Source organism: Anastrepha obliqua, chromosome 3, assembly GCF_027943255.1.
Source record: "Anastrepha obliqua isolate idAnaObli1 chromosome 3, idAnaObli1_1.0, whole genome shotgun sequence".
NCBI lineage: Eukaryota > Metazoa > Arthropoda > Insecta > Diptera > Tephritidae > Anastrepha > Anastrepha obliqua.
Genome location: NC_072894.1, coordinates 1,939,025 through 2,227,382, shown reverse-complemented (window position 1 = coordinate 2,227,382; position 288,358 = coordinate 1,939,025). Strand labels below are relative to the sequence as shown.

The 288,358-nt window shown below is 37.4% G+C and overlaps 18 protein-coding genes across 28 annotated transcripts; 10 read left to right on the top strand and 8 right to left on the bottom strand.

Annotated features, from left to right (window-relative positions):
• The first annotated feature begins 61,692 nt into the window (after positions 1-61,692).
• On the top strand, positions 61,693-78,552 carry LOC129241882 (uncharacterized). Its single transcript, XM_054878433.1, has 6 exons — positions 61,693-61,780; positions 68,952-70,293; positions 73,252-73,466; positions 74,781-74,968; positions 75,399-75,699; positions 78,195-78,552. Exons 1-6 carry the CDS (start codon positions 61,744-61,746, stop codon positions 78,392-78,394), a joined length of 2,283 nt encoding a protein of 760 aa, XP_054734408.1. The 5' UTR covers positions 61,693-61,743; the 3' UTR covers positions 78,395-78,552.
• A 39,002-nt stretch (positions 78,553-117,554) lies between these two features.
• On the bottom strand, positions 117,555-123,001 carry LOC129241489 (inositol polyphosphate 5-phosphatase E). The gene is made up of 5 exons (XM_054877838.1): positions 120,973-123,001; positions 119,963-120,091; positions 119,242-119,899; positions 118,893-119,146; positions 117,555-118,836 (listed from the first exon to the last, which is right to left on the bottom strand). The coding sequence occupies exons 1-5, from the start codon at positions 122,196-122,198 to the stop codon at positions 118,728-118,730; spliced, it is 2,376 nt and encodes a 791-aa protein (XP_054733813.1). The 5' UTR covers positions 122,199-123,001; the 3' UTR covers positions 117,555-118,727.
• A 1,125-nt stretch (positions 123,002-124,126) lies between these two features.
• On the top strand, positions 124,127-127,331 carry LOC129242951 (general transcription and DNA repair factor IIH helicase subunit XPB). The gene is made up of 4 exons (XM_054879919.1): positions 124,127-124,245; positions 124,392-124,899; positions 124,952-126,290; positions 126,377-127,331. Exons 1-4 carry the CDS (start codon positions 124,194-124,196, stop codon positions 126,917-126,919), a joined length of 2,442 nt encoding a protein of 813 aa, XP_054735894.1. The 5' UTR covers positions 124,127-124,193; the 3' UTR covers positions 126,920-127,331.
• LOC129242953 (microspherule protein 1) lies at positions 127,147-129,075 on the bottom strand. The gene is made up of 4 exons (XM_054879921.1): positions 128,779-129,075; positions 128,014-128,722; positions 127,319-127,954; positions 127,147-127,261 (listed from the first exon to the last, which is right to left on the bottom strand). Exons 1-4 carry the CDS (start codon positions 128,940-128,942, stop codon positions 127,169-127,171), a joined length of 1,602 nt encoding a protein of 533 aa, XP_054735896.1. The 5' UTR covers positions 128,943-129,075; the 3' UTR covers positions 127,147-127,168.
• A 2,326-nt stretch (positions 129,076-131,401) lies between these two features.
• Positions 131,402-134,816, top strand: LOC129242955 (uncharacterized). The gene is made up of 4 exons (XM_054879922.1): positions 131,402-131,540; positions 131,670-132,983; positions 133,047-133,157; positions 133,233-134,816. The coding sequence occupies exons 1-4, from the start codon at positions 131,536-131,538 to the stop codon at positions 133,351-133,353; spliced, it is 1,551 nt and encodes a 516-aa protein (XP_054735897.1). The 5' UTR covers positions 131,402-131,535; the 3' UTR covers positions 133,354-134,816.
• A 54-nt stretch (positions 134,817-134,870) lies between these two features.
• Positions 134,871-137,234, bottom strand: LOC129242952 (zinc finger CCCH domain-containing protein 3). The gene is made up of 4 exons (XM_054879920.1): positions 136,409-137,234; positions 135,762-136,355; positions 135,497-135,692; positions 134,871-135,430 (listed from the first exon to the last, which is right to left on the bottom strand). Exons 1-4 carry the CDS (start codon positions 137,122-137,124, stop codon positions 135,059-135,061), a joined length of 1,878 nt encoding a protein of 625 aa, XP_054735895.1. The 5' UTR covers positions 137,125-137,234; the 3' UTR covers positions 134,871-135,058.
• Positions 137,235-137,413: 179 nt separating this feature from the next.
• LOC129241145 (60S ribosomal protein L14) lies at positions 137,414-138,656 on the top strand. Its single transcript, XM_054877328.1, has 4 exons — positions 137,414-137,435; positions 137,698-137,799; positions 137,983-138,177; positions 138,367-138,656. The coding sequence occupies exons 1-4, from the start codon at positions 137,433-137,435 to the stop codon at positions 138,565-138,567; spliced, it is 501 nt and encodes a 166-aa protein (XP_054733303.1). The 5' UTR covers positions 137,414-137,432; the 3' UTR covers positions 138,568-138,656.
• A 325-nt stretch (positions 138,657-138,981) lies between these two features.
• Positions 138,982-140,725, bottom strand: LOC129241144 (LETM1 domain-containing protein 1). The gene is made up of 4 exons (XM_054877327.1): positions 140,448-140,725; positions 139,875-140,378; positions 139,522-139,810; positions 138,982-139,451 (listed from the first exon to the last, which is right to left on the bottom strand). The coding sequence occupies exons 1-4, from the start codon at positions 140,561-140,563 to the stop codon at positions 139,119-139,121; spliced, it is 1,242 nt and encodes a 413-aa protein (XP_054733302.1). The 5' UTR covers positions 140,564-140,725; the 3' UTR covers positions 138,982-139,118.
• A 3,753-nt stretch (positions 140,726-144,478) lies between these two features.
• On the top strand, positions 144,479-173,177 carry LOC129241269 (uncharacterized). The gene is made up of 6 exons (XM_054877513.1): positions 144,479-144,734; positions 148,912-149,439; positions 161,005-161,166; positions 164,029-164,236; positions 167,705-167,900; positions 167,997-173,177. Exons 2-6 carry the CDS (start codon positions 149,248-149,250, stop codon positions 168,187-168,189), a joined length of 951 nt encoding a protein of 316 aa, XP_054733488.1. The 5' UTR covers positions 144,479-144,734; positions 148,912-149,247; the 3' UTR covers positions 168,190-173,177.
• Positions 173,178-175,489: 2,312 nt separating this feature from the next.
• Positions 175,490-177,613, top strand: LOC129241228 (cytosol aminopeptidase). The gene is made up of 3 exons (XM_054877452.1): positions 175,490-176,693; positions 176,755-177,219; positions 177,278-177,613. Exons 1-3 carry the CDS (start codon positions 175,644-175,646, stop codon positions 177,422-177,424), a joined length of 1,662 nt encoding a protein of 553 aa, XP_054733427.1. The 5' UTR covers positions 175,490-175,643; the 3' UTR covers positions 177,425-177,613.
• Positions 177,614-178,554: 941 nt separating this feature from the next.
• On the bottom strand, positions 178,555-180,786 carry LOC129241229 (TBC1 domain family member 13). Its single transcript, XM_054877454.1, has 7 exons — positions 180,632-180,786; positions 180,497-180,570; positions 179,999-180,438; positions 179,638-179,836; positions 179,368-179,569; positions 179,186-179,308; positions 178,555-179,045 (listed from the first exon to the last, which is right to left on the bottom strand). The coding sequence occupies exons 1-7, from the start codon at positions 180,649-180,651 to the stop codon at positions 178,928-178,930; spliced, it is 1,176 nt and encodes a 391-aa protein (XP_054733429.1). The 5' UTR covers positions 180,652-180,786; the 3' UTR covers positions 178,555-178,927.
• Positions 180,787-181,666: 880 nt separating this feature from the next.
• LOC129241136 (ribosome quality control complex subunit NEMF homolog) lies at positions 181,667-185,313 on the top strand. The gene is made up of 6 exons (XM_054877322.1): positions 181,667-181,764; positions 181,822-181,907; positions 181,961-182,696; positions 182,756-183,666; positions 183,741-184,958; positions 185,024-185,313. Exons 2-6 carry the CDS (start codon positions 181,852-181,854, stop codon positions 185,220-185,222), a joined length of 3,120 nt encoding a protein of 1,039 aa, XP_054733297.1. The 5' UTR covers positions 181,667-181,764; positions 181,822-181,851; the 3' UTR covers positions 185,223-185,313.
• Positions 185,314-186,055: 742 nt separating this feature from the next.
• Positions 186,056-231,245, top strand: LOC129242831 (PDZ and LIM domain protein 3). Of its 8 annotated transcripts, none has more exons than XM_054879690.1 (9): positions 186,056-186,286; positions 207,692-207,957; positions 208,033-208,237; positions 222,070-222,270; positions 222,895-222,974; positions 224,282-224,350; positions 227,822-227,972; positions 229,034-229,075; positions 230,469-231,245. In XM_054879690.1, the coding sequence occupies exons 1-9, from the start codon at positions 186,077-186,079 to the stop codon at positions 230,553-230,555; spliced, it is 1,311 nt and encodes a 436-aa protein (XP_054735665.1). In that variant the 5' UTR covers positions 186,056-186,076; the 3' UTR covers positions 230,556-231,245. The 8 variants fall into 8 exon arrangements, with proteins under 8 accessions (XP_054735665.1, XP_054735666.1, XP_054735669.1 ...); XM_054879692.1 differs by lacking the exon at positions 186,056-186,286 and adding an exon at positions 199,060-199,517; XM_054879691.1 differs by lacking the exon at positions 224,282-224,350.
• LOC129242830 (cell division control protein 6 homolog) lies at positions 217,450-219,945 on the bottom strand. Its single transcript, XM_054879689.1, has 2 exons — positions 218,391-219,945; positions 217,450-218,325 (listed from the first exon to the last, which is right to left on the bottom strand). Exons 1-2 carry the CDS (start codon positions 219,823-219,825, stop codon positions 217,904-217,906), a joined length of 1,857 nt encoding a protein of 618 aa, XP_054735664.1. The 5' UTR covers positions 219,826-219,945; the 3' UTR covers positions 217,450-217,903.
• A 2,129-nt stretch (positions 231,246-233,374) lies between the features above and the next one.
• LOC129241605 (peroxisomal targeting signal 2 receptor) lies at positions 233,375-264,525 on the top strand. Of its 2 annotated transcripts, none has more exons than XM_054878036.1 (4): positions 233,375-233,406; positions 263,136-263,368; positions 263,437-264,065; positions 264,152-264,525. In XM_054878036.1, exons 2-4 carry the CDS (start codon positions 263,165-263,167, stop codon positions 264,321-264,323), a joined length of 1,005 nt encoding a protein of 334 aa, XP_054734011.1. In that variant the 5' UTR covers positions 233,375-233,406; positions 263,136-263,164; the 3' UTR covers positions 264,324-264,525. The 2 variants fall into 2 exon arrangements, with proteins under 2 accessions (XP_054734011.1, XP_054734010.1); XM_054878035.1 differs by lacking the exon at positions 233,375-233,406 and adding an exon at positions 258,096-258,190.
• On the top strand, positions 240,334-247,793 carry LOC129241606 (putative cyclin-dependent serine/threonine-protein kinase DDB_G0272797/DDB_G0274007). 3 transcript variants are annotated; one of them, XM_054878039.1, is made up of 4 exons: positions 240,334-240,502; positions 240,613-240,971; positions 241,103-241,246; positions 247,194-247,793. In XM_054878039.1, exons 2-4 carry the CDS (start codon positions 240,633-240,635, stop codon positions 247,536-247,538), a joined length of 828 nt encoding a protein of 275 aa, XP_054734014.1. In that variant the 5' UTR covers positions 240,334-240,502; positions 240,613-240,632; the 3' UTR covers positions 247,539-247,793. The 3 variants fall into 3 exon arrangements, with proteins under 3 accessions (XP_054734014.1, XP_054734012.1, XP_054734013.1); XM_054878037.1 differs by having other exon boundaries at positions 240,602-240,971; XM_054878038.1 differs by having other exon boundaries at positions 240,334-240,971.
• LOC129241604 (phosrestin-1) lies at positions 258,219-260,060 on the bottom strand. The gene is made up of 3 exons (XM_054878033.1): positions 259,049-260,060; positions 258,783-258,977; positions 258,219-258,710 (listed from the first exon to the last, which is right to left on the bottom strand). The coding sequence occupies exons 1-3, from the start codon at positions 259,902-259,904 to the stop codon at positions 258,556-258,558; spliced, it is 1,206 nt and encodes a 401-aa protein (XP_054734008.1). The 5' UTR covers positions 259,905-260,060; the 3' UTR covers positions 258,219-258,555.
• Positions 264,526-267,583: 3,058 nt separating the features above from the next.
• LOC129240460 (uncharacterized) lies at positions 267,584-273,126 on the bottom strand. Its single transcript, XM_054876266.1, has 3 exons — positions 272,907-273,126; positions 271,035-272,844; positions 267,584-270,887 (listed from the first exon to the last, which is right to left on the bottom strand). Exons 1-3 carry the CDS (start codon positions 273,124-273,126, stop codon positions 267,584-267,586), a joined length of 5,334 nt encoding a protein of 1,777 aa, XP_054732241.1.
• Positions 273,127-288,358: the final 15,232 nt, after the last annotated feature.

Here is a 288,358-nt window from a genome sequence, read left to right as displayed (position 1 = left end):
CATCGCATAGTGTCATCATCCAAGCTTCTGCACCATACGTTAGGACGGGCATGATGAGAGCCCGAGTGTTAGTTTTGTTCATCGAGGGAGGACCTTACTACTCAGTTGCCTATTTAGTCTAAAGTAGCACTTGTTGGCATGATAGATTCTACGTTAGATTTCAAGGCAGAGATTGTTATCGGTATAAATACTGGTTCCTAAGTATACGAAGTCCTTTACAACCTCAAAATTATAACAGTCAACAGTGACGTGGGTGCCGATACGCGAGTGCGCCGGCTGTTTGTTTGGTGACAGGAGGTACTTCTTTTCCACATTCACCTCCAGAACCATTCGCTTTACTTTTTAATATTCGCAGAACAAACAGCTCGGTTACTAAGGCCGACGATGTCAATCACCAGCAATTGTACGATCTTACGAGTATAAAGAATTGTGCCTTAGCGATTAATTTCTACGTCTTGCACGATTTCCCAGCATCAAGCTAAAGAAGTCACACGACAAAGAGTGACCCTGTCTGAAACCTCGTTTGGTATCGAGCCGCTTGGAGAGGTCCTTCCCAATTCTGATAGTGCTGCAAGTATTGAGCAACGTCATTTTGCATAGCCGTACTAGTTTTGGGGGGATACCAAATTCAGACATCGCAGCACATAGGCAAATCCTTTTCGCGCTGACGAATGCAACTTTAAAATCGACAAAAAGATGGAGGGTGTCGATTCACCTTTCATGGGCATTTTCCAAGGCTTGGCGTATTGCGAATAACTGTTCGATTTCGGATTTTCTATAACTAGCACAACTAAATACATTTAAATGCTTGGCCATTCCAAAATTTTCTCGTGATACCCAAATTACTCTCAATAATAAAAATGCAACTCCTTTCTAAAATAATTATGTAATTTTTTGAACGGGTTCACCTGAAATTCGCAGTTAAATACTACTCTGTGGGCACTCAGCTCCACTCCGACCTCTAAAGTACTATTCGAAGCCAATACCAAAACTATTTGAAACCCTTCCAACAACAAAAGGCAACCCCAACAATAAGATTATTGAACGCAATAACAAACAACGCAGTCATAGGTAAAGTATTAAACCTCTTCTCAGAAATTAATGTATCAACTAAACATTCACCCATAAGTCCGCTGTCTGGGCACTAAACTATAAATCAATACATACTACACTAAATAACTTAAACAAAAATAACACGAACACAACTAAAATAAAGTAAAGTTTTACGGAATTAAACAGCTATAATACAACTACTCTTTTATCCACAGAGATAAATCTAAGATCGCCCACAATACAACACACAGTGTAAACATACAAAGTGAGGTTATAAACGTTTCAAACTTTCTGAGCATTAATTCAATATACTCCGCAGAAATCATAGCAAATTATAGCTATGAACACAACAAAAAACAGAAATTGAAAATGGGCCATATTTATCCCTAAATTTATTTTGATTTATTGTAATTTATACATAATCAATTCCTAGTATTCCAAGTTGGAGCATGCGGCCATAGTTCGTGTTAAGTGTGCTTTGTATTAAAATATTTCATTTTGAATTCTGTAACTTTCAGCCAGTTGATGTATTGTAAAAAACTAAAAAGTCTTACAGATACAGCCCAATAATTACATCTTTAATAATAAAATTAATAATAATATACTTTGATTCTATTTTGGCTATCAACTATTTAAAAAAATCTGAAAGGAATTCGCCTATAATACCGCTAAACAGCTAAACGCTAAACTTCAACATAACTGACATAAAAACATGTAAGAAAACATTCCTACACGCACAATAACTGGTACGAATACACCTTAAAAACGCATTTGACAGACTTTATAATAAAAAATAAAATATAACTAAGATGCCGCATTTAAAAAACCGTGATTCAGACGACGTTGGCTTGGGCACACAAAGACTACTCACGGACATCTAAAGACCAACTCTAACGCAGCTGCATGCACGTGCAAACCGGACATAAAAATTACCATAACTCGTATCTTCCTCCATTATCCAAGATATTCTGACAGTAGAAAACAAGTATTCTCCGACTTCCAATTCAATATTTCTGCAAACCAAATTCCTTAAAATAACCAATCTAAGCCGCGAATTAGCGGTCCGAATGGATTCGTGCGTGACTATCATTCGGAGGTGCACAGGTTCGAAACACTCGGCGCGAAATACCAATTGAAAAAATGTTTTTTCCAATGGCAAAGCTCCTCATTAAAAACCATTTACCTTTCGGAGGCGGCATAAAACTGTAGATAACTCAATTTGTGGAAAGTGTCCAGATGCACCGCACACATGAGAGGAGGAGATTGGCCAAACACACTAAAAGCATTTAAACGCCAATTATTTATTACTATTTATAAGTTATTTAGAGTTTAATATAATTTAATATATAAAGCTACCGTAAATCTCTACAAGCGTAAGGCCTCGATTCTACTGCCATATTTTTAAAATTATATAATTTAAAAATTTTTTAAATACATAAATAAATACATAAAATTAGGCTTTCGAAGTAAGGGTTATATATTTTCTCGAATTGGCAATATTCCACACTTCACTCTGTGTATGCCGCTTTAATTAGAAAAAAAGAGTAAATTATCCCACAATTCATATCAACTAACCTCGGGATTTTCGGTATGTACCCCTACATAGCCATACATAAACCAAACCTGGCAATCACTCATACAAACACCTTGACCTATTATGTCATATATTGGTACGAGTATTTCAAAAAGTTGGCAGCACTAGACCAATCAATGGCCCATAGGAAAATTAGAAAGAAACAGAAACGATGCGACGGAGTTCATCAGAAACGCACCGATTAGGAATCAGTGGATTTCACAGCAGAGTATTTACAAGAAATCTTCCAATTTGTATGTATGCCCATATATATAGTACTTATACAAACATATGCGTCTCTGCGTGAATAAATGTCACCTTAAATGAATATGCCTCTCGCCACAAAGGAGCTATTAGACGCTAAGTAACCACCAGCAAGGCCAGCCACCAGTTAGTCACGTGTCAAATAAAATGTCAACAAAGAAATTGAGTTATTTATGTGTCAGCCATTGCAGTGTCATTAAGAAAATCTATTTGAAATAAACACTTTCTGACATCCAGTGAACTGCACTGTGTACACACACATGCACATACATATGTACTTGCACACCTTTCTATGCGTGGATGAATAAATACAAATAAAAGCGTCAAATATACATTCATATTCTCATTATCATTGCTTGCCCCGAAATGACCAAAACAAAAGGCTTTATCTTTACACACACACATACTTGTATGTACAGAGTATTTACTATATATTTTAATTATTGTTATTTCTTTTTCTCTTAATCACACAGAATATCGTATACTGTATTCATGACAACTTAAAACTTTAGATGAAACTAAGCATTCAAAGACTCAACAAGTTCATAGCGATGCACATCAGGCCCATAGTCTCACCTTCAGTTCGCGTTAAAGCTCTCTCCAGTTAACTGCAGTCAGCCACCCCTATTGATAGGTCACACAAACACATGCGTATGTACGTGTTTAAGTGATACTTTATGTGTATTCTTCCTTGATGGAACTGTGTGAATGCTCCTTGCAAGAGGGGTATGGCATCCTTTCATATTCCGTGCTCGGTAAACAAATGGCACGTGCGAACAATGTCCTTGCGGGAAGCATGAAGGATTATTATTGCCTTTGTTGCTTCGGCAACTAGAAAATCATTTAGTGGCTGCAAGTATCAGGAGCAGCCGTGTGGGATTAGCCGCCGGCAAACGCCTCGAACGCCTGGACGCGCGCCCTTCATCCATCCCCCCACCAACAAACAGCTAACTGCAAATATAAATAAGCTGGCATCAATAAATAAAGCAGAAAAATCCAGCAAAATGAAATGAAAATGATATTTGCACAACGTTTGACTAAAAGAAGAAAGCCCACAAACACTAACGTATATATATAAATAGTGCATATGTGTGTATATTTGATCATAGGCGAATCCCAGTTTATCCTGCGGCTTTATTGACTGGGCCGAGCAAACAAAAAATACTCGTAAAGACTTCTGACTATGGGCATTCCCTTGAATGACAATTGTATTGATGACAACAAGGATAATGCGCGAAAAGCAAGCAGATACTTTTCGTGGGAATTATTTTCCATTCACTGACACAAATGCACAACCATATGTGTGGGCTTAAATGAAAATATATATGAAGACGTGTTGGGGGTTTCGAAATTTGCACAACAAATGATAATGAATTTTAATAAATATTTTTGCAATATTTTAGAAAGAGTAAATTGTATGAGAAGTTGACCGAAAATAAATATATTCACCCATGAATAGAAATGTGCGGTATGTATTTATATTATGTACGCATGTGCTGAACCCAATGTGTGGTATGTTTCCCCAATTCCCTCTGTCTTTGCAAATTATTTGTTTGAAGAGACTTCAGCCCGTGCTGCATTTTGTTCATACTCAGTTTATTTGTACACTCCTGCCTTTCCTACTCAACTTTTTAGTCATAATATACTTATACATTCTGTCAAACAAGTACTGGGAGTTGATATATGCCAAAATTCAAAAATTATTTGGACATTAGGTATTTGAAAGGGCAAATTTATTGAAATAGGTCAGATTTAAGGAAGAAAAACTCATAGATTTTGCACCACGAAAACGCAGCGTCTCATGTGATAAATTTCTAGCCAAGAAATCAACAAATATGGAACAGTGAATACGGTGGTCACTTGGCGTGGCTCCGACTTACGCTCTTCTATGTCCAAAAGCCAATTTACCACTTCGATAAAAAAATTAAAAAGGGAACTCTTGAACTACTTTTGGTCTACTTTTAAGGAGATATAATAAATTTGAATGAAAAATATTTTGTGTTTCACTAACAAATTCCCAGCTTCTATTTTGACATAATATAGACTGGCGCATAGTCTCCTCCCATTTTTGATGTGAGTCTCCATAGTTTTGTACCACCTCTAAATGGCAGGTGATTGAAGAGAAGCTGAGCAAAGATTAGGGTCTCTTTCATGGAAGAAATTCTCTGAGAGGTTTGCACGGTAAATTCTTTTTCTATTCATTGATGTTTCACATCTATAGTAAGCATCTATCCTAAGGCCAACCAAAAGTTAAAAATATTACATTATCCAGATAAAAAGTGGCTAAGCCGATCAACTTTTTACGAGTACGGGGATCGTGATTTACATGTGAAAAAATTTACATGTTGAATATTTGATAATTTTACTTTAAAAATTCTTCTACGGTTTTTCTAGACGAAACCTGCTTGCCTTCTCGCTAAACTAAAGAACTAGGAATCCTTTTATTTCACAACCTTAGAGCCTATTTTCTGCATTCAGAGCTTATGTCAGCGGTTCATTTGTGAATGTCATGGAAAAGTCTCCCATAAGTAGCCATTTATCTCTTAGCGGCGGCATGAAAATATTTTAGAGAAAATGCAAAAAGGACTTCACAAATTAAGGGAAAATTTTCTTTAATAGAAATATTTTTATTCCCAAAGAAATCATTCAAATGAAAGCCGAAATTCTATGGAGAAATAAACTGTATTCTAACTGCATTTTGTGCACTTTTGCGCAAGGATATTATAATTTTGGTCATATAACGGCTTTATATAACTATATAGAGGAATCGAGAGGGATACAGATACATACTACGATGCAGAGAATAATGAGGTGGTATCTATCATGGTACCGTTACTTTACTCTAAGCGCATTTGACAATATCAACTGATCTTCGGGGCGTCAGACTAGTGCAATTGGTGGTCAGTGTGACCCGTTTCCCATTTTCGTAACTTGATTTAGCACTTCTTTTGTTCTCTGGCCTCGGAGTTTTAGTTCTCCCCTCCTGGCATTTTTCTAGCCTCTTCTAATTAAAATGTGTTGTTTATAATTATGTAACATATAACTTTTTTTAAATTAGTTGAATAATTCCCTCAGTTCTATTTGGATTTACTTCTTTTTAATCTGGCGACATTATCGGCGATTACGATTATTGTTGATGTTGGTGATTATTTGTGCAAGTTTTTCGTTTTATTTAACCGAAATTTTTAGTGCGTATAGAAGAGTACTCTCTTCAATAGGAAACGTTGCATCTTTCAGAAAGATTCCGCTCAAGTCCATAAGGTAAAAACAACCCAGCAGCGGCTAAAAAACCATATTCCTGGGTTCATAGCCGAAGAAGATTGACCGCCTGGAAATCCAGAACTGAATCCACTGGGCTAAAGTTTGTGGTCAGAATTGAAGAACATCGCCTGTCAAAGACCAATCCTTGGTTCGAGCAGCGACGTCAATATGCATGGAAACCGTGCATGCTGCTTGTGTAAAAGCAAATGGTGGCCATTTCGAATGAAAATATAATTTTTACTATTTACATGATTAAATGAAAACTTGAATAAAAAAAGTATTATAATTTCATATGTACAACAAACCTAACTTGCAACAGAACTTATGGCAGGACTAAGTATGGTGTCAAATTGAGACTCTTAAACTCAGTAGATCGTTCACCAACAAACCCATGCTGACAAGAACCAATTAACCCTTTGATCCTTGACCACGTTCTCAAAAAGTATGGAACAGGAGGACAATTTAGATAGAGGCCTAAATTTGTTATTATATTATACTTTATTCTTATTACCACTTTTGAAGATTAAAATAATGAACGCCAACTTCCAACGGTGAATGTCTCTTTTCAAGGAGGATTTTAAGGATGAAATACCCTTAATAATATCTTCTTCAGATAACGACAACGACCCAAAGCCTAAGGACTAGAGTGCATCAAGACAAAAATCTAAGTTGGGCTCAGATAACGTCCACGACATAATTGAATTTGAAAAAGTCCGCAAAAAGGTTTACGGAGTCAGTAATCCATTTTCGAATTAATGTATTTCTAGAAATTTTTTGAGTTTACTTTTAACTCTACTTCGCACCGAAGAAATATATTTATTATACAATTTTTTATAATTTTAAATAAACGAACCATATGGCCCTTTGTAATGTGTGCATTGAGATATATGGCTTACTAAAGACCCATATCGGAAAATGCTCGGAAAGCTTTTTACTTCAATTAATAATTAATATTTGTCTCAAAGTGAGTTTACAAGCAGAACGCCCTTACTCCAAATAGAGTTCTATATGCTACTAATAAAAATTGTCACTCACTTAAAAGTTGTGAATGAAATACGAATTTGAAATAGAATTGGTACTATTTTGACTCGTTCCAGAAATACGATTAACACACCAGTGCAATCGCAAACAGTGGCTATAGTGTGTGGCGCAAAAGGAGCAATCACAAATGAACAAACAAACATATTTCAACAATGCGTCAGAGGTGTGTAAATCGAGGTTTAATATGTGAAGGGAAGCATTCTTGCACGCCGTAATATTTTGAAAAAGGTCGCTCGCACAAAAGTGCCTCTCTATGCGAATGAATTGTGCGTAGGCGTAATCCTAAAATTAGCTCAATTATCACCTTTCTTCCCAAGAGTTTCAAAAATGTTTCAAATATTTTAGTATATTACATTTAAAAACGGAATTTAAATAAAAAAAGTATGCTTGCGATGTTGCTAAGGATTTATTGTGCTTTTGAATGTACGAACATACACTCCCATATTTTGCATATCAGCGCGCTTACATACATATATACATGCAACTGTATTATTACTTTTTATATAAACTCACCCAGGGGCGTTCGCAGCGAAATAAAATGTATAAAACTCCTTTCAACGCCACCACCTCTCAATTGCGCCAACTTTCACGCGCAGCCTTTTCCTTTTTCAGTAACCCCGCACGCGAAATTCACAAAAATAATTCCATACACAACAAATAACAAATTAGTTCATTTGTCCATTTGGAATTGTTGCTGGCATGTTTGAAACAATTTTAACAATTTCTGTTGATGCACAATATGCTACCCCGCCAAAAATAAAGCTCTTTGGGTCATGTGCGTTAATGGTTATTTTTTTAATTTCCATTAAAGCTGCGGTAAAATATGAACTGAATTCAAATTGGCTTCGAACAATCAGAAGTTCAATCTCAAGGATTAAATATTTAATCATTTGCATTTGACCGTGCCGCGCTAAAAGTTACCCAACATATTTACCATCAAACTTCTCAGTTTCACAAGAAACTATCATAAAGCCGAGCATAAATTGCGGAATGTAGTCTGTGCATTCGCTACACTTGCTGCCACCAGTCACACCAGCGACGCATTTGGGCAACAGGCAGAAAGCAACTCACAACTGGCAACTGGCAACTAGCAACTTGTCCCTGCCCTCTGACCGTTGATATGCTTATGCACATATAGAGTACATACTTTTACGTTCAAATATTTGGCCAAAAGAAGCCATCAAAAGGTTAGGTTATTTGCATAATTTATGCGACTAAATTCCGTAGTCACAGCCTTCACTCTTGTTGACTCGTTCAAAGCTTTATGAAAAGGTTCACAGCGTGGATAAACGCTAAATTGTGGTTTCTGTTGCCATTTGGAGGTAATTGCGTCAGGCCGACCCAGGGATTGGTACTTGTTTGTATCAATGAGCTTCATAATAATAAAGCCAGTGACACGTCAAGTTTCAGAAAGTGCAATTTATATTTGCATACCCCTAGAAATCTGCACAATACATATATTGTACGTATTTACAAACATAAATAATGAAAAAAGTACAGAGGTATATCGCAAACTCCGCAGAGTAGGAAAAAGCCATGCTAATCTAATGATTTCATTTAATAAAATTAACTGTATCCACTTTAGGTACTTTTGGTCACTCCATACTTGAGGGAACTCAGAGAAAAACTGATTAATGGTCCGTATTGCAAGTCGCAGTCTTAAATATAAAAATGTCGCTAGATTTGGATTCCATTTATAAATAAAAGATGATGAAAGACATGGGTAAATTCAGCAAAGTATTTTTAGACTTATTATAGTTGGATATCAAACTCTTCGGTCAACTCTGTGTTAGTTTGATCTCAATAATCCTCACTGTGCATTTTATCAAGAAAATAATGCATAATAAATACCGAAATGTTTATGCACATACAAAACTACTTAAAACAGAGGTTATCAAAGTTTCCTTAGATAATTCAGAGATTTTCTTTTCTTAGATAATGAGATCATTTTCTTTTTTGAGGCCCCCAAAATTACTTAACTTCAGCGTTCTAAAAAATCAATTCCAATAACAAGCATGGCAAAGTTAGAAGCAAATTATATTAACAATGACAACCATGCTGGAAAACTTTAAATATAGGGTTATTCAATAGGTGCGCTTCAACTTTTTTCCGATAGGGGGGGCGAACAACGCAATATTTTTTATTTTTCGCTTGTCATTTGTAAACTTCATTAGTATACATTTCATCATGGAACGCTACACACTTGAGCAACGATTGCAAATCGTGCAAATTTTTTATGAAAATAATCGTTCTGTTGCTGCTACTTTAAGAGCATTACGGCCATTTTACAGTCCATTTAACAAGCCGTCCCGTTTTGGGGTTATGTGAAGTCATTGGTCTACAGTAACAAGCCGGCGACGATTTGTGAGCTCAGAGCCAATATTGAACGCGAAATTGCTGGAATTTCGGCCGATTTATGCAAAAGAGTGGTCGAAAATTGTGTTCAACGATTGGACTTCGTAAAACGTGCACGCGGTGGTCATGCAAAAGAAATCGAATTTCATACTTAAATGTATATGTTCAAACTCGATAATAAAAAAAAAATTAGTTAAAAAAGTCAAACCGTTTGTGTTTTATTCAAAAAAGTTCAAAAGTTGAAGCGCTCTTACTGAAAAACCCTATATTTCCACAGAACTACCGAAATACTTGTCGGAAAAAATGTAATAACACATGAGCTCAAATGATACTTTTTTTGTTTAAAATTAGATTTGTTCATCAACGTAGTTTCCATTCAAGAACAACCCAAACATACCAGCGCCGCTTTGACATTTCAGTACGACTTTTGTAAAACGATGCCTCAAATGCAGCGAAAACCTCTTCATTCGAGCGAAGTTTCTTACAGGCGACCTCTCGTTGAGAGCCAAATCTGGCGAATACGCTGAATGTAGGAGTAATTCGAAGTTCAATTCATGTAGTTTTTCCATTGTTTTAATTGGCTTGTGACACGGTGAGTTGTTTTGAAAGTGAGCACACGCAGCACCCACTTTAAACATAGCTATGTCATGGTCAAATACTCATGCAATATAAATACTTGTAAAGCCAACACGTTCTTTTGATATCTTTACGATGTCAACTAACTCACGCATTTTCACTTTTTGATCGTTCAAAACGATTGTGTGGATTTTCTGATGTTTTCTGGTGTTATCGCCTTATTTGGACGTCCACTGCGTTGTGCATCATCGGTGCTCTATGTTGTTTATGATGAAACGGAGTCCCTAAAACACCTTTGAAGCCATTGCTTCGTTTAAACGATATTTTTCGCAATCAAGAAGCAATGTAAAATTAAAACACGAAATGCTTTTTGATCCATTGCCTTGAAAATAACAAAAGTAGCGTCACTCTTACCACAAAACTCACGAACTAATGAATAGAAATAGAATAAAGGTGGTCTAATAAAACCATACTTCTTTAAGGACTTTTAGTAGAAAGGCATGGCCGACTTTACTTTAGTATGTTTTTGAAAGTTATTGAAATCGGAAAGCAATAACACATGCCTCCCAAATATTTGAGAACTTTGACATCCGTTCCGCCGGTCATCTGTATAACGAAATTACAACGAATATGACTTGAACACAGAGGTATGTAGGTCTTCCATCTTCCAGAATCACGTTTAAATAAAATCTTTGAGGGACAGCTATATGCGTATACAACTGCGTCTTGGAAAAATGGAAAACAGTTTTAAGCCGACTCCGAACGGGAGATATTTTTTATGAGGAGCTTTTTGACGGCAGAATACACTCGGAGGTTTGCCAATGCCTGCCGAAGGTCGAGCGCTATTAGAAAAACCTTTTCTTCATTTAGGTGTTTCACGGAGAACCGAACCTACGTACTCCAAATTCCGAATGGTAGTCTCGCACCAATCCATTCGGCTACGGCGGACGCACACTTATAACATACATATTTATGCATCTGTATAACTCACAAAATATTCATAATTCAACCAAACTTCTTAGTGGAACTGCATTCATACGTATCCTTGCATCTGGTCTACTCAAAAGAAAAGCGTTTATATACATTTTTTTGTTTGTTTGAATAAGCCTTAAAGTTTTAAATGTTGCTTTCCATTTAAATTCCACCGGGCTATTCGGGACATGTTCTTCGATTTCGATGTAACTCAAATATGTTGCTCTCTGGTCAAAATAATGAGACACGTATTTTTTTGGTCGCCCAAAAAATTTTTTTTTAAGATTTATCGGCAACTTTGTTTTTCGGCTCAAAATCTATTTTTTTGAATTATATAAGAAAACATTTTTTTTAATTGCTCATAACTTAGTCAAAAATGAACCGATTTTAATGATTCTGGGTTCAAAATGATCGTCATTACTTGCACGAGCGACTTCATGTACAAACAATAGCAAAAAAGTAGTTGAAATTTTTTTATTTTGCAAAAAACAAAAAGTACGAAACAGGTTTTTTACTCAAAAATTCATTACTCAAAAACAACTCATTTTAGCTACTGGGCATTCAGCTCAATTGAAGTTTGAGATGTCCTTTTGATTTGGAAAAAGTAAAAAAAAAAATGGAAAAATTTGGAAAAAGTAAAAAATATTGAATTTCAAAAAAATTTCGCACTTTTTGTTTTTTTGCAAAATAAAAAATGTTTAACTATTTTTTGCTATTTTTTGTACATGAGGTCGCTCATGCAAGTAATGAGAATCATTTTGAACCCGAAATCATTAAAAAAAGCTCATTTTTGACTAAGTTATGAGCATTTAAAAAAAAAATGTCTTATAGGTATAATGATAAAAACCGATTTTGAGCCGAAAAACAAAAGTGCCGATATATCTTGAAAAAAATTGTTTTCGGGTGATCAAAAAAATGCGTGCCCATTATTTTGACCAGAGAGCAACATATTTGAGTTACATCGAAATCGAAGAACATGTCCCGAATAGCCCGGTTGAATTGAAATGGAAAACATCAAATATGATTTGTACATTTCACTAAAAGCATAAAACTCGGTACCGGTAACTTAAACGCTTAATTTTTTTTTTTTTTTTTTTGTTTTTTGTTCTAGTTATTTTATTATCTCTCCATTCGAGGATGGTATTTTTTTCCCAATGTCATAAAATAAAATAACCAAATGGGTTAATGCAGTCGGCTTTTACTTAAATCATTGCTTTTTTTATGTGAACGAGTTTTCAGAATCATGCAGTTATACTTACAAAACGTACGTACGAAGCATAATAGTGTACGTAGTTGATAAATATATATCTATATACTCAAAATAAATAAATACACATGTGTACATATGTATGTAAAGTAACACGACTTCGCCCATATACTCGTACATTGAAATTCAAGGCATTGCTCAGAGTTAACTGTCCCAACGCATGCAAATGCAAATGGCGAAGGAAAAGCTGTGGCACGTCCTAAAAAGTAGCAAAACATACGCAACAACAAGTAGAAATAGCCCAAGCGCACATAGAGGCGTAAAGAGAGAAACAGTTGGCTAAAAGTACTCTTAATCCTCCCTCTAAAATCCCGCAAGATCCCCCAAATACGTGTTCGTCCCAAAAGCCGCCGGCTGTAAAGCTGTAAAGCGTAAAATAAACATAAATAAAACTGGCAACTCAAATTGGCAATGCGTAGTGCAACCAAAGACAAACCAATAACAGACAATCAACAGACGAAAAGTTTGTTCAAAGACTTCCAAAGCTTTCATTTCTTCAGTCGCTCGCGCACTTCACTAGCGAGTGCGAGACGCAGGGTGTAATGAAGAAACACCAAGTAGGGCGGAACGAGTAGGAATAAGTAGTGACATTCACACAGTCGAATTTTCGTTCGCTTGCTCCTGTGGTTGGAAGAATTCATTAGGTAGTAGTTTAAATATACACGTACACACATACGAACGTAAGTATATATTAAGAATAAGTCTTTAATTTGAACTTAAAGAATTTTCAAAGAGAAGTTTGCTATTTCTAACCATTAGTTGTGTGCCATAATAAAACCTGGTTACCAAAACCGAAGACTAAGACAATTTGACGATGATTTAATTCGCAACTTCTGGCAATCGATACGAACGGAGAAAAATATGTGTTGCCCATTTTAAATTTTAACCCATTTTAGTTTAGACTTCTTTTGCAACAGAAAAATTAGTCAACTTTAAATATGCGGATCTAACCATAGTGACCTATGGTACCTAAAGAGCATCAGCTACATAAATCATTTTCTCCACATCAACGAGTACCAGTAGTAGAGTAGATGTAATGATTACACAACTGCATAACACTTTGGTAGGTATTGCAGGAGGTGACTGTTGCAGAGTCACACGCTTCTGACATTTTAATGATGATGTCATGAATAAATTAGTTTTGTACGGTTGTAGTCTTCCCCACCCCCTGCCTCAATGGCAAAGAGATTCACGTTGATGTTTTATGACTTTTTGATGTTAACTGAGGCGTTGATGGATACATAGCTACAAAGATGGTGTATGCCGATGGGCGGTGGGCGGGAAGTGTTACGACTCTAACGGCTGTGGGCTATTGACTTAACGCAAGTCGGGGCGTGGTTGACAATGGCGGCTTAAATACTTCTAGGAACCCTAAGCCAATAAAGCTAACGACGTCTATTTTCATTTTGAGGTTTGAAACTTAATGAGAAATATGAAGTGAACCGCAAAACGCAAAAGTTGTAAACCGCAACTGTTGTGCGCGGAAGTTCCAAGGCACACATACATATGTATAAGTACCTGCAGATTTCCCACTTTTTGGTGCAAACTCATATAATGATTCTCATTGATTTGATATTCTCTTTTAAAACTTTAGCCGAGTTCTACATTGTATAAATACTTTGTATGATGTCTATAAGTGTATAATATTGCACACATAAATACATACATACAAATAGTGGGCAAGAATGATAGAATACAAGTCTGTTCTGATTGAAACGAAAATCGGAGTAGGTTAGGTTAATGTCAACAACGCAAGAAATCAGAAATGCGCAATTGAGATAATTATACTAAAGGTCATCAATATTTTCTTTAGTAAGAGTAATTTATCAATTGTGGAGTGTTTTATAAATTGGATGTTTAACTTTCGGCGTATTTGTTGTGGAAAATAGCTATTAAACAATAAAAGTAAGTTTATCACTGCGAAGTTAAGTTGTGCACAAAAATATTCAATGTCCATGATAAATATCCTAAAAGTAAATGTGCAGCTGGTCTCTGTTTTTTGTGCTTAATGCCAATTTTTCCTGCACACAAGAAAACAAAACCTTAAATTATGTCATCAAATCAGCTGATTCTGTCGAATTCACTAAGAGCGGGCTAGCGGTTCACGGACCGCGCAACCACTTGAACAGAATTGCAGCGGACAGCGTGTACCCACTGTCAAAATAAGAACACATTTAAAAGCATGAAATTGCACAGAATTGCGGCGGGGACGTATTTCTCGCCGTCAGTTAGTTTTACGGCGGAAAAATAATTATATTCATTTGTATTTTCTCCGACGCGTTGAAGACTCAGAGTTGCTTTTCTGATCACTTGATGTCAATTTGTTTGTTTTCAAGCAGCAGCAGACAAATAACAAGCAAATAATATTCGATTTGTACAAGAAAGCAGCAAAATAGCAATATTTTAGCAAGAAGTTGTTTTTTAACACACTTTTATTAGGTCGGGTTGTATGTATGTATGTATGTAACGGAATCTTTGAGCTTAATTTTCACTGGCTTCTAAACATCTGATCGACTTGAAATTTTGCACACCTATCAAGGACAGATGACAATGCAATAATTTGATAAAAGTTTTCCATTATCCTTATTGGGATTGCCAGGATTAATATTTTCTGTTTTTACCTGTGGGCAAAAAGTAAGGTGAATTTGAATCTTTGAATCTTTTTTTAACACACTTTTATTAGGTCGGGTTGTATGTATGTATGTATGTATGTATGTAACGGAATCTTTGAGCTTAATTTTCACTGGCTTCTAAACATCTGATCGACTTGAAATTTTGCACACCTATCAAGGACCGATGACAATGCAATAATTTGATAAAAATTTTCCATTATCCTTATTGGGATTGCCAGGATTAATATTTTCTTTTTTTACCTGGGGGCAAAAAGTAAGGTGAATTTGGTTGTAAAATGAAAAATCGTCATTTATTCTTGTAAATCAATTTTATCCCCTTCAAAATAATGCCCTCTCGATGAAATACACTTATGCCAACGAGTTTTCCAATCCCCGAAACATGCCAAATAGTCCATTTCCGGTAGTGGTCTCTTGAGTTTTGGGAATAGCCAGAAGTCACACGGAGCCAAATCAGGCGAATACGGTGGTTGCGGAACGATATGCGTGTATTTTTTACGAAATAGTCACGAAGAACGAGTGCAGTGTGAGACATGTGAGATAAATTTTCCATTATCCTTATTAGGATTGCCAGGATTAATATTTTATTTTTTTAAAACACTTTTATTAGCTCGGGTTGTATGTATGAATGACTGTAACGGAATCTTTGAGCTTAATTTTCACTGGCTTCTAAAAATCTGATCGACTCGGAACACACAACATAGATGACTAGATGGGAAACTCTTTTTCTCGTGAGAGCGCTGAAAAATGTGCATTTTTTATAACATTTGCCAATATTGCCATACCGGTAGAAACATGAATTGAGTATTTTTTTAAACAAAAATTGGGAATTTTTAGTTTCCACACCACCATTGAGGTTAGTATTTAGTGTGCGGTTGTGTAATAGTATATTACTCGTAAACACCTACATATACTAAAAATAAAAAATAGTTAAAAAAAAACTAAAAAACACGCTTTTATTGCTAATCGAACTAAAAAGTAGAAAATAAAATACAGCTTAAAAAAACTAAAAAACACGCTTTTATTGCTAATCGAACTAAAAAGTAGAAAATAAAATATAGCTTAAAAAAACTAAAAAACACGCTTTTATTGCTAATCGAACTAAAAAGTAGAAAATAAATTTTAATGACAAAGGAACCTATAATGAAGTAATAGCAAATCGAAGGATCAGTCATAGGCAACTACCTCAGAACAGAATTATAACAAAAATTAAGATACAAATAGAGTAATTCAAATTAGAGTTAAAAGCGTGGGATGCTTGATATAGTAAATATTACAATCATTCTATTGGCAACTACCTATGTACAGAGGGTTATGAAAGTGAAGCAAAATGCATCCCACGCTTTTAACTCTAATTTGAATTACTCTATTTGTATCTTAATTTTTGTTATAATTCTGTTCTGAGGTAGTCGACTATGACTGATCGTTCGATTTGCTATTACTTCATTATAGGTCCCTTTGTCATTAAAATTTATTTTCTACTTTTTAGTTCGATTAGCAATAAAAGCGTGTTTTTTAGTTTTTTTAAGCTATATTTTATTTTATCATCTCTTCACATTGTCGACGATTGCGATTATTGTGGGTGTTGGATATTATTCGTGTGCTTCATTTACATTTTTTACCCGTTCCTTTTTCTTTTTCTTCGTCCCCTTCGAGCAGTCAAATTTCTCTCTCACAACTGCAGTGTTGCCTAGTTTTGGATATAAAAAAGCGCCATTTTTAACTGACTTACTTAAAGAACTTTGCGTGACTTATAGTCTTTACTATGTTCGTTTTTTAAGTAAATGTGTTATGGTTATATTCAATAGACATCATATAACAATATCTCGGTGGTCAACGTAGCCGAGTACGTTTATACTTAAATCACACCCAATAATTAAAAGGCAGTCAAATAATACTAAAAATGGCTTCATTGCTTTTCAAAATATTCTCCTTAAAAGTCAATACACTTCTGCATTCGCTTGAACGAATTTTCGAAGAACTTTTTCCATTCAGAAGTGGATACCTCCAAAACGAACTGCTTAAATGCTTCAAAAGCTTCTTCAGGCGTGAAAAACGTTGACCTCACATTTCATTTCTGATGCACACGAACGAAAATAAATAATTAGGTGCCAAAGCAAAGCCGTAAGACGGATGGCCTACTAATTTGATCTTTTGAGCGCTCCGAGACTTTCTTGCGTGAGCAGATACGTGAGAGCTCGCATTGTCTTGGGGAAGGATGGTTCGTATTCGGCAGTTGGTTTTTTGCGTACCACTCAGAATTTGTCTTAAGGTACTTCTTTCGCGAACAACTTCTAAGCTCATCTTGGAACGTCTATTTTGCACAATATTCGTCATAGACGTGGTTTGAGCCACCATAGCTTTCACGAAATTCATCCAGCAAGGATCACAGATGACGGATTGGAGCTCGTTGTAACAGCGTTTCACAGGAGCTACGTGTGGTGCTGCAACACCAAAAGTCGAAACAAGTTGATCAACTCACTCCTGTCCCAATAATCCACGTCGAAGATCGTAATAGATCAATAGAAAAAGAACAAATAAAAATATCGCATTACAGCTCATCACACGCAGTGTTTCAAAGGCGGCCCTAACAGGGCCCACCCACATACTATACACTTGCGTTTTAGGTTTTTTGGTTTAATAATATTTTTTCTAATGGACTAATGCTAATAAGGTCTAATTATTCAATGCATTTGAATCTCCCTGTTCTCTTTTTCTAGAATTTCCTGCTGTTAAAGGATAAATATACCTTCATTAAATATTAAATATATCTTTATGAAGTTGTAAAAGCTTTTGGCAATTAAATTCTTAAAATTGTGCATTAATTTATTTATATGTGTGTATCTCCCCATGTCTATGCACGAGTGCCAATTGCAAGAATAATTCAATATATAGTTCCACAAAACAACTCCACCGGCCACCGCATCAACCACAAAGTGTAAAACCCAAAGGACGAACCTCATCACCAGTTTGGCCAAATTCTGTGTGCACACATACAAAAACAAGATGTGCCTCTACGATTCGTATCGACCAGTACGAGCCGGTGAACTTGCATCAGAAATGAGTAGAGCGAATGAAGCATGTGTTGTTCGTGTAGCATGTGAAATGCAGAATGCAACACTGATCTAAGTATAAATATGTACGTACATACGCATATATGTATCCATGTAGATTTGAACAATTCACATACATACGTAATGCTGCGCTACGTAGTGTTGACGCAGGGATATTAAAAAGCTACCGAACTTTGCAGTCGAGCTGATGTGGCTATACCTACGAACACAAAAACAAGCACAATGTTTGATGATTTCACGAAATCATGTCCCCACAAGGTTGACACTCGATTTAAACAGTCCAGCCAAAAGAGCAAGAGGGCACCCAACAAAACTCTGTGGATTCTGCGGTAAAAGGTTGATAGTGCCGTTTAAAAGTTATGTGTCGATGAGAGGAGTAGTTTCATGTTGGATTCCAACGAGCTTCTACGTGCAAGTTCGTGTGTATATTTGCATGTTAGTATATTGAATATTCATAGCTACATACATACATAGGGTGTAGTTATCTAGGTATGTGCGTGCATATTTACATACAACAAGTGGTGTCTATATGGACTGCTCGCACATACACTCAGCTATTCAGTTGCTATTGCCAACCTCAAACATGATTTCCATTTCAAAGGATACACAGATATAGATTCTGTGCAACTCGAGAACACACTCGTAACTTAAGCCGGTCATTTGAGTATTTGCTGCTCGGCAAGAAATCAAATTCCAAAAGTCATTGGCACAAATTTCTTTTCTTTCTAAGCATAAGACCCTGATGACGGCCTATTTCAAACCACCGTTCTATTCACACTTTCTTCTCCGACCCAACCAGGGAAAGTGTAAAGCAGACTCTGACTCAAGTTATCCTTTCGTTTGAATTGAAATCCATTAATACTGACCCAAGTCTTTTTAATAATTTTTTTTTTAAAGAGGAAAATCAAAAACGTTACCCTCTCGGTGTGAGATGCTGCTATGTCACGTTTGTTCGCTGAAAAGTGTGGGCGTAATAATAATACATGATGTTCATCTTATCCATGTTGATGAATCGCGAATTCGGGTTTTTAAGTACTGTCTGTAGCGGCATTCTCCTGTCATAAAATGGGTTAATGGGAATTTGAACTCCCTTATATGCGATTCAGATTTTTGTTTTTGTTGTTGTAGCAGCTTACTAAACCCTGTCAGTTCAATGTAGTTACCGGTCGTCTTCGTTTAGCTCATCTAACGGTAGGCCCAGGAAACTTGCTCTTTCGACAGGTTGGGTCGAAAGGAAAAGGGGTGTTAAATGAGTAGGTTTTATGGGGCATGTGGAATGGTGGTTAGTATCGTGCGGAGTGCCTTCACAAGCTGAAAATATATTGGGTAAGTCAGTGTCAATTCTGGATAGGTACGAGTTTAGTCTGCTACAGTATCTAACAGTATCTAGAACGTAATTGTGCCAAAGTTATTCGGGTCTCTCGGGGTAGCTGAAGCTTTTCATTTGCTATGGGTGTTGGCTGGGACGGGAGTTTACGAAGGTAGTAAGTCTAAACACTATCCGGCCCCGGCGCAGCATAATTCGGAGCCGGCCGGTCAATTATTTTAAATGTTGCCAGACACATTTTCTTGTTTTTGCACCAAATGCTACCAGCTAGCGAATTGGGGACCTTGTAGCGGTTTTTGACATTAGTAGCAATTGCGGTTGTGTACGCAGAGAAGGAGAGAAAACTATCCAAGGCAACTCACAAAATTTTGGGATTGTTTACTCTCGGTATTGGTGTGTCCTCGACTTTAACCTTAAGCTGTAGTTTGACCTCCTTTGTCCAGGTGGCAAAAAGGGTTGCCGTGGGTTTAGTGGGGAAAAGTTTTAGATTCCTCGCAGTGAAAAAGGTAGGTTCAGTTCGTTTTAGTTCCTTCTCTATCTCTGTCTTCAGCAATGAAAGCGATGGCTATCATGCCTGCGATGACCTTTGTGTTTTCGTGCGAAGTCGTTTTGTAAAATACATGGATATTTTCGGTATCTCTGGGTCTTAGCTGGTGTTGCATGAAATCAGTAAGATATTCTACTAAGCCAAAGTATTCTATAAAACTGGAAGAGGCTCCCATGGCTTTTCGAAATTGAATTCGATTCCGTATTTGCATTAGGTATATAATGAGCTTGTGCTCACCTTTATGGCTCTATTGCAAATGAATCTATGAATATTTTTGCAGAAGTGTTGCTACTTTTTCCATTTGGGATTAAAAAACTATGTCAATATACTGACCGACTACGCTGCTACGGCAACGCATTGTGAATGCTTTTGCCAGCTCTGCCACATGGTCACCTATTAATACTGGTAGGATGGATAGAACCGTTCGATTTCAGGCTGAAGCTTTGCCTCCAGGCAGCAAGCCATTGAACTGTTCAAAGTATAAAGACAAGGCAAATATGTTTGGTGGTTTTTTCGAGAACCTCTTGGAAATCAATCACCACATCCGTATCGTCAACGAAATGCAAATTTACTTTGGTTTTCGTTATACAGCCTATAAATGTAAGCTGAAACCTATACAAAATCAAGTAAACACAAACACATACAGACACACATGTGTACGTATGTATGTATACAGGTATGTTGGACAATGAGTGGGTGTTAATATACTCATATGTATGTATGTATGTATATGTTAGGCGTAAAATTGCTGCAAATGTGTGACTTTTAAGTTTTTCGATGAATTTTTGTTGAGGTACGTTCCGAAGCAGTGCCTCCAACTTTGAAATAAAAGTAGTTTCTTAAGGATATAATTAAATGCAGAAAACTATGTTTTCTTGTGATTCATGCATTAGATCAAAGCTATAACTGCTTATTTTTGGTTTGTTAAGGGAATTTTCCGCTGAAGATATTTAAAAAAATTCGTATTATTTTTGGATTTTCTTGACATGACAAAATAATAAGCTCAGAGAAATACTTGGCACTGCGTAGCTCACTTTAAAGTGTACCATCCCAAAAACTTTAAAGCGTTTTTTTCTCCAAATTTCATTTTCCAAATCGGTCAGAGAGCAACCCTTAATCAATTGCGTTTAAATTTTAACTCTATAATCATGAATTCTAGATAGAAGTACATAGAAGCATTTCAATTTTTTTAAAATAAAACGTACTTTTTCTATATAAAATTCCGACAATTTTTTACTTTCAAAACTTAATTATTTTTAAACGTGTCGTTTTTACAAAACTCGGTATATCTAAAATTTTCTTCGTACCTGCACAGCCTTGGCCAAAAGTATTAGGCATCCCACTAAAATACAAGTACAAATAATTCCAAAAATCGCTACCAAAATGACCGCTGCTTTTGCAAATATATCATTAGTGTGTTTAACCTTTGATTACAACAATAAATTGTATTATGTGAAAAGCCATGGTGCGTAAAGTCTAATAAGTTGCATGCTTAAAGGTATACTGAAAATATTTTGGCATTTTGAATTTGGAGGTCAATGTGTGAATAATATTTAGTGCAATTTATTAGGCACATTTAAATAATTTTTTTTTTACCGAAATGCCTAAAAGAAGTGAACTTTGTTGCGGCAAAAGAGTCCATGCTTTAAGTGAGGGAGGGAGGTTCCAGGATGAGATTGCCAATTTGTTAGGATGTTGACGGTGCACAGTCGAAAGTGCTATTAAGTGATTTACGGAGAAAAAATCTCACCATAATAAATCAAAAAGTGGAAAAAATTACCCCACTAATGTACGGGAAGTACCGAAAATTTATACGCGAGTCTCTCAAGAATCGTGAAATATTCTCTTCTGTCGTTGCAGCTGCCTTGGCGGAAGAAATTGGAAAATCCGTTAGTACTGGAACAGCTAGAAGAAGGCTGCCCGGAAGAAGCGAAAAAAATCGGAAAGATTCAGCATAGGCAATTTTACGGAGGAAGGTTGGTAGAATGTTCTCTGGTCTGATGAAGGGAGGCTTAGTTTACATAATTTCAAAATATCAAGGACCACTTCTATTTCGAGGAAATAGCACAAATCTTATGAAACGATTTTTTTCCTTACCTACAGGTATTTGGTTTGGGTTGCCGAGGAATACATCCAGATTACATGGTACCCACTATTAAGCATCAGGGAGGCAGCATTATGATCTGGTGCTGTATGGCTGCTGATGTTGTCGCCCAAATGTTCATTTACGAGGGTCGCATTACTGTCCATGTATATAAATATATAAGAAACTTCACATTTGCCTTCGTTACCATGCATTTTCGGCGACACTAATTCAGATAGAGTTCAATTCCAGGAAGATAAGGCTCCTTGTAAAAAATCAGCGGTTGCGGTGCGTTTGTTTAGAGACAATAACATTGTTTTGTTAGATTGGCCAGCACCATGGAGCACATGTGGGTTATTTTAAAACGTAAGGTAAAGGAACACAGCATAACATCGATAATAGCCCTGAAAAATGCCTTAATTCACGAATTTAGCGCCATAAGTACTGTCGAATGCGAAAAGCTTGTATGCTGCGTGCCCCAGAGGATTGCTGCTGTTGCCAAAGCTAATGCTGGACCTACTATTTGTACCGATTTGCTAATAAGAAAGACTGAAGAAAATCATTATGGTATTATTATTATTTGCTATGGTTCCAGCGAGAAACAAAGGGATACAACAAATTCCTTCCATGCAGATCTTTTCTGCCCCACTCTCTTAGCTTCATTCCAGATTAAATTCACGGCGCGCGTTTCCAAATCGCGTTTCCAAATATCGTCTCCTCGCCCACGGGAGCCTTAAGGACTCCACTTAATAGCGGTTCTTGTTAAGTCATCATATTGTCTACGAAGGGCGTGGCCAATCCAATCTTTTTCTTCTGTAAATCTCAAGGAGTATTGGGATTTGCTGAGTTGTTCTCCACAGATCAGTATTCGAGATTGTGTGTGGCCAGAATATTTTCAGAATTTTGCGAAGACATCGATTAGAGAAATCTTGCAGTGCGTTTGTATTGGCCGCTTTTGCATTCCGAGTGTCACAGGTATAGAGTAAATATGATTTCCAGACTGATGCTGGTGATGCTTTCCAGACTGAACGTAGGGAGCCAAATAGATGATGCACAAACGGATATTTTAGTTAATAGCATATTTTATATAATATGAATTACAACCCTATAAATTGTATAATATCAAACTTACAATTTACCAGATTTCCCGTTCACTTACACTTTCGAAATTACAATAATTGTTGTTATATTTCGCAGTCTTTGGAAAAATAGCAATTTAAGGATTTTTTAAATAAATAATTCTTGTTTAGTATCAGGGCAGCAATGTCAGCTGCCCATCTTTTGCTGGCAAAACTATCCAATAAACAAATCAGCTGTCCACTAACCCGCGTAACAACCGTCTGTCACACTACTACTTTAATCAGATTAACTGCCCCGGTAATCCGAATATTACGGAATACTGCTCTCAGTATTCCACACTAAACTGAAAAAGTGCACAAAATAGAACATATGTATGTAAAAATAATGAATGAAGATAGTTTAATAAAATATTTTTGGAAAAATTTTAAAAGACATGGCAACATACCCCGAAAACGTCCAATCTTGCTCTGAAGCTCTGATCATCATACCCGAGGGCAGCAGATATAAAAAAAATTACAAATATTATATATATTTTTAATTTTTAATTAATGGAATACTCAGTTTGTTGAAGCTATTGATATCTTTCATTAAAGTAAAATAATAAAACTTAAATGTACATAAGTCGATATTTTTGGATATAAATCCATACACAAAGGGGAAAAGTTAATTATTTCAAAACAAACATACTTGATTTAGCAAAGAATAATGTTATTGTATAAAAACTGGGAAGAACTAGAACAAGTTCTTTGCTTTATTATTCGATCCGTATCGTTAACACAATCAGTCCCATCCACCAACTGCCATACTGCCATAGACAATTACCACATAGCAGAGTGCAGTCGTTACGAAAGCATTTCAAATTTGCCGTTAAGTAGACAAGTATTAATGGTGGAAAAGCTAGGAACTGCTTAGCTGAACAAAAAGTGAGTAAGTGCTAGTAACATCACAAAACAAGAATTAAAACATGTTGGCTTATAAAGAAAAAATACATCAACGAACGCACAATTGTGTATACAAATTTACCAATGTATTTATATGTATTTAGTATGAGCATAAATATCTACATGCATACAAATGCGCACACAAAATGTACGAGCACATTCCCACATAGGAGCAGAAGTTTCGGAAGTCGCACGAAAAACAAGAACAAAAAATGGAGTGGTGATGATATTCCAGTGTACAACCAGACTTACATGCTTTTGTATTGTGTAAATTTCGTAGCGTGTGCGCTACACACCACACCGACACACCAATACTCACGCCCATTCATATCATTGACTACAAATGCGAAGGAAAAATTACTCTGTTGACGTTTGAGAAAATGTCGAGTATTTGATAAGAAGAATTTAAGAATGCTTTAACTGAAGCATTTTTCCCTTCATTATACACGTATGTATGTACATACACACATACATAACTCCCCAACATTTTCGTACTTCGCTTCGTTCAATTCGTTTCACTTTGTTTTGTGTTCTACCGTTGTTCCGGAAATTATTACGCGAAAGATTCCAAAGCAAACGCATGTTTGGATTCTTTGCATTTTTTCAAAATCCACTATGTCTTTACATATATACATACATACATATTCACATTTTTACATACCAACATATTTATTTACAAGTGTACGTAAGTATATACATGTTTTTGAATTGCTCTCGTTTGCAGATACTGTTAAATATTGGATGCCACTGAACCCTCCCATTTGGAATGTTATTTCCAAGTCGTACCGACAAAAAAATAGCTAATCTATCAAAATTTGTCACAATTTATTTCAACATCCAGCAAATTAATGTTGGTTACAAGAATCTCCGACAGTTTGAAACCTAAAATATATAATATTGGTCTACCCAGATCTAATTATGGTGTGAATGTCCCAAGACTACGGCATGCGCTGAATTAAAATTGTTTTTCGATGCTTCGCATGCATACATATAACGGGTGATTTTTTAGCTATTATCTTTTTTTTCGTGTTTTGTTTCACTGTCAAAAATCTTTGGTTTGGTCTATAATTTAACCATGAATCGTCTTACAAACGAACAACATTTGCAAATCATTGAATTTTATTATAAAAATGCGTGTTCTGTTAAGAAAGTTTATCGCGCGCTTCTTCCATTTTATGGTCAGTTTAATCGACCTACTGAAGCGGCTATTCGAGCTATTGTGACTAAATTTAGTACCAAATTTACATTATTGGACATCAAACTACCAACACACTAACGTAGAGTGCGAACTGAAGAAAATATCGCAGCTGTATCGGCCAGTGTTAATGATGACCATCAATTATCGATTCGTCGCCGCTCGCAGCAATTGGGCCTCTATTACTCAACAACGTGGAAAATTTTGCGAGAGTATTTAGGTGTGAAGCCTTTCAAAATACAGCTGGTGCAAGAATTGACGCCGAACGACCTACCGCAATGCAGAATTTTTGGTGAATTGGCTCTTGGAAAGTTGGCCGAAGATCCACTTTTTTATCGAAAAATTGTGTTCAGCGACGAAGCTCATTTTTGGATCAATGGGTACGTAAATAACTAGAATTGTCGATTTTGGAGTGAAGATCAGCCAGAACAATTGCAATTGTATCCAGAAAAGGTCACAGTTTGGTGCGGTTTATGGGCTGGAGGTATCATTACATACATATTTCACAATCAAATGACATCTTAATAACCCATCTCGGGTTTTTTCTAGTAATTGCTACTATTCATTAGCTTAGGCTATATGTAAGAATTTTTTTATGTGTCACTTCACAGACTTTGTTAATAAGCAAATAAGAAAAATAAATACCTTCCACAGAAAAACAATTCTTTGCTGTTACTATGGGGTATGTGGAGTTAGATTAGGTTAGCCAGGTTGATTGTCTAAGACAAGACACTCGGTGGCCCTAAGGCCTATTGTGATATCTGCATTTGATTTCCATCCCCTAACTAAGTTGCTTAAACCACTTAGACCTTTTTAAGTCCCTCCAGTGAGACATTTTACAAATTTCCCAGGCCTTGCAAGAAATAGTCGCCAAGCTACTGGGCAGGGCTTCTTTGAAGTACAGGGCATTCACAGAGGAGGTGTTGTACCGACTCAATTTCTTCTTCCTCTTCACAACGCCTACAGAAGCCATTGTGAGGTACACCCAAAGTGTGGTGTTGTATTGTTGTATAAGCGAGAGCGATCTTCTGCATTATTTCACACATCTTGAATTGAGGCCAGTGCCGTGATCGCTGCTTGACTATCAACAAGATGGAGTTGAATAGAGCTGCCTTTTTGGACACCTTTAGAGTAAGTAGATATTTCCATCTACCACCGTTAGCTAAGCATCGTAGAACCGTAATAAGCGTTATTTATGATCAGTTCCTAATATACTTGATTTAGCCCTTTGGCCCTCAAAACATTCCCTAAAACTGGGTTCCAGTTGGGCTAGCCAGAGATGCGTCTTCGATAGTATCGAACAAGGAGCAGTTTTGAACCTCAGCAGGAACAATAAAAAAGAACAACAAAAGAACAGTCTAGTGGTTAATCGATAACTGTGCTGGCATGCCAATACTTGATACTTTCTTCCCGAAGTAAGTAAAGTTTTACCCGATGTTTTTTTCGAGTTTTGGTACCTGATATCGATGTTTCATGCCGAAGCAGCCCATGTAAATTTCAAATCGTGTTTCCTTTCTTGTAACTTCTGCGTGTAATTGACTTGGAAAAGTTGGGAATCTGCAATGCCTTCACTATCTTCAGCTGGGAAAAAGTTCTAAAAGTTCTAACAAATTTACTCTAATCCGTTGAAGAATCAGGATATTCCGAAATAGAAAATTATGACTTTTGGAGAATCACAATGAACCTGTTCTAGGCAACTCTAAGAAGTTCAATTGTAATATTGATGAAGTAAGTCGCTACCTGAATTGTGAAATACCTAATTTGAAAGAAAATCCTTTGAGCAGTGGGAAAAATAAAACTTTCTTTTCCGTCCCTTCACAAAAATTCACGCCTTTATTTAGTTGCCGTGACATCGGTTGTCCCTTACAAATAACTTTTCTCGAAAGCAGGAAATTTCACAGAAAAGTAAACGTGTGTCAGGAAGATATTTAGAGAAACTGCTTTTTGTAGCTCAGTTAGTAAAGACGATTTTTCTGCTAAATGTAAAATTATTAATTTTTGTGAATTTCCCTTTCAAAATTCAAAGAAAACGTGGCAAAATGAATATTCGTTCAAAAATTAAAACAAAAATATATCTGATTAATAGTATAACTTCCATTTTTTAACCGGTACTTGAGTAAATGCGACACTTTTTACTGATATTTATTCAGTACTCGTATTTGATACTTTACGCAGGTACTAGAAACAATAAAATGATCGATACGAAGGTTGTTACGAGTATTGTTACATTTTAGTTGTCGTAGATGCTTTTTCAGTATTTATTGAGAGTCGGTAGCTCAATTTAAATTACTTACTGGGTGTGAGGGGAAGGCAGAATAATTATCAGGTTTTCGTGATTTGATTGGGAAAGAAGATTTGGAAGTATTATATATACACACATATGTAATGAGCTATGCTGGAGTATATTTTTATTCGGCAAAAGTTTAAATGATGTGGTCGAATTTCTGTTCCAAAAATGTTGTCGGATAGTGCAGATGATAATCGTAAGGCGCAAACTTTAGAAAATGAAGAACATAGGCCATAAAACCAATTTTGAGCTGTTAATTCCCTTTTCTAATGATGACGCATCACACTGTTATGAGCTAAAACAAATGACGTGCTCTGCAGGGTACCCATGACTTAAAAGCAAGATTTGGTGGTAATATGGGTTATTTATACTTGTACCCAACAGCCTACAAAGCGAATGAAATAAGTATAACCCTGCAAGATCTTGAGTTAAAACTTTCAGAGTGAAATTCTGGCAGGAATACTTGCTTCATCATTACACTTAACCAGTTACCAATTCCGCGTTTCAACAATACTTTGAAATTGCTTAAATATATGGTCAAAAATAGAGCTTTATTCATCGTACGCAATCCGCGGCAAACCCTGGTTTTCAGAAAGAAATTATCTTCAGCAATAAACTTCAACGGCCGCCGTAACGGTGTGTGAACGGATTGGTGTGTGACTACCATTCGGTGGTGCCCGAGCTCGAAACTTCTGGCATAAAATATGAGAAAAAGTTGTTTGTAATAGCGGTCCCTCCATTTGTGGAAGAAGATTTAGAAATCTTTACTTGTCTTAAGTGTGCCTATTCATTTGTTCATACGGTTTGCGTGAATTACATGCATCAGGACCCTCGCAAGAGAGCTTAATATTTCTGAGTTTCTCGCCGAGTTTTCCGTGAAAATCTCCACTATAAATACTACGTTATGCGTAGAAAACATTTTATGTCGGAGCAAACACGATAACAGCGAGTTATCCGATTCAATCGCCCTTTAAATAAAATTAAACACTCTGAAGCGCCTGAGATAGTATGTTTTTTTCTGACGAAAAAAAGACCAAAAGACCAACCGCAGGGATGACAGATGGCTATGATTCGAAGTTTGCATTCACTGTTATGGTTTTAGGTGTTGTGAACAACAAGTGATATGCCATGCCACCACACTGTTTTACCCAAGGATTTCGAGTGAATTGTGCTGTACCAATCGAGGCTCTAGAGACAGTAGTAAAGCCCTGGATTGATAGTGTACGCAGTGATGCCCAAATACGTGTCAGCAAGATACACAAAGCGATAGTGACACAAGATTGGATAGCTCAAAACTTTCATCACCTCATTACACCGAATTTATGGCCGCCTAACTCCCCAGACCTTAATCCCCTGGATTACGTCGTATGGTAGGTAGTTCAACGTGAAACCAATAAGCATCCTCATAGCACCATTTCTTCTCTGAAGGCTGCAACTAATAGCATTATGACCAATATGAATAAGCAGCATTTGATTAGGAGGAAAGTTGATGTTGTGTAAAAAATTAGTAAAGTGTCAGTAAATTTTGTTCAAAATAAATGCTAAATAGTTGTCCTTAAATACAGTACGCACCCTGTATGTCAGTTATAGGTAAGCGAGACAAATGTTAGCCCTCTCCGCAAAACAATAATGTGAATAGTTTTTGGAGCGAGCTTTGCTCGCATATATCAATTATTAAATCGCGGAAGTTGCACGTAATTCTGGGATTTATCACCAATGCAGACGAAATAAATTGGCATTACTTCTCGCTGCATAATTTGGTTTTGGCGAAAGCCAAACAAATTATTTAAACGCAACTTCACAAACATAATTCGTTTAAACATTTCATAAATGATCAAAACAAGAGTGCATAAGAAAAATATATAAAAGGAATCCATTCATCCGCAGTGCTGTTGCAAACCGCAACAAATCGGCTATCGGCTGATCGTTGAACTGGCATTTGTTTACAATTTCGCCAGAGTTGGGAATCTGGGAATGTTGTGTCAGTCCACAGAACCTTTGTTGCGTAAACCAATGCACCATTTCAACCGGCTGGCCTCAATGGATGGACTTGTTTGTTTTATTTGGATTTGCTACATATTTGTGTGTGCGTGTGTCGATGTTATTTTACATTAAAAACCGAAAATGGCCATTCAGGCAGAAATGTTCAATATGTGGCTGATGCAGAAAGCCAAACGCTCATTCATTACAACGGTATATTCACACATACTCCAAGCACATCCGTGCCGTTGGTGCATGGAGTATTTCCACGCACACATATGCATGCGAATACATGTATGTATATAATACATTTGCAGAAATTTCCAACAGAACTGAATGCATGCATACATAAATAGTAAAGTATGCAACCTGCAAGTAAATCCACGAAGACCGAACTGGTTCATTGCTGGTGAATTTAGAACGCTGACTAGTGCATGTTCTGGTACTTCTCTCTTCCATTAGGCGACTGGTGAACCTTAAAGAGAAATGAACGTTGTCCTGGGACATGCGATTCCCTACCTATAATAGTTTGAAACTAGCACGAATGATCAGTAAGAACCAGAAAGAAAGAACAGAACCAGTTTTATATTCGAAAAATTGTATCTGTGAGCAGCAAACCCAAATACCTGTACCGTATGAATATTTTTTCGTTTTTATATAATGAAATTTACAAAATTTAATAATCGGTGTGGCTGCTCGTCACATACATATGTATGTACATAATATACATGCATACAGTGAACCAAAAATAAACCGAGACACTTGTTTGTTCTGACTTCAATGTGACAAAAGACAAAATCTATCCCTTTGCACTAATCACTGCGTATAGACGTCGTCTACTAGAGTTTTGGTGACATCTCTTGAAATATTTTCCCAATATCTCTTCAATGGCTAGTTTTGGGTAATTTTTACCACTAATCTGCCCTGTGCACAACTCTCTTTCAAAGTGGGTTCCCAAGTGTTCAATATGACTGAGATCTGGACTCTAAGGAGGTTGGGGCAATACTTTTATACGTTATAAAGAAACCAGATTTCACAGTACCAACCACATTAGACAGATTGAGCGCTGTGCCTTCCTTCCTCAAGACAAAGTTGTGACCAAATAAGTGAAATTTCGAGACATCGGTGAAAATAACGATGCTCCAAAATTCATTCGGCTTTCTGATGTATTCTTTAGCATAATTCAACCTTTTACTCACATTGATCCTTGAAAGAAGTGACTTTTTTCTAGGAGCGTACACTCTGTATTCGTTGCTGTATAGAAAATTTCTGATAGTTTGAAAGTGTATTAAACCCAAAATCCTTCTCTTCGTCACATTTGAGTTAATTTCGGAAACTATTCCAGTACCACCTTGGCTAAGAAAAGAATGGCTTTCATTATATTTTTTCAATGCATTAAATACTGGCGACTTCGGTTTTTCAAAATGTCCGCGATGTGACGCACACGTTTCTCTTCGGAATGGTTTTCCCCATCAGTTCTTTTAAAATTGAACATCAATGGGGAAATGTGAGAAATAAAACTAACTTTCACAGTTCAGTTATGAAAAAATAACGGAATATACAGAGTTTACTTAAATGTGTAAAAACATTAGGGTATCCCACTTTTTGTTGGACTTGGAAAAATTACGCTATTGCGGTTAGAACTTAAATAAACGGAGTTGCCGTTAATATTAAACAACAACTATGAGTATTGAATAGTTAAGAATGAAATATATCCAACGCGAATGATTTCCTAAAAATCTGTGAATAATTTCTTTATTTATTTAAATTTGAATTTTTTGAATATTAGTGCCCTAGTTTCTTTTTGGTTCACTGTAAGAGTTGCGAAGTGGTTCGCAATCGGTGAAGGAGTACTAGTTTTGGACTAAATATTTATATCACTAGAAGATGTTTTCCGCTGCTGGGTGAATATTCGTAACACACAATGCAAAAAACTTATGGTTGTATTCGTGCAAATGAACATTTGTGTGAATAAATTGTACATTTCCAGCCGCAAAACCACAGAAAGCATTTAAAACGCATTTTTTAATGGACTCAAAAATGTTGATGCGTTGTAAACAAAACGATAACCGCCACGTACTGCCATTCGGCATAGTCATAGCCATCGAATGGGGTGAGCCTACCGAAGTGACTTTGCAAAAACTGAACATTTTCATTTGAATGTTTGCTTTTGCAGTTCGTCGAAATTACCAATACTCTTTAACCGCGAAAAATTAGTTCTTTCCTGATCTTTTTAATCTGCCACGACTTCCGCCATGCCCTGCGAGGCAATGCGTAGCTGATAATGGCATTTATGTGTACATTCTTTGCATAGTTATGGGCGTTTAACCGGATGCTAGTATTCTGGTATGTGCATTTGTGTGTGTGTCATGTTTAATAATTTCAACAAATGATGGTTGTCCATTTTTAACGCTTCATTGTTGTAGTTCAAAGTATGCACTTAAATATTTAGTAACTAAACTAGCATTTCCGGTGAGTGTTAACTGATTTAGTGCGCAACAAATTGCCATACTTTTCCCCATCGAAAATGATGCTTGGAAATGTGTACCCGACAACTTTGGGAAAATAAACGAAATTAGAATAGAATATTAATATTTTAAATCGTGCTCTTCTGGATTCTAGAATTATGATAGGTGTGCTGATGGAACATAGCGGTACATAGGAATTTCAAACAGCGAGGAATGCAGGAAAGGTAGGGAGTAGAGCTGAAGGGAAACTGTAGAGCATTTTTCTGCGGATGTCCTGCGTCATTCAAAACACGCTTAAAATATAACAGTTTGATAGATTGAAAGATACAGATACAGATACGATTTTTTTGTAAAACGTTCTATATGTTTCACAATATTTTTGAAAAAAATATTTGGAAAATGGAAAGCAGACTATGCAGACATCTTATTTTTTTTGCTTTATTTAATTTCTCAACATAAAAAAGTGTCCACCAATTCATTGTAATGCAAAAAAAACCCAAATCATACAAAAAATTCTCGGCGCAGCTTACGACTAAATGATACAGTTAAAAGTCCCTGTACAAGTTTCAACCAATGGAATTGTATTTTTGGTATGCGAGAGTTTGTAGAGTGAGTTTGACATAAAGCAATGTTAAATTTTATGTACCCTTGTTTTTTTCAACCATGGACCGCATACTTCGATAGAAAATCGTGAGCTGGTTTTGGAGCATTTCACAGAAGGAATGTCGTGTGAAATTTTATATTTAAGTTCGTCAACAGTTCAGCACATTATTGAATACTATATGCATGAAAATCGTGTAGTAAATAAGGGACAACAGGTTCCAAATAAAATTTTCACAGAGGAAGAGTGTCAGGGTTAGTGCACGAAGGGAAGAAAAATCTAGCAACAAGTGCACCAAAGTTAACTGAAATGGTGCAAAATGATTTAGGTAAGACTTGCCATCTAGAAACTGTTCGAAGAGTACTGAGGGAAACAAATTCAAATGGCAGAATAGCCCGTAATAAACCTTTCGTAAATGCAAAGAATGGAAGTAAGAGATTGCAGTTTGCGCGTAACTATCTAAATATAACCCCGGCATTTTGAGGAACCATAGTTACTTTTAGCAGACGAGATTACTTTTTACCTTCTACTTTACAAAAAATCGTATTTGTGTCAAATAAGGTATCAGTGATGATGAGGTATGGTGCGTAATAGAAACAGGCACCACGCTGGTGGCCTATTTCAAAACACATAACTAACGAACTCCATCTGCAAGTCAACCAGTTCAACCTAACCTAACTTGATATTTTAAATAGTACTCTTCTGGAGCTGAGGTAACAAAAGAAGGCTGTTTTTCAAAACGCACTATGGCGGATAAAAATTTGAATTTTCAGCTTTAATTAATTTTTAATTTTAATATCTTCCAAATTAATTCAATTTAATTTAAGTTTATAAGCAATGAGTTGTAAATAATTGCAATAATTTGAAAAATATCTGGTCTGCGTCCTAAATCACCTATTAGCCAAAGCGGTTGCCAATAAACGCCTCCAGTTAAAACATATTAGAAGTTATTTGAATCATAATATTGGCAATGTTGCCTTCGTTAAAGCATCAGCCTCATTCGGTCATTTTCAAATCACAACTCGACTATCTTAAAGTTAAGTTGAGGTCGTTTGGTGAGGCCAGGCACAGCATTCACCCCAACGTCCGACATTCACGTCATTCATATTGCGAACACACATTCAATGCGCACACAAGTGTTCAAAAAAGTCAGAAATTAAACACTAACTTCCTTCGTGCCAGGCGTAAAAGTAACTGCGTGTCATGTCCTTGCCTTCGCTTTTGGCGTCAGCTGGCAGTGAAGCAGTGCATTTTTATACGAGTACAACATACCCCTCTGCAACCGTTCCACAATACACAACAGCACAATTTGGCACCCCAGCAGTAAGCGCCAGTGCCTTGTCGTGTTCAATCCGGCGAACTGAAGCACACTAAGCATATGTTTGTAAGCATGTGCATGTGTACATATGTTTGTATGTATGTTCAGTCATTCATGCATAAGTATGTATGTATATCTGAGTATATTCGATCGAACTGAACACCTTCTGTGACATAATTTGCCACACGAACTCATGCCAGCGGTATACGTTTTGTGTCTTCGCTGCGGCTGATCTGCCCGACAATGAGAAGGTATTGGACCTTAGCGATTTGTGCCACGTTCGACAACGTGCCGAATTGGTCTAGTACACCCGCTCGCGGCTATACTTTTTGCCTTTCGCATTGGTGTGCATTGGAAGGAGTGCAGATTTTTATTACACTTAGTCATATAAGTAAGTAGATTGTGGATTACGATTTTTTCCACGTTGTTGTCATTATTTTTTTTCATGCTCTTTCAACAATTCACTTTCCTGTTAGGTTTGGTAACATCTTGCGCAGTTTAATGAGTAGGAGCGTCTGCGATTGTTTTAGTGAGCTGATGGTTATTTGTGTTTGTCAATTGCCAATTGCTTAATCAACTACAAAATAAAAATAAAATAGTTCTAGCAAAACTACCCCCTCCCGGCAAAAATTTTGTACGTAGAATCCATCGCCGAATTTACAAAATCAATTTTTATGTAAATAAAGTTCACTGGAACTGTGCACGCCATCTCATTTAAATATTAATAGCTAAAACTTGGATAAGGTGATTCAATCTATTATGATAAAAACTCTCTATTCCCAAGGCGATAAAATGGAAGGAAAAACTCTAAAGTTGTCCGTGTTGAACTTTTTCTTGCACTACATACATGTAGATGTTGTTTTACAATAAAATACTTAAAAATTTAGATTCCTTCAAGTTTCACTTTTTTTTGTTTTTTTTTTTTTCAAAATACGGATCTTAAACATTGTATGTGAAACTTGACATCATTTAAATGTTCACATTGAGCACGTCTCCAGGTAAAATCCGCCAAACAGTCAATTCACTATTGCCTAGGTAGGTACGTGAAATGGTTGAAGTACCACTCTGGCACTCCCCAAGTTGCACAAAAGCACCGCCTGAGACCTCCAGAGAGCCAGAGCTGTTGATGTAGTGGAGAAGATTGATTGGATTTAGGTTGGCGCACTGCCCCAGGCTGTCGAAGAAAGGAGCTCCCAGTGACCTTAATCGTAAAGCTGCCAAGCCCGGACATTTACAGAGAAAGTGCTCAACAGTCTCCTTCTCTGAAAGGTCTCCACAGCTTTTGCAATGGAGGTTAAGTGGTAAACCTATCTCTTCAGCGTGTGAACGATCGTCCAATGATCGGTAGACACAGTTACGAGTTTGGAAATTGAATGACGTGGAGTCACTAGGACTTTCTGGGTCCTCCGTATATTGTACTGTACTGTCATGAATACCTAATTGCGGAGAATGTCGAAGAATCGATGTTGAAAGTTGTTCAGCAAGCCTTTGCGCTACAGCAGCGATATTCTCGACGGAACGTCCAGTTTTTGGTCTGTCATTCCTTTTTCTATTTTCGACAGAGCCAGTTTCTTGAATTGTTTTCCCCAACCTTTGAACTGCCCACCCGTTCTGACGATTATTTCCACCCAAAAAAATCATATTTATATCAAAAATAAAATTCCGCAACTTAGACAATATTCACTACTGAGATCTAGCCGTCACTTTTTGAAGAGCATTTACATATATTTTTCATACACTATTTTTCAATTAAAATTCTTAAACAGCGTCTTATTAAAAGTAAATGGCTTGCGAAATCGATTTAAACATTAGAGTTCAAATAAAAGTATTAAATTTAGTAACCAAAAATGTTTATATTCTTTCAATTTTTTATTAAATTCATAATTTTGAAGAATGCATTTGTAAAAATTGTTTACACATTACTTTCTAACACTCCACTGGAATACTTGAATACTTTGCATAACTATTTATGTGAATATCTCACTCTGCTGCAAACATTAGAACATTTGAATGAAAAACAAATTTATTTAAAAAGTGTAGTGAGTAAGGGTCCAAAATCAATAAGCATAGGTACTCTTTGCCAGGTAAGAATACGTGATAATTGATCGATTTCTAATACCAGATTGTGGCGTTGCTTAACCAACATAACACATTCTCAAAGTGAGACCTCAAAAAAGCTTGAAAAAAAGTAAAACTTGGGTACCAAAAAATAAATATAAAGAAAAAATATAAATCAAAGTTCAAGGCGGCCAGCGAAATTAAAGAATAGGATAAGCGCCGGTGATACTTTGGTACATTAGATCGTGATATCGTGAGTCTTGATATTTAAAAAAAATGCTAAAAATAGTCATAGTATAGATTGCACCGCCTGGATATTGAATCCATTGGTCGGATGAAACCTTGTTCCAGCTTGCACTTAATGCAAGAAAAGGCGGGCGTCGTTTGCAGAATGAGCGTCGGAACAATGCATTGAAATGACTACGTCGAAAATTTACACTATTTCTTGTTCTTCTCTCTTTCAAGAAACAGCCTTCGAAGAAGACAATGCAAGACCACACCAGCCACTGGTTAAGAAATCAAAACACTAAAATTCTGTAGCGATCATCATCAAGTCCTGATGCTAATATAATTGAATAGTTCTGGAAACTGGTTTTTTTGCTACTGCAAATATTTTTCAATTAAAGTAAAATTTTAATTGATGAGTGAAAAGGAATGGGAAGGGCTGTACATTTAGACAACTCCAGCAAAAGGGCTGTGTTTGAAAGTTTATTCATATAAAACGCGGACTTAAGTATATATATATACATATATTATTTATATATATAATATCCTTTAACTTCGGGTAGAACGTAGGGATTGACCCCTCAAAGGATTGTTATCTTGCGACGAATAGGAGACCTAGTGAGTGCAATGATTCTGAGAGGGATGCCGGCAGTAGCATAGCTACTGGTAGGGCCTCCCAAGCCGATAATCTCGATGGTAAGTATCGAAGCTGAAACCAATCCACCTTGTTTGACCACAGATTAGTGGCAGCTTCAACGGGCGACCGTCTTGCATCAAGCTCAGGCAGCTCGTGATATAAACGAGTTACTAGGATATGACCATAGAACTGCCAATGGAAGCGTGCAATTAAAGATAGCAGCACTAAAATTCGCCTAAAAGACCTAGGGTAGTCCCCTAACTTTTCGAAGGTAACTGATCACAGAAACCAAAACCAAAGTAAAGAAGAAAGATAATCCGAAACCCACGTTGGCGATCATATTTAAAATGAAACAGGTTACCGGAATTAGATATTGGACGGTACAAGCCCCATGCGATATAAATGTGTATAAGTGGATATAATTGTCTCTTATGCATTATGTTGGGTGTTTGTATCGAGTTCCTGCCAAAATTTGTGGTGTGCGTCTTGATGTTTTTCCACAAATGGAGGGGCCTACAGTTTTATGCCGCCACCGAAAGCTTTTATTAGAAGCTTCTTTATGGCAGAAATACACTCGGAGCTTAGCCATTGCCTGCTAAGGGCCGCCCGTTATTAGAAAAAATCTTTGCCATCGTTTGGTGTTTCATGCCCGGGGTGTCGGATCTGAGCACTTCCGAATGATAGCTACGGCTACGGTACATACCTTACTAAATATTAAAGTTAAATAAATAAGTATGTATACCCATGATGAATATATCACATAAATATAATTGACCTTAAAACGCCTCTAGAGACTTATGTATGTAAATCAAAACAGGTAGTCTGAAAGTAAGAAGAAAATCTCACAGAACTCTCACACTTTGATTGCATTTTGTGTTTCTCACTTATATTTATTTCATACAAATATGTGCGACCTTCCCCCTAATTTAAATTCTATCCATCAACCCCTGTAAAAAATCTATCGCCAGGTGTGGCTTCTTCTTTAGCTTTCAAAAGGAATAGTAAAAGTGTATAAAAAAAGAGAATAAGCGACGCTTTTGTTGATGCCAAATAGAAAGAAATGGATTGGGTACTTGGAGAAAAAACTAAAAGTCGAACCAGAATGTGAAAGCGACTTGGCGTCACGTGGTCGCAACATAAAGAACGTGATGAAATTTCACAAAAATAAAATTGCCCGCGCCATGGGTGTTATGTGAGTACGCATTTACGAGATAGTCCAATGGCGTTCGGTGGGTGGGTGGAAGCTACACTCTTACATACTTAGCTGCAGTAGTCCCAAGCGGTCACAATGGCGACACGCATAGAGACAAACATCTCTTTTACGCGAAACAATAAAGTCCTGAGCTTTTTCAAGGCGCAAATAAGCTGTAAAAATGTACGCATTTTACGTTAGCTGTCGATGGCAGCTATTACGAATACACAAACATATCCACATACATATACATGCATACACATGTACATACTTAAATATAAAATGTTATAGCATATAGATATTTGCGAAACAAATTGACGGTCTTTAAGGTTATAAGGGTCGACAATATTTGTCCCGCAGTTTCAATTTGCACCGATTTATTTAAAAGCTTTGAGAGAATTGGACATCCGCATATAAATGTGATAACATTTACATTTGTACATACTTACATATGTGGGATGAATTTGGCCTCGCATGTAGGCGTAAGTGAATCTACCCCGTAGTTAATCCACCAACTACGAAATGGGACGCTTACAGCTAATTTAGAGGCATTAAGCAATGAATGCTCCTTCTATTTCCCCTAAAAGCAGCTTGTAAATTTTACACGGTGAAATCCTAGGACATGTCAATTGTGCCTGGAGCATCCTTTGTTCGATAGGAACTGACACTAAATTCGACAAACCACGTCTGTGAGACACTGAACTGTAACCCAGCTGGTACTCTGATGACAGGTTCGATTCTTGTGAGAGCAGGAAAGCTGTAGTTTTCATCTTTAATTTTTCTTGAATGATTGATTTTGATTTACAAAATTTATGTAACATATAACATTTAATTTATTTAAGACACAATGCAAATGTAAGTCACTTATTAAGTTTGAAAGAACCGCATTATCGTCCAGCCCGACTCAAACCAGTAATTGGCGAAATTAAACTTGTTGAACTCGCTCAGGCTTTCGATCTAGTTTATTTGCAAGTATTGCACAAACAAATATACTATACCATACATATCTACGTATCTACATCTTTGAAATTCCAATGGACATAATTATTTTAAAATAAAGTTAGATGCAGATTTAAGCACCCTTAGCAAAGTTGCTTATTATTTTTAAATACACACCTACATACATATACACAAGCATTAGCGTATGTGCCCATAGCGGCACTCGCATGAATGTACTTGGATAACTAATATACCTTTTTGCTTTTTTCAACTCATCGATCATAGAAGCTGATAATCCCACAGTTTCTCGTGCGTTTCACATACAAACCTCCATACGCCTTTACATACATACACATAAGCTCCAATAATATACCCGTAAAAGTAATGCCTTCAATAAAGACTTAACTTTGGCTTTGCAAAATATTTACATGTTTATAGCCACACACATAACCATCATCCATCCAAATAAACAGTGGATGAGCCAGCCACAAGACACAAGTCGATCTGGCTCTTGGATGCCTGCGTTGTCATCTGCTCTGGCTGCGCTTATTGTGAATCAAAATAATAAAAATATAAATAAAACCGTAGCATTTACAGCCTCAATACGACGATCTAAGTACATATGAACGAGCCGTTATGAGAATCTTTATCGATATTCTAAATGTGGGAATTAACATTAACTCGAACCTGATTAGGGGTGCATACGTACGGATAATAATGCGCATATTTATGTAGGTACGTATAAACACTTTTTATAAGGTCATTCGCATACCTACATATATCGGGTGTTTGTTTAGTTGAATGGGAACTATCGATATCGATAACTATGGTTTAACAGCTGAGAATAGCAAACCGTGTCGACATTTCTGTTCAGTAAGGTCACGCAAGTCATCATGAATCCTTTAACGCCACAAAAACACTTTCAAATTGTGTAAGTTTACTTTGAAAAAAAAAAACCAAATCTGTTCGCGAAGTTCATGGAGCAACGAATCACCAATATATAAAGGGTCCGCCATATAACTTTACAGAATTAAAAATGCTATAATGCGGTTAATGATGAAATACAACTTCATTCATATGGCTCTTGGCTTGGACTTTGTACGGCGTCATACCAAGGTCTTTACGCAAAATTCGTCTCAATGATGTCTCCGAAATGTCCAATTGTTGAGAACAACGGTGAACTGATATTCCTGGTGACTCACGAACACTCTCGGCCACAGCAGCAATATTTTCGGGTGTACGCACGATTTTTGGTCAGTCACGCGTCGGTCTCCTATTTGTGGCGTTCGTCTTGATGTTGTTCCACATACAGAGAGACCTACAATTTGAAGCCGACTCCGAACGGCAGATATTTTTTATATAAATCACCATTACCTCCATTATAATTGACTGCTTGGTGCGATTTACACGCTGGCGGCGTCATCGGTCCTTATTTCTTTAGAAATTTACAAAAATGTATCAGCTAAAAGTCGACGACATTCGGTTCCAACAAGACGGCCCAGCTTGCCATGCAGCGCACTTAACAATCGATTTATTGTAAAATCAATTTGGTGGCCACTTTCTTTCTAGAAGTGGTGCTGTTCAAGGGGCTCTCTCGTTCGTGCAATGTAACGTATCTGGATTACATTTTATTTGTTAAGTCATTGGTTTAAGCCGACAAACCAGCAACCCTTGATGAATTGGAAGCCAATATTCAAGCCACCATTGACGCCATACGGCCAGATTTATTGGAGAAAGTAGTAAAAAATTATACTCCAACAATATTTTTTTATGTATTAAAAATGCTAGTGTGAGCTTTATCTCAAATTTAAATTATTCGGACACTTCATTATTTATTGAAGGCACACTTATCACATACATATGTATGTAAGTATAAATGGACGTAAAAAATAAGTCGACGAGAACAGCCGAAGCTTGGGCAGAACTGGCACAAAGTAATCCGATGATAGAGCTCCAAAAAAATTAAAAATTAATTTCCTATATACATTGCTTCATCTTCAGTGATTCTAATCTACATAACTTAACAGAATGACTTAACTTATACTGCCCTTCCAAAAAAGTAGTTTTTAGCAAGCGAGATTCTCCACTCGTTCTTGTGGCTGACATTACTTTCCGTGTAATGCTGGTTTCTAAGTAAGCGTAGTTCTCTACTACTTTAAAATTACATCTTTCGAAACCCAGGCGACAGAAATGGAGTAGATGCTGAAAATCGAGCCGAGCGTAAAATGAATACGCGCAATAAGCTCACATAACGCAGATATCGCATATTGGAAGCTAACCGGAGACGAGAGTAAATCTGATTCGTATTTCGCTATTTTAAGAATAATCTAATCTGATCTTTGCGAACAACAAAATTAAAGCTTTTACAATTATTGGATGTAAACCCAACTCTTTCTTTTTTAAAAAAATTCAATACATAGTTGGATGCTAAATATTCTTCATCTGACGAATCCATTTCTTTAAATTACACTTGCATAAGCACAAATAATATCACAACTTCAAACACGCGCCCAATTCGCGCATCCACTCTGTGAATCCTAATCTTGATCAACGCAAGTCGGCCCTTATTCACACGCATTTACAGTGCAACTACCTTTGAATAGCCAAATGCTTTCTTCAAGCAGCACTAACAGGTTCTAGTAACTGTTCATATTAATATCATTTAGAACATTTTAGAACGGTTTACGAGATCCCCGCTACTCCTTTCAAAGGAGCTCCAGATTGGCTCATTCCCCTCCGTTGATTAGAAGAACCAAATCTGCGTCACCATGTATGCAGTACAACAGTGTCACAACAAAAAGCTCAATCGCAGCATCAATGCTAAGATTAAAGAGCTAACGGAGATGATGGAACTCCCAAAGCGAAACATTACCCAGCCAATGCGTGATCTGGTTTCGAGCATTTCTGAGCAAAATCCTATATGCGCTGGAGAATTTCCGAGTCCCAGTATACATTCGGTAAATGGTTGCAAGCTACTTCTCTAATCGAAAGGTACAGAGTAACAGGAGGAGTCCCACTGAGATAAGTGCTGGACCCACTCCTCTGAAATATAATGTACGATGGGTTATTGCGTCTCCAGTTACTTACAGCATCCCAAATCATATGGTTTGCTGATGACATTGCAATCATGGTCGTTGCTAAATTCCATAACCAGTCTGAAGAAATCTGCAACCAAGCGATAGAAATCACAAAAGATTGGCTGCGCAATGGTGGTTTAAGCCTTGCAAACCATAAAACAGAAGCACTTCTTATCAGTAGCAGGAAAATAGTTCAGACAGCTAATCTCACAGTAGGTGACCACGTACTCGCGTCTAAGCTGTGCATCAAATATCTTGGAGGAATTATTGACCATAGACTGAGCTTAAGCAACACCTAATGTACGCCAGCGCTAAAGCAGCGAAGGCTGTAACGGCATTGACACGAATTATTATATGATGAACACGAGAAGCCCTAAGCAGGCTTCTAGGAAGCTACTTAGCAGTGTGGTATCGTCTATCTTACTATATGCTGTACCAGCTTGGGTCGAAGCAACAAACTGCAGCTCATATATAAAAGGCATAAAATCGCTATACCGGTACCAAACTGCGTGGCGCTGGACAACAGCGCAGATTTTCATGAAGAGGCAATAGGCCACTCGCCCTCCTGCCAAGTATTACCTTAACGGAAACGGGGCTGGAGTCGAAACACAAGTCCCACACTTTTCGGCTTTCAATGCTTTTTACCACCTCCAGAAAAAAAAAACATATGTATATGTGTATGTGCACAAAAATCTATGCATAAGTTTTTGTTTTGAAATTAGGCAAAACTTGTTGACCGTCTTATAAACGATACATACCTATGTATATTCTGTTATGTATGTGTGCGTGCAATCATGTATGTGTGTTTATACTACTACATACTTTTAATTACATGCATCCGGCTTAACAATCTGTTATCGATTTAAGCTCCTAAAGCTAAATGGTGAAACGTTTAAACATCGATTTTCAAATTGAATGTAATTGCTGCTTAAACTGACCATAAAAAATGTTCAACCCCAAATGCGATCCACGGAAGGTTTTCGCTGCCATTCGAATGTATTTTATGCGTTTACGTGAATCTATTTTTTGGGGTGGAACGGATGTGCGCTGAACACACTTACGCTTTATTCTTATATTCTTACTACCATCAGCAAGACTGAATAGAATGCAAGAGAAAAATTTTAAAAATTTCTCAACATGCGCACATTTTATTCAAGTTCACCCTCCTTTCTAGTTTGAAAACTTTTGTAAATAGATTTCATTACAAAATCCTTCTACATCCCAACGATAACTACGATACAGCAGTAGAATAAAGCAACACAACAATGCAAAAAAAAAAAAATTAAGAAAATATGATAATAGAAAAGATTTTGCAACAAAATTAGCGACCAGCTCTTTAATATCTCAGCCCAGATTTCTTTAGTATCTCTTTAACCGCTACCAATTCCTTAAATCATGATAAAGAACTTCTGTGAAAATGAAGAATGAACGAAACTAATACATAGGTTAGGTTGGGTTGAAGCGGGGCACACTCGGGCTCATAGCCCATTGTGATGCCGCGTGGGTCCTTATATAGGGCCCGCCATCTATCGTTACGGATTTGAACTAGGTCTTATTTGAAGAATGGTAACACTTAGCTGTCATCTGATTTGACAGAAAATTAGTTTTATTCTTCCGCTGAACGAAAATGGTTGTGTATACGCACAAAGAACGCTGGGAAATATTGCGACATTACTTTGAAAATCATGGTAATGTTGCAGAATGTGTACGAAAATTACGTACGGCAATGGGAAGAAGAAAAGCACCGAATGAAGCGTATGTGCGTTACTTTGCGAAAAAAGTAAGAGAAACTGGGTTGTTTATTGACAAACCAACGCGTGACCGACCAAGAACCGTGCGTACACCCGAAAATATTGCTGCTGTGGCCGAGAGTGTTCGTGAATCACCAGGAACATCAGTTCACCGTCGTTCTCAACAATTGGACATTTCGGAGACATCATTGAGACGAATTTTGCGTAAAGACCTTGGTATGACGCCGTACAAAGTCCAATTGGTTCGCTGAGGCAGCCATATGAATGAAGTTGTGTTGCATCATTAACCGGAAGGATTGTACTTCAAAATAAAAAAAAATAGCTTGGAAAAATATTGAGTAGTTTCTTTTTTATAGCATTTTTAATTCCGTAAAGTTATATGGCAGACTCTGTATATATAATTGGCGCGTACACCCTTTTTTGGGTGTTTGGCGGAGCTCCTCCTCCTAGAAAAATGTTTTTCTTAATATTGATGTTTCACCGATATTCGGACCTACGTTCTCTCTGTGAATTCCGAACGGTAGTCACGCACCAACCCACTCAGCTACGGTGGCCGTCTTATCTCTCTTAAAATCAGTGTGTATTTTTCAAACATTTTAGAAAATCCCTGATTTCCACAGTACTAAGATTTTCCAGTTCATTAAAGAATTGTCTACCTAAAATTGTAAATCTACGTCTGGATAAAGCAGGCCAATGGCACAGGCAACTTCTGCAGAAGTCATATGTTTGCATGCCCATCCTCTGGGCGGCTTAGCAGAGATTGGCGACCGCCGTAGCCGAATGGTTTCGTGCGTAACTGTTATTCGGAAATCAGAGAACGTAGATTCGAATCGCCGTGAAACATCGTGGTTTCATTTCGCCTTCCCTCATTCGCTGCCTTACATATCGTTGATTGAGTCGTGAGGCATTTCATATCTACTTTGGAGATTGATAACTGTCTTATGAAGGATTTTATCGCCGCCTGGCTTTCAGTGAAAATGTAAATAAACTAGCACTTACCTAAATAGGGAATGAGACAAGCAGATGATGGTTATAAATGATACCTCAACGGTAATAAGTATTAACCTATATGCGGTAATATTCCGTTCAGTGCAAAAATGGATTTACTCCATAAAACAAAAAGTGAGAAATACGATGATTTTTTTTTAAATTACCTGCATAAAATAAATTCACATACATAAATATACTCGTAGCCAAACCTTACCACCTCCTTTTTTGTACTTTTTTCCACAACTACTGCGGCTTAACGTACCAAATCTTTCTGAAAATTAAAACATCTACAAAATTGAAAATAAAGCTTCATAAATTAACATTTTGTGAGCAAAAATGATACATTTTTAACAATAAAGACAATTTTTGCGTATGAGAATTTTTACTGTGCATTCAAATTTTGTCAACATATGAGTAACATTTCCGTATGTTTACGATATAAAAAATTGGCAAATATTTTATTAAATGCTCTAATTTGCAGTTGAACCACTTCATGCCTACCACTTCGGATTATCTTTTCCCGATCCAGAGACAACTGCCTCCGCATTTTCCTCATCCATCGGTCTCGCTGCCAATGCCCATAGTCATCTCGCTTTTGACCTTTGAACTGTTAATACTTTTACAGTTTTCAGCTGCTTGCTGCTGAGTACTCTCCGCCATGTCTGCATAGACGGCTGTTCTGGATGTTTATGAGGTCCAACAGCTTCTTTGTTTCAATGTTAACTCCTCGTGGCATATTACTGAAGCAAAACTCTCGCTCTCACCAACGAAGCAGAGAAGCAGTGAAGCAAAATTGCACAATGGTGATTTGGTGAATAGCGGCAACATATTCTATACTATAAATAATTATTGTGAGTTCGAGTTGACCCAACTCCTGGAGAAGATGGCTTCCCTCCTATATTACTAAAAAACTGTGCTACATCGCTTGCAAAACCATTAACAATTATCTTCAATAAATCACTAGCTTCTGGTGAGTTTTTACATAATTGGAAAAAATCGTTTATCATACCGATACATAAGTCTGGAAGTAAGTCGGAAGTCCAGAATTATCGCCCTATCTGCAAAATCTCTTGCATACCTAAACTCTTTGAAAAGCTAGTTTATTAATATATTTGATTTTCTTCCAAATTTCAAATCTCATATCGCCTAATCAGCACGGCTTTGTTAAGAGTAGATCTACTGTTACGAATTTAGGGTTATTTACAAATTATGTCTTAAACCAATTTGAAACAGGCCAACAATGCGATGTCATATTCACCGATTTTTCGAAAGCGTTTGATCGAGTCAGCCATAGTATCCTACTTAAAAAGCTGGGTTCATTTGGTCTTCATCCTAGCTTACTCAAGTGGCTTGCATCTTATCTAACAGATAGAACTCAATTCGTTCGTATAAATAACATAAAATCTGATGCCATCAAAGTTACCTCAGGCGTACCTCAAGGTAGCCATCTTGGGCCACTATTGTTCTTAATGTTTGTTAATGACATTCCAGACGTTTTCGAGACATCACGTTGTCTGATGTATGCAGATGACCTGAAAATTTACAGTCGGGTAGAGAACGTAACTGACTGCATAAGACTTCAGGAAGACTTAGCCAGATTGGAAGCTTGGTGTGATGATAACTCCTTACCTCTTAATGCTGGTAAATGCCAGCACATGTCATTCAGTAGACGAAAAGTTCCGATTGTTTTCGATTACAAGTTGGGCACTACCACCCTAACAAAAATTTACGAAAAGAAAGACCTGGGGGTCATATTTACATCGAGAATGTCGTTTTTCAAACATATAGACTTTATGATTGCCAAGTCTAGGTCTATGCTTGGATTTGTAATAAGGAATTCAAGGGAGTTCCAGGATATCTCTACGCTGAAAAATTTGTATTTTTCTCTTGTGAGATCAAACCTCGAATATTGCAGCATCATTTGGGACCCATTCTATAAGGGTTCATCCTTAAGAATTGAGAAGGTTCAAAAACGTTTCACTCGATTTGCTATTCAGTCACTTCGTTGGCCTTGCAGTTTGCCTGCATATAAAAGTAGATGTCTTTTGTTAGCATTGCCAACTTTAGAAATGCGGAGAAAAACTTCATCGGTAATGTTTATAAGAGACATAGTTACGCATCATATCAAATGTCACTTCTTGCTGGAGCTAATACTCTTTAATTGTCCCACTCGTAACCTAAGACTCAACAATATGTTCTATTTACCTTATCACAAGACCAATTTTAGTCGAAATGGACCGCCTGCACGTTGTATAAGACAGTCTAACCAATTATGCAAACATTTGGATATATTCTCTAACTCACGAGAGACTTTCAAATCAAGACTTAATCTGGAGATACACTTTTTGAATTGTGACTAATGTATCTCACAGTATTGTTATTATATATTATATTTAAGCTTTAATATTAGTAATCTATTTAAGTTATACTTTAATTGATGAATAAATAAATAAATAAAATAAGTAATTGGCGCTTACACCTTTTTTGGGTGTTGGTCCGAGCTCCTCCTCCTATTTGTGGCGTGCGTCTTGATGTTATTCCGAAAATGGAAGGACCTACAGTTTTAAGCCGACTCGGAATGAGATATATTTTTATGAGGAGCTTTTTAATGGCAGAAATACACTCGAAGATTTGCCATTGGCTGCCAAGGGCCAACCGCTATTAGAAAAAATTGTTTCTTCATTTTGGTCTTTCACCGAGATTCGAACCCTTGTTCTCTCCGAATTCCCAGCGGTAGTCGCTCACCAATCCATTCGGCTACGGCGGCCGCGGTGTTTTAATTGCTTTACCTTAAAAGTGTTATTATTTCCAAAAAAGATGTACAGAGTTCACCAAGAACACCATTCATTCAACTGCAAACGGAAGTACACCCTGGGTCAAACACGGCTCCTGATGGCTGCAAATGTCAGCAATAGAGTTGTATGGAACTTCTCAGTCAGCCAGTTTTGGCGTCGATTCATGCATCCAGTTGGCAGCTTGCACAAAGGACTACTAATAAACCTGGCCAAAACAGTATGCCTTCGAATTTAAGTTCGGGCTTGCATCCCTCATACATACTGTACATATTCTCTACAAGAAGTTCCTTAGCCCATAGAGTGGTAGAAGTTCTTCAACGTAGTAGCGAAGCTTAAGTCAATTTTCTGCGCAGTTTTTTCTGTAGAATTTATTGCACTCGAAGCTTCAGGTACCTTATCCTTGCTTATAGGTTGCGCCCTCATTTTTTGGCACAATTGACTTTAGCTGGGCTAATTTCAGCAGACCCGCGTTTCCTCGCCTCTGGAGTACATTTGGCGCGGTCCATAACCTTCTGCAACGCGGGGTCTGACATTAAGTCTTCTTAGAGATAGCGTATATACCATTTGGTGCCTGCGTCACTCAGACCAGTCATTTTTCTGGCCTCCTCGGAGCTGATAGTTTGCGCAGAAGTCTGTCCAGTAATCATGCTTGGCTTTGGGAGGATGTTGAAGCATCCTTGGATCTCAGTTACCTTATGCTTTCCCTTTGGGAGTCTGTCACTTTATGTGTCGTAGGTTCTTTTGGGATCTCCAAGTTGACCTCTCCAACATGGATGGCCCTGATGATAGGCCCAAACAAACCGATGCTACTGCCCAGCCCTTTAAAGATATACGCATTCGATAGAAGGTATTCCACTACCTCATCTAACGCCCCTGTATACATTCTTACACTTTCCATACATACAGTCCTATATGTACATATAGGTGATAATTGCATGTTTGGGAATATTCGGCGAACGAAATGCAAATTTTCTTCCATATCGACCACAGGACTCAACAGAAAGTAGCCAAAGACCACTCCAGATCAACTGCATACTTTGCAAGACAATGTATATACATACTATGTATACATATATACACACTTAGATATATCCAATATGCATATTTCCCATTGTGAAATTATCATTACGGCATTAGAAATGTGGTGGCAATTATGATGACTTCTTTAATAAGCAATATCAGGTGGTGTTGACTTCACTGCATTCCACCTTTCTGAGTGTGAAATGTGTTAAAAGAATGAGTGAAGCAGCACAAATGGAAAGCATCGAATTTGAATACATATTAATTTATTAGCATAAATGAAGAATTTATAATATATTCCTAAGCATTGCTCATCTCTTCAGACGAGATAATATGAATTATATAATATATATATATATATTAATAAATAATATGAATTCAATAACCAGACAATTTGCGACATTATGTTTTGAAAATATCGACCCAAGGAATGGTGTGCGCTCGAATTTACTTCTGTATTTTTCACTTTATTCCAATTGCAGTTCTTCCATGCAACATTGATCCGACAGAGCTCGGATCGAGGTTTCGCGATAACGTTGAGTCACTGTGACCCCTAAATATCGAACAATTATTCATTTGACGGGAATATAATCAGCGTAAAGGATTCTGCAAGATACAAAGTTTACGAATACATCGATTACCAATTTACTTTTATCAAATCGTCTAACATTCTCGAAAATTTTCCACTACTGAGGAAATTAAATCCAGCACAAACTTTCGTTACGGCGGTACTTTGAAAAATCACAGGTTGAATGTGATGGCGCTTGCGGGGGTAGAGGAGGAGCGACAACATCCCTCAAATTTACATGGTCGTAATTTTTCGTTTGTTGAAATAACAACAAAATGAGCATTTAAGCCGCACGAGCACTGAGTTAAGAAGGATTTAGCAAACGCCACAGGAGGTGGCTTAGCCGCAACGACAGCGACAACAAAAGCAACTGCAACAACAATACCCACTACGACAAAAGCAACAGTAAAGCGTTACACATCGACAATGTGGCAGTCGTCAGTGGCGTTGGCGTCGACATCCCATCTTCGTCCCAACAACAGCCACAGCTATAAAATCTGGGCATTGTTCTTGTAATCGTTGGTGTTCAACGTTTCTTTTGCTGTTGATTTGCTTTTCTTAACGTTGACAGTGTTTCAACTGCTGTCGTTATTGCTCTGTAACATCAACAAAGCACACATACACATCTTGTAGTATATATGTATTGGATATGTATGTGCATATGTGTGTAAGTATGTATGAATTTATAAAGGCACATAAACGAACAGCACATTTAGAGCTGTGAAAAGACATTCGGGGGCGTTTGAGTCAAAAGAACGTTACAAGTCCACCAAATTGTGTCGATGCCGGAGGTTGCGGCTGTGGCAGGTGGTGGCAATGATGGAGGGTATGATGATGGAAGTGTCAGTGGTAGTGGCATTTCTGATGCCACGCTGAGCCAATGCATCACTTCCGGACCTGGTGCTCATAATCTTTAAGCTTTCCGAGTTGATGACTTGCTGAGTTCAACTGATGATATGTAAACTTGTGTACCTGCATACATACACGCTTACATACATGCACACATACATACTCATATAAAGGTGTGTATTTATATGAGTACATACATATGTATGGTACATGTAAACGAGTATGTAGTAAGTGCGTATGTGTGTGTATGAATGCATTTGTGTCTGTGAATATATGTGTTAAATAGTAGGAGCATGGCATACCCAGGAGGTGTGTGTTGCTGCGAACTCAGTGGCTGATTGAGTTCCAGAATGAGGTGAATGTGTTTGAAAATTGCTGAGTTTTGGCTTTTCGCTTGGTCGGATTTCATACATACTTATGTTTGTACTTACACATTCGTGTATACCGCAGGGAAATGCAGCCGAGTGTGCAAAATGTGCAAAGTACTCTCCATATGAAGGTAGACTTTTGGCAAACACTTTGGATTGGACCCTACTCTTCATCCACTACGATAATCTTTTGCTTTTGTTGACTTTTTGTCCACTTTTTGTTGTGTACTTACTTTTCAGTCGTCAGTTGTCAGTTGTTGGTTGTTGATTGTTGATTGTTGGCTTAGAAGCTTTAATTTGCGAGCTTTCTGATTAAATGCTTATTTTCTTGTCATCTGTACCTTAAATAATATATTTTCTCTTGATTTGTTGGACGAGAGTAAAGTCCAAAGATTATTACTATTGTTGCTTTCAATCCTCTACTTTACTACGTATGCATATATTGGTATTTGTGCTTTATTTCTATAAAAATAAATAAATATTGCCTGTGTTATGGTCTAAAAAAATAGTTTTGATTGCTTTTTATTTAACATGGCTCTGGTTTCTGATGAATTTTTGTATGTTGAACACTGGTCTAAGGTACAAGAGGGAAAATTGGGCGTAAAACCCATAGAAACGTGTTATTCGATGATTTACCCCTCCTTTTCTCAAGGACTGGAGCTAACCCTTAAGGACTAGTGATTGCGGTCGGGGGTTTTCGAGATCGCTTCGGATGTCAATTCAAAATTCAAAATGGCGGATTCAATGTAGTGCTGTCTAACATTTACGCGCGCTTGCAAAAAAGTATTACCAAATAAGGTTCAACTTTTATTTTTTTTTTTTGAAGTGAAACTTCTTTTGTCTCGAAGGATGAAACGCTGTGAGGAGTAAAACCATAGCGTTTCATCGACATGTGACGCTACGCCAGCGCCATCTGTTAAAAGCGTGGCGTGGATGAAACGCTGTGAGGAGTAAAACTACGCTAAACTACGTAAAACTCACGCTATGCCAGCGCCATCTGTTAAAAGACTGGCGTGGCGTGTCGTCGTGAATGTAATGCGGTCGTTTATTATTGCATTCTTATCGAATGTAATTTGTAAATATGACATTGGATTGACGGCCGCCGTAGCCGAGTGGGTTGGTGCGTGATCACCATTCGGAATTCACAGAGAGGTCGTTGGTTCGAATCTCGGTGAAAGCAAAATTAATGAAAACATTTTTCTAATAGCGGTCGCCCCTCGGCAGGCAATGGCAAACCTCCGAGTGTATTTCTGCCATGAAAAAAATCTGCTCATAAACATATCATAAAACAAAATGAAATAAATGTATAAAAAAAAAAAAAAAAAAATTTTCTTGTGATTCGAACCAAGGATTTCGGATCGGAAACCCACATTGCTAGCCGCTGGGCTATCGCGCTGTGCTGTCGCCGCAAAATAATGTATCATAAATCTGTTTACCATACCAAAGACCATACACTTTGCGAACGCATTTCGGTGGAAACAGTTGACAGTTATCCCAAACACAATATTATTAGTAACGCGAGACGCGTCATAGAGTGTGTGTGTAGTTTTGAGCAAATCTTACAAACATATTTTGTTTTGTTGATTGATTTCTGTTAAATATGGCATCAAATCAACAAAAACGGAAACCGAAAACAGGTGCTGAACGGCAACGTGAGTATTTGGAGCGTAAAAAATTAAGAGCTACTGTTGAACACCGTGACAGTGAATCCTCCGGTTGTACGATAAGTGATAATTTGTAGTACCAACAACAAGATGCGGAACTACCATTGATGCAGTATTTCATCGATACCTTGATAGATTAGAATGTAGATCATTTTTTACGTATTTCAGTTACCATAAAGCCCTTGTTTCATTTTTGGAAAACGAATCCAATAATGATAATGACAATGCCGAGAACCAAATGTAATTGAGTACAATAAATTCATTTCTTTTTATATTAAAATAAATAAATAATTCTGTTTAATAAAATTCCATTCCATGCTTTCCATGACTTCTGCATGCATTATATTGAAATAATAGTTAAATTATTGATTTGTTGATAAAAGAAGTTTCACTTCAATCGTGCGGGTTCCGTGAACTACCACACACTTTCTTTTTTTTACAACTGCCAAATTATAGTTGGTCTCACCAAACACGTAACGCGAATTCCGGAAGTTTCAAAGTTGATGAATTTTCGTGCAGCTCCAACTCTTATTTGACATTAGATTTTCATACTGAATTCAGTTTTTATCGCCAGACACAATACAGTGCAAAAAATATTAGAACGGATGTTCGCATGTGGAAAAACACAATTTGAAATCGAGCGGCTGCCAATTTCCTTGGTTTTGGAATGGGGACGTTAAATGAGTATGCAAGTTTATGGCAGAGACAGATCCCCATAAATCAATTATTCCCAGGTGAGTAAAATTATTCGGCTGCGTAGGTGAACTGATTAGTGCGTCACTACCATTAGGAAGTGCAAAAGTTCGAGTTTCCGTGCACGAAACACCAGTTAATTGAAAACGTGTTTCTGTAATAGCAGTTTCTTCACCCACAGAAAGTGGCCCTCATCAGTCCAACCAGCCGTCTGCACTCCCTTCTGCTTAATGACAGAAGGGTTTCCGACAGTCGATCGGACATGACTGGTAACATCAGTTTAGTCCATTTGCAGCCTTTCTCAGCCAAGCTCGCTTGTGGGTGGTAGTTACCCATTTGCTAACCGTGGCTGTGATGGGCCAAAGAAGTTGGCCTTAGAGCCCATCTTAGCTAAGGAGTCAGAGGTCTCGTTACCCGCGATACCCACGTGTCTCGGGACCCATGCTAGCATCAGGCTATTATGTCTACTGACATAGTTCAGCCTACATTTACAGGACTTGACTACACCTGATGTGGTTGGAGGGTTGTCTAAGGCCATAAGCGCAGCTTGGCTGTCGCTGCAGACACATTAGATCTGCCTCTCCATCGCTTTTCCACAACAAAGTTCATCGCTTCTTGAACTGCATACGCCTCCGCTTGAAACACAGATGCATGCATTCCAAGAGCAAAGTGCAGTTTTGTCCCGCTGGATTCCCCGTAGACCTCAGAGCCGGAGCCATGCTCGGTCCTGGAGCCATCCGTAAAAATGCGAAAACAGTGTTTGTCGGGCTCATTTTCTGAGTTTGACCGCAAGTGAGCCTCTGGCAGCACTACACTGTATCTCTTTTCAATTACGACTCTTGATGGCATAGAGTCAAGGGACATGGAGAGAATCGTTGGATCGACGTCCATGACTTCTCTGTGTTCGAATGCCGGACAGGGGCCGTACCAATTCCCATTGTGTTTCAACCTGCAGATGGCCTTCAAGGCCTCTCTTTGGATGAAAGCATCAAGTGGTGGTAAACCAATCAGAGCATCTAATGCCGGGCCTGAAGTAGTCGGAAAAGCTCCGGTGCAACAGATGGCCACAGTGCGTTGTAGTCTCGATGAGGCCCTCCTGACTCCCACTAGAGAGAGTCTACTCATCCAGACTACTGATGCATAGGTTATAATAGGTCTTATCATAGCCGTGTAGATCCATAGGACCTTGCTAGGAGAAAGACCCCACGTTGTCCCAAAGACACCTTTGCACTGCCAGAAAGCTGTCAGTGTTTGGAATGTCTTTGTTTCAACGTGTGATTTCCATACGAGCTTACTATCGCGGATTACTCCAAGATATTTAATTTCCATGGATAGCTGGATTGTGACTTCTTTTAGCTTAGGCAGAACAAGTGAAGAGGACAATACCAGTCTTGGCGGGATTTGCCGATAGCCCATTCGCACAGCACCAAGTGTCAATCCGATCCAGAGTTTTCTGCACTTTCCTGCAGATGTTCATAAGCGAAGGGCCTGTTACCAAACAAGCAACATCGTCCGCATATGCTTGTGCGTAGACTCCCGAATCGTTTAAGGTGGGGAGTAAAGGATCGATTACCATGCACCAGAGCAATGGAGACTGCACACCGCCTTGGGGGCAGCCTCTATTAACCCCGGATGGCACCAGCAGATGTTTCTCTGCTCGCACCGAAACGATTCTTTGGGCCAGCATCGAACGAATCCAATTTACTAGCACCCGGTCTACGCCGTGCCCACTAGCAGAGCTACACATACTGTCAAAAGTGGCATTATCAAACGCCCCCTCTATGTCTAAAAAGATGCGCATAGCGTAGCACTTCCTGTCGATGGCCAGCTCTACCCTAGCAACAAGGTTTTCCAGTGCCGACTCGCAGGATTTCCCACTCTGATAGGCATGCTGAAATGGAGACAGAGGGTGAGCCTTCAGCGACTTCTGACGTATGCGCAATTCCACCAGTCGTTCGAGACTTCTCAGCATGAAAGAGGTCATGCTGATGGGTTAAAGCTTTTGGGGCTGGTGTAGTCGTCTCTTCCAACCTTTGGGATGAAAGCGATCCTCACCATCCTCCAAGAGCATGGTATGTAGGCCAGTGCCAGGCATGCCGAGAAGATTTTCTTCAGAGCTGCTGTCACGGACTCTGCGCCTTCCTTCAGCATGGCAGGTAGCCGCCAAAAGATTTGATGGCAAATCGAATGGCGGCCTCATTCACCACAGATCTGGCAACGAACCAGTCATGCCGAGAAGGTGTAACAGCTCCGACAACTGCCTCTATCAACAAGGGATGTTGCCGGCTGACGCTTATCTGATTACCAGGATTCACAGGATCATTTCTGTAGTCAGTCTTCATTTACTTTCAATTCAAAGTCACCTAGCCAGTTCCAGACTGTAGTTGACTCTTTGAAAACGACTTTTTCATTTCATTTTGTCAAATGTCAGAAAAGTTGTACGAATTTCATTTTACATTATAATTTTTAATTCTCTTCACCTTTGCAAAAATTGAAGACAAAATCATGATGGTATGAATTGTGTTAATAAATTTTGTATTTAAATCGAGTGGATATGGCAGAATCTCAAAGTCCCCACCATACCGCCAGCATGTATATGTCTCCTTCTTCAGGCCCTTAATCCCTCGTTGGCCATAGGACATCAACTACGCCTGTGCGTCATCTTGTGCGGCTTTTGGCAATGTACGTAGTTCAATTATTTCCAACTCTCTCTGATATATGTATATATCATATATATATGTACACCCATAAATGCGTGCAAAAAAATCGTGTAAAAAATACATGCGACATATGGTAAATTTAGGGATAGATTTCACAACTTTAGAAAAGCGGATAAGATGAAAAAACTGCAAATATTTTCCCAAAAAACAGCGCAGAATAAGTAATAATGAAATATTTCTAAATGCGATTGTTTGACGCTATTTTCCGACAAAGCTTCCGACGGGCACCAAACAAACCGAAAAATGTTTAACCCATTTCAATATACCAGATAACTATAAATAATTTTGTAGCAAACGTGGCAAATCTTTTATCGAAATGCTCAAAATTTCTCAAAACAGATATAAGTGTCTCAAGTGGTGGCTCAAATCTGGTGGGGAAACACTTTAGCCGATTAAAGACCAGTAGTGCAACTCCCTAATTTTTAACTATTCGACGATTCGACAATTGTTATTTTTGATATTTGTCGTTTGCACTAACGATTGTGGTATTCACAAACTCCTGTTAACTAATTCTATTATACAAATTGATGGGGAGTGGTTCCTCTGTGAAATTAACTATCAAAACGAGAGGATAACGTAAAGAAGAATAACGAAAAGACAAACTATTATTTTTGAGTGTTTTTTCTATTATATTTGCAAAAGTAAGTAAAATCAAATAACTGCTTCTTTGAAATTAACATTTACTTAAAAGTTTCCGAACATATATTGCTTTGGGATATCATCGACAGCTCCTAAAAGAAGCCGCGCCACACGCGATTAGCTCAAGTAAAAATTTCTTTTGCAGTTGATCATAAGAACCCCAATAATTTCGCAAAACATGGAGCGATCGATTGCATCTGTTACAAGTTGTACGAGCACGGCTAACGGATATGCCCCATTGCTCACCTATAGGTCGTTGATAACAAAATCCCAATGCAGCTCGAAACTATTAACATAAAAGCAGAATTTAGAATTGAATAAGTTAGAAGATATAAGATTTACCTCTTTTTCAGTTATTCTGGAACATCTAAGTTGACTGTCAAGCTTAGAAATTAGGTCCTCAGCCAAGTCTGGAGCTAACTTGAATAGGTTTGGAATAGTTTTGGGAAGCATTGCCCGCATCTCAGAGCGAACGTCGATTTACATTGTTCGCGGGCTTACAGCATCCTCTTCACGCGATGAATTATAAACCAAATAGTTAATAACATTTTGATAGTGCAATTTGACCATTTTAATTAACGTAACTAATTCTTATTTTATCGTTTGATTAGATGTAACCACACCAAAATTTTGTCGTTTAGTTTGCGCTAATCGACTTGTCACTTTTGTTATAAAATGGAATACCGAAGAGTTAAATCTTTAAAATTGCGGTTGAGGAAAGATAAAAATGCGAAAAATGGAACCGTTGGTCAAAGACATTGAATTCGAATTGGGTATTCCTCAGAGACAATTACGCATCGTATTTTGACGGTATTTAGGCCTTAGTAAATTGAATTCAAGACAGACGAGAGAGTTAGTCAATTTTTGAGAGAAATAAAAAGTATATCGTTGCTCTATTCGTCATTAAACATTTTTTAAATGAGTCTTTTTTTCTTTTCCATTTGAATAATTTGGAAAATGTGGATACATGTTATTACATAAGTTTCGTATCCTCTTTAATTAAATTTACTAAAATTTATAATGTAATCATTTTTAATGTGATTAACAAAAAATGTATACTTTTAATGACTTCAAAAAGACTTACACCATTTTCGAAGTCAGCTAAAAGTAAAAGTGCTGGATTTACAAAATATCAAATATCTCAATTGAAACAAACAAATTTCTTTTTTTGAAATTTTTATTAAACACTTCAATCATATGAGAAAATTTTTTTAATGTGGTGGGTCGGGATTAATGACATAATGTTAGTACTATATCTGTATATCTGTATGTATATTTCCAAAGTTCAGTGGTTTTTCCCGTGAGGGCAATAAATTTAGTGATTTAAGATCCTCATTCTCACTAAATGAAATTTTATAGAACATTCTACATGGTTTGCTTTTTAAAACCATTATCCAACATATCTTCAACCAATTTACTTCTTCACCATTGCTATTTTTTCGCCTTCTTAGAATCGCATCTCATAAGGGTTTTGTGGAAACAAAATCAGCTTCTTTCATTTCAGGCAAAATAAACTTTTTATATTTTCGGCATAATTTTATGATAGTAAAACAGAAAAATAGTCTTCAAAGACATGCAATAAATATTTTTTTCTTATATAATAGTACTCTAGATACTTCCAAAATCGGAATCATTTGGTAGATAGGAGTGCCCAGAATATACAAATTTATGAGCGATAATTCATACCCCGTTCTGGGGGACTTAACAACTGCAAGCCACATTAAATCCAATTTCAAATCTCTATTTTGGCCAGTAGCTGTAGGACATTACATGTTGACTATCGGCTTTATATTCTATAATCAACGAGGAAACCCCGAAATTCCTGGAAACTAAGAAATGTCTATGCCATTTACAATGTTGCTGGCACGCATCTAAAAATACTCTAAAAAGCAATCATGTGGTACGATTTTGAACTAAATAGTATTATATCTTTGAGGAAAGGGGACTTACACCATCTCCAAAGTATTTATATTTGTAACTTCTTTAACTTAAATTTGTAATCATAAAAACAATGAAAATCTTAACAGGTTTTTTTGTTTGAAAAGTTTTTAAATAAAAAGTTCATAGTAAATTATATTTATTTTTATTATCCACAATTTTTTTGGGAAAATGGACTTACACTTTCAAAGAAAATGGCTCATATCTCTTCAACCAATTAGAACCCAGTCATTACTCTCATTAAATCATAATTTAATTTCAGATCGTTCAGAGTTATGCCACAATCGACCAATAATGGGTTAGGTCTTTAAAATTCTTATTAATATTATTTTGTAAAACTTTTCGTAAACTATCAGCAAATAAAATACCCAATTCGCATAAAATGTTTTCAAAAATGTCAGCCCTAGCACAATGTAGCACGAAATGTGCACAGGACCTTGAGTATTTACAGAGTATCACAAATTCATGCAATAATAAGTATTTGTCGCTAGCCATGAGCGGCTATTGTTGAGTTTGTAAAACTTGTCACAAAAAAGAAGTTCCAAAGAGCACTTAATCCATAAAAACAAAATTATTTTTTTTTAATTTAAACTAACTTTTTTCTAGAGATTTTTTCTCTTTTTTTGTGAGGCATTTTCTTTGTGTTTATATGCTTTGGTAATTGCAAGCGCGTGCAATGCAATTTTGGAGTTTCATATTTGCAATGGTATACCAAATTAATGACCACCGTCTAACCAAGATCTTTAATAGCTCTTATATTCACTAATGTAAAATTTTAAAAACTCCTTTCATCAGAAGAAAAAAATGTTCCCTAAATTTTTGCACGTTAGAATTGTTTCAAAATTCACTGCCAAATTATTGTACGTGCAGAAATCAAGGCAACGGTAAAAATCTCCTCATAAAAAACGGGTCCTAAATGTATACCGCCTTGATCAAAAAGTTCCCGAATATATTCAGAAAATTGCATGGTCCTTTAGAAGCAACTTTGCAGCAACACGACGCAAGCCCAAAAAATTAACTATTGTGCAATGTATTGAACGGATCCATAAGCAATGGTCAAGTTCTCTGCCAGCACTCTGATGGTTAATTTGCAGTTACTGCCACTAAGTTGCTGCAAATTCAAATCAATTTGTAAACCTGTAAAAACCCGTAAACACGTGCAGTCTACCTATGCAAGATGACGTAACTTTTACAAATACCAAGCAATGCCGATAAAATGTTGATTAGAATACTAATCACAGAAGCAAGTACAAAAATAACAAAAGCAAAACAGAACTCGAATCAGTTGACTTAGAACATCACCTCGCGGTTGTTCCGGGAACTTTATGGTCAAGGTTTTACATGTGCTTATATGTATAAACCACTCATTCACATATTGATATGTCGCGTAAATGAAACGAAATCTATCAATAGGATTCCAAAATGCATAAATAAATATTAAAACAAATGAAATGCGAAACAATCTCAATGAATAAGTGTGATTTCGAGACTTTCACTCAATTATCACTTCAATTGTCTTACGTACATATATACGTACATACGTATGTATATATGTAAATATACATTTTCTCATATACATATATCTAAATAGTCGTACATACATAAATATACGCCTAAAATCTGTTAGGGTACAAGTTTTTGTACTTAATTTAAGCAGAAATTCGAGAGCATAATATTATGTGTGCACTACTTACTATATCAAAGTGTGTGTGTGTGAGTACATATACAAGCAGTACACCTATTGCATCTTCATCGCCTGGTATAAACTTCCTCTCTCAATGCCCCGCCTTCTCCATTAGGAACGCCGCGAAGAAACACGCAAGGAATTTTACACAAAATGCTACCAGACTGGCGTTAGACGCTCGTGATGGGTCTCAGCGGGACGCAGTGGGCGAATAGTAGGGTCGCCGCTGGTAGCCAACAAGTCAGTGGCACGTGGTCGGTGAAGGAACAAGTGGAAACGCTTCAACTCGTCCGGAAGAGAACAAATGATGTACACACTCGCATACTCATAACCTCATAACACACATACATACAAATAAAATATGAAATAAGGTGAAAATGGGCACAACAACTTTATGCATTGGCATCTGATCAACTTTAACAGCTCAACGGAAAGAACTAAAAGACTATACCACAGCCGAGACTGAGGCTGAGACGTGGGTGTGGGCGTGGGTCATGCTGAGGCTGAGGTCCATCGTTTAGGCAGCCCAACAGTCGAAAACGGCAGAAAGTGTTTTGCAACGAGTAGACGTAGACGATGTTTTAATTCATTAACAATTCCATCAGCTGTTAACAAAAACAATAATAACGTGCACTCTTAATAAGGCAATGAATTATCCGAGAGTAAAACGACGGGCGCCAAACCCCTTACATGCATACATACAAATATATTTTACAATCGGAACGGAGAAGGTTGGCAAGTATTTGTTTTCGCCGTTGCAGCATTTTGTTTTGCACACTTCTCAGATATTTGTATGTACACAGGATACGTTACTATTAGCCCAGTGATGAATGTCTGCAACAAAAATAATATGAATATTTTCGGTATTTCCTTTCTTCGCAGATTCTTAAATCGGTGCTTTCCTCATAACACAGTCTCCTCATTCAGTGCAGAAGACAGCAAAGTTTACACTTTTTCTTTTGACTTCAGTATCTTTGAATATGGAATAGTATTATAAGAAGCTTATAAGTGGGCGTATTTTTATCGTTTCTTCTTCTTTGTGTTGTGTCTTTCGATGTAAAAATTGCGAGATTGCACAATATAAATGCAAAAACAAGAAAACCCAAAACCAAAATACAAAAAACAAAAAACAAAAGAAAAAACAATGACATAGACAACTAAGTTATCGGTTGCTCGGGGGTGTATTAAGGCAAACCAATAACAACGTTTAGGACGTTTTTTCAATCTAGTCAACGACATGCTTTATGCTCCCTTATTTCATGGCTATTTGTTATTTTTGTTGCTGCAGAAAGGACACAATGCAATAACGCGACACATGACAAAGCAGAGCTCCCATTTTCTAGCATTGCCCATTGTCCAACGCATGCGCGTACTCCGCTTGGAGCATTGCATATCTGAGGGAAATTTCGACAGTGTCTCAAATGTGTACTTGCAATGTACTGGAAACATGGCGCTTCGAATGGATGTTGGATGCTGGATGCTGGGCTGCGCATTGCACGCTTTGATGACTGAACAGCGTGCGAGTATTAAACTTGGGTCGAAATATGGCGTTTGTTCGCTTTGCCTCAGTATGTTTTTGGTAATGGCGGCGCTCTCTTGGAAACGTGCACACGCACACACGTTTACATACTTACTAATGCTTGTACATGTAGAACTGCATAGCAAAAGCACACAAGTAATAGCGACTTGCCCCTCCATTCGACTTGGAGAAAATATCCCTCTAGCAATAACAAACAGACTACAGGCTGGTGGCCAACACAAGAGCATTTTTTCAGATTTCAACAATGACAGAGGCGCGTAGTCATTCAAGCATATCCGTAGCGCATTGTTAGTCAACAGAAATACGAGTCGCACTTTCATAGAAACAAGTTGTTGAAATTTTCGAAAACTAGTCAATTTTAAAGACTCCGTATCTGTATGCAAACTTAAACGTATAATTTTATTTGTTATCATCACCCGACGCTTTAATGATTGCGAGCAAGTGAATGTGAAAGAAACTATAACCAAATGCAAAAAAAATGATTTTATTAATAAAAATCAAAAATGATTGACGAGCAGCATCCAATACAAATTGCCACGTGTGAGTATTTTTTTTTTTGTACTAGAAGACGCAGTACAACCAGATCCATATGTGTGTGAGTGTGTGGTTGGTGATGTCTTAAGAATTACAACAACCCGACGGTCATCATCAACTTACTGCCCCGTCGGCCAATTGGGTATTCAGCTGAGATGTTTAATTAATATAAAAAAAAATTAACTGGAAATGTAAACTAAAATGGAAATGATATTAAATAACAGTGGTGTGCAAATATTGAAGCGATATAAGCTTATTAAAAAGTAAGAACAAAATAGAATTCTGCTCACTTTTTAAATATTTTTATAGCTTTTTGTGGAATGTGATAACAGGTAGGCATATTGCTGATCTGACAATGAGAATAAAGTAATTATTTCATTGTTGAATAGTGAGAGGTCCAATTTAGCAACCTTTTAACTCGATTATGCTTTAACGCCTTAAAGTAACCATTAATTGTCTGCTACTTTTAGTCCAAAGCACAAGCGGTAAAGCGATTTTCCATTTCAGCGATCGTCTGTTCAAAGGCAGAAAACAAAATTCATAACAAAATAGATTTAGGAAGAGTAAATAAGTGCATTTCACGGTTCAAAAATTAAGACATTTTTTCATAAAATTAAATGAATTATTACTTAAAATAAATTGCGAAAACAAGAGAATTCTAAAAGCATATGGTTAATATTGCAATAAATTAGGGCAGCGTGCAAAATTTCAACGAGTGTTTTAAGTAATATGGTAGAAGAAATAGTTAAAGTTTTTGTAGGCAAAGAGACAAACTAATCTGAATCGAATTAGCCCGTCTGCCTTCAAATTTTGGTCCATTTTTATTCACCGACATGTGGGCCTAGCTGCCTACTAGGTATAGAAAAATTCCTAATCTTTTGGCATTTATTTTTTCCAATCCAACTACTAAGTTCTTAAAACTAGAAATGAATATTTTTGTATTATCGATTTTTTAATAAATATATGCATATATTTTTCTTTAAAATATAAATAAAACGTAAACTTTTTCAACTTTTTTTTCAATTATTGCTGGGTAATTAAAATAATTTCCACAACTTTTCTCTATGACTGTTTCAAATGCCACTATATCGAAAAGGCCATCGATATATATGTATATAAAAAGAACACTCATTAGGCCAGTTACCCCCATTTCTCCCATCTTTCATCTGCTACCAAAACCAATCAAATAGAAAAAAAGCAGCGAGACAATCTATCAACTGGCACGCAGATTTGAATCATTACTTTCAGCTTTTTATTTTGAAAACTATGCGATTCCCAGTTTTTAAGAATTATGTACTCCTAATTGACAAAGTCTTTCTAATCATGAGTAGATAGGTAAATTATATTCCCTGTAGCAAATCGGATGTCGTTTCTAGGAAGTTGATTTAATTTCAAATATTCTTCAGGTTAGTGTAACGCGGAAGCATCAAAGGTCGGAATAATTTCTTTGCATTGAAATCGACGATTTTCAGTTTATTTTCTTCAAAGAATCAAAAAGTCAAAAAGTGCAATGAAATATTTGTTTTTTGTTTTTGCTTTCGGCAAAATCGGATTAAAGCAACAGCTCGCCTCTGAGTAACAACAACCATAGCGACGGCACCTTACTGCTTATGCTCGTTTGACCTTTTGAAGCTGCACACACATATGTACGTGTATGAGTGCAGGCATTTGAAGTTGCATAGTTACAATCCGCCGACTGCCATGCCCTTGCCATTTCAAAATTGGGGATGAAGGACTTTGTAGCTGCCCAGCCTTCACCTTTAAATATCTTTCTACCCTCCCGCGAGTCATTGAATCTACATACATTAACACACACACGCACACACATTTAGATTCATTTATTTCCTTTTGTTGACTATTTTACGTACAAATTCAGTATATCCGACCGACGTTTAGCAAAACTGAAAGGGCGTTTGCCTTCATATTTGACTGAGTGACTTAAATTCTTTTATAATTTAATTATAATCACAATGCAAAAACAAAACAGCCTAACCAGACAGCGAATGGAAGGGTAAGCTGGTGGCTTCCGAAAACCATATGCCAAGCATTTGTGACTATTTAAATGCTTATAAATACAAAAGGGGGTAGCTCTATTTGGCCTAATGCCATCTATTTCAGCAGAATATAAGAATAAAAACAAGTGCAAATCCAGTTGTCTCAAGCAGCGTCACGGATAAGCAATATGTCAATATATTTACCATACTTAATTTTAGTTAACCTTCCGCTAAAGACCTCCATATATAACAAAATTCCCATAAGGGGCGTGAGCTAAATATTGGCATATGTGATTTGGATGGCTATCAGAAGTCGTTTAATCTTATTAAGCGGCGTTACAAAAGAATGGTAAGTTTCCGTATGAAAATGAAACAGGTGACAGACAATGTTAATACCTCAATAGGACGGACAAACTCTGACCAAACACTGTAAATATTTAGACAAATACATTTCTACCTTACCATTCGACACTCTCGAGCAGCGGTTTGCCCAGGGTTGACTTTTACCCTTCCATCGGGCAGAGTATTCACAGAGGAAACGGAAGAAGGCACATACGCTCAATCCAACCCAGCTCTATCCTGAGTTTAGTAAGGGAACTGGGTCTGGGGGAGGTACTGTTATTTGTAGAGAGCACAAAAGATGATCAGGTCGAAGTGCAAGCCTCATAAAGTATCCATCCATCCATCCATATTCTTAAATATATATTACTGGATGTTAAATGCTCTTGGAATGGGTTTGAATGAAAAAATAAATTATGTGTCGGCCGCAACATTACTTCAATACCAACATGTTTGAAGCCGAAAAGCCATCATTCATTTCTTTCGAGAGAACGGAGAATATTCTAACAAGTTTATTGAAAAGGAAGGAATTGAAGGAAGTTTATTGAAAAATTTGCAAGATATTATGGCATAGATATTGCGGAAAAGGGTAGTGCAAGAACTCGGAACTGCAAAATATGAGCGAACAAATTTTCAGAACTTTGCAATGGTAAAAGTGTCGCGGGGGAAAAATATTTAGCATTTTAAAAAGATCATATAAGCCGGATGCGAACAAACTCAGTTTATCGATACACTCAAGGACCAATGAGAACTTAGCCTCACAGGATGACAATCCCTTAAGTATCGCTCAGAATCGCAATCCGCTCATTCCGGAGGTTTCTGTCTAGGCGGATCTCTGTACCTCCGTGTGGAAGATACTTGAAAAACTACCCATCCTCACAGAATCGCCAAATATTCCTATGCCTTCTGATGTATTCGAGCCATCTATATACCAGAGCAAGGTTCCCTTTTGGAATTTCCTTTCAAATTCAGATGTACTCCACTCCAGTTTACTTTATCGTTCAAACCCATCTAGATTAATTATATTCTTGGTGCCTGAGATCACATCTTTCTTTAAATATTAAAAAATGCGTCCTTGTTTTTTTTTCAAAGTCATGCATTTTAAAAATAAAACCTGTCCAGCTTCTCTGAAGGAATCTTACAATCCCTCATGAATTTAAGGATCTTGGCGTTATCTTTGATATTAAATTTTCATTCATCAGTCATATTAATTTTGTCGTTTCAAAGGATGCGCTAGCTTTTGTGCGGCTTAATAGCACTGAATTTACTGATCCGTTCACCATAAAACCTGTTTATATCTCCTCTGTTCGCTCACATCTGGAGTATGCTGGAATAATCTGGCGCCCTTTCCACCAGTTCCACATTTGTAGAATAGAGTACGTGCAGAAGGTGTTTCTAAAATTTTGCTTTACGTTCATTGGGTTTCTCGGATCCTATGCCTTCGTATATTGCACGCTTAGCGCTGCTCAAAAGAAGGTCAATATTATCTTTAACTTTTATTATTCATTATTTTTCAAGGAGTTTATGAGTGTCAATCACTTCTAGAAAGAATAAATTTCGGGCTTCGTTGTTCTTCTATGCAGATAATGCTAGAACGAATTATGTACGTAATGCACCCATTAAAAGGACTATTTGTGAGATCTATCGGTTGATGTGATATGATTTTCCTTTGCCTACATAAAACAATTTTTTACTGATATTCTGAATACGATGCCCTAATTCAAGTATAATTATTAATTAGTCTGTAAGAAATTATTGCCTGATAGACTAAATATGCCAATAAATAAATAAAATAACACAACGTTGCTCTTGCATAATGCGAGGATGCTTTGTGTGGCCAAAATGCGAAATCTTCATCAAAATAATATTTACGAATAAATGATGTCAAAATTTTTGCTAATAAACTCATTTTGAAAGATGGTCTTATTGATTCCCTGTTCACTTGGCTTGAAGTAGGACTCCAAATTCCGTTATTAGACACAAAATTTTAAGTATGGCCTTTTTCTCAAACTTTTCTAATATTTATGTATATCTGGTATCAACAGAGTTTCCAGATAAGCCGTTTGTGTCAAATATAAGGTTGTCAAAAAAGTCTTGCGGTATTTCCGCAAGCTTGTCTTTACAAGCGCGTAGTTCTAGTTGTATTCGTCGCATCGGTTGACGCTAGAGCTTTTTGGAAAGCTCTTTTCACATGCTAATACGTGTTTGATTAATTGTTGTTTGCTTTAAGTCGTTCGTGAGTTATAGCATCGCAAACATGGAGCAAAATAAAGAGAAAATACGGCATATTTTACAGTACTACTACGATAAAGGCAAAAATGCATCTCATGCTGCCAATAAAATTTGTGCAGTTTATGGACCCGATACAGTTTCCATTTCCACCGCACAACGATGGTTTCAAAGTTTTCGTTCTGGTGCAGAGGTGATCGAAGATGCGCCACGGTCCGGAAGGCCTGTCGTCAAAAATTGCGATAAAATCGCTGAATTGATCGAAAGAGACCGGCATAGTAGCAGCCGTAGCATCGGCCAAGAGCTCGGCATGAGTCATCAAACCGTTATAAACCATTTGAAGAAGCTTGGATTCAAAAAGAAGCTCGATGTATGGGTGCCACACGACTTGACGCAAAAAAACATTTTTGCCCGTATGGATGCATGCGAATCGCTTCTGAATCGCAACAAAATCGACCCGTTTTTGAAGCGGATGGTGACTGGCGATGAAAAGTGGGTCACTTACGACAACGTGAAGCGCAAACGGTCGTGGTCGAAAAGCGGTGAAGCTGCCCAGACGGTGGCCAAGCCTGGATTGACGGCCAGGAAGGTTCTTCTGTGTGTTTGGTGGGATTGGCAGGGAATCATCCACTATGAGCTGCTCCCCTATGGCTAAACGCTCAATTCGGACCTGTACTGCCAACAACTGGACCGCTTGAATGCAGCACTCATGCAGAAGAGGCCATCTTTGATCAACAGAGGCCGAATTGTCTTCCATCAGGACAACGCCAGGCCACACACATCTTTGGTGACGCGCCAGAAGCTCCGGGAGCTCGGATGGGAGGTTCTTTTGCATCCACCGTATAGTCCGGATCTCGCACCAAGTGATTACCACCTATTTCTGTCCATGGCGAACGAGCTTGGTAGTCGGAAGTTGTCCTCAAGAGAGTCCTGTGAAAATTGGCTCTCCGAGTTTTTTGACAATAGGGAAGCGAGCTTCTATAAGAGGGGCATTATGAAGTTGGCATCTCGTTGGGAACTCGTCATCGAACAAAACGCTTATTATAACCAATTTTATGAACAGTTGAAAATTCAATAAAAATACCGCAAGACTTTTTTGACAACCTTATATATCGCTTACTAGCATTTGTATGCTCCTCTGCGTACAACGGTTTCCCTTACTTACCTTAATATTGAATGATTTCGCAGTTTTCCAAATATCTGTATGTATGGACAATTCAATTTTCGAGCGAGTCTGATTTTTACGATAACTTTAATCATACGAATAGCCTGCTTTTATATTTTTTAAGTCCCAAAATATATTCAATAGCTCTTTTGGCACGTCCTCCACATTAGAAAGGGCACATGTAGATTTTTACACTTCTGTAAGTTCCGTTGTTAAACGCGTGTAATGCGCGCCCGGAGATATTGCTGCCCTGAGAGCATTTCCGAGAATATTGTAACGGATATCTTGTTCCGGCTCATATGAAAAAACAAAGAAGCAATGCCTGTGTAACAGAGCAAAGCAAGCTATGATACAAACATAAACGAAGTCAAGTTTGAGCAAACGAAAAATTTGTAATTAGTATTCAATTGAACTTTTATTTACATACATATAGATAGATTATCACATCCATAAAGAATAAATAAGATAAAGAAAATGAAACAAATAAAGAAATAATTAAATAAATAAAAAAATATGTGACGCCGCACATTTTGACTAACTTTTGTCGTTTGTTCTTTTGTCTTGGGAAGCCCTGCAAAGATTTCCCTGCTCTTAAGACTAACAATACTAGCACCATCCAAATTATATTGAAAATTACTCCTTACTTCCTTAATTTTATTAACAAAGGCACATTTTTTACTGTTTTATAACTCTTTTTCCTTTTTCAAACTGACTCTAAAGTTTTCGGTCATATTTTGACAAAACACCTGAACACTTACTGCAGCGTTTTATGAGTCAGACTTCCCTAAGTCCAAATTATCTTCGCAGGACTGTTTATTATGAAAATATATTTACATACACACACAAAGTTTAAAGAGAACAAAAAGTCATAAATAAACCGCTAGCTGCAGAAATTGAGCAATCTGCAGTGTTTAAATGTATGGAGCGAATTTTTGTCATAAATTGAGATAAAATATACGCCCACCACTACACATATCTGGCTGTGTCATCTGGCAGGCGAAAACTATGTGGCGGTTTCCATCTGAAAAATTTAGTTCAGTATTTGTGAACAGTTTGCATACATATCCGCATTTCAGTTATTTTCATAATTACAAAACCACAAATTCACTCCAGTTCAACTCCTACTCTCCTCACTAATTTGGCTCGTTTTTGTTGGTCAGCTGGTACAGACCCAATTTGTAAACAAGTCCATTGCATTACCACAAAAAACTGGTTTGTAGCACAATGGTGTCGCAAGCGAATGCGAATTTTGTAATTGTGGTCATTCAATTGTTGGCCGTCGAGAGTTGTAGAGTAAATAGTATGGCTGCCATTTACAATGGAATTTACGAGGCTCAAATAAAAATTGTTTAAATGTTTTTCTATCCATCGCTTATGCACACGCACACACTCACGTACCCGCCAACATACACGAATACTTTAACGCACATGCATGGGCTCGGCTACGTAGTACCACTGGGCCTCAAGTGTCATACGCCAATACAGCAGCAACATCAACACCAACAACAACAACAGACCACATCCATGATGATGAGCGGAAGTCAAAGAATGTTAACAACACTGGCAGCGGCTTTGAAAGCAACAACTTCCGGCGCGACAACAAGCGACAATGGTGCTGGCAACTCGAATGAGGCGACCAAGCCAATACCAACATTAACAACAGCATCAATGGTAGCCGCGTCAGTTTTGGCAGTAGGAGGTGGAGCGTGTCGCATGGAAGGGGCCGGGGCTTCAGCAATGGCTACAACGACGGCAATAACCGGTTCGGTACCATCCAGAGAGGTGTTGTGTGGGAGCAGCGGAGTGGCCTGCGGTGAAATGAACGGAAATCCGACAACACCAACCGCATCAGCGTCAGCAACAGCGTCAACGACATTTTATACAAATGTCATAGGAAATTGCAATAGCCACAAAAATAATAGCAATGCCACGAATGATAACAAATGCTACAACAACGTCAATAACAAAGTGAGCAACGCCAATGCTGGTCAAAGGCATCAGCAGCAACAGCAGCATCAACAAATGGAGCTGAATGCACCAGTAACTGGACCGGGTCCCGGGCGACCACCATCCGATTGTTCCCCCACGCCCTTGGTCCCATCTATGTTTTGCAGCGATAGAACAACGTTGGTTGATTTCAACTTGAATGTTACTGGCGGCTGTGATGGTGGCAACGCCAACTGCAATAACGCCTGCACCATGGCTGCCATATATACCGCAAATAACAACAGCAACAACAATTGTATTGACCACAACGGTAATAGTAACCTTACTAGTTGCTTAAATAGCAACAATGGCAGCAATGCCAACACCAACAACAGCATGTTTCTCTCTATGCAGTCCCATATGGACAATGGCGCTTCGCTACAACAAAAACAACAGCAACAACATTTGCAATTGCATTTTGGTACGCACATGCACACCCAATTTCCAACCGAAGGCTGTTCCCCTTGTCACACACCCCCAACGGCATCGCTGCGACATGCCACAACGACTGCCACCAAATGCGACTCCCTGTCCGCCGCCACGGCACTCGAGCTTCCAGTGGCATTGCCGTTATCTTTGTCATTGCATTTGCCACTATCGTCAGCATTGACTTGCCGCACTGCCTCGGCACCGGACGCGATGCAGTGTGCCTATTGTTGTCAGCCAATTTGTGATCGTTATATAATGCGTGTCGTGGACACTTCATTCCACGAGGGATGCCTCAAGTGCGCCACTTGCGCGCTACATTTAGTACACTCCTGTTATGCGCGTGATGGCAAACTGTATTGTCGCATTGACTACGAAAGGTAAATATTTGTTCACGACTGCCAATATACAACTGTGTACTCGTATGCAAATGTATGGTACTTGTACGTATGTTTGTATGTTTTTATGTTCGCTAGTAAAATAAACCTATTTTTTTAAGATTTTTTCTGTCTTTATAACTTTAATTATAAGGTGAGTTGTGAGGCTCTATCGAACAGAACGAAAAATAACTCCAAATAGTTGTCAGGGCGTATACGTAATATTTGTGTACGGTATCTCACGCGGTTTCCATTGAATATCGAATATGTTTCGGCAAGTATGTTAATTACTTTCTACTTTTGGCTTTGCAAAAATTAAAATATTTAATACTGATTAGTTTTCTGACATCAGTTTGCGTAGAACCCAAACTCTTTAATATGGACTAAACTTGCAATGATAAGGTCGGAAATTAATTTTATTATTTATGTACACTGTTGTAAAATATAATCAAAGCAAATATGTTGATGTAATATTTGAAAATTTATTTTTATTATAATATCTGAAAACTCCAAGTTCAAACAATTAATGCAAATTAAGAACGTAAAAAGGAAAACATAATAGGAACAAAAGTCTTCCTACGAAAAATCAGTGTTTTTAACAAATGCCTACATAAGGAGAATTTATTTAGAATATCAGAGCAGCTTCTGCTGGTTTTATGACTTCTTCACAACTACGAGGCATTGAATTTACTAAATTAGCAATTATCCAAAGAAATAGAGAAGCAAGAATTTTTAATTTGGCTCCACATTTATATCCTATTTGTGACTTTGAAAGTGATGCCTGATGCTCAATTAGGTTCAAGTCAGAAGACTGCTCCACTTTTCTGTTTTACACAACTGCTTTGCTAATTTTGATGAATGCTTGGAATCATTGTCCTGCGTAAACCTCCTTTCCTAGGAACATTTCTTCTCTTAGGGGAACATAGCCATATCCAATATTCCCACATTGTCTACCGCACATATTTTGTCTTTTATACAGAATATTGGACCTCCTCCTTCCTCCGAAGAGCATCCCCACACTTTCGTTTTTTTCGTATATCTGGGATCGAATGCTGTACTTGTGGATCATCGGATTTTCCAGTTTCGACGGAAAAGGTGTTTTCTCACAAATAGGAGCATTCTATAAACTCAACAACCGTACTCTTCAGGACGTTTTTGCTATTAACCTGACTTCTACCAAGATAGATCTCAAGGTCTCTTAATAAGAACAAATCACAGCTTCTAGACAATCAACTAGCCAATAACACGATATAGTTCACAGAGAGTCCATAATCATAGCTCTGTTGGCCGAAATGGCCTGCCCAGCTAGTTTTTCAATCCACAGATTCTCCCATTTAATTTATGATTATCCTTCTTGATTTACGATTCCATTCTATGGGCAGTTCTAAGACCCAAACTAAGAGATATAATTAGGGTTCACCGGGAATTACTCAGTCAATGGGCCCTTTTAAGGCTTTTGAAGATATTATTTCAGATTGATGGCGGTTCGTGGTTCTTTGTTCGAATTACAAGGGGCTCCCTTTTTCATCCGTCTGCACCATACGATGGTGAGAACGGAGGATGTTATGTCTAGCAAGCGAGTTTCACAATCTTTTTGTGGCACGATACGATACGATGATACGACTATGTAACACAAGGGCCTCAGTGTTTATTCATCATAGGAACAATTTAGATTCTTTTATGAAGCGTAGGATAGGTTCTATCCCAACACCGGATAGTTCCCTAAGAGAGGCAAAATGGTATTTTCCTAACAACCTTGTTCTAAGGCTGGACAATTACAGACGAAGTGTTCTACTGTTTCTTCCTCTTCCTCGTCTCTACAACTTCTGCAGTATTCCTGCGAAAATATTCCTTGCCTAGAAGAGAACTTCCCTAACAGCCAATGTCCGGTGACACAAGTCACGACCTTCAAGATGTTCTCTCTTGAGAGGTTAGGCAATTCTCATCACCTTTTCTATTCTATTTGCGACGAAATTAGCCTGGTTGTAACACAAGTATTGTCTTCTCTCCATGACCTATTAGCCTCCTGGGGAATATTATTTTTTATCCTTAATTTGCAAGTTGCCATACTAATTCTCCTATTGCCTCTGCTTCCAAGCAATGGAAGACTAGTACCTGACTGTCTCATTGGCATTGCAATTTCCTTCAAAATCTCTATGACCCCGAACCCATATAAGACTGACCTTGAAGACGTTCCTAATATCATTTAGAGCTGCCAGGCATTCCTGAGCAATCTTTGATCTTAGTATAACTGCCTCCATTGATTTTAGGGTCTCTTTATTTTCTAGCATGGAGTCATCCATGTAAAAAATTTATTTCACCTCTTCTCCCTGGCCTTGGCCTCTTCTCTCTTTGACGGGATGGTAATCTTGAAGAGACTATCGAAGGTGGCTTTGGGGAAAGAGTAGTAAATTTCTTGACTATAACTACTCATAGTATGTGGTATAGGAGCATGACTGAACCAGCGGGCCTTCCATAGCACCATACTAGTTATTAAGCGTGGTCATGTTAGAGCGCAGAATATCCATGCGACAGTTAGATACCTAGAACAGTAGGTAGTAGAAGATGAAACCTGCGGGACTTTCAAAGTATGTACAATCCATACCTAGGGTATAAATAATTGTACAAATTAACTAAAATCTTAGCCTCGCAATAATAAATAATAAAATGATTAACATAGGGGTTAAAGGAAAGGTGTTTTATTGAACTAAGGAACTCGTGCTCTTGAGTTCTAAGTTGCCATTTAAATTGTTTTTCTAGTTTGTACTCTTAATACCTTTTTAAGGCACAACAAGTGTTTACGTATGTACTAGAAGCCATTGTAGCTTCCATCTACGTTTCACAAATTTCAAAGTTGATTTAATATTTTATTTTATTTCACATGCATAAAACAAGTGCATATGTACTATTAATTAGTGTTGAAATGTATGCGTTCACATATACACATTTAATTTTCTATAGACAATTTATACGCAATCGATGCCTTGGCTGTGGTCACCGAATCGCCTCTGATGAGCTGGTTATGAGAACCTTTGATAACGTTTTCCATTTGAAATGTTTTGCGTGCGTGGTGTGCGGTGGACTCCTGAAGAAGGGGGAGCAGTATGTAGTGAAGCAAGGTCAACTATTTTGCCGTTTGGATTATGAGAAGGAAGTGGAGATGCTGCAAGGATATGGTAAGTCGTTCAAATTCAAAACAAACAATTTTAGCAAATACCCATATGCACTCACTGCAAGACACTTTATGATGACAACATTGAGCAGTTTTTTAGGACACAGTAAATACACTGAGAATATTTTTTATACTAGTCTTACGATCACTGCCCACTGGAACGACCCGAATAATTTTTAGTGGTATTGGCGGCACTGATATAAAACTTCTGTCTTCGTAGTACATAAACCATGTTTTCTTCTATAAAAAATGTTATCGAAAACGTATTCGGTTTACTTCAAACAACATTCAGACGATTACTTCAATTCAAGGAAAATATTATACATATGTATGTGTGAACATATTTTACACAACATGAGTTGTTTGTAGCATGACAGTTGAAACATTAATAGAAGATGACGGATCTGTATATAATATATCATATACGTTTTCAAGAAAAAAGAAATCGGCATTTTTAAGAGCTTATCAATTCAAATTTTATTAATTTCCCAGTATAATTTGTGCCTAGTAGCCCAGCATTAACATTTTTTGCAAAATACTCCATTCAATATGAAATTTAGCTCTGAAATCAAAAGCTTTTCTGCTTTACTTAATATACATTCACTTGTCAGTACTAGAAAAAGCTGTGCTGCCAAACTAAGGACGAATAACGAAACGCAAAGAATGGATAATAAATTGATCCGGATATTTATCAGGATCAGATCATTGCTGTTGCACTTCCGTGCAAAATTTTGCACGTTTATAGCCGCCACTAGCCTGTACACAGACGCTACATTCTGCCTTGTTGTTCTTAGCTTCGGTGCTCACCCTCGACCTTACCGACTTGGAAGGGCCTGCCGGTCTTTGTAATTAGAAACGAGATATAATATCAAAAACTACTCAGTTTTTTCTCAAGTCCAGAACAAAAATTAATAGTTCGCTAAGTACTTTTGTAATGGATGATAATAATAATAGCAGTTCAGCGATGTTCAAGTGACTTTTCTTAAGCCAGTGTTTCCAAGTACTCGTGTAAGTAGCGATATTTTGTTATTACATTGTATTCTGCTTACTTTCATGAGAAACGCTTTGAAAAGCAATGGAATTACATAACAGATGGTCAAAAGGCAAATAACTCAGTGTTGCCAAATCATACGCAACATGGGATTCAAGGGAAATTGTTTGTTATATTCACTTCTCGCTAGGTAATTTCTTGATCGAATGCAGCTAATGTAGGCACTTACAGCTGTCTTGCAGGGATATAAATAAGCAAATCTTTACACAGTCATGCACATGTATGCATACCTATCTACATTATACGTTTATTCTTTCCTAAGTGTAGATTTCTATGGCGATGACTTGTTTACGCCGAAATTGGATGGACGGCGCGGGCCGAAGCGCCCTCGCACCATTTTGAATACTCAGCAAAGGCGAGCCTTCAAAGCATCCTTTGAGTTGTCGCCAAAACCCTGCCGCAAAGTGAGAGAGAATTTGGCAAAGGAGACTGGCTTAAGTTTAAGAATTGTACAGGTATGTATAGGCTTAATAGGCCAGGCTTTGAAATTCTGTACATGCAGTGTAATTTTCTTAATCGCACACCCCCATTTAACACGTACGATTATGCAATTATCACCAATTGCGCAATTAAGTTAAAAAAATTAAGGTTCAGCATTTAAGGGCATTTTAATTATATGCCTATAGAGATGGCAAGAACAAAGGTTTAAAACCAGGTTTAAGCTAATTGCGCAAATATTTGCTTCGCATTTAAATGAAAATATTATATTTATTCAATTGAATGTGCAATAAAGTGTTGATGCAATTAGTTACATTATTAGAGCACTTACTATATATATATAAATGATATGCATGCCAAAAAAATGAGTTTGCCTTCTAGAAACTAAAATTACTCTGAAATTTGTGTTACAAAAAACAAACAATGGTTTATTTATTCATTCAAAAGGTTTGGTTTCAAAATCAGCGTGCCAAGGTGAAAAAAATTCAGAAGAAGGCAAAACAAGAGCATCCGAAAGGAGCGAGCGACTCACAAGATTCCCAAGAATCGGACAACAGCAATTTGGCGAAGATCAAAGACGAGGCGCACAGCGACAGTGAATCTCTGCTGGAGTCACCCTTTATCGCTTGTGTCGGCAGTGCGGCAGGTGGTGGCGGTGCGTCCTCTTGTGCGGATGGTGTTGTAAAAATGCGCTCCATCAAAGACGAAAACGAGAATACGTCATTTAATTGCATGGAAACCAATAAAGGTGCGTTGCTAACAACATCAAAGATGGTGAGAGTTTGCTCTCGCGCCTCTTCGATGCTACCCGACTACTTTGCAGCACTTACGTTCAAGTACGAAATGCAAAAGATGCAAAAACCACTTAAAATAAGTCAGCGTTGTATTATAGCTGACAATATTTTGTATAATTTTAATATTTTATTTCAAGTCTTTAAGTTTAAGGAAAATAGTTAGTTAGGTGAAAGGGTGACTAGTTAGATTTGAAATGGCGGCAGCATTTTACTCGAATCAACGAAATTTGTTGATATATTTTAAATGCCCATAGGATTATTTGTAGTAGCAGCGCATGTTTGTGGTCAACTTGAGAGTTTTAACATATCTTAACAATTCGATTACGTCGAGTAAGCATTTATTTCATCAGCAGCTGTTCATCTTGGAATGACTGGCAGCGTTGGCGAAAATCGTTGCCCAGCAGTACCTTCGTATCTCCAAAGAGGTTCTGATTATTGCGCAAACTTTTTAACGCTCGATTAAGTGCTTCCAATGCTCCTGAATAATACATTGTGCACACTTAGTAACAACTCCACTCTCGTGTCACCTAGTGGCTAAGTATTTTTGAAAAGTGTTTCTCATCCCCTTGTCAACAAACATTACAAATATGAGCCAAATGGGACCTTACCTGTAAGTACGATTTTTAGAAAATACTCGACTCCAGTGCTATCTGGTGGGAAGTTTCTTTCAACAAACCTTGTCTTTGTAACCATAAATAAAATGTAAAAAGAATGAAACAAATCGGTCAATTCGTTCTAAAGTTTAAGGTTGCATAGATTCATGAACCAAATGATTTTTATTTACAGATTAAAGCATTCAGACAAAAATGTGCTGCTGCCAGCGCTGAGACTAAGCCTAGTTAAGAGACTTGCTCACTGGTTTAAACTACACACATCCCCTCAAAAGACGCAATATGTTGAAACAAGCCCTGGTACATCTGTTCACGGCTGATTCGAAGTTAGATGGTAGGGTTGGTAGAGTAGAATTCTATAAGGACCTCTCCGCTAAAAGCAAACTTTGGCTTCAGCATCACTGCCACTATTAAGGGTAGATTATTTACTAGTATAATACATGGGCTGAGAAGTCCCTAGCCTAACGAAGAAAACACGTTTCCTTTGTTCAAAATTAGCTTAATTCATCAACGTAATTTCCATCAAGAACAACTCAATCATACCACTTTTGTAGAACGATTTATCTTTTGCCTCAAAACAGGTCTCGGTTCCAGCGATGACCTCTTCATTCGAGCGAAATTTCTTACAGGCGAGCATTTTTTTAAGTCTGCGAACAGCCAATAGCCGCTGAGGGCCAAATCTGGCGAACATGTTGGATGTGGTAGCAACTCGAAGTTAAATTCATGTAGATTTTCCATTGTTTTGATTGACTTTTGACACTTTGAACAGAGCTTTCTCATAGTCAAATGTTCAGGCAACACATTCTATCTTCACGGTGGCAGCTAACTCACGTAACTTCACTTTTCGATCATTTATTCATTTCTGGTGTCACCGCCCCACTTGGACGTCCACAGCGTTGTGCATCATCGGTGTCTCTACGACCATGTTTGAAGTCAGAAAACCTGCATTTTATTGTTGTTACTAATGTGGCGAAGTCCCCATAACGGTATTTTTCCTCATCAAGCAGCAGTGTAAATTAAAACACGAAAATATTTTTCATCTATTATTTTGAAAATAACAAAAGTAGCGTCACTCTTAGCTCAATAACTAACGAACTAATAAATAGAAATGAAATTTTAACAGCTGGGTTAGCACTAAGGCTGCCGTGGCCGAATGCGTTGGTGCATGACTACCATTCGGAATTCGGAGAGGTTTGAGTCTCCGTGAAGTACCTAAATGAAGAAAAAGTTGTTTCTAATGGCGCTCGACTCTCGGCAGGTAATGGTAAGCCTACAAGTGTATTTCTGTTATGAAAATGGTCCTCATAAGAACCATCTGCCGTCCGGAGTCGACTTTAGGTCCCTCCATTTATGGAACAACATTAAGACACATGTCACAAATAGCAGGAGGAGCTCCGGAGTCGACTTAAAACTGTAGGTTCCTCCATTTCTGGAACAACATCAAGACACACGCCACAAATCTCCTCCTCTAAACACCCAAAAAGGGTGTAAGCGCCAATTATGTATACATACTAACTGAAAAAGGGGTGAATGCAATAAAGCTAGCGCCATCTATGTGTTAGGCCCGGGACTTTTTAGCCCATCTTCAAAACAATGAACGTGTATTCTGAGAGAAAATTGCCTTCCACTTTGCAACATTTGTTTAGCAATCCATTTCTTTACATCAAATTCTAATCTTTCTTTTCAAAACCCTTTTCAGTGTTAGATAAATACACTGGTATGGAGAAGAGTAATAGGATTTAAGTGCTAAAAACTATATGTCTAAAAAACTATATGTCTCTAAAATTTTAACGTCTCGAAAAGCCTTAGTTTTTCTCAAATTCGTCCGTATATTCCAGAAAACTGCAACAAGACAAATGAGCCTTTTCTGAGTACAGTACTCGGATTGAGCTACTCCACATTTCAACAGTTGATGGGGCCGCTCACACAATCGCCAATGGTCAATCCCATTGATCGACTCTACAGCATGCAAAACTCCTACTTTCGACCAGAGGAATTGGGCTACAGCGGCTGCTCTAAGGACTTAGTTGAGTCTTAAATAATTCAAAACACTCGCACACCGTAAAAAAATTAATTACTTACATTTTAGTGCTAATATTTGTGTATAAATGCAAATACAAATGCAAGTATCAAAAAAATGAGCTTTGTGCGCTCCTTAAAATCTCTACATATACATATATTATTTTATAAATACAAGCACAAGTAAAATAGCAAAATCAAAAATGTCATAAAGTAAACCGATTAGCAACTAATAGCGTAAAATGCGTTAGAATAAAAAAAAATGTTGAAAATAAACTTTATTATTTACGTTTGTATTCACTTTATGCAATACTTCCAATTATTTTCAGCTTGTATGACATAGAAATACAATACCCAAATACATACAGACAGAAGTACAAACGTAATTCGCATGCAGACGCCAATTGACGAAACTCCCCAGATAATCACGCGTGTCATCCAATGTTCCATACCATTTGTGCATTTGGGTTTGCTATTTGCAGGTGCAGGTAAGGAATGTGTTCCGCACGTCGACAAAGGCGCAGTAGCAACCACTCCCATTCAAAACTTCTTCCACACCCTCTCTTCGATATACCCGGCATGAGGAAGCGAACAGATGAAAGATGGCAAATGAAAGTGCGCGCTGACGCGAGCATAAAATTAGTCACATTTGACAATACTGAGAGTGTTCTTTCGACTGCACCATGTTGCGCTGACTGAGATGACTAGCTGGATGGCTAGATGTTTGATGGTTGGATGGTTAGTTGAATGGAAGAGTGACTAACTAGGTGGATGGGGCAACAGGCAAAACACATAGCCTGAATAAAATAGCTGAAATGGATGAGATGGTTGAAATTGATTAAATGCGCAGAAAATCAGAATTTGTCATGCATTGTTCGCAGGCGACAACTGTAGTACGAGCGAGTGTATTCAATACTTGATGTTGTGTGATGAACAACAACAGCTATAAATTCCTCGTTTCATGAATTGTAACAATGGTAACACTTGTGTTTGTACTGGAAAATATGTGCTTGCAAGTGTACATATGTCTGTGTGGCGATTCAAGGATAACAGGTCGCAGTCATATACTCAGAAAATCACTGACCTCAGCAAATGCACTCGGGTTTTCATAATTGCTCAAAAAACGAGGCACTTCAAAAGATTGACAAACACATAAAATATGGTTACTAAAAAACCTATGTAACCAATATTTTACGTGCTATGAATATGTCCACGTCTTCTAAAATAGAGATGATTTATGCTGTATGTGTGCATAAATATATATTTAATTTTTTTTTTTAAATGTTGGTTATGTGTGATCAAAGTTTCTTTATGAGGTGCTGTGCAAAACTGTTCGAAAAAAATAACTACCATCTTGATCAAAAGGTTTCCGGAACAACCGCAAGGCGACGCTGTTTTATCCTTTGTTTGGTTGCCACATCTGTGATAAGCATTCCTCCCGAAATTGTATCTCATTTGCCTGAAATTTGTAAAAGTTACGCCGTCTTGAGTAATTCTACCTCTGCACGAGTTTCCGATTTTTTACAGTTTTAAAAATGGATTTCAATTTGTAACGAGTTTGTATGAATTTTTGCGTTAAAAATGCATTCAATGGTGCGAAAACCCTAGAGATGTTGGGAAACTGTTTCTGCCATGCTACTCTATAAAAAACCGCCGTTCACGAGTGGCATAAATGCTTCAAAAGAAATCGTGAGTCCATCAAGGATGACAAACGTAGTAGCGGCCGTCAATATCGAAAACTGACGAAAACATCAATAAAGTGAAAGAAACATTGATCAATAACTGCAAATTCAGCTGACAGAGTACTCTAACACTCCTTATGGAGCCGTTCAGTACATTGTTTTTAATTATTTGCGTTTGCCCCGTGTTGCTGCAGAGTTGGTCCTAAAGGTCCTGGATTGCATGCAAAACAGGAATTGCGTTGATATTGCCAAAGACATGGCTGGATCCAACCCAACATCTATTTAACCCAACAGCATAATTACCGGAGACAAGACGTGGGTTTATGAGTACGACACGCAATCCAGACATCAGGCGAGTGAGTGTATTTATGCCAGAATGTATTAACTGTCATATGGACAATATGTGTGGGAAAACAACTCGTGAACTTTACCCACATTAACGTATCGTCGTTCAGTGCGTTAACCCTGAAATTTTGATCAATAATGTAACAAATACCATCCAACAGCCATCGAATTCACCTGATATGGCTCTCTAAGGCTTTTTTGTTTAATCGAATCAAAAAACAACTACGGGGAAGGCATTTTAACAACCGAAACAGCCGAAAGGAAGTAAAGTAAAAGTCGAAGACGACTCTCTCTCTCCGCAAATAGAGTTCCAGAAATATTTCGCGAGCTACATCAAAAGCGGGCATACGTACGTTGTAGTATGGTGAGTACTTTGAAGACGGTAATATCACTTTTGAGGAACAAATTTGTATTTTGAATTTTGTGAATATATTTCCGAAACTTCTTGATCAAGGTATTATAAGAGTGCTTATTTCGAATTTAGCGCCTGTTTCTGTAACGAACTGTCCTGCAGTGGTCACGTAATATCTAGAAATTGTGAAAATTCTCTACCGAAATTGAGAAACATTTTGTTACCAAAGTCAAGCGATTGGACGATTTGATAATAAAAGGGGGTGCCTATAAGTTTTCCTGAAGCTTTTGTGAAACTGAGTGGGCAGTATGATAACATTTTATCGAAACATTCAACAAAAGGGATGCGTTATCATTTATTGAATATTAAATATTTAAAGTCCGCTTACTTTTTATAACAAAAACAACGGAACATGACTTTTAAGAACATAGGACTTTCAAATTTGGATGCATAAAAGTTAACCAGGTTTGTTTAATTATATATAAAATATTATTCAAAATATTATACGGCGGCCGCCGTAGCCGAATGGGTGGGTGCGTGACTACCCTTCGGAATTCAGAGAGAACGTAGGTTCGAATATCGGTGAAAGATCAAAATAAAGAAAAAGTTTTTTTCTAATAGCCCCTCGGCAAGTAATGGCAAACCTCAGAGTGTATTTCTTCCATAAAAAAGCTCCTCATAAAAAACATTTGCCGTTCGGAATCGGCTTGAATCTGTAGGTCCCTCCATTTGTGGAGCAACATCAAGATGCACCCCAGAAATAGGAGGAGGAGTTCGGTCAATCACCCACAAAGGGTGTACGCGCCAACTATAGGTATATATTTATATAAAGTATGTTCTGTTTTTATGCAAACCCTACAAGTATGGAACCGCCTGCATAGCTATCTAGATCAGATGTGTACATTTCCTAAAGTGACGAAAGTGATTTTACGCCAAATCCTAAACGAACGCGCAATATGTGGGTATTGTCTGATTCTATTTCTGACGTAAATTTATTTTTCGATTCTGACGTTTCTTAAATAAAGATATAATTTTCAAAAATACAATATTTTGTTTATGCGATTTTATTTAATTATTTCAGATTCATGCGGTCTATGGAACGTATCTATAGTTATAATATGGGACTAGTGCCCTTTTTTATGCGATTTTATTACATTATTTCAGATTTATGCGGTTTTAGCATTTTTTTATGCTGTTTTTTTATGCTGTTTCTTGCGGAACGTATCTACCGCATAAAAACAGAACCTACTGTATATTCAAATAATCTTAAAATATTGACCCAATTTTATTAGGCCTTATTTATTGAATCGCAGGTAAAAATCAGCAAGAATTCATTTCCCTCTTTTATTCTCGTTTAGTATCGACCACTTTTTTCGCACATTTTTACATACATACTTATGTACATGCGAGTACACCGCGTGTCAGTAAGAGGCTCGATTGCTCATCTTAGCAGAGTGGTCGCTGCCCGGTATTTGTTGCAATATGTGTCACATTAGCCACAGTCGGTAATTGTTTGTACCACTGCGTCGATTATCTGAGGATGGTAACAAGATTATACCCAAATCTTTGCTCTGCTTACCGGGAGGGCGAGCTATAATATCATTGTTAAAGACAACACAAATTTATTTCGCTTTTATTTTATGTGCCGCTTATATGAAGCGGTTTTCAGTGATTTGGTGATTACACGCCAACCTCCCTCGGAATTGTCACCACCACTTCCGAGGGCATTTCCGTGCATCGCCAACCTTGCCTTTGTAGTTATCAAGCAACAAAGCAAAAAGCAGAAAATAGTGGTAGCTGTAGTTGTGAACAAGGCGTAACATCCTTTGCACAGATCATTAATCAATTTTGAACAGTGCAAAGGATATTAAAAGCGAACAGCTAACATCAGAAGCACACACACAAATACGTATGAAAAAATCCAAACGAAATGCAAGCAGCAAGTGAATGCATACAAACACACGTACTTATGTATGCACAGCAAAAAAGTACTCGTTGTAGAGAAGGAAAAAAGTTACGCAACCGCAAACTCTTCTCACCCTGCCCTAAATTCGACACTTGTTTACTCGTGTTTTTATGCATTTTTGAGCAAGCGGTTGGATGAATTCGATGTAGGTATGTACATATGTGCGCTGGCCTACATCACGTAGAGGCCAGTGTATATGCGGCTGCATTGTCATCCTTGTGCACTGAGTGACAACTCGACTTTTCCAAATTTTTTTCAGGCTCTACCTTTGTCAAATTGTTTTTCTCTTGCTAGTATGATGTACCCACCACGTGCTCTGCGGTGCTCTTTTTGTTTGGTGGCGTCCGATCAACTCCGCCTTCTTTGCAGCGCGTAGAATGATTTGGTGGCAACGGTCGACAGTCGACAGTTAACGGTCGGCGTATTCAGTTGCCCGTGAATGTGTAAATTACGCAATTAATTACCATTTTATCGGCGCATTTAAATGCACATCACGCTTGTGAACTGGCGTCTCTGGCGCACTACCGCACGCTAAGGACACGAGTAACGAGTATATAAATATTTGATGTGCTTTGATGATGTGTAGGCTTTTAATTTGGTATTCGGATACGAGTCGCATTTCAAGGATGTTCGGATAAAAGTTTACTTAGTGTAGCGTTTTCGAGCTGAATGCCGCAAATGTAACGAAACAATTTAACACAGAAAGCATCGGATTTTGTTTTTTCGCCTTTGATTTTTCTAAGGCTACAGAAACTCCTGAGCAGCAACGACATCTCATATCAAAGTAAGTGAGAAAGCGAAAGGACTTTACTAGTTTCACGATTACTGATTATATAAAAAACATGTATTACGTGACCCTTTATTCGGAAGCTCGGCTCTATTTTATAACAAATGACTACTGTAGGAGTTCACGAGAAAAATTATTTTTAACGCAGATCAGGAAGAGTGATGAGAGCCAAGTTTGCGGTGGCTTGTTAGCCATAGCATCTGGCGGGTACCTGATGATATTATTAAGACTTAAACATATTAAAATTTGGTTAACTGTTACGTTATGTGAACGGATGGGAGAATGAAAGTTTTGCTAATACTGTCATATTTCAAATAATATTGCAAAGATATATACTTACATGTCTTTAATGGGTATTTTGTATTCGGTTATCACTGCACCCAAATTTACATACACTGACGAAACGAGTTTGTATCATCTCCCCAAGAGAATGGAAATTTAAAGGACATAATGGTTTGTATATGTAAGGATGCCACCTGCAAGCGAAAAAAGCGAAATTGTACAAAGAGCGCACGTGTCATTTGCCGATGAATTTTTTCTTTCTACAGAGATGCAACCACTATGTGATTGGGATGCGCACATGATTTATGTGCATACACAGAAAAAACTTTGGTATGTGTGTATGTAACTGGAAATTTCGTTTTGTATTCCACAGGCTGAAGGCTTCATTTTTCGTATAAAGTTGGGCTGAAATTCATAGCTACGAGTATAATTTGGGCAAATAACCTGACTACGGATTCTGCTGCCCATCATATTAATTTTTCGAAAGCAATGCTTGTATGTAATTATAATAAATAGATATTAAACAGTAAGTAAGTAATCAAGGAACTAACAAATCACTATATTTTTTTATTTTATGTATTTCTAGATGTGTATGTAGTGTAAAAGTTTCTCGCGTCTTTCGGCCAGCCCACAATTATTTAAATTATCGATGCATGCAATTTTAATGAATAGAAAATACTTTTTGTTTCATTGATTAAGGCTCTGTTTTTATTGGCAGAATATATTGCCAGACACACACATAGCCCACAAAGTCTGCGTTCGCCTTACAAATACTATTAAATTGATTAAAAATTACGTCCGCAATTGCAGACCAATCTCAAAGCTTTCGTCACTATCTAAATTATTGTCGAAGAAAGGATGTATTTTGTTAAAACTATCATACCAGCATGGCTTTGTTACAGTTCCTAATTTAGCCGTTTTCGCTGAATACTGTATGGCAGCTTTCTCAGCGGGGCAACAGGTCGACTGTATCTACTAAGTTGTTCAATAAGATTTATGGTTTGTTAAGAGAGGGCGTTGCCACTAGCCTAATTTTTTTGCTGTGTTGTTAAGATGACCAAAAGCAGCAACAACACCAGAAATCGTAGAAAAAATACAGGATATCGTTTTGGAAAATCGTCGAGTTACTGAAAGAGATTTAGTAGAAGCTTTAAGCATCTCATCCAAAGGACGACGATTGGTAAAACAATAAATTCTGAATATTATTGTAACCTACTACACCAACACTACACCAACTAAAGGAAAAAATTCGTAAAAAATAGTCAGTTTACCTAAGAAAAAAATTATTTTTCATCAGACTAGGGGCTATGTGTACATGCCGGGTATCACACCGAATTTCGAAAATTGTATGTAAACATATTTCTATATTATATTCAACACTATCATCTAAACCAATTTAAGATATTTTCCTTTCCAGCGTATAATGTTTTAACTTTTGAAAAGTCTCTTATATGGAATATGGGCGTGGCTTTGCTTATTTTTAAGCAAACCTACCCTATAAAAATTATGCATATGAGCCGAGTTTTACTACATTATCTCGATTTTTTCTCTTTCTTTTTACGCGTTCTTTTATCTTTCTTTGCATTATTTGAACAACCGTTATATGAATAAAGTTATATGATATTACTTATATTTTCGCACCTAGCAAACCAATTAAATAGTTAGGCTATTTGGTCTTCTTTTTCGATTTGGAATAGCTTAGGAGCCTAATGAATTTTTATAGAGATCTATTGTATTATTTAGTAATGAACGCCAGTATTTTTGCTGTTTGTTGTGTCTGTTATAGATATAAATAAAAGCCTCTTCTAAATCCACTCTTATAATTCATTTTATATTAAAGTTCTCAGATCTAATTACCTCAATTTCGGCCCTCTCACAATAGGACTTTAAAAGTTTAATCGGATTTCTAGAAGTCTTGATATTTCATTTTCGATGCCAAGTTCTCTGAGTCATTTATAGAGTCTTATTATTTATCAGATTAGCCATTTATTTAATTTATTTAGTTCTTACGGTATTGCAAACCTAATCAGTAAGATTTTGCCATTGACATATAAAGAAAAAAAAATGTTTAATAAAAAAATAAAAATAAAATAAAATGCATAGCCTTTGATGATATGGTCTCTGTGAAAGCATCATTCAATTGAAAAGCGGTTAGAAGCAGTGTTCGTTAGTGGGTGTTCAAAGACGTTCATAAATGGCAACGGTTTACAGAAGTTGGGTACCTCTCCGAAGCAAAATCAGAAGATCATCGATTTGTTTGTGGCAAACCCGAACTTACTATATTATATTCAAATTCAGAACTGAATTGGGCAAACTGAATATTCACGGAGGAGTCTTATTTTGGGCGAATAATTGCATATGTCGTTCCTGGTGTACTGCTGACAATCGCCAACTTCAACGAACTGAACTTCATCCAGTTAAGGTTCATGTTTAGGGCAGCTTCTCCGAAAAAGGATTTCGCCGTTTATTTGTGTTTACCGCCAATTTGAATGCAGTAATTCTCACTGCCATGACCCAAAATATTACAAGGAAGTAGCAAATATTGTACTTATAATTGGAAATCACCACCAATTTTAGCAATACAAATTATAAAGCTACAACTGATTGTCCTCTAATCGCTATCAAATAAAACAATGCGACAAGAGGCAAAAAATTCGTTTGAAAACATCAGTAGCTTAAGTCAAAAACAATAGCCCAGTGTTCGCGATGCAACAAGTGGCGGAATATACTCAATTCTGTGTGCAAATGTATACATACATACATGTATATGTATTTGTGTGTGAAATCATCATTAGAAGTTTAGACGAAGAAACGAATAGACCACATACATACATATATTTGTATGTATGTGCATTGCCACCATTGGCAGGCACAGATCGAATTGTCATTTGCATTGTACTTGTAGAGTATTCAAACTACATTACCAAATTTTCAAACGATGCCTATTATTTTAGGCACTTTCATATTGTTGGTTTTTCGTTTTTCACATTGTTTGAAAATATGCAAATATTGCAACAAAGTGTTAACAAAAATATTGTTATTGTTGTGCGAATCGCTTTATTTGTACACTGTTAGAATGTAAGTAAGTATGTACAAACGTAAATTGGTTTGGGAAATTGCCTTATTTCCGCTGAGCCCACGCAATAATTGTTAGGTATTTAGGCACAAACTGTTCGCTTCGAAATGTGTCATATTCTAATTTTAGAAGAAAGTCGAAAATGATCTGTGAACTCCACATTTCGAATAGGATACCACAAGTGATTAGCTGATTACAACATAAGACAATAATTTTCAAAGTATGGCATATTTTAAAAGGATATCATTTATGATTTTAATAAAAAAAAATGTATTAAGTACAAGTCTACAACTATGTCGGTAGACATAATAGACTGATGCGAACATTGGTACCGGGTGAACACGTTGGTATCGTGGGTATCGTGGGTAACGCAACCTCTGACTCCTTAGCTAAGATGAGCTCTGAGGTCAACTTCTTTGGCCCAGAGCCCATTTTGCCACTCCCTTCAGCGGCCATCAAAGCCACGGTTAGCAAATGGGTTAATATATACAGCCCAAAAGCGAGCTTGGCATGCTGAGAGAGGCTGGACTAAACGAATGTTACCAGTCATCTCCGATGGACTGGCGCAAACCCTCCTGTCATTAAGCAGAAGGAAGTGCAGACAGCTGGTTGGTCTGATGACGGGCCACTTTCTGTGGGCGAAGTACATGGAAAGGGTGGGCATCTCAGACAGTGCATTCTACCCAGCTTGTGAAGAGGAGGATTTTAGATTATCTATATATATAAATGTGAAAATCTGTCCCTATGTTCGCTTATAACTCGAGAATGGCTGAACGGATTTATCTTATCTTGGTCTTGAATTATTCGTGGAGGTCTAGGGAAGGTTTTAAAGGTGAGAAAAATTCGAATAATTGCCGGGAAAATGGTCAAAACGTGGACCCGGGTAACCTTCGGATGTGTATATACAATATGGGTATCAAATGGAAGCTGTTGGTGAATGCTTTAGTTCAGAGTATTTTTCATGCCGCTCCGTGACTAGGGTTTCGAGATAGAGACCAAAACGTGGACCCTAGAATGTGTTTGTACAATATGAATATCAAATTGAAGCTGTTGGTGAATGCTTTAGTACAGAGTATTTTTCATGCCGCTCCGAGACTGGGGTCTCGAGATATAGGTCAAAACGTGGGCCCGGGTAACCTTCGGATGTGCATATACAATATGGGTATCAAATGGAAGCTGTTGGTGAATGCTTTAGTTCAGAGTATTTTTCATGCCGCTCCGTGACTAGGGCCCCGAGATAGAGACCAACACGTGGACCCTAGAATGTGTTTGTACAATATGGATATCAATTGGAAGCTGTTGGTGAATGCTTTAGTACAGAGTATTTCTCATGCCGCTCCGTGACTGGGGTCTCGAGATATAGGTCAAAATGTGGGCCCGGGTAACCTTCGGATGTGTATATACAATATGGGTATCAAATGGAAGCTGTTGGTGAATGCTTTAGTTCAGAGTATTTTTCATGCGGCTCCGTGACTAGGGTCCCGAGATAGAGACCAACACGTGGACCCTAGAATGTGTTTGTACAATATGGGTATCAAATGGAAGCTGTTGGTGAATGCTTTAGTTCAGAGTATTTTTCATGCCGCTCCGTGACTAGGGTCCCGAGATAGAGACCAACACATGGGCCCTAGAATGTGTTTGTACAATATGGATATTTTTTTTTTTTTTTTTTTTTTTTTTTTTTTTTGGCGGTGAGGTTGGGTTAAAAATGCCTTCGCACCATATAGTAACCGTCGCTACTACGTGTGTGGTGAATCCACTAAAAATATCCCCCCTCTTCTCTTGGAGTTTTCCCTCCACCCCGGGACTGCTTCCGCATTGCTTCGAGGTAGAGGGCCAAGACGGCGTCCTAAGAAGGACACTTACTTACTCACCCTGCGTCCAGGGTCGCCTGTTTTGAGAAACCTATGCTCAATGCTCTTCAGCATGACTTTCCATTTCTCGCTTCTTTTTTCGGATAATATCCTCTACAAAATTTGTGACGGCATTCCATTTTTCTTCGTCTATCATCATTTTGTCGATAATTTCTTCAGGTGTAAATACACCAATAGCTCGTTGTAGACCTGTTCTCTCTACGTTCCACCTCTCGCATTCAAAGAAGGTGTGCTCCGCATCATCATACTCAGTATCTCCATATATGCAGTTTGGTTGGCTCACTTTACCCATTCGCCACAAATACTTGCGAAAGGACCCATGTCCGGACAAAAACTGTGTGAGGTAATAGTTAACCTCACCGTGCTTTCTTTCTACCCACTTTTTTAGATCGGGTATTAGTCTCGCTGTCCATCTACCATACCGTTCAGAGTTCCATCTTGCTTGCCAAAGTGTAAGTGTTTGGACTCTAATATCGGAGAGGCGTAGTACTGGGGTTCCTGCGTTTTTTGCCTCCCATCTCCGTTTGCGCTCTTGTGCTAGAATATCTATAGGGATGGTTCCGCTGATAACTAACACCGCTGCTTCAGATACTGTTCTATATGACGAAGCCACTCTGAGAGCGCAGGTGCGTTGCACAGATTGCAGAGTTTTCCGCCGGCATTGCACCCTTAGCGAATCTGCCCATATTTCGCATCCGTATAAGAGAATCGAGTTCGTCGTGTCCATTAAAAGTTTTCGCTTGTTCTGCGTTGGACCTCCAAGGTTTGCCATGAGCTTACTTAACATGCCACTTACTTTGGCAGCTCTTGTGGCAGCATGGTTTATATGCGCCCAGTAGGTTAGCCTTGTGTCTAATTGCACTCCTAAGTACTTGACCACTCTTTTTGTCGATAAAGTGGCATCGAGTACCTGTATGTCTACTTCTAATGGGATACGTCTGTTCGTTAGAAGGATTAGCTCTGTTTTCTCTGTGGCCAGCTTTAATCCATGGTCTTCTAGCCATGTCTGAACTCGGATCATTACCTGATTTAACTTTCTTTTGGCTTCGTCAGTGTTCCGGGCGATTATTACAGCCGCAATGTCATCTGCGTATCCCACCAAATGCACATCCTCGGGCATCTCTATTCGAAGGATTTCATCGTAGCTTATATTCCAAAGTTCAGGTCCGAGTATTGATCCTTGGGCCGCACCTGCTGTTATTTGTTTGGTCTTACACCCTTCTCGCGTTTCGTATAAGAGCACGCGATTGCTTAGATAGCTGCGAATTATCTTCAATAGATTACTCGGGGTCTTGAATTTTACCTTTAAGGCTTTAATTACGTCGTCCAACTTAAACTGTTGAAAGCATTTCTGATATCCAGTGTGGCTAGTAATACTAAACGTTTGGAGTATCGATTACCTGCCTGGGCATGTTCTACGCTAGTTATTACATCTTGGATGGCTCCTAAGGTAGATCTGCCACTTCTGAAACCATGCTGCCTGTCGGAGAGGCCGCCGCTGTTCTCTACGGCTTCGCTAAGCCTATGCTTTATCAATTTCTCAAAGAGTTTTCCTGCGCTATCCAGCATACATAACGGTCTATAAGCAGACGCTAATGTTGGGTCTCCCTTTCCCTTACTGATTAGTACTAGTTTTTGTTTTTTCCATATTTCTGGAAAAATTCCTTCTTTTAGGCATGCGTTGTACATGTTTAGCAGCAAAAAAGGTCGTTCGATTGCCAATAGTTTCAATATTTCTGCAACTATGCCATCAGGTCCTGGCGCTTTATTGCATTTCATTGCTTTTGCAGCATCCATAAGTTCTTCTTCTGTGAATGGGACAGGTTCCGTTGTTTCGTGCTCGAGTTCCTCCCCCTCGGCACAGTGTGTTGGGAAGAGTGTGTCGACTATTTTGCTTACCGTTTCGGTTTCCATATCAGCAGCAGGGGATTTGGCCCCTAGCTTTTTCATAACGATTTTGTAGCCCAACCCCCAAGGGTTATTGTTAAGATCGTTTCGTAGCTCTTCCCATTTGTCTTTTTTGCTTTGGTTTATAGCTTTCCTCAATTCTTTTCTGCTCTTTTTATATTCTTCGGATTCTGTTATCGCCGGGCCCAATCTTCTGGCTCTAGTATACTTTCTACGCTTATGGATGCACATATTTCTAAGTTCTGCGATCTCATGTGTCCACCAGTATACAGCATTTCTTTTTTTGTTCTTATCTATTTTAGGCATAGATGCGTTGCAACCTATCTTAATGCATTGCATTGTTGTCTTGACTAGTGTTTTTGCTGTACTATTCGTACAGATCGTCGTCTTATTTTCGTCAATAGTTGCAAGGAGCGTCGCTGGGTTTAGTTTGTTAATGTTCCATTTGCGTGTACTTCTATTTCGATTTTCACGTACTCTTTGGTTTTCCATTTCAATGCAAAACGTGATGTATTGATGGTCACTCCCATTGTAATCTTCCAGGACTCTCCAGTCTTTAGTAAAGGTGACTATGCTTTCCGATGCTAGGGTTATGTCGGGTGTTGTGCCTTCACAACCTGGCTTTCGGTACGTAGTCGTTCCTGTGTTGAGTACCACTAAACCTAGTCTGGCTGCCATGTCAAGCACTCGTCTACCTCTTGAGTTCGTTGTCGCCGAGCCCCATTCGGTTGCTTTTGAGTTGAAGTCTCCCGCTATTATTAGCCGTCCCTCTAAACTAAGGGCTTTGTCTTCAATACTTTCCAGTTTCCGGGTGAATTCAACTATATTGTCGTTCGGTGTGAGATAACAGCTTATCATTGTGAATTGGCTGTTTTGAACGTAGACGAAACCATCGCCTGATCCTTTCGCGGTTATTGCGAAATTGGTGCCCCTAGGCAGCCAGATAGCGGCAGTTCCCGACTCGTCTTCGATCCAAGCTTTCTCGGATTGAGCGTATTGTTCGCTTATCAATACTGCTTGAACTCCTTTTTCTAAGACCATCTGCTCCATTAGCAGGTCTGCGTTTTTACTTCTGTGCATATTTGCTTGAAGTATAATCATATTTTATCTTGTCTTGGCATGTTCTTTTGTCATCGGGCATTTGCCCGAGCCTGGCATATGCTTTGTCTCGCTGCGATTGGCATCAGTGCATAGGCAGCATTTGGGTTCTTTGGTGCACTCTTTCATTTTATGCCCAGCTTCTCCACATCGGATGCATATACCTTTTCCGCTTCTGTCTGGTCCTTTACAGTTTGATTGAAGGTGTCCGACACCAAAGCACCGGTAGCAGCGCTTCAGAGATGTGCTAGCTCTCATCCTTGCACTAACCCATCCGATTTTGATATTAGTTTGCTTAAGCAGCTTTTCCGCGCTTTCAATAGCGAGAGTAACATAAGCCCGTACTTGTTGTCGTTGATTAGGTTTTGTGATCCTAACATCGATATTTTCATTAGTGCCAGCTAGCATTTTTCTCACAGCGTCATCAACTTCCTTCTTCTCCGTGACGGCATCCAAGTCTCTGATCTCTACAGTTGAAGTTGGTCTGAGAGTTGTAATGGAACCGACCGCTTTTACGGTTTCCTCTAGTTGTTTCAAAAAATCAGCGTTAACTGTTTTCCCCTTTTCGAATTCAAGTAGAAGAGCGCCAGTTTTGGTTCTTCTTATGCCTTTCACCGTTGTGTTTTCGTCTGGCATGGTATTTTTGCGTATGTTTTTGAGGATTTCAGCATAACTGTGGCCCTCTACCGGCTTTACCAACACAGCCTCCGATTTTGGTTTTGATATTCGTTCAGTCTTCTTTTGTTTGGCTTTAGTCTTCCTTGCGCCATCGTGCCGGCTTACCACTTGCCATTTCTCAGGCTCTCGAACTCTTAGTTTCTTCGAAGAGTCGGGTGCGGCAGGGCTTGGTGCATTCCGTTTTGCGGTTAAAGGAGTGCTCTCCTGAGCAACACCTGTTTTTCGGGCAGTTGCGGGGGTGTCACCTCCGACTTCTTTAGTGGACTTTTAGAGACGACTTTTACCGGCTTTCTCAGCTCGAATCCAACCTCTTCTGCAGTTTTTCATGACGTCAAATAGTTCGTCAAGCTCTGAGACTCCGGTCTTTATTTCCGTGGAAGTATTTCTACTCTTCAATATAACTGCTTTCATCTTCCTAAGCACTCTCAAACATTTCTCTACGGCTTCCTCTTCTTCAGCTCGCATTTTGAGAATAAACTCTTGTCGCGGAGATGCAGTGGTTTCCCGTTCTGTGTTTGCATCCTTTGCAGTTACAGGGGTATGCGACGGCGCATTGGGCGCATTTGCAGTATTTTTAACCTCTATTGACGTTACTCTTACATCCTGAGGCGTCATTTCAGCTCCTTCATTGACCGTCTTTGATTTCCCTATAGTCGGCAATGTTCCACTCGTAAGGGGCGAATTCCCTTTTTGTGGTGGCGAGCGAAGCAATCGAGGTTTCCTTACGAAAGGGCTCTGCTCTATATCTCCATCAGTGATGGCCTTCTGCTGTTTTTCTTCTTTTTGTTTCTTTTCCATAATTTTTTCCATTCTTTTTTATTTAACCAGCGCATCGTGTGCAGGGGGGCGGGCCGAAATAGTCAAGAGCGGGTGTACCCTCGGAGGCAATGCTCCTACCCCAGTTCCCTGAGGCCTGACCTACGCTTTACCGATCCCGGAAAACACGGACGGACCGGCGCTCGCCCGGAGCAACGAAAGCTACTACTCTTTCGCCCAATGAACACTTCCTGACCAGGGTCCAAGGCGGCTGGTTACTGATATACAACGAGGCTAACACATCGGCAGAGCGAACTCACATCACCCCTTTGAGGTCGCAGGTGGAAAGCCATAACGACCTATCCAGGGACTCCCAGTGCGCCCCGTTGCATACCGGTCATGCTTTTTATACAGTCGCACCTAACATGGTGAACAGACACTGACCAGCACACCGCCCAATATGGGAACAGACATGTGCTGGATTTTGTCTCCTAACTTTCTAGCTAACTCTTACAGAGTCGCTGAAACGGGGGACATCTTGACTAGGGTCCGCGGGGTCGTCGTACCCGTCACCTCCTTATGGGAGATGCCCTTGCGGGCAATTGAAAGCTGTTGGTGAATGCTTTAGTACAGAGTATTTCTCATGCCGCTCCGTGACTGGGGTCTCGAGATATAGGTCAAAACGTGGGCCCGGGTAACCTTTGGTTGTGGATGTGCAATATGGGCATCAAATGAAAGCTGTCGATAAGTGATTTAATGTGGGGTAATTTTCATACCTATTGATGACTAGGGTTTCGAAATACAAAAAATACATACAAAATGTTATGGATGTAGGTACATAAATATGTATGCATGTATCTGTCTGGGAAAACATATTTCTGTTCAAAATTAAGGTATTTAGAAACGGATTAATTAAGTAATATTAAAAAAAGTAAGGCAACGCTAATTACCCGCATACATTTCATTAAAACTGAATTAGGGCTGGATGTTAATTTTTGGAATCAGACCAACTCATAGACAATGAAAGTTTAGCTTTAGCACTAGAGGGACGAACGGAAATTTGCTCTTAACATATAAAAAGTGTGCACAGGAAATTATCCACTGAACCTCGGTTTTATCTTCTTCAATAGCTTGGCAGCTTCGACAAAAATGATTTGTAGTACTCCCAGTCAGACTCCCCCACTTCAACTTCAAGAAAGGCTTTACGGTACGGTTTCCACCAAGAGCCAAATGGAGGGAAGGGAAAGTGCTTGGTGGTTCGATGTCGAAATATACACTGACGGTTCTGAAATGAACTGTGGTGTAGAAACTGGCCTCTGTTAGGAACCGCTCTACTCATCCAGATCAATTCAACTTCCTTACTATGCCATCGTGGTCCAGGCATCACTACTAGCAATCAGGGAAGATTGCAAATCACTAAAACTCCACAAAGAAATTGAAGCAACAGTAGCTATCTTTTCAGATTGTCAAGGCCTTAGATTACAAGGAACTAGAACTGCTTGGTCATTGATTTCAAATTACTTTGATATAGGTTCCCGGTCATAATGAGATAGCAGATGAGCTGTCAAGGCGAGGGCAGTTGCTTGCTTATTCAATACAATAAAACCATCTATTGCTTTACACTACTATGATTTAGCCGAAAGAAGGTGAAAGCAATTAACTATATGTACTGCAACAAGAAAAACATGGCCGCCATACAACATCCAGAGGATAAATTACCTACTAGGGGGCTCTCGCTCAAACATTTCACGTATCACTGCAACCTTTACAGGTCACTGGAAGATAGGGGATCATGCAGCCAGACTTGACCTTCCTTCCAATCACATCTGCAGAAGCTGTCAGGCGGAGGGGGAAAGAAAGCATTTTCCACTATTCATGCGAATTTCCATGTTTAACCAGAACAAGACTTCGCTCTTTCGGTAAGCTCTTTCTACATCAAAGTAATGAAATCTTAAACAAAGAGATGAAAAAATTTACTGTTATACTTGGATCTCACGAAATGGATCTGAAAAAATACCACAATAACATTGCGCTAGTCACTAACAACAACAACAACCCCCAGTCTATTTGAACACATTCGGTTGCTCGGCCGTGGTTCCAATCTGGCCAAGTTTGCCTGCTTATTTGTCTAAAAGGTGATTGCCTTCCACGAGCATTAGTGTCTTTTTTTTCGGGATGACGCCAGTGAAAAGGAAACTCTCATGAGTACTACTATACCGGCATAGCAGTATGCAAGATTTTGTAGCCTCACAGCTACACCTACGTACTAAATGCTTCTCCACTGTCTACATTCATCATCCGTCTATATTTCTATGGCCTGGCACTCAAATCAGGTATACTTGAAAATATTCCGATACTTCGCATAATAATTTGCGACATACAACTACGGTTTTTGATGAGTGTTGTACTGACTGTAACGATGCCAGAGCTGCCTGACTATCCGAGTAGACGTATACTTCCCTCGTAATTAGGGGTCTCTTCTTAAAGAGTAATAAGCCCTCTCTTATGGTGAGGAGAACGCTCTGATGCTTAGGTTTTAAGAGTAAGCTCCTCCACCTGTCTGTTCATCAGTAAATATACTGACCCTATTTTCATTATCTACCGTACTACTGCCCTAGTCCTCTTTGGAAGAGAATATTGCGGTAAAGAGTTTATTAAAATGGATCTCTACGCTGTTAAAGAAATCTGTAGTAGCTGGTAGTAGTCCTTTATTGAATGTTTTTTGAGGACGAGTCCCATGAGCCTCAATGCTGGCTTGGCACCTATAAGAAGTTGCTTACAGTGTAAGTCAATTGGCAATAATTACAAAATTATGCTTAGAGCTTCTGTGGGGGTGGTTCTAAGTACTCAACTTATACATAAGTTTGCTGTTCTTTCAACACGAGACAATTTGTTCACAGTAATATTTTTATCAAGTGCCAGACACGATACTAATACTCCTTAAACTGCAATCGGTCTTATCACGCTGAGCACAACCAGTGTGTTATTTTCGGAGATAAGCCCCAAGTTAACCATATGGCTTTCTTGTATGAGTGAAGTAGCTGTCTGCTACATTTAAATTCCAATTTGGCTTTCTATCTGATATCAAGCCTAGGTAGCGAGCACTTTCGCTGAACGACAAAGTGATTCCATTCAATGTCGGAGTCTTAAATCTGGTAGCGTTTAGGCCTAGTCCACATGACGTCGCCCATTTGACTACCTCACTTAATTAGCTCACATGCTTTCACAGAGCGTGTGTCCAAATTTTCGTCTTACAGATAAAACAACATCATCGGCATAGGCAACAACGCATGTCCTCCTCTCTTCAAGGCTCTTCAGCAATTTATCAAATTTGAGTAATTTTACCTCAGTTACCTCAGGCGGCCGCCGTAGCCGAATGGGTTGGTGCGTGATTACCATTCGGAATTCACAGAGAGAACGTCGGTTCGAATCTCGGTGAAAACACCAAAATTAAGAAAAAGATTTTTTTAATAGCGGTCGCCCCTCGGTAGGCAATGGCAAACCTCCGAGTGTATTTCTGCCATGAAAAAGCTCCTCATAAAAATATTTGCCGTTCGGAGTCGACTTGAAACTGTAGGTCCCTCCATTTGTGGAATAACATCAAAACGCACACCAAAAATAGGGTGTACACGCCAATTATATATATATATATATATATATATATATAGAACAGAGATATCAGATTTTTTAATATTTTGAAAGTTACCGTTATACCGGAATGGGTAATTAACCCATTTCGCATATTTTTAATGCCAACCTAACTTGGATAAAGAGTGATGAGTGTTCCGAGTTTCATTGATTTCTATATATTTTGGGGAGTGACTGTAAAATTTCAGGCATAGGTGGGTTTCGTTAGAGGGCAGAGAAAAATTAATGAATTCATTAAATTTCAATTCAACTAATGAAATACACACATATAAACTTATCTCAGAGGTGTTTTTTTTTAATTTATTTGCTGCAAAAATATTTCCTGAACGCTACCACACGCTCCATGCCCAAAATTTCCGAAAAGATTACATGGCATGAACCAACCGATATTTCGACATCCTCAGCAACTTCTCTAATTGGGATTCGACTATTCTCCCTAACAATTTTCTTCTATTTCTCAAATTTTCACCGTTTGATGATGTGGTGGGGCGTCCAAAGCGAGCGTCGTCATTCACATTTTCTCGACCTTCTGTGAAAAGCTTGTACCACTTGTAAACATTTTTTTGACTCAGAGTACTCACACCGTATGCCACTGTCAACATTTCAAGTGTTTTTGAGCACTTAATTCTATTTTTTACACACAATTTGATGCAACTTCTTTGATTCATTTCTCTCGGTAGCAGAAAATCGCCGAACATGCGAAACACTTGTCTTATTTATGCCTCTCACAAACAAACTAAATATGCTATGTTGCAGAAACCGTGAGCATATATATCTTCGAGACGAGTGTACCAACATAAAAACAAATAATAATCGAAAATCGAATGTGCGTAGCCCGCGAAATTTGAAAATTCGCCTTATTTTTTAAACAAACCACGTATACCTAAAATCTTTAATAAAACCACTTTAATCAGGAAACATAAAGAATACACTGCAAAACCAAGGCTAGATAAAAAAGCATATCCGTGTAACAATGCAGATGCCCCAGGAAAATATAGAATACAATATAAAAAGAACTCAGAAGAAAAGATTGACTTACTCTTGCATAACAATGAGGTATAGCTTACAAAACCGCTAAGGGCTATAAAGTCTGGACGCACCGAGCCTCAAAGAAGAGGCGCTTGCGAACCAAAAAGTCTTTCTCAATAACGAGTTGATGTTATGGTATCGTAGATAAAAGAGTATTGCAGCATTATTGTCACTGCAATGAGGCGCCTATTAATTCAGAGTTCCACGAACCACTGGCTCTTTCTATTATAAACATGTACCTTGATGGTAAGCGTGCAGCATTCGTTACTACATTGAACAGTTATATAAAGGGTGATCAAACTAGAGGTTTTTGTGTAGAACTATTCAGACATTTATTTTTTAAAGATAATCCCTTTAAAATGTTGGCCGCAACTGCGCCGTAATTCGGCAACACCAATTTTGAATGACTCACTGGAGGACTTCGGTCGGTGTCTCATGAACAACTTTAGTAATGTTGGCTTCCAATGCTCAAAATGCTGGTTTATCCACAAAGCATTGACGTAGCCATTAAGCCAGAAATGCGCCTCATCGCTGTACACCACCATAAGTTGGCCTGAGCGCACGATGAACACTTTTGACAGATTTTTCGGTTTTCGTAATACAATTATACGATTTGTAAACGTCGTTGAAGCGTAAGGCTCTCCATGATGAAATGTCTTTGAATACTGAAAAAGTTTGACAGTAGTCACGCGCGATCTGTCAAAAACCCCCTATTGGAAAAACTACCTCCAATCTGATCACCCTTCACAAGCAGGCTTGTTCGTCATACCAAAGGACGCCCCAAAGTGGGTAATCGTGCCATACCTGGGTGGAGCTATTTCCGGTTGTGGAGTTGTATCTAAAGGCTAGACAGCCGGATGTGTATGAAAAATAATTGTGGTGCATGAATAGCCTCTTTGTTATGGCGCTGGTAAGGCAAGGCCACAATGGTAAGTGCCACTCTGCAATAGTAAATGATGTAGCAATTCATTCAGAGTGCTTTCTAAAGTTTTACATTAGACCCATATTCGCCAAAGATAAATCCCACAGAAATTCTGTGGCCTAAAATAAAAACTTTCGCAAAAAGACACGTTGTACAACTACATTTTCATTGTACGAGTATAAGGACTAAACTTAGCAGAACTGAAACTAATTTTTTTTGGAAAATTTAGAGGAGAATTTTGCGCACGAGCATTTCAAACTCCTCCTCCTTTCATACAACTGCTATAGCCTTAGAAAATGCATATATCTGTTGGCGCTTAAGTAGAACCAATAATAGATCCTATGTACAAGGTGGCGCAAAAGTAACCTTGCGATGTTTTTTGGCTGTAATTTAAAAAAAAAATGAAAAACTTTGATTCTTCTTGTGGATTATTTTTATTTGGTCTTTTAATTTTTTTTACATCAAGTCGAGAATATGATGTCATGTATATGGCCGCCGCCACAGTTGATTGCCATTTGAGCCCTTTTTATGGCATTTTCCATCACTTTGGCCAAAACTTCCGGCGATAGGTCCTCACATTCTTGACGCATATTGTCTTTAAGAGCTGCAAGAGTCTGAGGCTTGTTGACATAAGCCCGCGACTTCAAAAATCCCCACAAAAAGAAGTCTGGAGCGGTCAAATCAGGCGATCTTGCTGGCCAGTGTAAATCGCCAAAACGGGAGATTAGGCGCCCGGGAAATGCATCCTTCAGCATATCGGTTGTGGCACGTGCAGTGTGTGCCGTTGCACCGTCCTGTTGGAACCACATGTTTTCCAATCGCAATTCATCAAGTTGCGATAAATAGAACTCCTTGATCATTGCCCGCGACCTCTTCGAAGAAAAAAGGTCCGATGACTCCTCCAGCGAAAACAACACACCATACAGTGGCTTTGAGCGGATGTAATGGCTCTTCGTGGGCTACACGCGGGTTTTCAGTGCCCCAGAAGCGTAAATTTTGCTTATTTACGTACCCGCTAAGATGGAAATGGGCCTCATCCCGCATGATTATTTTTGATGAAAAATCATCTTCCTCTTGGTGGTGATTAAGGATGGCTTGAGCGTATGTTAGACACGATTGGCGGTCAGCAGCTAACAGCTGATGCACCGTCTGGACTTTGTACGGAAACATCTTCAAATCTTGTACCAAAATTCGCTGTAAAGACCGTCGACTGATACCCATTTGCGTGGCACGTCGTGACACGTCGTCTGGTCGATGTCGACGGCGCTTCCATGACATCCTCAGCTACAGCAGCAATATTCTCTCAGAATTCTATTCAGAACGGCTACTCCGGGGTCCGCCACGCCTGGCAGCATCTCGTGTTGTGCCAGTCTCTTCGAGGCGAGCGGCTAAACGTCGCAGTGTTTCACCAGTAGGCGTTGGACGGCGAGGAAACCTGCGACGAAATTCACGTTGTGCCAAAGTCACCGACCGATTATTGGTCAAGTAAATAGTCAGCAATATTCCGCGTTCTGGAGCAGTGTAGCGTAACATTGTTTATTAATGTGTATTTCGCATGTGTTTACTACACAAATGTCAAAACAGAACTGACATTAGGGGCCAATCGCAAAATTTATAGCATTTTCTGATAGGAGGATTACTTTAGCGCCACCTGTTATATATTTATTTCTCATTTTCAATTGACGCTTTCTTATTTTCAAATCAATCCCTCTTATTTTCTTATTTTAGATTAAACACTTCTTATTTTAAAGTGAAAATGGTGTAGACGTTACTCGTTTACTCGGAGGCGGCATAAAACGGTAGGTCCCTCCATTTGTGAAAAATATCAAGATGCATCTCTCAATTTGGAGCCGAACGACTCGGCCAAACAACCAACAAAAAGCGTGAGCTCCAATTATATCCAATAAATATATTGACAAAGTCGAGAAATTTATTTAGCTTTAAGTGGAAAATTTTCAAAATACAGAGCGAGAAGTTTCATTCACGGGAAGCGGATGAAGATTCAGAGTAAAATTCACATAAGCCTTTAATACATAAACAGTAATGACAGATGTGAATATTGGTCTGTGCAAATACGCTTCTAGAAAGCATATCCGTTTATCTATACTAAAACTGAAATGTACGTAGCCAAACCCAATTAGAGGGAATAGCTTGCTACTTTCACTATAAAGTTAACGGCTTTAATACTTATACATATGGGCATGTGCATATCGCTGCAGTTCACTTCAACTAGCTCCGAACTAGCGAATTCGAGTGGCCTTAGAAACCACCACTAGTTTCGCCCAAATCTATTTTACCAAGTAATTTACTAGTGTGTAGTAAATTATTATATCCTTTTCCACTTCGCAGTTCTGTTTTTTCGTACACCTTCACAATTTCAACCCTCTACATATCTTATGCTCTAATATCCCACTGAGCTCCTCTGCTTAGGATCTTTTTTAATTTAACTACCTATTCTATGACATATAAGCTGCTTTCGGTTCACCAATCACCTACCGATTAGCGAGTAAAACAAAAAATGTTCCTTGAATCATATGTTGCATATAATTTGCATTATTCTGGTTTCGCCAACTTTTTGTAATTTCATTGCTTTTCCAAGCATCCCTTTGCAAGTATACAAAACAGAATAAGAAAAAGGACGATTTCCAAAACGTAAGTTTACAATGTAAAAGTCTCTCATCAATACTGTATAAATCCCGTATCTCTACATTGCATCCGTAAAATATTGATACATATTTTGTAATGTTATGCCTTGCAACCCTGTTGGCGTTTAGAATATTTTATTTACTTTGAATATTAAAAATTAAATATTAAATAAAATTGTCTATAATGATAAAAACAATTTCATTAAAACTTACCTTTCTTCGTTTTCCGCCATTTTCTCCTTTGAACATGTACACATATTGCATCAGCTTTTTTAATGACACCTTCGTTGCTTTTTGTTGCGTACCGAGAACATCAAATATACTTTTAGGAACCGATACATCGTCAAATATTTCAGGGTTGCGTTTAGGAGCATGATACTTTGTTCGAAACGCCCAAAATGTCTCTGCTTATACTTGGAAGCACAGTCATAAGCATGTCGCTTGTGAACTAAACGACTAAAAACAAGATCGCTTAAACATCGCTATTGTTGCGTTCACATAGAAATTTGTCGCTTAGCGAGCCAAGAAGTGGACATCAAAAGAAGCAATTATTTGATTGTTATTAAGCTTACGAGAAGACATGCAAGGAAAAATAAGGGAGAGGGACTTAGCTTTGAGTGTTTTGGAGAAAACTACTACTCACTGATATATCCGAAGATGTAGAAAAAAAATGAGTGCCAAGAAGTGAAGATGTAGCAAAAAAGTGATTGCCAAGAAGAGTGAATCTCAGCCTAGCGAGAGCAGGACAGCTGACATCCCACCTCATCCTCCAGACAGCTGCTGCAGAAGGTCTCGTAGCTCCTATTTACTCACTACTTCAACCACAAAGATCGCTTTAAATTTTCATTTACTTCCATCCGCAGAGCATAATTACCGCTGAACTAGACTGAACAGAAGGTGTGTCATACAAATTATGAAACCCACGGAATATGGATAAATGAAAAATAGAAATAGCGGAATGTATTTACTTTTTATGGTACACGTTTATGTATTTATGTATGCTCTAACGAAAGGGCATTACCGAAAAGCAGAATATGTACTTAAACCGTCATTTCTTACATTACTATGCACTAGCGAAGTAGTGCTAAAACGCTGGTTATATCTCTGGTACCGCAGTGGAAGTGGCCACTCGCAAAACTGCTGGGATATGTACGTACGGACATTTGTGCTTACATATATTAGTGAATTTATAAATATGTATGTACTTAAGTAAGTTCACGCTCTTATACGAAACGCACAGTGCAAACACCTCATTCATGCCAGAATGTGTTGAATTGAATGTAAAGCTGTGCTGGACGGCGCCAAAGTGCTGGTGGATTCTAAGTTAAATCCTTGATAGCTTCATTTGAAATTGTTTCAAGGATTTCGTGAATACATGAAGTGAGATCCTTTCATTGCCTTACGAATAGCACGGCATATGCTTGAAGCAACATTTACGGCATGACTACCCGTGCGAAATACTGCACCTTATATTCGTATGAAATATTTTCAAATAAAATTTCAATTAATGGAATCTATGAAAAAATAAATCTACAAATACATAAAGATATGCAGAGAAATCGGATCTTAATTATTCATCTATTAATAGCATCCCATAAACACTTTTGCCACAAAAGCCAATAAGGTCAGAAAAACGGTCAACCAATTTCCTACTGGGATTGTTAGCACATAGAAATGTGTGTAGCTGAGGCATATGGATTTACTTCGTTGACGCAAACGTTGGCATTACTAAATACGAGCATACAGTTCTGTACACATACGAGTAAATGTATGTGTATTTTACATATGAATGCACGTACAAGAACATATTGGTGTTTGCCAGCGCATGTAAATATTCATATTTGCAATAGTGTAACGTGTTAAAATTAGCATTTATGAATTCTCATCCAAATGTCGATGCCGATGTCGATATGGGCGTGTTGCTGCTACTGCTGCTGACGGTGATGATATTGCAACTACATATTGCCAATATCTAAAGACGATATAATCAACCGCTCCGCATCTATTAGAACGATTCGTGCAACATGGCAGCAAGTCAATTTGCATTCAGGCTTCATTTTAAAGCCGGAAGATACGCGCAGTTAAGCGTGAAACTTAAAGCCTGTTTTTCAATTTAAAAATGTCTATTAAGAAGTGGATGTAAATCACGAATTTAGCTATACATATTTAAATGCATATCTTTGGAAGATAATAAAAATATGCACTATTATAAATTATTATTGTATGGATTTAATTTAGTTCTGTGTTTCCATCCGAAATTCGAAGGAATTTAAGGTTTTGCGGATTTTTATAGAAATTTTATATCGTTTTCGAATGATATTCTAATTAGAAATGGACGAAGCACGTTATTTTCTGTATGACAAGCTTTTTCCTGCGCAAACTAGGGCATAGACGGCATATTTCAATTATTAACGACTCTAATCACTTTATCGGAAAATTAATCATTTTTGCAAACGACGTCGTAGGGCACTCATTTTTGGCACTTGTGAACAAGACAGCTAAAATATACAAACAGACAAGCAATGGAGCGCATAAAGGACAAATAAAGATTTCCATCACTTAACTTGTTTTTTTTATTCAGTAAAAAAATGATTAATAAACAAAATCGGTTGATTAATTTTGCGTTACCTCGTACAATACTTTTTATACAGCTACACGCGACCTAAGGATTACGTTGAAATTTTAATGCTGATTTGAACCTAGTTACTTCTAAAATGGACTTATTGCCTCCTTTTTGACGAAGCATATGTATAAATGTATCTTTACTGAGTGCTACACGAAATTTTTTTACTTAATAAGGCATTTTTTAGGAATTATGTTCTGTTTAGAAAAATATTATTTATTTCGAGATTCATGCAATCTTGATAATTTCGTGTAAAAAATTATTAGTGAAAGATGGCCATATAAAAAGAGTTGGCTGCACATACATACATATGTATATAAGTAAGTATTTTTTAACCAAAGTTAATATATTATAATAAGTTGATATAAATATCTCTCATTTATGAGCTGAGATACAGATCCGTGGCATTCTGCAGTTCGATAAATGCTTGAAATTTGCGTTGTGCGCATATATTTCCCCTTCTTTTCGCATTGGTGTTATGCTGTAATCCTTGAAGATCACATGCACATGAATAAGTACGGGTACATACATCGTAAAGAAGAAAAGGACGTTCCCCACAGAACGGGTTTGGAAACGTACGTAGATCGAAAACGAAAAAACTCTGCAAGTTATGACGAATTCCGAGATGCAACAATTAAATCTGCAGAATCATTTGTGAAACGTTTAGTAGATGGACCCGAACTCTTAACCTGCTTTGCATAAAATACAGTCGCCTTGTATCTGAATGTCAGTTCTTCGTTTTTGCTATTCGTCTCTCTGCCACAAAAGATCAAAACCATCCGAAGTACTGTATAATATACTTCTACATGTTTTGATTATGTAGAAAATACTTGTAGAAATACTTTTATGCAAAAAGTGTGCACATATACAGTTTGTCTTATAAATCTGTCTCAAAATTCTTTTCACATTTCAACATAGTAAAAGTTCAAATAAAATACACGAATATTTTTATGTTAATATTTGGTGTGACCGTCTGCAGCATCTATTACCGATTGTAATCTCCTGGGCATTGATGAAATTATTTTTAAGGTCTTATTTTTGTGGAACTTTTTCCCATTCCTTTTTGTTGCACCATGTTAAGGGTTTTGTTTGCAGGATACCTGTTTACCACTTTTTTGTAAATGTGAATATAAATATTTAATTGGTTGATATCAGGGCATAGGACAGAAGTATCTAGCACTTTTGAGCAGTTATTGTTTGGGGAAAAAGAAATCAATTGGTTTAAAACTGTTTTATGGTCGATCTTTTGCTCCTGTGCGATGCTAAGACTACTAACATGCCGGTCAACTTCGATTATTTCTGTGATTTTATCGAAATTCTCGACATTTTCTTTATCATCAGAAACGCCTGAATAAAATCTATGAAACCAAAATTGCACGTAATTAGCTGTGCACCATAAACACCATTCACAATTTCAGCGGCCTGGCTTGCATTTTCGCCTTTGTCAAAGAAAAACTGTAAAATGTAGCAAATTTTCCTTTTGTTGACTTCCATTGTTAACAGCCTGTAACTCACAACTGAATGGAATAAACAAAAATCCACAAAGGATTTTTTCAGACCTTAGTTTGTGGGCAGTATAAATTTTTGTGTTTTTGTAATCTAATATCTATATTATAAAATTAAAATTATATTTCGAAGTAAATTTTTTGTAAGAGCTATTCTTGGGAACGGCTGGCCGATTTGCTCCATATTTTTAATGTAAATATATTTCGACCATCAAGAGGTTACAGGCTTAAGAAAAGATAACCAGCAAAAAAACGCTATTCAACTTCACAGTACAAATGAGACATTTCTTTGCTCTCTTTGCTCGCATAATCCTTATTACCCATAATGGAAACAAGTCAGAAGATGTGGCCAACATCAGACCGTTAACTAGCTCTCAGCGAATTTCAAAGAATCAGCTGATTGACTGACATCATCGGGGTCATGGCAGCAGTTTGTTTACGAGAAAACTGAGATTGTGTTGCGCCATTGTGCCATGCTACTCCGTTTCAGTCTGCCGAGTTCCCGGTGACGCGCCAACCGAAGTTTTTTTATATCCTTATTTACTTCGCTTAGGAGCGTAGGCGACAAGACTCTCACATTGTACAGGGTTCTGTCTTTGCGCCGTCCCATGTGATGTCAGTCGCAGCATCGACCTTTTCCAAATAATCTGTGGCCAACCGCGACCTCTGCTTCCTTGCGGGTTCCAGTCCAATGCCATTCTCGTGATGCTATTTGGTGGTTTTCTAAGGGACGACCTATCCATTGCCACTTTCGGTGTATAATTTCACATAGGATGGCCCGTCATTTGTTGATCTCCACAGCGCGTCATTGCTGATGGTGTTCGGCCAGAATATTCATTTGTTGACGAAAGGTTGTACCCTGTACTCTGTGACAAACTCAGAACATCTTCTCGCCAAACAGAGTAAACACACTTCGTGTTCGCCGTATGGTTGAAGATTATTGACATCTATAAAAAAATCGATAATCGTGTCGTTTACATCTTTTTCGCGATAAGGGCTCGATGTTTGTCTTGCCTACCACGCTTTTATTCTTCTTTTTTTATGACCCATAATGTGCACAAGTTCGATAAGAAGAAATAGAAGTGGGCTATAGCTATGGACAGAGAAATAGCACATTATTTCTTAAAACTACTTCACACCTGCCAGCTAAACTTTCTATTAAATTTTTGCATCTATCCAAAGCAATAGAGTTCCACGCTTCCTATACTCCTTGACATAGTTCATTGGCATTTTTAAATATTTTTGCCCAACCTCTACCTTAATACGGTTGGATTGACCAACCCAAAACTGCTATTCTTTCTTTGGAAAGCAAATTTTTCACTACTTCCGCTGTACGCTTGAGTAACCAGTTTAGTGACATAGGCTTAGAGGAATGCGGCTCCATTGTATTTTTGAGGATGTCAAGATAAGTAGCCTGATCTATATTTCTTTCTGTCTTTCGATCTTCCCTTCTTTTAAGGCTATCTTTGTCGGTATTAATACATTCGATGTCATTGTATACCATTTTAAGTGAACATCTCATTATTTCTGTCATTTTTGTTTATGGGGCAGTGAGTGCAACACCGATTTTGAAAGAAACAATCATATTTGCAATTATAGCAAACAAGAGTTTATAGCAAAAATTGGCCTTAATTATCTCGACTAACAATTGAAATATTATGTAATTGCTCTATTTTGTTGTCCAACGCAATATTATGCATTTTGCTAAACCATGGCATTTAAAAATGGAACGGGACTTCCGATATCAGAGATTAGTGATTCGCAGCATAACATTGGCATAAAAATGTCTAAGGAATAGCAATCCGTATAGAGGGCACTATAAGTGCGCTATTTCTCTGTTAATAGCTGTATGTATATGAATATAGGTATGTGCTTTCTTTATTTCTGCATATATTGTATGTTTCCAAAAAAATTGCCTAAATTAATAAAACGTTGAATTAAAATTTCTCTCATTCCAACCCAGCCTCTGCTATAGTAATATAAACCGTTGCAACGCATACTTGGACAAAGGTAATGGCATTCCAGGTATCCGTTTCATATTTCCCATACGTTTTATTTCTTGCTAATTTTAAGTTGTGTATTTTTTCCAGTGGTTATTTGCATTTGTTCGCGTTTTTTGTATTCAGTGCTGCATGTCTGCTATTTCTTCAATGCGTTGCAATAAACCTGGCGTGAAAATGTTTTCAAATAAACAAATCAAGGTACATAATTATACTTACTACTTTCGACATAACGCTCGACAAACCAAAGAAGTAGTGCAATAGAGAACTGCACATATTACGGTGCTTCCCTCATGCGAAAAGTAAAACCGCGGTCTCCTACTAAGTACAAAAGAAAGAAGTAATGCGATAACCAAAAGAGAAAAAAATGTAATCAAAAGAAAAACATTTGAGGAAAAAATTTCATAAAAATGTTTTTATTACATTTCACGCGCAGGCTCGAGTCGCGGAAGCCAGCTTATAAACGAGTGCGCGAGTATATTCGTATAATAGGAAAGACTTAGTCGAGGCTGCTGGTGGATGTCTTATACTTCGTAGAAAATACAATGCTTAGATGACAGAGGAGGCGCATTATATACAATACACTCATACTTACACACTCGTATGCACCCACACCACACCCTATAATACGATACGATACAGTGGAAGAAAAAAAACGGGACGTAGTCACAGTCGTACAAGTCCGCGAATGATAGAGGGATGGGAAATCCTGAAGTACTTCAAAGCGAAATTCACAAGTGGTACTTTGCATTTTACTTACTTACTACAAGACCAAAAGGATATCGTCAACGTCTTGCTTTAGCTTCTTGGCGTTTGCTTTTTTTATTTTATTTTATTTTTATTCTTTGTGTCCTTTTCAGCAAAAAACGAGTACAGCAACTATTGCCTACAACCCAAGAAGCAGTTGTCTTGGAAACTGCTCATGCAAATGCCTGAAAATTCGAATGTCTTATTTTTTATTTATTTTTGGCGATTACTTGAAAATAAAGGGAATGTTTAATTTTTACTACGAAGAAGCTAAAACAGGGTGCCACGTGTGTTGCTGTTGTATTTATACAGGCATTCATTCTGCACTGACTTTAAAAATCTTTAAGTTAGTGCCGCACATAAAATTATTTTTTGATTTTCAGTGCGCCTTGAAATTCTTGATTACATTTCTAACAAAAATTAATATTGAAGGACCTGCACAACTTTTATATTACGGCTGTCTCACAGAGATGGCTGGCTGGTTTCGGAAGGGCGTCTCAAAACAGTCTATATAGGTATGTACATACATACATATTTAGTAGATCGTGTCCGCTTCGTACATTGCCGGCAGTTCTTTATAAAGTGGTTTCAGGAAGGGATTACGTTTCGTAACCGCCATGGCCCCCCTTTTTGTAAGTTTTCTCAACTAACCTCTGACTTTGTAGGACACTTTATCATGACGCTAAACAAATTTTCGTTATTGCTACCGCCTATTAAACTCTTGAGCTGATATATTCCAAGGTCAGTTGATACTCCCTTGTAGTTAAAATTGTAATTTTCAAATAAATTCCCATGAGTTACCATAGTGTCACTTTAATTCTGGATCTGATTCGATTACAACTGTAACATATTACTAATGTGTAAAAATATCATTGGTTAAATAGAAGAACAATTAATAGTATCGGTTATTAAAGCGTGTTCTATTGGTAAGGTTAGAAAACGAACCTAAGACTATTGAGAATTTAAGGAAGGAATCGAGTAAAGTGCGAAAGCGTTGGGGAGCCTTCCACACTTGTAAAAACATCTTTGGGACCGATTATAGCCTAAGATTCTCTGGCTGATAGAAGACAATCAGAAAATAATTGAAAGGTACATAAAATTGGATGTCTTTGTACATCGAATGCTGTGAGTAGCACATCTCAATAACGACTGAACGTAGAGTGAGAGTAAATGTTAGCGTATTGGTAAAAAAGTGTGAATGTGTTGGAAATTGAAAAACAAATTGAAAGCTACCTTGGATGCCAGTAGAGAATATGTATATTATATTATTTCCGGTGAAGGAAGATTGGGGGAAAAAATTTGACTGCAGATCCGAGAGTTGTCCAAATAGAAATTTATATATCTTTGTTCACAGTCACGCTTGACCGGAAGCAGTAAAATCCAAAGTAGTAAAACCAAGAATTCTAAAAAATCGTCGTGCGTCGCTGGCAATACTAGACTGATTTAACGTAAATTTCCACTTAATTCCCTTTAATTAATATAATTAAACAGTGGATGAAATGACCAGACATGGCTCGGAAATTTAAATCATAAATAGGAGGAGGAGCTCGCCCAAACACCCAAAAAGGGTGTGCGCGCCAATTATATATATTTCATATTATATATAGCGCGATGATGAAGACATCACAAGAGACAGGAAAACAGCGGAGGCAAAAATCTGGGATCCCACTTTTTCACTATTCTAGCAAAGTTAGCAGAAAAGACACCATGCGTAAAATTGATGCATTCACTTTCGAAATATTGCTCTCTCTCTCTCTCTTTATATTACAAATATCACGAATCCCTGCCTGCTCCTTCACAGTGTTAAGTATTACTAATTTTGATATACAACGACTACGTGAGCCATAATTATCTTTTACATGCATACATATATCAGAATATGATTACATGTCTAGGATTAAAGGATTACTAGCACCCACCGAAGGCATCCACACTAGGTAACTATGCATCGGACCAAACCTATACTACCATAGTCGAATGTCGATTGCTATTCGAAATCCATGGTAAACATAGAGCAATAGCAAAAAAATTGTCTACTAGGGGTTTTCGCTCAGCAACTAATGGCAAACCTCTGAGTGTAAACTATAGGAGTAGCTCCCTCCTCTTGCATGTCAACATCAAGAAGCACAGAACAAATTGGAGAAGAAGTGAGAATCCTAATATGGGTAAGGTGATGTGTCTTTTGAAATTTAGGGAGACTTCTCCGTAAAATACTTTTGTTTGTTATTTGTCAGTTTGAAAGAGTCTGAGTAGTATGTCTAAATGAACCCAATCTGCAAACATGCGACACAAACGATGGTCATTTGGCTTCAGTTCTTAGCTTTTATAGATATCATACTTACGTAAAATTTTCACGTAGTCGAGGGACAAAGACTAACAAGTTGAGTACGATAATGAATCGACATTTCAGCGTCTTCTTCAACACTCCGCTCTATGAACTTCGCGTACAGTTTTTGTTTTCAAAGTAAATTTCGACAATTTGGAAGCTTTGTTCTGGCGTTAAACGATTCATGATGACTTACCAAAACTTACTGAACAGAAATGTCAACACAGTTTGCCATTCTCAGCTGTCCATCCATAGTTAGCGATTGCGATAGTTCTCATACAGCTAAAAAAACACCTGATTTTATATGTATACAACCCGTTTTAAATTTAAGGAATTCCCCTGGAAGTTATGGACGTTGTTAATGTTATTTTATGTGATTGTTGTTCAGTATGGAGAAAACACCTGAGATAAATTTTCCCGCTTGCATTATAAAATTAGTCCACTGTGCCGCTTGGGCGACGAAACTTTATGGAAAAATGTTATAAAGTCACATTAACACGTACGACTGAGCAAAAGTTATTAATGCGGAAAGTAGCACCAACAACACTAAAAGCAAACACATATGCATATCTCACTAGATATTTGATGTGAAAGGAGTATTCGGATTTTATTTCTTTTCTAGCAAAAACGAGTGTGCAAATAACCATAACTAAGAATTTTGATAAGGAGGCACACATATCATTTTCAACGTGACTTTAAACACCAAATTTTAATGACAGATCCGTTGCCCTATGTACGAGTATGTGCTACGCTGTATTTTAGTTTTTCAATACAAAAATTAAAATTTTTGATACATAGAGTTTTTTTAATAAAGACTCGAAAAAATGTGCACATACAGTAAAAATACATAATAATATACAGTAAAAATATACATATATATGTGCATTTCCCAGCATCTGGAAAGAAAAGAGTTGTTTAGAAGTCTTAAACCCTCAGAATACAAAGAATACCATTTTCACAACATCACCATCATCCCTTCGCTGATGCCACCTTCAGATATTCTCTGGCCTCTGCACCACTTGAAACTAGAGAAGTGACCACGTTGCCTCTGCTACATCCGCTACCGCCCAAGTAACATAACCAACCTCCCCCATCAAGCTCAAACAACAACAACAGCAGCACCCATAGCAGAACCAACGTAGGCAACCCACCTGCCCTTAACGTCTCCCTATGAAGCAGGAATAGTCATCTTAACTGTAATTGCACAGCAAGATCGTCGAGATACCCGATTACATGTTCGATAAAGCTAAGCAAGACGTTGTACGAGATAGGAAAGTCAAAACCAAATTTGCTTCAAAACTTGTTTACTTTTTTCCAGGAGTCGCCGTAACCGAATGGGGTGGTGCGTGACTACCATTCGGAAGTGCGTTAGTTCGAATCTTCGTGCATGAAGTAGCAAAATGATAGAAAAAGTTTTTACTAATAGCGGTCGCTCCTCGGCAGGCAGTGACAAGCCTCCGAGTGCATTTCTGCCATGAAAAAGCTCCTCATAAAAAATATCCCTCCATTTGTGGAACAACCTCAATACGCACACCACAAATAGGAGGAAGAGCTGGCTATACACCTAACAGTAGTGTACGTGCCAATTATTTATTTATTTTTTAATAAAAAAGTCAGCGACGAAGCGAAAAAATTACAAGAAAACTCGCACCGCATTTGGGCTCTCTTCATTTCCTGGGTGAAGTTTTGGAAAAGCAAACAATATCAATTTTTTTGGGAGTTCATATATAGTGAAAGAACAGAAAAGTGCCAAATATGTAGGTTAGGTTAGGTTAAATGGCTGCCCTAGCTTAGGGACAAATATTGAAAATTCGTCCGTTGTGAGCCCAAACAGGGGAGAGGAGAAAGGAGAAGGGAAGGAACAAGGATCCTTGGGATTAGAGACGATGATGACCATGCATTTTACGATGACGCCGACGGTGGCTGATTTGCGTTCGTAATTAGCCGCAACAAGCTACTGATGAGCTTCACCAAATTTGTGATATTTAGACCCGCTATATTCGCAGGCGTAGCGAAAAAATGGGAGCCCACTTGTCTAAATATTTGCCAGACAAGGGCAGGGCAGCTGAGAAGAAGGTGTTGAAATGATTCCACCTCGTCCTCAAGACAGCTTCTGCAGAACGGACTTGAAGCAATCCCGAGTCTCCCCGCATGAACACCTAACGGAAAATGTCCAGTAAGGATACCCACCACATTCGAGAGCTGGGGCTTTTTAGCCTTAGGAGTTCCTTCGAGCGTCTCCGATGGCCAGAAGGATCTCGCGACCTTGCACGTTTGCGCACTAGCCCAGCGCTCGCTGATTTGACTCGAGGCCCATCTTTCCAGGAGCAGACCACAGGTTCTTAAAGGAACCCCAATCCTCTCATTTCGCGGCGAAACCGTCTCCAAAGTTCCCTGTTTAGCCAGCTCATTAGCAAAGCAGTTTTCCTTTATGCCGCTGCGACTGGGAACTCAAATGAGCATGATATCGAAGTATTCGGATGCAATCTAGAGAGAAGCCAGACATTCTCCGACCAATCTCGAACGCACAAACAACGAGCCCAAGGCCCTAATTGCCGCTTGGCTATCGGAGTAAATATTTACTTCCTTAACGGTAATTACTGAGGTAAGCAACCAATCCACTGCTTCCTTAATTGCGGATACCTCCGCTTGGAAAACACTACAGTGGTCCGGAAGCCTGAAGTTTGATGGGAAGCTCCTTACAGAATACTCCCCCACCAACCCTTCCGTCCAACTTCGAGCCAACCGTGAACATGTTTGCCATGTCTTGCCGCCAAATATTGCACCCCGCCCACTCATCGCTTGAGGGAATATGAGCGTGGGTGTACAGTGATCCAGTGCCAAAGTGCCAAATAATTTATTATTATCGATGCTACGCCTGCATCAAGTCATGCAAACCATCTTCATTCTGCGATTCCTTCATTTCAACCGGGATCTAATAGATTTTATTTTATGTAAAACTCGAATAATAACTTATCTTTGAATTAGAGATGATTGATTAGATGAGTTGAACGAGATCTGAGTGGTAAATGTGATTTGAAAATTGGTTGAAACGAATGCAGAAGAGCACTGACTTTCAAGGAGAATATAGCTTCCTGATCTCTTTAGCTAAATGTCAGACCAGCATTTTTTGAAATTACTAATTTGTGTGTTATGCGAAACTATGTACCCTCTAAAAGTTGCGTAGGGTTAAAGAAATCATACAAGGAAAACCTTTATTTGACCATAAATTTTTAATATAATAAGTGGGTTTCTCACATGATACTTGAAACCCACTTATCTAACATTTTTCCGCCTATAAATAATAATTTAGTATCTGTAGATCTAGAAGATCTTTTGTGTCCCCCGTGCTCCTATAGTGACACCTGGCTGCTGTTGTTGTAACTGTTTATAAAGCCCTATCAAGCGCAGTGAACTCATCGATCGTCGTCGACAATCTCATCTAACGGTAGCCCCAAGAAGCGTTGTGTTTCGACGAGGTGAGTTCAGAGGAAACAGATAGATGAGTGTATTTAAGGCGCCAAGTAAGTAGGTGGCTAGTGTCGTGCTGGGCATATGTTGACCTTCTACAACATCCGGAAGGTAATTGTGCCCGATCAACGCGGGTCACACGAGGCGGCTGAAACCCTTTGTATGCAATGGGTGGTAGTTGGTTTCCAATACGGGCATTCGAAGAGCAAGAGCTACTGTTTGCTGGGAAGTCCAGTGGTTGTTGTGCATATTCCTGAATCTCATCAATAAAGTGATGCATATGCATCCAGCCTATGTTATATCGGAGATATCGGAAGGAGAAAGAGAGAAAGATTAGAGAGATAATCGTTTTCCTTTGAACAGAAGCCATCGATGTGATTACCGAACGCCAATAACGAATAATCGTAGTATATGTAATCAATGAAACCCTCTCTGATGGTTGAGAAAGTGTGGAATTAGCTTCTCTTTGAAAAGAAGAAAGAAAGAACACCGTCCTATTCTGTTTTGATATTTGATCTAGAAATATCACTGACAAGTGGCGACCGCGCAGATAATTTTCGGACCACGACTGTATCGGAAGCCATAGACAGATGCAATGCTCCTATAACTAAATGTGTAGCTGGGATCAGATGTTTCGTGGATAGGAAAATATCACGAGAGTTATACCCTTGGTTTTCCAGGTGTCAGTAGTGTTATTCCTCCTCTTGTTTTCCACTTTTCAAGAGTAATAAGAATGGCCTTAAACAGATTGAAGACCTTTGAGATGTAAGCTACTCCCATTGGGCCCATGTAGTTTCAAAATAAGAATGGCAATACCGTAAAGAACAATGCTTTTTAAAACTTTTGTCTCCCTGATGGCCACCTGACTGTCATCGATGGTGAAAGCAAGCGGGGCACTGTTGATTAGCAGGTTGAGCAACGGTCGATTGATTATATTAACCGAAGGATGCAGTACAAATTTGCAAAAAAGGCTCGCGCATCGCTTCAGGTTCGACGAAACACACCCACCTAAAGCAATTGCCAGTCTGTTGTGCTTTTTCGCTTCAGACCTTACGGTGGACCAGAGCCTACTCAAACTAGAGGGGGAGTTACAGATTTTCAGATGCTCAACCAATTTCGGACGCTTATATTTATTTAGTAGTTGCCGAACCTGTGTAGCAGGAAATGGAAATGGAACAAGTGAAGAAAGATGTGTATTCCCTAGGAACTCAGCGAGGCCGACCCATCAGGTTTTTTAATGTCGATATAGGAGCGATGGTTCGAGGAAATAAAGTCGCCAGGTGTATCAATACAAACGATGAAAGCAAATGGTCTAATGTCTAAGACATCATAGGATAGCACAGCGCTAACAATTGTTGCTGCAGCTGCAGCGGGGCGTTGTCATCTAATCATATAGATATTTGCTCTGCCAGTTGTCTGCTACGATCAGCCCAGGCTTGAATGCCAGAGACCGTGTTGCACGTTAGAGCCACCCACTACCAATCGGTTTGCACACCTAATAAGCATTCCAATATCAGGGCTGTAACCTGCCGGCAGATGATGGCAGAGGCTATTAATAATAATGATTTTAGTATATACCAGACAGCTATTCCTTGAATTCTAAGGTGCTGTCCTTATGGTTCTTAATCGATAAGCACAGTATAAATACCGTAAGCGCTAAACCACCACCACCGCTTCGCTCGCGCTCTTTGCGGTGCTCATTGTAGCCTACACTGCTTATCTGGGAGGAGCCACTGTGCAGGTTTTTTCTTAGAACGCAGCTATCAATGTTCCGTGCCTGTTCATAAATCGGTCAACAATCTTGCTCGTGAGTCCATTGCAGTTGAATCTTACGGGCTTGATGCTTTTCGATGAGTCAGACGACGATTAACGATTGACTATTGATGGCTTCACTATACAAGAGCAGAGTTTGGTAAACTGGGCCGTAGTTTTTTCGAATACTGTGTATAGAAATATTGAACATTTAACACATTAACAGGGCTAAAACGTCATATATGTATATGCATGCATAGCTCATGGTACTAATACCCCGCCAATATATATACGTAAATATGTACACATGTACACACTTTCAGTTGCGATACTAGACCATTTGACTCACACATATTCCAAAACATGCAAATGAGCAATATATGGCCCCCATCCCACCTTCCCGCCATCTACGAGTATTACATCCCTGCTACGATTTCGTGGCAACAAGCCAAACAAATAAATATTTCAAGTGGTTGTTGCCAAAAGAGTTGCCTTTGTGAAGGAGCAATAAAAACAATTGTTTCTACAAAAAATGAGCAACTTCAAATGTTTACCACTGAATGCCTGACGGGAAGGTGCGGATATCTACTCCGCAAAACGGACATGGAAGCGGAACTGAAGCACAAATAAGTAAAGTTCGCATACCAATCTGCTCAGTCGATGGTCGAAAATATGTGGCTCGTGGCCAACCAATGTGGAACAAAAAGTGGCAACAGCAACATTACATACAGATTTACTATTTCGCAAACGTATGCATATATTTAAGCAAGTGCGTGTGTTTGGATTTGTAAGCACAAACATAAGTGGACGTACTTTAAAAGCGAAAAGGCTAATATAAGCCCCTACCCATATTCAACTTCCCTCTCAGCCCCTACCAACAAAAGTTCACATAAGCAGGCAGTCATGGGCACATCCAGACATGCATACAAACATGCATACATACATATGAGAGGGCAGATATTTTAAACTTTTGACCAATTTCAACTTTGGCTTGGCTTGAGCATCAGATGACGGCAGCAACATCCGTCTACACCCACCACCCATCTTCGCAATTTATTACTATGGCAATCTGCCGCCACTCATACTTTTGATTGCCGACTTTCCAAAAACTACAGCAATGTATTGTTCGTATTTTTATTGCGCTGGCTGCCCCAATCCATTTATAATTGTTGCTTTACACAGTTACACATGCGAGCATACCTATGTTTGACGGCTAGTGTGCAATTTTGTTGTGTTTGCATACGATCGCCCATTAAGCTATACGTCTCACTACACACTAAACTCGTCACCCACTTCATGTTCGTTGATGCTGCAAATGTCCATGTGGTTTGCTCTCCAATTCACTTGGGCGTTTCCATTTGTGGTTAAAAATGTATGGCCTCTCTACTGCACAAGACTCCGCCCTACAGAGTGATACCGTTTGACCAAAATCATTTTCGAAAGCATCACGAGGATTCGCGGATTGAAATGCGTCGCACTGCCGCAACCACATCCGTCTCTTGTCGTATTCGTACATATCTATGTATGCTATAACTGACAGCGAGGTGCATCTAAGAGAAGAAAACATTAGTCCAGCCCCACAACGCTGTGCAATGCCATGAGCAGTTTATGAAGTTTCCTCAATAATATAAATGCTACGATTCTAAAGCACGATTTACGTGTAAGCTCGGCTTTTTTTTCTTTATTTTTTAAATAAAACTTAGTATATCAATATTTCATATTAAATTTTATTAAAGCATTTTAGAATTTTAAACAAGAGTATAAATCACAATCAACAGACAATATTTAATAAGGCAAAATCAAAGAAATCGTAAAATTAACAATAAAGCAATAAATAACAATCCTATAAAAGCGAATATAAATAATAAACAACCGATAATTTACTTATAGCCTTCAATCACTTTTTTCTTTAAGCTTAGTATTTAGGTATAATTACGATAATTATTGCTATTGACTACAACGAATTGTTCATTAAAGCACTTCATTTTAATTCTTTCATATGTTAATATAATAATCATTATGAAATTATAACTTTATGCCTCATTTTTATTATTGGTTGCATACCTTTTAGAATTTTCGAACCAATTAATTACTTACTTCATGAATTGACTAGAATATTAATAGAGTATCATTTTGGATTACTTCTAGAAGCAAAACTCTTCACGCAAAATGTGAAAATATCTTTGAATGCTTATCTACCTATGTATTGAGTAGTATAACTTGTGTACAAATATTATACTTTAGTATATGCGTATAAATTTTGCTGAAAAAGTGCAGCTTAAATGTTTGATTATTCGAGTATGTATATACATATATATCTATATATGTATGATTATGAGTATGTAACGTTTCGCAAGGTACTGTTATTACATAAATAGGCTCACGCAATGTGAGCACACAACTTCAAAAGCACGATATCGATTCCGATCTCTTGTAATTGCTAACAAAGATTTAGTTTTTTATAGCTTTACCGTATTTCTATCACCGCAAAAAGCAAAAAACATATTTTACGTAAGCACTAACTTCTTTCAAACATTAATATTTTTTGTTTCAAAGGCACGCAAACATTCGCATTACATATTTATAGACTTGTATAACAAATTTAAAAATCGGCATTATTTTAAAATTAAAGCAAATGTATCGCTAATGTACGTTTGGACAATATTTGTAATAGCAACCTGTCTGTCATTATAGCTTCAATGTCTTTGTTAATGTTTTTTTAGTTTCCTAATTTACTATAATAATATATTTATGTATTTTTCTTTGGTTTATATGACTAGTCGCTACAAATAAACTAACAAAGAATCGCAGCTCAAATCTATATTATTATCCTCGACTTAATTACTTAGTTATATATCCGAGTATTTAACATAAAGCACATTATTGTATAGCACAAACTGCAGACGAACCCGAATATTGGTTGTTTAAGCGCCGTTTCATGCCTTCTAAATATATATCACGATTGAACAATCCAGCCGCCAGTGGAATACTGAAAAGTGAATTTTTATGCAATTATCAAGTACAACCACGTATTCTAATACATACGAATCAGTGCCCGCGCGAATTAGTGTCTTAAATAACGCCCAAACAGGTTTGTGATCCGAAGTGGTTATAGACGGTACTGAGTCATAGAGCAAGCATTGCACATAGGGCTGAGTTGAAGTAGCACCAGGAGGGATCATACTGCCTCTCCGTATGCCTAAACCCTGTGATTGTCTATACTTATAGAGAATACGATCTGTGTACGCAGGCGCACGTTGCTTCGATGATGTATCGAAATGCTGCGTCCCAGGATCGTACTTAAATTAAAAGAATCAAAGTTTATCTTTAATATTACAGACATTCCGTTTGAAATCTCAATTTTGATAACAATTATCTTCTTTCTGATGCTCACCTTATAAGTTGGCGGAAAAGTTATATTCGCCTCCATGAAACCGCGAAAAGCAGCCCCGTCCGCCAAAACTGAGGACAATTGATCTGTATGCATATAACCGTGAGGCAAATGTGAAGGTAGTGGAAATTTGGTATTTTGAATCCATTCTAAAAGCTTTTCACGCGGCTCACTGAGGCGAAAATTAAGGTCTCCGCACCAGAAAACATTATCGAAATTTTGGGTGACGTCTTTGTTCTTGTGACGCAAGTTTAAATTTTTAGGTAAATCTAGTGCATGGATAATGCGTTTCACATCGGACACTCGCTCTTTCACCTTCTGTTGATGGGCCGTCAAATGTGACGTAACAAACAGCATTGACGTTCCAAAGATACAAAATGATATTGCAACCGCTCCTTTTGTACGAAAAGCAGTTCCGGTACGAACCGACAGAGAGGCATCTTCCGGAGCTGAGCAATACCAAATTAAATCCCTCCGCATGAAAATAGCCAGATGAAGTGTACCTAAATTTGTTGAATGGAAAAGTACATGGGACGGTCCTAGTGTCTCTTGTATTGTCACTTCCCATTCAAAACGATCAGGGCTTGATTCTTGTGTTCCCATTGCTACCACATCTGGAACATGCTCAATAGTCAGGGGCAGAACAAAATCATTCATTTGTCTGAAATCGGAAAATTATTTTGTAAAATTGTCATAATTATATTTTCCAATTTCAAATTTTTACTTGGGTGGATTTTGGCCATTCATATTCCACGTCCCTACAAAAATAGTGATTTCTTTATTTGGCAAAACGCGATCCAATTCAGCGGGTCCAAGCAAGCCCGAGGATCCCATATGTCCCTCTAAAAAACTTCTGTAGAATTTTCCATGCAATAAAATAGATAATAATGATACATATTTATTTTCAAATACACATATTTGGTTAAATTCAAAAGTTCGCTTTCTAATAACATTTAGTAGAAATTAATAATAGGATGGTTTATTTGAGTGGCCTTGCTTAGTAAATAAAAACCAAATAAAATATAATAAACAAAACTAAAACAATAAAAATAATATTTTTTTTAATTAAAAAAAATTACTAAATTAAAAAAAATTAAAATGCAATATTAATTCATTTATGGTTTTTGTTAAAAATACATGCAAATACATATATTATAAATAAAATATACATATATATATATATAATAATTATATATAATTGGCGCGTACACCCTTTTTGGGTGTTTGGCCGAACTCCTCCTACTATTTGTGGTGTGCGTCTTGATGTTGTTCCACAAATGGAGGGACCTACAGTTTCAAGCCGACTCCGAAAGGCAGATATTTTTATGAGGAGCTTTTTCATGGCAGAAATTCACTCGGAGGCTTGCCATTGCCTGCGGAGGGGCGACCGCTTTTAGAAAAAAGTTTAGTCTTTCACCGAGATTCGAACCAACGTTCTCTTTGTGAATTCCGAATGGTAATCACGCACCAACCCATATATAAATAAAATATACGCCAATGCTAATTTGACGTCCGCCTGTTATGACAGCCATTACAGTAATAAGATGTTACTTTTAATGGACGTGAACAAAAACTAACTGCATACAAGAATTACTAATGCAACGTCCGACGTGTCGCGGTATATTAGTCAACAGTCACCGATCGTGGTAGGCACGTACAAACTTTTAATTGTTAGTTCAGGGAGGGGCTTTAAAATTCGTACCGATTTATTATTTATGGGCATTAAAGTATTACCTTTCACGTGCTTTGTCCGTTGGTATTAAGCTTAAAACTTGGGCACTTAGCAGAGCACGTCTTGCTAGACCTTCTTGACTAGATTGCAATTGCTGCATTTGAATATTTTCATGCGAACTAAACCGGATATTTTGTGTCTCATGTGTTTCTAGTTCTCTGGATACCTCTGGCTGTATCGCAATATTCGGCGAAGACATGTGCTGTGGGGTCGTGGCTCGTTTTATACTATTTCCTGGATCTTCATTTTCATTTGGCTCTATTGATGGCAGCTGCTTACCAGGTGGATACAACTTTAATCGAAGACGCGAACGGCAAGCAGATACTGCCAAAGGCCGAATCGGACCTCTTCGATTGGCATCAACATTGCTGTCAGCCATTTGTTCACTTTGACCACTTTTCAGTGATACATTTGATGGGCTGCTATGCGAAGACGTAAACATAAGTTTAGCAGTAACTGGTGACTCAGGTGCACTTGAGCATTCATTAAATTTGGCAGTTTTATTTAAATTTGTCATATTTTCATCACCTTTTGGCAAGTTAATGGACGCTTTTTCATCAGCCGACTGCAACGAAACTGACGTGTTATCTATAAAACTCCAACATAAAGTTTGACTATTACGTTTGAGTACAGTATTGGCTGGATCTGGTATTGAATTGTACCGGACAGTTACTGGAGGTGTTGTAGGCTTCTTTTCCGCTTTGCAACATAAACTAAACTGGTGACTAAAGCGATTATGATTCGGTGAGCGATATTTGGCTGTCCTACGTAGTACAGCTTCAGCAGCGCCCCCATCGCTTTGAGAGCCATCAGTACTACGACGGCGTACCTGTGAATCTGGCATTCTACCAATACTACCGTTGACATTTTCTATAAGATTTCCTTTTGAGCTACAAGATGGAAGTGTTTTACTCTTAACTGATGAAGAGTTTCCGTTGATCTTTAAACCATTATAATTTTGTGGATATTGTGGTGTACGTTGGCGATCAAACGTGCACTTCGCGAAGGTCACATCGTGACTATTATTACTAATGTAACTTCCACATGCTGATGAGGGACGTACGTAGTCAGGAGGAAGGTGCTGTTTTTTCGATTCCCTTTCATGCGGATGTGGCTCTATTTTACTGGACCTCTTTGTCAGAAATCCCAACAAGGATAAATGTTTATGGGGCAACCGCGGGCTGGAGCTTGCGTTCGCAAGGCGCTCATCACTGTTACATTTTTGCATTGTTAATACCTTGACTTATCCAAAACGGCATGAACTACGAAAATAAATTCAGTTTAGCCGCTACATCTTGTATTTTTCCACAGTTGCACCTATTTCCTTTTATGTAGGCCATCAGTCCTATATTTTCTATTCATTCTGCGGCTGCACATAAAGCATTAATTTAACAGCTTATTTTTATTACAATTAATTCAATGACGAATCTATTCATTTTTCAATTCAATTCATACATATGATTGCTGGTAATTTGCAATACTCCGTGGACTAATTTTTAGTTCCTTTCGTTGGCCACAATTTCAAAATTGCTATTCCAATTGAAGGTGATAACTAATAATGTGTCGCTATATGGTATTTCGCTCTCTGTTCCAAATTATATTAATTGTTTGTATATAATAGTATATGCATGAATGCATGTTCATTTGAAATACTATGGTCTTATTATTTAACAATTCTTCTTAGATAGGCGAGGTTTCGAAATTTCATCAACATTTTGGCATAAACATCAGCGCAGGTGGAACTTCAGTTTTACTGGAGTGTCTTTCGCAACGTGCTATTAGAAAATCAATACGGAGTGGAAAAATACAACAGCGAGGTTTGTTAAAGTAAACGTAAGTCTCTTAAAAGTAGATATTTAGACAAGCCTTCGAATGCGTAATCCTTCCATTGTTTTTATTTCACGTTTTATACCAATCTTTGCGGTTCCAGAACTAAACATTAATAAATACTATTTTATCACTTCTTGGTATCCTTTGTAATAACATTCCGTACGCTTTTTTATATAAGCACACAACATCCGTATCACAGCAATAGCAACAACTATTAGTAGTTGCCACGGTGTACAGAATACATAAGGTAGCGCCTTTTACAACCCATGACGTCAACGCAGCAGATATATATACAAAAGGAAGAGAGGTTCGTTGTTTGTAAATATTCAGCGAATGGCTTGGTGATTTTGATATTGGTAATTTTTAAATTGCACAAGCTAATTAAATTAACGCATTGTTAAGTTGCAAAAAATTGTGTGTGTATTATTTTTCAAGAACGATAGAATAACGATTGCCCCTTCCGAATTCGCCTTGAATTTCATTCTTGTAATCACACCACGATTCTATTATTCTTGTGTGATAGTCTGGCCACGTAATAGCTATGTCTTTTAATAGCTGTTTTGACTAAGGTTGCAAACACAGTGCACGCTGAGACGAAGATGAAGACGAAAAACAGTGCAGAACAAATCGTATGAATTCGCTCGCTCGTACGCATAGTGCGCGCTGTGACGAAGATGAAGACGAAACGCAAGCAATCAGGTTCAAACGCTGCTGTACTGAATTTGAAGACGAATCGCTTGCTAGTTACCGTTGTTTTTGTTTGTTTGTTCTGTCTATGCTTTGGCACGTGTTCAAATTAAGTTAAGACAGTCGATAAACAAGTAATTAAATAAGAAGTAATAATCAATAAAAGGCATAAAACTAAATATATTTTAAATTATTTTTTACCTTAACGTCACAATTTGCCTTTCAGCACATATAATTGGCGTTTTATTAACATTAGTCCAATTTTTAATAATAAGTGGCTCAATTTTAATTAGAATATATTCAAATGTGCTACTTGTCATTCTGGTATATTCCACAAATTTCTTTTCATCGTGGCACAGCTCATCATACAAATGATGAAATTCACCAAATGCTTCTCTTCCCAAATTTATAGGGTGTACTTTTTTATTTACTTTTATACGTTTTAATTTAAAATATAAGCTTTGCTCAATCAGCAGGTCATCATCTGATGAGGAATTCATTGCGACTAACATAACAAAAGCGCAACCAATTCGTCTTGAACTGTGCAACCTCGCAACGCAAGCAATTTCTCTTCAGCTTCGTCTTCATCTTCGTCTTCGTCTCAGCGTGCACTGTGTTTGCAGCCTAATGCTGTCAAATTAATAAACCACTCTTGGTTCTGTGTTTCTCTCGGTTATGATTTGCTCATTTTGAAATTGATAAAAATATGGGTCCGCCGAAGAAATCCAGGAAAGATCGCTTCACGGGTGATAAATTTGGTAAATAAATAATTAAAGTTCATTAAAATACAGTAGCTCTTATTATTCCTATCAAAATCTTTAGTTTAAATTATAAGGACAATATAATTATAAGTATTCAGGAAAAAATTAAGGACCATATCTATTCTACAATTATTTGCTGACAGGAAAGAAACGTCGTGCAGAAGATGAAGCATTTACACAGCTAGTAGAAGATGGAGATTCCGTCGCTTCTGATGGTGCCGCTGAGTTGGATGGGGTGCCCGTGGCTGCATCTAAAAATGTGGAAACTAACGATGACGGTATTATGACAGACGAATATGGGGCCAAGGATTACCGGGCCCAAATGGAGCTTAAGTCTGATCATGGGAATCGTCCCTTGTGGGTTGCCCCAAATGGACATATTTTCTTGGAATCCTTTTCTCCTGTTTATAAACATGCACATGATTTCTTAATTGCTATATCGGAGCCTGTATGTCGCCCAGAACACATACACGAATATAAGTTAACAGCTTACAGTCTCTATGCAGCCGTTTCTGTGGGATTACAGACACACGATATCATTGAATATCTCAAACGTTTAAGTAAAACTTCAATACCCGAGGGAATTATTGAATTTATTAAGCTATGCACATTGTCCTATGGAAAAGTAAAATTGGTGCTAAAACATAACAGGTATAATAATATTCATATAATGATTTACTGATGTCTACACAATTAAATATAGGTATTTTATTGAATCACCACATCCTGAAATACTTCAAAAACTTCTTAAGGATCCTGTGATTCAACAATGTCGTTTGAAACGTGAGGAAGGAGATGGTTTCATTCAGGGCACATTAGAAGGCAAAGCAATTACTCAATTTGGAACAAAATTACCAACTGGTACTGACAAAACATCCACAGGATTGAATACTGCTAGTGACCCATCGTCTGGGTCTGCAACAGGAGCCGTAGTATCCAACAACCCAGATGGCACCACGGCAGTCCCAGAAGATATAACAAACTTCTATGATAAAATCGACAATGAAGAGGAAGATGAGGACGAAGCAAACTTAAAAACAGTATCATTCGAAGTGAATCAAGAAAAAATTGAGGTTATACAAAAACGTTGCATTGAAATCGAACATCCGTTACTGGCGGAATATGACTTTCGAAATGATACTCATAATCCGGACATAAATATTGATTTGAAACCAGCTGCGGTTCTTCGACCTTACCAGGAAAAGAGTTTGCGAAAAATGTTTGGCAATGGTCGCGCCCGATCCGGAGTGATTGTTTTGCCTTGTGGAGCTGGCAAATCACTTGTTGGTGTGACAGCCTGTTGTACCGTACGAAAACGCGCTCTAGTGCTTTGCAACAGTGGAGTTTCTGTAGAGCAATGGAAACAACAGTTCAAAATGTGGTCTACGGCGGACGATAGCATGATTTGTCGGTTTACGTCTGAAGCCAAAGATAAACCCATGGGATGTGGTATCCTCGTTACAACTTATTCAATGATTACGCATACTCAAAAGCGATCCTGGGAGGCTGAGCAAACTATGCGCTGGTTGCAGGAACAGGAATGGGGCATAATGGTGCTGGATGAAGTACACACCATACCCGCTAAAATGTTTAGACGCGTCTTGACTATTGTACAGTCCCATTGTAAATTAGGTTTGACAGCCACCCTACTGCGCGAAGATGATAAAATCGCGGATCTGAATTTTCTAATTGGGCCGAAGCTTTATGAAGCGAATTGGCTGGAATTGCAAAAGAAGGGATATATTGCAAGGGTACAATGTGCTGAGGTATGGTGTCCTATGTCTCCAGAATTTTACCGCGAATATCTTACTACAAAAACATCAAAGAAGATGCTTTTGTATGTGATGAATCCATCCAAATTTCGCAGTTGCCAGTTTCTAATAAAATATCATGAGAAGCGAGGTGACAAAACAATTGTTTTCTCGGATAACGTTTTCGCTCTCAAACATTATGCTATAAAGATGAATAAGCCGTTCATTTATGGACCAACTTCGCAAAATGAGAGAATTCAGATTCTACAGAACTTTAAATTCAATCAAAAGGTATTTAGAAAGCTAATTTCGTTCGTATTATTTTTATTTATTCTTATACATTATTTTTGATTTTTCTTATTTAAATGCACTTGCAGGTCAACACAATATTTGTGTCCAAAGTCGCAGATACCAGTTTTGATTTGCCTGAGGCAAACGTACTCATTCAGATATCCTCACATGGCGGGTCTCGACGCCAAGAAGCTCAGCGTTTAGGTCGCATATTGCGAGCGAAAAAGGGTGCTATTGCTGAAGAATACAATGCATTCTTTTATACTCTCGTTTCACAAGATACTATGGAAATGAGTTATTCACGCAAACGCCAAAGGTTTTTGGTTAATCAAGGTTATAGCTATAAAGTAATTACCCACTTAAGTGGCATGGACACCGATTCTGATCTGATGTATAAAACTCGCGAAGAGCAATCACAGCTCTTGCAGCAAGTCCTCTCGGCCTCGGATTTGGACTGCGAAGATGAAAAGGTACCGGGTGAGCCGGGCTATCGACCAAGTGGTGCAGCAGCTTCTAAACGTGCTGGCGGCCTCAGCTCAATGTCTGGCGGCGATGATGCTATTTACTATGAGCAGCGCCGTCGAAATGCGGGCACTGTACATCCTTTATTTAAGAAATTTCGAGCATAAGCGAAATATATTATTCAAATGCAATAGAAGACAAATGTTTCAATTAAAAGGCATTTTATATTGTGGTTAGATATTATATTGGTTTTAAAAGTGGAACCGCAGTTGTTGAAAGTTTGAGTAGTTAGGATTTAAATTAATGATGAAGAAAATATAGGTTTAAACATTTGTCATTCTTTCGACTTTGAATTCATAAAACTTATTTGCAATATCTTCATAAATAATAATAGATAATTTTTATAGAAACGATATCTAATTAAGAGAAGCTGTGGTTTTTGCGCTCTCATGCCGGATAGCATTAATTAGTTCATAGTTCACCAGGAAAACGAAGCGTAGACTGCATATCTGTAAATAATTATATTTCAGTTTCAACTGCTTAAAGTTGTGACAATAAAAACTCACTTCGACGACACAATTGTTGGCGAGCCGAGTCTTATTTCCAGTCAACAGTGGCACGCCATCAATGAAGATGGGTCTTTTGCCTTCATTTGCAATGAAAAAGTCACCGTTGCTTCGAAGTTTTATCGTTCCTTGTCGCCGCGATATTTTACATGCAGGCCCTTCCAATGATAGATCGACATCGACATGAGAGTCGTCAACATATCGGCCAAAAGTTATTTCTTTAGAACGCATTAAATAACGCACAAGACGTCCTCGAAGTACAGCTAAAGTTTGGCCGTCAAATTCCGGTGGGGAGACACCCGTTACAGAGTCGACTAACACATTCCAACGACTTAGTTCGTTTTCCAATAGTCGAATTTCGCGTTTATTTTGACGATCAGTTAAAGCCAGCTCGATTTCTAACGTTTCATCACGCTGATCATTAAGCTCGGCATCTAATATGAGATCCTCCGTATCTGAAAAACTTAAAGGCTGATCACTCATATGTAGTGGCTTCACTACTTGATCTGAAAGCAATTGATATTGCTTCATCAATTGCCAGTGATTCTGTAGAGACTTAGCTGTTCGCGCACAATAAAAAACAGAGGCATTTTTATCCAGCAAATCTTGGAACTGCTCAAGTTTCGGGTTCTCAGTCTTGGGTAAAAATATATAAATTATGAGTTCTTAAATAATGTTATCACGGAGATACTTACGCTTTTAAAGGTTCCTAAAAGTTCCTCTTCCGGTACACTAAAAAGGGCTTTGCTCTGAACTGATTCAACTAACTCTGGATGAAGATTGCGCATAGCAGCTACAGCGATTCGAGAAATTGCCGGTTCGTACAATAAAGAGAACCAACGGGATTGCAATTCCTGTAAAGTAAACTTGCACGAGAATTTAACCCCTCGGTGTACCATTCGCAAGTCATTCGTCTGCTGTATACCAATAATTAACGATAAATCATCAATTGGTTTCCAGCGACCCAAATCCTTAGTTGTGATTTGACTTGGGGGACGTCCCGATTTCTTAGATTTTTTATTATTAGATCGAGGCGGTCGCCTCTTATCTGTAGCATGTGACGTAGATGAGCGCTCCATTGAGGGCGATGGTTGAGTTAATATTGTTGGGTGAACAGCAGGCAATGGTGCAGATGTTGCAACAAAAGAAGAATTTCCGTTGTTGGTAGAAGCAGATACTGACAACGGTACTTCTCTAACAAATGAAGAAGAAATTTCAAGAGCGTTGCTAACAGGTATGCTTGTTTGTAATATTGCTGTTGGTAAAGGTTGAGTTTGTTGGACGGATGTTTGAGAAATCGTACGCTGCCGTCCGGCTTTGGGTTCTCCCCGAGACTGTGGAAATCCAATGCTGTACTCTACAATTTCATCGTCAAAACGCTTCCGCTTAATTGAACGAGAAGAGCTACGATAAAGAATTTATTTATTACAAATGGTAATTTCTTCATATTACTGTTCTACCTTCTTCTTTTCTGGTCATTCTGCAACTCTATTGGCAAATTCCTCAATGGCGTCGCGGGAGTCAAAACAACGCTCTCTGTTGTAATTGGCGTAGAAACAGGCAAATGAGATTTTCCTTCTATCTTCTGACTACCGAGCTTAGTAGGCGGCGTATCTGTATCCATGGTGACCCTTGATTGAAAAATGATGGCCTATTATGAGTTATTTACAGATTTCCAACTGTGACCTCAGCCTTAAAATTTCTTAGTTTAAGTGGACAACACAGAAAGTGGACACGGATTAAAACATTTCTGAGTAAATAGAACAAAAACAGAACAGACATTAGCGGTGCTGCCACTCAGAGTGAAATTATTAAAGAATGCACAATTATGTACATACACGTTTATAAACACTGCTTTACTTTTCTTGATTTATACTCATAACATAGGTTATTAGTTCACATTATCTGCGTAATTTTTTGACTACTGCTGCTTATTACATTTGAAAACATTTGATTTCTGCGAACAGTTTAACAACACTTTCACGCCCTTTTACCAAGGTGAATTGAGTACTGGAGGTGACGTCTTCTCAAAACAGTTACACTAATTCTCTTATTACACGATAAATAAGCTCTCAAAAAATTCGTGTAAGAAGAGATTTCACCTAAATTATAATAAAAAAATAATTTTAGAGTTCAAATAAGAATTTATTTCATGCATACACATTTTAATTCGTTAATTATATTATAAGAAATAATTAAACGATGAGAACGAAATTTAATGAGTCGCAGAGACTTTTCCCCAGCATTTTTCATAGATGCGTTGAAAAACTTACTCTATTTGCTCTATGAGATTGAAGAAAAAATCATAAAATATTGAAAATCGTGTTAGAACAAAACCATTCGAGTAAAAAAAGATTTTTTTCTTTTTAACTCGTGTTAATTCAAATTCGTGTAAAAAGAGAATTACGTGCACTTTATTTTTCGTGTGCTTTCGTCTGACTTCTGGACTCTTACCAATAAATCCACAAAATTAATCTATCCGTTCACATATGGCACATTACATACAATTGACAATCAGCTGTCAATACTGTAGTGAAAGGTTTTCTTCATAAAAATTATTTTGGTTGAATATTTTGGTGTTCTTGGTTTGTTTAATTATTACTATTAATTGCGTAATTTGCTGTTAATAATAAACAGTTAGAGGAAATCCGTAAGCGACGTTTACTGAGGTTGCAAAAAATTATGGCAGCAATACTCATGGGAAATTCTGTATTAAATTTTATAATAAGTAATAAGAGGACAAAATGTTTATGGACGCACGCTTTTTTTCTGTAAAATGAATCCATAATTAATAATATTTAACAAACATTTTATTAGAACTATGTTTGTTTTCTTTTTGTTCTGTTTTCTATGCCATGGATGCATTTTTTAGTTTTTATTTTGTGTTTCTCCTTACATACGTAGTAATAATTATCGATAACACAGAAAACATAGAGTTGTATGCCAAAAAGTATGGTTACTATCGAGGATTATTTTATAATCTCAGATTTTGGGAGGGAAATTTTGTATGGGAAATCTCGGTTTTTAATTACGGGAATTAAGCACGAAAAAGTAGATCATCTACTTATATGTGAACGTATTATTAAACCATTTGCGTAAAAATAATAGTAATAATTTCTTTTACCCCGAACTAATATGAAAAATATAAATTTTCCAAGTGATATTATTTTGTAGTCTGTTTTGTCGATATTGTTTTAAATGTTAACACAGAAATTCTAATTTGGCATAGCAGCCGCGCAAATACGCTCAAGCAAAATAAACCAATCACTCACAATATTACACAAACTGTCAAACTCACACATAAGGTGCCTGTCAATACCTTCAAGTGAAAAAACCAATCAGTCACATTATTACACACCTATGGACCTGTCAAACACATACAACACGAGTGTTTTTACTTGTATTTATGTACAATGGTCACTACCTACGATTTCGCGAAAACAGTAAATATGGTGAACGATTTGATGTAAGTGTCCAATTCGGCAAAATTAAATTGTAACTCACAAATAATCGGAGTCAGAGCATGTAATTTGTACGAAACGGCACTAATGGCGGTTGTTTGAAAGTGAAATGTCTTTGTAACTGTCGGGACGCCTACGCTACGCAAACAACTTTTCTGACAAGTCACACATATTTTCAACAAATCCCTGTGATGTCAGGCTCTGAGAATATACAAGGAAGAGGAACGCGAATTTCTTGTTTGTGAAGAGGAAGAGTAGGCGAAACAATAGAAATTATGTACATACACAAAAATATTCTTGCAACGGCGTTTACGACTTAAAATCGCAAAAAAATTGAATTTGGAGGCTTTATATTCATTTGTGCATTTACAATTTAACACGCGCCATTTAGTTTTCACTAGTTTGTTTAATTTAAATCTTACAAATCACAATATTATCAAGCCATTCACTGAATTTTCGCAAGTTTCTTTTTTTTTTTTTTTTGGGAAGGAGCTTAAGGAAAGACTTCAAAATCGCAAGAAAGTAAATGTAAAAAATGTTAAAAGAAAAAATTTTAAATTAGTCTTTTCGTTGTATCTTTTCTGCACATCTGGCAACATTATAATAGTTTCGATGACTGATGAAATATTAACGTTTTTTATTTATTTTTTGCGTGAAAATTGCTGCTCTTACTGGAAAACCTTTGTTGAGTCGAATTTTTTCGGATTAATTAATTAGAATCATAGATAAGGAAGTGTTGCTCTACTAATTTGTACTATGAGGTGAGCAATATCACTGCAAAGTACTTTCATATACGTATACGTGCGCAAAAAAGGAAATGTTAAAGCGCTGATTAATCGATTGGGAATGCAAATCAAATTGTTTTTAAAGAAGTTCTTGATTATTTCCAGTTTACAGATGGAAAGTCCTTTAACGGACAGCAAAATGGATATTTCTGATACAACAACTTCACAGGGATCAGCGGGTGTTTCGCCACTTGGTGAAGATGATGATCCTGATGCCCCTCAATCACCAACGCATAGCATTCACAATATACACCAAGTACTCATAAAAGAGCCAAATTTGGTATCAAACGGCACATTGAAAAGGAAAGATTTAAAAATAGTAAAGGAGGTAACATCTAATTTAGACAATAGATGTGTTCGACCAGACGCATTGCCCTTGGAGCTAATTCCACAGCGCCAGAATATTGAACGTACACTAACGGACAGCCATCCTTTGATGTCCCCCACGGGATCAGATAACGAACAAAGTTCGGCAAATTCAGTTACGACGAATACTGATGCGAAGCGAAACAATTTTCCTGACGTAGTGCCGCAATATGAACATGTGCAATCGCCCCCAAAACGAAGTACAATAATTGAGCGAAATACATTAAACAACATTCGCGGCACAGCTGGGGCACCAGCTCCAGCACACAATACGCTGACTTTTTTACGAGCGCACAGTCCTGATCTATTGAGCAGCGAATCAGAAGCAGATGTTTCGCAGTATCACGCTGCTGTTGAAGCCAACTTTCAGACGGTGGCGCTAATTCCGACTGTTAGTAATGATGCACAGAAAAATTGCCGGCGCATACGAAATGGATCAACAAATTGTAATGGTGGTGATGATATTTCATCATTAGATTCAATTTCAAATCACAGTTTTGATGATGATGAAGATATAGAACACAATTTGGCTTCACTAAGCCCATCAAGTTCATTGATTGACGGGCTAGATGATGATAGTGAAGATGGTGATGTTGGAGTTGTTAATTGCATTGACGACGATGACGAATTTCCAGAAGCTGCAACCCCGACTCCACATGAGCATTCATTGGCGTTAACTGGTAATATAGATGCAGGAACTAGTCAGTTGCCTCAATATTCAGCAGCTGAAGAAAGACGGGATTCACGAAATTGGCAAAAAATTACATTGCCCGATGGTCGTACTCGAGAAATAGATATGCGCGTGATCGAGCCTTATAAACGTGTTCTCTCACATGGTGGTTACCTTCAGGCTGGAGGGCACAATGCTATTGTAATTTTTTGCGCCTGCCATCTGCCGGACCGCTCGCGTGCTGATTACAGCTACGTAATGGACAATTTATTTCTATATGTTGTAAAGACATTGGAACAATTAGTTACAGAGGACTATGTGCTTATTTATTTGCATGGCGGTACCAACCGGCGCAATGTACCACCATTTCCATGGTTGAAAAAGTATTGATACCGTAAATGAAAAATATTTATACATTTATAAAAGTTATTCATGCAATTTTACAGGTGTTACCAACTATTGGACCGACGTTTAAGAAAAAGTCTGAAAAATATGTATTTAGTGCATCCAACGTTCTGGATAAAGTCTATAGTATGGATGACTCGGCCGTTTGTAAGGTATTTATAAACTAATCTGAAATCATATTTAGCCTTTTAAAATAAATATGTATTTAAATCTAATTTTGATTGCAGTGCAAAATTCTGGCGTAAATTAGTTTACGTGAAATCACTGGATGAACTCGCTAAGCATGTCATTGTGGAGAAAGCTGCCATACCTGAAAAAGTCAAACAGTATGATGCGAGGCATACCTAAAGCAAAGTTTTACTGGCAAATCACAATTAGTGCATTAGGCACCAAAAACAGCGAAATTTCTATGCACCTTCTCCAATAGATAATGCGTTCCTTAAAATGTTTTTTTTTTTAGTCCATACACTACGCATAAAATTCTGTTTGCAATATTTTTGATTCTAGAATTTTAGCAGGCATGCTGATTATGTCCTTGAATATCAGTTGCGTAGAATAATATACACTGAAGTGCAATAATGGGAAATACTTTTCGACTCATTTTAAAGTCAAATTCTAAATTAACTGGGTTACTCTTTCGCCAATATTCCCCTTAACCAGTTCTATATACTTCATACTAAAAATATTGCACTACATATAAAGCATATATACCTATATGTATGTTGGTAAACACATACATGTATAGTTCGGCGACATTTGTAATTTTACACCGTTCACGATCTCAAATTTATTTACTATAGTATTGTGATATTTTCGCATTTATTCGCTTCACTCTTCTCGCTTCATATACATAAGATACATTCTCGTAAATTAAAAGCAATAAGATTTGCACTTAGTAGACTAAATTAAAAGCTTAAGTTAATTATTTCGCTATGGATTACTTTATAAAATAATGAAAAGTTTAACTACATGAAATATTTGATAAATATCCATATAAGTAAAAATATGTACATCGAATATTTTGTAGACTTGTATGTAAGGCACCCAGATAGCTGGTCAGAACGATAATTAGAATACTCTTTTGCTTTAGTTTCTGTAGAATAAGGGCTCGACTCATATTTCATTTTTACATCAACCGGTGCAAAATGTTGCATTAACGGCGTATCATTTGAATACATGATAATTTTTTGTTTCTGGTATGCAATCAATTTGCTTGCTTGGGCAGCTGTTTTCGTTTATTCTATAAAGAACCAAATTTACAATACTTTTCGAAAACTAATCTAGGAAATCTATAAAAAGTTCAATAAATATGATTTCGAGATGTGCCCCTCTGTAGTAGCGATTTTCTCACCCATTATTTAAACAAATTTTGTAATGTTCATATCAAATGATGTATGTGTTTGTAAATGTAATTGTCAAAAGTCAAAATCATCATATCCATAGATTTGTTATTAGAAATAATGTAATCAGTGCAACCTCATACCACCAACTTAGCAACATGAAAACTTTCTACTTGTTACCTAAACCCACATATTTTCTAGTTTTTAAGAAGAAATGTGTGCAGAAATCAATCGAAGAACATTAAGATTGCATCTTTGTGCAATGTAACGCTTTAGATACTTTATAAGATTGGATTTTGTGTATTGCATGTGCTATGTAAATATATATGTCTATGCAATCTCTGACTTATTTGATATACAAAAATGCTGAGTATTTACTTAAACTTAAATGAAAAAAGTAATGGTAACAATTGCGATTATTCAAATAAATCTATAATTACCTTATTGATATTATGATACACAACAATGAAATGCCAAGAATGTTCATATTTATTTTGGATTGGAAAGAGGATTTTATTTCTGTGATTGCTTAGCAGCATAAACAATAATAAGTCCTAGCATTTAATGCAAGGTAGAGTCAACTGCCGTTGGAGCGGTTCAAATAATTTAAAGTATGATAGGCTTTTTTTGTAGTTAAAAGTCTTACAGTATCAATTGCAATTTAAATGTGGCCTGACAAAATGTATTTGAATATGCAAGGCTCATTTGCCAAATTAAAGTTCACTGCTATTTTGCGAAAGAGGTATAAAGGCAGGTAATGCGCCCACCTTGGGGCGAACAGGAATGGAAGGCATTTCGTGATCTGAATCGAGTTCTGATTGTGCGTCTGCGTGGATTTCACTTACGTTACCGGTCGTCGCATTTGTGCTTTTGCCAATGAAATACCGAAGTGCCACTCCTGAGTCTTCTTGACTGTCAGGTACAGTACTTTCCTTTCTTATCGATGCAATAACTGCTTTACTTTGTTGATTCGGTTGCTCATTTAAAAGTTTTCTTTTGCGATTCTTACAATATATACAACTACCTACTTCACAGTTCCCACTGCGCTCATATTCTGGACACACGAATTCGTGACGTTTGTTGCACTAACCAAAATAAAAAACGTCATTAACAAATATGGATTTGTGTAAATTTCTTCTCTGCGTATTTACCTGCTGTGCCAAGTTGCAGTATCCCCGCAAAAAATCTGGGCATACATCCGCGTTGACGCTGAGTTTTTTGTGTAGATAAGGGCAGTCTGTGCGAACGCAAACACCTTGCAAAAAGAATTTACAAACTGGCATTTTCGCAAGCGACACATTGTGCGAAAGTAAACACTCGGAATTGTTGCATTCACCGCGCAAAAACCTGTCGAATTAAATTTCGATAGTATCAAATAATATTTATGCATTTTATTGGAAAGCTGCGACTACAAACCGCGGACATATAGTAACTTGTCGCTTATCGTGCACTCTGTTGCACTTCCCCCGTTCATGGGCAATACACTTGCCTAAGCGTTGGAAAATGGCACACGGGATATTACTTTTAACCAGTCGACGTGTCAGCAGGTGCAGACTGCGACTTTTTGCTGTATTCAAATGTGCTAATGCCAAGTGGTTGCGGGTCCGAACAAACACATTTTGGGTTGTGGAAGCGATGTAGGTCAATCCGCCAATGTCAATGCGTTGTCGCTGCCTTTGATGAGTTTCACCCGATTTTTGGATGTTTGGCAAATTCTCCTTGCACGTAGGCGGAATACGTGTTAGTTTGAACCCATTCTTATCTAATATGAATTTCGTTCCGCTCACAAATAGTACACGGCCATAAGAACTTTTGCTGGATTTCTGGGTTGCGTCTTTAATAGAATTTGACTTTGTGTTTAACGCGGACATTTTTATTGATCCTATTTGATTTGGAGGTACGCTTGCATCTTTTCTTTGTAATTTGTTGCGAGTTGATCTATAGAGAACACCGTTGATGTTCAACATCTGTAGCTTCTTGTTGACGGGCAATGACCGAAGTTTAGATGATCTGAAATCACGTGAATGTTAAATTTATACTAACATCAATTTTCGTTAACTTACGTTGAAGACATTTTGGGATCGGAATTCGAGCGTTGTAGTGCATAGCGTGCCACAAAAGTTTTGCGTTTTAATTTAATTTCTGATGTTATGGCTTTACTTTTAGTCTCGTTGCCGGTTATTTTGACTTTTCGAACCAGTTTGTACTTTCCCATTGTGCTAATAGTGGATGCGGGGGTAATACTGTGGGATAAGTTGATTGCTGGAAATTCATGTGTACGTCTCACCAACTTTTTACTACTTAAACGTATGAGGGGGGGTGCTGGCGGTGGCAACGGAATTTTATATATTACAGCTGGTTCACGAACAATTTTTGTCCTCGATTTGCTTATAATTTTTTGAGATGAACTTTTCCTTTCTATAGATTCATTCGGGTTAGCGACCAAAATTGGTATGTCTGATATCTGACTCGTACGTGAACACTGATTGGTTATATCTTGCTGTAAATGCCTATCTAAAGAGATTGTATTTATTTCTTTGTAATTTCGTTGATCCACGAGTTTGTTTTTGAGAAAGTTGGGGTTCATATGTATTGCGGGTGCTCGATAAGCTCCCAAAAACAATGGGTTAATGTGTGCACCAGATGATATTATTTTAGTTTTTCCAGTGTCTGCTGCTCCATCACAAACTTTAGTATTATGTTTGTTAAAATTTGGATTAATGTAGATCGTTCTCGATGTTAAACTGTTGCTGGGATTGCTTTGCTTGAAGTGTGACATTATTTTGTTGTTCCCATAAATAATGGTTCTATTTATTCTAAATGAAAAAATAAAATTCACTTTGATGTAGAAAACAACCGTAAAAGAAGCACCAAAAGAACATCTGACATTTTTGGCATTTGATGCTCCCACCTGTAGGAATTTACATATTCATGGAAAAATGCTTCCTAGTTTTAGTAAAGTGATATAACATATCTGTGCTGTCATCACTATTTCTTCTTTGCCTCGTTACAGTTCAGTGTCAAAGTGGCGATTGAAAGTGTCTAATTTGTGAAACTGCAGCTAAGTTTCTTTCTTTCCGGTTAACGATGGTAAGAGGCATGACAATTTCTCTACCAGTATCGTATTTTAATAAAATACAAATAAATTGTTCATAAATATTTGAAATAAGTAATTGTGTTCATTATTTTGCAACAATTTAGTTTATTTGTCAAAGTGAAGAATTTGAGTTGGCAAAAGGTCTTCACGTGGTGGTGATGATAGTATATGCTTGCGCAGCTGCTATCGGAAACGTGGAGTGCATACTATTGGAAAAATGTTTTATTATAATATCTTGCATATCTTTATTTACAGCCTTTCCAGAGGTTTGTACAGACTGGTCGCATTGCTAAATGCTCAGCGGGTCCCTTGAAGGGGCGCCTCGTTGCGATTGTTGATGTTATTGATCAAACTCGGGTTAGTGAATAAAATTATTGTTTAGAGGGGGATACGCTTGTGATGAAACGGTTGACGATAGGAAGTGCCAACTGATACATAACTGAAGCTAGTTACAACCACAACTGAAAACGTATCCCCCAAGTGCTTAGCAACAATCTCGGAATAATTTTGAAGCTTAATTTAAAATTTTTCTTATTTCAGGTACTTGTCGATGGCCCATTGACAGGAGTACCACGTCAGGAATACAGATTGAATAATCTGCATTTGACAAAATACCGCATTAAGTTCCCCTTCACTGCTCCCACACGAATTGTGCGCAAAGCATGGAAGGACAGCGACATGAAAGCCCAATGGAAGGCAAGCCCGTGGTCAGCAAGATCGCAGAATATTTGCAAGGTAATTTAAATTTGTAAAAATTGGGTATTGAGAATAATTACGTACGCGTGATGATAATGAAAGTTCTTGATAGGAATTGCCGGCTGATACATAAATGAAGCTAATATATTTATTCTGAAAAAAATCTTTTGATTAAGTTATGCCGATTCTCTGCCATCTTGTTTAAACAATTTAATTTTTTATTTGCAGCGTTCGCATTTGAATGACTTCGATCGCTTCAAGCTGCGTTATGCAAAGCGTCAACGTAACAAGTTACTTACCATTGCTTTTAACACGCTGAAGAAACGCACTAAGTCCGACGGCACAGAACGCAAGTTGAAGAAGGACAAACGTGAACGCATTCGAGAACTGAAGTCACAAGGTGTAAAGAAGGGTGCTGCAAAAAAATAAATACCGTGTTCTAACTTTTCAGCTTAGTATGCTTGGGTACTAGTTGACTATTCAAAGGAAAATAAATTTATTTTGTAGGAATAACTGAATGCAGTGTCTTATTTCGTATTTAAAAGTTTGGAACTAACTTGCAAGACGTTAACAGTAACATCTGCTTGATAATGGGCTAAACATCTAAAACAAAGACATTATTATTGTTTATTTAATTTTCTATTGCTTCTGTGGAGGCAATGGGTGCTATTGATGATGAATTTTCTATTAGATTAGATTAAATTAAATTAATGAAGAAATGTTAGGTTGGGGAATGTATTTGGTCTAAAATAAAATAAAGCAAAATGCTCGATCTTAAGTCCACCAAGGAATACGGAATTTTCCGTAAAGTATGGGAACCATTTGTTAAGTAAAACAGGATGGTCAGAAGAATTTATTCTAGCCTTTTTTAATTGATGCTTATCGGACTATTCGATACATTACTCCAGTTTACCGCATTTTTAACATAAAACTTTAAGGGTTTATTGTAAATAATTCTTGCTTTTATAGGTGTGACATTCTTATTTACTGTCATAAATTAAGTGCCAATTGTTTGGATGGTTGTAGCCTAATAGGACTGGCAGGTACAGGAACATGCTTATGTGTTGTTCTTCGATCGATGTAGAAATTTTAATCCAATCACGAAGCCATGTTATCATTTCGTCAATGCTAAGGTTATTGGGATTAAGTCCTCGAATATAGCAAGACCGGCGTATGTCGTCCGGATGCATATTATGAACGTGCCCCTCGCGTACAATAGCCAAATCCATGTGATGTACCAAAAAAGCATGCTCCGACAGATGAAAATGCTTGAACAAGGGAGTTGGGACACCATGTAGTTGACATATCAGGTTCTACGAATAATTATGACATATTCACATATACAAGTTGTACTTAATTATAAATTCGATCGAATTAACTTACTATATGTTTCCCACTTAGAGAGAGCAAATCGTATGGCGGTTGTGCAAAAATGTCTTTTATTTTAAGCAGAGATTCAACACTGGGGTGAAATCCACTGCCTAACATGCCCAGTATTTCTTGTAGTTCATCGTGTTTTTCGTGTTTCTTTACATCTTTTAGTTTCGATTGTAATATTCTCAAAACAGGTCTGTTATTTTTGAGACGCCTTTGCAGCACAGCTTGTTGGAATTCTGTACGTTGTTGTAATGTCCAGAAATGCGAACAAAGGCATTGTTGTGGAAACGCAAAACTAAATGGAATTCAATAAGATAAATATACAAATTAAATGCATTGTGAGCACATAAGTGTCATACATCAATGGCATCACCACATATCCGACAAGGGGCAGTGCGGCAACAAATAAAGCCGGAGCCACCTTCATCATGTCTCTAGGCATCTGCATATAGAGTTCAAGTTCCTTACGATTCAATGCCTTCAGACCCATTGGGGAATTATTTACAATGCGTACTATCTTCAGATAAGATTTCATGTCGTTGTAGAAATCAATAACTCCGTCAACATAGGTGCGATACACCTTCATGGCTGATGGGAAGTTTTTCTCCAACAATTTTTCATAATTTTTGATATAGTCGAAAAAATGCTTAAACATATAACCTTCGACATTTTCTCGTGATAACCGCTGCGAAGTGGTCTTTTTGTCATCCTTTGTCGGTGGTGGCCATTTAGACCAACTTGGCACGCTTCCTAAGTCATTGACTTTGTTTGGCGAGTGTTTTGGTTCCGCAGGGCATATTTTAGGTGAGACAACAGGGGGAAGTTGGATTTTTTTCTCACTTGACCGTTTTTCGGTAGTACCACTAAAACATTGAGTGAATGTATTTCAAGGCAACCAAATTGTGACAATTAAATTTTGTTGGGTAACTTACCTTCGTTGACGAATGGGAATGACTACAGGCGATGCATATTGTTGGCGCAGGAATTTTAACGTGCCACTATGAGATAGCTGAGCCGGTTGGCGTAGAAGCCGCAACACAAATGTCATCCCTTTTATTTTAGTGTTTCATTTGCTTCCAGGCCGAACTCAAACGGCGGAGGTGATAAGTGGCTTCGCCACTTTACAGAAATAGGCTAATTCTACCTAATAATTTCAGAATTAACGCCAATGCTTGAAAAATAGTATTGAATAATGTGAGCAGCAAAACGTCAAAACAAATGACGAAAAAAAACAAAAAAGAGAGAAGTCAAAATATTTTGTAGGCCTGAAGATACAGTGTCGCCTTAAATGTACGACACTCCTGACAGATTCGGGTAAAATGTGCATTTGCTCCCCTACATTCTGCTAATAAACTTTGTTTTTTTGAAGTGAAAGCTTCTTTAGAATCGTTGGGAGTGATTTGAGAAAAAGTGAAACGAAAAAAGCGACACTCTTGGCTACGAATATTACATATAAACGTAGCGACGAACTAAATAACTTTTAGACCAGCGCCGACAGCATGGCGCGATAGCCGAGCGGCTAGCAATGTGAGCTTCCGATCCAAAATTCTTGGTTCGAATCACAAGAAAACAAATTTTTTTATGCAGTTATTTTATTTTATTTTATGATATGTTTATGAGGAGCTTTTTTTCATGGCAGAAATACACTCGGTGTTTTGCCATTGCCTGCTGAGGGGTGAGGGCTATTAGAAAAATAGTTTTCCTTAATTTTGGTGTTTTCACCGAGATTCTCTCTGTGAATTCTGAATAGTAGTCACGCACCAACCCATTCGGCTACGGCGTTTGTTTAATTTTACTGATGCAAAAATGAGGAAAAATATATGAATAAAGTTTGCTTACTGTTTGCACATTTTCCAAAGGTGACGGAGAACCAAAAAAAAAGTAGATTTTCAAACAAATACGAGTGCATATGTGTAATTGTGTTAGAGTTTCGGTCACGCCCCAGCAAAACCTGCGTGCATATGTGTTTGTAACATTCAAAAAAATGTAATTGTGTTAGAGTTTCGGTCACGCAGGTTTTGCTGGGGACGCTCATAATAGCAACCGCGTGTATATTTTTATATTCGTAAATATTTTCATTTTTAAATATTTAACGCAATTATGCCGAAAAATAATGCAGAAAAGTGTCGTGAGTATCGACAGAAAAAAAAAATCAATAAATAGCATCACGGAATTCATTCACGAAAATTGAATAAAGTATACACCAGAAGTATCGCGGATACTTAGAAAAGATTACAATAAAGTTCCAATGATTTTAAGTGGCGATTTTAACGTAAATTTTGCATTGGACACAGCGGTTCCTTTAATTGACGTTCTCAATACAACATTCAATTTAAAAATGTGTAACAATCGCACTGAATCGACAACACGATCAAAAACAACCATTGACGCGGTATTTCAAAGACATGTTGACAACATCGAAACCAAAGCATTTGTATCATATTTTAGCTATCATAAGCCACTCGTATTATTTGTTGAAATTGAAAACATTGAGGATGAATAATAATAAAATGAAGAAAATAAAATATGAACTTTATAGCAATATTATAATGAACCTATAATTATCTTGCTCCTAATGCTGCTTTCGTCTTATTCTCTCTCAGTTTGTTTTACGGAAGGTTTCACTTCTATCGCGTCTAACCGTTAGACTGGTATTTTTTTTTTTTTGCTAGAATATTTTACAATTATAGTTTATGGATTCCTTTGGAAATTATGTTAGTTCTGTAAAATGTATTAATATTACTAAGATCAGTCGACCGCTGCCATTAGATATTTTTGAATTATTTATGTATTTTTTCTCATTGATTTCACCTACTCTTTCCTTTGCTTTTGTTTGGTTATTTTCCTGGGAAAAGACCTTATAATGCTGGCAAACTTCAAAACTTGAGGTTTCTGAAAAATAAATGTGCGTCCCGATCTCGAGGTTGTGGTCGCATCCACCGTCTACGACTGCCATAAATTCTATTAAACCCCTTTTCGCCTTCAATTTTATAATAAGGGGTTTTTCAATAAGGGCGGGTAGATGTTGAAATGGAATAAAATGGCGTTTGCTGTGTGGCACGTAGCGCGGTCCTGCTGGAACCACATGTCGTCTAGGTCCATATGGTTCAATATGGGTCATAAGAAATTGGAAGGGCCACCACGTCTACCGAAAAATGGGCGCAATGCGGGCAACGTTTGCGTTAATGAACACTCATTTTGATAATAAAGTTTTATCATTTGAAGTTTTATCATTAAATCGTGTAACTTGCCATGATGATTTGGCATAAACAACTGAATAATAAACAAAAGATTTGACAGATGTCACCAAAACAAAATGGCTGCCATAGGGTGCCAAAATCGACCCGCACCAATTGAAAAACCCTTTATATTTCACACCCAACAAACACGTCTTTATAATATTTGATTTCCCGACATTGTTTATATGCGGCAATACTTTCACCGAGGCACCATGGTGCGTTTTGAGCGTTACGTCAGTCAAATGCCGTTCGGAAGTCGGCTTGAAACTGTAGGGCCCTCCATTTGTGGAACAACATCAACACGCACACCACAAATAGAAGGAGGAGCTCGGCCAAACACCCAAAAAGGGTGTACGCGCCAATTATATATATATATATATATTTGTAGTTGCATTTAAGAAAAAAGTGCAAGATCTCACACTGTTGAATTTTCTCGTTTTGTGTACATTCCACTTTTTATAAATAAGAGCTTATAGAGATTTTCTGGCGATTTTGACACATATAAAAAATCAAAATTAAGTAGATGTAAAAATAATTATGATCATCGCCAATCTATGCAAATATTCGTAAGCCATGGGTGCACTGAGGCCAAAGCGTTGTTTGCAGACTCACGGGATACCTCAGCAAAATTCTTTGACATATGAAGAAACCCCATTCATATATTTTAATTTATTTAAAAAAAGAACATATGCACTACCAATATCTAGAACAGAAGCGGCCACAAAAATGTATTTTATAAGGGCCTGATGTATTTGAATGAAATACTGTTACAGATAAAAAACACTCTGGTATCACGTATCATTGTTGTAGTGTGTCTGTTGCAGGATAATTTATTAATTAAATCAACGAAAACGTTAGACCAGCGACAATAGGAAACAAGTATTTTTCTGCTGCTCGACCCTGGAAATCGGCCGTTTTAAGCATCCTACTTGGCTAACAACCCAATCCGATATTATTTAGCTCAACGTTTAAAATTCATGTAGAGTCTAAATAATAATGAAATTAAGAGGTATTCGCGACAACAGCACAGGAAAGGAAGTCGCCGCTTGGATACTAGTTCTTTTCAATATATTAAGCAGAGTCACTTTGAATTTAGTCCTTTCAGACCACCTGTTTGGCACGTCTCGGAACCTAGTCCCGATCGACCCTTTTTTGACAACATGGTGACAGTTGCCGCCTGGTCACGCAGTAATTCGTTTCCGGATTTTCGAGGACTCTGTTATAGTGTGCGATCACTTCTTCTTGCTCATTGCTAATCTGTGACAGTACTCCTCCTATTCCAAAACGACCATATTACGTACAAAGTTCTAGAAAACTTCGCACTTCGTATACATTTCTTGGTCGTTGCCAATCTTTAACTGCTTTATGGCGGTCATGCTTCTATCAGACTGTATAAGTATTTTAATAAACTTTGGTTGAAACTAACGAAGTTAGACTGCTTTCAGCTTGATCGCTTAAATCTTTCTTTATTTGGTTAATCTATTATAAAGCTTTAAGCCATTTTACGTGATTTCTTTGCGAAAATGTCGTATTCCATATGAATAACCTTTCACATTTCAAGATTATCTCGCGCTGTCACTGTACCTTTAACTTACATTTAGCCGGTGAGAGAAAAATGTGAAGCTTTTAAAAGCTCTAACAAATGCATACAGGAATCGGCGACTAAAAACCAATCTAATCTATGTGCTGTGGGACGACAATTCAGTTTCCTCCAAGTCGCTCGCAGCTTCAGTACACAAAACAATAACTTAACAGTCGTGAATGACGCTTTTAACGGTTGCATCCGTGCGAATATTAAATTCGGTTGTCGGTTGCTAATCTATTTTCTATGTAACTTCTATTTGCGATTTGTAACATATTTTTGAAGTTCAAAAGTTTTATTGTGGCAATAAAGCGAAAAAGTGTATACTCACGTAAAGAAGCATATTTATAGGCGCGCATCAGAAGATCTAATAAAAGTTTTTTAAGTAGTAGTTGGTGGTATTATCTGAGATATTATTACATTTTTAATCTTTATTTAATTTAAATACGCACATATGTATGTGCGTAGATAAGTGCGTATACGAGAATTTCTATGTATTTATGCATGTTCACCTTGAATAAATATGTAAAGTGTGGCATATATTTTGCAAGTAAAAGTAAAAATTGTAATTCACTTCTCAGAGTATCCTTGAAAACGCAAGAACTGAAGACGTGCGCATTGTTTTTATGCTTTTACAAATATTATACAATATTAGGTATACATACAAGCATACATACATTTGGACGATGCAGTTGCGAATATAAATAAGAATCCCAACAATTTTCTGTGTATACATGGCAGTGTTTTCACACATTCGCGACAGCAAACGAGAGTATAAACAAAAACAACGCTTGGGTCAAAAACTCGCTCAGCAGTGGGAAAGTGTCGACCGTCAAGTGTTGAGTTTTCTATATTACATTTCCTAGGTGTGTATGTGAGTTTGTTTATGCGGATACACACTCACATGTGTCTATGTAAAGAAAGGTCTATTTGAGTTACTTTTGTGTAATTCGCTACACGAGTTTTTGTACGCCGTTTGACATAAGAAACGGTATCTAAAACAAGAAGCAGCTTGTTTCGTAGACGACAATGAAAAAAGCTCGCGCGGAAGTTCTTTGGTTGTGTCTTTCGCTCCTAGGCATAAATATATTTAGGAGAAATGCAGGGGAATGTTGGTAAGCAAGAAAGCGGAAAAAACACCTGTTCGGATGGAAAATACCTCTGCTAGACAATTTTAAAAAGGCACTTGTTACCATTTGGAATATTTGAATGAGTACAAAGTTGTACATATGTATGTACATATACTTACATGTTACCATAAATATAAACGTAAATGTTTTTTCCTACATGCAGACGTACTCACATACCAAAGGCATACGAAAAAATGTGCTTGTAGGTGTATGCTGTACATATACATATATGTATTGGTAATTGTTTTTCTCCGCAGACAACAATGCATTACTTTAAGTGATAGTCTTTAGAAATCAATTGGTGCAGCGATATATGTACATATATGTATATGGACATGTGTCTATTTCGGGAATATATTTGATTTGATTTGGTTTGAATTGCAGATACATACAAACATCGTACAAATGCACATTTCTATTTTGGTGAACATTATTTCTCCACTACAACTACTGAGATAATACCTTTTAAATGAGTTGTGCAGATATGAGTAATTGGAATACGTAATGGATGCTATAGGCATACATACATACATATGGTTCACATATGTTTATGTTCGTTCTTGCAAATATATAGCTGAATGACAATTGTGTGATATTTAATAGCCAGTAACAGTAAGTTCAATTTGTTTCAATATTTTTAGCATTGATTCTGCAAATGTTAGGCACACCTGTGGAATGCGTAGAAGTCGAATTCAGCCATAGAAAATAAAAATAGTGCAAATTTGTTGAAGATGGCGAATAATACAGTTTGGTATAAGAGAGTAAGTTGCCAAGGTTTAGTTTAATTAAGTATTTATACTTTTGCCGTTGTTGCTAAAAACAACACCATCGCTTATACGCCCTGTAGATATAAACTTTACTGGGAAGTTACTCATACGTCATGTCATGTCGAACGGCATTGTGAAATGTTGACGTCGAATTTTTAAATGCGAAAAGTGCACTAATGCAGGCATAACACGTGAGTTCTTCTCAAGTTTAAAACATACACCTCAGCTAAATGCCAACTAAAAGTTGGCCGTATAATGTTCAAGGCTAAGGCGGCGCTGAACGTTTGCTGGCGGAAAATACACAAATGCTCAGGCACACACGCACTCAGCGTTTAATAGGATTTGTACAAAATATTTCTGGTAAATTTTTAATGGTGAAAAAACACAATGGGGGTATGGGGTTGGAAGTTCGATATGTTTGTGCATATCAAAAAAACGGTCATAATTACCCTATAGGAAACATTTACACTCGAATCAACAATTAGTCAACGAAGAATAAGTCATTTACAATTTTTCGCTACATATTACAAAATTCAGGGTGTGTTCAGTTGGGTGCAATGTGAAGCCGTACTTAATGTGATGTTGAGTTTTTAAGCTCAATCTATATTAAAAATGGTATTTAATAAAATCCGTTACATTCCTTTAAATTTTGGTAGTCACCAGTTTGCAAAAAAGTAAGTGGGTAAATGCTGACAATTTTAACACTCCAGCCCCTGTTTGGTCTTCGAATAGTTTAAATTAATTTCTTAGAGAACTTACTTAATCTTGAATTACATGTATTGTACTTATTTCCAACTAAAAGCGTAAATATATCTCTTCTGGGTTTCAAGTTATTGCAACTTAATGCAATTTAGTTCCATGCTATAACCTTTTCTAATTCAAAACTTAAAACATACTAGACCTCCCCAAAAAAAGGGGGGATACCGATACGACACCTGCCAACATCCCTGCATCGCTTTTATGTATGAGTACAAAGAGGCAGGGATTGCTCAAAATAAAATAATAATTTGTGTACTTATTTCCGCGGGTGCTTACACAAGTACCACTTAGTATTGCAGTGATGCCTTTTTGCCACATATCATTCTTTGTAATTTATCCACTTGCTCTTGTTTGCTCCCTTGCGCCATAAAATAAATGTGATATGTATTCTAAACAAAGCATGAAATACTTTTGTATGAATACACACGGACATAAGTAGGTGGACGCGCAGTTTGTAGTAGAGAAAAAGCCAACATTTCATTCTTTGCAATATTTTAAACGATCGCGTAACCATGAAAAAATGTCAGAATTTAGTGATCTAAACACAAAAAATGAAAAAATGTTGGAGAAAAATAAACACGAGTTTATGTACACACATGTACACACATATACGTATTATATGGTACATGAATGAATGGTACATAATGAATCTGGTACTGGTAGTCGATTAAAATGTTCTAGGGTGCACCCCGATGCATTATTTTATGATAGTTCCAGACTATATAGCAAAAAATTACATATTCATGAACAATGCATATACGTATATTCTTCTTCTTTTTGATTGGCGCGATAATCGCTTAAGCGATTTGGCCGAGTTTAACAAAGCGCGCCAGTCGTTTTTTCACATGCTAACTGGCGCCAGTTGTACACACCAAGGGAAGCTAAATTCTTCTCCACCTGATCTTTCCAACGTAGAGGAGGCCTTCTCCTTCCTCTGCTACCACCAGTTGGTACCGCATCGAACACTTGCAAATTCGGAGCGTTTGTATGACGGTTTGAACCAGACAACGAAGCCGCTGTAAATTTATTCGTTGCGCTACGTATATGTATATATAACTGGCGCTGCTTTTTTTGTTGGTTGTTTTGTCGAGCTCCTGCTTTAATTTGTGTTCTGCAACTTGATACCTTCCACAAAATGAATTGACCCACAGTTACATGACATTTCCGAAAGGCATATAGTTTTTCATGAGAAATTTTGCCATAGATATATATGATTTCGAAGGTTTGCCATTGCATTCTTCAGTAGAACTACAAGCAAGATATGCTACTGGTAGCGCGGCAATAAGTTTGAAAAGTTTAAGAAAATTATTAAACACTAGCTAAGATCCTAATCAGTGTTTCGGAGGTTCCCGGACTTGTGGACTGTGCACTCCCACCTACAGCTATCACCACAACGTTAACGATCCTTCTACCCTAAATAAAAGAGTGGGAGCAAGACGTTGTATGGCAGGGCGAGTCCACCAACGAATACACAGATGGCTCAAACCTCGATAGTAAGGTTGGCAGAGCTGCATATTCCGAACATCTGGGGATTTCTCCATGACTATTTCAGTGTTTTTTAGAATGAACCGACGATAACAATTAAAACCGTGACACTGGTACAGTGTGATGCGATACCTGGAGATGAAATCTACATTTTCACTGAGAGCCAGGTGGCGATGAAATCGGTCACAAAGAAGTCGGCAATCTTCAGGGTAGCCATAAAATATCGCACATAACTTAATGGCATGACTAAGTGACTTCGCCCCATTATTTCCATGGGGATTCAGTGGTAATTTTAAAAGCGTTGGTGCACGGGTTGATATTACAAAAAAGGGTGTTTTATTTCTTGGCCATAGAACAAATTTAGGGGAGCATCAAGAAGAAAATACACTTTTTTTGTATTATCCACTAAATTTTAACATAAAATATATAAAAAGCATTTACAGCCAACTCCCAAAGCGAAGGATATTTGTGTAATGTGGAACTGTACTGAGGAAGCCAATGAACATTAATTGATGTTTGCGGGTACAAAATATATACAAGTAGTTAATAAAAATAAGGGGTTTTAAAAGACCGTCGTAATAATGTAGGAGTGTAAATTTATTAAAAAGGAAATGAAAAACCACTATCGTACAAAAATTAAATTAGTACCTGAGCAGTGCTGCAACTGGATGTGAAGTGGAAGGTATAGCAACAAGAAAGACGAGAGGATAACATTGTTGTTATGCAAGAAATAGTGTTTAATTTTATAAAGAAACTCTGCTGTCATAAAAATGGCCATCAACATATTGGATTATGACCATTACGCAATCAGTGCGATTGTCACGGTCAGTATGCAGATCCTATTTTTCCTGATCAATTCCATCTTACAAATGGACAAGCTGACAGATTTCGCCGGCGGTGTTAACTTCATTATAATTTCCGTGCTCACCTTCTTTCTGGGACAGATTGATAGACCTTCGAAGGTAAGTAGAATTACACCCGCATATAATAATAAATCATATGCTTCTAATGACATATACCTATGGTATATGCTCATTGAGAACTAACTATGTATCTTAATTATATTCTTATATAAATTATTACTTTCGCAATGAGTGTCTAAATCCACGTGTAATCTCAGATAAAAAGACCCCATGACAACTTAAATTAGTTGCTATTTTATATAATTATCAGAAATCTCTATTAATTCAATCGACGCATTAGCCAGTCATCTTTTGCGTTCTTATAAGATGTTTTTTCAATAGCATTTAATGGTTCCAAGAGAGTCCGTTAGCCAATTCAGCTATAGTTCCTACACCTACATAATGTTGGCATGTACACACGAGCATACATATGTATATATAAGTCATTTAAGAGAGTATATCAGTATTGTCTGCTTTCCGGTTGTGGGCCACCATACCTGAGAAATATATATTTTTTCAACCAATTTGTACTTAGTTGCAGTAGAGGGTGTTGCTTGGAGGAGTGGTAATATTCGAATGCGTTTTGAGGGTGTCTCTTGTGTCAAGTGAGCTGACAGTTTTTATCTGCACTCTGAGCAGCGTAAGTCAACACGTATACATAATGGCCACTGTGCATATTGACTGAGTTGGTAATGCATATGCATATGTATGCAGGGATGACATGACGATATAAATACTGTGCACCTACATACAGAATGTGTAAGTATATATTCAATGATAGCTTGTGCATTGTTTTGTCTTTGAACCTCTGAGGAAATCGTCGTCATGTGCGCAACAACCACACTTTGTGCAAGTATAAGTACATACACATGTACATAAACATATAAACCACATGCATTGAATAGACATTGTAAGAAAGAGAATCTGGATGCCAAATGTTGGTGCAATGGTTGGTCGGTTGTGTACCACATATGCACGGACACATCTACGAACACACCCAGATACGCACGTGTAAGTATGGATGTCAATATGACTATACGTGCTATGTGCTCTGTGCTTGGTGCAATAGGAAGTGGGCGCATTTTGATTTCACCAACAGTCTGAAATTGTAACGATTCGCTACGCTGACTCAAATGGCAATTAAACACTCGTTCAAGGTCACTCTAGTGCCACAGTTTCCTTCATCAGTGTCAGGGTCGAGGCCTTCCGACCAGTGGGGCAGTGACAACTATGCAAAAAATGCGCCTAACTGTTTAGTTACTTTGACATATGAATATGAAATTAAAAATTATATAATTCTACAGTTATTCTGTTCAGTTTGAACTTTAAATACTATTTTTGAGAGGTGCTTCGAATTTTCCTACTATCTTACAATGTAAAGGGTTGACTTGAAAGATAATAAAGATAGTCCCGAAGTGAAGCTTAGGTATATCTTCACTACCATTAAATTCTTATAAATATCGTTACACCACTCGTGAGCCTTAAGCTTTTTAATAAATATTTTTTAGTTTTTATTAAGGTTTTTATGTTAGTTCCAAAGAGCAATAAAGGCAAATTTTAGTCGTTATTCTTATAAATAATTTTTATTTTAAGTACTTATTATTTATGATAATTTGTTAAAATCCTAATCATCATTAATTACAAATTAATCATCATCACTAACATTAACATAATTATCCTCATCATTACCAGCTCTTACAGTCCTTGTTTCGTGCTTTCAGAGTTTATTCTGACAATTGATCGCTAGGCAACAAAGCGTGGGATGTTATATCTGCCCCATGGGTGAAATTTTTGTGGAGTGTTGCGGGTTGTTGTACCAAGGATAACATTTAATAATCCACATCGATTTGATGGCTATTAGCAACAGTTACTATCGGATGTATTTTGTAAGAGTTCGATAATATAAAACAGAAATATTGTTAGAGTGATTTTTTTTATTATAATCTGGAGGATAATTTCATTACATTTACTTTTGAATATGATACCTGGCATTTGTCTGCCGTGGTTAAGAGTTATACGATACGATCAGTCCAATTTTTGTTCACTTTTTCTAACAAGTCTGACCGTATGGCGTTAATGGTGGCTTGAATATTGACTTCTAATGGTCCAAGAGTTGCTGGTTTGTCGACATAAACCAACGGCTTAACATAGCCACATGAAATATAGTCCAGAGGAGTTAAATCGCACGAACGAGGGCGCTAGTGAACAGAACTCTTCGGGAAAGAAAGTGGCCACCAAATTCATTTTGCAATACATTTTTGGCAATTTGCATCAAGTTGCGCACTGTATGGTTGGTTGCACCGTCTTGCTGGGACCAAATGTCATCGATGTTTAGCTGATTAATTTTTGGAAGCAAAAATTCAGTCAGTATGGCATGCATGCAATCATCGCAACAGCAGCTTCTTCCGCATTCCAAAAGAAATAAAGACCGATTATGCCGCCACTGCTCTATGAATTGCGCGAGCAGATTTATTTTTTTCAAAGTAAATTTCCACAGTAAGGAAGCATTGTTCGGGCGTTAAACGATTCAGGATGACTTGCCATTCTCAGCTGTCAAACCATAGTTATCGATATCCATAGTTTTCATGCAGCATTTTAATTGAATTGATGCCTTATTTTTTTATTATTGCTGATATCTCGGCATTTTATAAGAAATGGCTAGCATCATTTGAGTGCACGAAATCAGGTTGGTAAAAACTTTGCCGAATTTTGTCTTTAAATTTCTTCGGAATGCGTGATTTATTTGGATAAACTAATCGTTTTTTCATTTTCTGATCGTGCTGGCCACTTTTGCAGTTAGAGCATCTGCAGCTCGACATTTAAAATAATCGAATCCACCGGTGAAGTATTGTGGGTTCTCTGTTTTTACAGACCAGACTTACTTCCGAATGCAATATTCGGAGCTGAAGTTAGTGAATTTAAACTTGCGAATTTGCACTTTCTCGTTGAAACGTGTGCAATTAACAATTCGCACAAATTAGTGACGATTTTTCATCACATTTCCATCAACCATAGCCAAAAACTAAATTTTACTCATTCGACATTTCCCCTTCGTTTCATTCGTCAATAACACTTTTTTGCTCCAAGGCTTAGCGCTCAGCTGCATGATTTAAAAGCGCTTCCAAGCTTACTTCTGCTGAAGTTTCGCTGATTTAAATACGTTCGCGAATATTATAATAATTCTCGTGGGGGTGTATTGTGGGCTCCAACTTTAAGATAGAATACTTTTGATTCTTTATCTAAAACTACATGCTGGCCCTAAGGTGGCACCATTCTCGAGAATTTTTTCGCCAATTTCTAAAATGGCCCAAATGATTCTAATGAAATTTCGTGGGTGCATATTGTTGGTTCTCACTTGAGATAGGGGACACTGTTTTACTTTATGGGTGGCCCTGTTGTCTATGAAATCTTCTTTTGCAATGTCTAAAAAAATCTCCAAACCTGCCTTTTGAATTTGGCATTTGCAAATAGGCAGGCAAAAATATATTTTGATATTTCTTTCTTCACTGTCAGGGTGTTTATCCTAATATATACAGAGTCCTTCAAAAGGGACGCCTATATGTCAGTGGTGAAGAGTTCCTAGACAGTATCTTTTTATCTTTGACATTTGGCCAGCAGACAGATGCTCAACTTTATACGATAGAACAACGCGTTAAAATTATTGAAACTTATTATGAAAACGATCGATATTTAAGAGCAACATATAGCAAAATTCGTAATTTTTTGGTAGAAATAATCATCATCATCCGAAAGGACGAATCCATTTTTCTTCGTCCAAGTGTGCTCATTCCTTGGGTAACCATACCTACCGAATCATCCGAATGAGTCGACAATTCAAAAGTTTTTGAAAAAATTTAAAGAAACTGATTCTGTAAAGGATAGAAAAAAGACAAACGGACCAAGAACTGGACGTTCTGTTGAGAATGTTGCTGCTGTAGCGCAAAGTGTTGCTGAACAACCTTCAAAATCTATATTTCGCCGTTCTCAACAATTACGCATTCGACTGTCTATCTGATATTAGCTGTAGACGTATTCATGGTGGACATTTAAATGTCCTTATAATTGTTATAATTCGGCCGCCGTAGCCGAATGGGTTGGTGCGTGATCACCATTCGGAATTCACTGAGAGGTCGTTGGTTCGAATCTCGGTGAACCACCAAAATTAAGAAAAACATTTTTCTAATAGCGGTCGCCCCTCGGCAGGCAATGGCAAGCCGCCGAGTGTATTTCTGCCATGAAAAAGCTCCTCACAAAAATATCTGCCGTTCGGAGTCGGCTTGAAACTGTAGGTCCCTCCATTTGTGGAACAACATCAAGGCGCACACCACAAGTTGGCGGAGGAGCTCGGTCCAACACCCAAAAACTGTGTACGCGCCAATTACATATCTACATATGTATAATTATATCAGCATAGAAAGCGGGTTGGACATGAACCCTGATCATACTCCAATTTTATTAACATTATACGAAAATGCGCTTATTAAGAAATGGCCATTTGCGCTAACAAATAAATAAACCGATTGGGAATATTTTAGGAACATCTTAATCACGGATAATCATAATGCAGAAATTACCAACACTTCCGATTTAGATTATGAAATATTAAAATTATCTAACCTCAAACAACAGGCAGCCTGGAGTAACACTTCGGAAAAAAGCTTGTCACTTCAGGTTATAAATATTCCAAAGATATTAAAGATATGGTCGCAGGAAAACGCAAAGTACGTAGACGATAGCAGCAAACAAGATCCCCAATCTAACAAAAACAGCTAACCAGAATTACAAAAAAATTTCCAAAAATATAAAAGAATTTAAAAACAGATCTCTAAGTACTTATCTCAAGAGCTTATCAAACGAATGCAGCACTGATTACTCACTCTGGAAATGCACAAAAACCTTTTTACAGCCAATAATACAGTACTCCCCATTCAAAATAGAAGACAGTTCTTGGGCCCAAAGTAGTAAAGAAAAAGCTAATGCTTTTGCTGAACATCTGGAAGGCATCTTGCAGCCATATGATACATCGAGCGCAGCCGGAATGCAGTCATTTAACTATGAAGCTGATGTCGAAATTCTCCTTGTTACGGATTCCGAATTGCTTGGTGAAATAGATAAGCTAAAATCAAAAAAGTCGCGCGGGTATGACCTTATTACTGCTGAATTGAACGCCACATTCAAATTGCAACATATCTCTATATATTGGAAAACTGCTGAAATAATTATGTTTAATAAACCAGGAAGCCAGCGCATGATGTCACATCTTATCGGACTATCTCCCTCCTACCAATTATATCAAAACTGATGGAAAAGAAACGTCTCAACATAATTATTAAGCAAAGAAATATAATACCAGCACATCAACTTGGTTTTCGCACAAAACACTCTACCACTGATGAAGGGCACAGAATTACTCGCATCATTGAAAACGCCTTTGAGGAAAGTGTGATCTGCTGTCTTTCTGGACGTGTCTAAAGCTTTTGACAAAGTTTGCCACGGTGGGCTTCTCAACAAAATAAATGCGCTTCTACCAACACAATACTTTAACATTCTAAAATCGTACCTATCGGATCGTTTTTTTTTAATGAAATACGAAGACAATATTCCGAGTTTAAGGAAATAAAAGCACAGGTCAGCGTGCTGGGACCTATTCTCTGTACTCTTTTGACAAGTGATTTTCCTAATGACACAAATTGCTCCACAGCAACTTTTGCTGACGACACAGCCATCTTGTCGGTTGGAGAAACTCAGATTGACTCAATCGAAAAACTTCAAATTTATTTAAATAAAATCTTCCGCGGATCCACTAAATGGCGCATAAAACTAAATGAAACAAAATCGGTTAATTTAGACTAAACACAGAAGAAAATCAATTATCTGCCACTACACATAAACGGCGTGAAAATCCCGTACCACAACACCGCCAAATACTTAGGTATGGCACTAGATACCAAGTTTAGATGGAATGCTCACATTAAAAAGAAAAAAAAGAATAGTTAGTAAAAGTCAGCCTTATCCATATGTAATAAAATTATTTTATATAAGCAGGTGCTTAAATCAATTTGGACCTATGGGATCCAGCTATGGGGCTGCTCACGCTCAACCAATATAAAATCCATACAAAGATTCCAAAATAAGGTACTACGATGCGCTGTTAATGCACCTTGGTACGACCCCAACACCGATGTCGAACGCGATCTTGGCCTCGAATCAGTCGCCACTTCGATCAACATAAACGCTAAGCCTCATATGGAAAGAGTACGCCACCATGTAAATAGCGAAGCCTCAGCCCTAATTGACCCCGGTAAATGGAAAGAAAGGCTGAAACGAAAAAAACCGCACGAGCTCACACAGTAGCCCACTTCTTTGCAAGTCTTGTGCAGAGTGTTATTAAATTTAGTTGTATTGTATAAAATTAAATCCAAATTGTTCGTTACTTTATAATTTGTTAACCAGTTACAAAGTAAATAAAAAAAACATTTTTTATTCTAAAACAACAACTAGGAGCGTTTTATATATAAAAATCCTGTGCCTTTATGTTCGCTAACGCCAATAATAGTTATTTTTATTAGCTCGATTGATCATTAATATGCGAGTACTTTTGCTGCTAAAATACGGCTTAAAATTAAAAGTTTTTCTCTAACCGCCAAGCGTTTGAGCGAGGAGAGAATTGCGTTAGCTTCAGTATTTGTGCAGGTTATTTAGTCACGATGTCGCATTGGAGGGGTGAACAACGTGGGATAGCAATCGAATCGTATTTCAAGGCCATTGATTTATGTGCTTCTGCTCGTTGTAGATTTAGTTCGTGTGAAGAAGGAAGTGAGGATGTAATTTGTTTGTGAGTGCGAAGGCTCCGAGCAGTAAGTTCGGTGGCAATCCAGCCGTACATCCAGAATAACTGAAAGTATTGAATTCATTGCTACACGTGAGCACGATAATCCGCGACAGTCAGTGCGCTAGAGAGCGACTGCCCTGTGACTTCTAAAACTCTATTGTGCTTGAAATATTGAGGAAGGATCTTAGGATCTTTCTTCAAAATTCAAATCGTTTATGCCTTACGATTACAATTTGGGTAAACATTTCTGCGAGGCAATGCAGATGCCATTTCGTACGCTAAGCATCACTCTTTAGAAGTGATGAAATCCATTTTTATTTAAATGGAAGTGTAAATATAATAAAGCCGTTATTGGCCAATTCACAGCTCGACAGTGACGGTTTGGAGTGCATGTCAAGCAGTGGAGTAATTAGACTATATTTTTTGAAAATCATCGAGGCAATTAGTTTCTGTGGATGATGTCTGTGCGCGCTGTATGATTATTTTCGGCCAATAATGAGCAAATATCCTTCCTCCAGTGTACACACATAATTTCAGCAAGATGGCGTCACACCGCACACGGCCAGAGAGACCGTGGCAATACTGTGATATCTTCCCTAACAAACTAATATGCTGTTTCGATGACATATCCTGGCCACCCAGGGCGCCCGATTTTATCGCCAAGGCCTTTTTGCTGTGGAGGTACCTCAAAAATAAAGTATATGGAATAAACACAGCGGGCATCTCAGCACTAAAATAAAATATCGTTCGCTCACAAAAAGGGAAAAAGGTACGAAATTTAGAGCATATTGCGAGAAATCGGCACATTTTTGGGTATTTTTTTATCCAGCGAATTTCATCTATTTTCTTTCTGTACTAAACACCTCTTTGCACTTTGAAATGAACTTTTTTAATTAATCTCTAATATCGTTTCATTCATTTTTCGATTGATTACAATAATATCTCAACACGCAATATATAACAGAAAATATTTACATCTACATGCATAGTTCTATCCGCATCTCAGTTAAATTACACTTATTGGGAGCTTAACTTTAACTTTCCATTTAAAAAAAAAAAAAAATTGTACAACTCATTTATACAAAGTGTTTCTTAGCGGATAAATAGAAAAAATAAACTTAAAACTAGAAAAAATAACTTTAAATTGCGATAATCATGAAGCGTGATGTGATGTATTCTTAAGCTTCTACGAAAGCGTGGAGGCGGTGCCAAGACAAATCCTGATGAATGTCTTAGAACAACCAGAAATCGAAAAGTACTATGTTTGATATATACGGGAATTGATGTGGAATGCCCTTATTGAGTGTTTTGAAACAGGGTTGACAACAATTGCAGCTTGCGGCCGACGGCCCCAGTTATACTTTTATTTGATTCGAGAAGTGCAAAATAGATGACAGTGACTTGATCCCTCAAATACAATATTTTGATTATTTATTATTATATTATCTAATTTTTTACTTCTGTCACAATCAGGAACAAAACTCCTTCCTTTCTTTGCGTGTAAGCAGCAATTCGCATTTTGAAAAGGTTAAAAAACGTTTTTCGGTCTCGGTCCCTACGGTACCTGACTCCTTGTTTTTATATCATTTCTAGTAATTTCAGTCGTTTTGAGACCGACTTGAAAATATAGCTTCATTTAAAGTTATTGGTATGACAGGCAAAGAAAGGGGCCGGAAAATAAAACCCAGCTAGCCAAAAGGCTATTCTATTATTGTTTTTATTCCTCTTTCTGCTGTGATTAAATTACCTTATTTTTCACGGATTGAATGCTCAAAAATGCTGCCATTAAAGCACTGATGCCTTTCAACACTCCAGAAGCTTTCAGAAAAAGTTAAATTCTTGTTTAGTTTTGCCAAAAAAAAAAAACATTTAGAAAAAATTCTAAAATAATCCTTTCAGGTTCTTATTTCGGAGCGTCTCTCCTTGGCTAGCTGGTAGGTATTTAGAAAAAAAAAAATAATTTTTTGAAACTTGTATAAGGAAAATAAAGCATCTTTTAAAAGTCACGCCTAGATGCCAGTAGTGAATAATTCCTAGATGGTACCTTTTTGTTATGTTGTCTTTGACATTTGCCAAGCAGACAGATGCACAACTTTATACGAAATAATAACGCCTTTAAAGTATTGACGTAGACGTAGTCATTGTGGACATTTAAATGGTATAATTTTTCACATATGTATAATTCTTAAGAGCCATATTTTCAATAAAAATAGTGAAATCCGAAAGAATTAAGCTTTTAAATGTTTTATTTTAACATCTACGCGCCTCTTTTGAAGGACCCTTTATAACAAAATCTGATTTAAATAATTTATATAAAGAAAAATAATTTAATTTTTTCAAGTAGAGGAAAATGTACAAATTCTTAATAGGTCACTAAGGGGAGCGTGTCATTATTCTGTATTACAAAATTCTGGGTGACAAAATTCTGTAAATTGCAAAAAAATTCTGCTTTTTAAAATTCTGCTTTCTAAAATTCTGCTTTTTCAAAATTCTGCATGTTTAATGCGAAAAATTCTTCTTTATTCAAGTTTTGTGATTTTCGTCATACAAGAAGTAACAAAATAAACATTTATTCCATAAATATACATATGTATATGTTTAAGCGATAACAATATTTTAGTTTAGCCAATTACATTTAGTGTGACTTAATTCATTTCTTTTCTTAATAATCCTTCGCAGCGGTTCGTTTTTTAGAAGAGTTCTACGCAAAAATACTGTGGATTGCGTAGCCGGAGTTGGACTGATGAGGATTATTTTTTTGAAGTGCGGCCGAAGGCCGCCGACGCGAAAAGGAGTTCTACGCAAAAATACGGTGGATTGCGTAGCCGGAGTTGAACTGATGAGGGTTATTTTTTTGAAGGACGGCCAAAGGCCGCCCACGCGAAAAAAAGTTCTACGCAAAAATACTGTGGATTCTATCGAAACTGAAGAAAAAATTATTATTATTATTATTTTTAAATAATAAAATAATAATAATAATAAATTAAATAATTACATTACCTCTTTAACATTGTTAACATTATATTTTAATACAGAATTTTGAAAGCAGAATTTTAGAAAGCAGAATTTTAAAAAAGCAGAATTTTAAAAAGCAGAATTTTGTTTTTAGAATTTTGTACATACAGAATTTCGACACCAACCCGTCACTAAGAATATCAAATATTACATAATTTTCGAATAAACTCCATTAAACTTTCACTGGTAAAAACAAAGTCACTTACAAACAAATCAAATAACTTTCAGACCTGTTTACTTTTGTAGCTAAACTACCGGCTCGTAACTAAAAATATATTTGAAAAGTTCAGGTCTCCCTGCTAAGCGTGAGTTTGTAGGTCCATTTTTAAATACTAATGAATATATTTAAATAATTTTCAAACACTTGGTTTGGGAAAAGGAAAGCAGGAGCGGAAACCTCAGTTTTCATTTTCAATGCCCTCATCCCCGCTTGCTACTTCAGACTGTTTACATTCGCACATATTCCCACGTGTAGGTGTTTGTATGTAGACGTGTACAAAGTTATTATTTTAAAATAAGACCTTCTAGTCATTGGGCTTCGTTGCGGATTGCATGTGCATGCACTATATATGTATGTATGCACATAAATATGTAAGTAAATCAGTTTTAAATTCTTCCATTTGAACTGACTCGCCAACTTTAGTTTGTGTAGCGCAATTGCTTTTGAAATTTTTAAAAAGGGTGAGCCATTTAACAATAGGAACAAATGGATTTATCATTAGGTGGGCTTTCGAGGCAACAGTGTTTCCATGAGTATTCTAACTATTCCTCACAGAATACGCTTGGCGTATTGCAAGATCCGAAAGAAAAATATCTACTTACAATAATGGTGATCTTTTTGGTCCATATATACCTGGGACTATTTAAAATCAGCGAAATTGGCCCAAACCTAAAAAAACAATATAGCAAGAATTATTCCAGTTAACTACTCTACCAACTAAGAAGACGAAAATATAGATTACAATAAAGTCAACCGGTCACTTATAGTTGAGTGAAAAAAAATTGCATTAGTTTGATGGAAATTTGTACGGTACACAATTAGGCACCCTTTTAAGTATGCACATTTGTCGTATAAAAGCTCGTGGTAATCGCTGCAAAATGTAAAAACAATACCATTAACGTCGATACCAATAACCGTAATTTTGTTAACACGAAAATTGTGGAACGAGCTCCATTTAGCAGCGCGCAACCATAATTGGCGTGCCACATACTGGGCGAAAGAAATGCTTACGTCCGCATACATACAGGGGTGTATTCATACCCTGCAGTCAAAATCTGAACTGGTGCAATAGAAACCACTTTGCCGGAGGTGACTAATTGAAAACTGGTTTGGAACTAACGGAAACCGAGTGCTGAAGATGTTAGGTTAGATGCTGGCCCTAAGAATTAAGCCCTCTTGACTTTGATAATTACATAAGGGACAATTGGCACTGGCGAAGAGATTGAGAATTCCAGTTTGCTTGTATTCAATAAATGATGAGGCGCAGGATATGCTTGGAAAGGCTAAAATGCACCTCGGCTAGAATGGAATTTGCGAATAACTAAGAAATAATAAATTACTTGAAAACTTTATAATTCTAATTTCGTAGTTTTATAACGTATAAAAGTCATTTAGCTACATAAAAACACAGAGTTTGAGTTAAGCGAAGAGTGTAAGTGCTGTTCTAATGTATTATGAATACTTATTTGCTAGCAAGTATATTATTTTCAATTTAAGAAAACATATGAAGGTATTTTTTAAATTTATTTTACTTTTCCGCTTCTTATTATACTCGCAGGCCTATGACAGCCGGCAGCTCATGGTAACATTATTTGTCTGTCTCTGGGGAGCGCGCCTTTCCGGGTATCTGCTATATCGCATAATAAAGTTAGGACGCGATAAACAGTTCGAGGACACACGGCGCAATATAATCAGATATGCTGTTTTTTGGACATTTCAGGTGAGCATAAAAGTATGAATGAAGAACTCTCGTATGTCATAATTTTTACTGCAAATACTGGCCATACAAATGACCAACTTTCATATTGAAATTGCCATTTTCTGTGAGTTAAACTTTTTGGTTCTGATTAGAAGTTACCTGAAATCGAGTAAAATAACGAAAAAACTACGGTCTGGTTCACTTAAATTTACATATTTACATTTACATACACGCATGCATGCATTTATAAATGATATTTGCACTTGTATAAGTGCCCAGGCATGAGTAGCTAGAAATGATACACAAATTATATACACACATATGTACTATGTACCTTTATATATAAAATTCTATACAATATTGGGAAGCAATCGTGCGCATATTGGTATCTTGATACTTATATACAGGGTGCGTACGATAATTTGAGGACAACTTGAGTGTAAAACTAATTAGCTTATATTTTGAACAAAACTTAATGGAACTTCAGAAATTTTTTACATAGCATTAACTTATTATATACCTATAAAATCATTCAATGAATTTTCCATTAGTTGCAATAACCTCCTCGATCCGTGTCCGGAAACGATAACATGCCGGAAAATGCTTATTATTAATATTGAACATAACGGTATTAATTGCAGTCTTCAGAGGAGAAATGGTGTTATGAGAATGCTTATTAGTCTCACGCTCAACTACGTCCATACGTAGTAATCCAGCGGATTAAGGCCTGGAAAGTTAGGCGGACATAAGTTCGGTGTTTTATGGTGATGGAGATTTTCAGCTGTCCAATCTTGTGCCGCCATCACTTTTTGTGAGGGAGCATAGTATTGCTGGCAGATGTTTGGGCTGTCACCGCGTACACTATCAATCCAGGGCTTCACTACTGTCTCTAGAACCTCGACTGTCTCTAGAACACTCGAAATCCTTGTTGCTAGTGTGGTGGCACTACAACAGGAAACTCTTCAGGTTTGCAAAATGGCCATCTGTCATTTCTACGGTTTTTCTTTTGGTCGTCGTCAATTTTTATTTTCATCAGGAAAAAGTCACAACATCTCAGGCGGTTCAGGGTATTGAATTTTGTTAAGAAATGCTGCTGGAGCGACAGTCCTTGGCCGGATATAAATTCGGGTCGTTCTGGTAACGTAGAACCGGAGCCCTGTCGTGGGAACGCGTTGTGATCAGATACCAACTATTCTCGTGTTAGCTTCAACATAAACTGTGTTCTGATAGCTTGCACTTGTTGAATAAATTTTGTAGATCGGACAGTGTCAGAACGTTCCTCGTACTTTTGAGTTTTGCATCAGATTCTGCACTGCTGCCTGATGCTTCCAATTCATAGCGAACCTTGTGAGCGAACAACGAATGAACGGGTGCACTTAAGAAAAATAGAGATTTCTAAATCGGTGTGATTTGCACATATAGTGAGGATAACTGCATGTCTCTTCATTTCTCGAGTTAAGTTTGTAGTCCTCTATGTCTTATCTGAAAAGGCGCAAAATGAAAAATAATGGTTTCCGGTAGTTAAAGCCACATATATGTATGTTTTCCAATAACGTATGCACCCTGTACATGTATATTTATATATTTATAATTGGCGCGTACACCCTTTTATAGTGCTTGGCCGACCTCCTCTTCATATTTGTGGTGTGATGTTTTTCCACAAATGGAGGGGCCTACAGTTTTACGCCGCCTCCGAACGGCAAATGGCTTTTTATGTGAAGCTTTTTCATGGCCATTAGAAAAAACTTTTGCTATCGATTGGTTTTGAACCTGTGCCCTTCCGAATGGTAGTCACGCACCAACCATTCGGCTACAGTGGTCACCGTATACGATGCTTACGTGTATAATATTATATATAACTCACTATATGTGTATGTGCATGTGCATAAGTACATAAGTGATTTTAGCGATAGAGTTTTTATGGCAGCGCAATTCAGAACTTTGTTCCTAAATTTTTTTTTGTGGCATTCTATGGGCTACCGCTGCCATGAATTTGAAGGAAGTTTTATTGATCTGTTTTATTTAAGCAATTAAATCAACGTCATTTATCTACGAAATATTCAATGGCCCTTGTGAGTTATTTTAATGCAGTTATTGATTTTATTGCTCATGGCGTGAGTAGATTGGTTCATAATTTTCATGTGTACCAGCAACATGCGTAACGCCCCCTTTTTCCCTCAACGTGAAAATATGTCCACCACGTGCTGTCAAGGGCCAATCGAATAACTAGCCACGATAACGTATTCAATACAATTAATATCAAGTCTGTCGATAAATAATTAAAAAATTCTAGTGTCGCGCTTTTCAAAAATGTTAAATCTAGTTACATTCACATATACTTACGTACATATATGATTACGGCGGCCACCGTAGCCGAGTGGGTTGATGTGCAATTACCATTTGGAATGTGGAGGACGTAGGTTCGAATCTACGTAAAAAGCTCCTCATAAAAAAAATATCTGCTGTTGGGAGTCGGCTTAAAACTGTAGGACCCTCCGTTTATGAAACAACAGCAGAAGGCACACCACAAATACAAGGAAGAGCTCGGCTAAACACCCAAAAAGGGAGTAAGCACCAATTATATAGATGACGAATATGACGATATGAAGTCTGCCAGTTGTAGCATCTGATCAGCATCTGTCAGTTTTATTTTCATAGAGGTTAGCATTTTCGGGTTTAACGCTTCTGTTATAGGTGCTTGGTTCAATTATAGGATTATCTTAACCAGGAATTACTTATGTTTCTTATGCGTCAAGTTTTTCAATGTCAGTTGAATTCAAATTCAGTTTAACTCTAAAAAAATGTTTAATCTGGGTTTGTTAGGAAGCAGACTTGCATACATACCTACATTCGATATATGATTAATCAACCCTACTATTATAGGCCGTCTGGGTATACGTGGTATCCTTACCAGTGATAATCATTAATTCGCCACGTCATTCACAACCAAATGCTCCTAAGACCATGACCACATTAGATTCCACAGGCACGGGCATGTTTATTGTGGGATTATTGGCAGAGACTTATGCTGATCTGCAAAAGTTCTCTTTTCGACAGGATCCAGCGAATCAAGGAAAATTTTGCAACGATGGTGAGTATTTTTTTAATTTTTAATTTTTTCGTCTAATTGCTTATAGTGGAAGGGGTAGTATACGGTGTATTTTTAAAATGCAACAGAAATCAAAATTTTTACCAAATAATACATAAATGTCTGGCAAGAAGGGAGCTGCAGTTAAAGGGGTAGCGTGAATCTGAGTTTGAAATGAAATAATTGTTAGTAGTCCAGGGCCGTCAAACGTGTGCACCTTCTTTCCAAAATACACAAATTGCAAAATTGTTCAAGCGAGATTATTTTAGTTTAAATTTTGAAGATCTGCTTCATATTGGTTTAAAAAGTAGCTGCTGGTGTCAAAATACATATAATTAACATATGCACTAGGTTGTTCAATAAGGTTTGCGGTCCGATAAGAAACACATAGTTTTATAGTTTCAAATGTCCTTTGTTATGCAGTATAGCTCCCTGAATATCAATACACTTGTTCCAACGAGATTCCAATTTGTGAATTCCATCCCTCAAGTGAGAATCTGGAAGGGCTGCGAAATAAGCTTCCACAACTATTAAGACCTCATCGATGGACGAAAAACGCTTTCCGGTCATGCATTTTTTTAGGTCTGGAAACAGATGAAAATCGCTAGGGCAAAATTTGGTAAATACGGTGAATGTTCCAACAATTCGAACTTTAATTCATGGATTTTAGCCTTTGCCAAAATACTCTTGTGACACGGTGCATTGGCCTGATGAAAAAAAGTTTTTTTCTTTTGTAAACTGAATCGTATCAAGTTACAATAATATTCAAACTTTATTGTTTTACCAGTTTGCAAGTAATTCACAAACAAAATTCCTTTGGCATCCCAAAAAACGGCAGCTAACATCTTCTTGGCCGATTTCTAGACACGAACTCGTTTCGGAGCCGAAGAACCAGTTTCATACCATTCTTTAGCCTCTTGTTTTGATTTAGGATTATGGTGACAGGCCAAAGTCACATCAATGATTTCAGTTAAGGGGTTATATACCTTGTGTTTTTCAAAAAAATCAAAATAAATTTTATTTCTTTATCGTAAAGTACAATCCCTTAAGAACATTTTCCAAAAATTTCATAGAGATCTGAGCAATAGATCGAAAGTTACAGCGTTTTAAATTGTGCGTCGTCACGACCAGAGCGTACGGCCTCATGCGGCGCTTGAAACTTTAAACGCGATTATCTCAAAAACGTGTTTTTCCAAAAATGCTTTTGCGGTGGACGCGATTGCAAAAAAAGTATTCAACCGATTTTTATAATTTTTTTTTAAATTGTTCGTAATTGATGTGGCCTCTTAGTGAACGATCAACTTTTTATGTATAAATTTTTATTTTGCAGATATGAATTTTTTAATGCCAATTTTAGGACTGTAGAAGTGGAGTTTTTTAAAAACATGTTCCTATTTTCACAAAAATCAAAATATTTAATATATTGATCGTTCACTAAGAAGATATAACCCTATACTAATGAAATCTTTTCGATTTTTTGATTTCAGTTGACTTGGTGGACTTGAATCGCGTCCACCGCAAGCCTCTTCCAAAAAAAGGGTCTTGGGGGAAAACGCCATAACTCCGCCATTTTTAAATATTTTTACACAAACAAAGCCTTTTTTTTTTCTTTAAACATTGTAATATCCAATAATAAAAACTTTTATACAATAAAATTATTGCTACATATCTTTAAAAAAAAACCCAACTTTCGCTAATTTCACCGGACCACAAGGTATATAACCCCTTAATCAACTATTTTCCAATTCGTTATTCTGTATTTTTTCTACGATAAATTACTTGTAAACAATTAATGAATTGTCAAATTGAAATGAAACTTCACATACGTTCATATGAAGAGTGTACCAATATAAAAAACAAATTAGGCTAGTAGCAACGTCCTCTCTTACCGAACCGCAAAACTTATTGAACAACCTAGTATCTATACTATAAAGGTGAATGTCTGTACGTTGTCCGCGCATCACTACGAAACTACAACGCCAAATGACGTAAAAATTTTTATACATTCATATTTTCACCCAATAAAGGTTATAGGCATGTTTTTATGATGGAACTCCCTTCCCACAGCCCCCAGGCCGCGCCACCATTCTCATTCGTCACTAATAATCGAATATTTGCTTAAATTTAATCTAAAAAATCTTAGTTTTTCCTATTTCCCACTATTTATAGCACACTCTAGACTTCATAATCCGCATAAGCTGTTCAACTATGACCCAAATGCAAAGTTCAAAAACGGCTTGAGATAGAAAATTATTAAAAAAAGAGGTTGTCTGTAAAGTCGGTTTACTGACGATAGTTTAACGTGATAACGTCATAAGAAAATACTGATTGAATGGTTGCATTTTTCAAAAGAAAATTTTAATTTTATTTGTTTGATAGATATTTTGTATGGATATAGAGAATGAGTTAACATTAACATAACATAATATACTTTAACATAACATAACATAACATAACATAACATAACCTAACATAACATAACATAACAAAACAAAACATAACATAACATGCTGTTCAAGCAAGGTAACGACGCATTTTTTGGTGCGTGCAGCCGGCTACATAGAATTATAAGACGTTATCACGTCAAAAAGTAATAATAATATTAAAACAACAGGTATTATTAACAAGCTTGGTTTTATTTTAAATTCTTCAAGTAAATCAAATTAATAATAATCAATAAGAAGGCATATGCAAATACAAATACGTGAATTTATATATGTACATATGCGCATATACATACACATATACGCTCACTTAAGTAGGAGAGAGCAAGATGTCGAACGTTGCCGTTCGTTTGCTTTGTTTTGTCGTTCGCTCCGCGCTTTCGCTTGCAGTTCATTCAAGGTAACGGCAATGAGCAAGGTAACGACAAATGAGCAAGGTAACGGCAATGAGCAAGGTAACACTAATGAGCAAGGTAACGACACATTTTTTCGTGCGTGCAGCCTGTTAAATCGAATTATAAGACGTTATCACGTCAAAATAATTTTGCTTGATATTTTTCTGATTGGTTGTTTTGATTTTATTCGACGAGGAATAGCAACGGATGCCGGGAATTGTAATATTATGGTTATTAATAAAAAAATAGTTTCTATGAAATTATTATTTGTAATTCTTTTATATACATATCCTAAATCCCTCAAAACTACTCCTTCGCGTATAATAAAGTATAATAAATATACTTATGTGTTTTAAAAAGAATTGCAAAATTACCCACAAACGTACAGTAATCGTCTCAAGTTCTTTTAAATAAGAAAAAAAAACATGCATACATACGTGGGTGTGTAGATACCTACATATATATTCTTATGCCTTCATATACATATGTACCTATATTACTCAGTAATTTCATCAAGCCCATATGTGAATGCATAGCATGAATGAATACTTATGTATGCATCCACATACATATGTATATATGCGAGTATTTTGCTTTTGATTGTCGTCTGATTTGATATAATGCATTTACAGGCCTGTGGAGTCTATCCCGTCATCCCAATTACTTTGGTGAGGTTGTGATCTGGTGGGGAATCTTCGCCATTTCTCTAAATGTTATTACTGGCCACGAGTGGGTGGCTATCGCTTCGCCCATCTTTACCACCTTCATAATACTCTTTCTGTCAGGCATACCACTGCGTGAACGCTCAGCCGATGAGAAATATAAAGAGTAAGTAGATTATTGTAGAACGAGTGCGAAAAGTTCACGAGTTAATTAATTTGTTGCGTATGTTTATTTATTTCTTGTATATTTTCGCTCGTGCAGCCAACTGGAGTACCGTAAGTACAAAGCATCCACATCACCACTGATCCCAATACCGCCCTCCGTATATGTTGAAGTACCGAGCGCCCTGAAATTCATACTGTGCTGCGAGTTTCCCATTTACGACACAATGCGCATACAAAAAGATATTAGCCCCTACTCATTGTCTATTGCACGCTCCCACTCCCATATATAGCAATCAGTTGCCCATTCTGGTAGTGGGCAACAAGGCGCAGTGGGCTATTCATTGCAGCGGCATGGTACGGATGCAGGCTCTGTACATCGTGGCCAATGCTATGGCGCAAATGGCGGCGATGCAGAGAGTCATCATAATTGCGGTGGAACCTGCCGGAATGCGCACATAAAGTCTAATCCGTATCAAAGCGAATCTGGCTATGGTGGGTACACCGGCTGCCATATAAACGAGAGCTCGACAAACCAACGAAATTCCAATTTTGCTGCCCATAACACCTCCGATGATGATGATGACACCGATGATGGTATTATTTATATGCCTGGGCCGTCTTCATCCAAAAAGCAGCCACACTACTTTCATTCGCCTATGGAAAATGCGTCGGAGAAGAAGCAACGCGCCGAAAACTCAGATGGCGGGGAGCAAGTGGAGCAGGAACATGAGGAAGACTATGACGAGGACATACCGCCAATTGATCTGAGCAAAGCGCCAAGCATAGAAAGTTTCGTGACCAAAGTGCAAACTGAAAAGGGTGTTAACGCTGACGGTGCGTCTTTTACGGTAACCACAATACTGTGATCTGACAGCGACCTATGACAGCAATTATTTGTACTTGCATTTTGAAGAGAAAAAAGTCAAATTTTAGTTGTATGGGATGTTATGGTTAATTATCAAATGCATTAACTTGAGTAAGCATACTTTTTTTTGTAAACGAGAAAGATGCAAGCCCTTGCGGCATCAAATGAGTATTAAATTTAAATGTGCTGTTCGAAATGATTTGCGATATAATATGTAATGATGTGCCAAAGGCTATAATTTGATTTAAGTAGCTAGAAAATTTCTATTTATGCTTGTATGCTATGTGCGAACACTTCTCTACACTTGGGATGTAACTGGATGCCGCTAATAAAGCCAATAACCGCGATGGATGCGCGCTCTTATCTCTGTTTGTATAGTACGTATGTATGTGTGTGTGCAAAGTGTAAATTCGAAAAATGTTAGAACTCAATAAATATGGACATATGTACATACATACATATTATATATACCTATACATTGTATAACTGTAACAACCTACAGTATAAAGCAACAAAAACAATTAAAATATACTCTAAAAATGTGCCTAACATTTGTTGCACTTATTCAAAGTCTACGAAACTGTTATAAAGTTATAAAACCATAATATAAGAAAAAAGTATAACACAAATACAATTGAATTTATTAGAACAGCATGCAAAAAAAAAAATATTTACACACAAATTTGTAATTGTATGTGCGTGTAGTTTTTCTATTTGAGTTATGGATTATGCGTGCTTAGGTGCAAAGTGGCGCAAAATTAGTCATCCAAGTCGGTTGTGAATTTTGTTTTTTAAATACAAAAAACAAAAAAAAAAAGTTAATAATTTTGAGTGATTGAAATCTTTATTTTGACCTTAAGATGCTCCATTGCTTGTCTGTTTGTATACTGCCGCTGTCTAGTTCACAAGTGTCAAATAAGACTTACAATTCGAAGCCATTTGCAAAAATTATAAACCTTGAGATAGGGCAACTAATTTTGCGCCACCTTGTATTTATTTAAGTCCGTACGTGTGCTACATGAAAATTTGCGCAAAGAAGCATATACATAAGTACATATGTAAGCATGTATGTATGTATGTGTGTACTTTCTGCATTCAGTTATCGAATGGAGTATTATCACACAGCCCACCATCGCGATCGTAGCAGATACATCAAACATATCCAATAACAAGCCCAACAACAGTTTTAGCTTTGAACTCAAAGTACAACTAACTACACTTTTAAACTTGAAAAACAAAAAACCAGAAACAAGAAAATAAGAATAATAATGTATATACTAAATACATATGTACATTAGTTTTAACCTATAATAGATTTGTATATCAAGTGTTTCAAGAACCTTACATATCCATAAGCATATGTACATATGTGCGTACATACATATATGGTATAGTATTCACGCAACTTAAAACATTTTAATAACTACGGATACCCAAGTATTCAACCAAAGAAATCTAAACTCTTGACTGCACGCCTCTCTTCTTTTATTTCTATTTGTTGTTTGTTTGAAATATTTCTAAGGTTTATATGATTTTCACTATTGTAAATTTTTATTACAATGATTTTTTTTTTTGCAGTACTTTCTTCCGTATATACATATGTATGTACTTACAAATACTTGCCAAGCCTAAAAGTCTTGCGGATGGGATTCGTAGTTGCTCAATTTTGCTCCCTTATGAGCCCGATTGCTGCTCATTACTCAAAATATATGTGAATCTGCTCAAATTTCTCACGCTCAACTCATGAGCGAGCATTTACGAAGCCTCATCTTATGTTCGAGAAGTATGAAGGTGTCAAAAAAAAAACAAATTATTTAACTATTAGATATTTTCGTTCAAAAATTACAAGCTACATATATTTTTTTAATAAACACGTACATATGTATGTAAGTACATTACATTTTCCAAATCTAATGGAAAATCTAGTGACTTTTAATTCTGAAATATCTCCACTTGAGACGTGTTACCAAAGGGACTCTCTTTGTTTGAATCTGTTTCAAGTTAAAAGAAACTTGCGATTGTGTACATGTGAACATACTCAGTATGAAATGGGAGCATTTATGTATGTGTGTTATCAATATGTAATCAAATATTCTATATACAGGGTGTTTTGCTGCTGACTAGAAAGATTTCAAAGCTACATTCAGCGGCTAATTTCATGACGAAAGAGACCAAAAATTAGTGTGCAACTCAAAGGACCTAGGAATGGCAGCCATTTTGTCTTGCTTCACTTCTTCTGATGTAGAAGTCTTATAAGGCTGTCTCAAGGGTCCGTTTCGTCAGTTGCGGCAGCGCATTTGACTGACATGACGTGTAATATGTACCGTGGGCCAAAATGAAAGTATTGCCACATATAAAACAAATGTTCTTGTCGTGAAAACAAATATTATATTTCGTTGTGCGTAACCTGGTTTTTGTTGGTTAGCTATTGAAGCGAAAAGGTATTTTGACAGAATTTGTGGTAGTCGTAGACGCTGAGTGCGACAATAACTTAGAGATAGGGACGCACATTCATTTTTCAGGATTATGTGGCGCCTTCGACTCAAATACACCTAGTATATTCTGCTGGCAGTCAAATTCCTTGTCACAACGGGCGGAACGGTCCCATTTTGACAGGCCTATTATACTTACGAAAATTAAATTATCCACTAGGTAACTTTCAAAATTGTTAAACGAGAGAGCAAAGTAAAAAAAATTAAAAAACCATATTGTTTTCGGTTACGCTGTTTATGGAAACAACTAAAGTGTTAACGTGCAACTACATATCTTCATACTTACTGACTATGAGTTACTTAATCTTAAGAACAGCAGCAAATTTTAAACTTTGTGTTTACTATAATGTTTTAGGAGCTATGGTTGCTCGAACTTGAAATTGCTTTTGGTTTTTATCAGTGACGCGATCAAGGTAGCCTTGTAGAATCGTTCATAATCTAAAACAAATTCTAACAAATTATAGTCGCGTTATAATACGTTCACCTATAAGTAGATGACCTACATTTTCGCGCTTAACTCAAAATCCATAATTAAAAAGCGTGATTTCCCACACAAAATTTCTCTCCCAAAATCTGAGATTATAAAACGATCCTAGATAATAACGATACTTTTCGACATACAACCCTGTGTTTTCTGTGATATCGATAATTATTATTACGAATGTAAAGATAAACATCAAAATTAAAACCAAATGAAATGGATGCCAGCAAAGAAAACAGGTCTGTAAACATAATTCTAATAAAATTTTTTTAAATATTATTAATTAGGGATTCACTTTACAGAAAAAAGCGCGCGTCCATAAACGTTTTGTCCTCTTATTAACTATTCCTTACTAACTATTCCAAAATATTCCACCAAAAAAATTTCTATGAAGAAAAACCTCTCAAAGCAGTATGGGCAGCTGATAGTAAATTTTGCATATGTTAACGGGTACATTAAGTTGGTGGATTTATACATATGTAGGTAATTAATGCATATGTGTACGTAATTTTATACGCTAAAAAACGTTGAGTCTTTGTGACTACTTGAAATACCCTGCCGGAGGGTGTGGCAAAATTCAAAAAAAGGATTGCACCCATATGAATCCAGGACCGTGCAAGAATTATGGTATATGAACCCGAACATGCCACTCGCTCTATATTTTCGTCTTACGAAGTACGGCGGAGTTCCACACCCTGTATAAATATCAATTCTAGACTAAAGTATAAGAAAGCATGTACGATTGTATGGATGTATGATGTTTGGATATGAGTGCACATGTTTGCATGGACACAATTTGTCGATGAAAAACTGTGAAATAAATAATTGTAAGAACAATATAAATTTTAGTAAGTACGTAGATAAAATTTATTAAATATTATAAAAATATGTAAACTAAGTTTAAATGATATTGATGTTTTATTTAAATCAATTATTAATAAAATTGCCATTTACTCGTACAGTATTTATTAGAAAACTAGAAAAATATGGCAGAAGCATACATACATATACACATGTGTGTATGCATGTAGTACTACATAATTGCAAATGTGAAAACTACATTATTGTACCTACATAGATATATTTACCTATTACCTTAATGTAAAGATACACAAAAATTAAATACTCTTAATTGCGAACGCTGTGGTTACTAAAATGTAATTATCTGGAGAAGATGAGATACGCCATAAAAGCTTTTTTCTAATTTTTAATCTACATATACATACATACATATAAATACAAACAATTCTAGTTGTAGTAGGAGGAAAAACTGTATTTTCGTGCAAATCCTTTTGAGAGTCATAGAAATATGTACAGTATAATACAAATAATACAAATCAATAAGAAATTATATTCAAAAAATATCTAATATTATCCGTATTTTTAGTAAATGAAATTATAAAAAACTAAATATATAGACAGAATTTATTTCCAAAACCATTTAATTGAGCACTTTATTTGCTACTGAAATTTTAAGATATGAATAGCATACGCCAATATAAAAATATGTTTATGCAAGGAACTATTCTCGGAGGATTGCTCTGCCATTGATGTCTGAAAAGCCCCGAGAGCAGCTCTTCATATTAGGGTACCTATTCAATAAATTACTAAAGCGTCATACAAAGTTTAGAATCTCTGATCCTCAAGTTTTTAATAAATCCTGTTCAAAATAGTTTTCAAGCGTAATTAATTTATAAAAGCCCTTAGATGGCTTCTCATGCGATTCTCTTGGTATGTTTTTCTTCAACTTTCAACGCAACTACAACAACCGAAGCATAGCTACCTTTACTGATAGCCAGACAGCAACCAAGGATTCAACTCTTTGTAGGTTACATCAAAACTGGTGCTGGAATATTTCACCTAAGCTGAGTATCTTAGTTGAGAACAATCAGGTAGATTCCAGGACACATTTACCTCATTTATAGGCCTAGAACTATTTTGTGGCCCAGGAAAGGGTAACTTCCCCTCTCTTATTCAGGAAGTAGAGAAATGACAAAGAAGATCATACCGGAATAATCTGTCGGATTTATCGCAAAATCAATTACCAAAATCAATGATAGGTAGCTTCAACCTAAACCGATTTAAATATTGTATGGAATTAAATAAGAATAATTAATGGAATCATCACAATAATTCTAATATTACATTTTAGATTGAATTATCATCTTACTAACCTGGCAATATACTCCAATGCAACCGGATCAAGCCCCTGGGTAAACATATTTTACCAGTGGTGGAAATAAAATTCAATAAACTACCTACCGTAGGTAGTTGAAATGGTTGAAGCACCACTCAAACACTCCACAAGTAGCACTAAAGCGACGTTTTGATACCATTACGAAACCTCCAACAGGCAGATATCTACAGCCAGCCAGAGTTATTGATGTATTGGAGAAAATTGATGGGATTTAGGTTGGCAAAGAAAGAGCACCCATTGACCTTAATCGTCTAGCGGCCGAACTCGGACATTTATAGAGAAAGTGCTCAACACACTCCTTCTCTGAAAGTTCAGCTTCCGCAATGGAGGTTAAATGGTGAACCTAGCTTTTCCGCGTGTGTGTCGATCGTCCAATGACCGGTAAACACAGCTACGAGTTTGGAAATTTAATGACATGGAGTCCCCAGATTTCCAGAGTCCTCTGTCTATTACACTGAGGTCACAGGGTTTTCGAAATTGCACATGAAGAAATAGAGCTCCATCTCTTCTGCGCAATAAAATGGGACAAATACTAAAATTTATTGAGGAAGTTGAGCTCAGAGAAATGCTCTGAATCCCCTTATAATAATAATAATAACAATGCTCGCACCTCGGCAGGCAATGGCAAACCACACTCTTACGTTGTATTTCTGCCACGAGAAATCCTCCCATATAAACTAACTAAAATTTGCTGTTCAGATACGGCGACGGTTCTGTATTGCCGATGAGCATAATAGACTGGTTTCGCAGTAGTCATCGCCTCCGTTGGCTACATTGCTTGTTAGCTGCTCCATCTGCGGACTTGGTCAGCAGAACAGGTGAGCACGTTACCGTTCAGGTCCTTGATTGGCTGGTTCTTGTTAACTTGTTGACTGGTTAAGTTGCACACTATCCGGAATAGTTCACGCGGCCTGTTGTTCATTTCAGCGGCCGCTTTGGTGTCGTTAGCAGTTTTTCAGTGAAGCGTCTCTTGTAATTTTTATATAAAAATTCATCCCCTTTTTGGCTAAATCCCTGTATGCAGGCCGAGAGCTGATAGTATGTGGCCGTGTTGTTAGTAATTTAACTGATAAAGACTTGGTTCTGAACTCATCACTGGCGGACTTCTCTATTTAAACTTGCGAAGAAATATTTTGTGATTCTACATGATGATGATTTCAATGGCGGTGGAGTCCTTTTTCAAGACTTACTGATGGTCTGAACTTGTGGTGAGACTTGGTGAGATTCCGGGATATTCATATATGTCGAGCTGAATGATTATTAAGTAATATATTAGTTGAGTTTTAATATCATTTTCAAATTAAAACTATTTTAAAATTTTGAAACAAAAACGAAACTTTTCTAAGTAAAGTAAGATTATACAGGGTCAATAATTTTCTTTCGCAACCTTTATTAAAGCATTTTGCTTGAGAGACTCTGCCTTTAGTTGTTTGCATTAAAGGTTCCTCGTATTTCTACATTTAAAAAATCCTTTAAAGGTTTTATTGTTTTTTGAATTCTTCATTTTTTTTATTTTGGTTGAATGCAAACATTTACTAGCCAGTAACTCGAAATATTTCCAATCGACTATACATAGAGAAAATTTATTTGTAAATTTTTTAACTTTAAAATTTTCTTGCTCAAAAATATACATAAATCAATTTAAATAAAAATAATTCGCTGTTATATTTTATATAAGATTTTATTGTCTGCATAAAAAACTGATCAAAATGTTTGGTCTTTTGCGCTCCAGTTCGTTCGGCAATATTGTAAAAACGGTTTGTCGTATCCTGCCTCAGTACCGCACATACGTCTCGCCGGCGCTAAACCAAATGTTGCAGCTGCAACAAACGGAGATATGTGCAGATCCTCCATCTCGCGGGCTAGTGCTGGGTGTATACGCCGACGAAGAAGACAAAACAGATTCGGGTATTTTGACCCCGGCTGCGTGGCGTTACAATGTTCAAAAGACGGCTGGACGTTTGTTGGAAGTGTTGCGTATATCGGGACCTATGCCGAAACGAGGCGAAACGCGCATTTTATTTTCGGTCGAGCCTGAAAAAATTCCCTACTACTCGGCTGTGGCTGTTGTGGGTTTAGGTAAGGAATGCTTAGGATATAATTCTTATGAAGTGATCGACGAGCAAAAGGAGGCGATACGAAGATCAGTTGCAAGAGCGTGCATGGAGTTGGCTTATCTTGACACCGACCGTATTGAGGTCGAGAATTGTGGTCACGCTGAATCAGCAGCAGAAGGTGCTGCACTGGGCGTATGGGCATATCAAGAGCTGAAGGACACCAAGCGTCGCATTGCCGTTCCCTCTATTGATTTGTATACACACAAGGACGAGATATGTGATATTGAAGGTTGGCGTATTGGGTTGCAAAAGGCCGCAGCTCAAAATCTGGCACGCCAATTACAGGAAATGCCTTCTAATTTGCTCACTCCCACCGCATTTGCACAAACCGTCGTCGAAGTTCTATGTAAGTCGGGAGTGAATGTGGAGGTGAAGGTCGAGGGCTGGGCAGAGTCCCAGTCAATGCACGCGTTCCTGTCGGTGGGTAAGGCCTCCTGTGAGCCACCGATTTTCTTGGAGCTCAGTTATTATGGAACTTCAGCCGAAGATCGACCGATTGTACTAGTGGGACAAGGTATCACTTACGACTGTGGTGGTCTTTGCTTAAAGAAGTTACAAGAGATGGTCCATATGCGTGGCGATATGACGGGCGCAGCGGTGGTGGTAGCTGCATGTAGGGCTATTGCAGGTTTGCGTTTACCGGTAAGTAGTTGTTGATTTCATCGCACAATCTCTGAATCATCGCTTTCTCCCGAAACAATAGGTGAATATCCGAGGTCTGATTCCACTTTGTGAAAACGTTATTGGCTGCAACTCCTTCCGACCTGGCGATTGCACAAAATCCATGAATGGAAAGTATATCGAAATTCAGGGCACAGACCATGAAGATGTGCTTGTGTTAGCCGATGCACTTTTATACGCTCAAAATTTCTGCCCCAAGTTCATAGTAGATATAGGAACCACCTCGGGTCAGATGCGACAAGCACTGGATGAAGCTGCATGCGGTATTTTCACAAACTCAGAAATTCTTTGGCAACAAATCAAACATGCCAGTATGCATACTGGTGATCGGGTGTGGCGACTACCCTTATGGAACTACTATTCGAAGTTAGTGACGCACAGTGACGCCACCGATGTGCAGAATTATGGAATTGGGCGCGGGGGTCGTCCATGCAAAGCAGCTGCCTTCTTGAGAGAGTTCGTTCCCTGTGGACAATGGATGCATATCGTGAGAGTGTTAAGATTACAAATTAATTCTCGTACTAAATATAGATTTATATATACAGGACGCTACTAACGTTATGGTGACCAATGGTAAGGCCTTCGAGTACATTCGCAAGGGCATGGCTGGGCGGCCAACTCGCACATTGATTGAGTTTATTGCACAAACCATTTGCAAGGATACAGCGCCAAAACTGAATCCCAAGAAATAGATGACAATATGAGGGGAAATGAGGACAAGCTCAGTGAAGGCGAAGCGATGTTTGAGTTTTTTTTAACAAAAATTGATTTGTGTATTCCATTGCGTATTCGTATTGTTTTTTAATTAACAAATGCAAATTTTTTGTTAAAATATGTCTGTTTGTAAATTAGTAAATAAATGAAGGTGTATTTTAATAAGAGTTTGTTGCGGATGAACGGGACTGGAAACTCCTTTGTAATTAACCAAAGCAATTAATTAATTGTGGTCAATACTATTTATACATGCTAGGGCTTCAAGCCAAAGACACTATAATGTATGTCACAAATTTAGGTAGAAAAACAAATTTTTTGATGGAATATGCAATAAAAATATTTTATTAGAAGGTATACAAATCGAATGCACAATCCAATAAAGTTATAATTTTCTGAAATGGTGCTGCCCGTTTTTGCTAAACAAGTTTATAATCAGCTCGTCTGGCTAACAACTACAAAATCTTGAAGTAGAGTAAAAATCTAGAAAAATAATAATAATAAAATTAAATAATTGGCGCGTACACTTTTCTTAGCTGTTTGGCCGAGCTCCTCCTAATTGGTGCTCCTACAGTTTTAAGCCGACTCTGAACGAGAAATATTTTATGAGGAGCTTTTTCATGGCAGAACTACACTCGGAGGCATGGCATTGCCTGCCGAGCGGCGACCGCTATTAGCAAAACCATTTTCTGTCATTTTGCTGTTTCATGCCCCAGATTCGAGCCTACGCTCTTCCGAATGGTAGTCACGAACCAACCCATTCGGCTGCGGCTGTCGGTTCTACGTTACCGAAACGACCCGGATTTATATCCGGCCAAGGACTGTCACTCCAGCAGCATTCACCGTATGTAAGTATGGGGAATGTTTATGCTGCTACAACAACAACAATAACAACAGCTGCGGCTGCCGCCTCTATATAGAAAATTGAACCTTTAAAAATATCGACACCTATTTCTTGCCATTGTAAAATTTTTCTGAGTATTGTCACTTAGAAAAAAATCAGGAATTTTTAAAAAATGTGTTGGAAGGCGTTGATGGCTCGTTGAAGCAAAGGCACGAAGTGCTTAATTTTTTGCAAGAATCAACTTTTCCGCAATTTCAAAAATCTTGCTCAGGGTTTCGCACTTTTATTTTTATTTTTAAACCAAATAAAAATTTGGGCGTGTTCAACCATAACTTTGTTCGCCAAAAATTGTGAGCACAATGTTTCTTCAGAAATATATCAGAGGTTTTCTGTTGTAAAAATGCTGCTGGACAGTGTTATTAATGAAAGTTTCGAGTAAGATAATTCAATTTGTAAATAGATGTACATATGTAGATGTAGTACACTTATGCTGTGTACAATAAATTACAAAAGATGTTACTTAGAAGCTAAACATGTGTAAATTTTGGTATTAAAACCATATTTTTTACTTTTAAGAACGAGGTATAAAAATTTGCTCGGGATGTGTATAATTCATATTTGTAGATACAATTGGTAACGGTTATCCTTGCAGCGACACAGCATGTGAAAGCACTACGTTAATATCAATTGGCGGATAATTTTGCAACAGTTTAACGTTTGATGCAAAATCGTTTTGAAGTATGAGTTCTCGTTGAATTCTGAAATTATTTCCAAAATCATAAAAACAATCATGTATTAAAAGATTTGACCACAAATCAATGGATACAGTGGAGCATGTGCAGATTCATGATTTAATATGTGTGCACATACGACGAAATATGACACTTTTGGCACTTACAAAATCATTGCACAACATATTTTTATCAAGAACTGGAATCGGTGCTCATCAGCAAAAACAGAGTCCCATATCCGAACGACATCGGGCAATGGGAATTCTTGTGACAGCAGTAGTGTTATCCATCTAAGATATGTAAAAATTAACTTAGAAAACTCATCTGTGTGGGTTATATTTGTTTTTACCTAAAACTATAGTACTGAGGATGTAGTTCCTGCTCTTTTAATCTGTCATACACTTCAGGATCTTTTTCTTTTAACATATTTGCCAATTTTGCCATCATAAATTTAATGCCTCCTTCGGAATCATCCAGTGTTTTAATGAAAAAGTCCCGAATTTCACTCATTAATGCGGTAAAGCAGAAAAAACAGTCTGCCTCAGCATATTCTAAACATTTAATGTCAGATGGTTGTTAAATTTTAATAGACGTAATAACATATTGAGGTATGACTCACTTCTATATTCAAGATCTGGGTCAGAGGCCATAATATAATAGATTGGCCCTACAATCTCATTCATGCCTTGAACATAGCCTTGACCGGGATTCAGTTTAGCATAAAGGAAGAGTATGCGCTGCACCACTTCCCAATGTGCCTCTTGACCTTCTTCCATTGCAATGTAATTTTCATTGGAACGCTTCGTTATGAGATTTATCTACAAATATAGTCGTTGGTTAATTAGTTACAATGAAAATTTGGTCGTAGTTTACCTGCTACTTCGACACATAATGCAAAGCATGTGTAGACAAATATACATACTGGTTTTTTTATATTTCTCAGAGAACTATTTCATTTTAAAATCAATTGTACGTCTTACCTTTGTCATTCCCAAACCCTTGCGTTCTACATTTGCCGAGCTCAACATAGTGGGAACTACGCGCTGATGCAATCTTCGTTCTCCCCTGCTATGAACCACTATATCGCAAGGGTATTCAGTTGCTTGTTGAAAGAACGATATGTCTGGACATAAGCGTCGAACGTCTTTGTCAATTTGCAGTAAAAATTCATTGTCTTGAAAGAATGTATTCCAAGCGCTTTCCGGTCCTTCACTGAGTGGGTGATCACTAAGTCCAGAACTCGTATTATCTTTATTATTATCGCAATTTAGACCCGGTGGAAGAACCAGTTCTTCTATAAATTGCCGATACAGAGCTCGCTTCTTTTTGAGAGTTTCAGTCCAGGTACATCGCTTGGGTCCCAAATAACCTAGTAGGAATTTCCAGCATACTGCTCTGAAACTACCAACGTCAGGGATACCTTGACATACACAGATATTAAAACGTATTTGATTTTTAATTTTTATTTTATTTCTCACCATGAAAACAAAGATTTCGAAGTGAATTCAGGTCGATTTCATTCCTTTCCAGCGCATCCTCAAATTCCCTAACACTATACAAAATTAATATTAGAGTTATATTTATGACACGATATACTAAAAAATTATACTTGCCGTGCTTTAAACATCGACATCGGAAGATTTCATAAAAAAAATTATTCACTTTCACTTATGTATTTCCTATTGGGGGAGACGTTGTTTATCGCAATACACTCGAATTAAATTATTTTCTACAACTAGCTGCAGACAGCTGACGAATATAGGACAAAAACATAAATTAAAATTCTCCATATTTATTTAGACACTAAGAAAATGTTGCCACATCAGAAAAGTGTTTTACACATGTTAATGAATTCGTCACCCGTCACTGCAGCGAAGCCCGTGCAAAAGGCGAATTAACATAAGTTAATAGCGGCAGAAAACGTCGATTTTACGTTGACTTTTGCCAAGCACTAGAAAGTGGCGAGTAGAGGAAGCAACTAATATAAATAAACATATCTTGGCAGCGCTGAAATAGAACTCCCTAATATTACATTTGTTTCTATGTTCAGTTCTATGAGGGATAACTATGCAAGTTAGCGGCGAGTAATGCTCGATAACTTTGTTTTTGCTGTCACATGTAAATTTTTCTACAAGTGAGCCGAGCAGTGAGATTGCGAGCAGAGAAGTGGTGATCAGGAGAGGCCTATTATTGTGTTGGAAATGTCACTTAAAAAAACTTTGAACAAAATCTAAATTTAACAGGGTGCCAATTTTTTGGTTCGGTTATTCGTTCGGCTATTTTCTGGGTAATTAGACATATGCAAAGTTCATTCAACAGATTCTTTTTGGCATGCACTTTTTCTATTCCCAATTATTTACTGTCGACATTTTACACGCGCATATGAATCTTTGTTCCTCCTCAGAATGAAAAACGGGTCAGCATTTCTCTATGACATCAACGTGTTTTGGTAAAACTAGATCTTGTTTTCCAAATGGATATGTAAGCATTCTTTCAAGTCCTTATTTCTACCGCATTTTTCCATTTAACAGTTCGTATTGCATAAAATCACAGAAAATAGATTTTACATTTCATAAAAAATAAAAATTTTGACAATTTTGAATTTTATTTCCAATGTGGAATATATTTTTCGTTGCCGTGAAATAAATCCGCATAACGAAATGTGTATCGTTCTTTGTCTACAGATAGAAAAGCTGGCATCGTTGCTCGTTGGGAAACAGCTGAGTGTGAAATTGTTCTGCTGCGTGTCAGTTGCAACTTGCAAGAAATTTATAAATTTATTTTTAATACTGTTTGGTTTCAGATTATAACATTCAAAGAGGGAATTAGGACAATGAAAACACGCTTTAACACTTATGACATCGTTTGTGGTGTCACAGAGTTGCAAGGGTAAGTTTTGGTAAAAAAGCGATTAATGTTGAAATTAATTTGTAAAATTCTAGTTTGGTGGGGCAGCGTGTAAATCAAATCTATGACATCGACAACAAAACTTACTTAATTCGATTTCAAGGAGGGGAAACCAAAACAGTGCTTTTAATTGAGTCTGGCATTCGTTTCCATACAACTGTTTTCGAATGGCCAAAAAATATGGCGCCTTCGGGCTTTAGTATGAAGCTAAGGAAACATCTCAAGAACAAGCGTCTGGAAAAGCTAGAGCAACTTGGTGTGGATCGTATAATTGATTTGCAATTCGGTACTGGCGAAGCGGCATATCATGTTATCGTCGAACTATACGATCGAGGTAACATTATACTCACTGACCACGAGCTCACAATTTTGTACATATTGCGGCCCCACTATGAAGGCGAAGAAATTCGGTTTGCTGTGCGTGAAAAATATCCGTTGAATCGTGCAAAAGAACAGGCTGGTGAGCTAACCGAAAAACATATTCGTGACTTGATTGATACCGCAAAAGACGGTGACAATTTGCGGCGCTTGCTAATGCCAAATGTGGACTTTGGTCCGGCTGTGATCGATCATGTGCTACATAAATACCAACTATATAATTGTGTGATTGAGAAGAAAGTAGATCCTGGTTCCGCTGATATTGAAAATCAACAAGGCGAGGTGGGCGTGGGTAAAAAATCAAGGAAGCAAAGAAAAAAGGAAAGCAATTCAATAAGTATGCGGAAGTTCGATGTTGATTCTGATATAACTTCACTTATGCGAGCCATACATGTAACTTGTTAAACTGAGGTGGTATATTAAAACATATTTTAAATATAGTATTTTTTTAGGAAGCTAGTGAGATTTTTAAACAAGGGTGCTCTTCTACTTCGAAGGGTTATATTATTCAAAAACGCGAAGAAAAACCCTCAGCTGAAGGCGATGAATCGAAAGAAGATTTCTATCAAAACATTGAGTATCATCCGTTCTTGTTTTCGCAGTTTGAAAACCAGCCGGTATCTGAATTTGACACATTTATGTTAGCAGTGGATGAATTTTATTCCACAATGGAGGGTCAGAAAATTGATCTGAAAACCTTACAACAAGAGCGCGATGCCTTAAAAAAATTGTCAAACGTAAAGAAAGATCATGCTAAACGCCTGGAAAATCTAACAAAATCACAGGAAGTTGATAAACAAAAGGCCGAATTAATTACATGTAATCAAGTGTTAGTTGACCATGCAATTTCAGCTGTTCAATCGCTTATTGCAACTCAAATGTCTTGGTCAGATATAGATAAGGAGGTTAAAGAAGCCCAGGCTGATGATGACCCAGTCGCAAGTGCGATTAAACAATTAAAATTGGAAATTAATCATATTTCCTTGCGATTATCAGATCCATATAAAAACTTCAAAAAAGAATCTGATGATTCCGAAACAGACAACGACGACTCTGATACTTTGCCAACCCTAATTGTAGATGTAGATTTGGCACTGTCCGCTTGGGCTAATGCTAGAAAGTATTACGACTTAAAGCGCTACGCAGCTAAGAAAGAACAGAAAACTATCGATGCTTCGCAAAAGGCTTTAAAATCAGCTGAACGAAAGACTCAACAAACATTGAAAGAAGTTCGCATAATATCGACAATTTCAAAAGCTCGAAAAGTATATTGGTTTGAAAAGTTCTATTGGTTTATTAGTTCTGAAAATTATTTAGTCATTGGTGGTAGAGACGCGCAGCAAAATGAATTGATCGTTAAACGGTAAGTTAGGATCCTATTCATTAAAAATTGTTTGCACATATTAAAATTTTTATTTCTGCCTTTATTATATACAGCTATATGCGACAGTCAGATATCTACGTACACGCTGAAATTCAGGGTGCCTCAAGTGTTGTTATACGAAACCCATCTGGAGGAGAGATACCTCCAAAAACGCTGCTAGAAGCTGGCACCATGGCTATATCTTATAGCGTGGCATGGGATGCTAAAGTTGTAACGAATGCATATTGGGTGCGTAGTGATCAAGTCACGAAAACTGCCCCTTCTGGTGAATATCTGGGAACGGGTAGCTTCATGATACGCGGCAAGAAAAATTTTTTACCCTCGTGTCATTTAATAATGGGTCTAAGTCTATTATTTAAGTTGGAAGATAGTTTTGTGGAACGGCATCGGGGCGAGCGAAAGCTGCGCACATTCGAGGAAGAACAACAGGACTTGGAAGGACAAGAAGATCGTATGAAGCAATTGGAATTAAATGACGATGTAGAAATAGACTTAGAAGATGATGACCCACATGAAGAAGATTTCGATGCGATAGACAATTCCAAACAGCAGTTGAGGAAAAAACAACTGAAAAAAGTAGATGAAGACGATGAAGATAGAGAAGATGTAGATCATCCAGAAAATCCATCCATTTTCCCAGATACTCAAGTAAAAATTGAACACGATACAGGCCGCGTTACCATACGAGCCGACTCAATTGTAGATTCTTCTGCTAGCGTTCTCGTGGAGACAAAAGGCAAAGTCGATGTAGAGGAGGAGGAAGAGGCAACAATAATACCTGCTGCACCAGCTCGTAAAAAGCAACAGCAAAATGCAAAAAAACGTAAAGAGGAAAAGGAACGAAAAACGCAACAGGAATTGAAAAAGCAGCAACAAAATGCTGCTGAAAAAGAAGCGAAGAATGGTTCACATATGAAACGGGGACACCATGGTAAGCTAAAAAAGATGAAAACCAAGTACAAGGATCAGGATGATGAGGAACGCGAACTACGCATGTTGATACTGAAGTCGGCGGGCAAAGATAAGATAAATGTAGCTGACAAAAAAAGTGAGGAGGAAGCAAACATACAAAACATATACAAGGAAAAGCGAAACAATGAGCGCAAAGAGGAACCGCTTCACCTTGGAGCTGATATGGACGACGGTGATGATATGCCTTCTGGTGCCGATGTGGCCATGTTGGATTTACTTACTGGCCAGCCGCTTGAAGGCGATGAATTGTTATTCGTTATACCCGTCGTTGCACCTTACCAAGCATTGCAAAATTACAAGTAAAACAACTTTCTTTTTACTATTTTTACATACGCATTTCTCAGTTTCCTTTCTTGTAACTCAGGTTTCGTGTTAAGTTGACACCAGGCACTGGCAAACGTGGACGCGCAGCTAAAACAGCCCTAACCATGTTTTCCAAGGACAAAAGTTGTGGGCCGCGGGAGAGGGATTTGCTTAAGAGCATCAAAGAAGAAGCATTGGCTAGAAACATACCAGGAAAGGTGAAATTATCGGCACCGCAGTTGCAAAAGCTCAAGAAGTAATTCAATGGCGTTAAGTGCGACAATTAGCTGTAAATAAAGCTTTTGCGATAGCTTCTGCATATTATGTACAATAAAAATATATTTCAAAGAATGGATTGAAGCTTTTATTTTCGCATTTTTTGGCTGTCTTTACTTTTACTATAAATAAATATATTTGTTGATATCTGTGTATGTATGCACCAATCTTTTAGATGCTATTGTGATGATTGCTGAAGAATAATATCGTCGCTCATTTCAAGTAGATTCGTTCACGTGTCGTTGACTTATCAAGGCTACTACAACAACAGCTTTCAATATTCTGCTAACACAGAGTAGAATATAAGTCCTGACTAGCATACCAAAGGTCATTGCAATTGATGACGCTACTGCGAGGACAGAATAAGTAGCTTTTTCACTTGAAATTTCTTAGTCACCGAACCATTTTCCATGCTGCTGTTCAGTGAAGAGATGCTGGATCATTATTCGGGCTAATAAATTGATTTTATGTCCGATATTCCGCTCTCATTTTACATTTGTATGAGCATACAAGCAATATGTGTATGTATTTAGTGTGTATTTACTATCGAAAAATATACAACTTATTTTAGATTATTTCACTTTCATGCATATGCATATGTACGTCTGCGTATGTGTGTAATTCATTTAGTAGGTTTATATCTTCATATATACTCATAATGACTTTATGCTTTTGCGCGATCTTTTCCAATTTCTCAATTACAAATTTCCTGAAATCCGCTCGCTCTCTGTGAAACACAGACATGTGATTTGTTAAATCTCATTTCGTTGCCTATGTGTCGGTCGAACTGAATGAAGGTGAGTCGTTCGGTCAGTTTTTTTGGCCAGTCGTTGGTGAAATGAGCACATCATATCAACGTCCTGCATTTTGGCGCGTGCCGGACTACGTACATGACCAAGAAATTTTCGATCGTTACATTGGGGGCGGCAGAAAAAGTTCGCTTATCTCCGGTTCCAGTCGCCGTAATAGTACTAAGAAACACGTACATTTCATAGATGATCCACCTAAAGTAAATTCATCGCCAGCAACACCGTTAATATCGGATGAGGTGAGTTACAGAACGTTTAAACGCATTGCGAATGTTTACATATACACATCCAGTGAGGCATTGATCGTGTGTGTGTATGAGCATCGTCAATCCATGGTCATTCAGTTTGCTTACCCATCGTGTTAGTGTGTGAGTCTCATCCACAAAAACCAATCTTCAAAGAAAGTGTATTATAAGTGAAATGAAAGGCAATTAATACATACATATGCATGCATATCTTCACATACATACATAACTATTATTGATACGCTTTTAAGGACTTCGAAATACTGGCTAGATTGCTAGTGTTATTCGAGTTTGTTCTGAAAGGGCTTGGAGTTGGCACAATTGAGTGCATTACAGAAGGAATTTTGTTCAATGCCTTTAGTTTTATATATGTACATACACACATATCTTATGCATATATCAATGTGTATATGTATTTATATACCATGAATAATAGGCCTTTTTATGAAGCAAAGAATTGTATTGTAATAAATGTCAAAAATTATCAAGTGTTGGTGTTCATGTATCCAATAAACTTGCAAAGTGGGGAAAGGGAGAGAGCTAAATGAAATTTTATTTTGAGGGAAGTTGCAAGTTTTTACTGGATGCATTTTCACTTGTAAGAATTTGCAAGTGACAAAAACAGCTGATCTCAAAGTAAGAATAAGCATTAAGAATTAAAAGTTGGAATCGGCCAATGATATAGAGGTATGTAGTTCTGAGCTATAGCCTTAAGTCACGGTTACTGTAGTTTTCGAAATACAAATCGAAGCATTAAAGGTATTTTTTGTGTTTTATGCCTACACTTCTTGGTTTTTACTTATTTGGAAAAATATTAAATATATATACATACATACATATATGCATAGACGGTAGCAGGGAAAATATGTACATTTGTAACGTATCATTACCGTTCTGTGGAAAATATAAAAGAAGCTGTGATTGGCACAACAATATTGCTGCTAATCTAATGTTGAAATGGAACAAATAATTGTGGACAAAATATAATTATGTGATGCTATGCTCGTTATTTTGCATTTTTTTTTTTTTAAATTTAATATTATGTAGCGCAATTGATTTTTCTTTTACTTTCTGTGACTTTTACCGCCAACAATTTAATTAGTTGTTCGTAAATCTCGAAAATAGAGTTACTGGATAAATTTTACATGAACAAACCTAATACAAGAAGGACGGCCGGTATAACCGAATGGGTTTCGCAATGATTGCGATTCGGTAGTCCAATTAGACAAAAAGTTGTTTGTAATGGCGGTCACCCATTGGCATTCAATGCAAATCTCCTAAAAAGCTGCTGTAAAAAAAATTATCTGCCATTCGGAGGCAGTGTAAAACTGTAGGCCCTTCCATTTTTGGAAAAACATCAAAGAGGTTTCGTGATAAGTGTTATAACAAGATGTCATATGTAAACAAATGCATTTTACTAAAAGTACGAAAATACAATGAATCTAAAATGTAGAAATAATATAAATATACATATGTACATATGTATGTATGTAAATACGTATTTTTCTACTTTTGCCGTACGGTTGATTTGGCGCAAATGTCATTCGTTTAAGTAAGAATACTTTTGTGTCGCACAAAATTCAAATTCACCCTGGTGTTTTCGACAAAAGCGGAGAGGAAGGCCGCCTCAGGTGCACGCGCTAAGTGGCTATTTTGAAAGTAAACTTATCGTTTCCAGGACAGTCGGTTCTATGTTACCGAAACGACCCGGATTTATATCCCGCGAAGGACTGTCACTCCAGCAGCATTCCCCGTATGTAAGTATGGGCAATGTTTATACACATGTTGAACAGCGTCAAAGTCGCTGGAGATCACTTCGCGATCAATATGCTAAAGAAAGCGATAAGGAACCTTCGGGAAAGGGGGCGAGCATGTAACGCCCCAAGGTAAGCTTCTAAGATCTCTAATAACAATTATAATAATAACAAGCTTCAATTTTCAAACACCCAAATGGAGGATAACGTGTTACACTCTCGCCAATCATTGGGTTTTACTCTGCTGGAGGGTATGCATTTAGCCACCAATCGTTGCACACTCGCCATCCGTCCCAGAGAACTCGCCATTACCATTAATTTTTCATGAAGAAGAAATAGTCTTCAGTGAAACTACGAGCAGAAGCAAAAGAAGGAGGGGCGAGGATCGTCTGAATGCGCAATGTGGTGCTCTTAGCCCGTAGCTGGAAAATATTCAAGTCCACCACTAGTAAGCTGCGACGCTGGTTACGAAACCTTCAGAAGATATTCAAGACCAGTTTAAGTGGCATTTAAGATCAGTGGATGTGATTTGCTGTGTTTCTTTTTATGCGGAAATTTATACATTATGACACAACTTAACGTTAGTCAAATGTGTTGCTGCACGGGCCCTACCCGAAAATAATACAGTTTTTTACTCTTAATAATAATGCATATACGGTTTTGCAATAAGGGCGCAAATAAGTTGTACATGAGGTATTAAGGAAACATTTTTTTTTATTATTATATATGCGGCGGCTTCGTACGATGGCACGATAGCGAGAAGCCCACTTTTCAATGACCTGCATAGATTTAGCAGACTGGGAATAACGTTATGACCTGGGCTATGTTGGCTTTGAGGGAATCGTTTGCTACTGTTGGCACAGAGTTGGGACACCATGAAATCGTTCACAATAAAGTTTTATCATTTGCAGGCGCTGCTTACAAATGGAACTTGTAATGGTCATACCAAATGAGTGACAACCACGCTTTTGACAGTCGCAGCAAAACAACATGGTTGCCACAGCCTTTCAGCTTTCATCCGTCTATTAGAAAAGCCTCGTAGTATGCATACCGTTCCAGGCAACACTTGCGGGGTATCTCCAAAAAACTACTTTTTCATTTGTCGCCTGGGCAGTGCTCTTGTTTGACCGCTGGTATGTGTGGACACTACGGTTTAATCGTGAAGACGCCATTGGACTTCTTGCTTGGGGATTTTGAAAGAAAATTTACATGCCAATACACCAAGAATGAGTCTTAAACTCAAATACGAGTTTCAAGGCGTCATTAAGCAAATTGAGCCGAAATTTTCGTTTAAAGAGTGAACTTGCCATACATAACCCCAATGTCGAAAATCTTTACAGAGGTGTAAGTTCAATAGCTTTTACTCGTAAAATAAAATGTTTGGCAATACGTTAGACAGGCACTCGCCACATAGCTTAGCGGGTGTCGGTTTTTGTAATTATTAGGCCTCTTCTATTCGCCACTTTTTGCTCAACTAACTTAACGAAAAATTGCATGTGAAAGCAACGGGGAATAAGACTCCCCGCTAGCGAGTATCGTTATATCTTATTAAACTGGTATAACTCACTATCTTAAAAACACGCGCCAAGACATGTTCATTTATACCAGTTGCTTCATCTATTCGCCACTTACTAACGCTTGGCGAAAAAAAGAGGGCGTTCATAAACTAGTCGGAAAGCATTTCCCTGGGGTTGACGGGTGAATATTGATTCATTATCAAATTGAAGCCATAATGATGCTATTCTTTCATATTACATTTTTAATTTCATTCTTAACTGTCTGATATGTCTGATGTTCGTCATAGACTTCTTCAAGTCTACGTTTGTCTCCGCTAAATGAAATATACAGTTATCTGAGCCGATTTCTTTTCATTATTAATGATATTTGGAGCTTTTTCGATTTTTTTCTGGGTATGATATGTTATCAGGTTTTTCATTGTCTGTAAGCATTTCCCCATCCGATCAATCTCGCTTGTGCTATCAGTTGATTTACGTCCGGTACAATCTTTACCATATATTTTTGAAGCGTAGGATGCATTTTAGTAAAATAGTTACCAGTTTAACAGAAAAGTCAATAACAGCTCATTTTTCAACCGCAGTCCCAGGAGTACTAGTAAAGACCATAGACAAAACTAGTACAGTAGAAGCCCGATAAGTACAATTGGAAAATTTTAGCAATGATTGCACTTAGCGAAAAATTGCACTTTTGCGAATTTCTCCTGTGGATCGAGGAATACCTAGGGAAAAATATTTTAACTCTATTCAATGCAATTAATGAGCTCAAAAGGTCGATATTCAAGAAAAATGAACACATATTTATTGAAATTAATACAAAGAGATCAATGCGGAAGGACATATGAGTGCGTGCTCCAAAATTCAATAATTTGTTTTGGAAAAACTTTGTTATTTTCTATTGCGTTTTCTCGTAACACTTTTCAAGTGCTTTTGATCGGATATCATACAAACAAGCGATCTGATTGAATGACAGTACATCGTTCTGTTCACCACATTTGAAAATTGTATTGACACAGCCAAAAATCGATTCATGCTGGACTTTTTCGGTTGTTTCTTCTTGAGTAGTATCTTCGGGTTCATTGGCTTCACTATCACCTTCATCTATTCCTAATTCCAAAACCCAATTGCGGATTTCATCTGTGTCTGCTTCACCCACATAGTTTTTGACCATCTCATTTAACCGTTGTAATCCTCCAACAAGAAGGGGGTCGTCAATTTCGATATCCAATGGCATATCGTCTGGATTAGATTCAATAATCGCGTCAACTGTTGGGCTTGTACCCAATACGCTTTTCCAGCATTTAGCGATCGTTTCAGGGAGCAATTTCCCCCATGCTTGGCTCAACACGATCACGGCGGTTTTCAAATCAATTTTCTTCAATAGTTCATGTAATGAAGAATGTTTTTCACTAATTATGGTTTCCATTAGCAATGTTTTGTATTGAATTTTTGTCAAGTCAATGACACCTTGATCCATTGGCTGTAAAATCGCTGTGCAATTGGCCGAAAAATACATCACTTCGATCTCACCACAAACTAATTCTTCTTCGGGCGGATGAGATGGGGCTTGATCCAGCAAGAGTAATGCTTTGGGTGGAACATCATTTTCTTTGGCGAATTTTTTCACTTCTTCGACAAAATTATCAAAGAACCACTTTTTGAAAATATCCCGCGTCATCCAAGCAGTCTTGTTGCTAGCATAATTCACCGGTAGACGAAAATTTTTAAAACAACGCGGATTCATAGATTTGCCGATCGTTAATGGTTTTATTTTGTGGCTGCCATCACCATTTGCACACTAAAGAACACTGATTCGATCTTTTGAAACTTTGTTGCCTGGAGCACTCTTTTCATCTTTCGAAACGTAGGTTTTATTTGGCAAAAGTTTCCAAAAGAGCCCCGTTTCATCAGCTTTATATATTTGTGATGTTACATATCCTTTTTCAGCGATTTTCGCCGTCAATTTTTCCTTAAATGGCTCATTGGCTTCTGGATCACAAGATAATGATTCACCAGTCACAGTCAAATAGCGAAGTCCAAAGCGTTTCTTGAATCGCGAAAACCATCCATCACTTGCATTGAATTGTTCTCCATCCTTTTTTATTTCATCAAATATTTTTAATGCTTTGCTTTTCAATATCAACCTAGAAACAGGAGCATTTCGTCGCCGCTGATTCATGAAAAACTGGTACAAACGCTTCTCGAGCTCTGGATGATTGCCAAACCGCAAAGTTTTCCGTTTATTTCGAAGTGAAAATGAATTGTATGAATTTTCTTTTAATGAACGGGATTGTTTTTTTATTCGGCAAATCGTTGCGCAATCAACTTTGTATTCGAATGCAAGATCTCGTTGTTTAACGCCTTTTTCAATTTTTTGGAGAATCTCATCTCTTTCTTTCAATGTAAGATAATGTAGATTCTTTTTCACTTTTCCCATGATTTTATTTGATGAAAGCAAAAAAAAAATGATTCAAACTCCGAACGATTGTTTTACTCTCAAGAACCAGCTTGAAACTAACGCGTGTTGAATGTCACAAACGATTCGATGCCATATTTTATGATATCAGCGCTACAATTTTACAGTTATTTGTAAAAATCAAAAATCACAAAGCGTGAGAACAGTGTTTTTGGTCGCAATAATTCCGAGCATAGCTATAAAGCTGTGTCTTCGCGCGTGATGAACGCAAATACATTGCCGTATTAAGTAAAAAATTTCTTCGAACAAGAATTCTTTTGCGCCCGAAAATTGCAATTTTTTATTGCTCTTTTCGAGTTTTCTATGGACTCAAAATCGAATTGTACTTTCCGCGAAATTGCAGTTATCGGTATTGCACTTATCGGGCTTCTACTGTAAAGACAAAATCCGTACTTATTTCACATTTCACAACTTCGAATTAAAATTTTTTTACAAATGAAAGAAAGCTTGTTTTCTTGGAACATAGGCTGATATGAAACAATTGGATTTTTTTCTAAGATAACAGAATTCAATCAAGCCTTTCGAACTTCTCATATCTACATATTTATGTAAACAGCCGTGAAAAATATTAACATTTAGTACATTTTGGGTATTTGGGGTTTTTTTTTTTGGAAGTATAATGCCTGTAAATCCTGTTGTAAGGATATTAAATATTAGTCGCTTAATGTACTTGGAAATTAATGTATAATAATTTGAGATGTGACCGAAGACGTAGTCTACGTTTTTTTAATCGCATGAACACATTTAAGCTTAATTTATATATCTTGACCAAATTTGGTTGAATGTTGAAGAATATTTTCAAGCATCTCTGATCGTTTTGACGAGTATCTCTCCTCTGCCATAGATTCTTTATGGGTTTTACACTCCGACCTCATGGACTTTCGAACCGCTCTGTCATAAAGTAGAGTTTCGAGTTTTTTAAAAGCTTCTGCCAAATGAAAATATTATTGCACAACATCCGTGTTTTTTACGCGCATATGCGTCCACGTTTAAAATTTGTATGAAACAATAAGCACACAGTTTTATATACGCTTATGAAATAATTGCGGATGATATCGGCGCTTCCAAGTTTTGTTATGTAGTTTTATCGGCGTTTTGCGATCTGCTCTGTAGACCGTAAATATTAGATGAAATGTGAGCAGAGGAGACATAGGTATATCTAATATCTTTAACTCCGGGTGGAGCGTAGGGCCACGTACAGAGGAGACATACGATATCGTGCAACACACTTTCGAAATTCTGAAAGTAATTAGTAAAGATTTTTCTATTAATTAAATGCGTTTTTTACCACTTACATTTGCAGCTCCTAATTTACGTCTCTATATATTGATTTGATAATTGTTGAACAGTGATGCCAAATGTTTTCGTGGATTATAGACAATTGTCGATGTGCGTTTTTGGTTTGCTGTAAGCGCAGATACAAATGCACGTAAAAAAACGCTGATATATAGTGACTAAAATATTATCACGCCTGTGCGTACGTATGAAACATGCTTTGAAAAAAAGGGTTTCTCACAAACATTCCTAAATGTTGTTTTCAACTAAAACATGTAAAATTTAGATTCTTACAGGTTTCACTACTTTTATACACAATACGACTTTTAACAATTATATGTGAACACTGACATCATCATGTAGATGTCCACCAAGAGCATGTCTATAGGCTATCATACGAGAATTAAAATTTTCATAGACTCGCTCACATATTTTTGCATTGAGCTCAGCAATTTCAATCCGAATGCTGTGTTTCCGCTCTGGAATCGTTGTGGGACTATTCACGTAGACTTTACTTTTCAAAAAGCCCCACTAAAAGTAATTTAGCGGAGTTATATCGTTAGATCAAGGTACCTATTTTGGGCGTGACTATGGCCGTGTTGTGTGACTTGTGGCTCCATCCTGTTGAAATAAATATCGTCTGTTCTATTCCTTTAAACTAAGGCAAGCACAAATCTTCCATCAGTTGTCCATAGCGATGTTCTTCGACATTAACAGCCCCAAAGGAAAATAGGCCAATTATACCAACACTCCAAAAACGACACCCAGCGGTGCAATATAGTGAAAATAAGGATTTTTCTGATGTCGTAATTTTGTTTGTTGAATAAACCATTGCACGAAATTTCTGCATTGGTAATGATCGGTTGGCTGCAATTCTTTTGTAAATTGAATTTTGTAAGGATGCAAATGCAAATCGTTATGTAAAATCCGCCAAACAGCCGATTCATGAATACCCAATTGTTGAAAACGTCGAGATATCGAGGTTGAAGGCTGTTCAGCAACATTTTGCGCTGTAACATCAATATTCTCAACGGAATGTCTAGTTGAAGAAGGTTTTCCAGTTCTTTTTCGATCCTCGACAGAACCAGTTTCTTGAAATTTTTTCACCAACTTTTGAATTGTCGTCTTATTCGGGCGAATATTTCCACCAAAAAATCACGGATTTTGCAATATTTTATTCCTAAAGATCGATCATTTTCATAATAAGTTTCAATACCTTTAGGGCGTTGTTGTTTCGTGAAAAATTGTACATCTGCCTACCTAACAAATGTCAAGAGTGACATAAAAATGGTACCGCTTAGGAATTATTCAGTATCCAGGCGTCACGTTTGAAAGGCCCTTTATTGTAAGCTATTACGTATTGTAGAGCAAAGTTACGCAAATGAAGTTGAGCTCTTTTTCATAAGGCATAATACCTATCAGTTATTGTTGTTTTTTTTTTTTGAGTTTTTATGTGACAACAGCTCACCAGATTCGGGTAAAAAGTTGATTTTGAAAAAAATTCACCGTATACTTTCTGTGGGGTTTCAACAAATTGTATATTTATTTCGACATGACACTCTCTATCCATAAAATGCTAAAATAGACTTAGAAGAACATCTGAAATGTCTATTACTAAGTACTAAGTAAAATACAGTTAAAGATATTTAAGTAACTGAGTTGGTCGTTTTATTAGAAACGCAAAAGTCCAAAGTTTCTCATTATATTTAGATTTGTTTCTTCAACATTGTTTTGAGCTGATTAACTGCAATTTATTTTTATTTTTAAATTATTTGCTTCTCTTTTCTTTTGAAGAATTGCATACAAATGATCCTGTCGCTTCTCTGCTCCAACATTTAGAGATAAGTTGTAATTTTTGTTGTGGATACAGAATGAATTCACTGAGCTCAGTAGATTTTTGGCTCTATCAATTGGGTATAGACAGCAATCAATGAGATGCAAAAAAAAAGTATTTGTGGAGGCATTCAATCTTGGCGTACTCACCAAACGAACATGTAAGTGATTAAACCCACCTGTATACACACAGACATACTCATGCACGAAATCGTAAAATAAACAATTAATTAAAATGCAAATTAAATAAAAAATAGGTTATTAGTCAGATGTTGCGAATTCGAGAAGATTTGGGTCGATGCACAAATCATTGGAATGCAGAGTAGCAAACATATATACAAGTACACATATGTATATATATAGAATGCAATATATAATGCAATTGAATGGGTCTTTACGGCAATTGGCACTATTATCTTGCCGGTTCGCACTTGATTTAGTTTTACTTTTTATTTATAGAATTTTTGGTTGCTTTACGTAGATTGTTTCGTAGCCACCAGCTGAATTTGTTGTTGATCCAGTGCCATAGATATAAAAATAATCACGACTATATTTAATCGAATTACAATGTGAATAAATTTCGTTGCAGTATCACATGCGTGATCACATTCCACAATTAATTGGTTTTCTGCTTTTATCTAGAATCCACACACTCGCATTCAAACTCTTAAAAGTTTTGTATGATTTACTCCTCATTATTACCTTTTGTCTTTCTAATCTTTGCTAATCCATCGCAAATCGTTGAACTGTAGAAAAGTTATCCATCTGCTTCGATGTGGCGAAAATGTGTAGAAAAATTGAAGTTTCCAATTTGCCTCAAGGTCTAGAAATGCTCTAGTTTGTATATCTCCTATTATATGATTTAAGAAATAATACAGCTTCTTTACTAATTTTGTTTGATTAAAAACCAGATTTCTTGACGTTGGCATAGATGCGGTGTGCGAACTGTAAACATTTTTTTCGTTTTGGCCTTAAAATTTGTGGTAGACCCCGAAACAATGTTCCAGATTTACATATAAGTATTGAAATGCGAAATTTTTAAGTTTATCATGTCATTGATTAGTTTATAAAAAGTACAATTATTTAAAGTTTGTTGTCTGGCGAATTTATTAAAGGTGATCGCAGTAGCCCTGCTGATTTGTTCGTGCGTCCCGTCGTTTTATCAATGTTTAACGTTAACGTTCATTCAATGTTCTGATGTCGCGAGACCCAGATTAAGGTAACGTTAGGTTTTCGTTCAAGGTGGTAAGGCCATTCCTACTTTGCTTCACCAGTTTAGAGGTTGTTGTAATCGAATGCTGTACATGGATTGCAGCTTGGCTATACGAAAGAATAAGGAAATTGCCCTCAAAAGAGAAGAGAAATCTGTTATTAGTTGCTTAAAAGCTCCCCCAATTGCCAGTACTTCCGCCTACCGAAAACACTGCAGTTATGAGGAAGACGTACAGATTTTTCTTTTTTAATCCTATGAGAAAATTGAAAATAATACAATCTGACAAAATTTCATTCGACTTTCAAAACAAACGAGTGGAGTTCCTTTTTTGCCTTAATGATATTAACTGTGCTATACAGTGTCCACTTACTGCATCAAAATATCTCGTATAAAGCGGATTATAAAGCAAGATCTTTAAACGTTCCCATACAAAGAATAATTAACTCAGACATTCTAGGAAAAAGGAAAGTCCCGCCGCTTTCTTGATTAGTAATCCAACGAAGTTATTCGTTACTCGCTCAGCACCGCGGTTATAGCTTCAGTGACCTCCTGTACACCAAGATACGTTCCCTTGAGGTGGGACTTCAGCTTGGAAAAAGTCGCTGCTACAGGAGAGAAGAAAGAACTTTCTAGTCGCTATTTACGCGGGAGGATGATATTCACGACGAAAAGTGCCACGGAAATCGTAAATAATAATCGATATTGGCTTCAGTCACGACTTGGATATCTCGTTGGCCGGTTCCCACCCTTTTCCACCCACTATTGACTTTGTTTACGGACCTTGGGGTTATACTCAAATCTGTAGGTTTCATCTACACCTTCACTCTGAATGCGAGGAAAGAATCCTCGCAGATCGATTTCGTACGATTTTTTTTGAGTCACTAATTTTCATGACGTCGCTAAAAAGCTTTCAAAAAGTATGCATGAAACACAAATCTAACGAGATATCACCTTAAAACATCAATTGGAACTAATATTACGAGTTCCCGAATTTTAGAGCCGAATTTTAAGCCAAGAAGATTCGTTTTGGGTGTTTGGCCGCGCTCCTCCTCTTATTTGTGGAGTGCGTCTTGATGTTGCTCCACAAATGGGGGACTTTCAGTTTTAATCCGACTCCTAATGGCAGATATTTCTTATGAGGAGCGTGGCAGAAACTCGAAGGTTTGCTATTTCCTGCCGAGGGGCGACCGCTATTAGAAAAAACTTTGTATACCATTTTGGGGTTTTATGCATGGCAAGAAGAGGCAATAAGGCTATACCTTTAGAAGAAAAGTGATGGGGAAGAATTAAGTTGGATATTTCTAGTCTTATATCAATATGATTTCCGAATATTTTTAGTATTACTTTAAATCAGAAATAACTTTCCTCCCTCCCCAATCCCCCACTATCCCACTTTTTAGCTTTAATAGTTCTAGCCGATTTTAGATTTTGGCTTATTGTGCGTTATTTAATTACTTCTTCTTGACCTACTTGTAAGCCATTGGGAATAGAGCCAGCGTGGAATGATTGAATGATGCGTATAAAATATTGTGTTGTACTAAAAAAACAAAAATTATTTGATGTTGCTTTTGAAAGTTTCCTTGATTATAATAATAATTCACTTATTGTTGTGAGATCTTTCAGTACTGATGCTAACATATGGCCCACGACTTGTTTGAATTAGCCTTTACTAGCCGTACATACATACATACGCGCGTGTACTTTGCTCTGTAAGGGAGGCCTTTTATAAACGACCTTGTATTATGTTTCACTTGCAACATTTCGCCATTCATTTCACGTGCATATGTACATACATACGTACTTATATTTAATATAGGCATGGGGCCAATTTAATAAGCACTTTTCATTTCGAAAAAATGTAGAACTTTGTAATACAATCGTTGGACTTTTTATTTTCACAAATAAAATTTAACGACGTCTACTTGTAAGTGCATGTATATGCGTATGTAAATGTATGCGTGTAAATATGTAAATATTTTGCGTTGTTTCTTATTATTGTGCAGCGAAATTATCCAACGCGGCTCCTGATGCAATTATACATACCCATACATACATACGTGCATATTCAAGGAGAATGTGCGCTGACGGGGAGCGCTGCAGTTGCAATATGGTTAATTGTTCTTTGTTTGTTGTGGCGAATTTGGCGTGCGCCTCACGCTTATACACCACAGAAAATATTAGCCAAACTGTGCGCTTGCTGTTGGAGTTGGCGTAGCATGAGTTAGGCCATGCCAGGTGGGTAGCTGCGGAAGACTAGGAAATACTTTATATGTACTCACATTGCCTACGTAAACATGCATGTATGTATGTTTAAATGCTATAAATTTATTGGGATTTCTTCATTCACTTCCGTTTTAATTTTTTATTTCGCAATTAAATTTTTTATTTAAACATTTCTCCGTGTTCTGTTTGTTTTTTACAACTGTATTGCAAATGCAAAGGAAATCTAAATGAAAATTATAATTAAAAAACAAAAACCACTGAATCGCAAAAACATAAATAAAAGTCAAATAAAGAACACATTTCACGTAAACGAAACACCACAACGAAAACACGGCAGCGTGACAGAGGGCGGAAAGCTAAGAAGGGGTTGACGGACGATTGCAAAAACGTCGAATAAAATAAGGCAGAAAAGTATTTCGGCTTCCGCCGCAAATTCGATTCGATGTTTGGCGCATTTAAAATTAGTGCTTGAGCAACTTTCAACGCGATCAAATCGTCTGCGAAATTTCATTGTAAACGCCTTGTTGCAAAGCAGTCGGTGTGCCACAGTCTAAACAGAACGTGCCGTCTGCGTGTCCCGCGTCGCATCGAAAGATACAATACGTGCGAATATCGTCTAGGTGTCAGTGGAGCAGCGATAAGTTTCACTAGGCGATTTACTTGACCACCGTGCGTCTTTCTTTTCGCGAATTCGCCATCGCGTACTGATTCGTTGACCACGATACAGGTCTGAAAGTTTCCAAAAAGTGTCCTTTGAGTGCTTGAGTGAATAGTCTTTGCTCGAAATTTTTGAGGGAGCTGCTGCTTTTCGTGGCAGGCAATGAGCCCGAAATTACATGAATTCACTGTAGTTCTGCGACGAGATGGACCCGACACTCCCTGGGGCATTCGTCTTGTAGGTGGCAATGATCTGGATACTCCGCTCATCATAACTAGGGTAACATATTTGGGGATAGCAAAATCAACTGTCCTAGCAATGTTATTCATCCCCTTGTGATTAGTTTCTCGCATGCGACAATTATGTAATATGATCTTAAGACCACTGACTGTTTTAAATATGTGACTCTGCAACAAAGGACGTTCGTATGTTTGCAATGTGCAACGCGATTCAGAACAGAACAGAAATAAAGAAATACTCGTAATACAAAGTTAAAAAAAAATATTATAGAAAAAAACCACCTCGGTCTGTTGTGGTTGCCAACTGCCACTTGCCTCGTGTGCTTGTGTGTATTCATCATTACCCTTGCATTCTGCAGATTGAGGCTGCAGCGGTGGGCAAGAAGAATCAAACAAACAAAGAATTGTGAAAGCAAAACAAGTCGCAAGCAGAAAACAATAACAACAAAAAGAAAAACAATATTTTTGTAAATTGCAGATGAATCTATCATGCGACTCTTGCAACGAAAGGAGAACAAAAAGTCCCATTGGGAAAAACGATCGCAAGTTCAAAATAAATATTCAATTTACTTAGTTTTATTTTTATTTTTACTTTGGGCTTTTTGTTGCCGAATTGCGCGATTTACTTGGCACCATTTTTTCAATTTCGAAGTAAATTGCGCGCATCGCTACTGTTGCAAATGTTTTTATTAACAAACATTGGCATTTCTTTGCAAGTTTTGAGGATGCACCTTTTATTATTTTAATTATCCTAAGCTAACTTTCATAAATATTATACAAATAGTTTAATACTTATTTTTATATACTATAAATTACTTTGCGCTGCATTCCCACTGCCATTCTTAACTTGTCTTCGATAGTTTTGGCAAGAAAGGAACAAAATGTGAATGATTGTGACTTCTGACGTAGCGCTAAGACTGGTAAGCATGAGATACCGCACTGCTGCCAAATTGCCTTCCTTTTAGACAGTCAGGCTGTGATCAAGGCCCTTCGTTAGCATAGCCTCAAACTGTACTGAGTTCCGGAACATGGATGTGTTCGGGAAAATGAGAGAGCAGAAAAGTGAACAAGGAACGGGGCTTGGTGAATCGAGTACAAGCAAACAAACCACTCTTAATTTCTCGTTTTGAGAAGAAGGGTAGAGCAACCCGCAACAGCAGGTAGATACCTCCAGGGTTTCACGTCCACTTTAACCAACACTCGATAGACGTAGAACGTGAAACGAATACGTGGTATCTTAAGGGAATGTTATTGATCCTATGGCCGCCAGGTTCAAATCCACGTGTAGCTGTACATCAGCCGTTTAAAAAGGACTTTATGGCTGGGAAAATTGTTTCATGTTATCGCAACGGGTTTTTGTGACGCATGGATAATTCTTTTTAAGGGCGGCCCATCTAACCTAACTTAATATTTTATATCGGATTTATTTATTTATTTAGTGTATTAACCAAAGAAAAGTTCCATACAGACTAATAACAAAACTCAGCTTAGTTACTAATTAATAATAGTCACAGGCAAGAAAATGGAATCCAATGAATTTTTAAAAACGTCTATCGAATGATACTTTGTTCGAGATCATGTTAAGTTCTTTCAAAGACCGTATAATAGGGACACTAGGGGGTATTTAGTTTCGCAACTGGCCATATAGAATGGCAGAAAATTACGCAAGTTCCGGTGGGGAATATTAAAATTATTTTTTTCTAGAAGAACAGGCCAATCTATAAAACCCTTAATTAAATTGATCGTGAGCGTAGCAGTTTCGGGTTTATTAAAAGCAGTCGTATATGAAGCAGGCATTTTTGAACACATTCAATTGGAGTAACTAATTTTTTTTGTACAAAAGAGGTATGTGATAATTTAGTCATGTAGTGGTAAAAAATTGTGTGCTATTACGCCTTACAAAGCCCCGTTAAGGGTGCGTTTTCGCAACAATATGTGAAATTCGACTACTGAATTAAAAATACAAAAAAAAATAATTCTTCGATCTTTGATTTCGTAAACTGAATTTAAAATCGAATTATATATTTTATAACTCGTACAGACAGCCTTGTGAATTTTTGTGTACGTAACTTTGAAAAAAATTGTAACATTTAAAACAAGACGATTTTTAATGCTGAAACTGTTTATAACTGCAATGCATCCACTGGACAGAAGAATATTCAGAATATAGCAAAAAATTAGCAAAAGAAAAGCCATTACGTTTTGGTAAATGATAATATAAAACGGAAAGGTCCTAATATAGTATACTCCCTTGGAGGACTACCCAGAAGAGGCTATAAAATTCTCAGACGTACCTTCTATTGTGGTAACAACGCCGATTATGTAGATCTGAGGTAATCCACCGCAAAAAAACTGAATGAAACCCCTAGTATGCTGACTTCCTAATAAAAATGGGATGAGATATCTTATCAAAAGCCACGGAGAGATCTGCATATATGCTGACAACTTGAAACTCTTCTGGAAAGATGCAATACAATATTCGCTACAACTACAACTGCAAAACAAAACCATGGTGATTAGGTGAAGTTATTCTCTTGTCGCCAAATTTAATTTCTTGACTACAGTCTCAAAACGTTTAGAAGTTGGCCTATAACTATAACGTCACTTTTATTCCATATTTGAAAGAGGAGGTTAATGCATGTTACTTTCCAGTCATCTAAGAAGACTCCGGAAACTCCAGACATGTCAAAAATAAATTCCAAGGAGAAGCAGGGCAGTTTTTAAACAACACGACTGAAAAGCCTTTAATATCTGCCTTAACAGATAGTTTTAACTTATGACAAACTTAAGCATCCAAAACAGGACTGCAAAGACCGTAAAATCACACTGGGTAAAATTTGAACTGAAAAATTACGCAATAAGATTGGGCGATGCACATTTGTCTAAAAAAACGGAGGTTTTGCTTTGAGAAAATGAAGAGCTAGGAAGTCTTCGGGTTAAATTTAATTTTTCATTCAACATCAAGCAAATAGTTTCTGGAAACAAATTATTCTAAAGAATTAAATTGCTTTTGAAACATTTTTTATTTATGTATTTTATTCCATGTATTTATATAGAAAAAAAATTTTTAGGACATTAACCAAAGGCTTTCAAATCTTTCTTACAATAAATTCCTTGATTCAATGAAATTTTAATGATGGTGGAACATATTTATAATAAATGTAAACTTTCACTATTTTCTTCAGAATTGTTTGAAGTTACGTTTGCCCTCAAGCAGTGGATTGAAAATTAACGAAATATACAATATAAGTATATGAAAATTAAACAAGCTAAAAATTTGAAGTGACCAAGGCTAGTAAATATAATACATAATTCTCACGCATTTCAATGAAAACATCCACCAGCTGCATAAAGTTCGGCTGCATCGTTCTTTAGACTCTTCTTTACTAAATGAATTAAAATATTCTTCCACTTGGCCCTTCCAAGTGCAAACCGCGCGTACCACATCGACTGCTGACTAAAAAATAAACCAGTACTGGACTGAAAAAGCAATCATAGTACATTTACGATCCTGAAAACTTCTCATCACTTGTCTGGGCACGTTTCTAGTGGGGTTCGCTTAGCGGCAAAGAAACAGTTAAAATTAGCAACAAAGAGAGTTCATACGGAGGTGGCAGCAGAGCAACAACATTTACATATTTTTGCTTTTACAATTTGGTATTTTGAGTGCCAAAATTTCAACAGGAATGTAAACAAATAAACACAGCAAGAGCAAAGACATTCAAAACATCACATCGCAAGAAAAAAACAAATCCGCTGCTCTAGTGATATCACCTTGTGTGAATGCGGTATGATCGCAAATTTTCGAGCACAAAACCCTAAATTTATAAAGAGTTTTCCAGGTGTTATTTAAATATTTACATAAAAGGCTATCGAGAGATGGTTAACGATTTTTTTTATGGCCGGAATTGGATGGTATCGTTCTGGACAACGTTTATTTTCAACAAGACGGCGCTACGTGCCACACAAGCAACGATACCATTGATCTTTTACGGGAAAAGTTCCGGGCCGTGTTACCTCTCGAAGAGGTGATCACTATTGCCCACCGACATCTTGTGATTTAACACCTTTTAACTTTTTTCTTTGGGGCCACGTGAAAGAGAAGGTCTACGCCAACAGCCCAGGGTCGATTCAAGACCTCAAAGATGGAATTCGTGAAGCTATTGAGGACATAGGGCAGCTACTTTGCAATTCGGTTATGGAAAATTTCATGAAAAGGATATTGTCCTGTAAGCATGGTCGTGGTGGTCATTTGCCTGATGTTATTTTCCACTATTAACGGCATACCTTCCTCTTTATAATGAAATAAACATCCGATCATTTATATTTAAAAATAGCATTTTTCTTTGAATATCAAAATAAGACCTCTTAATAAACAACCCTATAGAAAGTGTTTTCTCAAGCAATCTCAGACAGTTGCCGTTAGCAGACGGCATACAATTTTTAGTTCTTCCATTTTGTACAAAGAACCAACGCGCACGCGGCACAAATTGAGAAGTCCGACTATATCGGCCAAGGTTCGGTGCGTACCGCTGTTTACCCACTTATGCTTAAATACATTTTTTAAAGATAAAATCACATGATTGATGAACCCATCCGGTGTTCATACCCCATGCACCGCTCCTAGATAATGATTTTGGTTTGTCAACGATTGTTATGAATAAAATATAGTCGAAACTATTATCTGTATAATTCTAAATGAATTAATAATGTCTGCGCATTTTGCATATGCAATTTCAGTCAACCGAAAAACATTAAATTGAAGGCTGCGTCCTCGCTTGGCTTAATGAGGTAAAAAATACTTTATGATGCACTTGCGCGATCGATGACGGCTTGTGTGCAACATTTCATCTTTGAACTGACATGTGTAAACATTCTTGAGACATTTTGGGTCAGCGTTAAAGTGATTTATCTTGATTCATGACACGATAAACGATTTATGAAAATTCTTGCAATATTCATTTATTTACAACACCAATAACTATACAAACATATGTATGTATGTATGTATGTACTTATATAATATATTAAGTGACTGAAAAATTTTTTCCCATAAGAGGAGCGGCCGCGTCAATTTGAATTTGTTTCTGAGCCAGATTAATAATGTTGGTGCGCTGAGCAACTGCCAATTTGGGAAGGAATAAATTGCATCTAACAAATTTATTAATTTTGACAACTTCAAGGCAGAGTTTGTAGGTTGTGCGCTTATGAGAAAACTAAAATATCTATGGCGTCCTGTTATGGGAGGGTTGTCAGCTCAATAGAGAAAAATTTAAAAAATTCCTAAGGATCTTGGAGGTACTGAAAAAAGTGTCTCCTTATGGGAGGTATCTGTTAGGAGAGAGTACACTGTACTTCCACTGTTATTTATTCCTGCGAAGGAGCTCGTCCTGTATTCGTAAAGTTTGTCTTACGTTCCAAATTTCGTAAATATTTCTATGTATGTATGTATGTACATGTGTATTTGTGGGGCAGGTCTAGTTGTTTACTGGTCGATCGTAAAAGGGCACTTACCATTTCTAAAAATCGGCAATATGCGCTAATGAATATTTATCCTAGCACAGCTATTTAGCCATTGGCCAAAAGAACAAAGTTCAGACAATCAACATTTTTGGCCATTTACAGTAGTGATTGTGTGATTCACTTCCAAATATCATTTCGCTAGAGTTGGAAATTTTATAAAAGTTCAATTCAGTAACTCTGGATTATTCCGATGAATAAAACGAAGAAGTGCTGCGTTATTAAAGAGTTGTTTGAGTTGAAAATGGGAAGTGCAGGACATTCACAGAGGAGGTGTTGTACCGACTCAATTTCCCATATACTGCTTAGGGTGCTAATAGTGCAGTGACCCGTTATAACACCTGTGAGGACGCTGGTAGTTGATCTGTTGAATCCAAGTAGACATTTTGTCCTTTTAAAATTCAGTTTTGGCCAGAGCGCTTTGGAGTTCCTGCAGTTAGTAGTCAGAGACTACCTTCAATTGGTTTTTGCGATTACGCTCAGGTCAATCGCAGTGTACTCGCTGAAATCAAGTTCAGAGCCTTTCTTTGCACACTAATCGGCTCTTTCATTTCACTCCACTCTAGAATGACCGAGGACCCAACAAAGTGTGGTGTGGGGTTGTAGGATAAGCGAAAGCGATTTCCTGGATTCTTCAACACATCTTAAATTGATGCGTGCTGAGGCCATGCCTTGATCGCTGCTGAAGTTAAGTCCATTAGTTTTATCGCTTCTGCTACTTCGTTTAAGCTTGTAAGGCGCTACATCGATCTAGGGCCCAGGGGCAATTTAAGGATAATTGTGCGAGTATACTCCCGACCCAGTGCCATTGTGCATCTTTGAGCCGTCAGCATTAATATGGTGACCACTATCATCTGATATGACTCTGGTCTAACAATCCTTTGTATAGCAGGAAAAACGAAAAGAAGAGAATAAGCAATGTATCTTATTTCTTTTTAGCTCTGGATTTAATTTTTTAAGCCTCTGAAAGAGCTTACATTTCGCTGTCCTCTTCTAAGTTGGTACTTAATTTATCTGCTCAAATTTTGGTTCCAGCCATTTTTTATGAACCCACTCATTAAGTTTATAGAAATGCAAATTTTTGCCCCTAATTCAGACCCTAAAGTTGAAATGGTTTGCAATTGAGTCTCAGCTATATCAAACTTTAGCTATCGGAGCTCAAGCGATTTTGCTATTTTTGCTCCATTCAACATCTGGCCTCATTAGTGCACGCTAATATTTCTTGAGTATTTTAGGTTGTATGTTTTTCTGGGAGCTAGAAAATTTGAAAATTTTGTTAGATTTATTACATTTGGTTACATGGCGAGAAATCAGTTGAAATCGAGGTTGATCAAATTTGCTCAATGAAGATTTTTACATCTTTTTGTTAGAGAAAAAATTAGGCCGTTATTTGAAAAGAAGGAAAAAAAGAAAGCTTTCTAGCCTTGAGTTCGAAAATTAAGAAAAAATAGCTTTTATAGAGTCTAATCGAGATTTTGCACAAATAAAGTCTAGACTTTTATTCTAATTTTGACTATTTTTTTATTTTATTTTAATAATCTATAATAAATAGAAATTCGTTAGTTCGAATCTCGGTGAAAGCAAAATTAATAAAAACATTTTTCTAATAGCGGTCGCCCCTCGGCAGGCAATGGCAAACCTCCGAGTGTATTTCTGCCATGAAAAAGCTCCTCATAAAAATATCTGCCGTTCGGAATCGGCTTGAAACTGTAGGTCCCTCCATTAATGGAACAACATCAAGACGCACACCACAAATAGGAGGAGGAGCTCGGCCAAACACCTAACAGAAGTGTACGCGCCAATTATTTATTTTTATTTTATAATAAAAATTGCTTTACAGATAGACAAAAATGTGAGGAAAAACAAGCTAAATTTGGCAACTAAAATAATAGGAATCAAAATAAAAACATCGTTAAGCAACTAAATTTAAATTTTTTACCAAATTAGATCTAGATAAAGCGAAATACAGCAGGCTGGAATCGGATAACGAATTCTAGTCCAGGAGATCGCAAATTTAGTCTTAAAGTGTTCCCCATAAAAATGGTAAGAATTGCGAAGACTTCTTTGTGCAACGTTAAAGCTTATTCGGTCAAGTAATATAGAACTGGACAGTCGACGATGCCATTAACATCGCTGAAAATAAACGAAAGTGAAAGAACTGTCCTTCTCTTTTCTAGAGATTCTAAATTAATTAGCTTTACCTGACTCCACAATAAAACTTACGTATGTATACAATTTTATTTTAAATTCTAAAAAAGAGTTAGTAGAGAAAGATAAGAGAAAGGCCAATGTGAAATTAGCCATTGTAATGACTTGGAAAGGTTTCCCATAGTTCATCGCAAAATTACATCCAAGTCATCTCAGGACTTTAAATTAAAAAAAGTGTCATTCTCTTAACTAGTTTTGTTTAATTTAATTAATTTTTGTATTGAATACAGATTGTGCTATCTGTTTGAATATCATATCGTTACAGTTACTTAAAGACTTCGGAAAAATCTGTTTGAGTTCAGCACCCTAAAAACGCTCACAGCAATATTACTTAGTGTTATTGATTATTGGCAATCCTTGAAATTGTATCCTTGTTTTCTCGAGGTGGACTTACCGAATTTTCAACTATTTTGTATATTACTGTTTATTTATATAAAATAACTAATTTAGTAGTAAATATTTGTTTGTTCTCCCATTGTTTCACAGGTTCAAGTTGGAAGCCCTGCTTACGGAGAAGTATTGCGCGGCGATATTATCGCCAAGATACGTGATTATGATGCTCGCGATGTGAGCCATGGAGATGCTGAAACGCTTTTCCGCAACGCGGGTAATGAAATCCAAATCGTCGTCCATCGTGATAGTAAAATCGCATACACACAAGGACTTGGCGCTGAACCATACAGAGCTGGCCTTGGCCCGTCACCAGCTAACAGCAACAGCCCGGATTTGAATAGTGCCAATGTGCCACACAGGCAAGTACTCATACATTTAAAGTGATTTTTGTATAATTTTGCTTTTCTTTCCACTTTTGTGCTTATTTCCCGCAGAGGCCCTTCACCGTTTTTGCCCGGACCTGGCCAATATGAGCGTGCCTTGCAGTTGCCTGTTGATTCGTTGCCGCAAACAGTATTTCCAAAACTGAACGCCTCAGGCGGCTATGTGCCACCGCGTGAGAGTGGATGCTTCAGTCCGATGCCTACGCGGGACCACCAGCAAGATGTAACCGAAGAGCAGGCGGCCATTGTAAATCAAGTAAGTCAATAAAAACCTTAAGCGCTGAAATTGAAAATCGCTAAGTTAACAATGGCATTGTTATATTTGAACTGTCCCATGATTCAATAATAAAAGGTTGAGTACAGTTTGACAACTGATTTCGTATGATATTGAATCCGTTGATGTAATTTGGAAGAAAGGGGAAAAGAGGGACATAACTCTGTCTCTTTTCGGAAAAGGTAGAAAAAATTGAAAAAAGTCGATTTAAGCCATATAATAATTTCATGATATTTTATAAATGGCACTCAATTATTTATTCGTATTTATTTGGCTCGTGGTTTGACAAACAATTGCGATAACCAATACCATACAAAAATAAAATACACCTTATTGTAATACTTTCAACCTAATTGTTGGATCTCAACAAATTTTGCAATTTTCATTACGTTTCACAAAATCCTGGCAATCTATACCTTAAAGACTATAAGTTTCCCATATAGCAAAAAAAAAAAAACAAATACATATATAAATATTATATTTTTATTATTATTATTTATTTTTTTTTTTCTCATTCTCATTGTTAAATAATCCATATTAAATAATCCATGTACGAATTTTGGACTCCGTTTACTTGCTGTAAAATTTAATACATACGGAAAGGATTAGTTGTAGTTTAATTCCACTTCTAAACCTACACTGAAGTAATAAATAAGAAACTCCAAACCAGAGAAAACAACTTTTATTTCGTCACGTCCGCTAATCACACAATCAATTTTTTTATTTCCGTAATTTTCACAGAATTGAAAGATGCGAAAGCCAAAACAAAACAATATTAGCAAAACAATATTGCCTGAGAACTGTTTCAGCAAAAGTTTTCATTCTTTGCTTTGAGTACTTCTTCTTTAAAATTCGCTCTGAAATAAGGAGTAGCTTTCCAAGAGGACATCACAGATTTATTAATTGGTTCAAGATGGCCGACACAGGGTGAAAAATAGACAACGTACATCTCCTTTAATTATTGCTTCATGAAATATACTAACAAATAAATTAATTAATAAACACTTAGTATACGAGCAGTTAAAAAATGTGGCCTATGGAAGTCTGTTAAATTATTTAATAAAGATGTAGAAGTAGCTTTTAAGCCGCCCTATGCTCCAACTGTGAGTTAGAGGGTCTTATATATTATATTATACTTATATATTATTAAGCATATTAAAATAAATAAAGCAGTTCAAATATTATTTATTCTGTTCGCCTGAAAGTATGCCACGCATTTGCACAGCATTATTTTAAACTCCGTACAGAATGTTTAAGATGAAACAAAGTAAGATATATCACTATTTTTTAAGGTATTTAACTGAATTGTTTTAAGGTTTGCCATTTGTTTAAATATTTGTGTGAAATTTTCATTTTATTTAACAGCAATTTTTTCGCACTATTTAAGTCCATCAATTTTTCTTAACGGACGTGCATTTTCATGTATCAATGCAAACCGACTTGTTTCTTTCGGCACTAAGAATCTTCACCTCAGAACTTTTTGTTTATTTATATAATTAGTGTGCGAGTGTGAGTGAGTGTTTAGATATTACTTAATGCTAAATTATTGGTCTAATTTGGAATTATTACACACATCCTTTCTAGTTTAAGCTGGTAAAGTGGGTATTCTTATTAACAAATACATAAACTTCATAAACTTTATGAAAAATACTAATCCTTTTTGGAGCTTTCTTTGCAATGAAGGGAGCTCATTAATCCAAGAGGGAAGCTCATTAAACCAAATTACACATGTTTTTATTCAATTAAATATTTGTAATTCAATTTTTACGAATCCATACAAATGGTAAGTGCCAAGCGCACACGCCATCTGTATGTGTGCATGTAAATATCCCAGCAAATGTAAATGTACAAACATCTTTTACATAGTACCTATGCATTTAAATACACATTTACACACACATGCGCACGTATGTCATGTAGCTATTCGTTGTGTATTGCCAGCGAAGGTGAATTTAATTTAATGCCAAAGTGAAGGAATGAACTTTTATGCGCGATTTCTATTAAAAAAGTCGAGGCGAAGGGTGAATGATGGAATATTTTTTTAAGAAATACTATTTTGATCTCTCCAACATTTACAAATATACAAACAGAAAGTGAACACGAAAGTGACATGACGCACATGAAGAGCAAACCAAATGCAGGAATAGTAGCCAAGAAAAATAAAAGATTGTGCACTCGGACCGTCCGCCCGGTTGGCATTCTTTCCTGCCATTGACATCCGTAATAACGCTGGTTTTGATGATAATTAGCGTGATGATGATAATGTTCATTGACATAATTGCTCAAAGAGGGCAAATATTTTTGAGGAGATGAGGGAAGATATTTAGCTAGGAAATATGTACGTACATACATATAGTACATGCATGCATGTACAGGTGGCTCTGCGTGATTGTAATGCATTAATTCGCTCCCATGGAAATAATTCGCTCCCATGATCCGTTAATGTACAGTTTAAAGAAAATCAGTGTAGCAAATTTAGTAGTCTGACCTGTTTCATTTTTTGCAGTCAGGATTCTATATACATAAAATGGTTCTTTCATCATATACCAGTAGAAACAGAGTTGTACTCGTCTTTTGCCTCAGTACTCGCCGCGGTAGAAGATAACTCTTCTTCAGGAAATAACAAACACAGTTTCTATTTATACTGAGCCATGTGATTGTTAATATCAGGGATAGAGCACTACGACCTTAACATTTATTACGCCCCCTTCAAGGATTTTGGGGAATATCCTTAAATCCTACTTCCGACAGAAACTTTAATATGTAGCCAACTCTTTGGAATTCCATGCCGTTCGTTATTTTCATGATCAATCAGATTATTTTGCCATTCCTTTAATTTTTTATTTTGCGCAAATGGGCTTAAACTATTTTATTGCCGATCTTTAGCTCTTGGGCGATGTTACGACTGCTAACATGCCGGTCAACTTCGATTATTTCTATGATTTTATCAACATTTTCGACGACGAGACTGCCTGTGCGAAGTGGATCATTAACATTAAAAGTGCCACGTAATTAGCTGTTACAGGATCGGCACCATAAACACCAACAATTTCAGTGACTGTAACTCACAACTGAAAGGAACAAACAAAAAATAGCAAAAGAGTTTTTTTAGTGTGAAATGTCACCTTGACAACGAGCATAAATTTCTTTTTCTCCAAACTAATAAAATTTTCTTTAACTGCTGTTGGAACGTAGAGCCAGAACAAAAGTATTGAAATCATTTCGATTGCGAGCAAGTTGTTTTATAAAAATTCAGATTGTCTTCCACGGTTCCTAACACCTTGTGGATTCGACCACATAGTAGCCCGTCATATCTACTTCGCAGACATATTTGCGAAAGGTGTCGTCGATCCAGCCAACTCGTCTGTTTTTCGTAATTAGTTCGATTGGGAGTTCGTTGTTTGAACTAAACAAGTCTTGATTTGAAATTACGCAAGGCCACCAGATTTTAAAAATTTTACGCAAACAGGCATTTACGAATGTTTGCAGCCTTTGGATAAGCACGAATTCGCAGCCATATGGCGACACCGATTTCATATTGGAATTAAAAATTCGTAGCTTAATATGCCCATAAATAGAATTGGAAAGCCATATGTTGTACAACTGGAAAAACGCACTAGCTTTGTTGATATGGTTGGCGATGTTTTCAATCGTTCCGCCTGCTGGTGTTATTTTACTCCCAGGCAGCAAAATTTTGCCTTATGACTGTCTTTTCCATACACAGTAAAACGGAAGCTTCGTTTTGCATACAATTTGTGTTACATAGTCTGCTGAAACTTTGCTGTCGATCAAGAGCAATGATGAAATTGCGAACATTGTTTAGAAAAGCAAGTAAATTTCTTATTTTCTAACAATTAACATAATCCTATGTATGTAAGGCAAATTCTTCTTCTTCTTGATTGTCGCGATAACCCCTTATGCGATTTTGGCCGATTTTAACAAAGCGTTAAGGCTGATATTGATATCATCGGCATACGCTCTTATAAAAGATTGTGCCGGAGCGATTAAGTTCTGCGGTTAGCACGATTATTCCAGCATCAAGCTAGTGAATCACCCTGTCTGAAACCACGTTTAGTATTAAACGGCTCGGAGAGGTTCTTCCCAATTCTGACGGTGCTGTTGGTATTGAGCAAAGTCATTTTGAAAAGTCGTATTAGTTGTCCGGGGATATTTTCTAAGACTTTTCGAAGAGTTAGCGTATTGTGAATATTTGGTCGATTGTGGATTTTCGAGGTCTGATAATATTTAGAAGACTGAGTCCGCGGTAGTGGACTCAGATTGCGATTGAAAATTTCGGGAAGGTTATTTGCTGAAGGTAGTTTGGAGAAAGTTCAAGCTAAAATTAATTTTAAAACATCGTTTCTTATTAATGTCTTTTTGGTGAATTATATTGAATATTTCCCATGCGTCTAAAAAAAGTATAATCTTTTGCAGATGCATTGAAAAATAAGAATACGACTTCTAAATATGAAAATTGAATAAAATTATCTAACAAATGCACTTAGAAAAATATATCCTTAAATAGAAAAAAATCTCCTCTCTCTTAGTAGTCGATAACGGGTTCATACAATTTGTCAGATGATTCTCCTGGGAGCACTCCCGTAGATAAAACGAAATTTGTAGTTTGCTGCCCCTTTGTGTCACAATTACCTCTCTGGAGCAACATCAGGACGCACATCACAAATAAGAGGTGGAGCTCGGCCAAACACTTAACAGAACGTGCCAATTATTATTTTTTTATGCTACAAGTACCTACGTGCATATATATTTTCTACTAAATATATGTTGAGATCAACAATACTTTACTAAGTTTGATAATTCAAGAAGTGGCGCATAGATAAGTGGCATTAAAAAACTTTGCAAACACTAAAACCTCTCATTAGGCGCCACAAGAGTTGCTGCTTTTTCGGTATGTTTGTATGTAGATACGCATTTGAGCACGACACGTCGTATGAGTGATCCAAACACGTCGAGCAATGGCAACAGGCCGCAAAGCTGTGATTTCTTTGTTCATCGCGAGACTGCAACCTTCCGACAAAATCCACTTCTAATTTGATGTAGCTGCTGTTGCTGGTAATGACGAATCAAAATATTCAAGGACAATTTGAATGGAGGTGTAATTTTAGATCTTCAAGGTGTTTACAGCAGCGCGTTAAATGTTCATTGCTCATGATTTTGTAAATCATTTCTCTGCGTTGCTTTTGTTTTTCTTTTTTGTTTGTTTGTTTATTTACACGAATATAGGAGGGACACATGTACACATACATACATTTGCACGTATGTGTGTATTAATTTGCATTTATATTGATTGCTAATATAATATTTTAGTGTAGACACATGCATACATACATGCATACACACACACACAGATAAATATACATATGTACATTCATATACTAATGTTTATAAAATTAGTGTATTTACTTAAATGAGGCTACGAATGACTATCGAAAGCAGGTGAAGTGTAAATGAAAAACAAACTCGAATGAACCATTTGGAAATTCACGGTGAAATGAAAGCACGTAAGGCGTTGCCTTTGGCTAGGTGGGTCATTTGGTGAACGACAAAAATAAACTCCTGGTAGGCCGTACGCCCATGTAAATGTCTGTATGTATGCACCTGAACAACATTTTATCATGCCATCCTCCAATATACATACATACGCATAGTGAGTGATTATTCTAGAAATCCCGAATTCAAATCAGTAGCGTGGGCGGTGATGATTCAAAAACTATTCATATAGTTGAAAATCCGAAAATTTGCCACGCTCTAAATTAAGATCTCAAAAACTGTTGTCTGCGTTCCGAGATTTTTGTCTAAAAACTATTTATAAATCGGCATATAAACGAGTATGCGACTCAAGGATCTCAGAATTTTTCTCATGGCATTAAGTACATACGCATGTGACTGTTTGAAGATCTTAAGTTTCAAACGAAGTTCTCTCGCGTATCTCGAAGTTTTTCTTATGGGGCCTCAGAAAGAGAATTTCGTTTGTATCTCGAAAGCGTGAAATATCTATGATTTTATTTTCCAAGTTTTTGAGATTTTTCAACGCCACACAGTTGGCCATTGCTGCTTGCCGTACAGCTCTGCCTTGAGCAAATAGCAAAAAGCGCGTGGGTGATGCTAAATATGCTGTACACAAGTCCAAGTTTATTGCTTTTCGTTTATTTTCGCCAAAAACAAAATCGTAATATGGCAAATAATTTTGAAACGAAACGTTCGTGCCTAACGAAAGCTCTTTGGCGGAGCAACCCCTTGTATGCTTGTGCATAAGTTGCTACACATATGTATATATATGTATGCATGTGTGTGTAAATCCATTTAAATGAGTGTCTGCTATAGCCAATGGAATGTACGAGGCGAGGTAATTTGTGTGGCTGTGAAGAACTGCTCGATCGCGAAAGGCCACTAGCTCTCTTCTCCTTTCCGAATCGTCGCAAGACGCCCCAATATTAAAATTTCAAATATTTCTGAATTGTTTGCTGGTATTATTTTTGTTTTTATTAGTATATATGCATGTATGTATGTATCTTATACATTGGCAAATATTTGTATATACAGAAGGGGACTAAATATTTGAAAATTCAGACAGATGTGGAAAAATTGCCAATCTGTGAAAAATTAAGATTCAGTTGCTTTCGGAATATTGAAAAATTCAGATCAATTATTTAGAAGTTTAAGTAGTGAAAAAATAAAAAAATTCCAAACGATCTCTAAACTACGAGTACGAATTGACGAGCAAGTGAAAACGACATTATTTAAGAGTTTCAACGGAGAAGTTGGTCGATTTTTAATATATAATTATTTAATATTTTTCAATTCATGTATTCCTATATATGTAGACCAACCTGAACTTAATAGAACTATGATACCACATAGCTAAAGTGATTTCTACATTGAATAGTGATGATTTGTTATGTAATTGTCAAAATTATATGTTTTTTTTTTACTTTTTCAAATAAGGGCGTTGACAAATAAATTTAAAGTTGCACACATACAAAACACACAAAACCACAGAGAAAAATGGAATACGTCCAATTCAAAAACGGAACCCCACACTACTATAGGGCCCAACCGGACCTCAATGAATGCATTCAATATCAAGTAAGCCACGCCTCCAGCGAAAATTAATTTTTTTTTTCAAATATATGCCCAACAATATAAGTTAGTTACATACATACTCAGCTAATATACCGTTAGGAATATTTATCCTTAATATTTATTTACCCCAAATATATACATATGTACTACATACATACATACATAAATTGATCTAAGATATTTTGATAACGAAATTTCCGTAGCAAAATATTTCGATAACGACTGGCATCAACTGTTGTTGTTGCAACAGAGTAAAACATTCCTTCCAGACTTTGAAAATGCTGATGGTATACTATAAATCCTTGAATATAAATCCGGGACGGTAATAGTCTCGACAGTCGGGAAAAGGTGAAGGTCGAAAAAGTTAAGTATGTGACTAAATATTTTTAGAAATTATACAGAAGAACTTTTCAATAAAAGAAACTCATTCACATGTATGTATGTATGTATTTGGCGTATATCATTCATGCATTGTTAATTTTTTATGTGTTATGGAAAAGCTTTCCTGAATTTAACACACTTATTTATTTTAACAAATTTCTGCGCATTTAAAAAGAATCACTTGTAAACAATATGCACATACCTGGGTTCGAGAATATTCCTTTTGAATTTCCTCAGAAATATTTACATATGTGTGCGTATGTGTATGTATGTATGCACATTTGCTCATTCTCCATCAACACAGCACAAAAAAAAAAGAAAATGAAAAGGTCTGTACTGAGTTAAATAAAATGAAAATTTGTGATATTTCGGAAATTCAATAATTTTGCGAGTGTATCTGATCAGTAGAATAATTGTTGGCTTTTGAAATATATACCCAAATTATTTTTAGAAAGTTGAGAAAGCGCAAACAACTTTTTAGTAGATTGGCGAAAATATACGAAAATGAAAACATTGAAGTCTGTCGCACTCATCATTACTGCCGCACCTAACGCTCTCGTCATAGTTGGCCAGCAGCTAGATAACCACGCCTATACCCGTTTGTTGCAAAATAAATTTTCTCGTTGCCATTTTTACTTTTTTAATTTGCTTCAGGCATATTATGAATACATATGTACATACACATGCATCGATTTATACGAGTATATAATGAACTATGAATCTTCGAAATTTTTCGATGTTTACTTGGGAAATGAAATCAAATTTAAATTGGGTAGAAATTCTAGCAACTCCGTACAGAATTCAAAATGGAAAGTTTGAGCCGTGATTTTTAACTGGCTCACAAATATAAGTAAGTACATATCTGTGGAAAGCTGCAGATTTAAAACCCATCTTAATAACAATTGGGTTTAAATTGTAAATTTTTCCACGGGAGGTTAGGATTTATAGATCTTAGGAAGAGTTGCTAAAGTAAAAACAATTATTTTTGTTAAGCGACCACAGAAAAGAGTTTGCGTATTTCATGTAAACGTGAAAGATAGAAACTTTTTATTCAAATGCAAATGCACTTTTTATGTATCCGAGTATTTGAATATTTTTGTTCTTTTACCTGCACATACATACAGCATATGTACATATGCGTCAGCATTGATATATATACATACATATACATTAATATTATATATACATAAATTGCAGTAAACAAAATTATTCAGACGACACCTGCTTCGTCACGTCAATTTTCACTTTTTCGAATTTCGTACGCAAATTATTCGTCAAAATGATTTGCTTTGTTCAAAAGTGTCGCTCTGTGCTTTATAAGATTTAATTATGTCTAAATTCCAACAAATGCAGAGTTATCTTTTGTATATTTTTCATTGCTTCTTGGGTCGATTTTTGTTGCTCTTGACCATCTTGTGTAAGACGTTTTTTGAATCAAGTCTATTTTTGCGTTGCAATTTTTAAATACATCCATATGTATGTACATATATTTTGTAAAGTCTAAAATTAATTACATCAACAACATGTCAACGTATATTTCATGGTCACAATCTACACATGCACAGAGTAAATATGAATGTTCACACTGCCACTCCCTACTCGCCGCTCACAAATGTGTTTTTCTTTAAAAACTAGTGAACATTTTTAATTTTCAAGAACGAAGAACGACGCCAACGGCGTAAATACCACCTGAAAACGCATTGTGGGCATAGAATGTGTTCGTAGAGTTCATTTATTTGTATAAAATATACCAGTTTAGTGCCAAATTAGATTTATTAACTAGTTACTTTGTACACTCTAAAGGATTTCCGATTAATTAGTTTCACTATTATTTTAATAATGATAGTGATAGCATAAGACATTCCCCATCAATTTATGAGTAATGAAGCTGACAGTGGGATATATACCCGGATCGTTTCGGTAATGTAGAACTGACTGACATTAAAACGATTTGAAGTGGTTACATTCAATTTTTAAGGTACAGAATTTACAGATTACATTTAATTATGGTTGTTTTGTCAGGTATGCGATTCATTTATTAACACTTTTTAAAAATATTTCTATTGATTTGTATGTTGAATGATTTTACTTGTAAATATGACTTTGATAAATATGTAGATGTCGAATTTAAGCTTTATAATGCACTTGTGAAGTCTGCCCACGTTAACATTTTCCAAGGCAGGCAGTGTCGTCCAATATAGAAGCAATCAGTTGTTTGTCTCTTAGTGCGCCATTCACTTCTTCTTCGTCCCATTGCAGCACCACTTTGCACAGACGTGGTTCCTTTTTGCGTATGATGCGCAGTATGCCACGTGTTTCAACTAAGTCGACCAATCCTGCAAATTCAGCTTGGTCCAATGCGTGAATATTGCGCTTAGTACACACTCGTCTATATACCTCGTGTAGGCGTCCAATGGTTATGTCTTTGTTGCGTTCTTTACGAAGCATTAGCATCAGAGAACATAGCACAATTTTCTGTTGCAGTGGAAATGAGTCTTCTATGTCTTCTTGAAGGTTTTGTGAAACACCATATACTTTGTTTAACACCTCTGCCACTTGAGACACTTGCACTGGTTTTAGGATGACTGGATAGATAAAAAATTTAAAAATAATTGTCTTTAAATAATATTTAATAAAATCGCCAATTTACCTTCTTTAGCTTTCTGGTCATCATTGTCTCCTAAAGCCAAGCCATTCAGATTCACCTGACGCTGCCCTAATTTCATCTGTTGTTCCGCTATTTCAGCTACTCTCCTGCCAATATCCAGTGCGCGGCGTACATCACCACTCACTGCACTAACTTTAGCTGCCAAGAGCTGGAGCGTAACTGGAGGGAAGACATCAAGCACTCCCGCTTCTTCAAGTCTCGCACGAAATATTTCTACAATCTCCTGCTTAGTGTACGGTGGAAAATGCATGTGCTGTGGCTTTAGTTCGCATCGTGCATTTAGTCGCATTAGTGTGCGCTCTGTGAGATCTAGACTATTAGCTATGCCCACCAGCAGCAGTTGCGCTTTTGGTAGTGAAGGCCACTCAAAAATGGTATATAAAACTGACTGTTTAGCACTACAAAGCTGATCGATTTCATCTAATACAATGAGCAGCATACGGCGTGACGTACGCAAGTGATGCTGCATGCATGCAATATAATCACGCTCACTACGTCCGGAGGGATGAAGCTTGAGTTCAGTACACAACTTTTTGTAAACACCATTTATGCTGGCAATGGACGTGCAATTGATGTAGACGCATTTCAGTTGTTTAGACAGCTCAGGTGACCTTAAAAGCAAAGAGAGACATGCAGTTTTGCCAGTGCCTGGCTGCCCGGATACATACAAACTACCAGATCGCTTTTCCTCTAAATGTTTTTCAAAAAAGGTTCTTAAGTCTTGCAATTGCTTTTCTCGTCCTGGCAAATGTTGAGTTTCGGCACTATTTAGCACACGACGCGCATTTTGGTATTTGTTACGCGTGGGGGTTACTTGTTTCTCAACTTTTTCTTCTCCTGAACGAGTGTCTAAGTCTTCTTCATCAGTACCAGTATTAGCATCTTTGTGTTCGTCTATACTTAATCGATCTATTAATCTTGAAGGACTTATCAATTGAAAATTTTGTTTCCAACGTGCTTGCTTCGGTGGTGATACATCTGGTCCGCCTTGCAGTTCTTCACATGCATCATCATTTTGGACATTATTTTGACTATTTGCTTCACCGCTGCGTTTTTTAGTCAATCCAAGTTTGCTGCTGGATGAACCTGAACGTGTTACCTTGCCACGCCGTGGTGTATTATGATCTTGAGCATCTTGAGTTGTTACTGCAATCTGATTACTTTTCATTTGACCTCTAGTTTTAGCTTTACTCATAACGTTGCTGTTTTTCGAATTTTCTTTATCTATTTCTGCAAACGTAGGTGAATTTCTACATGTATCTTCTTCCTCCTCGTCGTCGCTTGCAGCAAAATGCTTTGTTTGGCATAGACGCCAAAGTTCCGGACGTAATGAAGGCTTTTCAGAAGTGTCAACAGGATGAGCACGCGTTGATTTGTCAACACTATTCAGACGAGTTGAACGACGAACTGTGGTCATAGTTTTTAAAATAATATAACAAAACAATTTTTATTAAAATACACAGAACTTGTAAATTTTCTCTTATTGAACAACACACTTTAACATGCTAACTGATAGGATGGCGCCAAACTCAGTGACAGCTGTCATCTTATACCAGATGTTAAAAAGGTTGTCATTTAATTCAGCACAGGGTGAATCAAATTTTATGACTGCAAGTATTTTATACCCTATAGACTGTAACTAGAAATATCCGAGAGCTTTATCTGCTATATCATGTATTTTGTAATTCTCATTCACTTCTAGTATTGCTTTTTCTATACTGAACTATTTGATGCTAACAGCTGCATTGGAAGGCCAAGATTACGTAAGCCGCTATAAATACGAAATGAAAACCGTATGCACATAAAAATAAAATAACATCAATTGAGAGCCCAAACGGGGGAGCAAATAGTGAGAAACAAAATATTTCTTATAGACAGATAAATATGGCTCAAATCTTAAGTTTTCGACTGATACATATGTATAGTATAAAAAAACCTAAAGGTTCCACATACATACATAGTTGTGAATGTATGTATATACGTATATATGTGTGTGAGTGTATTGTTCTAGAACGATGTTTATAGTTATATTTTAAATATATAAATGCTAACAATGTATGAATATGTGAATATACATACATATTTTTTGTATACTTTTACTGTAATAGTATTATAGTTTTGCAGGCGTGTACGTATGTACGTCTGTAGTCGTGTTTTTGTATATTTTCTTTGCGCTCTAGACATTTTTCCACAATATCTATGTATGTATATAATTGAACCCAGTGATTGTAAAATATTGCTTCTTTCGTCGTTTATTTTAATTTTAAATGCCATAAAAAAGCTCCCAAACATTTAAGCAAGACATTTTATTATTTTGTTTTTATTTAAAAAAAAAATTGAAATACGTATGCTCCGAAATTTTAAAATTGATTACATTTTAAGACTTACGCTGAAATTTTTCTGAAAAATATAATATTTACATATCTCAAAGAATTGAGTTTTTATAAATAAAATTAGTTTTTAAAAATACTTTTGCCACCAAATAAACAAAGGTAATAGAAGAGTTTGAGCTTAAAAAGTCTGCATAAAAATGCTTAAAAATGTTTTTAATTAGATTTTTTCAGAAGATAGGTTTAACTCAACCGAATTCTCTTGTGGATTTTGTGGTATCACAAGCGCAATTTATGAAAACTGGCGTTTATTTTTTTAAGCCTTGCACACAGTTGTGCTCGTCACTATAAATGCATACACACATACATGCACAATTTTAATTTTTCAAATATATTTGTACATACATATGTTTCATACTTAATTTAATATTTTTAGCATTCTTTTATGTTTACGATGAGCATCGTACTGGTCTCTGTTAGACGCAAAGCATTATTATACCGAAGGCATAATAAATACATAACCTTCAAACCCCACCGTGAAATATGTCGTATTCAATTCTGATCTGACATCTTATGTGAAGTCTTTCTCAATAATTCGTATCAGCTTCTCGCAGGTGGGCGCTCGTAGTTCTTATCAATGCATTCCAATTTTTGGAAAAAACCTGTTTGAAAAAGTGTTAAAAACAACCGAAATATTTCACTTTAAAAAACGTTATACCAAAAATTTCAACACTGAATAAATAAAAATAATATAAAATAAAATTCTTAAAAATAAAAAAAATTTTTCAGTTTAGTTTTAATTGTACTCAAGCGTACAAATAAACCAATTTTTAGAAGAATTGACGTTAAAGTTAGTTAATCTCCTATCTGACAATTTGTAACAATTTTTTCTATTCGCGCCTTATGTGGACGACGTCTTTATTAGCTTTCGTCTAACTTGTTTATTATATATTAATAATATATATTATACTATACTTGTACAAATACAATTTTCAGTGCTAACTTTATATGTACATACATACATACATATAGTTGAATATCAAAATATCCGAACATTAGCGCTTTACTATTACATGGTAGAAAAATAGATTTAAATACATATAAATATACAGGTATGGTATACCTACATGTATAAATATAAGTACATACATATCTGCTAAGGGGTTATTTATTTACTTAAAATATACTAAGTATATACGTACATATTTTCATGTGTACTAAACATTGCTAATAAGTTAACAAAAGCTCAATTCCTTAGGTCAATTCCTTAGCGTAGTTGTTTATTATTTGCTTGCTTATTTTATAAAAAAACGTCTTGTTTTTCAACGCAGCCCTACCGAACAACTCCACTGGTGCTTCCTGGTGCCAAAGTTAAGAAGGATGCCCCAACCACAGAATCTTACTTGAGGTACCACCCAAATCCGGCTGTTCGCGCTAACCGCGGCCACGATTATCATGACAGTGTGATGAAGCAACGCGTCGCCGACACCATGTTGCACAAGGTCGTTGGCCAGGATGCCGACACTGGCAGGGTAAGTACAACTATTTTTATTTGAGATTATTCCATATGACTTGCTAAAATGTCTGTGCATATGTATGTGCTCCGATAAAAACAAAAGCGGTCATACTCATTTAATTTTTTCGCGTTTCATATTCTTTGTTTTTTCTTTCTTTGGCGTGCAAAATTTGCTAAATAACTGTTTGATACAACAAATATTTAAATTTTCACTTTTGTTGCGTAACTACGACGAGGTTTTTTATACTCATTTTTTATTTGAAAAGATAAAAAGGGTAATTTTTTCAGTTATATGGAACTTTTCATAAAAATTCACGTTCATCCACTTCGCTATGAGGCTGAATGGTTATTTGACTACGCAAAAGCTCAGCAATCTAATAGTAATTATAAAGGCAAAAAGGCTATGACTTATGAAATAAATGAAAAACAAATGAAAAATTGAGAAATTGTATTTGAAAAACAAAACGTTCTATACCTCTAAGAAAACACCCGTTACGAGGATGCCAGTGAATGGCAAACAAAATTTATATGAAGCAATTCAGTATTCTTATAAACGGCACATACATACATATGTACAGATGGTATACAAATATGTATATACGGGTGCTTATTAACATACATACATATATCCACTTTACAGGTATTCCACAAACAATTCAACTCACCCATTGGCCTGTATTCAGAGAACAACATCGAGAACACCATCAGACAAACAGTTCCGTAAGTGTCAAATATTTCTCACTTCTTCACTCGAATTACTATTTTTCTGTATACAAAAGAATGTTGCTATTCATTTGAGATTTTAGCTTAGTTGAACAAAAACACATATTTATTGTGACACATAATGCTTAATTAATAAAAAACAAGCTGCAAAAAAATATTAATAAAGAATTATAACCAATTTAATCGGACCCCAATTGAAGTGCGTAGGCCAATATATTTATTAAATGTGCTAGCGATCTACTTAAATACTATACTTTTATTTTTGGTTTTGCAGTTGCAATGATTTTAGCAACCGAGTTAGAAGAACTACCCAGCTTATGCTTTTATGATAGCCAAGTAGTATTTAATTGTCCTGCAGACGTATTTTGAAATTAAAAAGGTTTTCATAACAGTGCAATATCAGAATTCTCATGTTGGGATGAGAAATTATGGTTTTGAACGCCACTAACCGCTAATTTTTCTGCTGGCTGCCTTAAAAAAGTTGTGTAGCTTAAAAAAATTCATTTTTCGGAAATTGTTTTTATTTTGTTTTGCAAAACAATCATTCGAAAATGTTTTTGTGACACTGACAAGAGGCCGAATGTATGCGATTCGCTTATCGCTTGAAGCTTTGGTTCATTTTGCTTAGTTTCTCTTGCGGCGCAAAAGTAGTCCAATCGACTGTTAAATAAATAACTAAAACGAAATAATTTTTCATAAGCAAACAAAAAAGGTTCAATGCATAAATAACATTTATGTGAAACTTAAATTTACTTCCTATGAAATTGAAAAAAAAAAAAATAATATTGGGCCTTTGCTGGGGGCCAGCATTTGCGATTTAAAATAATAACATCTCCCGATAGGGGATTACTTTTGCACCACTTTACATAAAAATTTGTATGTGTGTTTCCATGTATGTAAAGCGGAATGTATTAGAAATTTAACGAACAAATTAATCAAAGCCACGAACTATGCTGAAAATAGGATTTTATGTAGATTAGCATTCCACAGCTGTCATTTGTGTATTTATGTGTAGTTCCGCAACTGTCTCTGGTTTTATGTTTACGATTATTGTAGATGTATGTACAGGATGGTGCAATATTCGCACACACACATATGTATATATGTAAATATTTACACAACCACACATATTACTAAAGTATTTTTGTTATGGTGTCTGGCGAAAACTTAATTTACGTCACAATTTTAAATATTATTCTAGAAAATATTCTTATGTATATATATATATATATATATATGTATGTATAAATGTATGATTTATCCATTTCATGAATTTTGTATAAAAAATATTGTTGTTGTTGTAGTGCCAAAACCGAAAGTCCGCGCATAAGGAGTAGTCCTTTGCATCGCCCAATGCCGACAAAACTTGACCGGTAAAAGTAAATTGCAAATCAACCAGACAGTCAATCAATCGATCAAACAATCAACCAATCAATCAAGTTATCATAAAAGTCACACCATTATCTAGTCCTAACTGGTCATTACCATAAAATCACTTTTGGTAATTCATTGGTTGATTCAAAAATCTTCATTAGCTATTTTCGATCCGTTTGTAAGACCACACAGAACAATCGAGCGCTTTGAGTGCTACACTAGTTTTGTTCCGCTCTATGAGTTTTGTTGTCATCCCTTTGACATTTAATAGCATTAGCATTAAAACAAACCGTCGGCTTCAATTAACTGTAGTTAAGAGTGGTCAAACTTTTTTCATTGCGTGAATTATGTTTTTGGTATTCCCATTATTTTCTTTTGTTATGAGTTGCACTTGTGTAAGTACTCTTATGAATTTTGATGTTTGTAGTTATTCCATGAATTTTGAAAACAATTTGGACCTTGCAAGCATGCTCAGGAGTTACCACATCCATGTAACTGTAAATATATAAATTAATTTTGGAAAATTTTTGACAGTTGGGTGTTACAATTGCTGAACAACGAAAGAGATTTGCCCGTCCAACTTTTAGTAGCAGAAAGGCTTCAACGATCTTATTTAAAAAACACTTCAACGTTGATATTTCACCAAAAATTTCTGGGAATATCACGAATAAAATAAATATTTTGGAAAATATCAAACCCTAATGAAGTAGTACAGCTCCACCACGCTTAGCTCCCACGCAGCAGAAATTTCGGGAGAGTTAAAAAATGTATTATTTCTTAAAAGCAGTTATTTCAAGTTGAGTTTCACCTAAATTAAGGCCCTTTTGATATACATGTCTTTTGTCATGTCCGGAAGGTTTCAATACCTCCTTTAAATCGATTTACGGCGACGTACACTAAAGAAGAGTAGCCCTCTGACTCAATCAGTGATGTTTCGAGAACGACTTGCGTTGTGAAAGTTATGGGTCGTTAGTTATCAACATTTCGACGATGTGCTGAATTAACAGAACTGATTGATTTTTTAAATTTTAAAACGACTGGCGACTCCGGTCCTCGCTTCTGTAGTTGAAATCTGTAGTTCCATTGACCAGATTGAAGTGATGGAACCTGCAGAGATAGCAGGGGCGACTTCGAATCAGGCAAATTTTTCGAATTTTCAAATTCGACCCAACACATCAATAGCATGTCTTTAAGACTTTACTTTATTTTCCCTTGTTCCAAAAACCTTGTAAATGTTTACATATGTACATTTCTGTTCGATTGTATGAAATTTATGTCATGTAATGTTTTAATTATGTAGTAAAAATTATATAGAAATTGTGTTTGGTTTTACCAATTTTAGGTTAGGGACGAAAGGTCTTTTGCCCTTTACATCTTCTAGATTGAAACTAAAATTTATAGAGTGATTATTTGTGTAGAATGAATGAAAGAATACTTTTTATGGCAGAAAATAACTGATTATCAATTACAATCAGTTAATAATTCACTAATTTAGTAACTTCTAAAATAACAGAAAAAGAGACACCGGATAGTAAGTAAAAATTACTGAAGGCATTTCTATTGAGCATTTTTAGGACAAATAGTGTTTAATTTTGCATAAAAGACGTATTAATACATATTTTGAAAAAGGACAAAGCTGTACAATTAATATTAGAATTTTCATCGATCTATCTTTCCTGGAACATAAACGAAAAATTCTGGAGCAACAAAAACTCAGAGAACTGAGAGAGCAGGCAGAACGACAGCAGCAACGCCAGCAACAACTGTAATTGCATACTCAAAAAACCGAACAGTTCTGAAAGCAGTCAAAAACTTCCGTGTAAGGAAGTCGAAAGCATACGAATATCAACACAAATGAGGAAAGAGAATATAATTTTCATAACGATAATAAAAAAAATTGGAATCAACGGAGAACTTCGACTTTTTACAGAAAAAAACAAAACCAGAAAATGATTCAATATTAATAGACTCTAAAACGAAGGCTTTTATGCTAACTAAAAGTTTATTACAACTGAAAATTGAGCTTTAATCTTTGACCTCTGAAAGCGGTTAATTGGAGTTGAATTGACGTGTTGTCATTACACTCAACTGAAAATTTTCAATTGGTCTGTGATATAGCAAAATTTATCGAAATATTTATTAGTTCGTAATCATTTTTTTAGAACAGTCCCAAGAAATAACATTCAAAATCATATATTCGTAGTATGAACTATATGTGAACATTGGCATTTCCCGAAATTGAATTATCATATTGAATCGCCATCTTCTCCTTGCGCCCACCAACCCAATACCATATCTAATCCGTTATTATTCCCCAGTATTAATATTCGAAAGCTTTCCCACTGGATAACTGCTTTATGGAGCAGAGAGCAAAGCTTAAGCACTTACTGACTTAACTTAAGACTTAGAAAAAGATATACAAGTAATTTAATAACAATATTAATGAATAATGATGAAAAATTATGGCATTTTGGCCAAGTTAATAGTAATGTTCTTAGTATTGGTTTACTAACCGATTCTTTTGTATCGTTTCGAACGAGATATAATTTAGTATTTAAGAGTTGCTGCTGCACAAATATTTCACCTTTAAGCTCGCTCACATCGCTGGCATTGCATACTGTCACTTACGTACATTTGTACATACTTAATTGAGTTCGAAATCACTTATATTCATACACATACATATGCACATTAAATAATAATACTCGTATGCATACAAGTAAACATGAATAATACGTATGTTTTCAATGCATAAACACATTTACATACATACACATGTTAACAATCACCATTTTTAAACACAATATACATATGTAAAAAGAATTATTAATCTGTTTGCAAAATTATAATGACTATTAATTCTAACGTATTGTGCACATCCTGTTTTTTCTTTCTCTCTCTCTCACAAACACATACACAAATTCTCTGCGCAACTGCAATGTCAAACAATTAAATCAATCAATCAAACATTTACATATACGAAATCCAAATCGAATATTATAAATCCAAATTCGAATTGAATTCGTATTGATTGGGACTGAACTTAAACCCACACAAATAATAATTATTATAACAAAACATAAATGAAACCCAAAACTGTTAAAAACAAAAATATCGAAATATCAAATATGACAATTTCGAAACCCTCGGCGAATCATGACAATTAAAATCGCTTCCAATCGTGAAAATTCGATCAACCGTGCCACCGGGCGCCGCCATATCACTATGCCACTATACCACCGTACCAACATATGTACCCTTGTACCGTCAATTCATCGACATCGATACTGTGGCGTGGTGTTTTTGCAATCGAAATTAAATTGATCGTGTGTATATATATATTTACACATGCGTATTAATTACATACTTACCACAATGTAATGAATGACGACAATTGCCAAATGGCAACAATGACAACAAAAAACTACTACTAAATACAATTTGTATTCAATCACATCACCAATGAACAGTTATAAGAAGACTCTTCATTTTGACCCATCGAAGAGCGAGACTTATAAAGCCATACAGGAGCAGGGTTATGGCAATGGTTATGCCCCACAGGAAGTGACAGTGCCGGTTCAGCCAAAGGTCTACCAACCAAACCGATTGGCTCCAGGAAAGGTAAGGTCGAAATGACTTGCTGCTTGCGATCACCGATCACCGATCACCGATCACTGACCATCGAACATTGATACACCGTCATCATACGCACTTTAGCATGATCTTGGCCGTCAAAAATCAAAAGTCTAAATTCAGCAAAAAAAAAAATCGTACTCCTTTGTGCATCTCCTTCTCGTTCCACAAAATTATTTCATGTTGGCGGAGCGGGCTGGTTATACATACTCTTATTAGGAAAAATGTGTTCATATCATAAAATCGCACTTATTTTTATTTTCACTATTTTATATTAGTACATACATATGTACATATATACATAGCTCACGTATGTATGTACGTTGTCAGTACAACATTCATATGATATATTTATATCTACATTTAATTGAATAAGTTCCTCCAATTTCACGCTACCATAGTCCGTCACATAGATATTTCCGCTGCATGTGCCGTTGTGTAACTTAGTTTTGAACGCTCTCTTGCTCGCAGGCTCAAATCGCTGCATCGCATCATTAGTCTCAGCCTCTAATCCTCTCTGTATCTCTTTCTCTCTCTGAATTTATATTCAGTTGTAATTTTTTTAACTATTTATTATTTTGTAAAATTCTATGGGTTTATTGCTCAGTGTGTTTGTGTATATGGATTCGAAATTTTTTATGTGAGAAATCCACCAAAAATTTTAAAATAATTTTTATAACTATAATTTTAAATTCATAACTCATTAAAAAGTAGTGAGTACGGCTGCCAAATAAATAATTTATCCATGCGGATTAGTTCTCATCTGTGCACACTGTACATACCATCAACAACTTTTCGATTTTTAATTAATGTTGTTACATTTTGGTTTTGGTCAAATTAAAAACCTTTCACTTTAACCAGTAACATTTATAAATAACAAACAGTAAGTTTATATGTAGCCATTGCCTTAAAAATCATTGTATATTTACTCATCTTTCTCACATATCTTCATGATATTCATTTGAAATAAGACATAGTTTTAGTATGTGTGTGTGTGCGCCACATTTGTACAGGTTTTATTAAAATCAATTTCTTTAATGGACTTTCAGAAACCCCTCAGCTCAACGCCCGTTTCCCACACGACGTACAATGTAAGTATGGAGAATTCTCTAGATCACGCCTGTATTTGTATGTGTAACATCCCTGGAGTAGAAATTGGAACAGACTCATTACTGCGATTTCATTTAAATATTCAAATATTAACACAAAAACTATTAATTAAGCTTTAACTCTCAAGTAGGCGATTTTTTTAACTGAGGACTACAGAGATGAAGATGTTAATACAAATTTAGTTTGCATCGAGGGCACCGTAGCCCAATGGGTTGGTGCGTGACTACCACTCTAAGGTGTTAGGTTCGTATCTCCGTGCATGAAATAGCAAAATTAATGAATCGCTTTCTAATAGCGATCGCCCCTCAACAGGCAATGACAAACCTCCAAGTTTATTTTTGCCGTGAAAAAGCTCCTCATAAAAATCATTTGCCATTTGGAGTCGGTTTAAAACTGTAGCTCCCTCCATTTGTGGAACAACATCAAGATGCACGCCACAAATACGAGGAGGAGTTCGGTTGTAGCTCGATGCAAGATAATGTATTTTTAAGTAAAGATTGTGGGTTATGGTAACTCTGTTAATTGTTCCATAAACGTCAATGAGATGGAGGACATGAGTGATGGAGTAACCTTTTATGCCATGCACCTTGAGAGTAGAAAGGTTTGTCGTTATCTACCGAATAAATTCTTTATCCACATGAAAACATAGGCATGGCATTGCCATGTCACTCGATTCGACGATACGAATAAAGTACGCAAAAGTTGTTTTTCGCATCGCCCATAGACGTGACATTTTTCATTTGTGCTCTAATCAGCGGTATGTTTAATAATGTTGGTGTGACTTATGTATACGTTGTAACAAGGTTATGGCTCACCGAGAGTATCGGATCCATGGGAGATGCTACGCTCTCTTGCATAAATTCATCCCCATAGAATTTACTATACTATATACATACTTCTAAAAAATAAATAAATAATTGGCGTGTACACTTCTGTTAGGCGTTTGGCCAAGATTCTCCTCCTATTTGTAGCGTACGCCCTGATGTTGCTCCCCTAAAGTACATATATGTATACATCTACCTATTAATATTTTCGCATACATTTTCAGTGTGACTGTGTGACTTATGCTTTCAAAAATATGATTTCACTAACCTTTTTTTAACCTGTCATTATACTGCAAGTAGTTCAGAATAGGTCTACAAGTATTCTTATTAGGGTATACCGGTTTTAACCCTCCTCTTGCTAGCACTAGCATGAACTACTTCAAAATAAATGGGCTAGTTCCGAGCTATACCTGAGGCTGATACATTTATTGCAGGGATGATATAACATACATTTTTTAATGTATTTGCTTTATATTATATTTGTTTACGACCGAATTTATATGTGATCTCTAATATATTTATTTGTTTGTTTTTATTTCTGCATATTCAGGTGGTAAATACGCAAGATGACACCATCCGTCAGAGCTCATCTTTCAATCGCTTGATGTACAGTGTGTTGGGTGCGTCGGAATATTAATTTCTAATATCAGTTGTTTCTAAGTGCATGAGAGCCCATCGATGTATCAAAAACTAAAACACCATAATCAAACAATACAGAAGAATTTGAATAGCGGTAGCTTTAAAGAAAAACACAAATATTAAAAATACTGAGGAAGTTTTCTTAATGGAAATTGCAGTACACCCAAGCAAATAAAAAAATATGCATATATTTAATATTATAACATATAATCATTCAAAAATAAATTATCTAACATTAACAAATTCGAAAGGAACCTATTTTTCCTGTCGATTTCAATAAAAATCAGTTTTCTAGTATAAAAAATACAAACCGAACAAATTAATAAATTAATAATAAAAAGTGTATTAAACGATTCAAAATTATTTGAAATAAAATGGCAAACCCAAAATCAGTGACCCGCTTAATAATGTTCAATATTAAGAAAAAACAACACTAACTTTAATTTAAATTGTATTTTTTAATAACTTAAGGAAGGTAAATTTCAGAAAAATGAGTGTTTCTAGTCAAAGGAAATGGAGAACTCATGTGGTTGAGTCTATTCGGTAATAAGTTTTATTTTCCTTGACTCCAGCGTGATTTTTCAATTTCCCAGCGGTTCACAAGAAGTAAACTTAACCTTAAATTTAAATAAAATCATTTATAAATTATAAAGCTAATGAAATAAAATTGTATCATTGGACAGGAGAATTCCAAAATGTTGTGTCCTTAAACAAAACAGAAAAAAAAAATTACAAGGGCTCAAATCATGATAAGCCGATAAAGGTATGGGGGGAGGGGCTTCAATAAGCTGAGGCTCGCTTACTTTACACTGGAACAAAACTTACAAATCGTTAACGTTAAAGGTTCCATTTGACATTTTTTTGTATATTTTTTTAATTTGTTATATGGGTTTTTCCCATATATAGGGTAGGCCATGTAAAATTTACTTTTTTGAATCGGCTATAAAAAAAAACTAATCAATATTTTTTCAAACTTTTTTTTTTATTTTGAAGATTGAACATTGTCATTTATGAATGAAAAATAATACCGTTCAAATGACTGCCACGACTGGCTTTACAGTAGGCCATTCGATCAACCCAATTTGTAAGCACATTTTCAATTGTTTGGGCTCCAATTTCATGAATGGCAACTTCGATTTCTTGTTTTAAAGCATCAATCGTCTCTGGATGGTTCGCATAGCATTTGTCCTTAACGGCTCCCCACAAAAAATAGTCCAACGGGCTAAAATCACAGCTCCGAGGTGGCCAAGTGAAATCGGAATTCAAAAACGGTAGCCAAAAGTTCGAGTGTAACTTTGGCAGTGTGACAAGTTGCACCGTCCTGTTGAAACCAAATGTCGTCCATGTCATCCTCTTCAATTTTTGGAAACAACTCGTTGAGCACGTCACGGTAACGCTCGCCATTTACTGTAAGCGCGGCTCCTCGCTCATTTTCGAAAAAAAAAAATGGCCCGATGATGCCGCCAGACCAAAAACCGCACCAAACAGTGACTCGTTGTGGATGCATTTGCATTTTCTGAGCCCCAAATCCAACAATTTTGCTTATTGACGTAGACACCGATGTGAAAATCAGAAAAGAAGAAGAAGACTCACCACTTTGGAAATAGGTTTTCAATATTTCCCAATTTTGTTCAAGCATATAGCGTTCCATTTCGTAAATGTCAAACCTTTAAGTAAATTATGAACACATTTGACATGTCATTTGTGTTACCATTCTCAAAAAAATAGGTGGTTCAAAAAGCAAATGCTATATGGCCCACCAACACGACGAATAATATTGTGCTTCAATGCTTCAATTGTGGCCGGGTTATTGGCATAGGAAAGTGGCTTGACATACGAGGATCGTTTGAAAAGTTCGTCTGAACTCTTTGAAAAGTTTGAGAGATGGTACACTGGCGCGTATCAAGATGATGTTGAGTTAGTAGCATCTCTTAAGCTCAAGCCCCGAGAGTTATTCTAACTTCTCATATTGTAGAGCTCCAGGGCAAGAACAACAATGCCATTGTATATCGCGTTTAAAGGATTCAGTAAGTAATTTTCTTGTTGAAATGGTATGCAAACAGCGCTTTTGGCAAACTCATCAACGATTTCGTTTCCTGAAATACCTTTATGTCCGGGTACCCAGTAGATGTGCAGCCGTCTGTCTGCGGCAGGCCTCTCTATGGCTTCCCAGCTCTTAAGACCTTTTTGAGATGAAATTCATATGAGCTTATCGCAGCTTGACTATCAACGTATCTACGTATATATTTATTTTGGAGTTGCTCGATGCCTTTGCGAATGCTATTTCTGCAGCCTTTCCTACAGCCAAGTCAGTAAATATATGAAGCGTATTGGAGCTAGATTTAATGTTCTGAATATCGAATGCTTGGAAAGTTTGTCCGCTTATGGGAGGTGTCCGCTTATGAGAAAAGTGTAAAAAAAATGTTAACAATATGTTTATGGTAGGGTTAAGGTGTTAAGGGAGGGTTATCCGCTCAAGAAAAAAATGTTTGGATTGTGGTATGTACTGAAAAAAGTTTTCGCTTATGATAGGTGTTTGATTCGGCTTTCCTGCAGGGTGTACGCCAAAAGTTGGAACTGAAGTGTGGAAAAAACTACTATATAAAATATGTGCATGTGGTAATGTATCCATCATTTTATGACGGGAACTTTTACGGCTATGTTAAAGGTAGCCGTAACTACTTGGCGTATAACAAGAAAAAATTAAATTGCTGATTACTCAAGCAAAACTACAAACAATAATCTTTCGATTCGCAAGCATTGAAAAAGTACTGTGAAATTTAATTTGGACTCAGCATGAACGAGTTAAAATTGAGGCGAAAACTGTAATGAAGGTGAATTGTAATATTGTAAGTAAAATATAATATTTATTATTAGAAATAGCTGAGGTTAGGGAAGCTCAATTTATAATAGATAATAATAGATATAACAGACAAATAAACACGGCACTCCAATAAGTCACGGTGACGATTAGGTAACAGCGTTATCCCCGCCACTCATTCCCCCAGGCAATACCATTGTGGAGAAAGATCACGTATTTATTGTATATGCTCGTATGTACAGGTGTACATATGTATGCACGTGTGCATGTGGGTATGCATGTGTGCATGTATGTACATATGCATGAAAGCAGATTTTGTGTATTGTTGTATGTACATAAGCAGAGCCGCCAAGCTAATTAGCGCACATTTGCAGCTATCGACTGATCGAAGGTGGTGCAAATCAGTTCAAATGTTAATGGCAAGAAAACGGAGCGACTTCATTAATTCGCCCAGTAACTTATCACTCTTCAACTAATAAAAGTTATGGGGAACAAGGAGTGCGATATAAATGCTATTTGCCTATGAGGGAATGTGGAGTGGAAGGGTCTTATTTCATGTGACTATGTTTTCATCGGAACTATGTGATTAGGATTGAAGCGTCTAACTATATTTCCACCAAATAAATACATTTATAGCTAAATTTTCTATAAATAATCGAATACATACATACAAAAGACCTTAAGTACTAGTAGGATTTATAAGGAAGTAGACCGGGCAAAAGGGCTGGGTTATTTAAAAAAATGTGACTTAAATAGAATCAAACATGTGGATAATGGTAATTTTAAATAACAACAGATTTGACACAGAAATTAAATCTTGCTCAATGTGTAATTTAGGCGAGCTTGAAAACATAGCACATTTCCTCCGCGCTGCCCGTTTTTAAGAAAATATAGAAAAGTCTTTTACGGAAGTATTCACAACTGACATATAGGCGTCACTTTTGAAAGACCTTTTATATTATATTATAAGAGGGTCGTTTCAAAAGTTCGTGCAAATTCTGAGAGATGGCCCCGCTGGTGCGTATCACGGTTATGTCTTGTTAATAGTATCTCTTGGAACAAAACACACCAGATCGGTATATTTCTTTGTAGTTGGTATTCGTTTGAATCGAGGAAGTCGAGTGTTTTTCCTTTTTCATCACGACAACGCGCCTGCTCACGCCCAGCAGTTGTGATCGCAAAATTAATTGAAAGAGGATTCCAACTCGTCTCACATCGCCCCTATTCTCCAGACTTGGTTCCCTCGTACTCATCGGACTACTATTTGTTCCGCAATTTGAAGAAATGGCTGGTGGGGAAAGGATTTTATTCCAACGAGGAGGTGATTGCAGAAACGAATGGCTATTTTTCCGACTTGGACAAATCCTATTATTCGGAAGGCATCCACAAATTAAATCAGCATTGGATAAAGGGTATGAGCCTAAGAGGAGACTATATCGAAAAAGGTTTGCCCAAACAATTAAGTTGTATTTTTTTTTATGTAAACTTTTCAAATAACACACAGGCAAGCTAATTAGAGTATTTATCAATACATACAAACAAACAAATTATAATTGTGACCAAAGTTTAGAAAGTATTCAGACTTGTTAATTTAGCAAATTAAGCCAACCACCCGAGGAACCTTCTCTGAATGTTTTTACTAATCTTTAATGTTGTCGCAACAATAAAAGCATGATGCAGGTTTAATATTCGAATAGTAGTACAATTAGCATTTAATGCAAATAAAAGTAAAATATACAAGACAAATTATACAATAATTGTGACCAATTTTGGTAATTACTTATTATAGTATTAAGAAAATATATATAATATATACAATAATTTAATATCAATGGCATAACCGTCTGTCGATATATTTTCCGATTTTCGGTTAATAAAACGCACAAGTTTATCCCAATTATCATTTTCCCCATTGAGAATCTCAATCCGTTGTGAATCATTTAAGACGATGCCTGTTTGTTATGTCATTTTTGACATTTGCAAGTATACACTTGTACGGCTAAAGGCCGTATTATGAAAAAAAAATATAGTAAAACTTGAAAGAATCCAATTTTTTAAATGTTTCATTTAAAACCCTTTATAGTACATACCTATATGCATTTGTAGATGTGGGTAAGTGTTGGAATATATTGACTTTACCATTCAAAGTCAATCTGTTGAAAATCCGAATTCAATTACCATTCACTGCCACACAAGTTCCAGTATATTAAATAATAACAATTACTTACCCCAATCACATCCTATTTGTAAAGGCGATGAATAGAAAGAAGAAAGGTGCACAAATACGAATACGTTGAGTGTTAAGTATTGTGCGTGAGTCAAATAATGAAGTATGTACGTATATATACATTCAATGAGTTTTCAACGTAATCTCACCGTAATTCAACGTAAAGCAACCAATACATCAGTTTTATTTCCAAGAGAAAATTACATAACACCAATAAAAGATGGTGCTAGCTATTTTGGAGTACAGAAAACAAATATAAATATTTAAAAGTGTTGTGTATTTAATGTGATTAAATGTGTGGCTTAATATGAAGACATCCTCGTTTTTGGTGAACTGTGGGCAATAGTAAAAGCAGTAGCAATAGGGGTGGTGGACAAAGTTGAGAAGTTGGTGGTTTTTACTGACCGCCTAGCGTCCTGCCGTCTCTTACATAAGAACGAATCGAACAACTACATAGTAGCCTTGACACATAATGCACGGAATTTCCGCGATCTAAATGAAACTGCAGATGAATTAGCGAATTAGGCAGTGAAGGTGGGGTTCCATGTGAACTTTGCCTGCAGTTTTGAGTTATGTTGATTGCGATGAAATTTTAAGAAAAATATACACTATCACTCTTAAGAAATTATGCAACTTTATTTCAGAAGCTCAAATTGAGATTTAAAGAAAGAGAACAAAAAAAAAATATATAATATAAAAAATATTATATATATACAATTTTAAATTTAAAAATATAAAAGGGAGGTAAAAGAAATATTTATAATAATAAATTACTTTGAAACTTATATTGCTTTTTTGTTGTTTTTTTTTTTTGTTTGTTTATTTTTTTGTTTGTTTTTGGTTGTTCATTGCATATGCCGGTTAAGTTGTTTTGTTTTTTTTTGTTTGTTATGTCAAGACGAAATATTTTGGCACGTCGCACCCAAAGGAGTAGTTACGGCAATTTCTGAAACTAAGGACTCTGAGAATGCTCTATCAGAGCTCTGCAGTTATCGGAAATACTCGTAACTAACAAACTTGATATCGCATTCTTCCGATGTTTCTTTTGCTTCAAAAAGCGAGGCAATTTAGACTACCAATAACATATGTATGTAAAACTTTCATATGTCAAAAAGAGAGGACACTGGACGCAGGAACCAATTGTGGTCAATAGACACAAACCGTGCACAGATAGACACATAAGAAGACGAGCAGGAAGCTGGCTACAAATATGGTGGACCCAGACGTCTACTTCAAGCACGCCTTTCAGAAGAGGAGTAAAGATTGTTTTAGTGGTCACACCACTCAACGCACTACACGACGGTCGCTATAAGTGCGAAGACATTTTGAACCCTACCTCACCCACAATAAAAAAATAAAATAAAAAAATTCACAAGGGACCTTTGGGCTAGCTTTCCCTTGAAAACCTGCGCTCTACTCCTGGAACGGTTGGCTTCGCGTAAACTCAGCGAGTGCTGGGCAAACACACACACCTTGTACATGAGGATGACAAAATCACAGCTCCCAAATTTCGTGGGTATGCATTCCCCGAGGAATTACTTCAAGTCTTTTTTAGATATTGTGGAATCATCTCAACACCTTCTCTTTAGCTGCTCTGCTCGCGCGGAACTAACATTTAGACACATTGGTTCTCACTTCTTTCCTACGACTGCTATATAGTAGGCCTTGATATTAAAAATCTGATGATCTTCATTCTCAGTTACCGTTCGTAATCCACAAATACTCAACCCGCCTCCTCCCCCCACCCTCTCCTCCCTCGTTTCTTTGCAATGGTATCACAAAGGATGAATTTCATTTCCTCGTCCAAGTGTGTCCACTCTCTGAGCAACCAATCTAACCTAACCTACCGGGAGTTTGAGTATCGGTTCCAACAATGCTATACCCACACACATACGTATGTCACTGTCAACACTAAAATAATAAAACATTTTATCCATTTGGTATTAATTTTTGCATACAATGGTATAACAGCTTGGCCCAGTGCTCTTCATGCTGGGGGAAATTGCCAAAAATGGCAAATGAAATACAAACGAAATCTTGGTACAAAGTTGTTCCGTCAGTTAAATTTCGAAAGCGTTCCCTCGTTCCTTTGATTTACTTGGGCTGCCATATTTACTTGTGTTTGTGCTATAATTGTTGCCAGCTGAATTGGGTCAACCACAATTTGAGACGAAGCATACATCCACATACATAAATATTCGTGAGCATGTGCAGTTAAAGTTGTATATATGCATAGGTATATGTATACGTATGTGTGTGTATATATGTATGTATACAATTAAGATGTTTGCGAGATAGTTCTGCAAGCTGTTGGTCATTGGATGTAGTTTGGCTTAGGGATTTGGTATTTGAAGCGCAATGGTGTGCAAGGCTCTTCGAAATTCGTTGTGCACTTTATGAAGCATATCTGCGAACGTATGTCAATAAAAATTATTTTACTTTAAAAGTGTTTGCTTTTAAATCAATAAATCCCGAACCTACATAGCCGCTATTAACAATTCAATTCAACTGGTATTTAGATGGATTTCTCAGCTTTAATTATGCAGGGTTGTTGTTCTAATTGTGGAATTAAAATGCAATTTTGCGGTTGGCAGCTACAAAGCTATAAGTCAGTTTAGGCCGTTTTGTGAAAAATTTGCAGATACTATGTGTGTATGTTGTAAGAGCTATGAACATACATACACCTGTATGTAATGCGAGCAAATAAGATGGATGTGTAAATACAATAAAGTACTGACAAATGTATTTTTAATGTGTCTTTTATTGACGCCCTTGCTCTCAATACGATCTTTTTTGTGGAAACCAAACAAAGAGCGATTGCACTGACTAAACCGAGAGTCAGAGTCGTTTACCTCTCTGCTGATTATCCATTGTTTGTTAAATTTGGCATTTGAAGCAGCAATGACTTGCAAAAATAAAAAATACACGAATGACTGTATGATGCCACAGCAATAACTGAATGAATGGCACGAACATAAAATGATGAGATAAGAAGCGTGGAAGTCGTACAATAGCTTAATGAATTTTTAAATTAACTGCCGAACAGAAAGCCTTGCTAGGCAGCCCTCTCCTATTATTTACATAAATATGTTTGTAGTTGGAACACTTTTATTTTACAAATAATAATTCCATCAGAAAAAAAAAATTCTAACAATCTTAATAAATGTTATTGTAAGTATTATTATTGTTATTATTGTTAATATTATTGTCATTACCAGTGCATTGGGCAAATATAAATAATTTTAACGACTTGGGCAAAACAATGAAACCCTTGAAACTAACGTACGGCTGAATATAAATGTCAACTTCCGTATTGTAAACTTGCATCTATGAAAAGCAAGACACATACTAGCATACTTTCATGCATGCCCACACATACAACCAACCGCTTCAAAAGGTATAGAAATCTGCAAAGGCATAAGAAATCGTAATCAACCGATCGCGATCCACTCACTAACTAAACTACATACTTTATGCATATGTATGTATGTGCGTGTTTGTGTTTATAAGACTGCTACACCCTGCCGAGAAGTAGTCGACTAATTGCCAGATTTTGTTAAAATTAGTCAATGGTTTATTTTTTCTTTTTAAAAAATTACATCTTGAGTTGGTTACGCCAGCAGTTTATAAAAAGCGAGATGAAATAAAAGTAGTGATAGTTCCAGGTCCCTCCTACGGAGCAAATATTTAAACGCTCATGTGAGTATGTACGACGGCCATAGCTTAAGTGACTTGAATAGCATGAAATCGAAAGGAAAACAGCTGATTTTGTGATCAGTTCAACTATGCGCTCTGTTTGTAAGAAAACTGGGGTACAAGAAAACAATAAAACGGATCCGCAATAAAAGCAAATACGACATGTAACTGTTGTTGGTGTTGATGCGGGCTTTGTAGGTTTTGTTTACAACCCCAAGTGCTTCCAATGCAACGGATAAAATAATAACACCCAACATCCAACAATAATATAAATAATATTGAAATACAGGTAAACATATGGAAATGATATAATGAATTCGGAAATGAAAATCTGTAGCGGTAAATCATAGGCAGCGATTGTTGGATTTGTTGGCTTTGGTGCATTTACTGTAGCAGCAGCAGCAATGAGCCGTTTAAAGTGTAGCTTTGCCCGCGATTCGCTTTTCGCGGTCGCACGCTTGTGCATACTTACACCAATATGAATGTGGAAGGAGTACATCTGCATTTGTGGCGGCGAAAAAAATCCCAATATCTATTGCAGCATTTACACAAAACCGCTCCAACCGCATTTGCAGCAAATAAATTCGATTGGCGCTCGAAAGAGGTACTTGGTATGTATGTAGATACTTCTACGCACATATACATATACATGTAAGTGTTCGCCTACATAAACGAAGCGCGAGTGCCAGTTTTCAGCAAGGCATAGCACACACCGTCTAGATTTAAAATTTGAACGCAAGAGAGCCATGAGGTTGGAGTCCAAACCGTTTGAAAGCGAGCTTACACCGATGACGTCACTCGCGGTGGGGTTCGCCTCGGCATCTCCCAACGAAAGTGAAAATCATACGAATCCAGCTAACCGAAACAAATGCTGGTGCATGCCGATGGCCTCGTGGGCCGGTTGGCTGCGTCGCTGACACGAAGACTTCGTTAGCTAGAAACTACTCGCCAACTGCACATAGCAGCAGCAACAACCGCAATAAAAAGTGAACAATAAAAGAAGAAAAAAACACGGTTGTAGCGGCTTGTTGGGCACATATAAAAGCAGCTTTGGATACTCGGCGGTTTGCAGATACTTTTTTGGTACCTACGAGGACGAACGAGAAACGGTTAGGTTTAGTTGCAGCGTGGAAGAAATCGAAAGAAGTTTTGGGTTTTTGTGCTTTTTATTGTTGTGTGCATTTTGTGGGAGAATACGAAAGTGAGTGGTATTTTCTATACATACATACACTCATACATGCATATATCACTAGAAATAGAAATTGGAAATTAAAATCTGAATTAAAATTAAAATATAAAGCTTTCAACCAGGAAGGAATCAAAAAAGTGAAATGAATTTCGCAATACGCTTGACTGCCCTATTGGGCCTCATTAGCAGTGTGTTTGTGATAGTGAATACCCAGCAACAGAACGTTGATCCCGCTTATCTCCGTCAATACTACCAACAGTTACAGCAGCAGCAACACCAAAAACAAGGCGGCGACGCCACGCCAATTTATGAACAAAATTCGGAGCAATCACAGCAATATGTAGCGCAAGGCCAGCAGTACCACCTTAAGGATACCGTGCGCGAGCAGGTCCAGGCACAACAACAGCACCAACACCAAGGTGGCGGTTATGTGGCACCCGTGGCACGAGATTACGCACAACATCAGCCACAAGTCCAACAGGTGAGACCAAAATATGATCACCAAGCTATAAAAAAATTTAAAATGTCAACTATGCAGTAATGTTGCATAAAGTCAGAGAATGCTTGTTTTCGCCCTTGTTTAATCGTTCATATAATTTGATGTGGTTTTAGGTGCAATACCAGCAGCAACAATATCGTCCCCAGCCGCAGGCCGTTAGCCCACCGCGTCACTCACAGCCCCAGTATCAACCACAGAAGGCCAAATTGCAGCAACAGCGCCCACAACAACAAATTGATGAGGAAGAGTACGATGATGTAAGTTGATGTCGGCAAAATAAGCAATTCAGTATCATTTTCCTTCCCCCTAAAAAATCCCAAAACAATTTTAATCCAGTGTGTAGGTATGTACATTTGCACGAGTATGTGTGATCAACCAAACATTTCGGATATTTTCGTGGGTGTCAAGAAACCCGAAAACATACTTAGAGATATGTGTATCATCAAGTGCCACTCAGTACCACCAACAATAGTTGCAACTGCTACAAAAATATCTGCAATTCAAATTTTTCCCACTGCAATTGAGCTGAGCAGTCAGCGGAGAAATTGTAGCAATCGCTACATGTGCTTTTGTGTTTGTATGTGTAATTAATGTGAACATTTTCCCTCGAGTGAAGAATTAGGGTTCACCTGGTAATACCTGGTTTAGTAAGGCAACACTTCCTCCGAGTTGAATATGCACTTCATCGGATATGGGGTGAGATTAGCAATACGACAACCCAGCTCCAAAATAGCACGATAAGTGTTGCACAGCCCAGTAGTTTCTGATCTTTCCTAAAACCAATATTTGTATGCGATTGATTTTCTAATGCATTTTAAAGTTGATTTAATAGTTTTTCAGCCATTGAAATTTGACTCAAGAGTTTCGAAAGATATGTAAATGAAATAATCTTAGAAATGACTTAGGACATCATTACCAGGATTAGAAATGTTAGAATACCCGAAGTATTCGAATGTATTGGTGCGTGTCTACCATTCGGGAGTACATAGGCTTGAATCTCCTTGCTTGAAATAGCAACATAATGGAACAAGTTTTTTCTAATAGCGAACGCCCCTCAGCAGACAATGGCAAAATCGGTTAAACACCTATCAGACGTGTAGCGCCAATTACATATTTGTTTTATTTTATATTTACTTATATACTTATGTATATATATCTTCTGTACTCTATATCGGATTGACCTAAAAGAGATTCTGAATAGTTGATGCTATGTGTTCAAGTTTATATTGTGGAAATTGTAACTCATTGGACAAGTTTTACAATTATTTATCACAAAACAATATGACCACTCACTCGATGCGTAGTTAATAAAAATATCGAACAAGTTTCCAAAAATTATTCTTCGTTATTTCCCAAAAAGTCTGTTTGTTTGTCTGAAACCCTTTTTGAAACACGTTTTGGCAATTAAACACAAGTTTTCCCTTTTTTTTTAATTTTTTTTAAATTTTTTTCTTTCCCCAATGTTTTGATATGAAAGGCGTCCAATTATTGCGTATGCATTTATTTTCATGCATCATCAGCTGTTCGGTGTCTAAGTCAGTCTACAAGTCTGGCGTAAAATTTGTCACCCGATAGTCTTTGGCTGCGATTTTTTTATAAATGTTAAACTTTGGTTCTGCTTTTGGTTCATGCGTATTTGATGTCTAAATTTTTGTGCTTAAGACGAGAAAATAATATCGATGAAGTGGCCTCCGACAGGTTTGATGACCAAGCTCATGCCCAGCAGTTTCGGTAAGAGTTTCTAGAATTCTTGACGGAAATTCCATTTGAGGGCGTCAAGAGTCTGAGGCTTGTTGTTGCTGTCGAAACAATTATTTCGCGTTTTTGAGGAGTATGCAATCCCTGTCTTGTTGACCTGTATTCCGCATCTGTATTTGACATTTGTCGCCATTTAGTGGTGGTGACGACTTTTGGGTCACCTAGCAGGTACTGTCTCCTATTTGTTTGAGAGAAAGATTTCGCGGGACATTTTTGGACCTTTGCACGTTGCCGATGGCGAGTTTAGTGAAAGATGGAACAATGAGCTGTATGCGCTTTACGAGGACATAGAAATAGCGCAGCGAATAAAGATCCAGCTGAAGGAACATATTTGCATACACATCTGGAGTGAGATATTTGATTTATGAACAATCCGCAGGATAATTATTTCCTTATGGGGGAAACATCTCCGATCAGGCGGAGCAACAATAACAGTAATGAATTAATGTTTTCATTATTTGTATATATTTACGTATACAAAGAGCTGATGGCCCCAGTAGCCAATCCACATTTGTGTAAGTTATTAGCTCTGCATTGGTATCAGTGTTAAACAAGAACAATAACAGTAATAATAATGTGTATACGTAACCATTTGAGTGGCTCATCTGAACTGACGCCCGCGCACCTCAGCACGGTTGAATGAGTTGCTGCCACATTGGCCATTGGCAGTCATGCGCAATTGCCCAAACCAGTAGCAGGCTCGTTAACTGTGAATTAATCACTTTCCAGCTATGTGGCAGTAGCAGCAGTTTTGCTCCTCGCATGCACATACATACAGGCATATGTAGATGTTTCGTTGATTGTGGCAATGAGTTAAAGATAGCGCATATTTATGAGCAGTCCCATCTACACAAAGTCCGCTCGCCGCCTGGTGATGCCGCATCCATCTACTTAAAGCATATCGTTTAAGGTCATTAACTCATTTTCACAGTCTTCAAGTTGGCATGCAACTAGTTGTTGAAACGGTGCTAGTCGCTCGCTTCACTTGCATGGATGCATGGCATGGATGTATGGAGAAAATACGAACGTTGAAATTGGCCTCAACACCTCTTGTTGCAGAAAAGTTGGTTTTGCGGTTTTCGTTGTTTATTCGTTTCCAATGCGGAAATTAGCAATTGCTGCACACACACATTCACCTTTTCTTTCGTTGCGTTGCATGCACACATACACTCATACATACGTATGGGACTGGTATTTATTATTAAATAGAGGGAAGACATATGGGTCCCACAGGAAAATGTCACCGTAACAAATAAACGGTGTAGGTTTCGTATTTCCTGCCAACGAAGACTGTCAAGAGCAGATACCTCAAAGATCTAGAAACCATTGCACTTGGAAATAATTTTGCTACCGAATGTGCTAGTTTGAAATGAAAATGCTTTGCCGTGCAGCAGGAATAACACGCGTGGACAAAGTGAAAAACATCATAGTACGAGAAGATATAAAAATTACGTAATGCGTAGAGATGAAGACCACATCGTCAAACTCGCTTTGATCATAACTGAGCCAACAATTGATGATGTAACGACGCAGGACAGAGGAATCTGGTGCGTGAGGACAAGTAGGGCCGACCTCAAATACAGACAATGCAAAGAGAGAGAGAGAGATAATGTGCTATTTATTGAACTTCTTCTTGAGCAGTAATAGAGATCACAATCCTCAAACAATTCAAAGCGACGACATGTGAATAGTAGATAGCTAAGTAAATATGAAATTCCGAAATGCAATATTGCAGTAGTGCGAGAGAAAACGATAGACAAGTCAACAACTGTTTTGAGGCAAGATGCCGTTTTGTTTGTAGGAAGACTGCACAACTTATTAGGTCCAGTATCTTTGCTTTTGCGATATGAACGCACGACAATCCGTTATTCCCACACTTGCTGATCCACATAATGCCTAACTTACTTTCTTGAGTATTATCCACCAGGATTGTCACATATTCAGACAGTCAGGCAGCAATAAAAGCGTTAAAGTCCACAACGCATTCGTCAAAAACAGTGATGGAATGTTATAAACTCCTAACCGACTTATCCCAGTACTTTAATGTAAACCTTATCTTAAACTAACGAAGTTAAGCTCGTTTATAAAAGCCACAGGATGTCTTAAAAGGGATCCCATGGTGTAAGGAAGAAGTTCCAGTGGTATCACAACGGACCTAAGCATGTCTGAGTGTGCCAAATAAGCAGCCACCAGACCTAGAACCAAGAGCGGTTTGCGAGGCTTTTCACAAGAAATGCTGTATCCACAGGATTTCTAAGCTTCCACCTGGCTGGTTAACCGGCTGGAATTTCCTATGCCAAGCCATTATAGTGATCGGCGTAAATATTTCAATAAAATTGGTACACAAGTTAGCGTTTCTGTTCGCTCATTCAAACAGCTTCACCAGTATTATGTTTTATGTACGTGTATGTATGTAAGTATGCCGTTCGTTGATTTTAAACAAAATTTCTTTATTCTTTCTGTGACAATTCGATTTCTTGGCAATAATTAAGCGCCGTAATTATTACTATAATCACCCCCCTCGCCCCTTCATCGCCCCAGTCCAGCCAGTAGACAAGCTCTGCGTCTGGCGTGGTTTGCCATGCGGACAAGATTGCCTACAATGGTAAATCACAATTAGCCTCCTTTTACTCGTGGTCTACAAAAGTAAATACATATTCGCATATGCCAGTCTACTATTCGTATACGTTTTTCTTTTTGACTTGTCTTATATTCAACAATTTTTGGGCCGAAAACCGAAGCTCGCATAACAACATTATTTCGCACACTCTTACACTTTACATTCTAAATTATTTCGTTCAGTGTTCCATTTAGAGTTCCGTTCCTATGAGTTCCCGCAGCAGCTCAGCCAAATTTTGCCGATGGATTTGACTGTTTTCATGTTTTTTTGTTTTAATGCCAATTTGAGCCATTCTCCGACCCAACCCAAAACATACAAAAACAAAAAAACAGGAAAAAAGCAAAAAGCAATATATAAAATCAGCCATTGTCGTCAGCAGTGGGCAATTACTAGGTAACAACTGCTTGTACATAGAGTTGGGGCGACGTGGATGCCAGGCATACCAACTACCTTAACCCACTTTTGGCCCAATCAAACACTATATCAGTTAACGCAATGAGGCAGATCTCTTCGTGGTTTTACATATAATACATACATACGTACATATGTATAAATCAGTATGTAAGCGTTGGCGGTGCATTGGCTTTGCTGCGTTCCGTTGCGGCAATTTGACCTTTGTTGGTTTATTTATAGCTCCGTTGCAATTGACTGCGGGCGATCTGCGCCTGATATTGTCGTTGTTGCATGTTGTTGTTGTATGTTCTGCTGTAATCAAAGACTGTGGGTGTGCGCCGCTATAGCGTCTCGGGTTTGCAACATGAACCGAGATTTATGGCGGTTTTTTGCGCATCATCAGAAAATGATGGAATGACTTGGTGGATACATACGTACATATATTCATACAAAAGCATATTGTTATATTTTGAATGAAGTGTGATTATATACTCAAGGGTACCTCATCCGAGTCGATAGAGTTTATTCACATTCCAGCATAAATTACACAAATGCACTACTAGTGCAAGTATTAGACGTTTTGTGTACAGTTTAACTAGAAATAAATATTCGACTGGCATCGGGACGTAAGCGCGTGTGCAGATGATTGGTATGCAGCAATGGCTTTGTTTGCGTTGGCTAAAAAATTTAATCTACTTGCATAAGTAACACGAATAGTATTTCTTAAATTCGTATTGCTTGCTGGCTCTATGCGCACCGCATCTCGATTTTGTTACCGTTACAACACTTTCACTTGTGAACGTAAAAACTTCACTGCAGCTAAGTTAAAATAATACGCGCGGACGGCTACGCAACCGTCTGCATGAATACATAAAATACATACATACATACATCGACCTGTGTATACGAATGAGTAGAGTATCCCAAGCACCCAGCCGACCAGACATGAGGGCAGGGGGAGATGCAGTTTGCATGCCGGCCACTTTTACTAACTAATAGTCGACCAGTCGGTGGGCCATTTCCAGTAAGCCCGCTGAGCCCGTTGAGGCGGTTTCAGTGAATGCTGCAGGCCACCGCCGCCGCTAGCCCAGTTACGCACGCAAATGTAATGGTTTGCAACTAGCGCGTGTGCTTTGCGTCTAATGACGCAACCAAATGCTGGGTGGGTTCACGCCGATTTCTCAACTCTTGTCTGGGACATTTCCAAGCAGTGCGCACGCACACCAAGCGCAAACTTCACAATTAATTATATTTATATAGATATCCATGCGTATAGACATGCGTGCAGCAGGGCCCACAAGCACCCAACTATTCATTCAACTACTGTTACAGAATTAAGTCGTATTATGTATTGAATGCTTACTTGTGTATGTGGTATTAAATTTTCGAATTTCAGTGATTGATGAGTAATTTTTACATTTTGAAATTTGTAGCAAAACTCTTCTTACCAATTTGGCTTCGATGTAAAAGATGACGAGTTCACCAACTATCAGAATCGCAAGGAGATACGTGATGGTTCCGTGATCAAAGGCAGCTATTCGGTGGTAGATTCAGATGGGTTCATACGCACCGTTAAATACACAGCCGACCCGAAAGAGGGCTTCAAAGCCGAAGTGATTCGGGAACCCACCGATATTGTTGTGAAAATACCAACACCAGCTCCTCAGCAGTTAGTGCGCCAAACTCACAAATCTCAAGACTACGCGCTAAAGCCCTCGCAGCAATACCATCAACCCCAGCAGCAGCAGTATCATCACCCACAGCAATACCAGCAATAGATAAGAGTTTGAGGGGAACGCTAAGAGGAACTGAGAAGACAAAAACTGTTGCACGCAGATATGCATAAAGTCGATTTTGGTAGTCCATTTGACTATATTGCGGCGACGATCCGGATGCGACCTCTACAAGTTGTGTTCGGTGCGATAATAATATATATTTTCATTTTTCATCATAGGTTATATATTTAAATCATCCTTTGCTCCAACATTATACAAATGCACGAGATGTAAATTCAAATGCATATAGAATTTTTTTAATCGAAATAAACAATACAAACAAAAATACATACCCACATCCGTGTTTAAGCATATGCGTACATACATGAATATGTATAAGAAACTGTGTTAGAATAGAAGCTTGGGCATCAGTCAATTAGGCAAGACATTGACATCAAGGCTACGCCCGAGGTGAGTGGAGATAAGAATACAAAAGCCACAGCAAAAGTTCTCACACTAAGTGTGGCTGATATGTAAGTATATATGTGGCTATTCGATACGTAAAAATTCACATATATAAATGATTTCGTAGATATATAAACAAACGTACTTTTGTATGCCAGATCAGTCGATCACCCGAAATACACACACACATAGGAATACAAGTCTTGCAATGTTTCCGCAAAGGCAAAACGTGGTCACCATCTCAGCTGGACCGGTCAAACCGGTTCGGACGAGACAAGACAATCACACGAAATTCCTCAACGCATAAATTAAGTCCGAGCGATTTGGGAATAATCAACAATAACAACAACTACCAACCGAAATGTACGTAAAACCCAGCAATGTCCTTTCGTGCTGGCGCTTCCAAATGACACAAATAAACGCATACTATAGGACATCTCACACGCAAAGAGGAAAGCGCTGATCAGAAAAGGGTTTCTCTGGCACTGTCTTGCTTACTGTCTTATCCTCGTTCCACGTCGAGGGTCACTTGCCGCAAAAGCTGCTCGTTTAGGAACCGGTTCTGGCCAGAGGCTAGCTCGTTTTCTGCTGCGTCGAAGCAAAGGCCAGCGCTAATGAAACGCAAAAAGGTAAGCGTCGGATAAAGGGTTCTTGGGAGTCAAGCCGAAGCAGTAACCAACACATATGGCTACTTAGTTAAGCCCTTAGCTACTTGCAACCAAATATTATTGATTTTGATGGAAATATGTCAGAGCGGCATTCAAATGGAAAATTTGTTTTCAATATTTTTGTCGACCAATGTCCGTCGGTGGGATTAATGAAAGTGAGCATGCACAGCTGGACGAAAATATCAAATATGACAACATAGTGGACGTAACGACAACATATTTGTTTATAGTTGTTGTTGTAATATGCAAATGCTGATCGGCCAGCGAGCGGCGGTAGCGGACTGGTACCCTTGATGCACAAAGGAAAAGAAGACAAGACATTTACAACACTTGCAACACTTTTACAAAAGTTACAAATTCTTGCCCATAGCACGCATGGCAACGAAGAAGCGCCAGCAACCCTTAAGCACTGCCGCGACTTCACTAGCCTTTATTTGGTTATGTACTCGTACACTCATTTGCATATCCATTGCAGGTCTATGGCCGCCGTTTTCGTATCAATTTGAATTCTGCATGTCCTTAAAAATTTATAATCATCGAAAACTGGTTTGCCATCTTTTAGTGTCCTAGATGCACCGCTTATTGTATTTGGCTCGCCACGGCCATCCACCCGAGTTGACCTTTTCTCATTGCAAAACTTGACTGACCACTTTTGGCGTGAGAAACAAAATAGAAACTCAGCAGCAATGATTCACAGCTTCACTTTCAACGCAGCTTACCTCTCCTGATCCTAGCTGATGCATTTCCGTGTCTAAGTCTTTCACAGGCGCGAGCAATCAGACATTCTAATGTAAATGAACCATGCAATTCTCAAGGTACGGTCGGACAAATGATGCTGCTTCGGATTTTGATTTTGGTTCTGTTTTTGCATTGCACTGCATTTTCTATTTCTACAATCAAATACGAAAGTACATACAGTCATACGTACAATAATATAAATATTTGCATTTTAAATAGGACCTTCGGATATATGTGTGTGTGCATGTAGTGGTAACTTCTAATGAACTTAAAAGTGTAAATACTTAAGAATTGCGTCAAGTCACGTTCCAGTGGTGCTTCAACGAAGTTTTCCTTGCGCCAAATCCCAATGGTGCTCACCGTAACCGCCTGTCGCATCAGCCCATATAATCTACAAAAATGAGGGAAACTTCATTCAAATTCCTGAGATAGATTGCGCGCATGCGTATACGAAATTTGCATTTCCCCAAGTCACGCTAGACAATAAGCGATTCGGAATAAAAGTACTCACCTCGCCACGATGACGATTGCCATTAATTTTATTCAATGACTCAAAACGTTTCTCAAAGTGTTTTTGTGGTTTGAACTCGACGTGTCCGAAGCTCAGCTGGTGCGGTTGATTGTAGCGCATGAAGATGTCGCTGTGAAAATCGTATTAGCAAATAATAAGTATATAAGTGCATATACATCCATATGTACAAACACATTTACATGCATTTTATGTCAAAAAGGCCTTATAAAAAAGATAAACTTTAAAATACAATAAATTTGGGTAAGTCGGAGCATTATGCCCATAGTTATTAGCGTTAATACATATTTTGGGTCTTTATTCCATTCCCCATTCGTCAGCGAATATGTTAGTAACTTTGGAAAGTAGCTGCCAGAAATTCCACATGTTTGGAAGCACTTACTGATTGTTAACTACTAATTATTCTATTCGGCATTTCCCCGCTCGCTATTTTTATGCTCGACTAACTTGACGAAAAATTTGTTGCTTTCGCATACACAACAAAGTTATCGAGTAAAATTAGCCGGTAGCGAGTATGGATATAGCTCATTAGGCCGCACTACCTTACAAGTACATGCAATATAAGGCAGCTCTCTTCCCGCGTTTCCGACATATGTATATTCATTTGCTTCATCTATTCGCTACTTGATAAGTCTTGGCGAAAAAAGAGGCCTTTAATAAGACCGCGTCCATACAGGGAAACATGTGTTGCGCCAACTCATTACTTGTGATTCTCGTGCTCTGCCAACACGCTTGGTGATTCTCCTTCTTCTCAATGTTGTTGTTGACTTTACACTAAAGACTAAAGCTGGCCATAAACAGGGCACAATTCCCAGCGATTTGTGCCTAGTTCGTAGCACACTCACTGTACACAAATCCATAAACCATGAAACATGCGAAACAAAAAAGCGGATGACGCGATTGCTTTTGCAGTTATTTACATATGCAGGCTTGGATGGAAAAGCAGAATGGTTGAAAAATAGGAGTAATCGTTCTCATATTAAGTTATTAGGAAATATGGAAATGAGTGCTTCAGAGGAGTATACATTTTTTTTTTTTAATACTTGTAATTTTTCCGCTTACTCTTATCTCGACGACGGTTAGTAAAAAAATGATAAAATTCCACTGCAAATTCTGCTCCACAAACTAGCAACAAACGCCAGGTAAATGAAAATTTTCAATTACTTGGAATTTGTTCCCGCACTTCGCCATACACGATGGATTTTCTTCTAACTGCAACAAATCGATGGGAATTGTACCCTGTTTGTGGCCAGCTTAACAATTGCAATATGTGTGAACACGACGGGCAATACCAAAAGAGAATTCGAAATGTTGAAGCAACAAAAGGCTCCATGTATGAACTAATGAAAACCTCTTGAAAGGCAACATTGAAAATAGTGAGTTATAACAGTTTTATGAGGTGTAACCATACTCGCTAACGGCGAAACTTGCTCAATAACTTTTTTGTTGCTTTCAAATGTAAATTCTCGTCAAAGGAGCACAGCTCAAACATAGCATCTAATGAATACATATTATGCTTCATACGAGTAGTAACTATATTATGTGTAAGAAGATATTGCATATTTTCTTTTGTTTTTTTTTTTTAATATTATAAGATAATTTTTCGAAGGATGTTTTTCAATCGTACTATGACTATGAAATGCAAGTTAAATATTTTTATTTTTATACTTTTCTATTGGGTATTCAAATCAGATTTCGAAAATAGTAATAATAATTTACAAATCCATTACCTCCTTTTTATAAAAAAATTATCATGCAGCAGTCTCAAACATTGCTGTCAAAAAAGAAGTTTGACATCTGGCAGCATTGCGATTGTTTGGGACTTTAAAACGGGGAATCCTACAATTAATTTGCTCTCGGTAGTGCATCGAAAGAACGGAACATAATAAATTAAAATAAAATAAAAGTCGAAATTATAAGACAGCGGGGGCAAAGCTTTATTAAAGTCAAAAATTTAATTATTAGTCATCATGAAAAGGGTAAAACCGTTCAGGAAAGCGCGGTAATAGTGGATATATTCTGTTCGACTGTATACGACGTGGTAAAACGTTTCAAAGAAATAAAATCCGTGGAAAATAGGAAGAAATTGGGACGACCAAAACGGTTTTCGGATACTGATGAACGGTGGATAGTGCAACAAATTGAAGTGAACAAATTGAAAGCCGGCAACAGAAGTCGCCCAACACCTTAATGTAAACTGCAACCCCGAAGGTATACGTATAGTATTGCGAAAGAATAATTATAATGGAAGAGTTTCACGAATTTCCAGCACTATCACTTGATGTCGGTCTAAGGCTTATGTACCACTGTCCTAAAGTACTTAAAACACCTCCACAATCTCCAGACATCAATCTAAATGCACATCTGTGGGCTTATTCGGAAAACAAACTAAAAAATCATGTTATTAGAAACAAGAAAGACCTAGAAGATGCTAATAAAGAAGAATGGGGGGAAATAGATCCTTTAACATGCAAGAAGCTGGTCGAATCCATGTAAAGAAAACAGAATGCTGTGCGAAAAAATAAAGACTTGCCGACTAAATATTAAATATATTGTTTTTCCTAAATATTATTTGCCTAACTCTACTTTATATAAATGTCCGAGTTCTTTTTTGTTCATTTTTCTAAGTTTTTATGTTTGTATTTTCTATGTACGAATGAGGTGAAGTTTGTTTAAGTTTTTTGTAGGTAGTTTTGAAAAATACACTTGCAGAACGAAAATAAATGTGACTCATAAACGCATTAGATTTGCATTTTAAAATATATTTTTAGTTTTGAAACGATATCACTAGGGAGTCCGAGTTCTTTATTGAGCCTCTGTATGTATGCCCACCTCTCGTTTATCTCTACAACTCACAGCCAAATTGCGATTTTTTTGTGCAAAATTTGTAACAGCTACAATTTTTGTTTAAATCAAAATCTATAAGAATTGTATGGAGAAGAATAAGTGCAGTAAGAAAAGTAACTACCAAACAAAAAGTTACCCTTTCGTGGCCATTAACATATTTACTTCATTGCTTGCCGACTACGAGTTAAAAAAATTAATTTCCCTCTAAACTGTGATTATATAGAAAAACAGTTATTATTCGCAAAATGCTTCTTTATCAATTTGATTTTTGTTTTGCCCAAAGTTCAGAATTAAAGTTACAATTCCAAATCAATGGAGCCTTTGAAAGGATTAAAGTTTTTTCCGAATTTTCGTATGTATATATTTATTTTATTTATATGTAGTTATATTCTCGTATGTAAGTCTTTAAGTATTTGATAATAAAGGGTTTTTCAGTAAGAGCGCTTCAACTTTTGAACTTTTTTGAATAAAACACAAACGGTTTGACTTTTTTAACTAATTTTTTTTTTTATTATCGAGTTTGAACATATACATTTAAGTATGAAATTCGATTTCTTTTGCATGACCGCCGCGTGCACGTTTTACGAAGTCCAATCGGCCGAAATTCCAGCAATTTCGCGTTCAATATTGGCTCTGAGCTCACAAATCGTCGCCGACTTGTTACTGTAGACCAATGACTTCACATAACCCGAAAACGGAACGGCTTGTTAAATGGACCGTAAAATGGCCGTAATGCTCTTAAAGTAGCAGCAACAGAACGATTATTTTCATAAAAAATTTGCACGATTTGCAAACTCTTATGCAAATGGAGATTATGACAATAAAACTTTGCTAACCGAAGAAAGATGTTCTGCATTCGAAAGAAAAGGCCACCGTTTGTATTGTTATTCAATAGCCACATTTAATTGATTGCCTTTGAGAACTGAGCAATTTAACCCCAAAGAGTTAGTCTTTTACAGCACAACTTTATTGGGAATACTAATAATGAGTTACCGATCACCTTTTGATCAATAATGATTACCTAACAGTTATTATCCTTATTACTATTTAATAGTAATACACCATGTTGCATGCCTTTCTTTGGGTAGTAGGAACGTGCGTATTGTAAAGGATCTTTCAAAAGGTGCACCTAGATGTGGTTTTAAAATAATGAATAATTTCCATGATTTCACTATATTAATTTAACATACGGCTCTTACCAATTATATGTGGAAAATTATATCATTTAAATGTTAAACACAGGTAAAATCCGAAAATAGTCAATTCATGATTCCCTAATTGTTGAGAACGTCGAGCTATCGATGTTGAAGGTTGACCAGCAGCACTTTGCTCTACAGCAGCAACATTCTCAACAGAACGTCCAAATCTTGGTCTGGCAGCCCTTTTTCTATCCTCTACAGCACCAGTTTCTTGAAATTTTTTCACCAATCTTTGAATTGTCGACTCATTCGGACGATTATTTCCACCACAAAAATCGACAATTTGCGATAATAAGATCGACAATTTTGAAAATAAGTTTCAGTAATTTGGACTCATTGTTTCATTGTGTAAAATTGTGCATCTGTCTACTACGCAAATGTCAAAGATGACATAACCGAAATGTAACGCCTAGGAAGTATTTGCTACTGACATCTAAGCGTCAGTTTTGAAAGACCCTTTATATAAATATTTTTTGCTATTTAAATTGTTAGCCGATGAACTTGTTGAGGTATTTTCCACTGTTCAAAAATTCTACTGTTTACTTCTTTTGTATGTTGAAAGACTTTAGTCCTAGACATTGAAAAAGAATATTTATATTTCAAAAAATTAAAAATACTCACGCAGCAAACTAATAGGTAAGGTTTGCCAGGTCGCTTCCTAAGACAAGACACTCGGTGACCCTAAGGGCCATTGTGAGGTTACTAGTACCTCCAGTGAGAAAGAAAGAAATAATCGCCAAGGTATTGGGCAAGGCTTCTTTGAAGTGCAGGTTATTCACATAGATGGTGTTGTACCATCTTCTCCATATACACAACTTCTGCAGAAGTCATTGTGAGGTAAACCCATTCTACTGGCTAGAGTCCCAGCACAAACCAATGACATCGGAAACTTATTTATATAAACCTTAAACAATCTAAAATCATTGTGTGAAAAATTAGTCGTAACTACCTCTCTAGTCTTCACCAGATAATATACACTAGGAATAAAATCGCTAAATAATTTTTTTTCTTTAACGCTTACGAAAACGCTAAAGTTGCTAAACGCTAAATTGCTAAAATGACAAGGGCAAAAACAATAAACGCTTACTGATAGGCTTTCTTTATTGCTGCTGGATATCCTTTTTGCTTCTCATACTCCCCATTTTTCTGCAGCGCACCTTGTGCGGGTAAGGTTTCCCTTTCCTCAGTGTCTGTCAGTTGGTCATTTACATCATTCAATGGATTTGGTGTTTGTATTGCGATGGAACTGGTGTTTACATAGCGGCGTGGACGGGAATCCATCGCGAACTTGCCATTCAAATGCAACACATGGTGATCAAAAGAGACGGGTGTGGAATGCTCCAAATGTCGTTTATGCTCTTTTTTGAAAGTGGGTATCGGTGGCGCCAGCATCGTTAGTGGCACATTCGGTGGAATGTCCTGGTAGTAATTACCTAAGTTGCGGTACTTGGCCACTTCAGGAGGAGTGGCACGCAGTAAAGGATAATGCGGCCGATTGTTTTTCTCACTAACACTTGGATTGTATTTGTGTGATGGCAAGTGTTGTAGCAGAGTTGTATCGTTAAGCGTTGCAACTTCGTCGTTTGCATTAAACTGATCCTTGGCGTGGGCTCTTCCGCGTTGATGGTTACGAGCATTGCGTATTGCGAAAGTTTGTTGAGCAGCACAATAAATAACCGGCGAACGGACACTCATACTGAGCATAATGGCGAAAATCATAATGGGCAACATATTTATAACAGCTTTAAACTTTACTTATTTAGTACTTAGTGCGATTACAATAACACTTTCACTTGTACATCCAACTATTTACTCGTACCAACTTTAAGAGTTTAACCATTGATGACGCTCAGGCGCTCACAATGCTGAACCGTGGTTGACAGTCGCATTTATAGGCACTGTCACATAAGCAAATCTTATGAAGAGGAAGTTTTTCGAGTGCCACACTGGACCACTTAACCGTAGCCGGTCTCCGCCTGTGTCTACCTCAGTTTCTTCCATTTTTTCTATTTTTTTAGGTGGCACAATTCAGCAGAGTGTGAAATGACTTGTGATGTATTTAAATACATAAATACTTCGGATACGAAAAGCAAATGGAAAAGAGCAAGTCATCGACAACCGATTAAAAAAGTTCACCACAATTGTGCAATTGAACAATTTCGAAGTAAAATAGCGGTCACACCGCAAGCCATAGGAGAGAGTGAGCGCAAGCCGTGAAAGAATATACACACTCATGTACGTACTGTAGTAGTGGCGACGTTATCTCTTTTTTAATAGTTTGGAACTGGTACTAAACGAGATAGATGAGGTCTACCTTTATTTATTCTTTCGAGCCAGTGTTAATTTAGACGTCGTCGTAATTATCGATAGGATAGAGTGTTGTCTTAATATTTACGGGGTTCTGCTCTGAAATTTATATTGGAAGCGAAAACAAACACGGGTTGTGTAAGAGTTAAGCCAGACCAATACCGAGCGTTAACAACCCCAAAATTTTGGGAGTCACCTTCGGCAGTTGCTCTCCTTCTTGGCGCATACAACCGCAATTGCCATTAAGGTCCAAAGCCGCAAAAAGGTCTGGAACAATTTCACAATAAGGCTTCCATGCACGCGGTTAAGAAGCACAGTAAGATGCTCAGCAAGCAATTCCTGCTGGGGTGCTACCGTAGGAATCGCCCAGAGCTAGAGTCACCTCCTAAGCGAGTCAGGGGACATCTCTTCGACTATACTGACGAGATTCAGGACCAAACACGACTGCGACCACTGGGGTCTCTTACCGCCTTCCTTAACTCCAACCATCACTCATTGCAGACGAAGAGCTTCAGCTGCCTCGTGAGATGTAGCAAAATTCCGACTGCGAACGGCAAATCGTTTTTCATGAGAGCTCTTTCATGGCAGAAATACACTCGGAAGTTTGCATTGTCTGCCGAAGGAAGACTGCTATTAGAAAAAACTTTTTCTATCATGTGGTGTTTGATCCATGGAGATTCGAACCTGTGCCTTTCGGAATGGTGGCCACGTATCAAACCATTCGGCATTGCGGCTGCCTGGTACTCGTTACATAGGAATAATGGATGAAATGGTTTTCCAGTGGCTAAGCTGTACTCATGCAGAACTATACATTTTTTCACTATTTGAATTTTTTCCTACAGGTACTCCACGGCTAGATTTGGGTAGTAATTTGGGCACTCCGAACAACCAGTTAGTTGCATCAGTATGTATATATAAATACATACTCGATTTTCAAAATGTCAATTTGTGATACAAACAAAGAGGCTTTGTGGGGGTACCTAAAACTTTTCAACACAACACAACTAATAAATATAATTTTGCGAATTTTGAAGACAGTAGATGACACCACTACTACCTCCTCTTCTAGTTGAAGGTAAACTATTCAAAGCACAGCCTTCAAGTCAAAAGGAAGGCAGTGGGCAATTCGCAAATTGCAAGGCATCTGCACATTTACCTCAGCTGGTCTTTAGTTTCTAAAAATAATAATAGAACCGATTTGCATAAGTAACGTATATTTCAGGAAGTTTCAAAGGCCAACAATTATGGTTTTCGCATACACGGATACTGATAAGCTGAAATACACAAACACATAGCTACACTGCCTCATAAATAAGAGAGATGACCGTTAAACCAAGAGGTCAGTTTTGGGAAATATACAGCTTTAAGTCGATTTCAAGTGATAATTGAATGGTCCAATGAAAATTCTGGCGTCTAAAAGGGTTGTTTGGCGGTACTGATCGCTGATTGGTCAGGAGCAAGTATTTGAATGCATGGGTATGCGAAATCAAGCACGGTAAATAAAGGTAATAAGGGTGGCAAGTCATTGCTGTTGTATGCAGCCAAATAAAGAATACATAAACATAGAGCTACACGCATGGAGCACAATGCACAGGAACAACAATTCTTTTGCAGGCACTTATCTACATACTTGTACTTACGCATACATATACAAAACCAACATTTTTTCCACAACAACCCTTATTCACGAATATCGTTCCACCATTATTTGCACTGCACGTACATTCATACATACATCCATACATGCATACATACATATATCCGGCAACTCAACACGATAGCCAACATTCATCAGTCGCATTTGAAACTTCCAACAAACCGAACGGATGCTACACAAATTCCATGTGGATGCTGAAACGCTTCAAATACGCTTACAAAACATTGAACTACCTAGAAGAATTATTAATTTATAAAAGTCAGTAGTTTTCACTACTGGAATTGTGTTGTTGTGTGATCTGCCAAGTAAGTTCCTCGTCAATATAAATAAGAATTTTTTCGTTCACAGATCAACATTTTTATTGATTAAGAATGGCGCAAGTACCCGCACCATACAGGTATTTGTGAATGTAATTGATTTGGAGTATTGCTTCGCTTACATACACAAATACAAAAGTAGACAAGAATAATTTATTAAGGATTAAGTTTAGTGCCGCTGCTGATGAGACGCGATGCCGAAATGACTGTTGTTGCAACAAATTACTTCCACAGTTTCTTCTGTCAGTTTCCATTAAAAATATCACATACGCCCTGTTGGCAAATTCGTTCAAGTGTACCCGATTCCTGGCCAGCTTACGCCACCCATAGGTGCACCCCATTGCCTGCCACGCCTAATCATCCATATTAACGTTGTTCATACGCATCTTGGCGAAATCTTCGAAAACTATATTGTCATCGTCATCCTGATAATAGCCCTTTACATTGCGGTGCTGCTCAATCGACTTCATCTTCTTCATGGCATTGGAGCGCTTCTTTTCGACGGAGCCTAAATTTGGGAGCAAATGAACGTTTTATTTACGAATTACACAAGAATAGCCCAGGTTGTTCAATCTCTTACCGGGTGCCGGTTGCAGCAGTTTGAATGGCACATCGGTCTGCATTTCGCCACCCAGAGTTCCGCAATTCAGCTTGATTCGCACCGAATAGGAGATTACAATACCACATGCATCACCAGTGGATTTACCATCTTGCACCAATGTCGAGGAGGCCAGATTTACGTCTTCATCCTTCAAGTGACCATCGAGTGCAATACCTGGAAGAAATTTAGTTAGCAATGAAATAGGATGCAACACCTATGTCAAGTGTGTGGTGTTGGCTACTCACCATGACGGTCTTTGTTGTTTGCTGCCAACGGGATCAGATAGAAAGTTTTGGAGAGATTCGCGCCCGGCGTTATGGGGCAGCCCTCCTTCGTTTCAAGCTGTGCCACATGTTTACTGAACTGTGCATTCACCATAGTGATCTCGGTGTGCTGCACAATGAAGCATTTAATGCTCTTCACTGACTTCTTGGAGTTGTTGCTGATCTGCACAGTGGCAGCTACTTTCTCTCCATGATAGTAAATTTCGCGATCGAGCGTTACTTCCAAACTGATTTTGCCATTCGAGAAAGTGAAGCCTTTGCTAACTAACGAGCTGGGCAAGCGTTGGCCACGGGTTGGGGGTGCGTACTGCAGCTTCTTGATCACCAAACTAACCATGCTACGCTTGTGTTGACGGTCATCTTCCGAGTCTGCCACGTAGGCCCGAATGGTGTATTCAATGCCAAGCGGTTTTCCCATATCGTCGCCCTCCTGTTGCAGTGTCACTGAGCTCGGTGAGTTGGGTGGGAAGTGGAAGGTGAAAGGATGCGCATTGCTGCCCAACTTGCGTACAAGTTTTTCTTGCATTGGTGTCATTTCCATGTTGCTGTTGGTCATGGGAACGACTTGTTCGCGGCACAGAATCAGTTCCTTTGAGAACTTGACACCCATGACCTCGTCCTCTTCGCGGCCATAACGGTAGGTGGTGACAAGCTGTCCAAAAACACGACGGTTTTTCAAGTAATCCGGATCGACCACCACTACACCATCTACAGGATCACAATAGTCCAAGTGATCGATGAAATCACGTCGACCTAGATAGAAGGTCACTTTGCCATTGGGTGTGGCCTTCTTGAAAACTTTCACCGATACGACCATCTTTGTGTCTTTTTTAAATTACAAGTCTAATTTGTAAATTCCCGAATGCTCTTCCGTTTTTCAATCCACTCACTTTATATTTCAAACACTGAATGACTTATGGTTTGGGGTTCTAATGTTCATGCGTGCCTGAAGGGAAATGCGAGCATAGAGACCGCATACACCTGCTTATATTCCTTTGCTGGGCGGAGGTTGATTGTTTTTAACTAAGTGGATTTTCTCATTACGTACACTGTATTGCGCGCTGCTGTCGTAATTATGCTAACATTCCAGTGGGCGGCCATGAGAAGCCGTTGTGCGGCATCAACCGCGCAATAGAATTGAAATTAGGGATGGCCATTCGTTAGACCAGTGGATTGAAGCCAATATGCCAATAATGCCACGTTTTGTTGCTTTGCCCTTTGTACATAAGTAGTGGCAACGTAAGTGCTGTTTGCTTTTGAATGGCATTAACATCTTAAGCGACCTCAAGCAAGGTTAGAGGCAACGGTGCAGAGCGCTCAATTCCTTACCTAATCAGAGTTGCTGCGAAGGGAATTAGCGGTGCTAGCATTCACAGTTCGATGTATTTGTTAATACAATCAAAAACAAGTGCACGCAATTGTGTCTTTCATTCTCTTTTTCAGCAGTGTTGGCTTGTTACTTTTCCACTTCCGTGCACCATTCCTTCCCCCATAGTACCCAAATTGGAAACACGTGACTTAGTTTCGTTTTTAGTTTCTTATCACATGGAATTCGTTAAAGCGTGTTTCACCACTATGCATACATGTGAGTGTAAATTCCAATGCTGCCTCCGCTTTCCATTGCGTTCTTTAAAATTCATGCTGAAGCCATAGTAAAATAGACGGGTGGAAACCAAGAAAATCAATAAATTAGAATAAGCAACAAATTTAGCTTTCATCCACTATACTAAAGCTTTAAAAATGCGATATGAAATTGGAAAATTATTTATAAAAACTTAAGCAACACGAACAGAAAAATTACCTCTAGCAGCCTTTCTAGACATTGAAGGTGCATTTAATAATATCGCTCAAGAAAAAATACTCATACTCAAAAGCTTCACATACAAAAGTAAACGTCGTAGGCGTTGTAGATCTAATCGAGGACAATGCAAAACATTGTTTCATACGAGTATTTTTTGTGCACCCAAAACCTTAATTTGTTGTTGAAAACCTAGGCTTTCGTTACTTTCTGTATTAATAAATGTACAACTTCACTCTTTTTTCACCGATTTAAGATGTTTAGACGGGCTTTTTAAAGGGAAAGGTTTAAGTTTTCAAGTCATTTACATGCAGTGGCTCAAACGTTTAGTCGTACTCAATTGAATGCCCGAATACAGAACTACCTGATCAGTATTTATTTTTTTATTTATTTATTAATCAAACACACAGCCATAAGTTATTTTTCAGTATTTGACATTAAAGACTTAAATGTGATTTTAATGCTTAAAGGGGTTTTAAGGAAAAATATTTGATAAAGGGAAATAGCAGGCTGTATAGAAGTGGAATTAGGAGGAGGAGAACAAGGGCGCATCATAAGAAGATATGTATAAGTGTACATGCATATTAGAAGCTTAGTGGACAAATAATGTATGAGTGCATTTTTAAAACGCAATGTACTTCGGATAGTTTTGCTCTTTTGTGAACTGAATTCATTCGACAATATTTGGAGTCACTAGAATTAATGAACTTGTGTGAAGCAGCTTAGGCATTTTACTTGTAATAAACCATCAAATTTTACAGAAAATATTTTTAAGGCAAAAACTGATATGTGTTCGTGACGTTTTACACAATACAGGTATGGCCATGTTGTTGTACAAGGCATTAAGTTTATTATGTCATAGACTATCACAATTGGCATACAACTCACATCCATACAATAAGGTTGGTTCACTGGGTTAAAGCGCTAATTAGCCCATAATGAACGGAGCACGCCTTATTGCACTGCAAACGTGACTATTCCGCGATAGAGTTCTATTGAAAATTATTCCTATATTTCTGGCAGTGCCGTCCAATTTTATAACAGTCTTGTTCAGTTTCACTTTACTGTAGCCTTCGAGTTTGAAAGTCTTCTTGTTAATAACGGTACACTAAGATTTTCTCGCATTTAAAAGTAACCCACTGTCACAGGCCTCCTTGCTGACGTGATCTAAGCCAGTGTTGAGGTTTCTAATACAAATATGGACGGACACAAAGGGTCCGGTGCATATACTATAATTTGACATAATCTGCGTACGCATGAATAACCATTTAGTGTCTAATTCTTTGACCTTTATTACAGCATTCAAACGTCTTGACATAGATTCATTCTACTAAGTTTTTACATGGCGGGGGAAATATTGTATAATCTGGTTCTCAGAGCTTCCTTCAGTTCGTTTGTGCTCCGAAAAGCTTTCTTTTCTGAGCAATTCCTGCCAAACATGCTCGGGATCCAGGCGATTGGGCGGGTGCTTGCAGTAATTTAGGACAGATGGAGTTGTGCTTCGGGTCGTTGTCTTGATAGATAGAAAGCAAAGTTGTACTTTAAGGATGTGCAGATATTGAAATTTATCCACACCGCCTTCTAAAAAATAAATATTTCTGACGCCTGTGCTTGGAAAATATTTATTAACTAAGTTCTTCGTACAAATTACGCTCCAGTTTAAGTTAAAAGGAAAAAAGCAAAAAAATATAATTGTTCGATTTTCATTGATTTGTGGTGGATATTTGATTGGTTAACAGTGGCGAAAAATAACATCAATTGTGGTTAGTCGAACATTTATAATGAATATTTACTTCATCGTTGACTAAAAACAAGCATTAGAGCAGTAAAGTGAGCAACATACAACATCACATGCATGTGTTTATTCAGTATTTGTGTATGTATGTATATCAGCTCATTCAAGTTGCCTTGCAAAAACTGTTATACTTACATAGGAAGTAAGAGGACATTTTGTTTAACTACTACAATAACGGATGTGATTACTACAATAACTAATATTATTCTAGTAGTTTGAAGATTCATTTTCGGTTGAACGTAGATACTTCCGGCTGATGAGATATTTGGCATACGCTATATACAGCATACTTTTAGGCTCACCGTGCAGCCATTCACCACCTCATAATTGGTTCTTGTCGCGACTGATCGTCATAAATTAAGCACATACAAAATTTCCTCACTCAACACATTCATATGAATTCGTGATTAATTTTAATCTCTCCATCTCCTAAAAGAAATTTGTATTCTTTATAGATTTCCAACTCAACAACACTTTTGGAAAAATGCAGTCGTGTTCCACTCCTGATCGCCATGGGTACAGCGTGTGCTTTTCACCATTCCAGCCAAACCATTTATTACTGGCCACAAGTCAACTTTATGGCTTGGCTGGAGGTGGCACATTATTTCTGTTAGAGCTGCCTGCGGCGAATGGCAAGGGCTTGACTGAACTTGGACGAATGGAGTGGTCTGATGGACTTTTTGATGTGGTATGACTCTGTTAGCGTGCAAAATGTGTTCTCTGCAAAATGTTTTCACATATATTTTCGTCTTGCAGGCATGGTGTCCGTATGCGGATAATATAGCGGCAACCGCTTCTGGTGATGGCTCTCTGCAAATATGGGGCGGGCTAGACGATAACACCGATTCAGAAGAAATGCTGAAGACGCTTACTCAGCCCTTGATTTGCTTGCAGGAACACAAAAACGAGGTGTACAGCATCAACTGGGGCGAACAGTGGAACAGTCATCAGCTGTTGTCAGCCAGTTGGGACGGCACCATCAAACTATGGGATTGCCATCGCCAGAACTCGTTGGCCACCTGTACCGGACATAGTGACCTCATCTACTGTGCAAAGTTCTCGCCACTTATTGCCAACCTCTTCGCTAGCGTAAGTACAGATGGTTACTTAAACTTATGGAATTCTGCTCTTGAATTTTCAGGTAAACCACTGATGAGCATCGAAGCAGCGCACAACGGCGAAGTACTTGCCTGTGACTGGAGCCAATTCGACCGAAACTTTCTGATGACTGGTGGTTCGGATGGACTGGTGCGGGCTTGGGACTTACGAAACATGCGACATCACATCTTTCAACTTTACTCCGGAGAATTCGCGGTACGGCGCCTAGCTTGCTCCCCGACAACGGCATCGGTGGTGGCAACAGCAAATTACGATTTCACCACTAGGTAAATTTAAGCAAACATTTAGCTTTTATACCTATATTGGATATTTGTTCGAGAAATGGCGTTATTTATCTAATGTTACTTCATAGAATCTGGGATTTCAATCAGTCTTTAGACGCTATGGAGGTCAATGTAAATCATACAGAGTTCGTGTGCGGATTGGACTGGAATGCTAATAGACCACATCAGCTTGCCGACTGTGGCTGGGATGCCGTCGTTAATGTTTATACGCCGAAAACACTAACTGACCTGTTGGACTAGGGATTCTGGGGAATGCTTGGGACGTTAATGCATTACCAAATATACAACTTGATGAGAAGAGGTTTAAAGTAATGTTAAAAGCTTTGTAAATGCGCTGTGAAAACTATTAGATTTGATAGTTAGAAGCTAAGGAATCGAAAAGAAGCAAAATACAAAGGATGACTTTAAAAGGTATGAAATAGAGGACCACGAGGAACAAGTAGCTGAGCTATTCTAATTTTCACCAACTAAGTGTCTTCATTGTGATAATAGAAATTTACTCATACAATCATGGAAATTTTTGAAGAAAGATTTACATAATTATTCATATTTTAGTTAATGTATAAATTTTTTATTGAAAAAATAATAAAACCTTTTATGTATAAAGTCGACTTACAAACAAAATTATGTATGGGACTTAACGTTGGCGAGTGGTACGAGTAGAAAAGTTTGAGCTCAGCGTACACTTAGAAACATTGGCCACGCAGCGTAAAATTTTACTCTTTCTTCACATGGCATTAGTCACTCACGAAAACCGGGTGAAATAGTAGCGATAAAAATTTATGGCGCTTCTGCACCCTTTGCATTCCGTAGGAATTTCACTAATTTTACTGGTTGATGCGTGCCATTGCAGGATTTGAAGAACTTGGAAATTACTTTAAAACGCAAGTAAATGTTTCGAGTGGTAATATGGCGATTACCAGATGGATAGACAAAAGTTATGGCTGACGATGTACAGGAATTGAATAAAATGGATACTATTTGGAGCAAGAAATTGTGGATTTTTTTCTTTAATTAATACTCAAAGATTGAAAAAAGTTAAGTTTCAAGGAAAATTATAATTTTTGGTCTAACCATTAAGTCTCCGGGACTCCTAAGATGAGATCAGTCAAGAAAAATATCCGTTGCGAGCTCCCCTTGTTTGATATACTTATTCACTTATATACGCCACCATTGCTCCATTTACCCTTCCCCATTAGCACTTGCATGAACATAGAATATGCGAGTATGCAAATACCATTCAACTGAGATATTGCATACATACATACATATGTATATTTCTCTGCTGCTCCAGGAATTGTCCATCGCAATTAGGCTGGCGAGGTGATGAACATTAATGTGTTTGGTATCCGACAGCTTTGCAGAAGAAATCTCTTTGACGGCCGGACGTGAGCGCACTTTGTATGTATGTTTTGTAAGCTTGCATGTATCTGCATATACATATGTGTTTGTGTAATGCAAAATTATATCCATCAGATTGTGGTTATTGGATAATGAGAGTGATGCACACTTGCAAATGTTGCCAACTTGGCTTCAAATTCAGATGCGCGCTCGACTTAGCCTTAAAGATAAATATTTGCTTGTATACGAATGTTTGTTTGTTTATTTGAGTTGTCTGCAATTTTAGAGCAGATAGTGTTTGGCTAACCCGTAATTACGCTAACTACATTGGCCAGACGAAGGTGCGATAATATCATTTTGATTAATGACAACCGCAAATTAGGCTTTGAAGTTCAAGTTCTGAATAACTGAAACAAAGATGGGCAAAAAAAGACAAAAAGCTGAAAATGAGAGAGCTAAAAATTAAATAAAAAGTCTGTTTAATAAAAGCAAACCAATAAAAAATATCAAGCAACCAGAAAAGGAGCTTTTCAATCTTTTTAATCGAAAATTTAACCACTACTTTCGGCCAGTTACTTGTACCAAGTGCGAAGAGATGCTTGGATGTACCTAATCTACTCATTGTGTTCGGAAGCGTCCGCTGTGTACCCATGGGTGCCGAATTGAAGAATGTTTTCACTGGAGAATAATTGTCACCACGTTCCTGTCTTCTATACTCTCCAATGATCCTAAAGCATTCTCACATTTGTTAGACATCGCCCACGTTGGGAGTTATGCCGTTGTGAGTTTTGCTCCTTTAGGGAGGTATCTGCACTTCATTCGCCTATCGAACACGGAGAAACACCCCGAGAAGAACATTAGTGGTGTTAATGCTGGTTCTTAGTTAAATAGAGTCCTCTACAACTACAAACCTATACCCGCGTACAGTGACGAGTATGCAAATACGCAAATACTTTTTGCTCGTTGCCGGAAGATTATTCGTTTTGACTTTGTTCGCCGCTGGACATACCCATTTTATTTTGTATTCCAAGACGCAAATTATTATTATTTAAGTTGTTCTCTATTACCTTTAAATTCGCACCAAAAAATGGTCAAAAAACTGTTTTTTGTGCTGTTACAAAGGTGGATTTGTCTGAGGACATAAGTTTACTTATTCAGCTGGGTGCTGAAGCACAATAATACACTCCTTCACCTTTATAAATTGAATAGTCAACTGATTTCTGCAATACTGGGACTGCAGTTAATAGAAGTGATGGGAACAGTTCGAGCTGATATGCACTCAACAATTTTTGGGCAAGCACCAAATGATAATAAACGCAACTGATGTTTGCTGGTATATCTAAGGTAGCATAGAACGAGCAAAGACAGCAACCACTAAGAGTTTGGCGCTCTCTAGAGTATTTCATTACCCACTGTTGCGCGTATTTTTCTAGCGCGTCAGTCGTATTGTTTCAAATTTAAACACAAATTTCTAACAGCGTCCGTACGCTTTAAAACTTTTTGTATTTCTGTCTTATTTCTTACGACTACTCCGATTTACACCAAGTGACACATATTTATAGCTAGTCAGAGTGGCCTGATATTACAGTTAAAAAATAAAATAAATAATTGGCGCGTACACTTCTGTTAGGTGTTTGGCCGAGCTCCTCCTCCTATTTGTGGTGTGCGTCTTGGTGTTGTTCCACAAATGGAGGGACCCTACAGTTTTAAGCCGACTCCGAACGGCAGATATTTTTATGAGGAGCTTTTTTCATGGCAGAAATACACTCGGAGGTTTGCCATTGCCTGCCGAGGGGCGACCGCTATTAGAAAAATGTTTTTATTAATTTTGCTTTCACCGAGATTCGAACCAACGACCTCTCAGTGAATTCCGAATGGTGATCACGCACCAACCCATTCGGCTACGGCGGCCGTTAGTAAATATGTAATAAATAGCAATAGAATTTATGTTACTGTAATTATGCTTACTGTATGTATATATGCAAATAATGAGAGATGCTCATAACATAACAGAAATAAAGTGCAAGTGAGAAAGAATGCGAATATGAGAATAATGGCAACATACAAAAATAAGAGAATGATATTTACTGCTCGGCCGTACTTTTCGTCGGTAACACTCCCTTGCCCGTAAACAAGTCTGACAACACATGTTTTCTTCACTAGGTACCGACGTCTAACACCGCTACTTTTGCAATCGGTCGATGAAGAATGCCTGATTTGGTTTCTACCATAGCGCTCCGAACTTGGTCATCCTTCGCTTTTACCACATCTACAATTCTGCCTTTCGGCCAGCAGTTCCTCGGCAGGTCTTGGTCTGCAATTACCACGACATCGCCAATACGTACTGGGCGTTGTTTTGTGAACCACTTGGTACGTCTAGAGATGACCGGTATATATTCCTTCACCCATCGATGCCAAAAGCGGTCAGCGAATTGTTGGGTCAATTGCCAACGTTGACGCAGATTGACGGTGTCGCTACATATTGGCCTGTAGCCATCCGATGACCCAATCAGCAAGTGGTTGGGAGTAAGAGCCTCGTCGTCACCATTTTCCAAAGAAACAAATGTAAGCGGGCGGGCGTTCAGGATAAATTCTACTTCATTCAATGCACTTCGCAAGCTTTCATCGCTGAAACTTGTTGAAGGTAGTATTTCATAAAGCACCGTCTTCACTGATCTCACAAGCCTTTCCCATGCACCACCCATATGGGGGGTGCTTGGTGGATTAAATCTCCATTTTACTCGGTCGAAAGATGAGGCGATACCATTCAAATCGATATTTTTCAGACTCTCGCTAATTATTTTTTCAGATGCCTTGAAATTGGTGCCGTTGTCCGAGAATATCTCCCTGGGATAGCCGCGTCGTGATATAAAGTTGCGTATCGCCATGATACAGGAACTGGTATTTAAGCTGTGGGCAACTTCGATGTGTATAGCGCGAAGCGTTAGACATGTAAATAGAACGCCCCATCTCTTTTCTCGCCTTCTTCCCACGATGACAAGCAATGGGCCAAAATAGTCGATACCTACATACGTGAAGGGCCTCTCGAAAGCGGCAATCCTTGCAGCCGGCAGCGCTGCCATTTGTGGCGGCTGAGGAATTGAGCTATGGTTTTTACATTTTTGACACTCTGCGCGCACTCTTTTATACAACACCCTCAGTCGATTTATAAAGTATGTACCACGAATTTGATTGATTACAGACTCATGCATCAGGTGATGGAAATTTTCGTGAGCCCAACGCACTATTAAAAAGGTGACATGATGAGAATTAGGCATCACTATAATATCTTCATGGTTGTTTAAGTGTTCAACTCGACTTTTGCATCTTATTATGCCATCTGTGTCTAAGTAAACGTTTAAAGTAAAGAGTTTGCTAGAGTTGTCAATATTCTTACCGCGTTTGAGGCACCTGATCTCTTCACAATATTCACTGGACTGAGCATACCTTATAAGAAGACATTGAGCTTTCTGAATCATGTCAAAGTCGATGGATGTTTTTCGTTGCCTTGCTAGCACAACTGAGCGTAATCGGTCGACGTAAAATAAAAATGTAGCCACGGCTCGATACAAACGTTTCCAGCTGGAAAAGTGCTCCACGTTCAGCATCAGGTTGTTCATGTGTTCCTTTTTCATATGTAGAACATAATGTTTAATTTCCGAATCGTCGCACTCCTCTAAGCTTAACTCTTCGCACTGCGGCCAAGCTTCTGCGCTCGACCTTAAAAAATTTGGGCCGGTAAACCACAATTGGTAGCACTGACGTGTAGTTGTTTTTGTAGCTAAATCGGCGGGATTATTTCTCGAGGGAACCCACCGCCACTGGCTTACGTTTGACGCCTCTAGAATTTCACCTATTCTATGCATCACGAATTGGTGGAAGTTTTTAGGGTCCATTCGCATCCATCTTAGCACCGTCTTTGAGTCTGTCCACCAATATTTCGACATTATGTTAATACGTTGCGTATTGCTTACCATGTTCGCCAGCTTCACACCAATTACCGCCGCCTGCAACTCTAGTCTGGGTATCGATAATGGCTTTAGCGGTGCGACTTTGGATTTACCAGCCACTAGACTAACCGTGACGTCGTTTCCCTTTGATACACGCAAGTAGCAAACGGCTGCATACGCGCTTTCCCCGGCATCAACGAAGGTGTGAAGTTGAACATCTTCAGCATCTTTCAGCAATAGTGAATAACATCGAGGTATTTCGGCAGCTGTTATTAATGGCATAATGGACTTCCACTGGTTCCATTTGTCGAAAAGATTGTCTTGGAGCGGGTCGTCCCAGGCGAGACCAGATCGCCATACATCTTGCAGCAAGATCTTTAACCCTACGGTGTAGCAGCAAACAAATCCAAGAGGGTCGAAGATCGAAATTAAAACTTGGAGTGCTTCTCTTTTCGTTGGTATGATCGATTCGTTAATAACATCGCGACGAAGTCTCGCAAATCTACAAATATATTTAAAATTATCGCTTAAAGGGTCCCAAAACATACCGAGGACTTTCGTGGTTGAACCCCATTCTTTGACGGATTGAACTGACATAGGATCTTCTTCGAGCTGCTCCACGACAAATTTGGAATTTGAAGACCAGCCACGTATATTGAAGCCAGCGGCGCCATGAATTTTTTTTACTTGTTGAGCCAATTCTAACGCAGATTGTTCATCATCTCCACAGTCAATAAAGTCATCCACGTAATGGTTCTTCTTTACAGCTTCTACGGCTCGAGGAAGTTCATTTTCAAAATGGTCGGCGTTTTTGTCACGTATGTAGTGGGCAATAAACGGAGCGCAATTCAGTCCGAAGGTCAACGCTCGCATGACATAAATACTTGGTTGCTGAGGATCATCACCGTCATCGCACCACAAAAATCGCTGAGCATGCATGTCGCTGTCCCGTATATTGATACGGTGAAACATCTCCGCTATATCACCGCATATAGCCACTCTGCCTACTCTAAAAGCTAATAAAATACTAACGAGTGGGTTAAGTAAGTCTGGGCCACTCAGTAGGAAGTCGTTGAGTGACACCCCGTTCACCTTTGCAGCAGCATCCCACACCATCCGAAGCTTTCCAGGCTTATTTGGATTGCTTACAATGAAAATAGGCAAATACCATGTTTTACCGTTAGAAATAGCAGCCTCAATCGGGGAGAGTTTTTTCGCGTACCCCTTGGAAAGTAGATTATTGATTTGAATTTGAATATTAGATTTTAACATAGGATCCTTAACAAACTTCCTCTGCAAACACATCAGCCGTTGTAAAGCATATACATAGTTATTGGGTAGCAATGCACTTGAGGTACGCCACGGTAGCCCAATTTCGTAAAAGTTATCGCCCTTTTTACAAGTGTTATTCGCAATACTCACAGCTTTGGCATCTTCTTCCGACAGTAGCTGAGTAGGTTTGGATGACTCTAACGTGAAGAATTCTTTTACAGTCTCATGCAGCTCATCGTATCTTTTTTGACAATCGCATGTATGTATATTTAGTCGATATTCGGCAGTCTGTCTTGAATTGCACCCCTGCAACGCTCATCCTAAACGGGTTTTTGACGCTATGGGCTGGAACCAGGTTCCCTCCCTAATTTTGAGTGGAATTGCCAACCTCCAGTTGTCCGCACCGATAAGCAATGATGGTTTTACGTTGTTATATGATGCAATTGGCAGTCCCGCTAGATATGGATATAGCCGCTCCATCGCAGATGCATTGATTGACTGTGCCGGAAGATTGAGATCGTCAACAGTATGAATATTCTTGAGAGTATATTTCTGCCAATTTGTCACACTCGAAATTTCGATGGCCGCCCGCACAGAATTTTCTTCAACACGCGTCGTGTTACCTGTCCACCGCAAACACAGAGGGTCTCGTTCACCTTTCAAGCCTAATTCATCAAATATTCTTTTTTCCATTAGCGTCACAGAAGAGCCTTCATCTAAAAATGCAAATATATTCAGTACTTTATTTTTAGAATAAATGCGAATCGGAACGATTCTGAAGAGTGGCTGCATTTCTTCGTGGCTGCTACTGTGCGTATTTATCTGCGCATCTAAAAATTCGTTTGTATTTGTACTTACGGCGATGGGTTTTTGTTGGCTCATTACCGTGATTGTTTTATGTAGTAACGGATTATGTTTTATAGTGCAACCATCTACACCACATACTTTATTCATAAAACATTTCCGTCTATGCGGATTCAAACATTGGCGACAGAGGTTGTTCGCCTTAACTTCCTCCCATTTTCGCTGAAGTGTAAATTTTTTAAAAGTGTCGCATTGCATTACCTTATGATCGTTGCTCTTGCAAATTATACACTGCTTGCTCCTTGGTATGTTGCGAGCTGGTGATGGATGCTGAGTGTTCACGTCGATAGTATGCGTGTTAACCGTAGCACTACTTTTAGCAGGTGCTAAAGAGACGACAGTACTGGCTGCTTCGGCTAGATTGTACAACCAGTCGCTGAATTGTTTCACCACCGGAGTCTTTTCATCTTTCGGGTGAACCGCCCAGTTCAGCTTTTGGTTGTTGGGGAGCTTGTCAACCAACTCCTTGACGAGCAGTGGGTTATGCAGGTGCATGTACATTTGGCATCCCTCCATCGTGGCACAAATATTCCTGACGCAGAGTGCAAATTCAATAAGGCCCTCCAATTTATCCTTCAGTGCAGGCATAGCACGAGCTTTATTCATTGCGCGCTCAAGGATGTGTTCAGGTCTGCCAAAGCACATTCTAAGAGTTTTTATGATCTCAGGGACCATGGACGGCAAAAACAATTTACATTTTACCATCTCCCGTGCTTTGCCTTTAAGGCTCGCTTGTAATCTAATTAAATTCTCCGCATCGGTGTACCCCGCGACCGTAGTGCTGTTATCGAAACTGCTAATAAACAGCGGCCATTCTTCAGGGTCGCCATTAAAGGTTGGGAGCTGCTTAGGCATGGCCTGCCTTGCTGCTAATTGCCCAGGTGTAGGCCCATTGCTAAAAGAGGCCATCGAAATGCTGGATGAGGGCAGGTCGTTATACTGCGAAAGAATCTTATATTTGTTGTCCAAATATTGTTGTTGCAATTTCATCTGCTCTTCCAACTTTTCAAGCTGAAGGTTTCGATATATTTCGGAATTGAATGGCGTCTGCATACCTTGGCCATTTCGTATACCTGCTTGCTGCACCGGCGAGAGTACTTTTGGTTGACTGTACGAGATCTCATTTGCAGAGGTGGCGACGCTGCCCGTTGTGAATTGTTGTAGCCCTGGGTTATACTCACTTGATTTATTTGGCAGTTGCGATCCCTGAACTGATGTACTGGGTTCGAAATTCCAGTTCGAAGAAGCCCAGGTCGAAAAGTTCGTGGATACTGGAGTAGCGGTAGTAACTGTAGAATTTGCTATATTAGTCGCAGGTTTTAGAAGCGGATTGACTGTTGAGTTAGATATCTTCGCAATTGTTCGAAACGTTGGGAGGAATTTTCGTGCCGGTTACCTTGCTTGGTAGTTGGCGATGACGATGCGGTTGGATGTGCGTTCGTGGTTGATGCATGATTCTGGCAGCTTTCACAGCTCCAGCTTTCGTCAGCCACATTGCTATGTACTCCAACGCAGTTGAAGTGGTACCAGGCGTCGCAGGTGTCACACTGGACCATACTCTCGTTGTCCGCTGCGTCACATTTTCGACAACTTTGCCCCGTTGTTTCTTCGTCCATATTGACCATTTAGCAAATATTACAATTAGTTAAATCAAATTTAATTTTACGGCAAAAGAATTTTAAAGAATTACGGCAAAAAAGTTTTAAAGAATTACCAAAAAAAGTTTTAAAGAATTGTTGCGCGTATTTTTCTAGCGCGGCAGTCGTATTGTTTCAAATTTAAACACAAATTTCTAACAGCGTCCGTACGCTTTAAAACTTTTTGTATTTCTGTCTTATTTCTTACGACTACTCCGATTTACACCAAGTGACACATATTTATAGCTAGTCAGAGTGGCCTGATATTACAGTTAGATTTAGTAAATATGTAATAAATAGCAATAGAATTTATGTTACTGTAATTATGCTTACTGTATGTATATATGCAAATAATGAGAGATGCTCATAACATAACAGAAATAAAGTGCAAGTGAGAAAGAATGCGAATATGAGAATAATGGCAACATACAAAAATAAGAGAATGATATTTACTGCTCGGCCGTACTTTTCGTCGGTAACACCCACTCTAATTCATTTCTAAGAATTTATAATATTAGTTTTGGGAAAAATAAATCCATTACTGTTGCGTAAATGGCTTAAACTGTTTTATGATCGCTCTTTCGCTCCTGGGCGATGCTACGGTTACTAACATGCCGATCAACTTTGATTATTTCTATGATTTTATCAACATTTTCGACGTCGGGTCTGCCTGAGCGAAGTGCATCTTTAACATCAAAAATGCCTGAACGAAATCGGCGAAACTAAAATTGCACGTAACTAGGTGTTACAGTAAAAACTGTAAAATTTACAGAATTTTCTCTCTGTTAACTTCCACTGTGTTAACACCCTGTAACTCACAACCCAATGAAACAAATAATAATTTTGTTAGTGTAAAATGTCACCTTGACAACGAGCATAAACTTGAAATTGTTTGAGAGAGACATCGACCACAACAGCCATCTACCGAGAAATAAATGGATTTCTTTTTCTCCAAATAATATATTTGTAAGTAATATTAAGCAAATCTGATGGATATAGTTTTTGAGAAACAGTTGTTGGGAGTAAGTATTGGAAAGTAATCGGAGAGTTTATACAATTATTTTTTTAAAGCATCATTAGAAGAAAACCACTACATACATATTATATTACTATTTGTAAGAATATATGTACTTATAATCACCACTATAAGGACACTGCGAATCTTTTCCACACATTGACATTCGGCATATCAGAGTTCGTTTTGATCTTGTTGTTGCTGCTTCGCTGAAAAATTTGATGTTTCTGTAAATTTCACTGGCTTTTTTTCTGCCTTTACACCCGAAAATACTTTCTTGCCTTGTATACATATGCCAGCTTTTGTGTGAACGGACATACAGTCTTGTGCAAAAGTTAAAACCGCTCTAGATTGACTTTATATATAGGTACTTATATATACACCCTTTTTGGGTGTTTGGCTGAGCTCCTCCTCGTATTTGTGGTGTGAGTCTTGATGTTGTTCCACAAATGGAGGGACCTACAGTTTCAAGCCGACTCCGAACGGCAGATATTATTTTTTATGGGGAGCTTTTTCATGGCAGAAATACACTCGGAGGTTTGCCATTGACTGCCGAGGGGCGACCAGACTCCATTCTCTGACCTTGTTTGAGCCATTCCTTTCCACTCATCAATTCAAAATAGGCAATAAACTCAGATTTTTATATTTTTTCTTGCGGTGAAAAATCGCGCGGATGTCTATGATTTAACGTTACGAGTAGATTCAATGATGCCGCTCCACGAATGCAGAAATTACATTTGTAGCTATTCGAGTTCAGTGATATCAATTTGGCAGACATCTCTTAGTTTTGAAAGAATTACCTTTCAGTTCCCAATACGTCATTCTACAACCTTTTATTCCAAAACCGAACTATGTGAAAAGCGCTCATTTTATTATAAATCTATTTTAATTAAATCAACTGCCAAAATTGGAACTATTCGTGCCTTATTTTATAAGCACTACAACAAATTTTGAAGTATCTCACTCTTCAGTTGATTGAAATATGTACACCTAGTATGTAATTCGAATTTGGAGAGTCTCATAAAATACTCGATCAATATTACGGATTCCGTGACAGTTGTCAACAGTTGGAAAACGAATTCAAGAAATGAACTTGCACTGAAAAACTGACCCCCTGTTTACGTAGATACCAGAGATCCGCGAAAATGGCCTCATATTTTTTTCTATACGCACGAATTGAGAATTTCAGGAATGTACTGAAGAAGATTTTAATTACAAAAACACCTTTGGATGGGTGTTAACGAGGAATATACGAATATTGGTAAATCGAATCTCCAGTATGTCTAAATGGATGTAACTTGTTATTAAACCCAAAGGAGACTACATTAAATACTGAATTCATTTTCATTCGAAGCAATTAACAAATATTTAATTTAAATGTTAGCCAGTATAAACGCGCCAAATATAAAATTAGTATGAAATAGTTTTATTTTTGTTATTTATGGGTTAAGATATGTTTAATTTGAGTTTTGGTATCATCATTTAAAATAAAAGATGAAAAAAACAGAACAAAAAAATATTTTTTATGAACGCTTTTTTAAGTTACTGTATATAAACTATGCACACACAGCACGTTTTCTGCACCCTTTCTTCTCGGCGACTTCCATTTGTGAAGGGCATCGCACGCCTTTACATAAATCCTCAGTCAGCTTCTACTCCATTAACTTCTTTCGCGTCGGTTGCGTGTCGTTCTTAGTGCCGATGCTGATGCTTGCATATTTACGTTTTATAAATATTTTTTTATTTCATTTTGAATAGCCTTTATTCCTTTACTTTTTGTTGAGTACTGGAGTTAGTCTTTTTAATGTTGGCACTGGTGGTCCTCTGAATGTTGTGCGCGTATTAAAGGCGGTGCAGAAGCTGCGTTTATGATAAAGTAAAAGGGCTGTAAGCAATAGTAGAACGACTCGAATTCCCTTGACATGATTTTTGCGTAAATGTTGAACTCGAGCGAATAGCTGAAAACCAAAACTTTTGTTAGCCTCGTGAATTAATATGTTAAGCAATAAGGCGAGACTTAACAAGAAATCAGTTGAGGACCGGAAATTCATTTTACTGATCTTAGCTATTTAAGGGGCATGATCAAGGTCAACGCATTATCAATACACAGATCGGTTTTAAAATGGCCCAAAAAATACTTCGAAAGGGCTTAAATTTAATGCTGATAAAACCAAGTGTCATAATATATAATTATAAAATATTTAGGTATATTATTGGTTGTTTTTTTTGTTTTGCTGCATGAAAACTATCGATATCGACATCTACGGTCTGGCAGCTGAGAATGGTAAACTGTGCTGACATTTCTATTCAGTAAGGTTTAGTAGGTTATCGTAAATCGTTTAACGCCAATTTGAATACATGGGCAAAAATATTGTGCTTTTTAAACAAGATTTAAGAGAATTCGTTAACACTGATAGTAATGGAGAGCGTCTCCTTTGCCTGGACGAACAAAACGTCTTCTTCTTCTTTCACAGCATTACAACGCGGGGTGCGTCAAAGCTTCCTTCACAATGCTCCTCCGAAACGGTCAATCTTGAGATTTTGCTTCGTAGTTACTTATTTCCAAATCCTTGAGATCGTATTCCACTGCGTCTATTCATCGGTTTCTCGGTCTGCTTTTGGCCTTTACGCCCATCAACAGGCATATTTGTAACATGACTTAACCAAAGCGCACAGCTGTCTCGTTCTAAGTGAAATCTTTCTTACAATTTTTTTCCATTCTGGCAATCAGCGCGCAGTCAGCAACTTTAAGAATCCATACCTCACATCCATACGTTAAGATTGGTCGGATAAGGACTTGTACATATTAAGCTTTGTAGTTTTAGACAAGAGCCGGCATAATACTTTTTTTTTGCGGCGTTTTTGTCTCGACGAACTATTTGAGAGAAAGATTTTGCTGAATACTTTTTGACTTTTGCACGTTGGCGACGGCGAGTATAGTAGACGATGGGGCAATGAGCTGTATGAACTTTCAAACGACATAGACGACATAGGGCAGCAAATAAAGATCCAGCCTTTTCGTTGCCTGGGTCATAGCGTTCAAATGGATGCAAACGCTCTTCTCTGAAAGTGTTCGATGCGGTACCAACTGGTGGTAGCAGAGAAAAAGAAAGGCCTCCTTTGCGTTCGAAAAGTGAGGTGGAGAAGGGCTTGGCTTCACTTGGTGTGTCCAACTGGCGCCAGTTAGCGGGAGAAAAAATAAATTATTGGGAAGCGCATAAGCGATTATTGCCGATTAAGGAGAAAAATAATAAAGATAATTTTAAGCTTAAATGCTTCCATGACCTACTGATAGATATAGAATTTTTTACCGAAATAAATGTAAAAAAAACTTGCATATTGTAAAAACTTAGCAATAAGACAATAATTCACTGTAAAATGGTCTACAAACTAAGCTTAAAGCATGAATAAATAAGTCAATTTATTTGTATGTGTGTTGCCCATCACGTACTTGCATATATGTATAAGTACATATGCGTAGTTAGGTGATTTTCAAAGTAGCTAGGTTTTGCATAGCCGACAAATGACTCATGCCACAAAAGCAGCACGCCTCTTCTAGCTCCTAAAGGGAGCGGCGGCAAATATCCCAGCAGGATGTAACAAAGATCGGCTACCCAATAAATTAGACGAATGCTGTGAAAATCTGCCAACAAAAAGTGAGCAACCAAGCGAGAAAGACCCGAAAAATTTGCGAAGGAGTGGAAAAGTTGAAATTCGAAACCGACATGGGAGGAAAAAACTGCAAGTACCGTAATTGTTGCAAAGCACAGCAGGAAATCTTATTTCGATAAAAAAGGAAGTACATTTGCTTCCTGTGAGTTTGTGGTGAATGTTGGCGCTGTACCGTGTGCGTGGGCGTGACTCTATATACAGGGTGTATTTTATTTTCCAATTGAAATGTTCATTGTGTCAATTTAAAATTGTAAACAATTTTGTAATTTATCGACTGAATTTTATTGATGGATTATGGAAAAATAAGTTAAATTTATTATTTACAGTTACACTTTACATTACATTTTAATGAAGAGAATGTAATTAACATTACTGCAAAGCACTTACAGTTTACAGAAACAGAATCTAATATTCAAAATACTTAGAATCTAGTTTAACAATTCATTTGGTAACATTTTGAAGTAGTGTCATACTTTGTGGAAGAAAAAGTTAGGTCAATATGATTTGAAAGCATATTAAATTCTCTTATAGTTCTAGAAATCGGGGTATTGGAAGCATTATTAGTTCTAACCGTCTAATATCTGCGAAATATGTTGTCAGTGAAGCGATCGCCTCTGACCGTGACAAAGAAGTGAGTTCTTTCAAGCACATTTTCCTATTTATTTCCTGTGCTCGGTGCCGATGAAAGTTACCTATACACTCACCATAATAATATGAATGCACCCGTACTTGCTCTTGAAAAATGGAAATGTTAATAAAATGACATCTGGCAATTAAACAAAATCGATCGGAAACACAAATGGCAGGCTGTATATGCATCAGCGAATGATACTTGTGTAAGTATGTACGCATTCCAACCAAAGTAGAAAAAAATGAAAGAATTTGCCACCGACAGATACTCTTATAAGTCCTGTCACCCAAAAATAATTGCGTGTGTGAATGTATGTAAAAAATTAATATTCTTTTGTAATAAAAATAATCCTAAGCACTGCTTTGTTCAAAACCAAACAACAGGATATGATTGCCGTTAGGTTGATAATGAATAATAGCAATAAAGTGTGATATTCACCTGTAAAAGAGAAATTATACTCACGTACAAATGTATATATGTTTCTATGGTTAATATGTTATATGGCAAGGATGCCAGATGGCAAGGAATCAAAAGTTTGCACCAAAAAATTACAGAACTTGTAAAACTTCTTAAACTTTTGTTTTCTGCTCTTCTTTCTTTCTTTTTTGCTTTCTTGATCACTGCTTTGCAATTGATCACTAGTAAAGCAGAAATTTCGTTAATTGGTTCTTTCAACATGACGCTGGTTTTGCATGCAAATTCATCTTTAGTGGGGAGAAGAAAAGTTTCGAGTAATTTCAGGAAAATCCCTATTTGCTTGGTGTGTTTCTTGGGCTGGTGGTATACGAGGTGTCTGTCTCCTGATCGAAAAACGCGAAACCAGATCGGTCATGTTGTGATAGATGGAAGACACGCTTCTAGTGTATTAGATGTACGTACGATCCGAGGGCCCAACATCGACTCATCGGATCATTACCTTGTTGCAGTCAAATTGCGCACACGCCTCTGTGGAGCAAAAAACGTCAGAAGACAGTCAGAAGATTCGCCACTCGACTCTCACTCCTGCTCTCAGAGAGCACTGCCCAACAAACCGGCATGCATGAGCAATGGATCAACATTTATCGTTCCCTACGTACCGCCGCCGAAGAAGAAATCGGATTCCGGTGGGCCCGAAAAAATAGTTGGTACGACGAGGAATTTCATACTGCCGCAGAAAGAAAAGATGCCGCCTATAGAGCCACGCTGCGATCGGGCGCAACGTGAGCCATGTGGGATCGCCATAGAGAGCTAAGAAAGGAAGAGAGACGTTTTATCCGGCAGAAAAAACGAGAGGCCGAAACACGTGAGTGCGTGGAGCTTGAGATGCTGGCCAATAGGAACAACGCCCGAAAATTCTACCAGAAAGTTCGCCGGCTTACGGAAGGTTTCAAGACCGGGGCGTTTTCCTGTATGAACAAAGACGCGATATGGTGACTGAATTCCAGGGCATTGTTAAATTATGGAGGAAACACTTCTCGAATCTATTAAATGGTGACAGCTGCGCATGTCACAGAGAATGGGAAGATCCCGATACCCCAATCGTTGACAATGGAATTGTCGTTCCGCTACCCGACCATGACGAGGTGAGAATAGCGATAACGCGCCAAAGGAACAACAAAGCCGCGGGCGCCAACGGACTGCCGGCTGAGCTATTCAAGCATGGCGGCGAGGAGCTGATAAGCTGCATGCATCAGCTTCTATGCAAAATATGGTCGGGTGAAAGCATGCCTGCTGATTGGAATTTAAATGTGCGCTGCCCAATCCATAAGAAGGTCAATCCTGCAATCTGTGGCAATTAGCGCGGGATTAGCCTTCTAAATATCGCCTATAAGGTTCTAGCGAGCGTATCCACCAACTGATTGGACCTTATCATTGTGGCTTCAGACCTGGAAAGTCTACCATCGACCAAATATTTACAATGCGCCCAATCTTGGAAAAGACCCACGAAAGGAGAATCGACACACACCACCTTTTCGTCGATTTCAAAGCTGCATTCGGCCGTACAAAAAGGAGTTATCTGTATGCCGCGATGTCTAAATTTGGTATCACCACAAAACTAATACGGCTTTGCAAGATGACGTTGCTCAACACCAGCAGCGCCGTCAGAATTGGGAAGGACCTCTCCGAGCCGTTTGTTACCAAACGAGGTTTCAGAGAGGGTGACTCGCTGTCGTGTGACTTCTTTAACCTGATGTTGGAGAGCATCGTACGAGCCACAGAACTTAATCGCTCAGGCTCAATATTTTATAAGAGCGTACAATTATTGGCGTATACCGATGATATTGACATCATCGGCCCTAACAACCGCGCTAATTTCGAGGTTGTAAAAGACTTCGTGTATTTAGGAACCAGCATTAACACCGATAATAATGTCAGCCTTGAAATCCAACAAGGAATCTTTCTTGCCAACAAGTGATACTTTGGACTAAGTAGGCAACTGAGCAGTAAAGTTCTATCTCGACGAACAAAACTAACACTCTACAAGGCTCTTATCATGCCGGTCCTAACGTATGGCGCAGAAGCTTGGACGATGACAACATCCGATGAAGCGACGCTTGGAGTGTTCGAGAGAAAGATTCTGCGTAAGATTTTTAGACCTTCGCACGTTAGCAACGGCGAATATCGCAGGCGATGGAACGATGAGCTGTATGAGCTTTCCGACGACATAGACATAGCGCAGCGAATAAAGATCTAGCGGCTACGTTGGCTGGGTCATGACGCTCCGGCTTTGAAAGTATTCGATGCGGTACCAGCTGGTGGTAGTAGAGGAAGAGGAAGGCCTCCTCTGCGTTCGAAAGATCAGGTGGAGAAGGACTTGGCTTCACTTGGTGTGTCCAATTGGCACCGGTTAGCACGAGAAAGAAACGACTGGCGCGCTTTGTTAAACTCGGCCAAAATCGCGTAAGCGGTTGTCGCGCCAATTAAGAAGAAGAGAATGTATACGAGGTGTGTTCAAAAAGTATCGCGAATTTTGTGTTTTTTCAAAAATTATTTATTTATTCGTTAATATCTATTTTGTCCCCTTCAAAGTAATCCCCATGAGATATTATGCACTTGTGCCAACGGTTTTTCCAATCTTCGAAGCACTTAATTCATAATTTTTTTTATCTTGCTCAGCTCCTCCTTCGATGCCGTCTTTATCTCGTCAATAGTAGCGTAGCGTCGTCCTTTCATGGGCCTCTTCAGTTTCGGGAACAAGAAAAAGTCACAGGGGGCCAGATCTGGGGAATACGGTGGCTGTCGTTTTTCACACAAAATTTGATACAGGTTCTTTGATCCATCTTTTTGAATAAGTAAAAATCCAAGACGAGCCGAAACACATGCTATCAAAGCAGCTGTCAACAATTAACTGAACATTCGAAATGGCCGTACTCGTCGGCATGAGTGAGAGACATGAGTACCAACATATCGCCACAAAAAAATCGAAATTCGAATCTACGTAACCTGCGAAAATTCAAAATTCGCGATACTTTTTGAACACACCTCGTATACATTTCTTACAAATACTCTTTGTTCTATGTAGTCTGTAAGAAATTTTGTATTTCTTGACTTACTAAATGAATAAATGTATCATTAAAATTTTCTGCAAAAAATCTCATTTAACATAAAATATATTTCTAAAATAAAAACTTTTCTAATTTACTACATAGAACTTCATGTTTCTGTATAGGAGTACAATCATTCAGCAGGGCTACCAAACTAATGACGAAAAACAAAACAAATAGAACCGACCGTGAGTTGATTCCGATCGCTATCAGGATCACATCATTGTTGTTGCAGTTGCGCTGAAAATTTTTATCCGCATCAAGATCATTGACCATTGGAGTGGAACTGTTTGTAACTAATCACCCAAATCTAGAGAAGAAACTGTAAAGGTAGTGGAACCAGGATTTCACACACAAATACACATATACGAGTTCATGCACGTCAAGAAAGAAAATAAGGAAAAGCACTCAACTGTTCTTTGCAATTAGAGAAACGAAATTGGGCTTGCGTGAGTTGAAAGATTTGTATCGCTACTTTCGCCAAGGTATTAAAAATGCCTAATATATTGAAAAAGTCGTACGAGTGTTGCCTACTAGTGGCACGTTGCGTAATTCGAGGAAAACCCAGGCACAAATCATTCGTTGGCAGGAACTACCTGCTAGGCGATGACAAGGACACGTCTCATTGCGTTTTCCTCTTCGTTGTGGCACGTAATATTACGCAACTTCTGCGTAAAACATAATGTGCACACATACACACACACGTACATAGGTACCTCACCCACACATGCTTGGAATTATTGTAATTTTTGGTGGCATGCTCTGTTGAGACCATTATGGATTATTGCTCTGATGGCCGATCGTTTGCTATTGTCTCATTGTTGGCTGTATGCGGCTGGACAACTTAACAAGATCAAGCGCGTGATAAATTCCAGCGACAAGGGAATGCATAATAAAAAGGTCGCTCGTAAAATCACAGCAATCTGTGTGCGGCCACAACGGCGCGCAACATCGCTTCGACACACAGAGCGCTCAAACTTAAGTAGAACGCTGACCTGTTTGGTGTGTCTCCGTTTTTATTGACCGCTATACACATACAGACGATTGTACTTGTGTACGTAGTTAAAAAATTCAGGACATTCAGGTCACGCTCAAACTCTCAGCATTCAGCGATTGTTTTGCTCTTTATGCAGTTTATGCATTTTGGGAGGGTCGCTATACAACGTAACGCCTCTAAGCCGCGACTAGACAAAGGTTGGCTATTCTGAGGCGTTTCAAGGAAACCTACAAAGAATACAAACAAAAAACAAGGACATATTATTGCATGCAACAATTTTTTCTTTATTAGATTTTCATTGTTTTCCAACTGCCGAGAATGACGTCAGACGCAATACTAAACTGTTGCTGCCCGCCCACCCCGCAGAGTAGCTCACTTTTCAAATAGTTTCAGCGATGCATAGCGCTGATCTCGCCATCTATGGATTTATGTAATGTCCCTTTTTTCGTCTGAGTCGCTGCTAATTTTTTCGTTTAGAAAATTTTGAATGTTTTTATGTTAATGACACACTTCCCATGAAAATATTGTTATAATTTTTTTGATCTTTTTTTGTACTTTTGAAGGCGGGTGAAATTTTTTCTTCTCCTGCTGGCGCGTGATCATTTTCGATTATTTTTGCCTGATCGAACGAATGTTAATTTTTGTGGTTGGCAGAAACTGGTGCCCTAATTTTTTGCACTCAATTGTTTTTTATTTAGAGCACACGACCTTTGTTTGGCTAATCTCAGCACAACGCATTTCACGTCACTTTGTAATGTGTTTTTTTTCATTCTCTTGTTGTGGTGTATCGTTTTTTGTTTACGGAATGTGAAGCTATTGATCTTTGTTGCCTTTCGCTAATTCCCGGGTGTTAATTATTCCAACAAGGACGCCCGCACGCACTTCATTAGCGAGTGCCTTTTGCTGCGTAAAAAATGGATATATTATGTGTTAAAATCTTTAGTTTCTCACTCTTCTCCGTTACTCAGAACTGCTATAGAATTTTAGGTAAATTGGTCAGATAAATCAAATAATAAATTGGTTTTTCGTATTTATATTTACTTTCATATATATAATGGAAATATAAACAAGGTTAAGCGATCTCTATGCGACGTCTGAGCTTTAGATTGGATTACCATACTCCATGTGCGAAAAGTGACATAATTTAAATGTCTACCGCGAGCACGTCTGCAGGTCCCACACATTATCGCATTGAGCTCAAAAATTTCGATCCGAGTGTTGTGTTTCAGCTCTTAAATCGTTGTTGGCTTATTCATATTTCTTCAAATTTTTCACCAATCTTTGAATTGTCGACCCATTCGGATGATTATTGCCACCAAAAAGTTACGAATTCTGCGTTATGTTGTTCCTAAAATCGAAAATTTCCATAATACGTTTCAATAATTTTGACGCGTTGTTCTGTCGTGTAAAATTGCACACCTGTCTTAAGATTACAAAAAAGGTACCACCAAGAAATTGTTCGCTACTGACATCTAGGCGTCACTTCTTAAAGACCCTTTAATACTTCAAATGCCTGATCAATCGAATGGTAGATTCACCCAACCTACTCTGCTATTATTGACACTATCCTAATATAAATTATAATAACACTAGTTGACAGCCACTTAACTGTCCACCTGTCACTCCGCAAAAAGAGTGAGTGAGCGTTGTCCAGCTGATTTTAGTTTAGCTGTGTAGACAAGCTCGTCAAAATACATAGTTGTGAGGAACTTCATTTCAATTTGTTTATATTAAAGTGTTGAATTTTTCTTGAAGAAAACACTATGAGAGATAAGTGAGTCCACTAATTGCCTCGGATGTAGTTAGCCGATAATTAACTTTTGTATAAAAAGTGTATGCAACAATTTTCAAACAGACTGTCGGCTTAGGAAATATTTATGAAGTTATCGAGAATATTGTATAATTAAAAAAAGCTTTTGCACACCCTTAATATACCATATGACTTGATACTCGGATTTAAGGGCGAATTTTGCATAAGAAATGGTGCAGGTCAGAGACTTAGTTTATCTTAAATTGGAAATGTTCCTTATTATTGCAGTGAAAAACCACCATCGGAGAGAACGTAAAAATGTATGGCTCCCCTTCATTTGTGCTACAACATCGAGGCGAGCACCACAAATTTGGTGGACCTTTCTTTCTAAAAATGTTTATTCGAATTCTTAAGGTGCGAATGAAACTGTAAACATGGCAGATTTTTGACAGCGTCATGCTGAATTTCTTCATTCTTATGTACATACATATGAAAACTTCCATCTACATAAATTGGTAAAAATACACGCATTCCTTCGTAAATATATTCATTCATGCGAATAGTTCTAAATACGTAATAGGCTTGCTCATTACCTCACACCAATGGCACGCAATAACAACTGCAGTGATCCAGACAGTGGGAGGCAAAATAACAAAACATGTTTTTGCAAAATAAAACAAAACACCAAAAAGAAAATCAATGGAAAACATTCAGTCTATAATATTGAGGGTAAAGACGTCATTGCTAACAGCAGCGCTTTTTTAGGAAATTTGAATGGTACACACATACTCGTACACATGAGCATAAATACCCGTCAGTACCAGGGATCTGTTTCGGGCTAACGAATCGCCAACCACTTTATATATACTAGCAGTCCCAGCTCTAACTATTCGAATTGTTTTCCATACACGTAATAAAAATTTTCATGCCCTAGGCAGTGAACCATCGTCACCACAGCACTACAAGTAAATAGCGAAATACATCCAGAGGGCTAATTGCCACCGCTGCCTTATATTTCGGCCGCCGCTCATCAGTCCCTACGGAAATAATATAGTTAAATACATGCATAGGGACAGCAACTATTAAAAGTTAAAAATACAAAACAAACACCTTTTTCTTCTTTCTACTCAGTATGATAAGGTCGAGTGTTACTTTATTATATATAAAGCCCTTCTTGCCCAAAAAAACTGATTCAATGAGTATTTTAATTATTTAGCAATCAAAATTCTTTATTTCTATAGGCCGTGGAATGAAGCAAACAAACTCATTTAACGAACGCCATAAGAAATTCAGACATTAACCAGAAAGTGAAAAATAAACTTAAAAAAAAAATGCTCGTAATGTTTATGCGCGGAGGCGTTGTGGGTATTTGCAGACCATGACCAAATCCCCATTTGGCTTCAATTGTTTGCTGATGACGTCCGATCAGGTGTTGGTGTTGTGCAGTTGTAGAGCGAACAAGTGAATTTCAGGAAAACAAGTTTACCCACACATATGAACATAACGCACATCCATACACTTCCTGGAAGCAAATGCCGTGATTCTCATTCATAACAGCCCCACGACCATCCGAGGCGGCGCGAAGCTCTATATGCGCATATGTATGTATTTTGTGTATTTGTTCGTATGCGCTTCCCCAGCTGTGGAATTTTTCAAATGGGCAATGCCGCACCGCCCAAACAGATATGGAAAGCTCAGTGCTCGTACAATAACAAGAGTGAAAAATCAAGTCTAAAATAGCAGACTAAAAATAGCCATCCGCGTACAAAAGTTAACGCTGGCCAAATATACATAGACATATAGACAGATATACAAACAGAAATAATGCTAAAAAAGAAGTGAGGGAGAGCGCACAGTAATTGTAAAACCAAAAATAATGTTCACAATGACGTCAAACGGCACTGAAAAGGAAAGCACGACCACTAGCAAATGGAAAGCGAGAGCGGTGGAAAAGATCAAGTATTGGGTAGATGTGTAAGCGCCCCCAAGGACTCGAGGGCACAACTGTGAAGTTTGGTCAATGGGGGTAAATTTTATGTACGCATTTGAATACGAAAATTTTTTTCACTGGTAATTTAATAAAAATATGAATAAAAATGTGCAAAGCCGATTTAATGGCATACGAGGTGTACCTATTAAGTAGCGAGACTTATGCTACTTTAAAAGAAGTACACAAACGACAAATCTCTCTCCAAACGTGCGCCAGCTGTTAAGTGTGAAGCCTACTTCTGTACACAAAGCAGTTTCGCATTGAAGGTTGTTTTGTGTTGCCAGTGCTGTGTAACAACAGACGAATGAATTTTATACGAAACTTGGAAGCTCAGTCAACATTACTATATCCTCACTCTTGCTGTACCCCATCAGTATTTTGAATTATTTGCCAAGAGTTTTCTAGCCAAACATCCCAATGTTACACTCTCCGCTATGCCCGCGTGGCATGTGGTTCCTGAAGTGAAATCTGTATCAAAGAGCACACGATTTGAATCTGTGGCCGCTGTGAGAGTAAACAGTATAAACATTCTAGCATTATTTGGAGCAATGGAGGGTTCACATATTCAGTGCAAAATTTTCCTCAAAATTTATGGCGTTATTTTAAAAAGGGATTACATATTTACGCCGTTTGCCACTACCGGGAGGGTAGTTCCACGAATTTCTCATTTTTTGGTGAGTCCATTTGTTTCCCTTTTTCCTAAGAGTAAGAATACTGAACAATCAAAACATGTGCCATCGATCGGAGCAAATAATGGCCGGAGGGATCAACACCTGACATCCTTCACCGAGAGAAAATTTATGAAGAAACACAAATTCTCTAATGCGGTGCTGTGGTTAAGTTCACAGATTTCCAAGCTTACAAGCTGTTTAATATATTTATAAATCTGTCCACTTATTAAATCAAAATAAATTGTATAAATCAAACAAAACACGCAGGCAGGTGGATTCTAGCAAGGGATTTCGGATATACGCTTGGAAGTAACCTTTGTGATACGTCTTGAATTTTGAAGCATTGGTTTTTGGAAGTAAGTTTTTTCGGTGATTTCCGTAGCCGTGGTGCCATATCCGTAGAACACCAATTCTGGACCTACAAATCCGAGGAGGTACTGCCTGCATTCTGCCGCAGCGGATGGATTTTTCACATTTCTGTGGGTATCACTTGGAGACTGTATACCTCCCGGGTTTAATTTCATGTTTTCATATCTGTAGCTTAAAAATCGTGGAATACATCCATCAGTTACACGCTTAAGAAAAATCTTGTGAGTTCCACGGGTAAGACGACCTGATATTCAATAGCATTAGGCCGCTTTTAACCTGAAGAACAGACGTCTTTTGCAGTCGCTCGCTCCGAGACAGACCTTGCGTACTTCCGGAGGCCTTTAAATTGTATATGTCAAAATAGCTTCCTTCTTGGAAACCTTAACCAGCTGTCCCTCGCGGATTGGATGCCTCGTATTCAGCTATGGTTGCTCAGGTTACCAGAGTGTACCACGTGGAGGTGAGAGTAGAAATTGAAGTTATCGAATGTTGATAGCTGACTCCGCAGATTTCTAAAACCCCTTAAGCAGGCCCCGTGTTCTGTTCATTCAGGATAAAAGAAATTGATGATGATAACTTGGTCCCGGCTTCG

Coding starts and splice junctions, on each gene's coding strand:
- LOC129241882 (XM_054878433.1), top strand. CDS start 61,744: ATGATTGACGAGCAGCATCCAATACAAATTGCCACGT. Junction 61,781..68,951: donor TCCAATACAAATTGCCACGT/GTGAGTATTTTT, acceptor TCGGCTACGTAG/TACCACTGGGCCTCAAGTGT. Junction 73,467..74,780: donor GGAGATGCTGCAAGGATATG/GTAAGTCGTTCA, acceptor TCCTAAGTGTAG/ATTTCTATGGCGATGACTTG.
- LOC129241489 (XM_054877838.1), bottom strand. CDS start 122,198: ATGCAAAAATGTAACAGTGATGAGCGCCTTGCGAACGCAAGCTCCAGC. Junction 120,092..120,972: donor ACGGACAAAGCACGTGAAAG/GTAATACTTTAA, acceptor AAAATTCTACAG/AAGTTTTTTAGAGGGACATA. Junction 119,900..119,962: donor AATGGCCAAAATCCACCCAA/GTAAAAATTTGA, acceptor TTCCGATTTCAG/ACAAATGAATGATTTTGTTC.
- LOC129242951 (XM_054879919.1), top strand. CDS start 124,194: ATGGGTCCGCCGAAGAAATCCAGGAAAGATCGCTTCACGGGTGATAAA. Junction 124,900..124,951: donor TTGGTGCTAAAACATAACAG/GTATAATAATAT, acceptor AATTAAATATAG/GTATTTTATTGAATCACCAC. Junction 126,291..126,376: donor ACTTTAAATTCAATCAAAAG/GTATTTAGAAAG, acceptor ATGCACTTGCAG/GTCAACACAATATTTGTGTC.
- LOC129242953 (XM_054879921.1), bottom strand. CDS start 128,942: ATGGATACAGATACGCCGCCTACTAAGCTCGGTAGTCAGAAGATAGAA. Junction 127,955..128,013: donor TTTTAGGAACCTTTAAAAGC/GTAAGTATCTCC, acceptor TTTTTACCCAAG/ACTGAGAACCCGAAACTTGA. Junction 127,262..127,318: donor CCAACAATTGTGTCGTCGAA/GTGAGTTTTTAT, acceptor AATTATTTACAG/ATATGCAGTCTACGCTTCGT.
- LOC129242955 (XM_054879922.1), top strand. Junction 132,984..133,046: donor CCATTTCCATGGTTGAAAAA/GTATTGATACCG, acceptor GCAATTTTACAG/GTGTTACCAACTATTGGACC. Junction 133,158..133,232: donor ATGACTCGGCCGTTTGTAAG/GTATTTATAAAC, acceptor TTTTGATTGCAG/TGCAAAATTCTGGCGTAAAT.
- LOC129242952 (XM_054879920.1), bottom strand. CDS start 137,124: ATGTCACACTTCAAGCAAAGCAATCCCAGCAACAGTTTAACATCGAGA. Junction 136,356..136,408: donor GATCCCAAAATGTCTTCAAC/GTAAGTTAACGA, acceptor ACGTGATTTCAG/ATCATCTAAACTTCGGTCAT. Junction 135,431..135,496: donor ACTGCAACTTGGCACAGCAG/GTAAATACGCAG, acceptor TATTTTGGTTAG/TGCAACAAACGTCACGAATT.
- LOC129241145 (XM_054877328.1), top strand. Junction 137,800..137,982: donor ATGTTATTGATCAAACTCGG/GTTAGTGAATAA, acceptor TTCTTATTTCAG/GTACTTGTCGATGGCCCATT. Junction 138,178..138,366: donor GATCGCAGAATATTTGCAAG/GTAATTTAAATT, acceptor TTTTATTTGCAG/CGTTCGCATTTGAATGACTT.
- LOC129241144 (XM_054877327.1), bottom strand. CDS start 140,563: ATGACATTTGTGTTGCGGCTTCTACGCCAACCGGCTCAGCTATCTCAT. Junction 140,379..140,447: donor ATTCCCATTCGTCAACGAAG/GTAAGTTACCCA, acceptor TCAATGTTTTAG/TGGTACTACCGAAAAACGGT. Junction 139,811..139,874: donor TATGTGGTGATGCCATTGAT/GTATGACACTTA, acceptor AATTCCATTTAG/TTTTGCGTTTCCACAACAAT.
- LOC129241269 (XM_054877513.1), top strand. CDS start 149,248: ATGGCCATCAACATATTGGATTATGACCATTACGCAATCAGTGCGATT. Junction 161,167..164,028: donor CTGTTTTTTGGACATTTCAG/GTGAGCATAAAA, acceptor CTACTATTATAG/GCCGTCTGGGTATACGTGGT. Junction 164,237..167,704: donor AGGAAAATTTTGCAACGATG/GTGAGTATTTTT, acceptor ATGCATTTACAG/GCCTGTGGAGTCTATCCCGT.
- LOC129241228 (XM_054877452.1), top strand. CDS start 175,644: ATGTTTGGTCTTTTGCGCTCCAGTTCGTTCGGCAATATTGTAAAAACG. Junction 176,694..176,754: donor TTGCAGGTTTGCGTTTACCG/GTAAGTAGTTGT, acceptor CCGAAACAATAG/GTGAATATCCGAGGTCTGAT. Junction 177,220..177,277: donor GTGGACAATGGATGCATATC/GTGAGAGTGTTA, acceptor TTATATATACAG/GACGCTACTAACGTTATGGT.
- LOC129241229 (XM_054877454.1), bottom strand. CDS start 180,651: ATGTCGATGTTTAAAGCACG. Junction 179,570..179,637: donor CCCAGATCTTGAATATAGAA/GTGAGTCATACC, acceptor TTAAATGTTTAG/AATATGCTGAGGCAGACTGT. Junction 179,046..179,185: donor ATATGTTGTGCAATGATTTT/GTAAGTGCCAAA, acceptor AAATAATTTCAG/AATTCAACGAGAACTCATAC.
- LOC129241136 (XM_054877322.1), top strand. CDS start 181,852: ATGAAAACACGCTTTAACACTTATGACATCGTTTGTGGTGTCACAGAG. Junction 181,908..181,960: donor GGTGTCACAGAGTTGCAAGG/GTAAGTTTTGGT, acceptor GTAAAATTCTAG/TTTGGTGGGGCAGCGTGTAA. Junction 183,667..183,740: donor AATGAATTGATCGTTAAACG/GTAAGTTAGGAT, acceptor TATTATATACAG/CTATATGCGACAGTCAGATA.
- LOC129242831 (XM_054879690.1), top strand. CDS start 186,077: ATGAGCACATCATATCAACGTCCTGCATTTTGGCGCGTGCCGGACTAC. Junction 224,351..227,821: donor ATGCCGACAAAACTTGACCG/GTAAAAGTAAAT, acceptor ACCAATGAACAG/TTATAAGAAGACTCTTCATT. Junction 227,973..229,033: donor ACCGATTGGCTCCAGGAAAG/GTAAGGTCGAAA, acceptor ATGGACTTTCAG/AAACCCCTCAGCTCAACGCC.
- LOC129242830 (XM_054879689.1), bottom strand. CDS start 219,825: ATGACCACAGTTCGTCGTTCAACTCGTCTGAATAGTGTTGACAAATCA. Junction 218,326..218,390: donor TGACCAGAAAGCTAAAGAAG/GTAAATTGGCGA, acceptor TTATCTATCCAG/TCATCCTAAAACCAGTGCAA.
- LOC129241606 (XM_054878039.1), top strand. CDS start 240,633: ATGAATTTCGCAATACGCTTGACTGCCCTATTGGGCCTCATTAGCAGT. Junction 240,972..241,102: donor ATCAGCCACAAGTCCAACAG/GTGAGACCAAAA, acceptor ATGTGGTTTTAG/GTGCAATACCAGCAGCAACA. Junction 241,247..247,193: donor ATGAGGAAGAGTACGATGAT/GTAAGTTGATGT, acceptor TGAAATTTGTAG/CAAAACTCTTCTTACCAATT.
- LOC129241604 (XM_054878033.1), bottom strand. CDS start 259,904: ATGGTCGTATCGGTGAAAGTTTTCAAGAAGGCCACACCCAATGGCAAA. Junction 258,978..259,048: donor AAACAACAAAGACCGTCATG/GTGAGTAGCCAA, acceptor AATTTCTTCCAG/GTATTGCACTCGATGGTCAC. Junction 258,711..258,782: donor ACTGCTGCAACCGGCACCCG/GTAAGAGATTGA, acceptor TCCCAAATTTAG/GCTCCGTCGAAAAGAAGCGC.
- LOC129241605 (XM_054878036.1), top strand. CDS start 263,165: ATGCAGTCGTGTTCCACTCCTGATCGCCATGGGTACAGCGTGTGCTTT. Junction 263,369..263,436: donor CTGATGGACTTTTTGATGTG/GTATGACTCTGT, acceptor TTCGTCTTGCAG/GCATGGTGTCCGTATGCGGA. Junction 264,066..264,151: donor AATTACGATTTCACCACTAG/GTAAATTTAAGC, acceptor GTTACTTCATAG/AATCTGGGATTTCAATCAGT.
- LOC129240460 (XM_054876266.1), bottom strand. CDS start 273,126: ATGGACGAAGAAACAACGGGGCAAAGTTGTCGAAAATGTGACGCAGCG. Junction 272,845..272,906: donor ATCGCCAACTACCAAGCAAG/GTAACCGGCACG, acceptor CTAACTCAACAG/TCAATCCGCTTCTAAAACCT. Junction 270,888..271,034: donor ATCGGTGCGGACAACTGGAG/GTTGGCAATTCC, acceptor TTGTCAAAAAAG/ATACGATGAGCTGCATGAGA.